The 288358-nt window shown below is 47.4% G+C and overlaps 1 protein-coding gene across 3 annotated transcripts; it reads left to right on the top strand.

The window, feature by feature from the left end:
* The first annotated feature begins 97952 nt into the window (after positions 1 to 97952).
* LOC122941242 (alpha-2-macroglobulin-like protein 1) lies at positions 97953 to 252011 on the top strand. 3 transcript variants are annotated; one of them, XM_044298324.1, is made up of 37 exons: positions 97953 to 98010; positions 99094 to 99277; positions 99396 to 99561; positions 100524 to 100576; positions 106981 to 107001; positions 107370 to 107523; positions 109936 to 110020; positions 110197 to 110332; positions 111527 to 111641; positions 112922 to 113034; positions 113269 to 113436; positions 113901 to 114119; positions 119204 to 119261; positions 119335 to 119477; positions 136153 to 136302; positions 136989 to 137168; positions 150683 to 150746; positions 179370 to 179399; positions 205099 to 205240; positions 206321 to 206546; positions 206711 to 206834; positions 207816 to 207937; positions 208147 to 208198; positions 214548 to 214631; positions 214876 to 215052; positions 215196 to 215277; positions 220530 to 220686; positions 227665 to 227739; positions 227856 to 228018; positions 228188 to 228399; positions 229758 to 229973; positions 234371 to 234480; positions 234877 to 234967; positions 244838 to 244907; positions 245542 to 245644; positions 246291 to 246332; positions 251906 to 252011. In XM_044298324.1, exons 1-35 carry the CDS (start codon positions 97955 to 97957, stop codon positions 245550 to 245552), a joined length of 4209 nt encoding a protein of 1402 aa, XP_044154259.1. In that variant the 5' UTR covers positions 97953 to 97954; the 3' UTR covers positions 245553 to 245644; positions 246291 to 246332; positions 251906 to 252011. The 3 variants fall into 3 exon arrangements, with proteins under 3 accessions (XP_044154259.1, XP_044154257.1, XP_044154258.1); XM_044298322.1 differs by lacking the exon at positions 179370 to 179399 and adding an exon at positions 172747 to 172821; XM_044298323.1 differs by lacking the exon at positions 179370 to 179399 and adding an exon at positions 170729 to 170791.
* The last annotated feature ends 36347 nt before the right edge of the window (positions 252012 to 288358 follow it).

The raw sequence follows: 288358 nt of genomic DNA, 5'->3' as shown, positions 1-288358 counted from the left end.
CCATCACTATGGGAACGCCTCTGTGTTAGAATATACTGTCGGATCTGAGTTTTCACGAAGTGAAAACTCAGCTCTGAAAAAGCTTTTATGCAGACGGATCTGCGGATCCGTCTGTGCTAAAGTAGCCTACGGCCACGGATGGCAATCTTGTGTGCCCGCCGTGTTTTTTCACAGACCCATTGACTTGAATGGGTCCGTGAACCGTTGTCCGTCAAAAAAATAGGACAGGTCCTATTTTTTTGACGGACAGGAAACATGGATCATGGACGCGGATGACAAACGATCCATTTTTGCGAGTTTTCAACCGACCCATTGAAAGTCAATGGGTCCGCAGAAAATCACGGAAAACGGACATGGATACACACAACGGTCGTGTGCATGAGGCCTATGAACATTTCAGGAAAGACCAACTAGAGCAGCTGAGCTTTATCTGGGGTTAATCAGAGGCCCTTTACATGACGGCCGGTGTCTGCTGACTGCGATCTAACAGGATTCTGAATGTGATTGCTTCATTCTGAGCTCAGCTACCTCCCCAGTTATAAGAGGGTGTGCACACTTATGCAACCACATTATTTTAGTTTAAATTTTTTTCTTCCCTCCACCTAAAAGATTTTAGTTTGTTTTTCCATTGAGTTGTACAGTTTATAGGTCACATTAAAGGTGGAAAAAGTTCTGAAATGATTTATCTTTGTCTCATTTTTTTACAGCACAGAAACCTGACATTTTAATAGGGGCGTGTAGACTTTTTATATCCACTGTATATATATATATGACACATACAGGGGCGTGTAGACTTTTTATATCCACTGTATATATATATATATGACACATACAGGGGCGTGTAGACTTTTTATATCCACTGTATATATAGAGGACACATACGGGGCGTGTAGACTTTTTATATCCACTGTATATATAGAGGACACATACAGGGGCGTGTAGACTTTTTATATCCACTGTATATGTATGAATCGGCCCTCCACTGATCTGATATTGGTAATATGTTGGTCTTGAAAAACCCCTTTAAGTGCTGAGAGGAGAAATAGTCACCTATCGTATCTTTGTAGCTCACCCTCGGGCGTTCTTCTGTACAGTGGTGCCTTGTTTGCCATCTTTGATGTCATTGTCGTTTCTTAATCTTCTTGGGCAATTGTTTTCCATTTGGATTAATCCATAAGAACAAAGGGTCTTCACTGAGAGATTTCCTGGTTTTAATGACATTTCACAATCCGGTAGACAGGGAAGTCCGGCCCTTTGTTTGCATGGCGGGTCTTAGCCGGGTCGAGGAGACCTATGTCATCAGGTAATCCCTCTGGTTGTAGATCGCTTTACTCCTAAGGTCCTACAGTCCTCAATGTCGCCAGACTTCATGAACTCACTCACAGTACAAAGCTACGTTATGTTATGTACACTGTACATCCTAAACCTCTCACCTGGTTTGGGGCCAGTAAGTAACCAGCTCACTGCTATGAGGCTGGAGTTTTGGGTCCCAAACCTGCCAATATCAAGCCCCTCTATCTCTGCAAACTACAAACTAGCCAGGAGAAGAGTCCGGGACTCCAGCAGCAGGAGCAGTAAAGCGAGGTGCCTCTATCCTCCTCCGTTTCATCACTTGCACGGTGCTGCTGCAGAAGAGTCCTGGACTCCTCTCCATGTAAATTCAATTTTCATTTACTATCTTTTGCAGGTTGCAGATGGGTTTGCTATGGCAGCTTTGGGACCCTAAACCCTGGGTTCATAGCGGCTTTCTGGTTCTTTAGTGGTGCCAAGCAAAAGGTGAAAGGTTCCCTTTAAAGAGGTTTTAAAGGGAGGATTTACAAAAAGGTAAAAACGAACACTGGATGATTCCTCGCCTCAGTGACCCCCCCACTGCCGTCCCCACCAGTCCCCACTGTCTCAGCTTGCCATGGCAGAAACGCAAGGAGGGGCCTATTTAGCCGATCACTGGGGATGGCGGGCACTGTCTGGTCTGACGGTGTTAAGGGGACTCTGTCACGAGTTTCTAACCCCCACTTTTAAAAATATTGTTCTGTCCATGGAGCCCTTGTGATTACTAAGGTGTTGTTATAAGCGAAATCTGCAGGCTCGTTTTGATAAAAAAACGTTTTATCTAACCTGTCAATCATGAGGATAAGATGCCCAGGGCGTTTCTCATGGCCTGAAGATGCCGCCCGCCACAGTTGGTGCCCAGCTCCTCCTCTGCTCTCGTCAGCGCCGCCTGAAAATCATGAGATACGCCTCTGGCTCTCCCTCACTCCCCCCTCCTTCTTTTCTAAGATCCCGCGCGTGCGCACAGGCCTGTGCCTGATGCGCCCGTGCAGACTTTTCGGTTCAGCATCATTGAGCGAAGTGCGCATGCGCGAGCACTTCGCTCAACCTCCCGATAACGCGAACACTGCCGCACGCGTGGGATCTTAGAAAAGAAGGAGGGGGGAGTGAGGGAGAGCCGGAGGCGTATCTCAGTATTTTCAGGCGGCGCTGACGAGAGCAGAGGAGGAGCTGGGCACCAACGGCGGCGGCGGCGGGCGGCATCTTCAGGCCATGAGAAACGCCCTGGGCACCTTAACTATATGACTGACAGGTTAGATAAAACGTTTTTTTATCAAAACGAGCCTGCAGATTTAGCTTATAACAACACCTTAGTAATCACAAGGGCTCCATGGACAGAACAATATTTTTAAAAGTGGGGGTTAGAAACTGGTGACAGAGTCCCCTTAAGTGAGGCTCGGTGCCATAATTCCAGAGGAAGCGATACCTCCCTACATGGCTGGTGGGCCCTCTCCGCCGGCTCGCAGCACTGCTGGCATCTCTGCTCCTTTCCTATTGTAGCCGGCAGGCATGCTCTTCATTGAACAGAGCTGCTAGCCTCTCGTTGCTATGGAAACATGGCTGGCCTCCCTGTGCTGGAACGCCGGCCAGTCAGGGGTGACACCGGGACATCCGTCACTAAAAGGGCACTAACGGGCAGCACTACTGTAAAGTGGCACTAAGGGGTCAGCACTACTGTAAGGGGGCAGCACTACTGTAAAGGGGCAATATCGGGGCAGCACTACTGTAAAGGGGCACTAAGGGTGCAGCACTACTGTGAAGGGACACTTAGGGGGCAACACTATGAAGGGGAACGAAGGTTGCAGCACTACTGTAAAGGGGCACTAAGGGGGCAGCACTACTGTAAAGGGGCAGTAAGGGGGCAGCACTACTGTAAAGGGGCAATAAGGGGGCAGCACTACTGTAAAGGGGCAATAAGGGGGCAGCACTACTGTAAAGGGGAACTAAGGGGTCAGCACTACTGTAAAGGGGCAATAAGGGGGCAGCACTACTGTAAAGGGGCACTAAGGGGGCAGCACTACTGTAAAGGGGAACTAAGGGTCAGCACTACTGTAAAGGGGCACTAAGGGGGCAGCACTACTGTAAAGGGGCAATAAGGTGGCAGCACTACTGTAAAGGGGCACTAAGGGGTCAGCACTACTGTAAAGGGGCACAAAGGGGGCAGCACTACTGTAAAGGGCCACTAAGGGGTCAGCACTACTGTAAAGGGGCAATAAGGGGTCAGCACTACTGTAAAGGGGCACTAAGGGGGCAGCACTACTGTAAAGGGCCACTAAGGGGTCAGCACTACTGTAAAGGGGCAATAAGGGGGCAGCACTACTGTAAAGGGGCACTAAGGGGTCAGCACTACTGTAAAGGGGCACTAAGGGGTCAGCACTACTGTAGAGGGGCAATAAGGGGGCAGCACTACTGTAAAGGGCCACTAAGGGGGCAGCACTACTGTAAAGGGCCACTAAGGGGTCAGCACTACTGTAAAGGGCCAATAAGGGGGCAGCACTACTGTAAAGGGGCACTAAGGGGTCAGCACTACTGTAAAGGGGCAATTAGGGGGGCAGCACTACTGTAAAGGGGCACTAAGGGGGCAGCACTACTGTGAAGGGACACTAAGGGGGCAACACTATGAAGGGGAACGAAGGGGGCAGCACTACTATAAAGGGGCAATAAGGTTGCAGCACTACTGTAAAGGGGCACTAAGGGGGCAGCACTACTGTAAAGGGGCAATAAGGTTGCAGCACTACTGTAAAGGAGCACTAAGGGGGCAGCACTACTGTAAAGGGGCAGCACTACTGTAAAGGGGCACTAAGGGGCAGCACTACTATAAAGGGGCAATAAGGTTGCAGCACTACTGTAAAGGGGCACTAAGGGGGAAGCACTACTGTAAAGGGGCAATAAGGGGGCAGCACTACTGTAAAGGGCCACTAAGGGGTCAGCACTACTGTAAAGGGGCAATAAGGGGGCAGCACTACTGTAAAGGGGCACTAAGGGGTCAGCACTACTGTAAAGGGGCACTAAGGGGTCAGCACTACTGTAAAGGGGCAATAAGGGGGCAGCACTACTGTAAAGGGCCACTAAGGGGGCAGCACTACTGTAAAGGGCCACTAAGGGGTCAGCACTACTGTAAAGGGCCAATAAGGGGGCAGCACTACTGTAAAGGGGCACTAAGGGGTCAGCACTACTGTAAAGGGGCAATTAGGGGGGCAGCACTACTGTAAAGGGGCACTAAGGGGGCAGCACTACTGTGAAGGGACACTAAGGGGGCAACACTATGAAGGGGAACGAAGGGGGCAGCACTACTATAAAGGGGCAATAAGGTTGCAGCACTACTGTAAAGGGGCACTAAGGGGGCAGCACTACTGTAAAGGGGCAATAAGGTTGCAGCACTACTGTAAAGGAGCACTAAGGGGGCAGCACTACTGTAAAGGGGCAGCACTACTGTAAAGGGGCACTAAGGGGCAGCACTACTATAAAGGGGCAATAAGGTTGCAGCACTACTGTAAAGGGGCACTAAGGGGGAAGCACTACTGTAAAGGGGCAATAAGGGGGCAGCACTACTGTAAAGGGGAACTAAGGGGGCAGCACTACTGTGAAGGGACACTTAGGGGGCAACACTATGAAGGGGAACTAAGGGGGCAGCACTACTACAAAGGGGCACTAAGGGGGCAGTACTACTGTAAAGGGGCACTAAGGGGGCAGCACTACTGTAAGGGGGCAGCACTACTGTAAAGGGGCACTAAGGGGGCAGCACTACTGTAAAGGGGCAATAAGGTTGCAGCACTACTGTAAAGGGGCACTAAGGGGGCAGCACTACTGTAAAGGGGCCAGCACTACTATAAAGGGGCAATAAGGTTGCAGCACTACTGTAAAGGGGCACTAAGGGGGCAGCACTACTATAAAGGGGCAATAAGGTTGCAGCACTGCTGTAAAGGGGCACTAAGGGGGCAGCACTACTGTAAAGGGGCAATAAGGGGGCAGCACTACGGTAAAGGGGAACTAAGGGGGCAGCACTACTGTGAAGGAACACTTAGGGGGCAACACTATGAAGGGGAACTAAGGGGGCAGCACTACTACAAAGGGGCACGAAGGGGGCAGCACTACTGTAAAGGGGCACTAAGGGGGCAGCACTACTGTAAAGGGGCACTAAGGGGGCAGCACTACTGTAAAGGGGCACTAAGGGGGCAGCACTACTGTAAAGGGGCAATAAGGTTGCAGCACTACTGTAAAGGGGCACTAAGGGGGCAGCACTACTGTAAAGGGGCACTAAGGGGGCAGCACTACTGTAAAGGGGCAATAAGGTTGCAGCACTACTGTAAGGGGGCACTAAGGGGGCAGCACTACTGTAAAGGGGCCAGCACTACTATAAAGGGGCAATAAGGTTGCAGCACTACTGTAAAGGGGCACTAAGGGGGCAGCACTACTATAAAGGGGCAATAAGGTTGCAGCACTACTGTAAAGGGGCACTAAGGGGGCAGCACTACTGTAAAGGGGAACTAAGGGGGCAGCACTACTGTAAAGGAACACTTAGGGGGCAACACTATGAAGGGGAACTAAGGGGGCAGCACTACTACAAAGGGGCACGAAAGGGGCAGCACTACTGTAAAGGGGCACTAAGGGGGCAGCACTACTGTAAAGGGGCACTAAGGGGGCAGCACTACTGTAAAGGGGCACTAAGAGGGCAGCACTACTGTAAAGGGGCACTAAGGGGGCAGCACTACTGTAAAGGGGCACTAAGGGGGCAGCACTACTGTAAAGGGGCACTAAGGGGGCAGCACTACTGTAAAGGGGCACTAAGGTGGCAGCACTACTATAAAGGGGCAATAAGGTTGCAGCACTACTGTAAAGGGGCACTAAGGGGGCAGCACTACTGTAAAGGGGCACTAAGGAGCAGCACTACTGTAAAGGGGCAATAAGGTTTCAGCACTACTGTAAAGGGGCACTAAGGGGGCAGCACTACTGTAAAGGGGCACTAAGAGGGCAGCACTACTGTAAAGGGGCAATAAGGGGGCAGCACTACTGTAAAGGGGCACTAAGGGGGCAGCACTACTGTAAAGGGGCACTAAGGGGCAGCACTACTATAAAGGGGCACTAAGGTTGCAGCACTACTGTAAAGGGGCAGCACTACTGAAAAGGGGCACTAAGGGGGAAGCACTACTGTAAAGGGGCACTAAGGGGCAGCACTACTGTAAAGGGGCACTAAGGGGGCAGCACTACTGTAAAGGGGCACTAAGGGGGTAGCACTACTGTAAAGGGGCACTAAGGGGGTAGCACTACTGTAAAGGGGCACTAAGCGGTCAGCACTACTGTAAAGTGGCACTAAGGGGTCAGCACTACTGTAAAGGGGCAATAAGGGGGCAGCACTACTGTAAAGGGGCAATAAGGGGGCAGCACTACTGTAAAGGGGCACTAAGGGGGCAGCACTACTATAAAGGGGCAATAAGGTTGCAGCACTACTGTAAAGGGGCACTAAGGGGGCAGCACTACTGTAAAGGGGCACTAAGGAGCAGCACTACTGTAAAGGGGCAATAAGGTTGCAGCACTACTGTAAAGGGGCACTAAGGGGGCAGCACTACTGTAAAGGGGCACTAAGAGGGCAGCACTACTGTAAAGGGGCAATAAGGTTGCAGCACTACTGTAAAGGGGCACTAAGGGGGCAGCACTACTGTAAAGGGGCACTAAGAGGGCAGCACTACTGTAAAGGGGCACTAAGGTTGCAGCACTACTGTAAAGGGGCAGCACTACTGAAAAGGGGCACTAAGAGGGCAGCACTACTGTAAAGGGGCACTAAGGGGGCAGCACTACTGTAAAGGGGCACTAAGGGGGCAGCACTACTGTAAAGGGGCACTAAGGGGCAGCACTACTATAAAGGGGCACTAAGGTTGCAGCACTACTGTAAAGGGGCAGCACTACTGAAAAGGGGCACTAAGGGGGAAGCACTACTGTAAAGGGGCACTAAGGGGCAGCACTACTATAAAGGGGCACTAAGGGGGCAGCACTACTGTAAAGGGGCACTAAGGGGGTAGCACTACTGTAAAGGGGCACTAAGGGGGTAGCACTACTATAAAGGGGCACTAAGGGGGCAGCACTACTGTAAAGGGGCACTAAGGGGGTAGCACTACTGTAAAGGGGCACTAAGGGGGTAGCACTACTGTAAAGGGGCAATAAGGGGGCAGCACTACTGTAAAGTGGCACTAAGGGGTCAGCACTACTGTAAAGGGGCAATAAGGGGTCAGCACTACTGTAAAGGGGCACTAAGGGGGCAGCACTACTGTAAAGTGGCATTAAGGGGGCAGCACTACTGTAAAGTGGCATTAAGGGGTCAGCACTACTGTAAAGGGGCAATAAGGGGGCAGCACTACTGTAAAGTGGCACTAAGGGGTCAGCACTACTGTAAAGGGGCAATAAGAGGGCAGCACTACTGTAAAGGGGCACTAAGGGGGCAGCACTACTGTGAAGGGACATAAAGGGGACAGCCAATAAGGGGGGGGGGGGAGAGATGGGTGTTTATAGTTTTATCATATGTATTAAGCATGAATTTGCAGCCTTATTTATAATCTTTGTTGGACTATACTATCCGTTTATAGGATCGTGGTCTATTCTTGCATAGTGCAAAGATGATCATTAGGTGGAGTTTGAGGTGTCACTTATTGAAAAGAAATTGCAGCGACTTTGTTCCATTGTTTTGTCCCTTCTTATTAAAAGTTGGGAGGTTTACATACTTAGAAGTCACACTGACACCCATAACCTGAATAGTGAAGCAACGTACCCGCTGGAGAAGGAAGGATCTAATTTATGTAGTTACCTAGATCACAAGGAACTATACTGGGAGCAGTGGAGGCCACAAGGATGTGTACTGGGAGCAGTGGAGGGCACAAGGACCTGTAGTAAGAACAGTGGAGAGCACAAGGACCTGTACTGGGAGCAGTGGAGGCCACAAGGACCTGTACTGGGAGCAGTGGAGAGCACAAGGACCTGTACTGGGAGCAGTGGAGGGCACAAGGTCCTGTAGTAAGAGCAGTGGAGAGCACAAGGACCTGTACTGGGAGCAGTGGAGAGCACAAGGACCTGTACTGGGAGCAGTGGAGGGCACAAGGTCCTGTAGTAAGAGCAGTGGAGAGCAAAAGGACCTGTACTGGGATCAGTGGAGAGCACACGGTCCTGTAGTAAGCGCAGTGGAGAGCACAAGGAAATGTACTGGGAGCAGTGGAGGCCACAAGGACCTGTACTGGGAGCAGTGGAGAGCACAGGGACCTGTACTAAGAGCAGTGGAGGCCACAAGGACCTGTACTGGGAGCAGTGGAGGCCACAAGGACCTGTACTGGGAGCAGTGGAGGCCACAAGGACCTGTACTGGGAGCAGTGGAGAAAACAAGGATCTGTACTGGGAGCAGTGGAGAAAACAAGGATCTGTACTGGGAGCAGTGGAGATCACAAGGACCTGTACTGGGAGCAGTGGAGATCACAAGGACCTGTACTGGGAGCAGTGGAGATCACAAGGTACTGCAAACTATGCTTTACTGAGACTACCGCCACTCTCTGGATTTTATCTGTCTCACCCATCTGAGGTACCTGAAGTGGGACAACGCACCTTCCAGCACTGTTCACATTACCACACTACCCAAATCTGCGACCGTTGTGATAGGAACAAACTTTGGAAAATGTACTTATCTCGAACAGGACTGGCTCCTATGGGCAGAAGGTCAGGAGTCCATGATGATACGGCTTCCTCTGGCCCCCAGTGAACTTGTCTTGGGTGTGACATGGATTTGGGTGGCCGGATAGCCCCACGTGTCCACCATACTGTGCATCGTTCCATCATACATGTGACACTGTAGGGTTTCATGCATTGACCTGCGCCTGCAATGCATAGATTCTGGTTATACAGTTGTACTACAGCACCCAGCATGTTCTGACAGCCTCTGGTTGTCGGAGCATGCTGGGAGTTGTAGTTTTGTAATAGCTGGAGAGCCATTGGTTGGTGACCACTGCACTAGGAGAATTTCCTAATCCTGCCTTGGAGGCTTCTTGGGAATGAATGGGTTAATCATCAGAGGGAGCCAGATCCCATACTGACGGAGTGCTGTCTATGCGCCAGGGCCCTGTCACCAGTGCGTTGAATGTCCGGAGGGGTGTCACAGTTTTACTGGTTTATTCCGTCACACTCCAGTCAGGAGAAGATCTCCTAATGTCTGGGTAAACACGTTCCATTTACCTTGGCAGCGGCTGCAGGAAATCCATGGCTATTAGCGAAATTAGGAATTTTTGCGTAAATAGGAGCCAGGGGCCCGAGATAAACTCAACTCTGTCACTGCTGGGGAGTATTTACCCAATGGTTGGGAAACTACAACTCCCATCATACACAGACTACTGCAGAATGTCAGTGTTGGGAGCTATAGTTTCACAACAACTGGGGATCAGAAAATTAACTCGTGGGAAATGGTCAGAGAGATGTTCTGCAGATCTATAGAGAGGTCAGAGGTGTAATAATCTGCAGGATATATCACTGTGTATGAGTCAGGAGGTAGAGAGGACAGGGCAATGTTCTGCAGATCCCTAGAGAGGTCAGTGGTGTAATAATCTGCAGGATATATCACTGTGTATGAGTCAGGAGGTAGAGAGGACAGGGCAATGTTCTGCAGATCTCTAGAGAGGTCAGGGGTGTAATCATCTGCAGGATATATCACTATGTATCTGTCAGGAGGTGGAGGGAGCGATGTTATGCAGATCTCTAGAGGTAAGGGGTGTAATAATCTGCAGGATATATCACTATGTATCTGTCAGCAGGTGGAGGGAGTGATGTTCTGCAGAGCTGTAGAGAGATCAGGGGTGTAATAATCTGCAGGATATATCACTATGTATCTGTCAGGACGTAGAGAGGACAAAGCGATGTTCTGCAGATCTCAGTCTTTGTGATCTGGAGACTCCTGCTCCCTTCCATCTCTCATCGTCACATCTGCTGCTTCCGGATACTTTAAGGAGTCAGTGGCCCTGACTATAAGCAGGTCCTACTGCTGAGACCACCCACTAGTGAGGCCACCCAGTGCTGAGACCACCCACTACTGAGGCCACCCAGTACTGAGACCATCCACTGATGACACCACCTACTGCTGAGACCACAAACTACTGAGGCCACCCAGTGCTGAGACGACCCACTGCTGAGACCACCCACTGCTGAGACCACCCATTAGTGAGGCCACCCAGTGCTGAGACCACACACTGATGAGACCACCCACTGCTGAGACCACCCACTGCTGAGACCACAAACTACTGAGGCCACCCAGTGCTGAGACCACCCACTAATGAGACCACCCACTGCTGAGACCAGCCACTACTGAGACCACCCACTGCTGAGACCACAAACTACTGAGGCCACCCAGTGCTGAGACCACCCACTGATGAGACCACCCACTGCTGAGACCACCCATTAGTGAGGCCACCCAGTGCTGAGACCACCCACTGCTGAGACCACAAACTACTGAGGCCACCCACTGTTGAGACCACCCACTGCTGAGAGCACCCAATATTGAGACCACCCACTGATGAGACCACCCACTGTTGAGACGACCAACTGATGAGACCACCCACTACTGAGACCAACCACTAATGAGACCACCAACTACTGATACCACCCACCGTTGAGACCACCCACTACTGATACCCCCAACTACTGATACCACTCACTGCTGAGACCACGACTACTGATGTAACACCCCAGAGTGGTGTTACACTACTGCACCCTGCTACTATCTCTAATGGGCTAATATAATGTCATCTTATGTATGTCTTTGCAGGTCCTCCACAATGTGCATTCATAATCCTGCTATGTAACTGTTTATTACATGAAATGTGCCTGGTTCACCAGCAGGTGGCAGCATAAATGGCAGAGCTATCTTTAGAGAGAATGGAACTTACCATTCCATTCTCTCCCCTTTGGGCAGAAATGGGCCAGTCCTGCTTGCTATCAGAAGGAGGTGTAGCAGTTCTAGTTTGTTCTGGTTGAGACTGAACATAAGTCCGACTACAAGAGAGAAGTGCAGCATAAAGAGGAAACACAGACACCAAGTTAGCTTGTCAGTACAGCAAAGTGGGAGAAATATACAGCAGAGTTGAGTTTGCTTGTCAGTGTAAGCCATGTACCGGGGTGGGCTCCCCAGGAAGTCACAAACGAGAATAGCAACCCCAACACCAGCTTTTGACAAAACTGAATTTTACTTAAATGTGGCAATAAACACAACCAGAAATGCTGGGAACATAAGATAAATTTACATACACCCAGCCCGAAGGCTGAGACCCTTGTGCTGCACAGCGCGGCGCCCTCCAATGGATGCAGGAGGAAAGGGCAGTAATTTACCTACTGGCGGGCACAACTAAACTGCCACACCTTACCTGTTATTACCCTAAAAACAAGAACCACTGTATGGGTGTGTGGTACAGGCTAGCCTGCGGCGCAGCACAACAGCTTACAATCTTACCAAGTTCTACAGTATTCCCCCTGCCATAACTGGTCCTGTCGAACGTGCCTGAGTATTCATTCTGATCAAAAACGCCAGCCTGGCTTGAGTTTATGGGAAGTTTATCAGCTCTCCAATGTGAAATGTTACTTTAAGTTATGAAATCCTTGAAATGAACAGTAGTAACACTTGTGGCCTGACACAAACAGAAACCCTAGTTAACTGACTACAGGCCTGGTCTCAGTCTCTAGGCACCAAGCCTGTGATGAGGTGCGTGCACGATCTTACCAACCCGGGTCTGCTTTGCATCCGCTGGTGACTCTGAACAGAACAAATGTTTCTCCAACAAGCATGTGGTACCGCAATGTATGTTGCTTTGTTCCTCTGCTCTCATCAACGTTTCTGGCAGAAATTTTCCTTCCTCTGGACAGGATCAGGGTCTTGGACATGATCAAATTCAGTTAGCTTCAGCTCTGGTTACTGAGGGATGCTCTCACACCTGGATGCCATCAGATTCTCTGCTCACACAGTTCCTCTCTCAGCCTCAATCTAAGATGACTGCTGCCTTCCTCTCCAGACTTGTAACTCCACCCCTCTCATGACTATGGAGATATATGTGCAGTCTGTAGCTTTGTTTAGAAAACAGCGGCATCTTGTGGCCAAACAGCAGAATGTCAGTCCAGAACATTTAATACAATCTACACAGTGTTCAGACAAGGAGAGCTGTTTCCCCATCTCACATGCCACCCCACTAGAAGTTGTAGTCCTAGGCAACCCTCCCCATACAAACTCATCCTGGGCATAACGCTGTGGGGGCACACCAGCATTGGGCCTCATTGACCCTCATACAGTGATAGGCTCATAAGCACTGGGGACGTCAGGCACATTCAATGGGAGTGGAGCTGATGACCGCTCAACACTTTCCCTGGGTGGCATGTCCAGAGCCTCTTTGGGTACCGGGGCAGGGACAACTCACCATTCCTCCTCCTCTAAGGGGATTTACTCTGTACTCTGAGCAGGAGGAGATATCTCCTCCATGCACATTGGCTCATCAAAATTACAACGCCTCAACATGTTACGGCGCAAAAAAATCCCCAAGGTATATTGTTTTTCTGATCAAGATTGGGCTTGCATTGTTTTTAGCCTGTTCTTAGTTATTATATTTTATATTTTTATTGCAATTATAGTGGTTACATATGTGATACACCAATTATATTATCTATATAGAGAATAAAGTGTTTATGCTATTTGTGCTATTATAGTAGTCCATGAATTGTTGGATATAGAGTGCCCCCCACTCTTTTATCTACTTTTTAATTATTTTTGTTACGGCATTGGGGGGTGCCATGGGGTGTGCACCTGTCCATTTCTTGGTTGAGCCGCTAAACTACTGTTCATGTTACACTGCAAGTTTCGTGAGGGACCCCCAGACCCTATTGGCTGTACCTCATAGACCGGGATGGCAAGGTCTATCCTCCTCTTCACCTTGTATGGGACCGCCTCCCACCACCCATCCAACTTCCCAGATGGCCGCTTGGCTTTGACCATCACTCGATCACCCGGGGCATACCCATTCCTCTGCACTGGTCTTGGTTGGGTTAGGGTGTACCACTTGTCCCAAGCGCTCCCCTACAACATTGTGGATTGCTCTCAGCCTGCGGTGGTGCTCTTGCACCCATGTGGTGTTATTTCTCTCTGGTGGCTCCATCGAATCGGGCATGTGGAGATCTTCAATCTCCCGTCTGGCTCTCCCAAACATGAGCATACGTGGGGAGTTTCCGGTGGTACTGTGTGTACCCTGTTGTTATAGGCAAAGAAAGAGTATAGGCATGCTCAAACCCTGTCGCACCAAGCACGGACCATGCCAAGAACCACAGCGTTACTTGAGTAAAAAGAGAAAAAGATCCAGCTCGGTTAAAATATTACCTTTATTTTTCAGTGCAGATAAAAGCCAGTTACAGTCCAGTCTACATTTTTCGGATCAGAGACAGTAGCGATCCTTACTCATCAGTTCAGGTAGATACTCGGGCCACCGAGCCTTTCGGCTTTCCTCCAGAGTCCGCAGCATCTGGAACAAGGTGTGGTTGAACCACTCACACGCCCCGTTTCCCTGGGGGTGATACGGGGTGGTGTGGGAATGTTCGATCCCATACAGTTGGTACAACTCATTCATTAAAGTACCCTGAAAACATGCCCCCTGGTCCGAATGTATCCTCCGTGGACACCCGAACACCTGTATAAAGTGTTTGCAGACCGCTTCAGTGGCCGACTCTGCTGTCTGGTCTCTGGTGGATACAGCCACCGCATACTTTGTGAAATGATCTGTCATGACTAAACAGTATGAGTGTCCCGAGCTAGAGTACCAAATCTGTACGTGATCGATCATAAGGAGCTCTAGGGCGTGCTGAGGTCCGGATGGCCTGGACATGAGCACGCTGTTCAGTACTCTTACTCGGCCCGCACCAACACTTAAGAAATGCCTCGGCCACCATGTCTGCCAAATCTGGACAGTATACCAGCCGTTGGAGCCACTTAAACGTTTTATCACTCCCAAAATAGGCACCCATCTCATGGGCTTCCTGGGCAGCCTCCGGTCCCAATCACATGGGGATGACAATCTGTCGCCGATACTGCAACTCTGATTGCAAGTATATGGTCCAACACAGGAGGCCCTAGGTAACAGTCAGCTTATCCCACTGCCTCAAGAACTTTTGGCCCTCTGAAGTCAGACGGGCCGTTCTTCTGGCCGAGACCAGATCTTGGTCCAGACCCATTCTTTCACTTTCCACAGATCAGGGCAGCTAATCTGGACCCACTCCCAATCAGCTAACATCTTTCCCAGCACCATTGGCATCCAGGATGCCACCCCACTTGAATGTGCCATGTCCTGGAACATGGGTAATCCACTAAGGTCAGGAGTTTCAGTGTCCTCTAGCTCCTCATCGGCACTCTGAGCTGACACCCCCACAGGGACTCGGGAGAGTGCATCGGTGTTGCCGTTCTCCCTACCTGACGGGAACTTGATGTGGTATTGGTACTTAGAAAGGCGAGACAACCACCTCTGCTCAAGTTCACCGAGCTTGACATTCTCCAGATGTGCTAACGGGCTGTTGTCCGTCATCACGGTCACCTCTGCACCTGTCAGGTACTCCGTGAACCTTTCGGTCATGGCCCACATCAGTGCCATTAGTTCCAATTTAAAGGAGCTATAGTTGTCAGGGTTGCGCTCTGACTCCCTCAGAGACCAGCTGCCATAGGCTAAGACTCTCTCACGTCCATCCTGGACTTGGCATAACATGGCTCCCAGACCATGTAGACTTCTGTCAGTGTACAGCAGGAATAGGGTGTCGAACCGCACATACTGTAAGCCAGAATTGGGGCACTGGTCAGCGCCTCCTTTACTGCTTCAAAGGCCTCTTGTTGCCAGGGTCCCCACTCGATTGGATGATTCTTCAGGCCCCCCGCAGTGCCACTTAATAACTCATTTAACAGGCCCACCAAATGAGCAAATTTGGGTATAAACCTCCTGTAGTAGCCGGCCAGTCCCACGAACGCCCGCACCTCTCGTAGTGTACTTGGTGAGGCCGCTTCTTTATGGCCTCCACCTTGCTGCCTCTGCTGTCAAAACAGTTGGCACTTCTTGGGCTTGATCTTGAGCCCATGGTCTTGCAGCCGTCTTAGGACCTGTCGCAGCTTCTGGAGGTGATCCTCAAAGGAGGGCCCCAAACACTACTATCTCATCCAGGTATATCAATAGCGACTCGAAGATGAGATCTCCCAGACAGTGCTCCATCAACCACTGGAATGTTCCCGGGACATTGGAAATACCGAATGGCATCCGGTTGAACTCGTACAGTCTCATAGGTAGGATGAAGGCCGTTTTCACTTTGTCCTTCTTGGCCACCGGTACCTGCCAATACCCACTGGCCAGGTCAAGAGTCGAGAAGAACTTTGCATGACTCAGGGCGGAAAATTACTCCTCATTCCGCGGAAGGGGGTAGGCATCCCAGACAGTCTGAGCATTCAGCTTCTGATAATCCACGCAGAACAGGAGACTCCCATCTTTCTTCCGCACCAAGACTACTGGAGCAGCCCAAGGACTTTGACTCTCCTGGATCACCAAGTTTTCCAACTGCTGGCCACCATGTCCTTCACCTCCTGGTACATTTTAGGCGGGATTTGCCGGTTCCGTTTCCTGATCAGTGCAGCATCGCCAGTGGGGATTTTGTGCCCGATGGCAGATGCACACCCAAAGTCCTCATCATGTCTCGAGAACGCCTCTTTAAAATTCCCATGATCCCTTGTCTGTTTCAATCCACTGTTGGGGTCTCCCTTTGATGAACCTCTACAGCATAGGTCCAGGCTGATCTCTTATCTGGCTGTAACGTGAAGCTCCTTCGTCGAGGGATATCCCCTTCGGACACATAAACTTTGGCCAGCAAGCTATTCCCAGGAACAGTTAACTCACATTCTTCAACATTGAGGCAGCGTACAGGCACACATTCATCCTTCAGAATAGTGAGGCCCCGGGCTACCAGTGGGCGAGTCTGAGTTTCCTCTTGGTAAGGGGGCTCGTTTAGTACCTCCAGTCCATTCAGTTGTCGTCCAGCCCCCACCGGCAGCATCAATATTTGTTCTTGTTGAGGTGGGATCTTCACGTGTCCAATGAGCTGACTGGTCATTGTTGCTCTTTTGCAGACTACAGCTCCTCACCATCTGCTATAGAACCTTCTGGGTCAGCTGGTGTGTGGTGGCCTGTTGCCAATACTTCGGCTTTTCTTTGGCATAGAGTTGATGTTCTAGGTCTCTCAGCACATTCATACTTAGCGTCACGCCCATCCCTCTCTGAGACGAATGGTCTACCAGTACGACCCCCTTCCTGCTGATGTCTTGCTCAAAAAGTTGGACCCGCATCCAGACTATCCCTCGGACATCCATCTCTCTGTTATTGGCAGCTATCAGCGTGATGACGTTCCTATCTTCTGGCTCCATCATATGTCCAAAGTGTCTTTCGAAGAACTCCAGAAGCTTAACCCCTTAGTGACCAAGCACATTTTATAAAAATTGAGTTCCAAGAGCTAGAACTTTTTTGTTTTTTCATAAATGTACTTGTATGAGGTCTTATTTTTTGCAAGACAAGTTATAGTTTTTAATGCACCATTTTAAGTACATGTAATGATTGATTAAAGCCAGCCATTTAGCTAAAAAAAAACGTTTGTTACGTCAGTAAAAACACGTATGGGTGGTCACTAAGGGGTTAAGGGTGCACTCCGACCCTCTAAGGATATCAAATCTGCAGCTTACCTTCTGGTCTTCCAACTCGGCTTCCATAACCGGGCTGCTGGCATACAGGTTGTGTTTCTCACGCATAGGGCTTAGCTTCTGGGGTACCGCAGCAGGACGCCCAGCTACTGCGGCGGTCAGAAGTTTAACTTGGACTTCATCTGTTCTGAGCACTCTCGAGTAGAGTTGAGCGAACACCTGGATGTTCGGGTTCGAGAAGTTCGGCCGAACATCCCGGAAATGTTCGGGTTCGGGATCCGAACCCGATCCGAACTTCGTCCCGAACCCGAACCCCATTGAAGTCAATGGGGACCCGAACTTTTCGGCACTAAAAAGGCTGTAAAACAGCCCAGGAAAGAGCTAGAGGGCTGCAAAAGGCAGCAACATGTAGGTAAATCCCCTGCAAACAAATGTGGATAGGGAAATGAATTAAAATAAAAATTAAATAAATAAAAATTAACCAAAATCAATTGGAGAGAGGTTCCATAGCAGAGAATCTGGCTTCCCGTCACCCACCACTGGAACAGTCCATTCTCAGATATTTAGGCCCCGGCACCCAGGCAGAGGAGAGAGGTCCCGTAACAGAGAATCTGTCTTCATGTCAGCAGAGAATTAGTCTGCATGTCATAGCAGAGAATGAGGCTTCACGTCAGCCACCACTGCAACAGTCCATTGGCATATATTTAGGCCCAGCACCCAGGCAGAGGAGGGAGGTCCCGTAACAGAGAATCTGTCTTCATGTCAGCAGAGAATTAGTCTGCATGTCATAGCAGAGAATGAGGCTTCACGTCAGCCACCACTGCAACAGTCCATTGGCATATATTTAGGCCCAGCACCCAGGCAGAGGAGGGAGGTCCCGTAACAGAGAATCTGTCTTCATGTCAGCAGAGAATTAGTCTGCATGTCATAGCAGAGAATGAGGCTTCACGTCAGCCACCACTGCAACAGTCCATTGGCATATATTTAGGCCCAGCACCCAGGCAGAGGAGGGAGGTCCCGTAACAGAGAATCTGTCTTCATGTCAGCAGAGAATTAGTCTGCATGTCATAGCAGAGAATCAGGCTTCACGTCAGCCACCACTGCAACAGTCCATTGGCATATATTTAGGCCCAGCACACACACAGGCAGAGGAGAGAGGTCCCGTAACAGAGAACCTGGCTTCATGTCAGCAGAGAATCAGTCTGCATGTCATAGCAGAGAATGAGGCTTCACGTCAGCCACCACTGCAACAGTCCATTGGCATATATTTAGGCCCAGCACACACACAGGCAGAGGAGAGAGGTCCCGTAACAGACAATCTGGCTTCATGTCAGCAGAGAATTAGTCTGCATGTCATAGCAGAGAATGAGGCTTCACGTCAGCCACCACTGCAACAGTCCATTGGCATATATTTAGGCCCAGCACCCAGGCAGAGGAGAGAGGTCCCGTAACAGAGAATCTGTCTTCATGTCAGCAGAGAATTAGTCTGCATGTCATAGCAGAGAATGAGGCTTCACGTCAGCCACCACTGCAACAGTCCATTGGCATATATTTAGGCCCAGCACCCAGGCAGAGGAGAGAGGTCCCGTAACAGACAATCTGGCTTCATGTCAGCAGAGAATCAGTCTGCATGTCATAGCAGAGAATGAGGCTTCACGTCAGCCACCACTGCAACAGTCCATTGTCATAAATTTAGGCCCAGCACTAGTGTTGAGCGGCATGTCCCATATTCGAATTTGCGAAATTTTGTGAATATTCGAAAGAATATTCGTAAAATATTCGCGATTATTCAAATTCGTTATTATTTCGCATATGCGATAATTCGAATTTTCGCATCGCATAATACATATGCTATGCAAAATTCACATGTGCGCTAATGAAATCGCCTTACGAAGATTCGCAACTCAATTCAATCACTAATGTATGAATGCAATGCCCTTTGCCTCTGTTCTGGGACAAGTGTAGATATTCGCATGTGCGCTAATAAAATCGCCTTACGAAGATTCGCACCTCAATCACTTTCTAGGGAATGTGAGACTTTTGGGAATCAATCGAGATACAGTGGGGGGTGATGACAGTAGTTGACAGAGTACAGATCAATGTAATCTGTAAGGTGGAAAGTAAAATAAAAAATACGAATATTCGTAAATCGAATTTTACGAAGTTCTACGTATTCGCGAATATGGTGCTATACTATATGAATGCACAGGCCTTTGCCTCTCTGTTCTGGGGACAAGTGTAGATATTTGCATTTGCGTTAATAAAATCGCCTTACGAAGATTCGCAGCTCAATTCAATCACTAATGTATGAATGCAAAGCCCTTTGCCTCTGTTCTGGGACAAGTGTAGATATTCGCATGTGCGCTAATAAAATCGCCTTACGAAGATTCGCAACTCAATTCACTAATGTATGAATGCAAAGCCCTTTGCCTCTGTTCTGGGACGTGCCGATATTCGCATGTGCGCTAATAAAATCGCCTTACGAAGATTCGCGCCTCAATCACTTTCTAGGCAATGTGAGTAAGATCTGAGCTGTTGGACCTTTGGGAAACAATCAATTATATGTGTACTGTAATTTTGTGGGGGGGGGGGGAAAAACAAAAAACGAATATTCGTTTTTACGAATATATAGCACTATATTCGAAATATTCGCGAAATCGCGAAGTTGCGATATTCGCGAAAAAAATTAGCTTTTCGAATATTCGCGCTCAACACTACCCAGCACCCAGGCAGAGGAGAGAGGTCCCGTAACAGACAATCTGGCTTCATGTCAGCAGAGAATCAGTCTGCATGTCATAGCAGAGAATGAGGCTTCACGTCAGCCACCACTGCAACAGTCCATTGGCATATATTTAGGCCCAGCACCCAGGCAGAGGAGAGAGGTCCCGTAACAGACAATCTGGCTTCATGTCAGCAGAGAATCAGTCTTCATATCATAGCAGAGAATCAGGCTTCACGTCACCCACCACTGTAAGAGTCCATTGGCATATATTTAGGCCCCGGCACCCAGACAGAGGAGAGGTTCATTCAACTTTGGGTAGCCTCGCAATATAATGGTAAAATGAAAATAAAAATAGGATTGAATGAGGAAGTGCCCTGGAGTCCAATAATATATGGTTAAGGGGAGGTAGTTAATGTCTAATCTGGACAAGGGACGGACAGATCCTGTGGGATCCATGCCTGGTTCATTTTTATGAACGTCAGCTTGTCCACATTGGCTGTAGACAGGCGGCTGCGTTTGAGGCCTAGTATTTAGGCGCTGGGTGACCGGTATGGATTTAGTGACAGAATTAGACTTGGAAATGCACAGTAGCGTGTGTGTGAAGTTATTCTGAATGACCCTATGTGCACCTTGAATATTATATACCCTTTTAGGGATAGATTTCAAATAGCTCTGATATAGCAGGAACCACTAAATTATGAAATTGCTAAATTGGGAATTGTATTTCAACCCAGAACAAGAAATGTGCTTGAACGGACACTAAATAACTCGCCCAGCTACAGCACTAAGGACAGATTTAGCTGGATATAAATTTGAGGCCTAGTATTTAGGCGCTGGGTGACAGGTATGGGTTTAGTGCCAGAATTAGACTTGGAAATACACAGTAGCGGGTGTGTGTGAAGTTATTCTGAATGACCCAATGTGCACCTTGAATATTATATACCCTTTTAGGGATAGATTTCAAATAGCTCTGATATAGCAGAAACCACTAAATTATGAAATTGCTAAATTGGGAATTGTATTTCAACCCAGAACAAAAATGTGCTTTGACGGACACTAAATAACTCGCCCAGCTACAGCACTAAGGACAGATTTAGCTGGATATAAATTTGAGGCCTAGTATTTAGGCGCTGGGTGACAGGTATGGGTTTAGTGACAGAATTAGACTTGGAAATACACAGTAGCGGGTGTGTGTGAAGTTATTCTGAATGACCCAATGTGCACCTTCAATATGATCTACCCTTTTAGGGATAGATTTCAAATAGCTCTGATACAGCAGAAACCACTAAATTTTTAAATTGCTAAATTGGGAATTGTATTTCAACCCAGAACAAGAAATGTGCTTGAACGGACACTAAATAACTCGCCCAGCTACAGCACTAAGGACAGATTTAGCTGGATATGAATTTGAGGCCTAGTATTTAGGCGCTGGGTGACAGGTATGGGTTTAGTGACAGAATTAGACTTGGAAATGCACAGTAGCGGGTGTGTGAAGTTATTCTGAATGTCCCTATGTGCACCTTCAATATGATCTACCCTTTTAGGGATAGATTTCAAATAGCTCTGATACAGCAGAAACCACTACATTTTTAAATTGCTAAATTGGGAATTGTATTTCAACCCAGAACAAGAAATGTGCTTGAACGGACACTAAATAACTCGCCCAGCTACAGCACTAAGGACAGATTTAGCTGGATATAAATTTGAGGCCTAGTATTTAGGCGCTGGGTGACAGGTATGGGTTTAGTGACAGAATTAGACTTGGAAATGCACAGAAGCGGGTGTGTGAAGTTATTCTGAATGACCCTATGTGCACCTTCAATATTATATACCCTTTTAGGGATAGATTTCAAATAGCTCTGATATAGCAGAAACCACTAAATTATGAAATTGCTAAATTGGGAATTGTACTTCAACCCAGAACAAAAATGTGCTTTGACGGACACTAAATATCTTGCCCAGCAACAACAGTACAGCGGTGGGTACGAGAGATTTAGAGGGATTAAATTTGAGGCCTAGTATTTAGGCGCTGGGTCACCGGTATGGATTTAGTGACAGAATTAGACTTGGAAATGCACAGAAGCGTGTGTGTGAAGTTATTCTGAATGACCCTATGTGCACCTTCAATATTATATACCCTTTTAGGGATAGATTTCAAATAGCTCTGATATAGCAGAAACCACTAAATTATGAAATTGCTAAATTGGGAATTGTACTTCAACCCAGAACAAAAATGTGCTTTGACGGACACTAAATAATCTGCCCAGCAACACAGTACAGCGGTGGGTAACGACAGATTTAGCTGGATATGAATTTGAGGCCTAGTATTTAGGCGCTGGGTGACAGGTATGGGTTTAGTGACAGAATTAGACTTGGAAATGCACAGTAGCGGGTGTGTGTGAAGTTATTCTGAATGACCCTATGTGCACCTTGAATATTATATACCCTTTTAGGGATAGATTTCAAATAGCTCTGATACAGCAGAAACCACTAAATTTTTAAATTGCTAAATTGGGAATTGTATTTCAACCCAGAACAAAAAATGTGCTTTGACGGACACTAAATAACTTTCCCAGCCACAACAGGACAGCGGTAACGAGAGATTTAGCGGGATATAAATTTGAGGCCTAGTATTTAGGCGCTGGGTGACCGGTATGGATTTAGTGACAGAATTAGACTGGGATATGGCCAAAAAATAACCACACTATTGCTGGTTAAATGCACTTGGTGATGGGCGCAGCTTGCCCCTGATGTAGTATATGGCCAAAAAATGAACAGACTATTGCTGGTTAAATGCACTTGGTGTCACAGCTTGACCAACCACACTACTGAGGGTTAAATGCACTTGGTGACGGGCGCAGCTTGCCCCTGATGTAGTATATGGCCAAAAAATGAACAGACTATTGCTGGTTAAATGCACTTGGTGTGATAGCTTGACCAACCACACTACTGAGGGTTAAATGCACTTGGTGACGGGCGCAGCTTGCCCCTGATGTAGTATATGGCCAAAAAACAAACAGACTATTGCTGGTTAAATGCACTTGGTGTGACAGCTTCACCCTGATGTAGGCTTTAGCCAAAAAACAAACGCACCATTGAGGGTTAAATGCACTTGGTGACAGGCGCAGCTTGCCCCTGATGTAGTATATGGCCAAAAAATAAACAGACTATTGCTGGTTAAATGCACTTGGTGTGACAGCTTCACCCTGATGTAGGCTTTAGCCAAAAAACAACCACACCATTGAGGGTTAAATGCACTTGGTCGCAGCTTGTGCTGGCGCACCACAAGACACAAAATGGCCGCCGATCACCCCAGAAAAATGTGACTGACAAACGGTCTGGGCAGCCTAAAAACAGTGAGCAATTGAGGATCAGCAGCTCAATGATCCACAGCTGCAGATCGATCAGTTAATCAAGTCCTTTGGAGGAGTTAATCTGCCTAATCTCGCCCTACTGTCGCAGCCGCAACCTCTCCCTACGCGAATCAGAGCAGAGTGACGGGCGGCGCTATGTGACTCCAGCTTAAATAGAGGCTGGGTCACATGGTGCTCTGGCCAATCACAGCCATGCCAATAGTAGGCATGGCTGTGATGGCCTCTTGGGGCAAGTAGTATGACGCTTGTTGATTGGCTGCTTTGCAGCCTTTCAAAAAGCGCCAAGAAAGCGTCACAAAAGCGCGAAGAAAGCGACGAACACCGAACCCGAACCCGGACTTTTACGAAAATGTCCGGGTTCGGGTCCGTGTCACGGACACCCCAAAATTCGGTACGAACCCGAACTATACAGTTCGAGTTCGCTCATCCCTACTCTCGAGCCATATGGCCATACTGTCGAAAATCCCAACAGAGGGGCCCTCTTTTGACATGCCTTCGCACATGAATTATCCTGGGGGAAGTGGCGCGGGGTGCTGGGGTCATTTCCAGAGGCCAGGGAGATTCTGCCTTCATCTGGGACACTTCCAAGCAAATTCCTCTCAATTCTGTCCGGCGGGCCTGGACTACAACTTTTAAGGACTGAATCTTCAGACACTGACTGGTCCCCTGTATCATGGATGCTACTCACTACTCTTGCCGCCACAGGCATATGCTCTTCCTCTCTCTCCACGGCAGCTAGGTAGATGGTGTAGAATGCCATGTCGGCCATCATCTGGTTCATCTCTTGCAATTTGTCCTGTAAGAACTTGTTGGAGAGCCCCATTATGAACTGGTCTCGTAGTAGCCGGTCCGCTCCTGAAAGGCTCCCATGGACTCTGGGTCTCGCCGCTGTATTTCCTTTAGCGTCTCCTGTAGGGCATTGGAGTACTGCATCAGGGTCTCGCCCTCTCTCTGTGGTCGGTTGAAGAAGTGGCTCCGCAACTGTACTACTTTAGCACGCCCCCTCGGCTCTCTCCAGCAGTGAGAATATTTTCTCTACAGTTATGTACCCTACTGGTGCGGCCATGGCGGGAGCAAGCTGTATCAGCGGTGTTGGGGCAAGTTGGCCTTGCACTGGCGCACCCTGAGCTGGGTCCTGGACCGGTGCTATTGGCTCTTGGGGAAGGTCTCCCGCCACATTCTCGCCCATAATGGTCGCTGTATCCTGCTGACTATGCCAAGATGTAAGCCATGTACCGGGGTGGGCTCCCCAGGATGCAGTAAAGTCACGAAGGAGGAAAGCAACCCCAACACCAACACTTAAATGTGGCAATAAACACAACCATAAATGCTGGGAACATAAGATAAATTTACATACACCCAGCCCGAAGGCTGAGACCCTTGTGCTGCACAGCGCGGCGCCCTCCGATTGATGCAGGAGGAAAGTGCAGTAATTTACCAACTGGCGGGCACAACTAAACTGCCACCCCTTACCTGTTATTCCCCTAAAAACAAGAACCACTGTATGGGTGTGTGGTACGAGCTGGCCTGAGGTGCAGCACAACAGCTTACAATCTTACCAAGTTCTACAGTATTCCTCTCCAATAACTGGTCCTGTAGCATGTGCCTGAGTATTCCTCCTGAGCAAAAATGCCAGCCTGGCTTCAGTTTATCAGCTCTCCAATGTTAAATGCCACTTTAAATTATGGAGTCCTTGAAATGAACAGTAGTAACACTTGTGGCCTGACACAAACAGAAACCCTAACTAACTAGCTACAGGCCTGGTCGCAGTCTCTAGGCGCCAACACAGTGGTGAGGTGTGTGCACGATCTTACCAACCCGGGTCTGCTTTGCATCCACTGGTGACTCTGAACAGAACAAATGTCTCTCCACCAAGCATGCGGTACTGCAGTGTATGTTGCTTTGTTCCTCTGCTCTGATTAGCGTTCCTGGCAGCAATCTTCCTTCCTCTGGACAGAATCAGGGTCTTAGACATGATCAGCTTCACTTAGCTGCAGCTCTGGTCTCTGAGGGATGCTCTCACACCTGGATGCCATCACATTCTCTGCTCACACAGTTCCTCAGTGTCTCTCTCAGCCTCAATCTGAGATGAATGCTGCCTTCCTCTCCAGACTTGTAACTCCACCCCTCTCATGAATATGGAGATATATGTGCAGTCTGTAGTTGTGTTTAGGAAACAGCAGCATCTTGTGGCCAAACAGCAGAATGTCAGTCCAGAACATTTAATTTAATCTACACAAACATTTTTCAGACAAGAAGAGCTGTTTTCCCATCTCACACCAGTTTAATACTAAAGCCTGCTGGAACCAAGACAAAGCCTGAAACTGTTTGGAGAAACGTTTATTCAAGTAAAGCTGCCATTGAACTTCATCTCAAGTTCTGACTCAAGTTATTTCTTCAAATCCCTCAATTTCCCAACCTATTTATTGCTTTGGAGCCAAAGCCTGGGGTCCAGCCGTATCAATGTAGGAGCACTGTGACACACATAAAGAGACATTTTAGGCCGCAACATACCACTCGGCATTTCCTACACCTGGGACGCGTTATAGAGAGGGCCCTGGGGGAGGCGCCCATTGCAATTTTGGCGTCACAAACAAGATTTACTTTTGTGCCATTATGCTACAGGCCTACAGAATTGACATAAAACCCCATGAAAAATAACTTTGCTACATTTATTCCGGATTAACAGGCTCCCGATTGTGCGCGCCGGCAACAGAGGGTTAATCAGCCATCTTTGCCAGTGATGGCGTATGGTCTTTTTGTACAGTCAGAGTTTGAAAACAGGAAACTTCCCAGCCCAAGTGCGCCAAACAGTGACACTGCCCACCGGGAACTGCCCAGTCGAAGTGCAGGAAGTGAAGACTCCACCTTCGAGAATAGGGCAGTCAGAGGAGGTTCGAGCGAAGCACGCCGGCCGGCGCATGCACACTTCGCTAAACGAGGCCGCTGCCAGTAGTCCCCATGGGCGCATCAGGTTATACCTAGTGCACACGCGTGGGATCTGGCTGAATCGAGTGGACGTACGAGAGGCGGCGTTGAACTGAGGTAGGCAGATCGAAAGAAAGGGAGGACTGCGATTTCAGCATTGAAGGCGGCGCTGGGCACCTAAACGAGATGGATGCAGCCGGGCACCTTTCACTATGAGACGTCCCCTTGGACACATTTTGAAGTGATTGGCAGGTGATATAAACGTATTTTTTATGAATATAGAGCCACAGGGGCATTTAATAAACTCACTTTAGGATTCAGTGTTTTACAAGGGACATCGCCATATGTTTAGCTTATAAGACCAATGTCTCATGACAGAATCCCTTTAAACACCTCAGCCCCCCTAGCTTAAACCCCCTTAATGACCAGACCACTTTTTACAATTCTGCACTACACTACTTTCACCGTATATATTGCTCGGTCATGCAACTTACCACCCAAATGAATTTTACCTCCTTTTCTTCTCACTAATAAAGCTTTCATTTGGTGGTATTTCATTGCTGCTGTCATTTTTACTTTTTTTGTTGATAATCGAAATTTAACGAAATTTTTGCAAAAAAATTACATTTTTCACTTTCAGTTGCAATTTTTTTTTTAAAACGACATCTACATATAAATTTTTCTCCAAATTTATTGTTCTACATGTCTTTGATAAAAAAAAAATTTGGGGTAAAAAAAATGGTTTGGGTAAAAGTTATAGCGTTTACAAACTATGGTACAAAAATGTGAATTTCCGCTTTTTGAAGCAGCTCTGACTTTCTGAGCACCTGTCATGTTTCCTGAGGTTCTACAGTGCCCAGACAGTAGAAAAACCCACAAATAACCCCATTTTGGAAAGAAGACACCCTAAGGTATTCGCTGATGGGCATAGTGAGTTCATAGAACTTTTTTTTTGTCACAAGTTAGCGGAAAATGATGATTTTTTTTTCTTACAAAGTCTCATATTCCACTAACTTGTGACAAAATAAAAACTTCCATGAACTCACTATGCCCATCATAAAATACCTTGGGCTGTCTTCTTTCCAAAATGGGGTCACTTGTGGGGTAGTTATACTGCCCTGGCATTTTAGGGGCCCAAATGCGTGAGAAGTAGTTTGAAATCAAAATCTGTAAAAAATTGCCCTGTGAAATCCGAAAGGTGCTCTTTGGAATGTGGGCCCATTTGCCCACCTAGGCTGCAAAAAAGTGTCACACATCTGGTATCGCCGTACTCAGGAGAAGTTGGGGAATGTGTTTTGGGGTGTCTTTTTACATATACCCATGCTGGGTGAGAGAAATATCTCGGCAAAAGACAACATTTCCCATTTTTTTATACAAAGTTGGCATTTGACCAAGATATTTATCTCACCCAGCATGGGTATATGTAAAATGACACCCCAAAACACATTGCCCAACTTCTCCTGAGTACGGCGATACCACATGTGTGACACTTTTTTGCAGCCTAGATGTGCAAAGGGGCCCAAATTCCTTTTAGGAGGGCATTTTTAGACATTTGGATCCCAGACTTCTTCTCACGCTTTAGGGCCCCTAAAATGCCAGGGCAGTATAAATACCCTACATGTGACCCCATTTTGGAAAGAAGACACCCCAAGGTATTCAATGAGGGGCATGGCGAGTTCATAGAAAAAAAAAAAATTTGACACAAGTTAGCGGAAATAGATTTTTTTATTTTTTTCTCACAAAGTCTCCCTTTCCGCTTATTGGGACACAAATTTCAATCTTTCATGGACTCAATATGCCCCTCACGGAATACCTTGGGGTGTCTTCTTTCCGAAATGGGGTCACATGTAGGGTATTTATACTGCCCTGGCATTTTAGGGGCCCTAAAGCGTGAGAAGAAGTCTGGAATATAAATGTCTAAAAAAATTTACGCATTTGGATTCCGTGAGGGGTATGGTGAGTTCATGTGAGATTTTATTTTTTGACACAAGTTAGTGGAATATGAGACTTTGTAAGAAAAAACAAAAACAAAAATCTATTTCCGCTAACTTGTGCCAAAAAAATGTCTGAATGGAGCCTTACAGGGGGGTGATCAATGACAGGGGGGTGATCAGGGAGTCTATATGGGGTGATCACCCCTCCTGTCATTGATCACCCCCCTGTAAGGCTCAATTCCGACGTCTGTATGTGTTTTGCGGATCCATGGATCTGTGGATCCGCAAAACACATACGGATGTCTGAATGGAGCCTTACAGGGGGGTGATCATCCCATATAGACTCCCTGATCAACCCCCTGTAAGGCTCCATTCAGATGTCCGTATGTGTTTTGCGGCAGGCTGTAGATCCACTCGCTTACCGACCGATTCTGTGAATGCACGCGCCTGTGACGCGAGATGACACGCCGATGCGTGACTCTGCCTGAGACAGCCGCCTCTGGAACGCGATTCTGCGTTAGGCGGTCCGGAGGCGGTTAAGAGGGGATTAGCCCTCATGGGAGCTATGGAAGGGGGGCTGGTTCCTTCTCCTAGTTCTAGATGCCTTAAGGTACTGTGCACTGCAGGACTTTCATCTCTGCTCAAAAATCATGTTTTGAGCGGACACCGAACGGACCCCATTATAGTCTATGGGGTCTTTAGGCTCCGTTACGCTCAGTTAGGTCCCAGTTATCTGCAGAATCCGTCCTTTCTGTTCTCCTGCTCCTCAACGGAGCTCAGAGAATGGAAAGGAGAAAGGGTGACGTGAAAGGAGCCTTAGCAGGAAATTGGTTCTAGGACAGATACTTATCTCTATATAATGTGTGGAGGCTTCAGGTGCTGAAGAGGTTACAATGATGAGCCCCCTGAAACCGGGAAACACTTCTCCCCCGCACTTGGGCAGCTATGTGCAATACGTGGCTGCTTCTCTAATTAGTGCTCTCCTTGCCTGTTAGTTTAGGTGGACGGCCATGTCTTGGTAGGATCACAGTGTGTGTTATATTCCTTCCATTTTCAGACGATGGATTGAACCAGAGCTCTGTGAGATGTTCAGAGCCTGGGATGTTTTTTTAAACAACCCTGCTTTTCACTTCTCCACAACTTTATCCCTGACCTGTCTGATGTGTTCCTTGGTTTTCTTGATGCTGTTTGATCACTTATGTTCTCTAACAAACCTCTGAGGCCTTCACAGAACAGCTGCAGTTATACTGAGAAGACATTACACACAGGTGGACTTGTTTACTAATGAGGTGACTTCTGAAGGCGATAGGTCACACTGGATTTTACAGGGGGCTGAATACAAATGCACACCACACTGTCCAGATTGTTATTTATTAAACATTGTGAAAAGCCCGTATCATTTTCTTCTTACTTCACACAGACTTGGACTTTGTGTCTGTCGATCACAAAATCTCAATAAAATACATTTAAATTTGTGGATGTAACCTGAAAAAATGTGGAAAAGTTCAAAGGGTGTGAATATTTTTTCAAGACACTGTAATTATCAGCATAAGAAAAGCTCCCGCATGGTTTAGAGAAGACAAAGAGAAAGGGTTAACAGCAATAAGTGACCATGTAAAGTCATCTAAGGCAGTGGTCCCCAACCTTTTTTGCACCAAGGACCGTTTTCATGCGAGACAATTTTCCCAGGGACCGGGTGGGGGGAGAAAGGGGGCGGGGGTTCTGGGGCGGGGCTTAGGGGGTGGGCGGGGCTGACTGATTCACGCACATAACAAAACACAAGGTGCATATTAAAATATATAACACTATATAATGACTATATAAACTGACTATGGTCTCTGCTGCACTGGTCTCTGCTGCACTGGTCTCTGCTGCACTGGTCTCTGCTGCACTGGTCTCTGCTGCACTGGTCTCTGCTGCACTGTACCATATTTTTCGCCCTATAAGATGCACCTAGTTTTAGAGGAGAACAATAAGAAAAAAAAATTCATTACACCTCAGATCAGACCCCCAATGGCTCAGATCAACCCCTAAACCTTTAGCTATCTATCAGCCCCCAATGTCAGCCATAAACCCCCCAATGTCAGCCATAAACCCCCCCAATGTCAGCCATAAACCCCCCCAATGTCAGCCATAAGCCCCCCAATGTCAGCCATAAGCCCCCCATTAGCCCCTCGTCAGCCATAAGCTCCCCATTGCCCCCTCATGTCAGCCATAAGCCCCCCATTAGCCCCTCATGTCAGCCATAAGTCCCCCATTAGCCCCTCATGTCAGCCATAAGCCCCCATTAGCCCCTCATGTCAGCCATAAGCCCCCCCATTAGCCCCTCATGTCAGCCATAAGCCCCCATTAGCCCCTCATGTCAGCCATAAGCGCCTCATTAGCCCCTCATGTCAGCCATAAGCCCCCCATTAGCCCCTCATGTCAGCCATAAGCCCCCCATTAGCCCCTCATGTCAGCCATAAGCCCCCCATTAGCCCCTCATGTCAGCCATTAGCCCCACATTAGCCCCTTATGTCAGCCCCATGTCCCCCAGGTCAGCCATCAGCCCCCATTAGCCCCTCATGTCAGCCCCATGTCCCTCATATCAGCCCCTAGCGCAAATAAAATAAAATAAAAAAACCTCTTACCTCTCCTGCTCCTGGTCACCATCGCGATCCTCTTCATTCTGCTGTCGGCTGTGTATAGCGGCGCACAGCGTGAGGTCACAGAGAGACCTCACGGTGTGCGCAGCCCTGCACAGCCGATAGCCGAGCCGTGGACCAGGAAGTGGCGAGTACAGATCCTTCACCGCTTCCTGGTCCTTCTGTACTAATGAAGCGCTTCCATAATGGAAGCGCTTCATTAGTACAGAGTTAAAGACTGCCATGATCGCCGCGGCCCGGCTAACAATCCTCCGCGGCCCGGTCCTGGGCCGCGGCCCGGCGGTTGGGGACCGCTGATCTAAGGTATTAACCAAGATGTCCTGATGATTCGAGGAATATCACAAATGTGTTGAACTGCTGCCCAGTACTGTATACCCCAGGTTCATTTACAGGGTCAGAGGTGCAGCAACTATCATCACCATGTAAATACCAAGTCAAGTTAACCCTACAATGTCCATAGACCCCACGGTTCTTCTGTTTTAAGCAGCAATTAGCTAAATGCAATAACTGCTATCAATCACTATTCTGCTGGTGCAGTCACTGTGTACATACATTACAGATCCTGTACTGATCCTGAGTTACATCCTGTATTATACTCCAGAGCTGCACTCACTATTCTGCTGGTGCAGTCACTGTGTACATACATTACAGATCCTGTACTGATCCTGAGTTACATCCTGTATTATACTCCAGAGCTGCACTCACTATTCTGCTGGTGCAGTCACTGTGTACATACATTACAGATCCTGTACTGATCCTGAGTTACATCCTGTATTATACTCCAGAGCTGCACTCACTATTCTGCTGGTGCAGTCACTGTGTACATACATTACTTATCCTGTACTGACCCTGAGTTACATCCTGTATTATACTCCAGAGCTGCACTCACTATTCTGCTGGTGCAGTCACTGTGTACATACATTACTTATCCTGTACTGATCCTGAGTTACATCCTGTATTATACTCCAGAGCTGCACTCACTATTCTGCTGGTGCAGTCACTGTGTACAAACATTACTTATCCTGTACTGATCCTGAGTTACATCCTGTATTACACTCCAGAGCTGCACTCACTATTCTGCTGGTGCAGTCACTGTGTACAAACATTACTTATCCTGTACTGATCCTGAGTTACATCCTGTATTACACTCCAGAGCTGCACTCACTATTCTGCTGGTGCAGTCACTGTGTACATACATTACTTACCCTGTACTGATCCTGAGTTACATCCTGTATTATACTCCAGAGCTGCACTCACTATTCTGCTGGTGCAGTCACTGTGTACATACATTACTTATCCTGTACTGATCCTGAGTTACATCATATATTATACTCCAGAGCTGCACTCACTATTCTGCTGGTGCAGTCACTGTGTACATACAGTACTTATCCTGTACTGATCCTGAGTTACATCCTGCATTATACTCCAGAGCTGCACTCACTATTCTGCTGGTGCAGTCACTGTGTACACAGATTACTTACCATGTACTGATTCTCAGTTACATCCTGTATTATACTCCAGAGCTGCACTCGCTATTCTGCTGGTGCAGTCACTGTGTACATATATTACTTATCCTGTACTGATCCTGAGTTACATCCTATATTATACTCCAGAGCTGCACTCGCTATTCTGCTGGTGCAGTCACTGTGTACATACATTACTTATCCTGTACTGATCCTGAGTTACATCCTATATTATACTCCAGAGCTGCACTCGCTATTCTGCTGGTGCAGTCACTGTGTACATACATTACTTATCCTGTACTGATCCTGAGTAACCTCCTTTATTATACTCCAGAGCTGCACTCACTATTCTGCTGGTGCAGTCACTGTGTACATACATTACTTATCCTGTACTGATTCTGAGTTACATCCTGTATTATACTCCAGAGCTGCACTCACTATTCTGCTGGTGCAGTCACTGTGTACATACATTACTTATCCTGTACTAATCCTCAGTTTTACAGCAAGACACGGAGGCTTCATATTGCTTTCTCCTTCTTTACTGAACCACCAATAGCAGCAAAGAGAAAAAATTTACATACAAGGAACCATAGCAACCAAGGTCCCTCCCCACTGGCCCCTATAATAGGCCGCTCTTCCTCTGTAACTTCCTCTTTCTTTGCTGCTGCCACCAAGTTAAGTACATCTTCTTCTATGCTTTTGTCATTGATGTTTGGTGTCTTTTGCGCTGTCTACCCCAGGGTGACTAACCCTGCTTGCTCGCAGCGCTCACTTTGCCTTATGCGTTCTGCCTATTGCTGGGGCGGATAGTTTAGTTTGCCTTGCGCTTATCACCGCGCTGATTTGCTTCCGGTGCCGCTTCCCCGCGTCTTCCCCCCCTTCATTCCCTTCTCCCCTATCCCAGGGAGGTTCTACCCCAGCCAGTGGGTTTGCGCTTGTATGTCCTACCGTGTTGTCACTTAGGTCCCGGCATCTGGTGGGTGCATTCCTCCGTTTCTAGCTGCGGCATCGTTCCTGGAGCTTCCTGAGCAGTGGGGCAGCGAGATCTCGCGAGATCTCGGCGGCCATCTTGTGGTTGGCGGCCGCGATTTGCGGCCGCGATTCGCGGGCTTTTAGGGGGCGGAGCTACAGCGTCTTTCAGCTCGGTCGGCGGCTCCTGCTCCCTCTGCCAGCTAACACCCAGCGCTTCTCCCAGGCACCTCTCCCTTAGTCAGTGAGTGTCCTATTCGTCCGGTTAGCACTTTAGCTAGGCCAGATTGCAGGTATGTCAGTACCCACTTCCCCTCAGACTGCCGTTAGGCCCCCCTCCCCCCCTGAGGGATCCGGCTCCTCTCATGTGGATGCTCAGGCGCTGGCCCTGCAGCGATCAGTGTCGGATGCGATCATGGCAGCCATGGGCTCCATGTCATCCATCCTTTCTCAGACCATTACTCAAGCCCTGTCCGTCCCACCTCCCAATGTACCTTTGCAGGACCCTATTGCTACACCGCAGCCTACCTCAAACGACTCTCCTATTACAGAGGAGGTTTTGACTGGTGCGCATATTGCCACCCCAAAGACCGTGCTTAGATCACGGAAGAGGGCCCATTCCCGCCGGGCAGAACGGGCGCGGACATGGAAATGCGCTAGAGCGCAATCTCCGGAATTGTCTGGCTCTGACAGAGCTTCAGACGAGGAGGCATTTGCGGATATGGATTATGAGGCGGAGGAGGATGTCACCCCCCCAGTTCAGGGCCCCTCGGCTGCCGTTGCAGCTACCTCCTCTGCCAGGGATGTGGTGTCCCCTTGTACCGCTTCCCACTCTGTGGCGGTTCTGGATGACGTTGGTGAACCTATGTTCGACCCTGAATCTTTACACCACCCGCGTTCGGCGGAATGGCTCCCCTCCCCTCATGTAGGGGCTTATTTGGAGCACTGGGTGCGTCACTCGCTTTCCCGCGATTCACGCAACAAACTCAGGGCTGAGTGTCCCAGGCCATTGGTTCCTAATAAGGTGTGCGAGACTCCAATAGTGGATCCCAAGATGGCTCAATTTCTAGCCTAAACTGGCTGGAACTCAAAAAAGGGACTGGATTCAGCGCTCCGCAGCTGCCAGGACAAGATTCTAGATGTCCTCGGTCCACTGACCAAGATCTTGGAGATGGCCGAATCAGCTAGGTGTGAGGGATCCCCAATAGACCACGAGGAATTGCGGGGCTGGGCCCAGAGGGCCATTTGCCTTACCGGTAACGCCAATACATCAGTGGCGATTGAGAGGCGCAAGTCTATCCTATTCAAGATAGACCCTAAGTTAGCTAGCTTGGCGCTCACTGAGGCGGGAAAGGAAGCACAGGGCCTCCTTTTCGGCGAGTCCTTCATTAAGGACATGAGCCGTTTTGTCGGCACCTTTACGGCGCTTGACAAGGCCCAAAGTTCGATGCGCAGGGTGTTTCACGGACGGGTCTCTCATCGGGCCGGCAGTGGTAGGGGCCGCCTGTCCGGCCGTGCTAGTTTCCAGGCCCGCGGAGCGAATAGAGGCGCCGGTGGACAAAGGCCACCGTTCCAGGACCAACGTAATCCGTCTCCCTTCTTCGCCTCCAGAGGACAGCAGTGGCGTTCTCGCTCCTTCCGGGGCAACCCCAGCCATCGCAGACCCTTGGGTAAGTCTTCCACAGGTCGGGGGTTCTATGGTACCTTGTGTAGGGGGCCGACTCCGACTCTTTTTTCAAGCTTGGAGTCTCATCACCTCAGATCCGTGGGTGCTGACCACGGTCAGGGGGTTTCACATAGAGCTCACGGGGTCTCCCTACCTTGTTCCCTCCCCCCCGTTTGTCCCCCTGTCGCGCCCAGATTGCGCCCTGGTGGACGCGGAGCTGCGCTCCCTCAGACAAAAGCGGGCGATAGAACGAGCGTTCCCTGCGCAGGGGACTGTGATCAGCAATATATTTCTCGTTCAGAAGAAAGGCGGGCAGATGAGGCCAGTCATCAATCTTCGCGCGCTGAATGCGGTAGTTCGCTACCGTCATTTCAAGATGGCGGGGATCCATCTTCTACGGGACTTGCTAGTGCCTGGGGACTGGATGGTAAAGCTCGACCTGAAGGATGCTTACCTGACGGTCCCAGTGGCCAATTGTTCCAGGGACTTGCTCCAGTTCAGGTGGAATGGCGAGGTATGGAGGTTCACTTGTCTGCCATTCGGTCTGTCGTCAGCTCCTTGGTGCTTCACCAAGTTGCTGCGTCCGGTCGTGTCCTGGTTGAGGACTCGGGGCGTCCGCCTCATCATTTACCTGGACGACATCCTCCTGATGCACGAATCCAGGGTGGGATTACTGGAACATCTCCAGTGGACATCGGATTTGCTGTTGGATCTCGGATTCCTCCTCAACGTAGAGAAGTCCTGCCTCATCCCGGCTCAGAGGATGGAGTTCTTAGGATTCACGGTGGACTCGCTCTCGGAGTCTCTCAGTCTGCCGACAGCGAAGTTGCGGACGATCCGCAAGGAATTGAGACATGCGCTCCTCTTGCCCCATCTCTCATTGCGCCACCTGGCCCGCATCATCGGGCTTTTGGCCTCGTCCATTCAGGCGGTGTTTCCAGCCCCGTTACATTACCGGGCGCTCCAACGACTGAAGATCGCCCATCTTCGGACTGGTGCTTCTTTTGCGGACGCGGTGCTTCTGGACGCGGAGGCGCGAGAGGAGTTGCGTTGGTGGATTGCCAATCTGGAGGCGTGGAACGGCAGAGCGATCTTTGGGTTCTTGCCGGAGTTGACAATAGAATCAGATGCGAGCCTCCAGGGTTGGGGTGCCCACTGCAATGGCGTTTCCACGGGGGGCCCCTGGTCGGCGGAGGAGTCCCTCTTGCACATCAATGCCTTGGAACTCCTTGCGGGATCTTTTGCGGTGCGGAGTTTCTCCAACGGGATCGCCAACGCGTGCATCAAGCTACGGATGGACAATATATCGGCAGTCCAGTATGTCAACCGTTTGGGGGGTACCCGCTCGGCAACTTTAGCTCGTTTGGCCAAAGATTTTTGGTCCTTTTGCCTTTCCAGGGACATTATGGTGCAGGCGGAGTACTTGCCGGGGCTGAACAACGTCCAGGCGGATTGGAATTCGCGTTACCTGTCGGATGGCAGCGATTGGCAGTTGGATCCTCGGGTCTTCTCAGAAATTTCGGAGTTGTGGGGTCCGATGTCTATCGATCTGTTCGCATCACGTCTGAACAGACAACTCGCCAGGTTCTTCAGCTGGCGTCCGGATCCCGAGGCATTGGCGGTGGACGCGTTTCTTCAAGATTGGTCGGTGTCCCGTCTGTACGCGTTTCCTCCATTCTTGATGATTCCGAGGACGCTCTTGCAGGTGATTCGTCATCAGGCGGACCTGGTTCTGGTGGTCCCGTTCTGGGGGTCTCAGGTCTGGTTCCCTTCGTTGCTGAGGATTCTAGTGGAGATTCCTGTGCTTCTCCCGACCCGGTCGGATCTCCTACGCAACCCTCTGGGTCTACAACACCCCCTTCTTCTGGACGGGTCCTTGCGGCTGCTGGCGTGCCGGATCTCCGGACACCTGGATCGTTCGAGGGAGTTTCGGCAGCAACTCGACAGCTATTGGACAGTGCATGGGCCCCCGGCACCAGAAAATCGTACCGGGCAGCCTGGAGGACTTGGGCTAACTGGTGCGTGGAACGGGACTTGGATCCCGTTTCGGCTCCTGTAGGCCACTTGCTGGAATTTCTCACCTCTCTCTTTGAGGCGGGGAAGGCATATCGGACCATCAACCTTTTTAGGTCCGCTATTTCTTCTACCCACGCGGGCTTCGAGGGCGTCGCGGCTGGCCAGCATCCTTCGGTGTCCCGCCTCTTACGGGCGGCTCGCTTGTCTCGTCCCCCGCGGCCTCGTTTTTCCACTACATGGGACGTCTCCCTGGTCCTTTCCTTCTTGGCCTCTTGGCCCGGGAACTCTGACCTCACACTTAGGCAGTTGTTGGCGTTATTTTGCCTTATTTCCTGCAAGAGGGTCTCGGATGTGAGGGCGCTTGATCATGATGCACGTTCCTTTACCCCGGAGGGGGTTACCTTTAACATCTCGCGTCGCACCAAGACGAGCATCCGTTTCGTGTCCTACCCCAGTTTTCCTTCCTCTCCGGTCTTATGTCCCGTGGCGTGCCTTAAGGAATACGAGTCCAGGACTCTGGCGCATCGGTCCCCGACCAGTTCTCAGTTGTTCATTTCGGTGCGTCATCCTTTTGGACCGGTTTCTAGCCCTACGCTAGCACGTTGGCTTAAATGGGTCATGTCGTTAGCGGGGGTTGACGTTTCTGTCTTCACGGCCCATTCTGCGCGCGGGGCCTCTGCCACCGCCTTGGCAGTTTCGGGGGCCAGATTGGAGGATGTTATGCGTCTGGCTGATTGGTCCAATGTTACAACGTTCAGGGAGTTCTATTTTCGTCCTCCACCTAATTTGTTTTCTTCAATCATAAACGGGCTTTGAACTTGCAATACGAAGCCTCCGTGTCTTGCTGTAAAACTAAATGATTTTCCTATTTCATGACGTAAAGTCATAGTTTTATTAAAGACACGGAGGCGAGTATTGCCCACCCTATTCCCTCCCTTGGGGTTTTTTATTACAGGGGTCATGTATCATTGCCTCTAGGTATTATTGACCTTTTTTATGTTGTTGTATTTAGGTTTTATTGTCCTAATGTTTCTGTCATTGCCATTGTATTGCATGTTATTTATTACAATTCTTATTGTTTTCTGTCCCTTGTCGCCTGTTGAGTCAGTGGCGTAACTGGCGTCCGGACGTTCTGTCCTGATATGTTTGTTTCACCTGGGCCTATGGTCTGTTTTATTTTCCAGGATGAAGTCTTTTCGTGACAAGATGCCGTATTACCGGTGGATGTGTTCTACAGTTCAGCCAGGTTGGCTAGTTGATTGCGCTTCATGGGCGTTGGACTTTCCGTTCCAGTTAAAGTTCGGAGTTATCGTTGGGATGTTCGGGATGTCAGCACCAGAGTTTCAAAGAAAGAGGAAGTTACAGAGGAAGAGCGGCCTATTATAGGGGCCAGTGGGGAGGGACCTTGGTTGCTATGGTTCCTTGTATGTAAATTTTTTCTCTTTGCTGCTATTGGTGGTTCAGTAAAGAAGGAGATAGCAATACTCGCCTCCGTGTCTTTAATAAAACTATGACTTTACGTCATGAAATAGGAAAATCATTTAGTTACATCTAGGGATGAGCGAACTCGAACTGTATAGTTCGGGTTCGTACCGAATTTTGGGGTGTCCGTGACACGGACCCGAACCCGGACATTTTCGTAAAAGTCCGGGTTCGGGTTCGGTGTTCGTCGCTTTCTTCGCGCTTTTGTGACGCTTTCTTGGCGCTTTTTGAAAGGCTGCAAAGCAGCCAATCAACAAGCGTCATACTACTTGCCCCAAGAGGCCATCACAGCCATGCCTACTATTGGCATGGCTGTGATTGGCCAGAGCACCATGTGACCCAGCCTCTATTTAAGCTGGAGTCACATAGCGCCGCCCGTCACTCTGCTCTGATTAGCGTAGGGAGAGGTTGCGGCTGCGACAGTAGGGCGAGATTAGGCAGATTAACTCCTCCAAAGGACTTGATTAACTGATCGATCTGCAGCTGTGGATCATTGAGCTGCTGATCCTCAATTGCTCACTGTTTTTAGGCTGCACAGACCGTTTGTCAGTCTCATTTTTCTGGGGTGATCGGCGGCCATTTTGTGTCTTGTGGTGCGCCAGCACAAGCTGCGACCAAGTGCATTTAACCCTCAATGGTGTGGTTGTTTTTTGGCTAAAGCCTACATCAGGGTGAAGCTGTCACACCAAGTGCATTTAACCAGCAATAGTCTGTTCATTTTTTGGCCATATACAAAATCAGGGGCAAGCTGCGCCTGTCACCAAGTGCATTTAACCCTCAATGGTGTGGTTGTTTTTTGGCTAAAGCCTACATCAGGGTGAAGCTGTCACACCAAGTGCATTTAACCAGCAATAGTCTGTTCATTTTTTGGCCATATACAAAATCAGGGGCAAGCTGCGCCTGTCACCAAGTGCATTTAACCCTCAATGGTGTGGTTGTTTTTTGGCTAAAGCCTACATCAGGGTGAAGCTGTCACACCAAGTGCATTTAACCAGCAATAGTCTGTTCATTTTTTGGCCATATACAAAATCAGGGGCAAGCTGCGCCTGTCACCAAGTGCATTTAACCCTCAATGGTGTGGTTGTTTTTTGGCTAAAGCCTACATCAGGGTGAAGCTGTCACACCAAGTGCATTTAACCAGCAATAGTCTGTTTATTTTTTGGCCATATCCCAGTCTAATTCTGTCACTAAATCCATACCGGTCACCCAGCGCCTAAATACTAGGCCTCAAATTTATATCCAGCTAAATCTGTCCCTAGTGCTGTAGCTGGGCGAGTTATTTAGTGTCCGTTCAAGCACATTTCTTGTTCTGGGTTGAAATACAATTCCCAATTTAGCAATTTCATAATTTAGTGGTTCCTGCTATATCAGAGCTATTTGAAATCTATCCCAAAAAGGGTATATAATATTGAAGGTGCACATTGGGTCATTCAGAATAACTTCACACACACCCGCTACTGTGTATTTCCAAGTCTAATTCTGTCACTAAACCCATACCTGTCACCCAGCGCCTAAATACTAGGCCTCAAATTTAAATCCCTCTAAATCTCTCGTTACCGCTGTACTGTTGTTGCTGGGCAAGATATTTAGTGTCCGTCAAAGCACATTTTTTGTTCTGGGTTGAAGTACAATTCCCAATTTAGCAATTTCATAATTTAGTGGTTTCTGCTATATCAGAGCTATTTGAAATCTATCCCTAAAAGGGTATATAATATTGAAGGTGCACATTGGGTCATTCAGAATAACTTCACACACACCCGCTTCTGTGCATTTCCAAGTCTAATTCTGTCACTAAATCCATACCGGTGACCCAGCGCCTAAATACTAGGCCTCAAATTTAAATCCCTCTAAATCTCTCGTTACCCACCGCTGTACTGTTGTTGCTGGGCAAGATATTTAGTGTCCGTCAAAGCACATTTTTTGTTCTGGGTTGAAGTACAATTCCCAATTTAGCAATTTCATAATTTAGTGGTTTCTGCTATATCAGAGCTATTTGAAATCTATCCCTAAAAGGGTATATAATATTGAAGGTGCACATAGGGTCATTCAGAATAACTTCACACACACGCTTCTGTGCATTTCCAAGTCTAATTCTGTCACTAAATCCATACCGGTGACCCAGCGCCTAAATACTAGGCCTCAAATTTAAATCCCTCTAAATCTCTCGTTACCCACCGCTGTACTGTTGTTGCTGGGCGAGTTATTTAGTGTCCGTTCAAGCACATTTCTTGTTCTGGGTTGAAATACAATTCCCAATTTAGCAATTTCATAATTTAGTGGTTCCTGCTATATCAGAGCTATTTGAAATCTATCCCAAAAAGGGTATATAATATTGAAGGTGCACATTGGGTCATTCAGAATAACTTCACACACACCCGCTACTGTGTATTTCCAAGTCTAATTCTGTCACTAAACCCATACCTGTCACCCAGCGCCTAAATACTAGGCCTCAAATTTAAATCCCTCTAAATCTCTCGTTACCGCTGTACTGTTGTTGCTGGGCAAGATATTTAGTGTCCGTCAAAGCACATTTTTTGTTCTGGGTTGAAGTACAATTCCCAATTTAGCAATTTCATAATTTAGTGGTTTCTGCTATATCAGAGCTATTTGAAATCTATCCCTAAAAGGGTATATAATATTGAAGGTGCACATAGGGTCATTCAGAATAACTTCACACACACGCTTCTGTGCATTTCCAAGTCTAATTCTGTCACTAAATCCATACCGGTGACCCAGCGCCTAAATACTAGGCCTCAAATTTAAATCCCTCTAAATCTCTCGTTACCCACCGCTGTACTGTTGTTGCTGGGCAAGATATTTAGTGTCCGTCAAAGCACATTTTTTGTTCTGGGTTGAAGTACAATTCCCAATTTAGCAATTTCATAATTTAGTGGTTTCTGCTATATCAGAGCTATTTGAAATCTATCCCTAAAAGGGTATATAATATTGAAGGTGCACATAGGGTCATTCAGAATAACTTCACACACACGCTTCTGTGCATTTCCAAGTCTAATTCTGTCACTAAATCCATACCGGTGACCCAGCGCCTAAATACTAGGCCTCAAATTTAAATCCCTCTAAATCTCTCGTTACCCACCGCTGTACTGTTGTTGCTGGGCAAGATATTTAGTGTCCGTCAAAGCACATTTTTTGTTCTGGGTTGAAGTACAATTCCCAATTTAGCAATTTCATAATTTAGTGGTTCCTGCTATATCAGAGCTATTTGAAATCTATCCCTAAAAGGGTATATAATATTGAAGGTGCACATAGGGTCATTCAGAATAACTTCACACACACGCTTCTGTGCATTTCCAAGTCTAATTCTGTCACTAAATCCATACCGGTGACCCAGCGCCTAAATACTAGGCCTCAAATTTATATCCCGCTAAATCTCTCGTTACCGCTGTACTGTTGTTGCTGGGCAAGATATTTAGTGTCCGTCAAAGCACATTTTTTGTTCTGGGTTGAAGTACAATTCCCAATTTAGCAATTTCATAATTTAGTGGTTCCTGCTATATCAGAGCTATTTGAAATCTATCCCAAAAAGGGTATATAATATTGAAGGTGCACATTGGGTCATTCAGAATAACTTCACACACACCCGCTACTGTGTATTTCCAAGTCTAATTCTGTCACTAAACCCATACCTGTCACCCAGCGCCTAAATACTAGGCCTCAAATTTAAATCCCTCTAAATCTCTCGTTACCGCTGTCCTGTTGTAGCTGGGAAAGTTATTTAGTGCCCGTCAAAGCACATTTTTTGTTCTGGGTTGAAGTACAATTCCCAATTTAGCAATTTCATAATTTAGTGGTTCCTGCTATATCAGAGCTATTTGAAATCTATCCCAAAAAGGGTATATAATATTCAAGGTGCACATTGGGTCATTCAGAATAACTTCACACACACGCTTCTGTGCATTTCCAAGTCTAATTCTGTCACTAAATCCATACCGGTCACCCAGCGCCTAAATACTAGGCCTCAAATTTATATCCCGCTGAATTTGAATACAATACATTGGGCCAAATAATATATTTGTTGTTGTGGTGAACCATAACAATGAGAAAAACATCTAGTAAGGGACGCGGACGTGGACATGGTCGTGGTGGTGTTAGTGGACCCTCTGGTGCTGGGAGAGGACGTGGCCGTTCTGCCACATCCACACGTCCTAGTGTACCAACTACCTCAGGTCCCAGTAGCCGCCAGAATTTACAGCGATATATGGTGGGGCCCAATGCCGTTCTAAGGATGGTAAGGCCTGAGCAGGTACAGGCATTAGTCAATTGGGTGGCCGACAGTGGATCCAGCACGTTCACATTATCTCCCACCCAGTCTTCTGCAGAAAGCGCACAGATGGCGCCTGAAAACCAACCCCATCAGTCTGTCACATCACCCCCATGCATACCAGGGAAACTGTCTCAGCCTCAAGTTATGCAGCAGTCTCTTATGCTGTTTGAAGACTCCGCTGGCAGGGTTTCCCAAGGCATCCACCTAGCCCTTCCCCAGCGGTGAAAGACATAGAATGCACTGACGCACAACCACTTATGTTTCCTGATGATGAGGACATGGGAATACCACCTCAGCATGTCTCTGATGATGACGAAACACAGGTGCCAACTGCTGCGTCTTTCTGCAGTGTGCAGACTGAACAGGAGGTCAGGGATCAAGACTGGGTGGAAGACGATGCAGGGGACGATGAGGTCCTAGACCCCACATGGAATGAAGGTCGTGCCACTGACTTTCACAGTTCGGAGGAAGAGGCAGTGGTGAGACCGAGCCAACAGCGTAGCAAAAGAGGGAGCAGTGGGCAAAAGCAGAACACCCGCCGCCAAGAGACTCCGCCTGCTACTGACCGCCGCCATCTGGGACCGAGCACCCCAAAGGCAGCTTCAAGGAGTTCCCTGGCATGGCACTTCTTCAAACAATGTGCTGACGACAAGACCCGAGTGGTTTGCACGCTGTGCCATCAGAGCCTGAAGCGAGGCATTAACGTTCTGAACCTGAGCACAACCTGCATGACCAGGCACCTGCATGCAAAGCATGAACTGCAGTGGAGTAAACACCTTAAAACCAAGGAAGTCACTCAGGCTCCCCCTGCTACCTCTTCTGCTGCTGCCGCCTCGGCCTATTCTGCTGCTGCCGCCTCGGCCTCTTCCTCCGCCTCTGGAGGAACGTTGGCACCTGCCGCCCAGCAAACAGGGGATGTACCACCAACACCACCACCACCACCTCCGTCACCAAGCGTCTCAACCATGTCACACGCCAGCGTTCAGCTCTCCATCTCACAAACATTTGATAGAAAGCGTAAATTCCCACCTAGCCACCCTCGATCCCTGGCCCTGAATGCCAGCATTTCTAAACTACTGGCCTATGAAATGCTGTCATTTAGGCTGGTGGACACAGACAGCTTCAAACAGCTCATGTCGCTTGCTGTCCCACAGTATGTTGTTCCCAGCCGGCACTACTTCTCCAAGAGAGCCGTGCCTTCCCTGCACAACCAAGTATCCGATAAAATCAAGTGTGCACTGCGCAACGCCATCTGTAGCAAGGTCCACCTAACCACAGATACGTGGACCAGTAAGCACGGCCAGGGACGCTATATCTCCCTAACTGCACACTGGGTAAATGTAGTGGCAGCTGGGCCCCAGGCGGAGAGCTGTTTGGCGCACGTCCTGCCGCCGCCAAGGATCGCAGGGCAACATTCTTTGCCTCCTGTTGCCACCTCCTCCTTCTCGGCTTCCTCCTCCTCTTCTTCCACCTGCTCATCCAGTCAGCCACACACCTTCACCACCAACTTCAGCACAGCCCGGGGTAAACGTCAGCAGGCCATTCTGAAACTCATATGTTTGGGGGACAGGCCCCACACCGCACAGGAGTTGTGGCGGGGTATTGAACAACAGACCGACGAGTGGTTGCTGCCGGTGAGCCTCAAGCCCGGCCTGGTGGTGTGTGATAATGGGCGAAATCTCGTTGCAGCTCTGGGACTAGCCAATTTGACGCACATCCCTTGCTTGGCGCATGTGCTGAATTTGGTGGTGCAGAAGTTCATTCACAACTACCCCGACATGTCAGAGCTGCTGCATAAAGTGCGGGCCGTCTGTTCGCGCTTCCGGCGTTCACATCCTGCCGCTGCTCGCCTGTCTGCGCTACAGCGTAACTTCGGCCTTCCCGCTCACCGCCTCATATGCGACGTGCCCACCAGGTGGAACTCCACCTTGCACATGCTGGACAGACTGTGCGAGCAGCAGCAGGCCATAGTGGAGTTTCAGCTGCAGCACGCACGGGTCAGTCGCACTACAGAACAGCACCACTTCACCACCAATGACTGGGCCTCCATGCGAGACCTGTGTGCCCTGTTGCGCTGTTTCGAGTACTCCACCAACATGGCCAGTGGCGATGACACCGTTATCAGCGTTACAATACCACTTCTATGTCTCCTTGAGAAAACACTTAGGGCGATGATGGAACAGGAGGTGGCCCAGGAGGAGGAGGAGGAGGATGAGGAAGAGGGGTCATTTTTAGCACTTTCAGGCCAGTCTCTTCGAAGTGACTCAGAGGGAGGTTTTTTGCAACAGCAGAGGCCAGGTACAAATGTGGCCAGCCAGGGCCCACTACTGGAGGACGAGGAGGACGAGGATGAGGAGGAGGTGGAGGAGGATGAGGATGAAGCATGGTCACAGCGGGGTGGCACCCAACGCAGCTCGGGTCCATCACTGGTGCGTGGCTGGGGGGAAAGGCAGGACGATGACGATACGCCTCCCACAGAGGACAGCTTGTCCTTACCCCTGGGCAGCCTGGCACACATGAGCGACTACATGCTGCAGTGCCTGCGCAACGACAGCAGAGTTGCCCACATTTTAACCTGTGCGGACTACTGGGTTGCCACCCTGCTGGATCCACGCTACAAAGACAATGTGCCCACCTTACTTCCTGCACTGGAGCGTGATAGGAAGATGCGCGAGTACAAGCGCACGTTGGTAGACGCGCTACTGAGAGCATTCCCAAATGTCACAGGGGAACAAGTGGAAGCCCAAGGCCAAGGCAGAGGAGGAGCAAGAGGTCGCCAAGGCAGCTGTGTCACGGCCAGCTCCTCTGAGGGCAGGGTTAGCATGGCAGAGATGTGGAAAACTTTTGTCAACACGCCACAGCTAACTGCACCACCACCTGATACGCAACGTGTTAGCAGGAGGCAACATTTCACTAACATGGTGGAACAGTACGTGTGCACACCCCTCCACGTACTGACTGATGGTTCGGCCCCATTCAACTTCTGGGTCTCTAAATTGTCCACGTGGCCAGAGCTAGCCTTTTATGCCTTGGAGGTGCTGGCCTGCCCGGCAGCCAGCGTTTTGTCTGAACGTGTATTCAGCACGGCAGGGGGCGTCATTACAGACAAACGCAGCCGCCTGTCTACAGCCAATGTGGACAAGCTGACGTTCATAAAAATGAACCAGGCATGGATCCCACAGGACCTGTCCGTCCCTTGTCCAGATTAGACATTAACTACCTCCCCATAACCATATATTATTGGACTCCAGGGCACTTCCTCATTCAATCCTATTTTTATTTTCATTTTACCATTATATTGCGATGCTACCCAAAGTTGAATGAACCTCTCCTCTGCCTGTGTGCTAGGCCTAAATATATGCCAATGGACTGTTGCAGTGGTGGCTGACATGAAGCCTGATTCTCTGCTATGACATGCAGACTAATTCTCTGCTGACATGAAGCCAGATTGTCTGTTACGGGACCTCTCTCCTCTGCCTGGGTGCTGGGCCTAAATTTATGACAATGGACTGTTGCAGTGGTGGGTGACGTGAAGCCTGATTCTCTGCTATGACATGCAGACTGATTCTCTGCTGACATGAAGCCAGATCCTCTGTTACGGGACCTCTCTCCTCTGCCTGGGTGCTGGGCCTAAATTTATGACAATGGACTGTTGCAGTGGTGGCTGACGTGAAGCCTGATTCTCTGCTATGACATGCAGACTGATTCTCTGCTGACATGAAGCCAGATCCTCTTTTACGGGACCTCTCTCCTCTGCCTGGGTGCTGGGCCTAAATTTATGACAATGGACTGTTGCAGTGGTGGCTGACGTGAAGCCTGATTCTCTGCTATGACATGCAGACTGATTCTCTGCTGACATGAAGCCAGATCCTCTTTTACGGGACCTCTCTCCTCTGCCTGGGTGCTGGGCCTAAATTTATGACAATGGACTGTTGCAGTGGTGGCTGACGTGAAGCCTCATTCTCTGCTATGACATGCAGACTGATTCTCTGCTGACATGAAGCCAGATCCTCTGTTACGGGACCTCTCTCCTCTGCCTGGGTGCTGGGCCTGAATATATGCCAATGGACTGTTGCAGTGGTGGGTGACGTGAAGCCTCATTCTCTGCTATGACATGCAGACTAATTCTCTGCTGACATGAAGCCAGATTGTCTGTTACGGGACCTCTCTCCTCTGCCTGTGTGTGTGCTGGGCCTAAATATATGCCAATGGACTGTTGCAGTGGTGGCTGACGTGAAGCCTCATTCTCTGCTATGACATGCAGACTGATTCTCTGCTGACATGAAGCCAGATCCTCTGTTACGGGACCTCTCTCCTCTGCCTGGGTGCTGGGCCTAAATTTATGACAATGGACTGTTGCAGTGGTGGCTGACGTGAAGCCTGATTCTCTGCTATGACATGCAGACTGATTCTCTGCTGTCATGAAGCCAGATTGTCTGTTACGGGACCTTTCTCCTCTACCTGGGTTCTGGGCCTAAATTTATGAAAATTGACTCTTACAGTGGTGGGTGACGTGAAGCCTGATTCTCTGCTATGATATGAAGACTGATTCTCTGCTGACATGAAGCCAGATTGTCTGTTACGGGACCTTTCTCCTCTGCCTGGGTTCTGGGCCTAAATTTATGAAAATTGACTCTTACAGTGGTGGGTGACGTGAAGCCTGATTCTCTGCTATGATATGAAGACTGATTCTCTGCTGACATGAAGCCAGATTGTCTGTTACGGGACCTTTCTCCTCTGCCTGGGTTCTGGGCCTAAATTTATGAAAATTGACTCTTACAGTGGTGGGTGACGTGAAGCCTGATTCTCTGCTATGATATGAAGACTGATTCTCTGCTGACATGAAGCCAGATTGTCTGTTACGGGACCTTTCTCCTCTGCCTGGGTTCTGGGCCTAAATTTATGAAAATTGACTCTTACAGTGGTGGGTGACGTGAAGCCTGATTCTCTGCTATGATATGAAGACTGATTCTCTGCTGACATGAAGCCAGATTGTCTGTTACGGGACCTCTCTCCTCTGCCTGGGTGCTGGGCCTAAATTTATGACAATGGACTGTTGCAGTGGTGGCTGACGTGAAGCCTGATTCTCTGCTATGACATGCAGACTGATTCTCTGCTGACATGAAGCCAGATTCTCTGTTACGGGACCTCTCTCCTCTGCCTGTGTGTGTGCTGGGCCTAAATATATGCCAATGGACTGTTGCAGTGGTGGCTGACGTGAAGCCTCATTCTCTGCTATGACATGCAGACTAATTCTCTGCTGACATGAAGACAGATTCTCTGTTACGGGACCTCTCTCCTCTGCCTGGGTGCCGGGGCCTAAATATCTGAGAATGGACTGTTCCAGTGGTGGGTGACGGGAAGCCAGATTCTCTGCTATGGAACCTCTCTCCAATTGATTTTGGTTAATTTTTATTTATTTAATTTTTATTTTAATTCATTTCCCTATCCACATTTGTTTGCAGGGGATTTACCTACATGTTGCTGCCTTTTGCAGCCCTCTAGCTCTTTCCTGGGCTGTTTTACAGCCTTTTTAGTGCCGAAAAGTTCGGGTCCCCATTGACTTCAATGGGGTTCGGGTTCGGGACGAAGTTCGGATCGGGTTCGGATCCCGAACCCGAACATTTCCGGGATGTTCGGCCGAACTTCTCGAACCCGAACATCCAGGTGTTCGCTCAACTCTAGTTACATCCTGTATTATACTCCAGAGCTGCACTCACTATTCTGCTGGTGCAGTTACTGTGTACATACATTACTTATCCTGTACTGATCCTGAGTTACATCCTATATTATACTCCAGAGCTGCACTCACTATTCTGCTGGTGCAGTCACTGTGTACATACATTACTTATCCTGTACTGATCCTGAGTTACATCCTGTATTATACTCCAGAGCTGCACTCACTATTCTGCTGGTGCAGTCACTGTGTACATACAGTACTTATCCTGAGTTACATCCTATATTATACTCCAGAGCTGCACTCACTATTCTGCTGGTGCAGTCACTGTGTACATACAGTACTTATCCTGTACTGATCCTGAGTTACATCCTGCATTATACTCCAGAGCTGCACTCACTATTCTGCTGGTGCAGTCACTGTGTGCACACATTACTTACCATGTACTGATTCTCAGTTACATCCTGTATTATACTCCAGAGCTGCACTCGCTATTCTGCTGGTGCAGTCACTGTGTACATACATTACTTATCCTGTACTGATCCTGAGTTACATCCTATATTATACTCCAGAGCTGCACTCACTATTCTGCTGGTGCAGACACTGTATACATACAGTTCTTATCCTGTACTGATCCTGAGTTACATCCTATAGTATACTCCAGAGCTGCACTCACTATTCTGCTGGTGCAGTCACTGTGTACATACATTACATTACTTATCCTGTACTGATCCTGAGATACATCCTGTATTATACTCCAGAGCTGCACTCACTATTCTGCTGGTGCAGTCACTGTGCACATACATTACTTATCCTGTACTGATCCTGAGATACATCCTGTATTATACTCCAGAGCTGCACTCACTATTCTGCTGGTGCAGTCACTGTGTACATACATTACTTATCCTATACTGATCCTGAGTTACATCCTATATTATACTCCAGAGCTGCACTCACTATTCTGCTGGTGCAGTAACTGTGTACATACATTACTTATCCTGTACTGATCCTGAGTTACATCCTGTATTATACTCCAGAGCTGCACTCACTATTCTGCTGGTGCAGTCGCTGTGTACATACATTACTTATCCTGTACTGATCCTGAGTTACATCCTGTATTATACTCCAGAGCTGCACTCACTATTCTGCTGGTGCAGTCACTGTGTACATACATTACTTATCCTGTACTGATCCTGAGTTACATCCTGTATTATACTCCAGAGCTGCACTCACTATTCTGCTGGTGCAGTCACTGTGTACATACATTACTTATCCTGTACTGATCCCGAATTACATCCTGTATTATACTCCAGAGCTGCACTCACTATTCTGCTGGTGCAGTAACTGTGTACATACATTACTTATCCTGTACTGATCTTGAGTTACATCCTGTATTATACTCCAGAGCAGCACTCACTATTCTGCTGGTGCAGTCACTGTGTACATACATTACTTATCCTGTACTGACCCTGAGTAACATCCTGTATTATACTCCAGAGCTGCACTCACTATTCTGCTGGTGCAGTCACTGTGTACATACATTACTTTTCATGTACTGATCCTGAGTTACATCCTGTATTATACTCCAGAGCTGCACTCACTATTCTGCTGGGGCAGTCACTGTGTATACACATTACTTATCCTGTACTGATCCTGAGTTACATCCTGTATTATACTCAAGAGCTGCACTCACTATTCTGCTGCTGCGGTCACTGTGTACATACATTACTTATCCTGTACTGATCCTGAATTACATCCTGTATTATACTCCAGAGCTGCACTCACTATTCTGCTGGTGCAGTTACTCTGTACATACATTACTTATCCTGTACTGATCCTGAGTTACATCCTGTATTATACTCCAGAGCTGCACTCACTATTCTGCTGGTGCAGTCACTGTGTACATACATTACTTATCCTGTACTGATCCTGAGTTACATCCTGTATTATACTCCAGAGCTGCACTCACTATTCTGCTGGTGCAGTCACTGTGTACATACATTACTTATCCTGTACTGATCCTGTGTTACATCCTGTATTATACTCCAGAGCTGCACTCACTATTCTGCTGGTGCAGTCACTGTGTACATACATTACTTATCCTGTACTGATCCTGAGTTACATCCTGTATTATACTCCAGAGCTGCACTCACTATTCTGCTGGTGCAGTCACTGTGTACATACATTACTTATCCTGTACTGATCCTGAGTTACATCCTGTAGTATACTCCAGAGCTGCACTCACTATTCTGCTGGTGCAGTCACTGTGTACATACATTACTGATCCCGAATTCCATCCTGTATTATACTCCAGAGCTGCACTTATGAACTGACTCTACTGTCAACTTTTTCCTGCCTGTCACTGCCACTAGAGGGAGCTCACTTGATACAGTTTTTATAGTGATGATAGTATATTATACTGTGATATTGATGATGAAGGTAATTTGCACAGAATATTCATAGCGATGCAATCCGAGGACGTTCCGGGTTTTTCACAATTGTTGGGTGGCACACTGTAACAGTTGACCTGCAGCAGGCAGTGATCCAAGATTCCAATTAAAGCTAGTCAATAAAGAGATTAGTGAATGTTTCATCATCGGCCTGACAAACAGCAAAAGATAAAACCCAGAACAGGAGGGAGAAGGAGTCAGAAGAAGAAGAGCAGCGACATGGGAAGAGGTGAGGAGGACGTCGTGGAGTGGGGGGTGGGGGGGGGGGTGGTGATCTGGGTGTCTGGGGTAGACGAGCTGAGATAGTGTCGGTTCAGTGTGATTTCATGGACTTCATCCAGGGACTGTACAGAAGTTCTAAAAACTTCTAATCTCTTTTGAGTTTTGGTTTATCGCCAATATCAACATCTCTGCTTGCTGTTCACATAAGAGATTATTTTATTTATATGCAGAAGCTGAAATCCTGCCATGACGTTTACTATCTCGGATGGCTGGGGATTTGCTACAATCTATCCAGTGCAGACAATCCTCTGGATACATTTTTATGCATTGATACATTGTAACAAAGTATCAGGAAAGAAGCTCCAGCTGCTGATGTGTTTACCTCACAGAGGATTGTCCAGACTAGGCCTCATGCACACAACAGGTTTTTTTTGCGGTCCGCAAAAACGGGTTCTGTAGTTCCGTGATCCGTGTCCGTTTTTCCTTTCGTGTGTCTTCCTTGATTTTTGGAGGATCCACGGACATGAAGGAAAAATAAGTTTTGGTGTCCGCCTGGCCGTGCGGAGCCAAACGGATCTGTCCTGACTTACAATGCAAGTCAATGGGGACGGATCCAATTGACGCTGACACAATATGGTGCAATTGCAAACGAATCCGTCCCCCATTGACTTTCAATGTAAAGTCAGGAGTAAAAAATCAGAGGTAGTCAGACGCACAAGTTTGTGTAACCACCAAACGGGGTGCCCACAGTCGAGTAGTATCACCCCACTACTCAAACAAGTATAACAGCAATCTATGGAAGACTGGGCACACCTCAAGATATTAAGCCACTAAATTTAATCGGTTAAAACAGTTTAAAAATAATAACAACAATCAAGGACAATATCTATAAAATTCGAAATAAATATTGACATTAGAATTACACTCAAGAACAATCTTTATAAATACGTATTAAATATTGTGACAGTAAAAACCTATCAGTACACTGAGGAAGGGGATACTCCAACCCCGAAACGCGTCTAATCAGACCCCCCATTGTTCCAAGGAGTAGTGCACTACCTAAAGAATAAAACCTCTGCCGACCATTTGTTGAAGGTCCGCGTGGAAAGCCTTACTGAATCGGGTCCCCATCACCATCCCCATGGTATATTTTAACTTGAAGCGTCCCCATCACCATCGGATTTGAGTTACATTGTGAAAACTCATATCCGACAGTATATTCTAACACAGAGGCGTTCCCATGGTGATGGGGACGCTTCTAGTTAGAATATACTAAAAGAACTGTGTACAAGACTGCCCCCTGCTGCCTGGCAGCACCCGATCTCTTACAGGGGGCTATGATAGCACAATTAACCCCTTCAGGTGCGGCACCTGAAGGGGTTAATTGTGCATATCACAGCCCCCTGTAAGAGATCGGGTGCTGCCAGGCAGCAGGGGGCAGTCATGTACACAGTTCATAGTATATTCTAACTAGAAGCGTCCCCATCACCATGGGAACGCCTCTGTGTTAGAATATACTGTCGGATATGAGTTTTCACGAAGCTTTTATGCAGACGGATCTTCGGATCCGTCTGTATGAAAGTAACCTACGGCCACGGATCATGGACGCGGATGCCAATCTTGTGTGCATCCGTGTTCTTTCACGGACCCATTGACTTGAATGGGTCCGTGAACCGTTGTCCGTCAAAAAAATAGGACAGGTCCTATTTTTGTGACGGACAGGATACACGGATCATGGAGGCGGATGACAAACGATGCATTTTCCGAGTTTTAAACGGACCCATTGAAAGTCACGGAAAATGGAACAACGGCCACGGATGTGCACAACGGTCGTGTGCATGAGGCCTTAGGCTACTTTCACATTAGGCTACTTTCGCATCCGTTTTTGCTGGATACGGCTGGTTCAGTAAAAAAATAGAATTTTTTTGTAACATAACCAAGACGGATCCATCTCTAAAACCATCGTAAGTCAATGGGGACGGATCAGTTTTCTTTTGTGTCAGAGAAAATGGATCTGTCACTATTGACTTACATTGTGAGTCATGACGGATCCCTCATGATCAGTTTCCCAGGACGCACTCAGAAACGCTACTTACAGCGTTTTTGTGTACGTCATGGGAGCGCAATGACAGAACGGAATGCATTCTGGTGACTCCGTTCCCTTCAGTTCAGTTTTGTCCCCACAGACAGCAAACAGAGCTTTTGAGTAATTATGTTAGAAAGTTGCAGCATGTTCCATGATGGAGCGCCGAATCTTTGTCTGCGGGGAGGAGGCGCTCGGCCGAGGATTCTTCCAAGGGCCGATTCAAGCTCTTCTGCTGCTTGAGGCCAAAATTTTAATAGCGCCCCTCTCTCATTAAAAAATAGTAGGAAAGCCAAGTAACCACTGACTTACAAGACCGTCCTGCCAGATCTGGGGTGGTACAAATACAGATAATGTTGTTGATCTCACCTGCAGTCCTATGTAACACCACAGGTAACAGAGTGATAACTCTCTGAGTACAGATAATGTAGTAGATGTCACCTGCAGTCCTATGTAACACCACAGATAACACAGTGATAACTCTCTGAGTACAGATAATGTAGTAGATGTTACCTGCAGTCCTATGTAACACCACAGATAACACAGTGATAACTCTCTGAGTACATATAATGTAGTAGATGTCACCTGCAGTCCTATGTAACACCACAGATAACACAGTGATAACTCTCTGAGTACATATAATGTAGTAGATGTCACCTGCAGTCCTATGTAACACCACAGATAACACAGTACTAACTCTCTTAGTACAGACAATGTAGTAAATGTCACCTGCAGTCCTATGTAACACCACAGATAACACAGTGATAACTCTCTGAGTACATATAATGTAGTAGATGTCACCTGCAGTCCTATGTAACACCACAGATAACACAGTGATAGCTCTCTGAGTACAGATAATGTAGTAGATGTCACCTGCAGTCCTATGTAACACCACAGATAACACAGTGATAACTCTCTGAGTACATATAATGTAGTAGATGTCACCTGCAGTCCTATGTAACACCACAGATAACACAGTGATAACTCTCTGAGTACATATAATGTAGTAGATGTCACCTGCAGTCCTATGTAACACCACAGATAACACAGTGATAACTCTCTGAGTACATATAATGTAGTAGATGTCACCTGCAGTCCTATGTAACACCTCAGATAACACATTTCTGAAAATTTCCAAAACCCACTTTTTAAGGACCAGTTCAGGTCTGAAGTCACTTTGTGAGGCTTAAATAATAGAAACTAACCAAAAAATGACTCATTTTTAGAAACTACACCCCTCAAGGTATTCAAAACGAATTTTACAAACTTTGTTAACCCTTTTATGTGTTCCACAAGAATTAATGGAAAATGAGATAACATTTCAGAATTTCACTTTTTGGGCAGATTTTCCATTTTAGTAAATTTTTTCCAGTAACAAAGCAAGGGTTAACAGCCAAACAAAACTCAATATTTATGGCCCTGATTCTGTAGTTTACCGAACCACCCCATATGTGGTCGTAAACTGCTGTACGGGCACGCGGCAGGGCGCAGAAGGAAAGGAACGCCGTATGGTTTTTGGAAAGCAGATTTCACTGGGATAATTTTAAGTTGCCATGTCACATTTGAAGCCCCCCTGATGCGCCCCTAGATTAGAAACTCCAAAAAAAGACAATTTTGGAAACTACGGGATAAAGTGGCAGTTTTGTTAGTACTATTTTAGGGTACATATGATTTTTGGTTGCTCTATATTACACTTTTTGTGAGACAAGACAACAAAAAATAGCTGTTTTGGCACCGTTGTTATTTTTTGTTATTTACAACATTCATCTGACAGGTTAGATAATGTGATATTTTTATAGAGCAGGTTGTTAATGACGCAGCGATACCTAATATGTATACTTTTTTATTTATTTATGTTTTACACAATAACAGCATTTTTTAATAAAAAAAATCATGTTTCAGCTTCTCCATATTCTGAGAGCCCTATTTTTTATTTTATTTTTTGGGAGATTGTCTTAGGTAGGATCTCATTTTTTGCGGGATGAGATGACAGTTTGATTGATACTATTTTTGTGATGTAGGGTGACAAAAAATGTATTTTTTGACAACTTACTTTATTTTTTTTTAAGGTGTTCACCTGAGGGGTTAAGTCATGTGATATTTTTATAGAGCAGGTCGTTACGGATGCGGCGATACCTAATATGTCTACTTTTTTTTATTTATGTAAGTTTTACACAATGATATCATTTTTGAAACAAAAAAAAATCATGTTTTAGTGTCTCCATAGTCTGAGAGCCATAGTTTTTTTCAGTTTTTGGGCAATTGTCTTAGGTAGCATATGATTTTTGCGGGATGAGATGACGGCTTGATTGGCACTTTCTTGAGGCGTGTATGACTTTTTGATCACTTGGTATTACACTTTTTGTGATGTAAAGTGACAAAAAAATGGCTTTTTTGACACCGTTTTTATTTTTATTTTTTTTACATTGTTCATCTGAGACTTTTTTTTTTTTGGGAGATTGTCTTAGGTTTAAGCACCTTTTTTTTGCGGGATGAGGTGACGGTTAGATTGGCACTATTTTGGGGGGCATACGCCTTTTTGATCGCTTGGTGTTGCACTTTTAGTGATGTAAGGTGACCAAAAAATTGTTTCTTTAGCAGTTATTATTTTTTTTTTCACCTGAGGAGTTAGGTCATGTGATATTTTTATAGAGCCGGTCGATACAGATGCGGTGATACCTAATATTTCTACTTTTCTTTTTTCCCCTAACCTTTACCATTTTTTTTTTACTTTACATGTACTTTGAGAAAAGGCCGCTTTTTTTTTTTTATTGAAACTTGCAAAAAAAAGGTTTTAAACTTTTTTTTTTCACTCTGGGACTTTAACTTTTGGGGGTCTGATCCCTTTGCAACGCTTTACAATACTTCTGTATTGTAAAGCATTGGCTGTAAGTGTACAGGGGTCTGGATCTCACAGGCTCTCCCTGCAGTGAAGATACCGCACATGCCGCAGTCAGTGCTGACCGCAGCCGTGCAAGGGTTAATGCGCTGGCAACGGTGATTTCACCGATGCCGGCGCATACAGCAGGGATCTGGCCAGACCCTGTGATAGCCAGTCCCCTGTCGCTGATCGGGCGGGCGCAGCTCCTGCACCCGCCCGATCAGCGCGCCGTACCTGTACTGCGCTGGGATTTCTGTCCCGCATTTCTGCGCCATACATGTACGGCGCTGGTATCCTAAGGGTTAAAGAGCTTGAATGTTGTTTGAAATGAATTTTGCAAACATACAAATTAGAGCTGTTGTAACGCTCATAGTGTCTTGAAAAAGACAGATGTCAGGAGATTGGTGAGACTGGCAACACATGGTTTAATCTGGTTTAAACATCTGTGTTGTTTATGGTTCTTGCCTCACCTTCTCTCCCCAGGTGTGGCTATTAGGGTTATTTAACCTTCTCTATTTATAGTTGCTTCTCCCGCACTGCTGAGCGGTTTATAGCTTCTGTTTGGACCTGTGGATAGCTTGTGGTTGGATCTCGGCTGAGTTCCTGGTGCTTCCATTGCTCCTTTGAAGTTAAGTCTTTCCTTTCCCTTTTGTATTTTGTTTAGGTTCTGTGTGTCACATTTCCCTATTGTTTATATTAGGCCTGAGAGAGATTCCTGTTTGTCCTTCCTTTAGGAGGAACAGGTATTCTGGTCCCTGCCATTAGTACAAGGGTCCTATAGGGCTAGATAGTAGTGTTGATCGAGCACCAAAGTGCTCGCATGTTCGGGTCGAACACCCTGGGATGCTCGGGTGCGCCACCGAGCACCTGAGCACAATGGTAGTTAAAGGGCTTCTGTCACTCCACTAAACTCTTATTTATTTTTTTGGTCTCCCTACAATCCTTATGCTGCGATTTCTCAATATATATGGCTATTACACTGTTTGGTTCAGTAGTTCTATCAAAAAACTGACTTTTATATTATGCAAATTACCTCTCTAGCAGCAGGTAGGGCGGCTACCTGCTGCTAGCAGCCGCATCCTCCATTCATAATGACGCCCCCTCCTCATGTTGATTGACAGGGCCAGCGGACGCGCTCGTCCTCTGACTGGCCCTGTCTGCGTTTTAAATCTCGCGCCGGTCTTCAGTTGGCGCAGGCACACTCAGAGGAGGACGCTCGCTCGGTCGCTCCATCCTCAGTCCGCCTGCGCCGATGACGTCACATGTACACCCGGCGCAGGCGCACTGAGGATGGAGCGGCCGAGCGAGCGTCTTCCTCTGAGTGTGCCTGCGCCAACTGAAGACCGGCGCGAGATTTAAAACGCAGACAGGGCCAGTCAGAGGACGAGCGCGTCCGCTGGCCCTGTCAATCAACATGAGTAGGGGGCGTCATTATGAATGGAGGATGCGGCTGCTAGCAGCAGGTAGCCGCCCTACCTGCTGCTAGAGAGGTAATTTGCATAATATAAAAGTCAGTTTTTTGATAGAACTACTGAACCAAACAGTGTAATAGCCATATATATTGAGAAATCGCAGCATAAGGATTGTAGGGAGACCAAAAAAATAAATAAGAGTTTAGTGGAGTGACAGAAGCCCTTTAATGGGAGCACCTGAGCATTAAACCAGGCACCGCCTGCTCTGAAGAGGGGGGGGGGGGGGGTCTGGTTCATAGTAAAAGGTCAGCATTGATGGAAACACCAATGAAATGGTTCAGGAACAGCATGGGGAGGACGTCTGGATGCATCTTGGACCCCCAGGTCGCTGCTGGGAACGATGCTGTCCGAGTAGTGCGCCACTTTTACAGACTGACAATAATATGAACAAAACCGAAGATAAAATCGATTTTAAAGGAAAATTTTTTAGTAAATATTCTTTCCTGTATATTAACTTGTATATAAAGTGCAAGTGCTGCCAAAAATTACAAGGAAGAGGCGCTCCGATGCAACCTGTATAACACATAATGGAGGGCGTCATTCACATTGTGGTACAAATGTTCAGGTAGTGGGACTCCTACACTCATAAAGCCTATGCACTAAGGGAAAGGGCTGCCAAATATTACAAGGAAGCGGCGCTACAATACACCCTTTATTACACATAAAGGAGGGCATCATACACTTTTTAAAAATTATAATAGATGGCCTGCTGGTGATCCTCAAAGACATTAGGAGCAAGGGTCTGCTGGTGACCCTATAAAACATTACAGGTGAGGGCCTGCTGCTGAGCTGACCATCTAAAACATTAGGGGTGAAGGTCTGCTGCAGAGCAGACTCTCTAAAACATTAGGGGTAAGTGCCTGCTGCTGATCTGAGCATTGAAAAAATTATGGGCGAGTGCCGGCTGCTGAGTTGACCATTGAAAAAATTATGGGCGAGTGCCAGCTGCTTAGCTAACCATTGAAAAAATTATGGGCGAGGGCCTGCTGGTGAGCTGACCCTGTAAAACATTATCTTTGAGGGCTTGCTGGTGAGTTGACCCTCAAAAACATTATATACGAGGGCCTGCAGGTGAGCTGACCCTCTAAAAGATTGTAGATGAGGGCCTGCTGGTCAGCTGACCCAGTAAAACAATATGGTTGAGGGCCTGCTGGTGAGCTGACCCTCTAAAACATTATATGTGAGGGCCTGCAGGTGAGCTGACCCTCTAAAAGATTGTAGGTGAGGGCCTGCTGGTGAGCTGACCCTGTAAAACATTATGGTTGAGGGCCTGCTGGTGAGCTGACCCCCAAAAACATTATATGTGAGGGCCTGCAGGTGAGCTGACCCTCTAAAAGATTGTAGGTGAGGGCCTGCTGGTGAGCTGACTCTGTAAAACATTATGGTTGAGGGCCTGCTGGTGAGCTGACCCTCTAAAACATTACATGTGAGGGCCTGCAGATGAGCTGCCCTCTACAACATTAGGAGCGAGGGCAGACTAATAAGCATGTTGATATGATGGAAGAGGAGGAGGACGATAAAAGGAAGATTGAACCATATACTCTTTTTTGTGGTGGAAGAGGTGCATGAGAATACAGTGTATTCAGTACATTATAAAAAAAACACATTTAAAATGCCTTTATGTTCAGGCGCTTTCCTCTGGAGGAGTAAAGAAGTCAGGGGCAATCCAGGCCTTGTTCATTTTTATGAGTCAACCTGTCAGCATTTTCAGTTGACAGACAGATGCGCTTATCAGTTATGCCCCCAGCAGCACTAAATACCAGCTCTGACAAAACACAGGCGTCAGGGCAGGCCAGCACCTCCAGTTCGTGCCACATGTCCAGCTTGGAAACCCAGTATTTGTAAGGCACTGAGGGATCATTGAGGACGCTGACACGGTCTGCTATGTACTCCTTCACCCTCTTCCAAAATGTTTCCCTTCTTGTGACACTAGGCCATGCATCAGGGTGAGGGTGCTGGCGGGGTGTCATGAAACTGTCCCAGGCTTTAGAGAGTGTTGCCCTGCCTCTGTTGGAACTGCTGTGTGTTCCCCTCGTCTCCCCTCCTCGGTTGGCCAAGGAACTACGGACTCTGCCGCCAGCGTTGTCAGCTGGAAATTTTTTAAGCAATTTTTCGACAAGGACCTTCTGGTATTGCGCCATTTCGCTCGTCCTCTCCACCAGAGGAATGAGAGATGAGAAGTTCTCTTTGTAGCGGGGGTCGAGAAGGGTGAACAACCAGTAATCGGTGTTGGCCAAAATGCGTAAAACGTGTGTGTCATGGGAAAGGCAGCCTAACATAAAGTCAGCCATGTGTGCCAGAGTCTCAACAGGCAAGACTTCGCTGTCGTCATCAGAAGGATGACTCTCCATCTCCTCATCCTCTTCTTTCTCTTCTGCCCATCAATGCTGAACAGATGGACTTAAACTTCCATGGGTACTACCCTCTGTAGCGGAGGCAACCGTCTCCTGCTCCTCATCATCACCCAAATTGCGCTGAGAAGACGAATTGAGGGTGGTCTGGCTATCATCCTGTGTAATGTCTTCCCCCATTTCCACCTCTTCCACGTGCAAAGCGTGAGCAGCGAGCATTTTAGTAGACACAGAAGTGGGATGGTGACACGGATAATAGCGTTATCGCCGCTCACCATCTGTGTTGATTCCTCAAAGTTTCTTAAAACCTCACAAAGATCAGACATCCATGCCCACTCCTCGCTTGTGAAGAGCGGAAGCTGACTGGAAAGGCGACGACCATGTTGCAGCTGGTATTCCACTACTGCCCTCTGCTGCTCACAAAGCCTGTCCAACATGTGGAACGTGGAGTTCCAGCGCGTGCTGAAGTCGCACAACAGTCGGTGAGCTGGCAATTGTAAGCGCTGCTGCAGCGTTGCCAGACCGGCGGAAGATGTCGATGACTTGCGGAAATGTGCACACACGCGGCGCACCTTCACCAGTAGCTCAGGCAAATTGGGGCAGGTTTTGAGAAACTTGAGTGAACCACTAAGTTGAAGATGTGGGCTAGGCATAGGATGTGTGTGAGCTTGCCGAGCTCCAAAGCCGCCACCAAGTTACGGCCATTATCAGACACAACCATGCCTGGTTCTAGGTTGAGTGGTGAGAGCCACATTTCAGTCTGGTCTGTTATCCCCTGCCACAGCTCTGCGGCGGTGTGCTGTTTGTCACCTAAGCAGATCAGCTTCAGCCCGGCCTGTTGCCGCCTCCCCACTGCAGTGCTACACTGCTTCCAGCTACCGACTGATGGCTGACTGGCGCTGCAAGAGGATAATTCTGAGGTGGAAGTGGAGGAGGAGGCGGAGGGGGAGAAGTGGGGGTTAGAGCCACTAACGTAGGTGGTGGCGGAAACCCTGATGGAATTAGGGCCAGCAATCCTTTAGTGTCGGTAGCACCTGTGCCATCCCAGGGTACGACTCGCTCCCGGCCTCCACAACGTTCACCCAGTGTGCTGTCTGGGAAATGTAGTGTCCCTGGCCGAAAGCACTTATCCATGTGTCCGTGGTTAAGTGGACCTTCCCAGTAACTGCGTTGGTCAGGGAATGGGTGATGTCAAGGGACACATGCTGGTGTAAGGCAGGCACGGCACACCATGAAAAATAGTGGCGGGTGGGAACTGCGTAACGAGGGGCGGCCACCGACATCAGGCTGCGGAAAGCCTCAGTGTCCACAAGCTTAAATGGCAACATTTCTAGGGCCAGTAATTTGTAAAGTTGTGCATTTAGTGCTATGGCCTATGGGTGGGTGGCTGGGTATTTGCGCTTGCATTCAAATGCCTGGGGTAAGGACATTTGTACGCTGTGCTGGGCCACAGAAGTGGATGTGTTTGCCGATGGTGCTTGCGAAGGTCAAGGTTCAGGGCGGGAGGCATACGGGCCTGCGCCTTTGACAAGGGATTGGCCAACACGTATCACAGGGGAAGAGGATGCAGTGGTGTGACCTGCAGACACAGATTTGATGCCATGTGGCGGATCATGCTGGTGGTGGTGATGTTGCTAGTGTTTACGACCCCTGCTCATTTTTGTATTGCACAGGTTGCAAATTGCAATTCTTTTGTTGTCCGCACTTTCCTCAAAAAGTGCCAGACCACAGAACACTTACTCCTTGGCAAGGGGGATCTCCGCAAGGGTGTGCTCCAGGGAACAGTTGTGGGCCAGTTTCGTGAGGCCCGCCTTCTCCCTTTTGCCACGCCACTGCCTCTTCCAGCCTGTTGCGGTGCTGCGGATCCCTCCCCCTCTGTACTGCCGTCCTCGCTCGGCTTGCCACCTTCCCAGGTTGGGTCAGTGACTTCATCGTCCACCACATCCTCTTCCACTTCCTCACTCTGCTCATCCTCCTGACTTGTTGACATAACAACAACCTCAGTTATTGACAACTGTGTCTCATCCTCATCAACCTCTTGAGACACTAATTGCCGTTGACTTATTGGCAACTGTGTCTCATCATCAGCATCCACCTCGTGAAACACTAATTGCCATTCCCCACCGTCATCTTCTTGTGACTGGATGCTCAAGAGTTTAAGAGTCACGGCACAAGATCTCATGTTCCTCTTCAAGCGGGCTTGTCGAGAGATCCAAATGAAGGAATGGCGCTGAAAAGAGCTCCTTGGAATATCCGAGTGTGGGATCACTTGTTTGGCAAGACTCTCCATGATGGGAGGAAGGAGGATCAGGGTAAGGATTAGGTTGACCAGACTCTTGGCTACTGAGACTGGGCTTGGTGGAAGACAGGGTGGTGCTTAACCGACTAGAAGCATTATCTGCTGCAATCCAACCGACCACCTGGTTGCACTGGTCTGACTTAGAGAGCATTGTCCTGCTCCATCCCGAAAACTGGGACATGAAGCTAGGTATCGTGGATGATTGTTTTTCTTGTGCTCTGGCTGCAGGCACAGTTTAAACACGCCTAGATCCACGGCCTCTGCGCGCACCATCAGCATCACGGCCACTTCTCTGTCCCTTAATGCTCGCATTCTTCATAATAAATGTTATGTATGCTTGAAAGTATGTCACATGTACAGTTGCGTAGGATTTGTAAGTGTATGCGCAAAAAAAAATTTAAAAAAGGTATTTGGGATGTGGAAATGTCACACAGGAGATATACCGCAGATAATGTCGCTGATGTCACTCACCAGCGGCTAATAAAAAATTACAGGGAATGTCACAGGTATTTGGGATGTGGAAACGTTACACAGGAGAGGTACCCCAGGTAATGTCGCTGATGTCACTCACCAGCGGCTAATATAAAATTACAGGGAATGTTACAGGTATTTGGGATATGCAAAAGTCACACAGGAGATATACCCCAGGTAATGTCACTGTCCGCAGCGGACACCGTCTACGAAAAAAGAACACTGGATGTCACTGATATTTTTTGGATGTGCATATGTTACACAGGAGATGTAGCGCAGCTAATGTCTCTGTCCACAGTGGACACCGTCTATGTAAAAAGTACACTGGATGTCACAGATATTTTTGGGATGCGCACACGTTACACAGGAGATGTAGCGCAGAGAATGTCGCTGTCTGCAGCGGCCTAACTATTGCACGCTATTTAGCACAGGGTGCACTAAAAATTGATATTGCTGCCACACACAACAGTCCTTAAAGGGCTTCTGTCAGCCCACTAAACCCTTTTTTTTTTTTCCCCGTTAATATTAATCCCTACACTGCAAGCTCCCTGTACATATGCTAAATATTAATTTTCGTTCAGTAGATATTGTTAAAAATCAAGTTTTATCATATGTAAATTACCTTGCTACCAGCAAGTAGGGCGGTTACTTGCTGGTAGCAGCCGCATCCTCCTCTCATCATGACGCCCCCTCCGCCGTTTGATTGACAGGGCCAGGGAACGGGTTAGTTCTCTGCTGGCCCTGTTCGAATTCAAAATATCGCGCCTGCGCCGTACCTTTCTTTAATCGGTGCAGACGCACTGAGAGGCGGCCTCTCTCCCGGCCGCTCCATCCTCAATGCGCCTGCGCCGGGTGTAGATGTGACGTCATCGGCGCAGGCGCATTGAGGATGGAGCGGCCGGGAGAGAGGCCGCCTCTCAGTGCGCCTGCGCCGATGACGTCACATCCACACCCGGCGCAGGCGCATTGAGGATGGAGCGGCCGGGGGAGAGGCCGCCTCTCAGTGCGCCTGCGCCGATGACGTCACATCCACACCCGGCGCAGGCGCATTGAGGATGGAGCGGCCGGGAGAGAGGCCGCCTCTCAGTGCGTCTGCACCGATTAAAGAAAGGTACGGCGCAGGCGCGATATTTTGAATTCGAACAGGGCCAGCAGAGAACGAACCCGTTCCCTGGCCCTGTCAATCAAACGGCGGAGGGGGCGTCATGATGAGAGGAGGATGCGGCTGCTACCAGCAAGTAACCGCCCTACTTGCTGGTAGCAAGGTAATTTACATATGATAAAACTTGATTTTTAACAATATCTACTGAACGAAAATTAATATTTAGCATATGTACAGGGAGCTTGCAGTGTAGGGATTAATATTAACGGGGAAAAAAAAAAAAGGGTTTAGTGGGCTGACAGAAGCCCTTTAAAATTACTTTTAGGTCTGTAAAGTTTTAGCAATTTAGCGCAGGTTGTGCTAAAAATATATATTGCTGCTGCCACACACAAAAATAGTCCTTAAAAGGACTTTTGGGTCTCTGACAAGTTTTTAAACTTACTAAATTTTTTTTCACTCCCTACACTATCTTTCCCTTCTTCAGCACAGCTCTCCCTGACTAACACTGAGCCGAACACGTGTCATCGGGTTCTATATAGCGCCTGATGACGCGTTCCAGCCAGCTAATCACTGTAATGCCAGTAACCAACATGGCTACAGCATTACAGTGAAGGGCAGGACTTACCTGCACATTTGTTGACTGTGTAGCAGCTAACAAACGTGCGGGGAGGATACTCGAGCATTGCGCTCAAGCACATGTGGTATTCGGCCATATACTGCCATGTGCCGAGCATCAAGATGCTCGAGCCGAACTGGTGTTCGGCCAAGCATGCTCAATCAACACTACTAGATAGGACTCTAGGTATTCCTGCGTATGAACTCACCTACCTTTGGGGTCTGTTCATACTGGTATCCAGTTAGGATTTTGGTTAGGGTTTTCACTAGGAGGTGTCCATTTTCCTTCCCTAGTTCTCAGGCCTGATTCCCTGTTCCCCCCTTCCCTCCTATGCTCGGTGTGGTGTTTCCCTCCCACACCGAAGAGTGACAGACACAGACGCACACAGGGACAGACACACAGGGGGACAGACACACAGGGACAGACACACATGGACAGACACACAGGGACAGACACACAGGGACAGACACACAGGGACAGACACACATGGACAGACACACAGGGACAGACACACAGGGACAGACACACACAGGGACAGACACACAGTGGGACAGACACACAGTGGGACAGACACACAGGGACAGACACACAGGGGGACAGACACACAGGGACAGACACTTATGGACAGACACACACGGACAGACACACACGGACAGACACACAGGGACAGACACACACAGGAACAGACACACACAGGGACAGACACACAGGGACAGACACACACAGGGACAGACACACACAGGGACAGACACACAGGAACAGACACACACAGGAACAGACACACAGGAACAGACACACAGGAACAGACACACATAGGGACAGACACACAGGGACAGACACACACAGGGACACAGATACACACAGGGACAGACACACAGGGGGACAGACACACAAGGACAGACACACACGGAAAAACACACACGGACAGACACACAGGGACAGACACACACAGGAACAGCCACACATAGGAACAGACACATACAGGAACAGACACACAGGAACAGACACACAGGGACAGACACACACAATGACAGACACACAGGGACAGACACACACAGGGACAGACACACACATAGGGACAGACACACAGGGACAGACACACAGGAACAGACACACACAGGAACAGACACACACAGGGACAGAAACACAGGGACAGACACACACAGGAACAGACACACACAGGAACAGACACACAGGGACAGACACACACAGGAACAGACACACATAGGGACAGACACACAGGGACAGACACACAGGGACAGACACACAGGGACAGACACACATAGGGACAGCCACACAGGGACAGACACACATAGGGACAGACACACAGGGACAGACACACACAAGGACAGACACACACAGGGACAGACACACACAGGAACAGACACACATAGGAACAGACACAAACAGGAACAGACACAAACAGGGACAGACACACAGGGACAGACACACAGGGACAGACACACACAGGAACAGACACACACAGGGACAAACACACGGGAACAGACACACATAGGGACAGAGACACACAGGGACAGACACCCACAGGAACAGACACACACAGGAACAGACACACACAGGGACAGACACACACAGGGACAGACACACAGGGACAGACATACACAGGAACAGACACACATCGGGACAGACACACACAGGGACAGACACACAGAGACAGACACACACAGGGACAGACACACAGAAACAGACACACACAGGAACAGACACACATAGGGACAGACACACAGGGACAGACAACACAGGAACAGACACACACAGGAACAGACACACACAGGGACAGACACACAGGGACAGACACACAGGGACAGAAACACACAGGAACAGACACACACAGGGAAAAACACACAGGAACAGACACACATAGGGACAGACACAGACAGGGACAGACACACAGGGACAGACACACAGGGACAGACACACAGGGACAGACACACAGGGACAGACACACACAGGAACAGACACACATCGGGACAGACACACACAGGGACAGACACACATAGGGACAGACACACATAGGGACAGAGACACAGGGACAGACACACAGGGGCAGTCACAAACAGGGAAAGACACACACACAGGGACAGACACATCTGTGCCCCCTTCACAGTGGTAATACCCTCTTTGTGCCCCCTAACAGTAGTTATGCCCATTGTGCCACCTACACAGTGGTTATGCCTACTCTGTGCCCCCATAATAGTTATGCCCTCTTTGTGTCCCCTTCACATTAGTAATGCCCATTTTGCCCCCATAATAGTAGTAATAACCTCTGTGCCCCCTTCACAGTAGTAATGCCCATTCTGCCCCCTTTATTGTAGTAATTCCCTCTGTGCCCCCTTTATAGTAGTAATGCCCTCTATGTGCTTTTATAGTAGTAATTCCCTCTGTGCCCCCTTTATAGTAGAAAAGCCCTCTGTGCCACCTTTATAGTAGTAATGCCCCCTGTGCCCCCTTTACAGTAGCAATGCCCTCTGTGCCCCCTTAATAGTAGTAATGCCCTCTGTGCTCCTTTATGGTAGTGATGCCCTCTGTGCCCCCTTTATAGTAGTAATGTCCTCTGTGCCCCTTTATGTTAGTAATGCCCTCTGTGCCCCCTTTGTAGTAGTAATACCCTCTCTGTGTTAAAAAAAAAAACACAGTACCTACTCCCCTTGCCCCGTTCCTGAAGCTCACAGTCCTTTCTCCACTACAGACACAGATCGCTCTGCAGCACTGTGTGGCAGGAGCTTAGGCAGATTCCTGGGCTGCAGGCTCCTCCTACACAGGCAGGCAGCGCGATCTGTGTCTGCAGGCTGAATGGTATAGCGGGAGAAGTCGTGTTGGCGGTGGTCGTAGTGGCACCCATAACCACGGTATTGGCGGTGGGGGCAAAAACAGTGGCAGTCGGGGCAAATGCAAAACCGGGGAGGTGGGGCCAAAAAACCCACCATGATATTCCACAGTCTGATAAAAGCGGAGGGAGGGTGCGGTCTCCAATGACGGTTGTGTGCTGGATAGGACCAGGAAGCCGGATCCGGGTGCTGAGGAGGAGGCAACATTAGAGGAGGAGTTGATGGCTGCAGCAGTAAAGAGCAGAGGCCAAGTACCTCCCAAAGAACAGCCTAGACCACATCTGCATCTGGTTATGCCACTGATGCTGTGGGTGGATTAGGCCCAAAACGTGCCACAGCTCAGCTGCCAATAGTTCTGTGCGAGCATCTCCCATCTGGCAGTTTTTTATTATGCTGCCGGAAGACAGAAGCACTGCCTTGTGCAAGCAGTGCAAGAACAAAAAAACGTGGGCATGCAAACACAAACGTAGGCACCACAGCTCTATTGAAGCACATGAAGAGTTCTCACCCCATCATGTGGGCAGGCAAAGGTGGCAACCAGCGCGGCAGGAGTTCCCTCCTTCTCCCAGTCCCCCTTGCGGCAGGCACTCCACATTCACGGGCAGCACAGTGTCTTTCACATCATCAACATCCCTTTCCGCTTCTCCCACTCAAACTCCTCGGCCGCTCCATCGTAAGCCGCTGATAATGGAAACAACTCTACGCGCACAGCAGTCCGATGGCGCGCAAGCTGAATTCACACCTGGAAAACTTGCTGATGGTGCAGTCGCTGCCGTACCATTTAGTCCAGTCTGCTGCCTTTAGGGAGCTAATGCTGTGCGATCAGCCTCGATGAAAGATTCCTAGCTGGCATTATTTCTCCCAAAAAGCCACCCCTCCCTGGTACTCTCATGTGGCTGACAATGTGCGCCGCTCCCTGCAATTCTCATTGTGCGGCAAGGTTCATGCCGTGGTGAACACCAGGACAGTCCACTGGGTTAATATTTTTTGCAGCAGTGGGGAGGCAGCACCACAGCAACAAGGCCAGGTCATTTTGTAACACTACCAAACCACAGGGGAAAACACGTGAGGCTCACGGCGGGCCGATGGGCGCAACAGTTCATGCACTCACGGCCAGCAGATGCCTCCCTGGGCTGGCACACAGCGGATGGGAAGACAGCACGAAATCCTCCGGGGCGCTCTCGGTTACAGGGAACACCAGCCAGATGGAAGTTGAGGTGCCCTTGATGGTAATTGGTGTTAGGTGCTTTTGCGGCTGGGCCCCTGGTATGTGACGCCAGCACCGTTAGGTGCAAATGTTGAGAGTAGTAGTAAGAATGAAGAGTCGGTTCTTGTAAACCAGTTGAACATTTAGTAAATCAAGTGTCTCTGGACAGATGGTACAGTTCATCAATGGAAAGTTTTTGCATAGCATAAGTAGTAAGTTCACTGGTAATCTTATTATCAGGCAGTGGCAGTTGTCATTGGAGGGATTCTTCTAATGCTGATACTTTACAGTACACTCTGGCACTAAAGATGCTAATAACTATTTATTTAGGAGTTATCCTTTAAAGGGGTATTCCCATCTTGCTACTTCACCCTCACCTGCAGCCAGCTCTGCCGTTCACTTCCTGGTCTCCTCCTGCTAAGGCTGGGCGGGCTTAGGCAGTTTGAGTGAACGCCGGCCACACCTCCTTATGACATCACACTGAGAACTCAGTCTGGCAGCCTGCAGTGTCTGTGAGGCCCCTCCCCCTGCTGGGGAATGGCGCTCAGAGAGTCATGGGAATGCGCTAAGACAGTAACACGTGGCTGTCCTGCAGTCTAATACAGTTACACACAAAACAATAATTCACTGCTGTACATCAGCCCCAAAGCATGTCAGCCAGTAGCCAAATGAGCTGTGCTATTGCCTCCCCTAAAATATTACCATCCCCCACTGAGCAGCACGGATGCAGGTTTGTTTCCATTACAGCTCTACTGCAGTTGTGCATACACCTTAAGCTACTTTCACACTAGCGTTTTTCTTTTCCGGAGCCGAGTTCCGTCCTAGGGGCTCAATACCGGAAAAGAACTGATCAGTTTTATCCCTATGGATTCTGAATGGAGAGCGATCCGCTCAGGACGCATCAGGACGTCTTCTGTTCAGTCTACGGTTTTATCTCCGGCCAAAAAAACTGAAGACTTGCCTGAATGCCGGATCCGTCCTTCCGGTCTAAATAAATGCCAGATCCATTTTGCCGGATGACACCGGAAAGACGGATCCGGCATTTCAATGCATTTTTCTGACTAATCAGGATCCTGATCGGTCTTACAAATGCCATCAGTTGGCACACGTTCTGCCGGATCGCTCTGCCGCAAGTGTGAAAGTAGCCTTAGACCATGTATCTGTATACAGCTCTGCTACATCTGTCTCCGCCAGTACCCTCTAGCATTGTGGCAGAACCGCTTCCTATACAGCTCTGCTACATCTGTCTCCGCCAGTACCCTCTAGCACTGTGGCAGAACCGCTTCCTATACAGCTCTGCTACATCTGTCTCTGCCAGTACCCTCTAGCACTGTGGCAGAACCGCTTCCTATACAGCTCTGCTACATCCGTCTCTGCCAGTACCCTCTAGCACTGTGGCAGAACCGCTTCCTATACAGCTCTGCTACATCCGTCTCCCCCAGTACCCTCTAGCACTGTGTCAGAACCGCTTCCTATACAGCTCTGCTACATCTGTCTCCCCCAGTACCCTCTAGAAGTGTGGCAGAACCGCTTCCTATACAGCTCTACTACATCTGTCTCCGCCAGTACCCTCTAGCACTGTGGCAGAACCGCTTCCTATACAGCTCTGCTACATCTGTCTCCGCCAGTACCCTCTAGCAGTGTGGCAGAACCGCTTCCTATACAGCTCTACTACATCTGTCTCTGCCTGTACCCTCCAGCACTGTGTCAGAACCGCTTCCTATACAGCTCTGCTACATCTGTCTCCGCCAGTACCCTCTAGCACTGTGTCAGAACTGCTTCCTATACAGCTCTGCTACATCCGTCTCTGCCAGTACCCTCTAGCACTGTGGCAGAACCGCTTCATATACAGCTCTACTACATCCGTCTCCGCCAGTACCCTCTAGCACTGTGTCAGAACTGCTTCCTATACAGCTCTGCTACATCCGTCTCTGCCAGTACCCTCTAGCACTGTGGCAGAACCGCTTCCTATACAGCTCTGCTACATCCGTCTCTGCCAGTACCCTCTAGCACTGTGGCAGAACCGCTTCCTATACAGCTCTGCTACATCCGTCTCCCCCAGTACCCTCTAGCACTGTGTCAGAACCGCTTCCTATACAGCTCTGCTACATCTGTCTCCCCCAGTACCCTCTAGAAGTGTGGCAGAACCGCTTCCTATACAGCTCTACTACATCTGTCTCCGCCAGTACCCTCTAGCACTGTGGCAGAACCGCTTCCTATACAGCTCTGCTACATCTGTCTCCGCCAGTACCCTCTAGCAGTGTGGCAGAACCGCTTCCTATACAGCTCTACTACATCTGTCTCCGCCAGTACCCTCTAGCACTGTGGCAGAACCGCTTCCTATACAGCTCTGCTACATCTGTCTCCCCCAGTACCCTCTAGCACTGTGGCAGAACCGCTTCCTATACAGCTCTGCTACATCTGTCTTCGCCAGTACCCTCTAGCATTGTGGCAGAACCGCTTCATATACAGCTCTGCTACATCCGTCTCCGCCAGTACCCTCTAGCAGTGTGTCAGAACCGCTTCCTATACAGCTCTGCTACATCCGTCTCCGCCAGTACCCTCTAGCAGTGTGTCAGAACCGCTTCCTATACAGCTCTGCTACATCCGTCTCCGTCAGTACCCTCTAGCAGTGTGTCAGAACCGCTTCCTATACAGCTCTGCTACATCCGTCTCCGTCAGTACCCTCTAGCATTGTGGCAGAACCGCTTCCTATACAGCTCTGCTACATCTGTCTTCGCCAGTACCCTTTAGCACTGTGTTAGTACCGCTTCCTGTACAGCTCTGCTACATCTGTCTCCACCAGTACCCTCTAGCACTGTGTCAGAACCGCTTCCTATACAGCTCTGCTACATCTGTCTCCGCCAGTATTATCTAGCATTGTGGCAGAACCGCTTCATATACAGCTCTACTACATCCGTCTCCACCAGTACCCTCTAGCATTGTGTCAGAACTGCTTCCTATACAGCTCTACTACATCCGTCTCTGTCAGTACCCTCTAGCATTGTGGCAGAACCGCTTCATATACAGCTCTGCTACATCCGTCTCCCCCAGTACCCTCTAGCACTGTGTCAGAACCGCTTCCTATACAGCTCTGCTACATCTGTCTCCCCCAGTACCCTCTAGCAGTGTGGCAGAACCACTTCCTATGCAGCTCTGCTACATCTGTCTTCGCCAGTACCCTCTAGCACTGTGTCAGTACCGCTTCCTATACAGATCTGCTACATCTGGCTCCGCCAGTACCCTCTAGCACTGTGTCAGAACCGCTTCCTATACAGCTCTGCTACATCCGTCTCTGCCAGTACTATCTAGCACTGTGGCAGAACCACTTCCTATACAGCTCTGCTACATCCGTCTCTGCCAGTACCCTCTAGCACTGTGTCAGAACTGCTTCCTATACAGCTCTGCTACATTCGTCTCCGCCAGTACCCTCTAGCATTGTGGCAGAACCGCTTCCTATACAGCTCTGCTACATCTGTCTCTACCAGTACCCTCTAGCACTGAGGCAGAACCGCTTCCTATACAGCTCTGCTACATCTGTCTTTGCCAGTACCCTATAGCACTGTGGCAGAACCGCTTCCTATACAGCTCTGCTATAACTGTCTTCGCCAGTACCCTCTAGCAGTGTGTCAGAACCGCTTCCTATACAGCTCTGCTACATTCGTCTCCGCCAGTACCCTCTAGCACTGTGGCAGAACCGCTTCCTATACAGCTCTGCTACATCTATCTCCGCCAGTACCCTCCTGCACTGTGTCAGAACCACTTCCTATACAGCTCTGCTACATCCGTCTCTGCCAGTACTCTATAGCACTGTGGCAGAACCGCTTCCTATACAGCTCTGCTACATCTGTCTTTGCCAGTAACCTCTAGCACTGTGGCAGAACCGCTTCAGATACAGCTCTGCTATATATACAGCTTCAGATACAGCTCTGCTATATATATAAAGTTCCATATAGGGGTGGGGAAAAAAATTGAACGGACACGGACAAAAAATACTTTCTTGTGCATGAGCCCTAAGGGTAGGTTCACACTGAGGTTTTTCTGAACAGAATGCTGTATTTCTGAAGTGCTGCTCTGTACCAGGCACCAGTGTTGATAAACCTGCGTTCACACTGCGGTCAGTGGACGCAGTTGGCGTATGTAGCCATAGGCCTGTATTCACCTGATGGAGCTTCCTCTTGGCTTCTATGGAAATGTATTACGTCATAAAAGAGCGCGTCGGGCTGCCGATTCCTATACAGTAGGTCATAGCATTTTTAGTATTATTTAGTAGCCATAGCTTTTTTATTTTTTAACCAATTATCTTAGGTAGGGGCTCATTTTTTGCAGGATGAGATGACGGTTTGATTGGTACAATTTTGGGGGGCATATGCCCTTTTGATCGATTGGTGTTGCACTTTTTGTAATGGTAGGTGACAAAAAATAGCTTTTTAGGCAATTTTTTTACGGTATTCACCTGAGGGGTTAGGTCATGTGATATTTCTATAGAGCTGGTCGTTATGGACGCGGCGATAACTATTATGTATACTTTTTCTTATTTATTTAAGTTTTACACAATAATAGCATTTTTGAAACAAATAAATGTTTTAGTGTCTCCATAGTCTGAGAGCCATAGCTTTTTTATTTTTTAGCCGATTGTCTTAGGTAGGGACTCATTTTTTGCGGGATGAGGCGACTGTTTGATTGGTACTATTTTAGGAGGCATATGCCCTTTTGATCGCTTGGTTTTGCACTTTTAGTGATTTTTAGGTGACAAAAAAAATCATTTTTGGCACTTTTTTTTTTTTTTTTTTACGGTGTTCACCTGAGAGGTTAGGTCATGTGATATTTTTATAGAGCTGGTCGTTACGGACGTGGCGATTCCAAACATGTTTAGTGTATTTTATTTTCTTAATTTTTACTGAATTAGAAAAAGTGTGTATATGGAAAATTTTTAGTTTTTTTTCATTTTTTTTACACTTTTTTGACTCAGACCCACTTGATCCATTGGGTATGATGCCTCTATAATACACTGCAGTACACTGTATAGTGTACTACAGTGTATTTTCTATTACACTTAGACTGGTCAGGCTCCTGCCTTTAGCAGGAGCCTGATCAAGCTTAGATATACCATGACAAGCCGGATGCCTGTGAAGGCGTCCGGTTGCCATGGTAACCATTGGGGCTGACACAGCTGTGCGGCTTTCGATGGGGGAGGGAGCTCACCCTTCTATACAGCGGTCCCTACTGACCACGGGATGGAAGGGGTTAACGGCCGACATCAGTGCAGGCATGGGGGCATGGGGTTCCGCTTGGCCATCCTTAAGTTGAAAGAGGGGGGGCGGCACAGTTATACACAGCAGCGCAGCCCCGATCTCCTCACCATTCTCTGAGGAGATCCGAGCTGCGCTGCTGAACGCTGAAAGCCCAGACAGCTCCCCTCCTCTTCTGCTGATAGGACACCATTCTCCCCCCTACGACCTTCTCCTCCGCATGCGCTGAACTGACACCATGCCTGCACTTTTGTGCTGCGTTTACTGTTTTATACGCGACTCAAAGGAATATAGAATCTGCGCATGCTCGGCCGCCCGGAGCCGCTGGAGAATTGCGCGTTCACATTTTCTTTGAGAGGCCGGCCACTGGATCGCAGGAGCTACTATGCGCAAGCGCGGCCCATGGATGCAGCAGGCAAGAGGTGGCCGTATCCATGGGAAACGCGCATCAACAATGAAAAAGGAAACAACTGTTTTTAATAAGAACGGTAGGAATTTTTAAATGAAAAGTATTGGGCAAAATGTTCACTGGGGGAAAAATGTTAAATTAAAAGATGATCCATAAGATTGGAATACCCCTTTAAGGGCGTCCCCCTCATGGCAGGCAAACACATCTGCTTCATTCTTTAGCAGGAAATTATTTTGTTTTTTGTTTTTCACTACTACCTGGAAGGTTTAGTTAGTGATAAAGACATTTCTGCGCATCATCCATTTGTGTTTAGGTACTCGGAAAGCTACTCCTGGTCACTTGTGCTGATGAGGTCCATAAGCTATAGTTACCCTCGCTAGTCTCTCTGCATCTTGGCGCATAGACTCACTGTCTGATGCTTGGGTTCTGTCGTTCTCTTCTCCAGGCTTAATCAGGGCCCAGAGGAAAGGAACACAGCTACACGGTGACATTAGCCTGTCTCTCTCCTCCATGAACTTGCTTCTCCTCCTCTCACATTCCAACTTCAACTAACTCACATCCTACTTTCAGCTAGACACCCCCCACTATATATATTATGTGGTGCCAGCACCACCTAGGGGCGAGTGGGTGTAAATGAAATTGCCAGCCAGATAATAGAAAATACCATTTATTGCTTCGATCAATACATATATATATTCAGATGTTTGAAGTGTCCCATTTACACACATATGTGGGACGCTGCATACCCCCCTGCCAAAAGGTAAGTCGTCCTCTATGTTAGCAGTGATTGGAGCTGTGGATCTCTACGCCATCTCCTGATATACACCAAATACACGCCACAAAATACAAATATAGATATAGATATTGCAATGCACTATCATGACACTTCGATAACCTCCTGTAATAAATGGTTATGCACAACAACACATTTTAGGCAATCTATCACATATACATTTTGCATATTTCACATTAAGATATTGCATATTATTGCACAAGATAGCAAAAAGGAATAATGGGCGTTGTTCTTCTTCTCCACTTGACGGGGACAAAATGGGCGATGATTTCACATTTGGGGCAATGCAGTCCATGACATAGTCCTGTGACAAAGTCCATCCCTGATTTGGGGTATAAATAATTTGTAATCCAAAAGATTAATTAAAGTGCAAAGTTTTTGATTTAAGAGGCCGTGCTTTGCATAGGATAAGGCACAGAAAAATGTATTTCTGGGTACATTTCTTGAACGTTGCAGCAAACTTTTTAGCTTAAAGTCCCAGATAACCTGAGAAGGGGGTAAAAAGGGAATAAAATGGCACAAAAATAAAGTGCAAACTTGGATATTGTCTGAGAGGTGGAGTCCATAGCAGAGTCCTTTAAAAGGATAGTGAGCTCCGGAGCGGTATGGGTAAACTACCACTGAACAAACAACAAAGAATCTCTCACTAAAACAATGGCTTAGGCTCCATTTTAGTATTGGCCGAACGGCCTACTTACAGGTATTAAGCTAATTTCCGATGAGACTTCTTCTTCTTGATGGTCTGGAATTTTTCTTGCTCCCATAGGCGGTTCCAGGTATGACCGTGACCAGTCTGCTGTAGAGATGGGTCCTGGTTCGTTAAACCTTCTCTAGATGCTCCTGCTGGGTTGGGCACAACTTGATCTCCCTCGGCAAGAATCTCCTCCGGGATTGGAGGTGAAGTCTGGGGCCAGTAAGAGGAATGGCGCGCCGTATATTTTTGGTGAGTCTCCCAAACAAGTCTGTCATCCTCCTCGTAACTCTAAGAAGCCAGGGCTAAACTTCGCGGTCGTACCTGGGCACTGCAAACTTGGCCCTCTCCCTCGCTCTGGTGCTTTGCCGACTCTTCAGTCAGGGATTCAGAGATCGGGGCTCTCAACTGGGTCAATCGGGTGGTTGAACCCCACTGGACGAGCTGCGCGGTTGCGCTGATCCGGATAAGCCACACCTCTCATATCTGGCACGGGCTTATTGTTGGCTGCGGATCCACCGGGTTGAAGAGGATCCCGTTTCTTCTCCTGGGCGGCGAGGTAGAAGTTCCGGCCGCTTCTGCTGCACTAGCCGGTGCAGGGTTTACTGATAACTCTCCCTCTGGGGCTGACAGTGATTCCGGCAGCCCAATCCTCCATTGAGGCCGATCAGGATGCACCATGGCGTCGTTACTTTCTCGGGACAAATCTGGAGACGAGGGAGGAGCTCTAGGGGTGGAACTTTTACTTCCTTGCTCCATAATACGAAGTAGTTCCCTGTGGGCCGGACCGACTTGCTTTTCCGCCACGCTGCCTCTCTCTTGTATGTTTTTCTTCTTGGAGTGCTCAGCGTCATCTGACGTGTCCAGCGCGCGCACACACGTCACGCTCCTCTGGTGAGCGACCCTCTCACTGGGTTCTCTTTAAATAGGGGAGGCGCCGGCTCTTGGGCAGTGTAACATTGGAGTTAGGCACATTTTGAATTACTTTGCATAAGGGGTGGCACAGTAGATTTTCCCGCAGTGTACCTCAACTTTTCCCGCCGCTAGCAGGACGTTTATACAAAGATGGCGCAGAAAATTAATCAAGAAGGCCACCGGCGGCCATATTAGATTCAATGCAAAAGTCCATTCACTGACAGCAAGCAGTGATAGTGACACAGAAATAAGTGATTTTTCCCGTTTTAACACTGCATTTCAATATCAGGTGACTAGTACTTCCTATCCATGCAACTCCTAATATATTTGGACAGTTCTGCAGCTCAATAAAGTGTTTAAAGTTTGCACTGTATAAAAGCACATTGACAGGCAAACAAGTGGGGCTTATTCTCATAAGGCAATGGCACACAGTTATATTGCATGAATCCTGTTCATATATAGTTCACATAAGGCGCAGAGGATTTTATATCCTGTTCGTAGTGACGCCAATTCTTGTAACGCTACCAAACACGTGAGGCTCACGGTGGGCCGATGGGTGCAACAGATCATGCACTCACGGACAGCAGATGCCTCTCTGGGCTGGCGCACAGCGGATGGGAAGACAGCACGAAATCCTCCGGGGCGCTCTCGGTTACAGGGAACACCAGCCAGATGGAAGTTGAGGTGCCCTTGCTGGTAATTGGTGTTAAGTGCTTTTGCGGCTGGGCCCCTGGTTGGTGACGCCAGCACTGTAAGGTGCAAATGTTGAGAGTAGTAGTAAGAATCAATCAATTATCTATTTGTGTCCAGGTACTCGGAAAGCTACTCCTGGTCACTTGTGCTGATGAGGTCCATAAGCCATAGTTAGCTGTTAGGCCCCTTTCACACGGGCGTGAGGTGAACGCATTGCACCCGCACTAAATCCGGACCCATTTATTTCTATGGGGCTGTGCACATGAGCGGTGATTTTCACGCATCACTTGTGCGTTGAGTGAAAAGCAGCATGCTCTATATAGAAGTGAAGTGAATGGGGCTGCGTGAAAATCGCAAGCATCCGCAAGCAAGTGCGGATGCGGTGTGATTTTCACGGATGGTTGCTAGGAGACGATCGGGATGGGGACCCGATCTTTATTATTTTTCCTTATAACATGGTTATAAGGGAAAATAATAGCATTCTTAATACAGAATGCTAAGTAAATTAGGGATGGAGGGGTTAAAAAAAATAATAAATTAAACTCACCTCATCCACTTGTTTGCGCTGCCCGGCTCGTCTTTATTCTTCTTCTTTGAGAACCTGGGAGGAAAAGGACCTTTGATTATGTCACTGCGCTCATCACATGGTCCATCACCATGGTGATGGACCATGTGATGAGCACAGTGATGTCACCAAAGGTCCTTTTCCTCCCAGGTCCTCAAAGAAGAAAAATGAACCATGTTATAAGGGAAAATATTAAAATCTACAGAATACCTAACCCGAACCTCAGTGAAGAAGTCTGGGTTTGGGTCTGGTTACCACATTCAGTTTTTTCTCACGCACTTGCAAAATGCATTGCACTTGCGCAGAAAAAACTGAAGAACGCAACGCAATCGCATACAAAAATCACTCCACTCGCAGGCAAAAATCACACGATTTTCCCGCGACGCACCTGCATCCTATCCGGCCCTCACCTGTGACGCCCGTGTGAAAGAAGCCTTCCCCTCGGTAGTCTCTCTGCATCTTGGTGCATAGACTCACTGTCTGGTGCTTGGGTTCTGTAGTTCTCTTCTCCAGGCTTGATCAGGGCCCAGAGGAAAGGAACACAGCTACACGGGGACATTAGCCTGTCTCTCTCCTCCATGGACTTGCTTCTCCTACTAACTCATCTCTCTACATTCTGCTCTCAGCTAGAACCCCCCCCCCCCCCACTATATATACTATGTGGTGCCAGCACCACCTAGGGGCGAGTGGGTGTAAATGAAATTGCCAGCCAGATAATAGTATCATACATTGCAATTCAATACATATATATATTCAGATATTTGAAGTGTCCCATTTACACACATATGTGGGACGCTGCACTTTTGATACCCCACGATTGTGTCGGCCTGGCTCCCACACCAAGACTTATCCACCTCCTCCTCCATGGACACGGGCCCACCTCACACAGCAGCAGGGAACAGTGTCGCTCGCACTCCTCCTCTTTCCTCACACACACAAGTGTTGCCACGCCATGTTGGAGCTGATCGGCCTGGGAGAGTAGCCACACTGTTGAGCCCTCGCTCAAGTACATCAAGCAGCGTCTGTCACCCCACCAACTCCAAGTGGGCAAGGTGGTCAGCGAAAATGGCTGCCCTGAACCCGGAGTAAATAACACATGCTCCCTGCAAGGTGCACGTCATCCACCTAGTGGTGCGGCATGAGGTGCTGGCAATGACCAGGAGACTGTCCAAGCACTTCAGCCACTCTAATGTGGCGAGGAACGCTCTCCTGGACCTGCAGCGATAGAACAGCCTGCCGCTACACCACCTAATCCACAACGTGTCAACTTCAGGGACAACTGCAGCATGGACAACGTCATCCTCCTCATATTCATCTTAGAACAGACACTGGCGCTCCTGCAGCGGGGACCACAGCAGAAGAAGAGCAGCTGAGGCATCTTGATAGGAAATCTGTAATAGTGGATGAGGATGAGGAGCTGCCACTACAAGATGAGGAGTTGGAGGAGCAAAAGGACAATTATGAGGATGGCACCAGCCAGGACACACCCATTTGTCTCAGTGGGGGGACGGAGAAAGAACTAGCTCGTCAGGCACGCTGGCCAGAATGGCGACCTATATGCACACTTGCTTACGCAGTGACAGGCGGATGGGTGACATCAAGCAGACTGATGGTTACTGGATAGCCATGCTTCTACCAAGGCAAAATGGGGGAATGTTTTCCTCTGGTAGTGTAGCGGGGTGCCGAAGGCGCACTCGGTCCCCCATCAGTCGCAGACCTGCTGCTTAGCTTCGGGAGCGAGGATCTGTGTTTGGCCTCGTTCCCAGGGCGGCTTTGCTAGCTGGGAGGCTCCCTGCTCCTTGGTCTGCCTTGAGCGCCGAGCTGATCACTCGGTGCTCGACTGGTCGGTCTGTCGGTCATGTGACGCTGGCCACGTCACATGACCCTCACTCCCCACTATAAATACAGGCAGCATGCTGGCCACAGGTTGCCTGTTAATTTAGGTTCTTGGATACCTGTGTACTTACCTGAGCCTGTTCCCTGACGATCCTTTGCCTGCTCCTCCTGTACTGCGCATCCCTCCTGATATTTTGACCTCGGCTTCCACCTGACTATTCTTTGCGGACTCCTTTGGTACTTCTCGACTCTCCTGGTATTTTTTGACCCTGGCTTCTCCTGACCATTCTTTGCTTATCCCTCTGTACTGCGTTGTCCTCTTGGTTTTGACCCGGTCCGTTCACTATCCGTTATTTGTCTTGTCTGTCCTTCCTGCACGTATCCTAAGTTAGGGACCGTCGTCCAGTTGTCCTCTGTCATCAGGACTCGTGATGCAAGTAGGCAGGGCCAGGGGTGAGGGTGGAGCGCAGTGGTCACTATCCTCCCCCCTGTGTGTGTGTACGTGACCGTTACAGGCAGAAATGGAGAACAAATTACGTTATTACCAAGGAATATTGTGTTCACAGATTACCGCAGTTTACGGTGAGCAGACGCCTGCGACCAGCCCGTCTCAAGGGGAGGCCCCTCTCTGCCTCCACAGAGTCCCCCACCTCCTGCTGCTACAAGCCCCGTTCCAGGCTGCGGCCAATCAGCAAGCCGATAGCTCCAGCCTCTTCGCCTAGGTCCAGGTCCTGCCTACACCCTGGCCAGTCTCTGGCGCTTACCCTGTTCCCTGACCCCATGGGTTTCTGGGCAGGCAGACCGGGACACTGGCACAGCACGCTCTTTATCTTCTTTATTTCCTAGCTTTCAGTGTTATCTCCTAGAGGGTTTTCAGCTCCGCAGGGGGTGTAGTGACACCCAAAAGGACCAAGTTGTCCTCCGCCAGTGTCCAAAACAACGCTTTTGCCAAAATGACCCAAAACTGGATTCAGGAGGATTTCCACACTCCTCTGGCTGAGGCCGATGAATAGATCTGGCTTGCTGGCGATGTCCCATCTTGCCACTGTTGCTGCCCGCCAACCATCACGTTCTCTCCTGCTGCTGCTGCCGCTTCCATCATGCTACTGCTGCCTGACCACATGTACAGATGTAGTATCGCTTGCGCTCATAATTTTTGCATATCGTTACTTACTAAGTGCGAGTTCTCCTACTTCACTCTAAACTGTAACTGCAATACACAACAAGGCCAATAGATGGCAGTGTAAACCTAAAGTACGTAATGACCCTACACCTGCTTAGCTGGTATTGTGCAATGTTAAATCAATAGCGACTTGATATAAAACACAAATGTCACTTCAATTAAAATAAATATACCATACAAGATCACTAAATCCTAAAAAAGTATAAATATGAACAGAATAATCATATAAACAAATTACTACACCCGCTTTCTGTGCAATACAATCGCATCTTATGTGGGACTGAAATATTAGGTGGCAATGACCAGATTTAGTGATACTTGTATGGTGTATGTATTTTAATTAAAGTGACATTTGCGTTTTATATGAAGTCGCTATTGATTAACATTGCACAATACCAGCCAAGCAGGTGTAGTGTCATTCTGTACTTTAGGTTAATACTGCCATCTGTTGGCCTTGTTGTGTATTGCAGTTGATTTAACAACGCGCTCCGATTAGTTAGTCTCTGCAGAGTGTACAAATGACTGCCACCGAGCCCCCATTCATATAATAATGACCCCCCGTAATTTAGTGGCCACTAAAATAATATATAATTTCCCTACTGTGCCGTATTACTATCACTGATATTAATAATCATAAATGGTCAATATATCTAGGAGCTGCCGTATACCATAGATCTACTGTGCACGGAGCAGATTGCAGACCCCCAGGCAGAACTGGCAGAGCCCATTATCCTGCCCCTGTGCAATGTAATAACTCCTATAGTGACTGAGCAGAGGAATAGCAATCACTACTGTGCCATATTAAATACCGAGATCAATGTTAGTATCCACAATCCTGCTGGCAAAACAAGGAATCGATAAAGGTAAGTGGATTTAAATAAATAACTAAAAACAATTCTTCTGTGGATTATGCAGCTGCTTAATAGAACAAATATTCACTTGTGTTTCAAATGAAGGAGGCGCAAAGTCTACAGCCCAGGACTGAAATCATCCTCATTAGGTCCTGTTCAATGGAGACAAAGTGTTAGATAAAGCAGGGTTAGGTTTATTAGATGTAGCAGAGCTGAGCTGTTCATTAACCCATAACGTGATGTCTGCAGATTTACATGGGACTGCAGCTAAAAAATTCTAATATCTCACACATCAATGCAGCTTCCTGGAGAGAAACGCAGACTCAGCTCTGCTACATCCACACAAAAGTGGTGAATAAATTATAGGTAAGTTACTTTTTTTAAATATATATATATATATATAGCAAGAAAAAATTAGCGGCACTCCAAGTGGTAAAGTGATGAATCCTTTATTCACACCAGTGGTGCTGGCACCACTGGTGTGAATAAAGGATTCATCACTTTACCACTTGGAGTGCCGCTCATTTTTTCTTGCTAATTTCAATAGGGAAATCATTCCATTCCCTCTGGGACGTGCACCCGTTTTTTTCCCCTTTTTTTCCTTGTTGAGCCAGTGCCGCCATTTTTCTTCGTATATATATATATATATATATATAGTTGCAAGAAAAAGTTGGAATGATATGGATTTCTGCACAAATTGGTCATAAAATGTGATCTGATCTTCATCTAAGTCACAACAATAGACAATCACAGTCGCTTAACCTAATAACACACAAAGAGTTAAATGTTACCATGTTTTTATTGAACACACCATGTAAACATTCACAGTGCAGGTGGAAAAAGTATGTGAATAGGGATGAGCGAACCCGAACATTTTCGTAAAAGTCCGGGTTCGGGTTCGGTGTTCGTCGCTTTCTTGGCGCTTTTTGAAAGGCTGCAAAGCAGCCAATCAACAAGCGTCATACTACTTGCCCCAAGAGGCCGTCACAGCCATGCCTACTATTGGCATGGCTGTGATTGGCCAGAGCACCATGTGACCCCGCCTCTATTTAAGCTGGAGTCACGTAGCGCCGCCCGTCACTCTGCTCTGATCAGTGTAGGGAGAGGTTGCAGCTGCGACAGTAGGGCGAGATTAGGCTGATTAACTCCTCCAAAGGACTTCATTCAGAGATCGATCTGCAGCTGTGGATGATTGAACTGCTGCTATTCAACTGCTCACTGTTTTTAGGCTGCCCAGAGCGTTTTTCAGTCACTTTTTTCTGGGGTGATCGGCGGCCATTTTGTGTCTTGTTGTGCACCAGCACAAGCTGCCACTGTGACGAAACCAACCTCGCCACGGTGTTTTGGAGGGGGCTGGTTGCCAGCCTCCTGCCTCAGGATTATGGCCCATACTAACTTTAAAGAACACAGGCCGGCCGCACAGCTTAAATCTGTCTTTGGAATTGTATTTTGTTATGTGAGGGTACCCAGATGGCTAGTTTAATTGTATTCGTGTGGTCTGAGTGCCATTCGCCTAATGATATGCACTCAGACTTGAGCTATCTGGGAATATGTTACATGTCTGTGTTTGCTGGGAGGGTGTGACATTGTGTGTTTAAATGGTGATGTCTGTCCTGTTGTCTCCACGTGTGTATTGGCGATCTCCCCTTTGTCCTGAGAGATAATTGGATTATCCCTCGGTTGTCTCTGGGGCAGAGAGGAGGAAACCATGATGCATTGTGGGGATGTGTTGTATCTGTTCTGTGTGTCGCAGTCTCCATTCTGGTCCCCTGGGGGCGTGTCCACCAGATGGGGACCTGCATAAATACGGGCGGGTAGCCCTCAATAAAGTGTTCCTGTTTTATCCTTCATCATGTTGAGACTGGTGTTTGGATAACTGATCAAAACTGGGGGATTGCTATACGCTGAAGATTTGCTATTCTCCCCTGGCATAACTACTAGCTCTTGTAAGAGCTGTTCCTGCTCTCTGGCGGTAGGAGAGGTTCACCCACTGGAGCCTGGAGCCTTGTCGTAGGTCCAGCGTGGGTGAAGGACGGTGAGACCCCAACCAAGCTGCGGCGGTTCGTGGGGTCTGCAGTGCGTACGGTGTCAAGTGGAGTGCTTGGAGTCCTCGGAAAGCACTAGGAGCATCTAGCAACGGAGGTACTCAGTCGGGGTGCCAGGTGATCAGTTACATTGGTGGCAGCAGTGGGATGGCGTCCTAGTGTGAGGAGAAGCAGCTCGGAGACACCGTTCGTGGAGTATATTGAGGGCAATGCTAGTATCCCGTTGGTTCCTGCACAGCATTCAATGAGGAAGATCACCCGGATTACAGGGATGCCGTGCGGAAAGGCGTATGGCACCAGGCCCTGGAGGACGTGCAGCGTCGGAGGGGTGAGAGTCTTCCCAGTGAGGAGCAGAGATTACGAATGCGATTGGCGCTACGACTACCTCTACTGGGAGAGCAACCATTGATGGAGTGGGTGTCAGAGCTTGAGACACTGGTATGGCAGGAAACCTGGCTGGATGACGCTTACCAAGCACTATGGTGGGACACAGTACGACAGTCTCCATGGATAGAGGCGTACGCCAAGCCCGAAGGTGAGGAATATAATTGCCCTGGGTTATTGTGGGAGTCTTTTGAAGACATTGACTTTGGGAGCACAGAAGAATCTAGATTTTGGGACATTACTGAATACAGGTGGGACTTGCACAATTGGCCTACAACTAGTGGGGTGGGGGCAGATCTGAACTTTCTGGCCCAAAGGGAGTGGGAGCTGGAGCAAGATTATCAACAGTTGTTTCGCTCCATTCAAGCCCAGCACAAGATACAAGACAGTTGGATACCAGGCCCAGACCTGCAGCCCTACCCCTGGCAAGTCACAGCTGAGGTATCCCCTACTTCCTCACCAACTGTGGAGGTAGGGGACTTCATAGACTGGTACTGGGAGGAACCCCAGTCGGCAGGTGGAGATGGGACCGTAGTCACTCCACCGTCCCAACAGGGTGGCTGGGCAGGCGGCCCAGATCCCCAACTGCCACTGGGAGTACAGGGAGAGGAGATTGTTGGTCCCTCATCTCTGCAACAACCAGAATCACTGGTAGTGGAGACAGCTGGTCTCACTACCCTGCGGCAGTATACTCTACCGGGAGAGGAGACAGTTGGTTTCTCTCCCCAGAGGCAGATGGGGTATCCAGAGGAGGGGGTAAGTGATAGCCCCCCTCCACAGCTCTCTCCCAGCCCAATACTGAGGGTAGTGGGTACGGCTTTAAACCCCACTGACCCCTCTCCAGCAGAAGAGCTGGCATCAGAGCAAAGTGCCGCTGGCCTCTGCCCTAACCGTTCATTTACTACCCAACAGGAGTTGGCACCATGCACCCCAGCTGAAGTGCTGGCATCAGGGCAGAGCGCCGCTGGCCTCTGCCCTCCCCTATCCTCTTCTCCAGAGCCGGACTTCCCACAGCCTACCCCAGCAGAAGAGCTGGCATCTGGGCAGAGCGCAGTTGGCCTCTGCCCTCCCCTAGCCTCTTCTTCAGAGCCGGACTCCCCACAAGCGATCCCAGCGGAAGAGCTGGCATCTGGGCAGAGCGCAGTCGGCCTCTGCCCTCCCCTATCCTCTTCTTCAGAGCCGGACTCCCCACAAGCGACCCCAGCGGAAGAGCTGGGATCTGGGCAGAGCACAGTCGGCCTCTGCCCTCCCCTATCCTCTTCTTCAGAGCCGGACTTGCCACAGGCTACCCCAGTGGAAGAGCTGGCATCTGGGCAGAGCGCAGTCGGCCTCTGCCCACCAAGTACCTACAGCTCCAAGCTGGAGAACCACAAGGCAGCAAGGAGTCGCAGATGCCCACTCAACAGCTGGGGACATACAGAACAGAGCCAGGCCCCAAAATTCAACAGGTCCAGTATGGGGTTGTGGTTGGACTGCCAGACTAACTCAGGTACTGACCGTGAGGTCAGGTATCTGGTTAGTCTTCCCTGGGAGGGGGAGATGTGTGACGAAACCAACCTCGCCACTGTGTTTTGGAGGGGGCTTGTTGCCAGCCTCCTACCTCAGGATTATGGCCCATACTAACTTTAAAGAAGACAGGCCGGCCACACAGCTTAAATCTGTCTTTGGAATTGTATTTTGTTATGTGAGGGTACCCAGATGGCTAGTTTAATTGTATTCGTGTGGTCTGAGTGCCATTCACCTAATGATATGCACTCAGACTTGAGCTATCTGGGAATATGGTAAATGTCTGTGGTTGCTGGGAGGGTGTGACATTGTGTGTTTAAATGGTGATTTCTGTCCTGTTGTCCCCACATGTGTATTGGCGATCTCCCCTTTGTCCTGAGAGATAATTGGATTATCCCTCGGTTGTCTCTGGGGCAGAGAGGAGGAAACCATGATGCATTGTGGGGATATGTTGTATCTGTCCTGTGTGTCGCAGTCTCCATTCTGGTCCCCTGGGGGCGTGTCCACCAGATGGGGACCTGCATAAATACGGGCGGGTAGCCCTCAATAAAGTGTTCCTGTTTTATCCTTCATCATGTTGAGACTGGTGTTTGGATAACTGATCAAACTGGGGGATTGCTATACGCTGACGATTTGCTATACTCCCCTGGCATAACTACTAGCTCTTGTAAGAGCTGTTCCTGCTCTCTGGCTGTAGGAGAGGTTCACCCACTGGAGCCTGGAGCCTTGTCGTAGGTCCAGCGTGGGTGGAGGACGGTGAGACCCCAACCAAGCTGCGGCGGTTCGTGGGGTCTGCAGGGCGTACGGTGTCAAGTGGAGTGCTTGGAGTCCTCGGAATAATATTGTTAACAAACAAAAAATCCCGCAGGAGGTTACCACGCTAATTTTTGATAAACAGAAAATATTTAAATGGTCTCTTGGACCTGAAGCGTGTGTCTGCAACCTCTCTGATTATATAACTTAAACTAAATCTTATAATAATTCTTTATTGAAATCCTTAGATTGCACAATTGTATAATATACACTTAGGGGCAAACATTTAAAACTATCAGGTCTGGGTAGATTCCAAGGTGAATGAATCTGCTGCTGATGCGTGTTTCACATGTGCATTCATATCCTCCCCATTGGGGGAGGGGACCGCACTCTGATACTTTAATGATAGGTGTGTCTGAATCTACCCTACCTGCCTAAAAGCTATAGACCTGCTTCCCTACATGTTTCGCCGAGCTATTCGGCTTCTTCAGGGGAAAACAGCACAGGTACTGGAGTCCTCGGAAAGCACTAGGAGCATCTAGCAACGGAGGTACTCAGTCGGGGTGTCAGGTGATCCGTTACAGCCACCAAGTGCATTTAACTCTCAATGGTGTGGTTATTTTTTTGGCTAAATCCTACATCAGGGGCTTGGCTGTGCTTGCTATTTTATTGAGGGGTGAAATACAATTGCCAAAATAGCAGTACCCTAAATCTGGTGTTTCAGCTGTGGCTAGCCAATTGTAATACTGTCTGCTGTCTGGCAAAGGATAGATTTTTGTTCTGGGTTGAAATACAATTCCCAACTTAGCAATTCCCTAAATCACTGGTTTCTGCTGTATCAGAGCTACTTTAAATCTATCCCTAAAAGGGTATATAAGATTCAAGGTGCACATAGGGTCATTCTCAATAACTTCACACACACGCTACTGTGCATATCCAAGTCTAATTCTGTCAGTAAACCCATACCTGTCACCCAGCGCCTAAATACTAGGCCTACAATTTATATTCAGCTAAATCTGTGGTTACTGCTGTGCCTGTATTAGTGTAATACGGTACCTAAATAGATGCCAGATTGTGTTAGGTGTCTGTAAAAAAAGGCCTGAATTTGAATACAATACATTGGGCCAAATAATATTTTTGTTGTTGTGGTGAACAATAACAATGAGGAAAACATCTAGTAAGGGACGCGGACATGGTCGTGGTGGTGTTACTGGACCCTCTGGTGCTGGGAGAGGACGTGGCCGTTCTGCCACATCCACACGTCCTAGTGAACCAACTACCTCAGGTCCCAGTAGCCGCCAGAATTTACAGTGATATATGGTGGGGCCCAATGCCGTTCTAAGGATGGTAAGGCCTGAGCAGGTACAGGCATTAGTCAATTGGGTGGCCGACAGTGGATCCAGCACGTTCACATTATCTCCCACCCAGTCTTCTGCAGAAAGCGCACAGATGGCGCCTGAAAACCAACCCCATCAGTCTGTCACATCACCCCCATGCATACCAGGGAAACTGTCTCAGCCTCAAGTTATGCAGCAGTCTCTTATGCTGTTTGAAGACTCCGCTGGCAGGGTTTCCCAAGGGCATCCACCTAGCCCTTCCCCAGCGGTGGAAGACATAGAATGCACTGACGCACAACCACTTATGTTTCCTGATGATGAGGACATGGGAATACCACCTCAGCATGTCTCTGATGATGACGAAACACAGGTGCCAACTGCTGCGTCTTTCTGCAGTGTGCAGACTGAACAGGAGGTCAGGGAGGAAGACTGGGTGGAAGACGATGCAGGGGATGATGAGGTCCTAGACCCCACATGGAATGAAGGTCGTGCCACTGACTTTCACAGTTCGGAGGAAGAGGCAGTGGTGAGACCGAGCCAACAGCGTAGCAAAAGAGGGAGCAGTGGGCAAAAGCAGAACACCCGCCGCCAAGAGACTCCGCCTGCTACTGACCGCCGCCATCTGGGACCGAGCACCCCAAAGGCAGCTTCAAGGAGTTCCCTGGCATGGCACTTCTTCAAACAATGTGCTGACGACAAGACCCGAGTGGTTTGCACGCTGTGCCATCAGAGCCTGAAGCGAGGCATTAACGTTCTGAACCTGAGCACAACCTGCATGACCAGGCACCTGCATGCAAAGCATGAACTGCAGTGGAGTAAACACCTTAAAACCAAGGAAGTCACTCAGGCTCCCCCTGCTACCTCTTCTGCTGCTGCCGCAAGCAAGTGCGGATGCGGTGCGATTTTCACGCACGGTTGCTAGGAGACGATCAGGATGGAGACCCGATCATTATTATTTTCCCTTATAACATGGTTATAAGGGAAAATAATAGCAATCTACAGAACACTGATCCCAAACACCAAACACTGGTACCAAACATGCGCGATTTTTCTCACGCGAGTGCAAAACGCATGACAATGTTTTGCACTCGCACAGAAAAATCACGCATTTTCCCGCAACGCACCTGCCTCTTATCCGGGCAAAAAAACTGACGCCCGTGTGAAAGAGGCCTTAGGGCGATGATGGAAGAGGAGGTGGCCCAGGAGGAGGAGGAGGGGTCATTTTTAGCACTTTCAGGCCAGTCTCTTCGAAGTGACTCAGAGGGAGGTTTATTTCAACAGCAGAGGCCAGGTACAAATGTGGCCAGCCAGGGCCCACTACTGGAGGACGAGGAGGACGAGGAGGAGGAGGATGAGGATGAAGCATGGTCACAGCGGGGTGGCACCCAACGCAGCTCGGGCCCATCACTGGTGCGTGGCTGGGGGGAAACGCAGGACGATGACGATACGCCTCCCACAGAGGACAGCTTGTCCTTACCCCTGGGCAGCCTGGCACACATGAGCGACTACATGCTGCAGTGCCTGCGCAACGACAGCAGAGTTGCCCACATTTTAACCTGTGCGGACTACTGGGTTGCCACCCTGCTGGATCCACGGTACCAAGACAATGTGCCCACCTTACTTCCTGCACTGGAGCGTGATAGGAAGATGCGCGAGTACAAGCGCACGTTGGTAGACGCGCTACTGAGAGCATTCCCAAATGTCACAGGGGAACAAGTGGAAGCCCAACGGCAAGGCAGAGGAGGAGCAAGAGGTCGCCAAGGCAGCTGTGTCATGGCCAGCTCCTTTGAGGGCAGGGTTAGCATGGCAGAGATGTGGAAAAGCTTTGTCAACACGCCACAGCTAACTGCACCACCACCTGATACGCAACGTGTTAGCAGGAGGCAACATTTCACTAACATGGTGGAACAGTACGTGTGCACACCCCTCCACGTACTGACTGATGGTTCGGCCCCATTCAACTTCTGGGTCTCCAAATTGTCCACGTGGCCAGTGCTAGCCTTTTATGCCTTGGAGGTGCTGGCCTGCCCGGCGGCCAGCGTTTTGTCTGAACGTGTATTCAGCACGGCAGGAGGCGTCATTACAGACAAACGCAGCCGCCTGTCTACAGCCAATGTGGACAAGCTGACGTTCATAAAAATGAACCAGGCATGGATCCCACAGGACCTGTCCGTCCCTTGTCCAGATTAGACATTAACTACCTCCCCTTAACCATATATTATTGTACTCCAGGGCACTTCCTCATTCAATCCTATTTTTATTTTCATTTTACCATTATATTGCGAGGCTACCCAAAGTTGAATGAACCTCTCCTCTGGCTGGGTGCCGGGGCCTAAATATATGCCAATGGACTGTTGCAGTGGTGGGTGACGTGAAGCCTCATTCTCTGCTATGACATGCAGACTAATTCTCTGCTGACATGAAGCCAGATTGTCTGTTACGGGACCTCTCTCCTCTGCCTGGGTGCTGGGCCTAAATATATGCCAATGGACTGTTGCAGTGGTGGCTGACGTGAAGCCTGATTCTCTGCTATGACATGCAGACTGATTCTCTGTTATGGGACCTCTCTCCTCTGCCTGTGTGCCGGGGCCTAAATATATGACAATGGACTGTTCCAGTGGTGGGTGACGTGAAGCCAGATTCTCTGCTGACATGAAGACTGATTCTCTGCTGACATGAAGCCAGATTCTCTTTTACGGGACCTCTCTCCTCTGCCTGGGTGCCGGGCCTAAATATATGCCAATGGACTGTTGCAGTGGTGGCTGACGTGAAGCCTGATTCTCTGCTATGACATGCAGACTAATTCTCTGCTGACATGAAGCCAGATTCTCTGTTACGGGACCTCTCTCCTCTGTCTGGGTGCCGGGGCCTAAATATATGCCAATGGACTGTTCCAATGTTGGGTGACGTGAAGCCTGATTCTCTTCTATGACATGCAGACTGATTCTCTGCTGACATGAAGCCAGATCCTCTGTTACGGGACCTCTCTCCTCTGCCTGGGTGCCGGGGCCTAAATATATGACAATGGACTGTTACAGTGGTGGGTGACGTGAGACATGATTCTCTGCTATAACATGAAGACTGATTCTCTGCTGACATGAAGCCAGATTCTCTGCTATGGGACCTCTCTCCAATTCATATTGGTTAATTTTTATTTATTTTTTATTTTTATTCATTTCCTTATCCACATTTGTTTGCAGGGGATTTACCTACATGTTGCTGCCTTTTGCAGCCCTCTAGCCCTTTCCTGGGCTGTTTTACAGCCTTTTTAGTGCTGAAAAGTTCGGGTCCCCATTGACTTCAATGGGGTTCGGGACGAAGTTCGGGTCTGGTTCGGAACCCGAACATTTCCGGGAAGTTCGGCCGAACTTCTCGAACCCGAACATCCAGGTGTTCACTCAACTCTATATGTGAACCCTTGGATTTAATAACTGGTTGAACCTCCTTTGGCAGCAATAACTTCAACTAAACGTTTCCTGTAGTTGCAGATCAGACGTGCACAACGGTCAGGAGTAATTCTTCACCATTCCTCTTAACAGAACTCAGCAATATTCTTGGGATGTCTGGTGTTAATCGCTTTCTTGAGGTCATGCCACAGCACCTCCATCAGGTTGAGGTCAAGACTCTGACTGGGCCACTCCAGAAGGCGGATTTTCTTCTGTTTAAGCCATTCTGTTGTTGATTTACTTCTATGCTTTGGGTCATTGTCCTGTTGCAAAACCCATCTTCTGTTGATCTTCAGCTGGTGGACAGATGGCCTTAAGTTCTCCTGCAAAATGTCTTGATAAACTTGGGAATTCATTTTTCCTTCGATGATAGCAATCCGTCCAGGCCCTGACGCAGCAGAGCAGCCACAAACCATGATGCCCCCACCACCATACTTCACAGTTGGGATGAGGTTTTGATGTTGGTGTGCTGTGCCTCTTTTTCTCCACACATAGTGTTGTGTGTTTCTTCCAAACAACTCAACTTTGGTTTCACCTGTCCACAGAATATTTTGCCAGTGCTGCTGTGGAACATCCAGGGGCTCTTGTGCAAACTGTAAACGTGCAGCAATGTTTTTTTGGACAGCAGTGGCTTCCTCTGTGCTATCCTCCCATGAAATTCATTCTTGTCTAGTGTTTTACGTATCATAGATTCGCTAACAGGGATGTTAGCATATGCCAGAGACTTCTGTATGTCTTTAGCTGACACTCTAGGCTTCTTCTTCACCTCATTGAGCAGTCTGCGCTGTGCTCTTGCAGTCATCTTTACAGGACGGCCACTCCTAGGGAGAGGAGCAGCAGTGCTGAACTTTCTCCATTTATAGACACTTTGTCTTACCGTGGACTGATGAACAGCAAGGCTTTTGGAGATACTTTTATAACCCTTTCCAGCTTTATGCAAGTCAACAATTCTTAATCGTAGGTCTTCTGAGAGCTCTTTTGTGCGAGGCATCATTCACATCAGGCAATGCTTCTTGTGAAAAGCAAACCCAGAACTGGTGTGTGTGTGTTTTTTTTTTTTTTTTTTATAGGGCAGCTGTAACCAACACCTCCAATCTCATCTCATTGATTGGACTCCAGTTGGCTGACACATGGGAGATGTCTGTTTGCATGTTGCTCATAGTCAAATTATTTATGTTGTTAAACTTGAACTCTATATATACTGAGGTAATCTTCAATAAAGAGTTCCTGTTTTACATTCAACATAGAGCCTCGTCTTATGTGTGTGGGGATTGCTATACGCTGAAGATTTGCTATACTCCCCTGGCTATAACCCTTAGCTCTTGTAAGAGCTGTTCGTGTTCCTTGTTCCTGTGGTGGTTACGGTGTCGAGCGGAGTGCTTGGAGTCCTCGGGAAGCACTAGGAGCATCCATAAACGGAGGTACCCAGTCGGGGTGCCAGGAGATCATCACAGTGGTGGCAGCAGTGGGATGGTGTCCTAGTGCGAGGAGAAGCAGCTCGGAGACACCGTTCGTGGAGTATATTGAGGGCAACACTAGTATCCGTTGAGCGCCCCTGGATACAGCAGGATGGAATCAACTAGTCTTCGGACAGCGTCCCATTACGAGGAGGAGGAGGCAGCCATGGACTACAGGGATGCAGACAGAAAAGAAGTCTGGTATGATGCTCTGAAAAATGCCCAGCGGCGGCAAGGTGAGAGTCTCCCCAGTTATGAGCAGCGGCTACAGAAGCGTGCGGATGGGTCTCTTGGGAGAGCAGCCCCTGGACGAGTGGGTAACAGAGCTCCAGAGCCTGGTATGTAAGGAGCTTTGGCTAGAGGACACATACCGGGATCTAAGGTGGCATGTCATTCAACATTCCCCCTGGACGGCCGAGCACGCCTTACCTGAAGGGAAGGATTATGATGGACCTGGGTTACTATGGGAGGCTTTGGAGGAGGACATTGATCTCGGCAGCACGGAGGAGTCTAGGTTTTGGGACATCTACGACTACCGGATGGGCATGCATGTTTATGCTGACGGATGGGAGGTGAGCAAAGACATGACCCACCTGGTAACAAGGGAGTGGGAGCTGGAGCAGACCTACCAACACCTGCTCAGTTCCAATCATCCCCAACCTACCAGACAAGCAGAGCCAGATCTGCCATCCTACAACTGGGAAGATATGGCGGTAATACCCCCTGCTTCCCTACCAACTCCCAAAGTAGGGAACTTCATCGACTGGTTCTGGAAAAACCTCCCAACGGCAGGTAGAGATGGGACCGAAGTCTCTCCTCTGGCCCTCCAGGGATGCTGGGCAGCCGGCCTAGATCCCCCAACTACAGCCAGCGTAACCCGGAGTCCAGACAGTCGGTCTGACTCGCTAGCGGCAGCTTACCTTACAGGAAGAGATGACAACTGGTCTCTCTCCCCAGCGGCAGAGAGGATTTCAGAGAGAGGAGATTGTCGGTCCCTTGTCCCAGCAGAAGCAGGCGGTTAATTCCCAAGCAGCGTTACTCGGAGTCCATACAGTCAGTCCCATTCCCCAGCGACCGTGTACGTTACAGAGAGAGGGGAAAACCGGTCCCAGTCTCCAGCAGCAGCTACTCAACCGAGTCCTGGGGGTAGTGGAGGAGACGTTTATACCCACTGACCCCCTTCTAGCAGAAGAGCTGGCATCTGGGAAGAGCACAGTTGGCCTCTGCCCTCCCCTATCCTCTTGTCCAGAGGCTGACTCCCCACAGGCTACCCCAGCAGAAGAGCTGGCATCTGGGCAGAGCACAGTTGGCCTCTGCCCTCCCCTATCCTCTTGTCCAGAGGCTGACTCCCCAAAGGCTACCCCAGCGGAAGAGCAGGCATCAGGGCAGAGCACAGTTGGCCTCTGCCCTCCCCTATCCTCTTGTCCAGAGGCTGACTCCCCACAGGCTACCCCAGCGGAAGAGCCAGCATATGGGCAGAGCATAATTGGCCTCTGCCCTCCCCTATCCTCTTGTCCAGAGGCTGACTCTCCGCAGGCTATACCCAGTGAAAGAGCTGGCATCTGGGCAGAGCGCAGTTGGCCTCTGCCCACCAAGTACCCACAGCTTCAAACTAGAGAACAACATTGCAGCAAGGAGTAACAGACGCACACTCAACAGCTGGGGACATACAGAACAGAGCCAGGCCCCAGAGTTCAACAGGACCAGTGTTTGTTTATGGGTGGGCTACTCAACTAACTCAGCCCACGACCGACAGGAGGTCAGGTACCTGGTTAGTCTACTGTTCGGAAGGGAGAAATGTGACGGACTGAACCGTCACTGGGGCTGCTGGAAAAGCCTGAGGGCTAGCCTCCTTCCTACGGACTATGGACCCAGAACTATGGAGACCCCCTCAGACCTTTTGGGGTTACAAGGAACTATGAACCCTGAATATTTCCTATTGCCCATTAAAGGTGCAGGGTGTGAATTCAGCAACACAAAAAGGGTTAACTCTGCACTGAGACTCCCACTGATTGTGTTAGTGATGGGATTAAGATAGCTGACTCTAGGAGTAGCCGACTCCGGTGTAGATGAGTAGATCACCCTATGATACACTCAGGAGATAATCCCATCAGATGTGTCTCCCCACTCCCTATTCATTCATTATGGAGGGGGTGAAGATGTCTGTTTGCATGTTGTTCATGGTTGATTGCGTTATGTTGTTAGACTTCTTGAACTGTATATATATTGAGTTAATCTTTAATAAAGGGAGTTCCTGTTTTACATTCAACATAGAGCCTCGTCTCATGTATCTGGGGATTGCTATACTCCCCTGGCTATAACCCTTAGCTCTTGTAAGAGCTGTTCCTGTTCCTTGTTCCTGTGGTGGTTACGGTGTCGAGCGGAGTGCTTGGAGTCCTCGGGAAGCACTAGGAGCATCCATCAGCGGAGGTACCCAGTTGGGGTGCCAGGAGATCCGTTAAAGGTAGCATATAATTTTTGTGGGATGAGATGACGGTTTGATTGGCACTATTTTGGTGTGCATATGACTTTTGGATCGCTTGCTATTACACTTTTTATTATGTAAGGTGACAAAAAATGGCTTTTTTTACACCCTTTTTAGTTTTTATGGTGTTCACCTGAGGGGTTAGGTCATGTGGTATTTTTATAGAGCAGGTTGCTACAGACGCTGCGATACCTGATATGTCAAACACAATATAAATATTTTTTTTATTAAAAAAATCATATTTTACTGTCTCCATAGTCTGAGAGCCATTTTTTATTTATTTTTGGGGTGATTGTCTTAGGTAGGCTAATTTTTTGCAGGATTAGATTATACTATTTTGGGGGGCATACGCCTTTTTGATCGCTTGGTTTTGCACTTTTAGTGATGTAAGGTGACATTTTTTTATAGCACAGTTTTTTTGGTTTTTTTTTGACGGTGTTCACCTGAGGGGTTAGGTCATGTGATACTTTTATAGACCCGATCGATACGTATGCGGCGATACCTAATATGTGAACTTTTCTTTTTTCCTTATTTTTTACAATTATTTTTAACTTTATTTTGGGAAAAGGGTGCTTCTTTTTTTTATTTTCACTTGAAACCAAGTTGTTGTTTTTTTACTTTATTTTTTTTAACTTCTTTTTACACTTTATTTTGTCCCACTATGGGACTTCAACATTTCAGGATCTGATCCCTGTTTCAATACAGCACAATACATCTGTATTGAACTGTCAGTGTCTAACCCTTTAAGACGCCGACAGTTGCCTAGGAGACCCAGCCCTGGGACTGGATCTCCTGGGTCTCTGTAGCTGGCAGTCTCAATGCCTGTTCAAAGCATGGGGGCTGCCATGGCAACCATCGGGTCCCCATCACCGCAGCACGGGGACCCGATGGGGATATACAAGCTGCTGCAAACACCCTGTATGCTGCGGTCAGCGTGACTGCAGTATACAGGGGGTTAATCTGCCGGCATTGGTGTTTTCACCGATGCTGGCAGGAACAGCAGGGGCCCGGCTGTCAGTATCAGACGGGCCCCTGCTGATGATCGCGGCACCGCGTGTGGGGCAGCGCGTTACCATGGGACGAGGATGCTCGTCCTAGTGCCTGAAGTACCGGCCGGTTAGGACGAGCATCCTCCTCCAAGGTCCTGAATGTGTTAACAAGACACTGTTTTTTTTCCATAACACGGTGCGTCGCTAATCATCATCTACCCTGATAATTTTTGGAAGTTTTGGATTATGAAGAAGCAGAACACATATGCCGGCGCGGTGCGATTTTAATCCCGCTGTATGTTACCGCCGCCGTATGTTTACTCACAGCTACTGTGTGTGTCAGTCATTCAGACATCATTACTACAGTACTGCTGGCATTGTGCTCCAGAGCTGGGGGGGGGGGGAGCAAAAACTAGTAATAAATAAACAAAAAGTAATAACAAGAGTCCGAGGAGGCTAGATTATGCTATATACCAATTTTCAGGGCAACTGGAGCAACTTTGGCTGGGTCAAATTGATTCAGGTCCGAACCAAACCTTTTAAAAAATTCGGCGAACCTGAACCAAACCCAATCTGAAGAGGTTTCTCATCTCTAATTATCAGCTTCAAAGGGAACCTGTCACAAGGACAATGCAGTGCAATCTGCCAGCAGCATATTATACGGCGGGAGGAGCTGAGCAGATTCCCACATAGCTTTATAGAAAGAGATTCCGGATATCCGGTATTTCCTTCCTATCAGTGACTGACAGCGAGGTCTGCACGCACCGCCACAGGAGGAAGGCTGTCCGCTCAGTATTAACGGGAATCTGTCACCTGGATAATCAATACTAACCCAAAAGTATTTCCTCACAGCACCTCAGACCTTCTTTCCATATGTTTTTCTTTCTTCTCGGAGCTCGCGTTATATCTTCATGAAAATCAACTTTTATCCTTATGCTAAAGAGGCATCAAGGTGCCCAGAGGAGCAAAAACCCTGCCCCCCCCCCCCCCCCCCCAGCATCACCAACAGGCGCAGTGCTGAACAGTGTTGGCGTCTGTGCTTCCAGTTTAACTGATGGCATCAGCCTCAACTGTTTCACTGGGCATGTCCGTATCCTCACACACAGACTGCTCCCCATGTCCCTCTCCTCACACACAGACTGCTCCCCATGCCCCTCTCCTCACACACAGACTGCTCCCCATGTCCGTCTCCTCACACACAGACTGCTCCCCATGTCCCTCTCCTCACACACAGACCGCTCCCCATGTCCCTCTCCTCACACACAGACTGCTCCCCATGTCCCTCTCCTCACACACAGACTGCTCCCTATTCCCCTCTCCTCACACACAGACTGCTCCCCATGCCCCTCTCCTCACACACAGACCGCTCCCCATGCCCCTCTCCTCACACACAGACTGCTCCCCATTCCCCTCTCCTCACACATAGACTGCTCCCCATGTCCCTCTCCTCACACACAGACTGCTCCCCATGCCCCTCTCCTCACACATAGACTGCTCCCCATGTCCCTCTCCTCACACACAGACTGCTCCCCATGTCCCTCTCCTCACATATAGACTGGTCTCCATGGGCCCCTCGCATTCTCCATGCCCCCTCTCTTTGATAGACGCTCCCCAATGGTTCCCCCTTTTTCTCTCTCATAGACTCCCAATATTTTCACCCAACGTCACTTGGCAGAACGATGTCCCAGGTGCCTTCAGGCACTGCCCACGCTCTAGAACCATCTCTGGCTACAATATAAGTAGTCTATAGAGAAGAGGAAACCCGACAGAGGAGAAAAGCTTGCTCCATCTGGAAGGTGACCCTGAACAAGGCAGAGCGAACACTGTCATTTCTAGGCTCTGCGGGGCAGGAATGACATATAGAGTATTGGAACATACAGAAATTTGACACATACAGAAATGTTTCGGAGGAGATAGTCATTATCACTCATGTACCAAACACAATGTACTATGTAGACAGTGGAGGAAGAAGAATCCGAGTGACTACAAAATAGCGACCACATGAGGTCTCTATAGGATCAGGTAATGATATGCTAATGACTTTATGGGTGAAGCATTTTGGGACCAGACTGAGATTCATTATCCACCCGAAACGCGTTGTCTGTGAGAACTTACCTGCCAGTTATGTGTTCTTCCGTATATCTCCCCTAGGAATGGGCCAGAAGATGTGGCTGCTGTGTCTGCTCCTCGCCATAGAAATGACTCAGTCTAACAAAACTCCGTAAGTACGACCAGCGGCATCAATACTGTTTTGTGCACACTTCTGCTAATAGTTGGGTATATAACGTCTATGCAGTGCAGCATCTGGGGCTCCTCTGTCAGGGATCTGGCCAGTTGTCAGCTAGATCACACCTAATATGACACCTCGGAAGCAGAGCAGTGAAAGGTCTGAGGTCCTTCAGCCCCTTCTCTGTATTCTCAGGATTGTAGTAAGGTTGTCAGAGGAAGTTCTACCTGCTATAAAGGGGAATGCCTCTCCATGCTGCACAGACTTGTTCAGGATTCTCTTAATGTAGATTCAGGAAATGGAAGAAGGTGGTGGAGAAGTGCAGAAATGAGGCAGAGTGTAGGTCCTGAGCAGTACTGGGGTCTGGGGGGACAGAGAACATGGAAGTCCTGAGCAGTGCTGGGGTCTGGGGGGAGGGTGGTACAGAAAACATGCAAATCCTAAGCAGTGGTGGGGTTTGGGTGGGCTCAAAGAACATGTAAGTCCTGTGCAGTTCCGGGGTCTAGGGGTTACAGAAACATGTAAGTCCTGTGTAGTGTAGGATTTTAGGGCTTACAGAGAACATTTAAGTCCTGAGCAGTGCTGGGGTCTGGGGGGTACAGAGAACATGTAAGTCCTGAGCAGTGCTGGGGTCTGGGGGGTACAGAGAACATGTAAGTCCTGAGCAGTGCAGGTTTCTAGGGGTACAGGGGACATGTAAGTCCTGAGCAGTGCTGGTTTGTGGGGGTACAGAGAACACGTAAGTCCTGTGAAATGCAGGTTTCTGGGAGTACAGGGGACATATAAGTCCTGAGCAGTGCTAGGGTTTGGGGGGTACAGAGAACATGTAATTCCTGTGAAATGCAGGTTTCTGGGGGTACAGAGAACATGTAAGTCCTGAGTAGTGCAGGTTTCTGGGAGTACAGAGAACATGTAAGTCCTGAGTAGTGCAGGTTTCTGGGAGTACAGAGAACATGTAAGTCCTGAGTAGTGCTGGGGTCTGGGGAGTACAGAGTGCACTTATGTGCGGCTGCAGTATGGGGTGCAGGATGCTAATCTTTTGAGATTTGGAACTCGTTTATTTTCTTCTCGTTGCAGGAGATTCGGACTCTTCGTTCCCCCAGACCTGTATTACCCATCCACGGCCACGTTTTGCTTGCACTCCTCCCAGGACCTGGAGGGGTATCACCACATAGCTGTGGATCTGAAGACCTCATCAGGAAGCATTAGCCTATACACAGTCCAGCCAGACAGTCCCACGTGGCACTGCCACTCCTTCCAGGTCCTGAGCCCTGTAACATGCTAATATCATAGGAAATACAATGTAACACGGAACGTACAGACATGTGGACAGATGTCCTCCATTACTGAAATGATCCTACATTATGTCGCCGCTCCAGGTTCCTGAACCTTCAAGTGTGACAGAGACAGTCACCATCAGCGTTCAAGGTCAGGAGGCCGGGGGCAACCAAGTGGAGTTCAGCAAAAAGGAACTGACCGTGAGGAGGAAAAGCATCGGGACCCTCATCCAGACAGACAAGGGGAAGTACAACCCTGGACAAAAAGGTGACAGGCCAGACCAAGAGATCCGCATACAGGGAAGGAAGTACTATAGATGCATACCGTATATAGGGCAGGAGGACACACAAAACATATAGGGGCAAAAAAGACAGCGCATTCTGTACAGAGATGTAAATGCGCAGGTGAGCATCTCGACGGCCGAAACTAGAAAAGTTAAAGCAAACACAATGCACCAGAGGTTTACAATCATAGAATATATGGACCAATGCTGTATTCACTTTATAAAAGAATATCTGGTACTTAGCAAAGATATTTTGATCAAAATAATTTGTGCCCCTCAACCACGGCAAGGTGACCTCAGACTGGATGGGAACTGCTCTATTCCATCTCTCTGTAACAGCAAACCTCTGAATTCAGGGAGAGCAGGCTCCACATGTAGACTGTCAACTCTATATGTCACCTCTCTCTGTACCATGACTTCAGAGGTTTGCTGGTATAGAGAGTAGTGACAATAGAGCAGGTTCCCACCCAGTCTGAGGTCACCTTGCCGTGGTTGAGGGGCACAAATGATTTTGATCAAAATATCTTTGCTAAGTACCAGATATTCTTTTATAAAGTGAATACAGTATCAGTCCAGATTTTCTATGACTGCAGAACGCTGGTGCATTGTGTTTAATCTTACATATATATTCACATGTAAGGGGGAAAGGTCTATAGATAAGTATAGAAGGAAGTACTATAGATACCAGAAAGTGTGTGTGGGAAAAAGGTCCATAGATACAGCATAATGCTCCAGCGCTGATTTAACCTACAGAGACATTACATCATATGTGCATTTTTATAGGCTAGACATCAGATCCACTGACCCTTTAAATATTATGTAGAATAGTGTTTTTTTTCAGGGAATATTCTGGTTTCTGTTTTATATCTGCAGTACAAATTGTATTTCCCATATTTGTCTGCAATGTGTTGTATTAATCTGATGAATTTTTTATCTGCTTTCTTAGTTCTTTTCCGCATGGTAACAATAGATCAAGACTTGGAAGTGCTCAATAAAACGGTGAGTCTAATAAAGATATTCTTATATATACATTTTATATTACGAATGTATTACTGTATATATTAAAAAGAGTTAGTGTATTGTTAAAAATGAACTATATAATAATAATCTTTATTATAGCGCCAACATATTCCGCAGAGCTGTACAGTTTAGGGGTTCATGTACAAACAGTCATAGAAAACATAGCAATAAACAGGTCAACAATTAAAACAAGAGAAATGAGGTCCAAAAGCTTACAATCTATAAGGAGATAGGTGCGACACAAGAGCTTACAATCTACGAGAAGATAGGGGTGACACAGAAGAGGACAAGTGCTTGTTTTGTACAATGGTCCGGCCATCTGAACACAGGAGGGAAGTAGATATAAGGCTGCGTAAGCCATCAGCAGCTGATATTTATAGTAATTCTGAGTGTATGGGGTGTGGTGGATACTTATAGATTAGGTTCAGAGGAATGGTTCTGAAGGGGGAGAGGGGCAGTGAATAGAGAAAGCTTAGATCAGGGTATGTGATAGGCTAACCTAAAAATATGTGTTTTTAGGGAGCGCCAAAAACTGTAGATGTGAATTAACCTTATTGCTTTGGGATGGGCATTCCAGATAACTGGTGCAGCTTGAGAGAAGTCTTGGAGAGGGGGATGAGAGTTGTGGATTGTAGTGGATGTCAGTGGTAAGTCATTAGCTGAACGGAGAGCACAAGAAGGGTGGTAGACAGAAATTTGGAGGATATGTAGGGGGTGCAGCACTGTAGAGAGCACTAGCAGGGTGGTACACAAAGATGAGGGAGGAGATGTTGGAGGTGCAATACTGTGGAGAGCAGGAGTAGGGTGGTAGACTGAGATGAGGAGATATAGGGGGTGCAGCACCGTGGAGAGCACGGGTAGAATGGTAGACAGAGATGAGGGAGGAGATGTAGGAGGTGCAGCACTGTGGAGAGCATTAGTAGGGTGTCAGACAGAGATGAGGAGGAGATGTAGGGGTGCAGCACTTTGGAGAGCACTAGTAGGGTGGTAGACAGTGATGAGGAAGAGATGTAGGAGGTGCAGCACTGTGGAGAGCACTAGTAGAGTGGTAGACAGTGATGAAGAGGAGATGTAGGGGGTGCAGAACTTTGGAGAGCACTAGTAGGGTGGCAGACAGAGATGAGGAGGAGATGTAGGAGGAGCAGCAATGTGGAGAGCACTGGTAGGATGATAGACAGAGATGAGGAGGAGATGTAGGGGGTGCAGCACTGTAGAAAGCACTAGTAGGCTGGTAGACATAGACGAGGAGGAGATGTAGGGGGTGCCGCACTGTGGAGAGCACAGGTAGGATGGTAGACAGAGATGAGGAGGAGATGTAGGAGTTGCAGCACTGTGGAGAGCACTAGTAGGGTGTCAGACAGAGATGAGGAGGAGATGTAGGGGGTACAGCACTTTGGAGAGCACTAGTAGGGTGGTAGACAGTGATGAGGAGGAGATGTAGGAGGTGCAGCACTGTGGAGAGCATGGGTAGGATGGTAGACAGAGATCAGGAGTAGATGTAGGAGGTGCAGCACTGTGGAGAGCAGGAGTAGGGTGGTAGATGGAGATGAGGAGGAGATGTAGGGGTGCAGCACTGTGGAGAGCAGGAGCAGGGTGGTAGATGGAGCTGAGGATGAGATGTAGAGGTTGCAGCAATGTGGAGAGCAGGAGCAGGGTGGTAGATGGAGATGCAGGGGTTGCAGCACTGTGGAGAGCATGGCTAGGGTGGTAGACAGAGATGAGGGAGGAGATGTAGGAGGTGCAGCACTGTGGAGAGCACTAGTAGGGTGTCAGACAGAGATGAGGAGGAGATGTAGGGGGTACAGCACTTTGGAGAGCACTAGTAGGGTGGTAGACAGTGATGAGGAGGAGATGTAGGAGGTGCAGCACTGTGGAGAGCATGGGTAGGATGGTAGACAGAGATCAGGAGTAGATGTAGGAGGTGCAGCACTGTGGAGAGCAGGAGCAGGGTGGTAGATGGAGCTGAGGATGAGATGTAGAGGTTGCAGCAATGTGGAGAGCAGGAGCAGGGTGGTAGATGGAGATGCAGGGGGTTGCAGCACTGTGGAGAGCATGGGTAGGGTGGTAGACAGAGATGAGGGAGGAGATGTAGGAGGTGCAGCACCGTGGAGAGCAGGAGTAGGATGGTAGCCGGAGATGAGGAGAAGATGTAGGGGGTGCAGCACTGTGGAGAGCAGGAGTAGGGTGGTTGATGGAGATGAGGAGAAGATGTAGGAGGTGCAGCACTGTGGAGAGCAGGAGTAGGGTGGTAGATGGAGATGAGGATGAGATGTAGGGGTTTCAGCAATGTGGAGAGCAGGAGCAGGGTGGTAGATGGAGATGAGGATGAGGTTCAGGGGTTGCAGCACTGTGGAGAGCATGGGTAGGGTGGTAGACAGAGATGAGGGAGGAGATGTATGGAGGTTCAGCACTGTGGAGAGCAGGAGTAGGGTGGTAGACGGAGATGAGGAGGAGATGTATGGAGGATGTGCAGCACTGTGGAGAGCTTTGTGGGGGAATGAGGACTTTAAATCGAATCCTGTACTTTAGGGGCAATCACTGCAATGACTGGCACAGGGTGGAGGCATCAGAGTCATGACTGGCACAAGGCAGAGGCATCTAAGAAGTGGTTAGAGAGATAGCTGAGTCTGGCTGCTACGTTAGGATAGATTGGAGAGGGGAGAGTCTGGTGAGTGGGAGACCAATTAGTAATCAGTTACTGTAAGGGTACTTTCACACTAGCGTTTTTCTTTTCCGGCATAGAGTTCCATCCTAGGGGCTCAATACCGGAAAATAACTGATCAGTTTTATCCTAATGCATTCTGAATCCGTTCAGGATGCATCAGGATGTCTTCAGTTCAGTCTTTTGACTGTTCAGGCAAAAGATAAAACCGTAGCATGCTACGGTTTTATCTCCGGACAAAAAACTGAAGACTTGCCGGAATGGCGGATCCGGTATTTTTTTCCATAGGAATGTATTAGTGCCGGATCTGGCATTCAAAATACCGGACCGGTGTGCTGTTTGTCCCCTAAGCAGATCAGCTTCAGCACGGCCTGTTGCCGCTTCCCCACTGCAGTGCTACACTGCTTCCAGCTACCGACTGAAAGCTGACTGGTGCTGTAAGAGGATAATTCGGAGGTGGAAGTGGAGGAGGAGGCGGAGGAGGAGAAGTGGGGAATGGAGCCACTAACATAGGTGGTGGCAAAAACCTTGATGGAATTGGGCTCGCAATCCTTGGTGTCGGTAGCACCTGTGCCATCCCAGGGTACGAGTCGCTCCCGGCCTCCACAACATTCACCCAGTGTGCCGTCAGGTAAATGTAACGTTCATGGCTGAAAGCACTTGTCCATGTGTCCGTGGTTAAGTGGACCTTCTCAGTAACTGCGTAGTAGTGGCTGGGGACTGCGTAACGAGGGACGACCACCGACATAAGCCTGCGGAAGGCCTCAATGTCCACAAGCCTAAATGGCAACATTTCCAGGGCCAGTAATTTGGAAAGCTGCGCATTTAGTGCTATGGCCTGTGGGTGGGTGGCTGGGTATTTGCGCTTGTGTTCACATGGAAGTGGATGTGGTCACTGATGGTGCTTGCAAAGGTCCAGGTGCAGGAAGGGAGGCATCCGGGCCTGCGTATTGGACAGGGGATTGGGCAACACGTAACACAGGGGAAGAGGAGGCAGTGGTGTGACCCGCAGACACAGATTGTGGACCCAGGTGTTCGGCCCACCTATTAGGGTGCTTTGATGACATGCGGCGGATCATGCTGGTGGTGGTGAGGTTGCTAGTGTTCACGCCCCGGCTCATTTTGGTGTGACACAGGTTGCAAACTACTATTATTTTGTCGTCCGCACTTTCCTCAAAAAAGCGCCATACTGCCGAACACCTACCCCTTGGCAATGGAGATTTACGCAAGGGGGTGCTCCGTGGAACAGTTGTGGGCCTGTTCGTTGGTGCCCGCCTTCTACCTTTTGCCACCCCACTGCCTTTTCCAGCCTGTTGCAGTGCTGCAGATCCCTCCCCCTCTGTACTGCTCTCCTCGCTCGGCTTGTTGCCACCTTCCCAGGTTGGGTCAGTGACCTCGTCGTCCAGCACCTCCTCTTCCACTTCCTCACTCTGATCATCTTCCTGATTTGTTGACCTAACCACAACCTCAGTGATTGACAACTGTGTGTCATCCTCTTCCTCAACCTCTTGAGACAGTAATTGCAGTTGAGTCATTGGCAACTGTGTCTCATCATCATTCACCTCATTAAACACTAATTGCCGTTCCCCAGCGTCATGTTCTTGTGACTCTAGATGCTCAAGAGGTTGGGAATCGGGGCACAAGATCTCAGGTCCCTCTTTAAGAGTGCTTGGCGAGAGGGCCAAATCAAGTAATGGCGATGAAAAGAGCCTCGGAATATCTGAGTGTGGGATCACTTGTTTGGCCAGACTGTAAATGGTAGGAGGAAGGAGGATCAGGGTGAGGTCTGTGTTACAGATAGGTGCAGAAGCTAATCCTGCCACAGTTCCAGAGCTACCAAGCAGACAGTTATCCTGCAAGCTCCACATTTAACCACCTCCCGTCCGCCCATAGACTATAAACGTCCGGGAGGTGGTTCTCTATTTCTGAATGGACGTTCCAGAACGTCAGTAACAGCAGGGCAACCCAGAGAGATGGCAGGGACAGTGCCCAGGTGCCCTGGCCTTCTGGATCGCTGCATACACAGCGCTCGCCGAGCGCTGTGTATGCAGAGCAGGGGACCTTTCAGAGACCTCGATCAGCCCTGCACTGAGGCTGTACAGCGCTGTATACTGTTGTACAGCCTCTCTGGGGGGTGTATTTCTCCTGTAACTGGGGCTACTATGTCAGGCCTGCACTGAGGCTGTACAGCGCTGTATACTGCTGTACAGCCTCTCTGGGGGGTGTATTTATCCTGTAACTGGAGCTACTATGTCAGCCCTGCACTGAGGCTGTACAGCGCTGTATACTGCTGTACAGCCTGTCTGGGGGGTGTATTTCTCCTGTAACTGGGGCTACTATGTCAGCCCTGCACTGAGGCTGTACAGCGCTGTATACTGCTGTACAGCCTCTCTGGGGGGTGTATTTCTCCTGTAACTGGGGCTACTATGTCAGCCCTGCACTGAGGCTGTACAGCGCTGTATACTGCTGTGCAGCCTCTCTGGGGGGTGTATTTATCCTGTAACTGGAGCTACTATGTCAGCCCTGCACTGAGGCTGTACAGCGCTGTATACTGCTGTACAGCCTGTCTGGGGGGTGTATTTCTCCTGTAACTGGGGCTACTATGTCAGCCCTGCACTGAGGCTGTACAGCGCTGTATACTGCTGTACAGCCTGTCTGGGGGGTGTATTTCTCCTGTAACTGGGGCTACTATGTCAGCCCTGCACTGAGGCTGTACAGCGCTGTATACTGCTGTGCAGCCTCTCTGGGGGGTGTATTTATCCTGTAACTGGAGCTACTATGTCAGCCCTGCACTGAGGCTGTACAGCGCTGTATACTGCTGTACAGCCTGTCTGGGGGGTGTATTTCTCCTGTAACTGGGGCTACTATGTCAGCCCTGCACTGAGGCTGTACAGCGCTGTATACTGCTGTGCAGCCTCTCTGGGGGGTGTATTTATCCTGTAACTGGAGCTACTATGTCAGCCCTGCACTGAGGCTGTACAGCGCTGTATACTGCTGTACAGCCTGTCTGGGGGGTGTATTTCTCCTGTAACTGGGGCTACTATGTCAGCCCTGCACTGAGGCTGTACAGCGCTGTATACTGCTGTACAGCCTGTCTGGGGGGTGTATTTCTCCTGTAACTGGGGCTACTATGTCAGCCCTGCACTGAGGCTGTACAGCGCTGTATACTGCTGTACAGCCTGTCTGGGGGGTGTATTTCTCCTGTAACTGGGGCTACTATGTCAGCCCCAGTTACAGGAGAAATCAACAGTAAAGAAAAAGTGAAGTAAATGTCCCAAAGAGGTCTTGTATGACCTTATAGGGGACGAAAAGTGTTAAATAAAAATAAAAAAATAAAGTGGTAAAGTGAAAATAAAAAAAAGGTTTCACATGTAAAAAAAATAAAAATACCCAAGTAAGGAATAAAAAAAATGTTAAAAACAGAAAAAATAAAATAAAATAGACATATTTGGTATTGCCGCGTCCGTGATGGTGATAAACTGCCCCCAAAGTGTATCGGAAGGCTGATCATGTCATACACCTCCTCACACGTATCATACATCACCTCACATGTAACATGTATTGTACATCGTGTAACACGTTCGCTTCATCACCTCATATGTAACGTATCATACATTGCCTCACAAGTAATATATGTATCGTATATCACCTTGTATGTAACATGTATCATACATCGCCTCATATGTAACATCTAACGTTATTTCTGTTCTTTTCTCATCAGTATTCGATGGTCGAGCTACAGGTGAGAATCCAATGTTATTACACATGAAGCCCATGTTATGTCATGGAACCAAGAGACAGAGGGGGGCCACACTGAGGGGGCTACATTCAGGAGACACAGAGAGGGCCACGCTCAGGAGTCATAGAATTATAGATGGGGCCACACTGACAAATACATGCACATAGAGGGGGCCACAATGACTGTACAGGCAGCTGCCAATTGTTGCTTCATGTTGTGCTGAGATTTGCTGCTCTGAGAGAGACAGACAGAGCTGTTCATACAGAATCGTCTCCATGGACATTGAATGCAGGGGGTATTTGGCTTTATATTCTGGGGTTGTTGTTGCATCTTTGATCCCTGAATATTCTACCTTTTGCATCTATCTGCAGGATCCACAGAAAAACCGTTTGGCCCAATGGAAAGATGTCCGCGCTGATTCGCAGATTGTAGAGCTCTCGTATCAGCTGCCTCCTGAAGCAGCGCTGGGGACGTACAGTATAAAAACCAAGGATGCAAGCTTGTCATTCGCGGTGGATCAATTTGGTAAGTAAATGCGGATCTACAGACGAGGCAGAGCTGAAATGCATTTCCTGGGGCTCAGTTGTGGTGATCCTCCCAATGTCAGCGAGTTGTGGGATGTGAGAATAAGTGAATTTCCCTATAGTTATGTCAGGGTAACGGTGGGTTCACATCATGCTTTTCACATCCATTTAACGGATAAGTTGTAAAAAACAAAAAGGATACAAAAGTGCAAACCATTCATTTGTATCCTGCAGATATCCACACATTCTGCACGTATGGGTGTGGTGTGGATGGCGTATGGGTGCGGTGTGGACGGCGTATGGGTGCGGTGTGGACGGCGTTTGGGTGCGGTGTGGACGGCGTTTGGGTGCGGTGTGGACGGCGTATGGGTGCGGTGTGGACGGCGTTAGGGTGCGGTGTGGACGGCGTATGGGTGCGGTGTGGACGGCGTATGGGTGCGGTGTGGGCGGCGTATGGGTGCGGTGTGGGCGGCGTATGGGTGCGGTATGGACGGCGTATGGGTGCGGTATGGACGGCGTATGGGTGCGGTATGGACGGCGTATGGGTGCGGTATGGACGGCGTATGGGTGCGGTATGGACGGCGTATGGGTGCGGTATGGACGGCGTATGGGTGCGGTATGGACGGCGTATGGGTGCGGTATGGACGGCGTATGGGTGCGGTATGGACGGCGTATGGGTGCGGTATGGACGGCGTATGGGTGCGGTATGGACGGCGTATGGGTGCGGTATGGACGGCGTATGGGTGCGGTATGGACGGCGTATGGGTGCGGTATGGATGGCGTATGGGTGCGGTATGGACGGCGTATGGTGCGGTATGGACGGCGTATGGATGCGGTATGGACGGCGTATGGGTGCGGTATGGACGGCGTATGGGTGCGGTATGGACGGCGTATGGGTGCGGTATGGACGGCGTATGGGTGCGGTATGGACGGCGTATGGGTGCGGTATGGATGGCGTATGGATGCGGTATGAACGGCGTATGGGTGCGGTATGGACGGCGTATGGGTGCGGTATGGATGGCGTATGGATGCGGTATGGACGGTGTATGGATGCAGTATGGATGAAATATGGGTGCAGGACGGATGGTGTATGAATGCAGTATGGATGGTGTAAGAATGCACTATGGATGGTGTATGAATGCAGTATTCGTGCGGTATGGATGCAGCATGGATACACAAAACCTGGAGCTCACCATGTACTAGTACACAAATATAAATACTTTATTGAATTCATAACAGTACATATATGAACGACAGTAATGTTGACAGAGAAAATATGAAAAAATATATATATATAAAATAATATGTAAATACATACTGATAATTACAATTCATACCATATACACATCTCATTAGTGCCAAATACATAGTGCGCTGAAGAAAATGTATCAATCCGCAGATTAAAGCGTCCCCTTGGTAATCAATGAGAAACAAAATAGTTTTGATGAGTGACTATGTGAAAAAAGGGGGTGAAGTAATGTGGGTGACAGCAGCCACAGTGGAAGACAAAAAAAGCATGCAAGTGGCGGTGTAGTGAAGGAGAACTATAGAAAAATTAGGATGAAAAAAAAAAGGTGCAGGGAAATATATAAAAATTCATGAGAAATGCACAGTGAAAGTGTAAAATAACCCTCTAGTGATATATTATTTAATTATTTAAAAACGTTGGAAAATACATGTATGGAATGACGAAGAGTAATGGATAAGGAAGAAGTGAAAAACTAAGAGGATCGTGCAAATGGGGGTCAGGACAAGACACAACAAAACAACAGTCTTGATGCGACAATGCAACCGGATCCTGTAAAAAAGACGAGGAAGTATTCCACTCTTGACAAAGATAAAGGGGTCTTCTGTTTCAAATGGCCGAAGACCATTACAAGGAGTATTGTAACCTAGAAAGGCGAGAAAGAGGAGAAAAACTTAAAAAATCAATAATTAAAAACAAGTGGTCCACAGTAGTGGTCTGGATGATCAAAGAAACGCAGCGGAACCCAGGTTCTCATTGAGACCCAAGGGACGAAGGGTCCCCAGTGTCCAAATCCAGCGACTCTCTTTCTGGGACAATTTTTGGGACATATTTCCGGCCCTCAGGTTTATTTTAATGCAGTCAATTCCCCTTTAAAAGTTACATTTTATCATCTGGGACAAGAAAGGATACTAGCCTGTAGCTATGTGAGTGCGTATTGTTAAATCCTTCCCCAGATAGGGTCTAGTTTATTCCTGTGTTGATTTTCACTTGAAAGAACACAGAAGATCATATAATGGAAAAATCTCGAAGAACATTTTAATAAAAAAATGAAGGCCTTTATTACCTTCTCTTATGATTCTTTACCATGAATGGGTTTTATTTTATAATGTAATGACCAGTTCATCAAAGGTTTCCGCTGAGCTTCTGTCTTGTGTCTCTCCTCAGTCCTTCCAAAATTTGAGGTGAATATGGACGCTCCAAGATCCATCTCGATCTTAGATAAAGAGATGCCCATTTCTGTGTCGGCCAAGTAAGTTGTAGTTTTTGAATTCTAGTCAGTCGTATTCTTATCTCTATTTAATCCTTGTTCTACATAGTTTTGTTCCCCGGGAATCTTTCTTGTGTTGGGTCTTCAGGCCGGACTCCCTTCATTATGTTCATCTATTTGTGTGATAGTTGGGACCTTCCTTCTTTTCTGTATTATAGATATACATATGGAGAAAAAGTGCAAGGAAATGTGACCTTTAAAATATGTCAAAAGAAGAGACCAAGATATTACTGGTGGAGAACAATGGTAGAAAAGGACAAGAAAGAAGACCTCTGCTATACTGAAAATGCCAAGGTAAGGAGGATGAAGGTCAGGCCCAAAGCCAAAGCAATCCAAAGGCACATTGGACACATACAGCATAAGAAGTTGACTGGAATGGACGACCCTTTTTTAAGACTGAGGGTCCCCTGAGAAATCAGACTGAGGAGGGTCCATCCTGTCAGCTGGTGTTACTGGGGTAACATCCGGTAAATGCCCAGATGTCACTGACTTGGTAACTCAGGACAATCCCCGTGGGGTTTTTCAGCATCTTAATACTCAGGCCATTTTGAATCATTTTTTCTATGTAAAGGTCAACATTTTTTTTTTTTTTTAGATTAATAAAATGTGATAGTTGTGTCTTTTTTGCTCTTTTTGCTTAAAGAACCGTTGCTTCTATACAAATATAAATGTCACCACCAGACATCTGAGAAGCTCTGACAGACGTCCTTCAGAACCTCCTCCTTGAGGTTCCTCTTGTTTTGCTTTCATTTTCTCATCTCGTTAGCCTCTCTCAGCTGTCATGTAGTTGCACTGATTGCATCCCTTTAAATCCCTTCCCATACTGCATCACTTTGCGGTTTATAGTCCTTCCTGGAGTGTGTGCATGCTGATCCTACTACTGAGTCTTCTACAGATAAGTTTTGTTCATTCATTTGTGTTTTCCTGTTTGCTGGATCCCAGGTGACCCTGACTCCCTCCGTATCAAGTGTAGGGAGCCGGTGGTCGTGTCCCCTCACTATTGTAGGGTGTTCAGGTGTTATACAGTCGAGGTACGAGGATATGCGATCATCTACCATTGAGATTTTTGCATAGGCTGAGCAGTTAGGGAGAGAGCCAGGTCTGTTGCAGGGCTCTCCCTTTTGTTCCTTAGTTTTGGATCCAGTCAGTCGGATCTTAATTTTGTGTCTTGTTTTCTGTACACCTTCCGTGACAATAAATTGGGGGGATTTTTGTGTCCGCACCAATGTATATTCTTTAACTCTTCATATTTCCCCTGTAACTGGTTGAGGGTATATGAGCTCCAGTCAGAGGACACAAAAGCCCTGACGTGTGACTACTATGACTACTATGAAGGCCGTGCTTAGTCCAATAACTGGGTCATGTCACCAGTGTCACAGCGTCTCCATACTGGAAAACATGTAAATAATAACTGTGCTGTTGATGGATCCACATCTGTCAATTCTTGGACAGACTCTGTACTCCTGACATGGACACTTCTCTTCACAGATTGACAGCTCTGGCAAACTGCAGTCCATGGTGAACTTGTCTCAGTTCAGCCTTCGAGATTCAGACTACGCGAGACAACTTGAGGTGGAGGCGTCACTGGAAGAGGAGGGGACAGGTAATGAGTCTCATCATTGGTGATCAGTAGGGACCAGTGAACTTCATATTTTGAAGTTCGTGTTGGGGTATATGCTGAATTGCATTATGCATTCCGTCATGGAATAGCGTTATGGTCTGTGGTAATGGAATCCATAACGCAATTCACCATATACCCGAACACGAACTTCAAAATATAAAGTTTGCTCATCTCTAGTGATCAACAGTCCTACGACTCCTCGGCATGACTATTCTAGGGATTCCCTTAAATGAAATCTACCGGTAATTACATTTGGGGGGGGGGGGGGGTTGGGGGGTGGAGTACAAGGACCTATCACTTCTCCGCTTAGGAAATAATGTTAAGTTTGTGTGCTTTTTGTTATGGTTTTTGGTGCTTTTCTCTGCCATGTGACTTTATGTTGTGCTGGGACCGCGGCGGTCAAAGAACAGGTTGAGGGGTGCTGCTGGAGCTGCGGAACAGCAGATTACTGGAAATAAAAGCTGTGCTTTGTCTATTATGTTGTACTGTACATTGCTGCTGTATCCCACAGTCTGGGCACCTCCCTTGTGCATCAGGAAAGAGCTGGTGAACCGTAAGCTCTCAGCACCAATCAAAGGGAAAGCAACTATTAAGCACAGTGCAACAATCAAAGTGACAGTAACCACCAAGCACTGTGCACCAATCAAAGGGGCAGCAACTAGTAAGCACTGTGCACCAATCAAAGTGACAGCAACCATCAAGCACTGTGCAACAATCAAAGTGACAGTAACTATTAAGCATTGTGCACCAAAGTGCACTGTGGACCAATCAAAGGGGCAGCAACCATCAAGCACTGTGCACCAACGTCATATAAGATTCCTCTGCTTGCTGTCAAATGAAGAAAATTCTGACCTAGTCCTGTTCACACAGCTGCTAGGCTCAAGAATGTCCTCATACCATCAGACTGAGGTCATACGTGGTGGCGGTGACATGGCCGCAATGCAGCCATAGCAGTTTTTAAATTGATTGCTCAATGACCAGATGATCTTTTCGGAAACAACTCTTTCAGCTGAAAAACCGGCAGCAATAGACAATCGGCCATGAGATGCAGCCGTGTCTGTGGCCTCAGCCTAATCTGTGCATTAGAAAGTTTCAGAATGGTCCATTATACAACACTGGAGGATCGGACTGGTACTGAGCCCGCAGTGGGGGGGGGGAATCGGGGGCAGGTAGTTGGGGGCATCTGTCCATGTCGTCTTAGCTGATGTCATCGGTTGGGTTTCAGTCCTTTCACAGAGGCTTTTCTTCTTCCATCTTCTCAGAGGTGACGATCAGCGCTCCCAACATGGTCATAGGCATCCAGTCCCAGGTCACCAAGCTGTCATTTCAAAATGCAAAGCGGTACTACCAGCCTGGAGCCCCGTATAGAGGCCAGGTGAGCGGAGCGCCTCCGGAGGAGTCATCCTGCATTACACAGATCACCCATTGACATGACACAGTGTAATGCTTCACTTCTCCTATGGGGGCACTGCAGGGAAATTGAACACTTCCTGCCAGGCTCCCCCACAGATCACAGCTGATTACTGGGGGTCTCGCAGGAGGAGAATTTGTGAATTGATCTATTTAATATCAAAGCATTTTCCTTCTGCCACCATTTTCTCAACCTCAGTTGGTGCTGGAGTCCTATGATGGAAAGCGACTCGCTGGTGAAAAGGTTCATCTCAGCATTCCAGAGAAAGAAGGGACCACGAAAGAGACATATGTGACTGACTCAGCGGGGGAGGTCTCATTCCAGCTGTCTACTTCCCAATGGGGAAACAAATCGGTTTCATTACGGGTAAGTCTAGAGGAAATCCAGTTCTAATCTATATACCCGACCTACGGTGGATCATACCATTCAGGGGGCGCTGCAGGGGTCTCACCCTACGGCCACCTGTCCACCACTTGGTTTGCTGAAAAACATGTTATAGATAAGCTGGTCACAGAAGAGACTTTTTGGCAACTTGTTTTGTTTGGGAGGCCCATGGACAAGGATGAGGGAGGGGGTTGTAGGAAGGTGTAAGACTGGAGAAGCCTTGTGGTAAGGGAAGTTTATACGTAGCTTCAGGTCACACTGAGGGAAGATGGGGCAGCACGAGAGAAGTCTAGGAGGTAGGAATGAGGGACAAGTACAAGGTAAGTCCCGTAGTCCCTCCTCATGTCTTTATCTTTTACTCAACAGTCCCAGCATGTAATGTGCTCTAGTGATACAGGGGGCGCTGTGATGAATATTTTTGTTACTTTTTGACTTTCCTATTTCAGGCTACGACTGATGAGGAAGATGAACCCTACAACTCTAATACACTGTCCGTCCGCCACGGCAAAGCCTATCTCTACCTGGATGACATATATTCAGTGACCAAAAGCTCAGTGCATATCCGCCCGGTGAAGAGCTCAGCACAGCCTCAGGAGAAGGTCATAGTGACCGTGGACTACACCGTAGAGGACCAAGAGGGGGACAACATCGAGTTCTATTATCTGGTGAGAGAAGTGCTCATGTCTTACACAGCAGATTCACTTGACAACTAGACCTCAGCATCTCAAACAGGGACACGAGTGACCATGGGGCCCCAAACAGCAAAACTTGAAAGGGCCCCACTCTGTCATGACCACCTTCATGGAGCAAGTTCAGCTTGTGAGCATTTTTAACTTCCTTAATTTGAACTTTCCTTAAGATAGTAACACAACACAGAGTAATGGATACTTCGAGGTAGATGTCTGTTGTATAAAAACATATTAAAAGACAAATAAAAACAACAGCTACACAATTCAGTGGAAGTCAACCACCTAATTCAGGCTGAGGACACAGCGTATCCTGCGGCTGTTAAATACAAATATATAGATAATACACACAGTGATGTCACAGTACAGGGATAATACACACAGTGATGTCACAGTACAGGGATAATACACACAGTGATGTCACAGTACAGGGATAATACACACAGTGATGTCACAGTACAGAGATAATACACACACTGATGTCACAGTACAGAGATAATACACACACTGATGTCACAGTACAGGGATAATACACACAGTGATGTCACAGTACAGGGATAATACACACAGTGATGTCACAGTACAGGGATAATACACACAGTGATGTCACAGTACAGGGATAATACACACAGTGATGTCACAGTACAGAGATAATACACACAGTGATGTCACAGTACAGAGATAATACACACAGTGATGTCACGGTACAGAGACAATAAACACAGTGATGTCACAGTACAGAGATAATACACACAGCAATATCACAGTACAGAGATAATACACACAGCGATGTCACAGTACAGAGATAATGCACACAGTGATGTCACAGTACAGGGATAATACACACAGTGATGTCACAGTACAGGGATAATACAGACAGTGATGTCACGGTACAGAGATAATACACACAGCGATGTCACAGTACAGAGATAATGCACACAGTGATGTCACAGTACAGAGATAATACACACAGTGATGTCACAGTACAGGGATAATACACACAGTGATGTCACAGTACAGAGATAATACACACAGTGATGTCACAGTACAGGGATAATACACACAGTGACGTCACGGTACAGGGATAATACACACAGTGATGTCACGGTACAGGGATAATGCACACAGTGATGTCACAGTACAGAGATAATACACACAGTGATGTCACAGTACAGAGATAATACACACAGTGATGTCACAGTACAGGGATAATACACACAGTGATGTCACAATACAGAGATAATAAACACAGTGATGTCACAGTACAGAGATAATGCACACAGTGATGTCACAGTACAGAGATAATAAACACAGTGATGTCACAGTACAGAGATAATGCACACAGTGATGTCACAGTACAGAGATAATACACACAGTGATGTCACAGTACAGGGATAATACACACAGTGATGTCACAATACAGAGATAATAAACACAGTGATGTCACAGTACAGGGATAATACACACAGTGATGTCACAGTACAGAGATAATAAACACAGTGATGTCACAGTACAGAGATAATGCACACAGTGATGTCACAGTACAGAGATAATACACACAGTGATGTCACAGTACAGAGATAATACACACAGTGATGTCACAGTACAGGGATAATACACACAGTGATGTCACAGTACAGAGATAATAAACACAGTGATGTCACAGTACAGAGATAATGCACACAGTGATGTCACAGTACAGGGATAATACACACAGTGATGTCACAGTACAGAGATAATACACACAGTGATGTCACAGTACAGAGATAATAAACACAGTGATGTCACAGTACAGGGATAATACACACAGTGATGTCACAGCACAGGGATAATACACACAGTGATGTCACAGTACAGAGATAATACAGGGAGTGCAGAATTATTAGGCAAGTTGTATTTTTGAGGATTAATTTTATTATTGAACAACAACCATGTTCTCAATGAACCCAAAAAACTCATTAATATCAAAGCTGAATATTTTTGGGAAGTAGTTTTTAGTTTGTTTTTAGTTTTAGCTATTTTAGGGGGATATCTGTGTGTGCAGGTGACTATCACTGTGCATAATTATTAGGCAACTTAACAAAAAACAAATATATACCCATTTCAATTATTTATTTTTACCAGTGAAACCAATATAACATCTCAACATTCACAAATATACATTTCTGACATTCAAAAACAAAACAAAAACAAATCAGTGACCAATATAGCCACCTTTCTTTGCAAGGACACTCAGAAGCCGCCATCCATGGATTCTGTCAGTGTTTTGATCTGTTCACCATCAACATTGCGTGCAGCAGCAACCACAGCCTCCCAGACACTGTTGCAGACTTCTTCCTGTACCACTGCTTGAAGAAGGTGTCTTCCAGAAACTGGCAGTAGGACTGGGAGTTGAGCTTGACTCCATCCTCAACCCGAAAAGGCCCCACAAGCTCATCTTTGATGATACCAGCCCAAACCAGTACTCCACCTCCACCTTGCTGGCGTCTGAGTCGGACTGGAGCTCTCTGCCCTTTACCAATCCAGCCATCTGGCCCATCAAGACTCACTCTCATTTCATCAGTCCATAAAACCTTAGAGAAATCAGTCTTGAGATATTTCTTGGCCCAGTCTTGACGTTTCAGCTTGTGTGTCTTGTTCAGTGGTGGTCGTCTTTCAGCCTTTCTTACCTTGGCCATGTCTCTGAGTATTGCACACCTTGTGCTTTTGGGCACTCCAGTGATGTTGCAGCTCTGAAATATGGCCAAACTGGTGGCAAGTGGCATCTTGGCAGCTGCACGCTTGACTTTTCTCAGTTCATGGGCAGTTATTTTGCGCCTTGGTTTTTCCACACGCTTCTTGCGACCCTGTTGACTATTTTGAATGAAACGCTTGATTGTTCGATGATCGCGCTTCAGAAGCTTTGCAATTTTAAGAGTGCTGCATCCCTCTGCAAGATATCTCACTATTTTTGACTTTTCTGAGCCTGTCAAGTCCTTCTTTTGACCCATTTTGCCAAAGGAAAGGAAGTTGCCTAATAATTATGCACACCTGATATAGGGTGTTGATGTCATTAGACCACACCCCTTCTCATTACAGAGATGCACATCACCTAATATGCCTAATTGGTAGTAGGCTTTCGAGCCTATACAGCTTGGAGTAAGACAACGTGCATAAAGAGGATGATGTGGTCAAAATACTCATTTGCCTAATAATTCTGCACTCCCTGTACACACAGTGATGTCACAGTACAGGATAATACACACAGTGATGTCACAGTACAGGGATAATACACACAGTGATGTCACGGTACAGGGATAATACACACAGTGATGTCACAGTACAGGGATAATACACACAGTGATGTCACAGTACAGAGATAATACACACAGTGATGTCACGGTACAGGGATAATACACACAGTGATGTCACAGTACAGGGATAATACACACAGTGATGTCACAGTACAGGGATAATACACACAGTGATGTCACAGTACAGAGATAATACACACAGTGATGTCACGGTACAGGGATAATAAACACAGCGATGTCACAGTACAGAGATAATACACACAGTGATGTCACGGTACAGGGATAATAAACACAGCGATGTCACGGTACAGAGATAATACACACAGTGATGTCACAGTACAGAGATAATGCACACAGTGATGTCACAGTACAGAGATAATACACACAGTGATGTCACAGTACAGGATAATACACACAGTGATGTCACAGTACAGGGATAATACACACAGCGATGTCACAGTGCAGAGATAATACACACAGTGATGTCACGGTACAGGGATAATACACACAGTGATGTCACAGTACAGGGATAATACACACAGTGATGTCACAGTACAGGGATAATACACACAGTGATGTCACAGTACAGAGATAATACACACAGTGATGTCACGGTACAGGGATAATAAACACAGCGATGTCACGGTACAGAGATAATACACACAGTGATGTCACAGTACAGAGATAATACACACAGTGATGTCACAGTACAGAGATAATACACACAGTGATGTCACAGTACAGAGATAATACACACAGTGATGTCATAGTACAGAGATAATACACACAGTGATGTCACAGTACAGAGATAATACACACAGCGATGTCACAGTACAGAGATAATACACACAGTGATGTCACAGTACAGAGATAATACACACAGCGATGTCACAGTACAGGGATAATACACAGTGATGTCACAGTACAGAGATAATACACAGTGATGTCACAGTACAGAGATAATACACACAGTGATGTCACAGTACAGAGATAATACACACAGTGATGTCACAGTACAGGGATAATAAACACAGTGATGTCACAGTACAGAGATAATACACACAGTGATGTCACAGTACAGAGATAATACACACAGTGATGTCACAGTACAGAGATAATACACACAGTGATGTCACAGTACAGAGATAATACACACAGTGATGTCACAGTACAGAGATAATACACACAGTGATGTCACAGTACAGAGATAATACACACAGTGATGTCACAGTACAGAGATAATACACACAGTGATGTCACAGTACAGAGATAATACACACAGTGATGTCACAGTACAGAGATAATACACACAGTGATGTCACAGTACAGAGATAATACACACAGTGATGTCACAGTACAGAGATAATAAACCCAGTGATGTCACAGTACAGAGATAATAAACCCAGTGATGTCACAGTACAGAGATAATACACACAGTGATGTCACAGTACAGGGATAATAAACACAGTGCAGTCATCATATACTCTGAATTAACCCTATAATGGCACATGGTGGTATAATGCTCCAGCACAGGGATAATGCAGACATTAATGCTGTAGAGAAGGGATTATGCACACAGCAGAAGTAGTTATGGGGCTCTAAATGGCTCCACTCAGTATTTCTATTCCCTGATAGCAAGCAGAGATGTGGCGATGTGTATGATGGGGTTCTAGAACCTGTCATTATACTGGCAGCTCTGTGGACGGCGAGGGTGTGACTGTCGTCAGGACATCTTCCACTTGTCTCCATTCTCGTTCCCTTCTCTTTCAGGGCCTCGTCAATACCGGGATAGTCCTTGGAGGCCAGAAGACGGTGAAGAAGGCAGAGGGTAAGTCCTCTTATCTGCAGGCGCCTGGCGTGTCCTCCGGGCCCTCAGCTTCTATGTTTCTCCTGTTCTGCAGGCCTCTCTGGATCCTTCGAATTCGCCGTTCCTGTGGAGAACCTTTCTCCATCTGGAAAGTTATTGGTTTTCACGGTGTCCCCGTCTGGTGGAATCGCTGCAGATACAACAGAGGTCCAGGTGCCATCTTATCTGAGACATAAGGCAAGTGCGGGTCCCGGGCCCATGTGGGGACGCGGAGCAGGTCACTGTGGGGAGGTGTGGGAAGTCGTCATCACGCTTACTGCTGCTGGGAATAGGGCTTGGAATAATGGAATACCGCGTTTTTAGGGTCTTTGGGGGGTTCTGTTACAGACGTCTAAGGCGACTTTCACACTAGTGTTTCTATTTTCCGGTATTGAGATCCGTCAATGGGGACAAAACGGAACAGAACGGAGCGCTCCAGAATGCATTCCGTTCCGTCCTCATACCGGAGAGCAGCGTGCTGCGGTTTGCTTTCCGTCCTGGGATGCGGAGCAAAACGGATCCGGCATGACACAATGCAAGTCAATGGGGACGGATCCGTTTTCTCTGACACAATAGAAAATGGATCCGTCCTCCATTGACTTTCAGTGGAGTTCACTTGAATGGGGCCACAATCACGGAGATGCGGAATGGAAGCACGGATTGGAACCCCACGGAAGCACTATGGAGGTGTTTCTGTCCGCGCCTCTGCACCGCAATAAAATTTAACTTGTTCTAATTTCTTGGCGGACGGATCACAGACCCATTCAAGTTGAATGGGTCTCGATCTGTCCCGGCCGCCAGTGCATGGAACGGATGCACAATGTTCGTGTGCAAGAGGCCTAATGCGGTATGCCAGACCTTGCAGGGGATTATATGTGAGGTCACGGTGTGAGCGATAGGTGGGCCGAGGTAAGTACAGTTATGGTTACTCACGGTTACGTCGTCCCTGGGCGGCTCACATAAGTGATGAGGAGGACGGCACAAGGACTCTCTGGGACACACTCTGGTGCAAGGGACACCGGCCAGATGTGGGTTTGAGGCGCCCTTGATGGTCTGTATTAATGTGCCAGTGGCAATGTCCCTTGTAGTCGTGACGCCAGTACCTTTTGTGGAGGTACAACCATTTACTGTAGTGTTAATTGAGGAACTTGAGACTGAGACAAGCAGGATGAAATCCAGGGTAGAACTTTACTGAAGAGGACTCCTGATAACAGTACATCCAAAGTGTTAAACAGTCTCCTGGTACAGAGGTAGCTCTGCTGACAGGTCCTCTGCTGACAGGTCCTCTGCTGACAGGTCCTCTGCTGACAGGTCCTCTGCTGACAGGTATAAATGTCCCTCTCTAACTATTAAATGTCATGAAATCGTAGATGGGTAGAGGACTTCAGGGCTGGTCCTGGTGATCTCGGTTCAGGCTGGTGAAGTTGCCTGAGGCCGGTGACTCCTTCACTTGGAAATCCAAAGGTCCTAAGGCACTAGTAGAAAATGGCCATAACCCTTTGGGGGGGTCTCCTTTCTTTAGTATTTTCTGAATAAATGGAGCAGAAATAAACTGTCTGAGAGCCCAAGACTGCAGGCTGCACACAACTGATCTGGAACTTTCTCTGCCTAGAGACTCGCTGACTAGGCCTGCGCTGAATTATATATATGGGAGGCGCTATCTCCCCCTAGTGGTGAGCTCAGTGTAATGCGTTCTAAGACACCTGTTAGCAGGGATTATGCACCAAAATGTATTGCAGCTTAAAGCAGGCTATATAAGGCATAAAAAGCAGAATACAACAACTTTGCAGGACCCACGAGGGTAGTGGGGCGCTGCACTAAGAGTGATGCAGATTAATGACCTCAGTTATAGGGTGTGGTGGGGTGTATATCTCAGTCCACTGCAGGTGTCCCCCGGGTCCCAATCAATCCTCAGTGTCTGAGAGGAGAGTAATTGGAAAGGGAGCCTGCGGAGACCTTGTGTGGTCCCAGCCAGGATGGCTGGGGGGCCGGAAGCCTGAGTTTTGGGGGGAGCAGCGACGCCTGAAGAAGAGAGGTGTCGCACAGTCAGAGTATCACCCCAAGGTATTGTGTGGTCACCATCTAGAGGACTGGTGGACCGAGACCCCAATGGGCTGCATTGGTCACAGCTAGGAAGCGTCTGACCGCATGGCTGAGTGAAGCCGAATAAAACCCCTGTATAGTGAGCGCCTAGCCGGGCAAGGATTTCTTGTTTTTGTGTTGATGTAATGCATTGTGATATGAAGCTGCGACTTCATGGTGCCACGTGACGCCAAACGTGGAAGTGTGATGAGCGGTGTGACAAATAACGCACCGTCTGAGCTGGGAAACCCCTGTGTGACGAGAAGTCACTGCCGACCCTGAGAGAGAGATTCTTCCTGAAGAACTAGGTTATAGTCCCTGCTGACCTAGGGCTATGGATGGGTCAAAGTTCACATCCTGGATGGCCATTGGTTAAAACTTTGCAGATATTGGAATGTGAAAGGGTTAACACTAAAGTTCTTGCTGGCCTAAGGTAGTAAAATGGTTATATTAAAAGTTTAGGGTAATAAAGGGGTTAAAGGGATATTATTGATTATTGAAAAGTTAGATTCGGCTGATTCGCTGAATTTTACAAAAAAATTTGCTTTGTGACGAATCGTCACGAAGCGCATTTTTTTGTAAGTAGCGGGTGCAAGGACAGGGAGTTGCGATGGTGCTGCTCCCATGATTGTACCCCTCAGATGCCGCTTTCATACATGATCCCCCTATGTTCATAAACAAGCATGTACAGCCCTAAATCAGGGTGTCAGAGCTGAACCCGGACACACCCATAATTTCACGCAGGCGGCCCTCCTGATGTTCATCAGCATCTCATGCGCCGATGCCCTCCCTTGCCCTGCGCTGGATCGCACAGGGCAAGGGCTCTTTATTTACAATAACACACTGCCAGGCGGAGGCTTCCACCCAGCAGTGTGTTCGGTGACGTCACCGGCTCTGATAGGCGGGCTTTAGCGCTGTCCGAACCGTTTTACAGGCTAGGGCAGTGCTAAAGCCCGTCCATCAGTGCCGGAGACGTCACCGCCTGGCAGCCCCGTGGAGAGCCCCGGTACGTCACCAGAACTCCAAAAAATGCCTTTGCCCTGCGCAATTTAGCGCAGGGCAAAGGAGACAGGAGAGCATAGGAGCAGGAACTGCTCCGATGCTCAAGTCAGGGGGGCTGCCGGGGTGAAAATGGAGGGATGTCCGGGTTCAGCTCTGAATCCGGAAAACCTCTTTAACCAATTGCGTGCACCTCTAACTAAAAGCTCTGAATAATCGGGCACTGCCGCACAATATGAAAGAAACAGCCACCCTCGTACCCGCAGTGGGTGCACTGAGGACTAGTTAGTTTAGGCATCTTAAATGATCTGCCAGGTGTATAGTGCACCCTATGTGACCATTTCACCTGTATAGGTTGGTCCCTGGCACTTACAACTGTGGATCTCCACGTGTGGCTCAGCTCTCCCTCATGAGAGGCCTCCAGATCTACTACATCGTGCCTCCATTTGACAAAAGATCTATCAATCAGAGAATCTTGCTCAGCCATGTTGCATATAGAGTGGACACTGGTTTAGCTAGATGTCCTCTTCTCCCCACCGCCTCCACAGGACCACATTCCAGCCTCCGTGGACCCTTACCAAATTGAGTAAAGCAGGCATGTCTGAGCTGGAAGTATCTATACAGGCAATGTTGGGGGAAATTACATTCCTGCTTCAGACTATTAAAAGACCTGAATAGACCCTTGTCATAAAGTTGTGTGAGATACCGCAGACCTTTCTGAAGGCCAAAGTTCAAAGTCTGTTGGAGAGAATAATTCTGACAAATCTTTATTCCTCCATATCGGCACATACGGCGACCATCTCTCTCCACCATCCACGCTCACCCACTTAACCCAGATCGCCACTGGAGCAGCCATAGTGGGGTATAAAGGCGCACTGCATATGCTCCCTTCCTCTACACTAGGTTCGTGAGACCCAACCAGACCAGCTTCCAACACCACCGCTGGTTTGCTTGCATCGACTCTGGTCCACCATGTCACATAGCTCAGTTGTACTGCCGCATAGTAGAGGGAAAGATTCGGCAGCGCCAAGCCTCTCCGCCCATACGGCACCTGAAGGGTATGTCTCGCTATTCTGGGACAGAGTTTGCTCCACAGAAAGGGGGCAAGCGTCTTATCCATAAGAACAAAGTGTCTCTTGGGTAACGTCAGCGGTGCCGCTCTACAGAGATATAACAATTTAGGTAGGAGGATCATCTTTCTAGCATTAACACGGAGTCAGTGGCAGATTCTCCCGTGCCTCTATTTTCCTAGTTATATACTCCATGGTGGGAACTACATTTAGCTGGTAAAACTTTGCGGCCTCCCTATGGATAGTAATCCCCAAATACTTAAACTGCTCTAACACTTGGAGTTTAGGCTGCAATGAAATATGGATGGGATCAAAATCATTAATCAAGCAGAGACTCGACTTAGCCCAATTTAGCCGCAGACCAGAGAAACTACCAAACTCATCTACGGTGTCCAAGAGGGCGTTCAGAGAGCTGCCTGGGTTCGCCAAGTATACCAACATGTAAAGGGAAAGTTTCTCGGTTATACCCACCACCTCCCAGCCTTCTATACATGAGTTAGAAGAAATGAGTAGGGACAAGGGCTCCATTATCAGTGCAAAGAGTAGGGGGGAAAGAGGGCTACCCTGTCTGGTGCCCCTGTCAAGGGGCGAAGAGTCAGAGACATATCCATTTACCTTGACCCTGGCTGTGGGAGACTTATAAAGTAGTTGCAACCAGCGTAGGAAGTTCTGGGGGAAACACATCCGTTTGAGCATAGCCCACATAAAGTCCCACTCCACTTATCTAATGACGCTAGGACCCTCATACCCCTATTGTCATGTTGTCCCTGGAGATTAGTATATAAATGTCTCAGGTTTATGTCAGTGGTATTCCCTGGCATAAAACCCGACTGGTCCACTCCCACTATAGAGAGGATCACCTCCCTCAATCGCAATGCCAGTACCTTTGCCAGAATTTTAACATCTAGGTTTAGGAGTGAGATAGGTCTGTAGGAGCTATATTGGTCCAGGGGTCTTCCCAGCTTGTGTATCATCACAATGGTAGCCTCCAAAAAGGAAGGAGGTAACGGGCTATATTCGCTGGAGTACAGTGAGCTTTAGAAGCATATAGTGCAGAATAGTAGGAAGCAAATTGGCGACAAATATCTCAGGGCTCAACCAGAAATTCACAAATTCTCATCATTTATATATCACTGACATATTCCACAGCGCTGTACAGACATTCTCATCACTTATATATCACTGACATATTCCACAGCGCTGTACAGACATTCTTATCGCTTATATATCACTGACATATTCCACAGCGCTGTACAGCCATTACTATCACTTATATATCACTGACATATTCCACAGCGCTGTACAGACATTCTCATCCCTTACATATCGCTGACATATTCCACAGCGCTGTACAGACATTCTCATCCCTTATATATCACTGACATATTCCACAGCGCTGTACAGACATTCTCATCACTAATATATCACTGACATATTCCACAGCGCTGTACAGACATTCTCATCACTTATATATCACTGACATATTCCACAGCGCTGTACAGACATTCTCATCATTTATATATCACTGACATATTCCACAGCGCTGTACAGACATTCTCATCACATATATATCACTGACATATTCCACAGCGCTGTACAGACATTCTCATCACTGATATATCACTGACATATTCCACAGAGCTGTACAGACATTCTCATCCCTTATATATCACTGACATATTCCACAGCACTGTACAGACATTCTCATCACTAATATATCACTGACAGATTCCACAGCGCTGTACAGACATTCTCATCCCTTATATATCACTGCCATAGTACACAGCGCTGTACAGACATTCTCATCACTTATATATCACTGACATATTCCACAGCACTGTACAGACATTCTCATCACTTATATATCACTGACATATTCCACAGCGCTGTACAGACATTCTCATCACTTCTATATCACTGACATATTCCACAGCGCTGTACAGACATTCTCATCCCTTATATATCACTGACATATTCCACAGTGCTGTACAGACCTTCTCATCACTTATATATCACTGACATATTCCACATCACTGTACAGACATTCTCATCACTTATATAGAGCGGTAACCATGACAGAATAGAAGCGGGTTTGTCAGGGTGTAACTCATGAAATTGCTTAATCAACCGAATCGCATGGACCTCTTCAACTGACACCCGAGACCTCTCCTCAGGACCGTAACCTTTCCAATGAATCAGATATTGTAACCCTTCTGGAATCCAGAATTCTTTTTACCTCAAATTCTGTTTCACCTTCTACCTCCACCGGACCAGGAGATTTCTACGAAACCAGAGGAGTAACATATTTCTTTAAGAAAGATTTATAAAAATACATTGTGAATTTTTTTAAAATATGATGAGATGGGTTAGACAAAAGGTAGCAGTGCTTGTTTTGTATAATGGTCCGGCCATCTTAAAACAATAGAAGAGCAGTCATCAGTCGATATCTGTAGTGCCTCTGAGTGTATAGGGTGTGGTGGATACTGATAGATCAGGTGGAGAAAGGTTAGATCAGGGGATGCGATAGGCTAACCCAGTGATAGGCAAACTGTGGCTCTCCAGCTGTTGCAAAACTACAACTCCCACCATGCCCTGCTGTAGGCTGAAAGCTGTAGGCAGTCTTTGCATGCTGGGCGTTGTAGTTCTGCAACAGCTGGAGAGCCGCAGTTTGCCTATCACTGGGCTAACCTAAAAAGATGTGTTTTTAGGGAGCGCCTAAAACTGTAGATGTGAATTAACCTTATTGTTTGGGGTAGGGCATTCCAGAGAACTGGTGCAGCTCAGGAGGTCTTGCAGACGCGAGTAAGAGGTTTAGATTATGATGGATGTTAGTCATAGAATTTAAGACAAAAAGACACAGGATTGATAACCTCTAGAATTTTGTATGGGACAATGACATTCGGCGCAGTAACTGTGGACAGTAACACCCAGATCACAATCTTCCATTGAGATCATGGAAGATCTGTGATAAAATCCTGGAGATGGGTGACCAAGGCCTTTTGTGAATAGGCAACGGACACAACTCTCCATCAGGACAAGATCTGGGGGTCTTGGACCTCACTCAAGTTTTACACAGCGTAACTTTAGACATAGTAGGCCACCAATAATGCCTAGAAACCAAACTGCTAGTGCCCTCAATCCCTGAATCTCCACTTAACACAGAGTCATGTAACTCAAACAAGAAAGGGATATGAAACCCTTCTGGAACAAAAAAATTACCTGTAGGAGTACCCTTAGCTACCTGAATCCAATTAGCGGAGCTCTTGGAGGCCAGTTCAGGAGAAATTGTAGAAACCACAATATCTGCAGGTAAAATCATAACTGGCTTAGAGTTTGGGGCTTGACTGGCGTAAAAGCTTCTGGCAAGGCATCAGCGTTGATGTCCTTGGAACCCAGTCCATAGGTAAAAACAAAGTCAAAGCATGTAAAAAACAAAGCCCAACGTGCCTGCCTAGGGTTGAGTCTATTGACAGACTCCAGAAAGGTCAGATGTTTGTGGTCAGTAAGGACCTGGTGTCTAGCCTACTGTAGAAAATTAGGCCATTCTTCAAAAACCCACTTAATAGCCCAAAGCTCATGTTTGCCTATGTTATAGTTAGCTTCAGCAGCAGAACATTTTCTAGAGCAGGCATGCTCAACCTGCGGCCCTCCAGCTGTTGTAAAACTACAACTCCCACAATGCCCTGCTGTAGGCTGATAGCTGTAGGCTGTTCGGGCATGCTGGGAGTTGTAGTTTTGCAACAGCTGGAGGGCCGCAGGTTGAGCATGCCTGTTCTAGAGAAATAAGCACATGGCTTCAAACAGGTGAAGGTAGATGTGTCCTGGGATAGAACCACTCCCACCTCAGAAGCGTCGGCCTCCACAACGAAAGGTCTATTCTGATCCAGTTGGGTAGGAATGGGAGCTTCGACAAAACATTTTTTCAACTCTCCAAAGGCAATTGTAGCTTCCGGCTTCCAATTAGCAACATCTGCACCTATCTGTGAGAGGCAACGACAGAATTTTTTTAATACATTTTCGATAATAATCGGCAAAGCCCGAGAATTGCTGCAAAGCTTTGAGAAATTATGGTTGAACCCAGTCCATAATCGTCTGGATCTTAATTGGGTCCATGCAAAAATAATCTGAGGATATGGTATACCCCAAGAATGGTACCTCCTTGACACCAAACAGGCATTTTTGTAATATATTGTCACGCAGTATCCGTCGGACAGCCTTAACATGACAAACATGAGCATTCAAATCAAAGGAGTGCACAAAAAAAATCATCTAAATAGACAACCAAAAATGTTCTTACAAATTCTCGAACGCAATAGTAGCTTGCCCTGGGGATGGGGTGATGCTGCTTTATGTTGTTCAAAAGAGCTGTGGTGCCTATGTTCGTGTTTGCCCACGTCTTATTTTGCTCTTGCACATTTTGCACAAGGTAATGTTTTTGTCTTAAGGCAGTGTGGAGAAAAAATTCCAGACAAGAGATACTTGTGCAGAGGTTGCGGCAGCTGAGCTCGGCTTAGCTGTGGCACGTTTTGGGCCTAACCCACCCACAGTGTCAGCGGCATAGGCGTGCGCAGCCTATTGCATTAGGGTGTGCACCCTAAAGCACAAACACAGACGCAGCACGCGCACGTGTGTATGTATATATATATATATTATATACACACACATATATCTACACAAATACACTCTGTATACATACATACAGACTTTCACTATTAATATAATGAAGGGAGAAGAAATCATTTTTAAACTTACCATATTTTTCGCCCTATAAGACGCTCCTGCCCATAAGACGCACCTAGGTTTTAGAGAGGGACAATGATAATAAAATAAAAAAATCATTACACCTCAGGTCAGACCACCAATCAGACTCCCAATGTCAATAAGACCCCAATAAGACCTCAGATCAGACCCCAATTTAAATTATCTCCAATCAGACCTCAGATAAGAGCCCCAGTGCCTCATATCAGCCCCTAGTGCCCCATATAAAATAAAAAAAAACACCTTTCCTGCTCCAGACGCTGCACTCTGCTGTGTGGGCGTGCACAGAGTGAGGTCACAGCGTGGCCTCACACTTTGCGCAGCCTTCACAGTGGAGCACATGAGGACCAGTCCAGGAAGAGGTGAGTATAGCGCTTTCAGCGCTTCCTGGCCCTCTGGTACTAAGCAGTGCAGCACAGGGTTGACAGAACCAGTGTTCCCTCTAAGCCTTGGCAGCTGCTAAGCGGGATCGGCTCAGAGCTGGGTACAGCGCCATCAAAGGTGGGTGATAGGAAAACCTAAGATAATTGTCACATCAAAGAGCATACAAACCACTGCGCCATCCCATATAATACAGTATAACACCTGCACCATCCCGTACAATATACATATCTTACATAGAAAAACTAATAACCAAGAGGCTAAACAAAACTCTGTTTCTGACCCTTATGTTAAAACATAACTTTCATTAAATTGCTCTAACACCTAAACAACTAAAGGAAAAATAAAGAATTTAAAAAAAACCTGCTTTTTCTCTAGATGACCTTATGTTAATAGTAGTGTTAATAGAGTCTCAAAGGTCTGTAAAAATAGTGTAGCTGTTTTTATAGACCCTTGAGACTCTATTGCCACTACTTTAAGGTCATCTAGAGAAACAGCAGGTTTTTTAAATTATTTTTTTCCTTTAGGCAATCAAATGAAAGTTATGTTTTAACATAAGGGTCAGAAGCACTATTAGTTTTTCCATTCATAAAGCTCCACATTGAGCTCCCACCCAGCAGTAGATAGAAGCCTGCAGGACACTTCACCTTGTCACATTACCTGGGTACATGGTGATGGCTCCATTCCTATGCTGTCCCTGGCACTTCAGCAGCAGCAGGGGTGGCGCGCTTCCTGTTTTCATAACTGAAAAGGAAGCTACTGCTGCTGTGTTCAGCTCCCGAGAGAAGGGGGTGTGAGAGAATCAGCCAATGGCAGGGCAGCCAGCTGATACTGGCCAATCAGCAGCCTCCTCCCTAATAACAAAGCTCTGTAATGTACAGAGCTCTGTTATTGGAGATTTCAGGCATCAGCTGTATTGCTCTGCTGCCTGCAGTGCCGTTCACAGTGCTCAGTGAACAGTGAAATCGGCGGCTCAGCGCACATTGTAAACCTCAAGTCGGCTTGATTAGGATGTGCCCAGGCACACCCGGCACACCCCGTGCGCACGCCTATGGTCAGCGGCACTACCAGATCCCAAAGCAGACATGGCTAGGGCTGTTTTTTGGGAGGTATGTGACCTCTGCTCTTTATTGCTGCCACTGCTCAGCACCCTGATCCGGCTCCCAGGTCCTGTCCAGCACACAATGGTCATTGGAGTCCTCCCCCTCCCTGCCGCCTCTATCAGACTGTGGGATAACACGGTGGGTTCTTGGGCCCCCTTCTCTTGCTTTGCATTTGCCTTGACTGCCACTGTCGCTGCCCCCAAAGCCAATTCTGTGATTAAGCCAATACCATGGCATGTGAGAACCTTTCTACTTCCTCCCTCGTGCTTTTCCCGCCCGTCAAGATATGTATTAAAATGGCATTATTAAGATTTGGGTCCGTCCATCATCCAAAAAATTATATAGTTGAGAAAGAACTCGGTCCAAACTGTTTTGCTCATCCTTAATCGGCAGCCTCCTTCTCCACCTCTTCTTCATGGCAGTACAAACACTGACTTCTCTCAAGTCATCAACAGGAGACTCTCTTGACTATCTGCTGTAAGGAGTGGTGGGGGTTTTCTTGGAAGGAAGGCACTCTTCTAGGAAGGGGCAGTGAAAACTGAGAGGACTCCACTTAAGGCCTTCTCTGGGGCTGCAAGACGAAGGAGAAGGACTAAAGCTGGGACCCCTGGCTCCATGGCAGACTCCAAAGTCATCTCTGTCATCCTGCTGTGACTGAGAGGAGGAGTGAGCCATCTAATCCACAATCTCATCCTCTTTCTCCTCCACTATGATGTTGCCTCTTTCTGAAGCCAGGGACAACTATGGCCTACTACTGCGAAGGAACAGCAGGAGGAGCTAGAGGACAGGAAATTCACCTACACCTGCAGCCGCCCGCCTTTTATCGGCTGCAGTGCATTCTGAATCTCGGGAGCACTGGCGTACCATCTCATTGGCCCCGGGCTCCGACATCAGAATGGGCCACCCGGCAGCAGCAGCGTGGGCAAACAGTGACACAGCCTCATGGAATTCTTCTGCCAGATAGTGAAAAGTGTCCTTGGTGTTGATGGTTTTACAGTGCGAGGCAGGGTCCCTGTTATCATGATGCCAGCACCTTGCGGCGCACATGTAGTGCAGGATGCAATGAGGAGACAGTTGTGCAGAGGAATGTTAGAATTCATACAAACAGTTCAGGACAGATCTTACTGACAGACGTTACACAGGAATGTAGTCTCCTCAGATGTTACCGATATCACAGCCACACAGGTGATCATCGCCCAAGAGTGGCCTCTTTAAAAAAGTTGAAGCAAACTTCCTTACTCTGCACTTTGCTAACTGACTTGCACCTTAGCATCCAGTGAGGTGTAATACTTTACTTTAGGCAATACCTCGCAACCAATAAGGGTGTTCCCCTCCGTGGCAGGCATATACTTCTGCTACATTATTTGTACACTTTGCTTGAGATGTGGAGAAATACACAGGTTTCCCAAACTGTGCGGTGTGTGCTCAGGCACCAGAGGCTTCTCCTGAACACAAGTGCCGTAGGGTCAATAAAGTCCCTTGTAAGACTTTCTCTACACGTCTCCAGGATCTGATCCTGTCACGTTCCGCCTGTAATAGGGATATAGCAGGATAGCGATGAGGCGCAAATACACCGGCCAGGACACTCACATGAAGAGTCAGGATCTTCTTCTTTATTGAGTTTTTATTTTTTTTGTCAATAAAACCATAAAACAACGTTCATCAGGTTAAAAAGACTCAATGCTTAATGTTGCGCTTGTTATTTATAGTCAAACATAAACTACCAACTGCACAGGGGGAGGGGCGCTTCCACAGGTGCTCTCTAATTTACGTAAACCTTATTTTATTATAAAAGTTGTGATCAGACTTAAAGGGGTTCTGCACTTTGTTTAAACTGATGATCTATCCTCTGGATAGATCATCAGCATCTGATTGGCGGGGGTCCGACACCCGGGACCCCCGGCGATCAGCTGTTTGAGAAGGCAGCGGCGCTCCAGTAGCTCTGCGGTCTTCTCACTGTTTACCGCTGGCCCAGTGACGTCACAACTAGTATCAACTTACCTGGGCGGGGATAAGCTCTGTTCATTTGAATGGAGCTTAGCCCCGCCCAGGTAAGTTGATACTAGTCGTGACGTCATTGGGACAGCGGTAAACAGTGAGAAGACCGCAGAGCTACTGGAGCGCCGCTGCCTTCTCAAACAGCTAATCGGCGGGGTCCCTGGTGTCGGACCCCCGCCAATCAAATGCTGATGATCTATCCAGAGGAAAAACTAAAACATGATTTTTTTTGCTTCAAAAAATAAATCATTGTGTAAAACTTATCGCCACATCCGTGACAACCTGCTCTATAAAAATACCACATGATCTAACCTGTCAGATGAATGTTGTAAATAACAAAAAATAAAAACGGTGCCAAAACAGCTATTTCTTGTTATCTTGCTTCACAAAAAGTGCAATATAGAGCAACCAAAAATCATATGTACCCTAAACTGGTACCAACAATACTGCCACCCTATCCCGTAGTTTTTAAAATGGGGCCGCTTTTTTGGAGTTTCTACACTCTGGGTGCATCAGGGGGGCTTCAAATGGGACATGGTGTAAAAAGACAACAGTCCAGCAAAATCTGCCTTCCAAAAACCGTATGGCATTCCTTTCCTTCTGCGCCCTGCTGTGTGCCCGTACAGCGGTTTACAGCCACATATGGGGTGTTTCTGTAAACTACAGAATCAGGGTCATAAATATTGAGTTTTGTTTGGCTGTTAACCCTTGCTTTGTAAAAGTAAAAAATAAAAATAAAATGGAAAATCTGTCAAAAATGTGAAATTTTTCAATTTAATCTCTATTTTCCATTAATTCTTGTGGAACACCTAAAGCTTGTAGTTTATAGAATGGGGTCATTTTTGGGTGGTTTCTATAATGTAAGCCTCGCAAAGTGACTTCAGACCTGAACTGGTCCCTAAAAATTGGGTTTTTGAAAATTTCTGAAAAATTTCAAGATTTGCTTCTAAACTTCTAAGCCTTGTAACATCCCCAAAAAATAAAATATCATTCCCAAAATTATCCAAACATGAAGTAGACATATGGGGAATGTAAAGTATTAACAATTTTTGGAGGTATTACTATGTATTATAGAAGTAGAGAAATTGAAACTTGGAAATTTGCATTTAAAAAAAAAAAAAGGTAAGTTTGGTATTTTTTTTATAAATAAAAAAGATTTTTTTTCACTTTATTTTATTAGTGTCATAAAGTACAATATGTGATGAAAAAACTGCCTCAGAACGGCCCCTGGATAGGTCAAAGCATTTTAAAGTTATCAGCACTTAAAGTGACACTGGTCAGATTTGCAAAAAATGGCCAAGTACGTAAGGTGAAATAGGGCCGAGTCCTTAAAGGGGTTTTCCCACTTTGCTAAATCAGCCTGAGCTGCAGTCACTCTGCTGGTAACTTCCTGCTTTTCTGCAGATAAGGCTGGGCGGGCTTAGGCAGCTAGAGTGAAGGCGGCCACGCCTCCTTATGACCTCACACTGAGAGCTGATTCCTGCATGCTCATTCATGTGAAGACTATGACTTATCAGGCTCACTGGCTCCCGGCAGTGTCTGTGAAGCTTATCTCTCCTGGTGTGGATTGCTATCACTCAGTTGCCCCCAATTTCCATAAAATGCATGCAGTTGCCCCCAGTTTCAATAAAATTCATGCAGTTGCCCCCAGTGTACATAAAAGGCATACAGTTGCCCCCAGTTTCCATAAAATTCATGCAGTTGCCCCCAGTTTCCATAAAATTCATGCAGTTGCCCCCAGTTTCCATAAAATTCATGCAGTTGCCCCCAGTGTACATAAAATTCATGCAGTTGCCCCCAGTGTACATAAAATTCATGCAGTTGCCCCCAGTGTACATAAAATGAATACAGTTTCCCCCGTTTGAATTCCAGATGAACCCCCTTTATTTGCACATATTCAATAATCGTTGGTGGATTAGTGGGGCAGTAGAAATAATGCTTACCTATTAGGAGATAGCATCCCGGTCCTCCGACGTCCGTCCGCTCACTCCGCTGACTCGCCCGAACTGTTCGGATGCCCGCGCATGCGCAGCTCAATCTCAGACGCGATTTATATATTGCGCATGCGCGGAATCCTGAAAGGGATAAGACGTGCGCGTTCACGTCTTACAGCATAGGCCGGCCGCCGTTAGAAAGGTTAGGATTTTGTGCGCAGGCGCGGCACATCGATGCGGCCGAGATGAGGCCGTATGCCTTGGATACCAGAATAAACAAACAGGAGTGAAAGGAGGATTTTTAGGACGAATGGTAAGTTTTTTTTAATGACATGTATTATAAGAAATGTTCAGTGGGGGGCATTTATTTAATGTATACATATTTAATGAAGTGGGAATACCCCTTTAAGGGGTTAAGTCCATGTCCTGTGACAGGTAGTGATGCACAAACATCTGCCGGGACGGTTCGCGAACACGATCGTGATAAAATGTTCGCGAACCGCAAGTTTGAGGCTGGTCTCATTCAGTTTAATGACAGGCGAACCTGAAAAACCTTCAGCTCATATTTGCAGCCAAAAAATAATTACAAGAAGCGCACAGATCGTCCCACAACACGGACACTGACACCAGATGTGTTATTCCAATTTGTGATCTCCATTCATTATTTTTTTCAATGCGAAATATTGGCAATATAATTTTCGCGTACGCGCATGCGCAAATGCACTATAAAGAAAGTATATTGGTATATAACACCCCGCTTCAATATGTTTTTTTGGGGGGCGACTGGTATATCACACCAGTAGAAATTATTTGTCCCAGTAACGCTTGTCCCTCTATATACCTGCAGTATCGCAGCAGAACCGCACGCGACTGCCGCACAATACAAATGCGCTGTAATATACCGTCTAACATAGAAAGTATATTATAACATTGTACACGGAGGACAATCCATTAGAATATACATAAAGATAAAACGTAACCTTTAATAATTTTACTATGAGGGTCCATTCACATGTCCGTAAGTGTTTAGCGGATCCGCGAAACACGGACACCGGCAATCCACATTCCGCACATCGCCGGCACTATAATAGAAAATGCCTAATCTTGTCTGCAATTGCGGACAAGAATAGGACATGTTCTATTTTTTTGTGGAAAAGGAAGCACGGATGCGGAAGTGCAAATCCACAAATGCGGATGTGGATCCGCAAATGCAGATGCGGTCAGCACAGTCCGGCCCTATTGAAAATTAATGGGTCTGCACCGGTTCCGTAAAATTGCGGAACGGATGCGGACCCATTTTGCGGACGTGTGAATGGAAAAGATATCCCTCAAAATTAAAATAAATTAAATTATTAAAGTTAAGCAAAAAGCATAGATGTGGTGTAGGCACAGTTAGATTTCCATAATCTCACGATGCGCAAGCTCGCGCATGCGCAGTTCCTTCCCTGAGGCTGATGCCAGAACGGGGAAGGAACACTATACCGGCACTGCGCATGTGCGAGATCGCGCATCGCGAGATTACGGCAATCTAACGGTGAAGATAGGAGGAGATTCGGAGGACATAGGCGGTGCTGGGCTCCTTCACAGGCGGGCGTGGCTGGGCACCAGGAAGGTTAGTGCAGCCCCTTGGGTTCATTACCAGGCTAGCGGCGATCTAGCTGTGCATGTCCGCAGCTCTATAACCAAAAAAGAGGTGACAGAATCCCTTTAAGTGGTCATTCCTTCTCCTCTATTCAGTCTGGCCTCACCCATCATGCTATGCGGTTGATAGCTCCTTGTTTGTGGAAGTCCTGGTGTTGGTTCTCTCTAAGTTCCTGCTCGTCCGCATACTTCTGGAAGTTATGTTTTTCTTTTTTGCTGTTTGTTGTTTTCCCCGACCTGCTCATATTAGGCCTGAGGGGGTCTCCTATTCCTTCATCTGGGAAGGAATAGGCCATCCGTGTCCTGACACTATCTGCAGGGCCCTGTTAGGGTTATATAGGGCTTAGGTTCCTGCGTATGAACATTCCTACCATCAAGGTCTCTTCATACTGATAGCAGTCAGGGCTCGGCGTAGGGACTCAGTGTGACCATTTCCCTTTCAGTAGGTTCCAGGCCTAATACCTTTACCCTTCCCATCTGTGTTCAGCGTGGAGTGTATTTACTGCGCCGTGACAGATCCATTCTCTGGAGATGTACTGTCTCCATCTTGGGTGGTACCAGGCCCAGGATGAGCTGGTCTATCAGCCTCACATTTGTGCTTCCTTCTCCTAGCCCTAAGCTAGACTTCAACTCATACTAGCTTAGACTGGAAATGGCTCTAGAATGTTCTGCCCTCTCTTATGCAGAGGGTGACACCAGCTCCATCTAGTGGTGGCTAAGAATCCCGTGATTACTATGTGCATGCAGTAAATACAGCATAAAAATACATTACACAGAAATATACTATTTGTACTTTCTTTTTCATTTTGCAGTATAATATGACTCTCGGAGCAGGATGCTGCACTTCTAGTGGAGAATGAGAGTTTTCCTTTGTATCATAATGTGTCTGCTGTCTTGCCACTTCCAGGTCAGTCTTACTTTCTCGGAGGAAGAAGTTCTGCCCGGATCAGATGTTCAGCTGCATCTTCAGGCCAATGGCGGTTCGATGTGTGCGCTGCGTGCGGTGGACAAGAGCGTCATACTAATGAATCCCACAGCTGAACTGACCGAGAGCAAGGTACGGACAAATCATAGTAGAGCAGCGCGGCGGAGCACTCTGTTCTCTCAAAATTCATGTTTTTTTATTTAATTTTTTTTCAAAAAAGTGGTGAAACAATGCACTCAATAGAGTGGGAGAACTTTGTAAAGAGGCGAATTCCTGCTCCTTGTTCTGCTGCTGCTTATTTACTATCACAGCTCTGCTAAGCAAGGGGTCACCACAAAAACCACAGACAGTGGAATACATAAAGAAGTAAGGGCCCCATAGCAAGAATCAAACCATCCCCCCCCCCCCCCCCCACACAGGACAGAAGGGTTTCCACCTAAACCCCTTTCAATGACCCTTGGGCCATTTTTCCACTGCCTCGTTTGCTAAACTTTGTTCCTTTAGAGGGCAGAGTCCTGACCAAGTTTTTACCCCCAGTAGAAGAGGAGATAATCCCAACTAAGACTGGGCCCCCTCTTGCCCTGGGCCCCATAGCAGTTGCATGGTCTGCCGCTATGGTAGTTATGCCCCTGACCACAGAGAAAGATCTGATAAAAAGGGAGAAGCGCAGGAGAATGAGGGCTTCAGAATCTCTTACAGATCATAACATCTGAGCTCAATGTGCCCCGGACATGACAAAAGGACCCCCTTAACCCCGTAAAAATTATAGTAGGAATAATAATATCACATGATAATTCCTTCGACTCTTTGGTTTACAGATAAAGAACCTGGTGCCCCCGAAACGTACATACATATATTCCCAGGCACCGGACTATGACTACTGCCAGGACAGAAGCAGAGAGTCAAACACTGTCGACAGTGACACTACCAACAGCTGGGAGAGGTGGGGAGGGTGGGCTTACCCCGAGAAGAAGAAGGACTTCCAGAACATCATTCAGGTAAGAAACATCATATGACTAACTCCTTATAATGTACATCTAGACACTGCACAGTACCACTTCTCCTGTCCTGTATACCGGGTGTAATCCTCAGTATCTGCTCTTATTCTGTGTATATATATACACTGCACAGTACCACTTCTCCTGTCCTGTATACCGGGTGTAATCCTCAGTATCTGCTCTTATCCTGTATATATATACACTGCACAGTACCACTTCTCCTGTCCTGTATACTGGGTGTAATCCTCAGTATCTGCTCTTATTCTGTATATATACACTGCACAGTACCACTTCTCCTGTCCTGTATACCGGGTGTAATCCTCAGTATCTGCTCTTATTCTGTGTATATATATACCCTGCACAGTACCACTTCTCCTGTCCTGTATACCGGGTGTAATCCTCAGTATCTGCTCTTATTCTGTATATATATATACACACTGCACAGTACCACTTCTCCTGTCCTGTATACCGGGTGTAATCCTCAGTATCTGCTCTTATTCTGTATATATACACTGCACAGTACCACTTCTCCTGTCCTGTATACCGGGTGTAATCCTCAGTATCTGCTCTTATTCTGTATATATATATATACACTGCACAGTACCACTTCTCCTGTCCCGTATACTGGGTGTAATCCTCAGTATCTGCTCTTATTCTGTATATATATATACACACTGCACAGTACCACTTCTCCTGTCCTGTATACTGGGTGTAATCCTCAGTCTCTGCTCTTATTCTGTATATACACTGCACAGTACCACTTCTCCTGTCCTGTATACTGGGTGTAATCCTCAGTATCTGCTCTTATTCTGTATATATATACACTGCACAGTACCACTTCTCCTGTCCTGTATACCGGGTGTAATCCTCAGTATCTGCTCTTATTCTGTATATATATACACTGCACAGTACCACTTCTCCTGTCCTGTATACCGGGTGTAATCCTCAGTATCTGCTCTTATTCTGTATATACACTGCACAGTACCACTTCTCCTGTCCTGTATACTGGGTGTAATCCTCAGTATCTGCTCTTATTCTGTATATACACTGCACAGTACCACTTCTCCTGTCCTGTATACCGGGTGTAATCCTCAGTATCTGCTCTTATTCTGTATATACACTGCACAGTACCACTTCTCCTGTCCTGTGTACCGGGTGTAATCCTCAGTATCTGCTCTTATTCTGTATATACACTGCACAGTACCACTTCTCCTGTCCTGTATACTGGGTGTAATCCTCAGTATCTGCTCTTATTCTGTATATATACACTGCACAGTACCACTTCTCCTGTCCTGTATACCGGGTGTAATCCTCAGTATCTGCTCTTATTCTGTATATATACACTGCACAGTACCACTTCTCCTGTCCTGTATACCGGGTGTAATCCTCAGTATCTGCTCTTATTCTGTATATATAGACACTGCACAGTACCACTTCTCCTGTCCTGTATACTGGGTGTAATCCTCAGTATCTGCTCTTATTCTGTATATATACACTGCACAGTACCACTTCTCCTGTCCTGTATACCGGGTGTAATCCTCAGTATCTGCTCTTATTCTGTATATATACACTGCACAGTACCACTTCTCCTGTCCTGTATACCGGGTGTAATCCTCAGTATCTGCTCTTATTCTGTATATATACACTGCACAGTACCACTTCTCCTGTCCTGTATACCGGGTGTAATCCTCAGTATCTGCTCTTATCCTGTGTATATATACACTGCACAGTACCACTTCTCCTGTCCTGTATACCGGGTGTAATCCTCAGTATCTGCTCTTATTCTGTATATATATACACTGCACAGTACCACTTCTCCTATCCTGTATACTGGGTGTAATCCTCAGTATCTGCTCTTATTCTGTATATACAGTACAGACCAAAAGTTTGGACGCACCTTCTCATTCAAAGAGTTTTCTTTATTTTCATGACTTTGACAATTGTAGATTCACACTGAAGGCATCAAAACTATGAATTATCACATGTGGAATTATATACATAACAAAAAAGTGTGAAACAACTGAAAATAGGTCATATTCTAGGTTCTTCAAAGTAGCCACCTTTTGCTTTTGATTACTGCTTTGCACACTCTTGGCATTCTCTTGATGAGCTTCAAGAGGTAGTCACCTGAAATGGTCTTCCCACAGTCTTGAAGGAGATCCCAGAGATGCTTAGCACTTGTTGGCCCTTTTGCCTTCACTCTGCGGTCCAGCTCACCCCAAACCATCTCGATTGGGTTCAGGTCCGGTGACTGTGGAGGCCAGGTCATCTGGCGCAGCACCCCATCACTCTCCTTCATGGTCACATAGCCCTTACACAGCCTGGAGGTGTGTTTGGGGTCATTGTCCTGTTGAAAAATAAATGATGGTCCAACTAAACGCAAACCGGATGGAATAGCATGCCGCTGCAAGATGCTGTGGTAGCCATGCTGGTTCAGTATTGCAGCACGCCAGACCTGCAGGGTATTGCGATAGTGAGGTCACGGTTATGGGCAATCGAGGGTTACTCACTTTTTGGAGGGGAACCCTGGGCAGGCATGCGGCAGTGAAGGAGAGGTAGACACAAGTTCCTCTGGGGCACACTCTGGATGTGTCGACCAGACCTGATGGTATGTGAGGTGCCCTGGATGTTGCAGGTGTTTTGAGTGCCTGAGGCAAGGTCCCTTTAAGGATCGTGACGCCAGTGCCTGTAACGGTGGCACACCGATTTATAGCAGTAGTAATAGAGTACACAGATGGTATGGTGAACCAAACGTTGCTTTACTTTGGAAAACAGTCCAACTTTGTACAGACAGTTGATAATGATGCAGTCCCTTATATCACAAATGCCACAGCAGGTTTACTTCACAATATGGCAGGTATAAATCTTGCAAGATACTTGGAGGGCAAACAGTTAATGCTTCGCAGAACTATGCTGCACTATCCCCTCAGCTATTCTAGCTGGCTGGATCCCAAGGCCCGGATGCCTAAATGCTGGCTTTAATCCTTGGTAATAAATCTTCCTCCCGCATTGACCCTTGCTTCTATCTTAAAGTACCTCTGCCTCTCAGCTTACTTCTCTGAGCTGGTTGTTCTGTTCCTGTGGTGCGGGAAGCTGCAGGTTTCTCCCAGGAGGTAGATTCTTCTTCTGGGGTGACTCTACTGAGCTAAGCTTAGACTCAGGAGCTTCAGGCTGACTATGTTCACTTTTAGCCACCTGGAATGAACTAACTCTCCCCTGTCTGGGCCTACCTATATATACCTAGTGCTCCTCTAGCTCCCTCTAGCGTCTAGGAGGCTAAACTACACCCTGACAGGCCTGACACCCAGATAATACAGGGAAATGAACAGTAAACATTACATTAATGCAATAGACATATTAACCCTTGTGTAGTGCCCACCTTTACCTAGTGGGATACTACATACCCCCACGCTATGACGTTGCCCGTCCTCGGCGCAACATAAAGGGGTCCGTCCAGCTGGAAACTGCAGCCTAAAAGACAAAATGGAGAACAGGCATACACAGCAATCACCACAGTAGCAATATAAATATAACAAACAGTTTCACTGGAAAGTGCGGTGAAAAGGGGCGTCGTTCTCTTCTCTCAGGATAATGTAAGGGAACAGGGGGCGCTGACCTGGTGCAGCGTATCAATAATACCAAGATAGTCCACACAAGAACAAGAACAAATATGAGTCCGTACCCAGGCTTGTAAAGGGTTAAACAGGGGTTTCCCGTGAGGGGCTACCTGGGCCCATAATGTAGTCTCCAAATCTCACAGGTGGGTTCCCCTTAGTGGACCGTGTAGACCTCCTTACTGTCAGAGGTTCTTCCTGCCTGGACTCAGGAGGGTGAGAGGAACTCACCGGTTCTGGAGCTACTTTAGGAGCTCTCTGGGACAGGTTGTCCTGGGGTTGAGAACTAGCAGGGACTGGAGCTGGTACCACCAAGTTTAACCAGGGCGTGAGGAACCAATGAAGCGGATCTTTATCATGGATTAAGTTCTCAACAGCCTGCATAGGATCAATAGGTGAAGCTGGCAGTTCAGCTCAGTAAGCTCCGGCGCAATGTCCTCTGCTGCAGGTTCTCCTTCTATACAAGGCCTTAAACGATTTCTATGTACAACTTGAGAGCCTTTACCTTCTCTGGAGATTTGGTAAATGTGAGCCTCAGCATTAGGGATGGAAGAAATGACATAGGGAATCCTTTCCCATTTACTGTCCAATTTGCTGGTTCGGTGGTTGTTCTTCAACCACACCTTGTCTCCTAGAGCTAGGGGTTCTGCATGGGCAGCCTGGTCATAGTCTCTTTGTTGTCGTTCCCGAGCATTCTCCATGCATTCCTGAACGATCTCTTTGGCATTGAGGAGACGTCTTTGGTGCTCCACTACCCAATCAGTTTTTGGTAGTGGGTTAATGACATCCGGCACTTGCACATCTAGGGAGTGATCCGCAGGCAACCTCCCTTGTCGGCCAAACATCAAATAGAAAGGTGTGTAACCAGTGGAACAATGAATGGTGTTGTTATAGGTATACATGAGCTGTGGCAACAGAGTAGGCCAATCACCCCTTGTCTCAGGGGGTACTGCTCTCAGCATTTCAATGAGAGTTTGATTCATCTTTTCACAGAGTCCGTTACCTTGCAGATGGTAGGCAATGGTCCGGACTTTCTGGCAATTATGCAGCAGGCACATCTCTTGGAACAGCTGTGACTCAAACGCAGACCCTTGGTCAGTGAGGATTCTCTCTGGACAGCCATAGGGCAGCAGGAAATGCTTCCAGAACGCCTCTGCTGTGGTCTTGGCTGTCAGGTCTTTCACAGGCACTGGTACGACAAACTTAGTGAAGTGATCAATAATAGTCATGGCATAAGTATACCCTGAGCGACTCGGCTCCAACTTAAAATGATCAATAGCAACAAGTTCTAAAGGAGTTTTACTTACGATAGGATGGAGAGGCGCCCTCTGGTCATGGCGTTCAGTTCGCCCCACAGCACTAGTGATGAGAGGCAGGGGTCATATTCGAATTCGCAATATTTCGAGAATATTTTGTCGAATATTCGCAAATTCAAAAATTCACGATTTTTTTACTCGAAAAATCGGCAAGGAATTCGAATTTTCGGATTCTAATTATTTATTGCGAATTTTTCAACTTGCAACTATTAGACAAAGAAGATTATAGCACTATATTAGCTAAATTGCTCTATATTCGATTTTTTTAGACTATTCGCTATATTGCTATAACTTCATTTTTCAAATATTCGTAATATTCTAAAATAAGAATATATAGCAATAGATCAATTTAGCTAATATAGTGCTATAATCTTCTTTGTCTAATAGTTGTAATTTTTTTCTCATCTGAAGTTCAGATTGGCAAAAAATTACCGTACAACTATAAAAACAAAAGATTATAGCACTATATTAGCTAAATTGCTCTATATTCGATTTTTTTCGAATATTCGCTATATTGCTATAACTTTGTTTTTTCGAATATTCTAAAACAAGAATATATAGCAATATAGCGAATATTTCAAAAAACTAATATAGAGCAAAATTTGCAAACACTACTACTCCTAAAGTCAAGTATACTGCAGCCTTCTTATTGGCCCACAAGCTAGAAGCAGGGAGGGATCATGTGTACTGATTTAAAAAAATAAAAATCGAATAAAAAAAAAAAAAAAAAAAAGGGAAAAAATTTGGAATATTCGAAATTGCGAATATATATAACTATATTCGAAAAATTCGCGAATTTTCGAAGTTCCTATATTCGCAATAAAAATTCGAAATTCGAATATTCGTGATCAACACTACACAGCACAGGCAGTGCATTCTCGGCACCATTTCTCAATATCTTCTCTCATCCCAATCCAATAGAATTTTCTGCGAATGGTAGCCTCAGTCTTCTGCATGCCGAAGTGTCCGGACTGGTTGTGATACATTTCCAACACCAGACTGGCATCTCGACGTGGTATGAGCATTTGATTTATCCTATCACAGGACACTGGATCCAGACTCCTTCTGAGCAACAGGCCTCTTTGAAGGAAGAGTTGGTGGCGATGTCTCCACAGTCTCGCTAGTTCTGGGTCTGCACTCTTCCTGCGGATTCTCCCACTGGTAAGGAAGTCGAGCAGTTCACCAAGGACTCTACTTTCGGACTGGAGCTTAATCCACCTTTCTTGGTCGCCTCTGGACTCAGGAATATCTGATGAGGAAGGATCAGCAGCAGGGAGGTTTTTAGTGCGGATATTATCCTGCTGGGCAAATTTATTGTAGAACGCTGGCATTTCCACTTCTTCCCAGGCATCCTTTGGTTCATCTGGGGCTTCTGTAGTGGGAAGCCCGTGACAGGGCATCAGTGTTATCGTTGGAGCGGCCTGCCCGGTATTTCACAGTGAAGTCATAGTTGGCCAGGCGGGAGGCCCATCTTCGCTCCAGAGCCCCTAATTTGAATGTATTCAGATGCGCCAGGGGGTTATTTTCCCTGAAGGCAACAAATGGTGTGGCAGCGAGATAGTCTTTGAACTTTTCGGTCACAGCCCACACTAAGGCAAGAAACTCCAGCTTGAAGGAACTGTAGTTCTGGTCGTTCTTTTCAGCTCCCTTCAGGGATCTGCTGGCGTAGGCAATTACCCTTTCTTTGTTATCTTGCACTTGAGCCAACACGGCCCCCAGGCCTCTTTTACTGGCATCTGTGTAGAGGTGGAATGGTTTCTGATAATCTGGGTAACCCAGAACAGGGGGTTCAGTCAACTTCTTCTTTAGGAGCTGAAAGGCAATTTCCCGCTCGTCGTTCCATTCAACAGGAATAGGAGTTTTTGGGCTCTTCTTTGGATGCCCCCTCAAGAGTTCCTGGATTGGATCCGCAATTTGTGCGAAATGCGGGAAATGCCTGTAATACCCTGCAAAACTGAGAAAGCTTCTCACCTCTTTCACGGTGGTAGGAGTAGGCCAGTTACGGACAGCAGCAAGTTTATCAGGATCAGGCTGTACTCCTTCGGCACTGACAATGTGCCCGAGATATCTGACGGCTGGTTTCAGCAGGTGGCACTTGGATGGCTTGATTTTGAGGCCATATTTAGTAAGAACTTGAAACACTTCAGCCAGGTGTTTTAAATGGTCCTCATACGTCTTGGAGTATATAATGACATCATCCAGGTATAATAGCACAGTCTCAAAATTTCTATGGCCTAAACAACGCTCCATCAGCAGCTGGAACGTCCCTGGAGCGTTACACAGTCCAAACGGCATATAATTGAATTCAAACAGGCCCATAGGTGTAGTGAAAGCAGCCTTTTCTCGATCTTCTGGGGCCATGGGTACCTGCCAGTACCCACTAGTTAAGTCCAAGGTAGAGAAATAGGCTGATGACCCCAGGGCAGTCAAGGACTCCTCAATGCGTGGCAATGGATATGCATCTTTGTGGGGGATTTGATAGATTTTTCTGTAATCCACGCAGAACCTTATGCTGCCATCTTTTTCTCGGACAAGAACTAGGGGCGCAGCCCAGGGACTATGACGGTCCCGGATTATATTAGAGTCTTTCATCTCTTGTATCATCTCTTTCACAGACTGATAGGTAGTAGGCGGTATGGGTCGGTGTCTCTCCTTAATAGGAGGATGAGAGCCAGTGGGTATGGTGTGTTTAATTACACTGACCTCTCCATAGTCTGTGGAGTGCTTGCTGAAAGCCTGGTGGTGCTCCTTCACCAGATTCAGAACTCCTATTTGCTCCTTCGGGGTGGATTCAGTTCCCAACATGTAAGTTCTTCCCACCAGGATGCTGTAGGGGTGCTGGCGGTGGTGCTGCTGCTCTGTGTGGTCTGGAACGTCTCCGCGGCAGGCAGACGGATCACATCCTGGAAAGACACCTGGAAAAGCTGAGCAACGGGGCAGTGTTTAAAAAGAGTAACGGGATGATCACCAAAGTTAATTAACCGGACAGGCACTTTACCTTGAGACACGGTCACCAGACTCTTGGCTGTCCGTACGAAGGGATGATTCTCAATTTGAATAGGTTCCACTAGGGCTTGATAGTCCTGGCCCTGAACCCCTAACACCGCACGGCACCACAGGATGATCTGGGAATTTAGGAGGCAGAATTACCGGCCGGTTATCCCGGATCCGGACAGTACAGATTTCTCCTTTCTTGTTGGCGAACCTTTGTTGAGCACACAGCACACTGATAGTCTTTTGAATGACTCTTCTGGAAGCAGGCGAGGCTGAAGATATAGTTTGATTCAATGCTTCAAGCACTTCAGAGTAACAATTTTTAAGGACATTAGTCCCTAGGATCACAGGGTGTCCTCCTTTATCTTCTGCTTATACCACAATCACGCCTTGCTGTGGTAAGGTGGCTTCTCCCACCTGAAGAGTAGGTTCCCAATACCCATGGACTTTCACTGGCTTACCGTTGCTGGCAATGATATCTAGCCAGGCCTCTGGTGGCTGGGTGAGGAGATTAGAATGCCCAGAATTTGTCAAAGGCAGGTCGTTGGATGGTGGTGACCTGAGACCCAGTATCCAGCAGGGCTTCAAAGGGTATCCCGTTGATACATATTTTAATTTTTGGACAGGGATCCTACATATTTAGGCATCCAGCTTGGATCCTTTGAACCTACTGTTCTACCTCCCGAGGGGCGGTCCTCTGCCTCAGGGGTTGCCCGTTTAACGGCCAGCACATTGATTCAGTATATACATATTTCTTACAATAGTGGCAGATAGGCTGTTTTCTACTTCTATGCCTGGTAACTCGGTCGCCCATCAGGTTGTTTTGGATATACATCCCTATATGCAGGTCGGAGTCTTGGAGGAAAAGGGCCTTCATCTTCCAGTAACAATGGTCTCTCCCACTCCTCTATTTTCTTGCATACTTAATCTAAGCTTAGAGTAAGATAGTTCACTTGCTCCATTAGTGCTGCCACTACATCTGTGACTGGAGCCTGAGTGGCCTGACTGACTCCAGCGGGCCCCACATTGACAGTCTTTGGCTGACAAGCCTGAGGTTCAGGGAAGGCTGCTGGCCCTGCGGCAGGGTTCTGGCCTCGTATACTGATGGCCAATTCTTTAAAGTCCAAAAATGTACAATGGGGGTGTTGAGCCGACAACATCCGCAGCTGGCCTTTTAAATGCTCAGTACTTATACCCGCAATGAACTGTTCTCTAAGAGTCCTTTCCTGGTCCTCAGCCTCTTTGGGGTCCACCTGGACCACAGCCTTCAGGGTCTCTTGCAAGGACAGAGCGAAATCGCGGAGTGACTCCCCAGGCTGCTGCTTTCTGCTAAAGAATCGCATTTTAACTTCGGACACCGTTCTGGCCTCAAACGTGGTGCCGAGGCGATCAAAAATCTGCTCCAGGCTACTCTTTTCAGAACGGGGCCATGACATGACTTCCCTGCGGGCGGCCCCCTCTATCTGAGCTAGGAGGATCTCCATTTGTTGTTTAGCAGATATAGGGTAGAGCCGGAACAAGGCCAGTATTTCTGGTCCCTAAAGTCCTTTAATTTATGGGCTTCCCCTGAATATCATGGGAACCAGGGGGCCCCAAAATAATACGTCATGGTCAGTGGCATCAGGTTTCTTCGGGTGCGGACATAGCGCTACTAGATGGGTATGGCCCTTTAAATGACAGCGGAGCGGTACCGGAGCGAGAATGTCAGTTTTTTTTTTGTTTTTTTTCGGTCGAGTCTCTGGTAGCTAGTGGGGAACCCTCTCCGGTACCCTGGCAGGAGTCGGGGACGTTCCGGTATAGTAATCGGAAGGGGGCCAGTAAAGGGTAAAGTTAGTAGTTACTCCGGCGGTGCTCGCTCCAAGTCTCCCGAGATGCGTGGCTACGTCAGCCGGGAGTCCCACGCACAGCGTCAGCAGGTAGGCGCGGCCTCTCGCAGCTCCGGGATTCAGGTAGGCGGTACCTTTTTCCAGGCAGGGTGGCGTTTTTCCTTCCTTGCAGGCTGGGCGGTAACTTCACCTTGTCCTTTTTCACGCCAAACGGGCACAACGAGGCACACTTGTGATCCCGTCAGGTTAAGCGGCCATCTTTGAGCAAAGCGCTGTCTATTCACTGACAGCAAGCGGTGGCTTAAGCAAACGGCAAACAGTCCCATGTAATCTTCACACCGCAAATTATTACAGTTCTCTTTGGCCCAGCAATTTTTCAATAAAACAATTAGGGCTTGTCACTTTAAGAGTAATTAATGGCACACAGTCTTTATATTCCACAATGGTGCAGGAATGATTGTATCCTGTTCGTGACGCCAATGTATGCAGCATGCCAGACCTGCAGGGTATTGCGATAGTGAAGTCACGGTTATGGGCAATCAGTATGCCTTCAATTTTGAATAAATCCCCAACAGTGTCACCAGCAAAGCCCCCCCACACCATCGCACCTCCTCCTCCATGCTTCACGGTGGGAACCAGGCATGTAGAGTCCATCCGTTCACCTTTTCTGCGTCGCACAAAGACACGGTGGTTGGAACCAAAGATCTCAAATTTGGACTCATCAGACCAAAGCACAGATTTCCACTGGTCTAATGTCCATTCCTTGTGTTCTTTAGCCCAAACAAGTCTCTTCTGCTTGTTGCCCGTCCTTAGCAGTGGTTTCCTAGCAGATCTTCTACCATGAAGGCCTGATTCACACAGTCTCCTCCTAACAGTTGTTCTAGAGATGTGTCTGCTGCTAGAACTCTGTGTGACATTGACCTGGTCTCTAATCTGAGCTGCTGTTAACCTGCGATTTCTGAGGCTGGTGACTCGGATGAACTTCTCCTCCGCAGCAGAGGTGACTCTTGGTCTTCCTTTCCTGGGGCGGTCCGCATGTGAGCCAGTTTCTTTGTAGCGCTTGATGGTTTTTGTGACTGCACTTGGGGACACTTTCAAAGTTTTCCCAATTTTTCGGACTGACTGACCTTCATTTCTTAAAGTAATGATGGCCACTCGTTTTTCTTTACTTAGCTGCTTTTTTCTTGCCATAATACAAATTCTAGCAGTCTATTCAGTAGGACTATCAGCTGTGTATCCACCTGACTTCTCCACAACGCAACTGATGGTCCCAACCCCATTTATAAGGCAAGAAATCCCACTTATTAAACCCGACAGGGCACACCTGTGAAGTGAAGACCATCTCAGGTGACTACCTCTGGAAGCTCATCAAGAGAATGCCAAGAGTGTGCAAAGCAGTAATCAAAGCAAAAGGCGGCTACTGTGAAGAACCTAGAATATGACATATTTTCAGTTGTTTCACACTTGTTTGTTATGTATATAATTCCACATGTGATAATTCATAGTTTTGATGCCTTCAGTGTGAATCTACAATTGTCATAGTCATGAAAATAAAGAAAACTCTTTGAATGAGAAGGTGTGTCCAAACTTTTGGTCTGTACTGTGTGTACAGTGCCGCCATTTTTCTTCTTATATATATATATATATATATATACACTGCACAGTACCACTTCTCCTGTCCTGTATACCGGGTGTAATCCTCAGTATCTGCTCTTATTCTGTATATATATACACTGCACAGTACCACTTCCCCTGTCCTGTATACTGGGTGTAATCCTCAGTATCTGCTCTTATTCTGTATATATACACACTGCACAGTACCACTTCTCCTGTCCTGTATACTGGGTGTAATCCTCAGTATCTGCTCTTATTCTGTATATATACACACTGCACAGTACCACTTCTCCTGTCCTGTATACCGGGTGTAATCCTCAGTATCTGCTCTTATTCTGTATATATACACTGCACAGTACCACTTCTCCTGTCCTGTATACTGGGTGTAATCCTCAGTATCTGCTCTTATTCTGTATATACACACTGCACAGTACCACTTCTCCTGTCCTGTATACTGGGTGTAATCCTCAGTATCTGCTCTTATTCTGTATATATATACACTGCACAGTACCACTTCTCCTGTCCTGTATACTGGGTGTAATCCTCAGTATCTGCTCTTGTCCTGTATATAAATACACTGCACAGTACCACTTCTCCTGTCCTGTATACCGGGTGTAATCCTCAGTATCTGCTCTTATTCTGTATATATACACTGCACAGTACCACTTCTCCTGTCCTGTATACTGGGTGTAATCCTCAGCATCTGCTCTTATTCTGTATATATACACTGCACAGTACCACTTCTCCTGTCCTGTATACCGGGTGTAATCCTCAGTATCTGCTCTTATTCTGTATATATATACACTGCACAGTACCACTTCTCCTGTCCTGTATACCGGGTGTAATCCTCGGTATCTGCTCTTATTCTGTATATATATACACTGCACAGTACCACTTCTCCTGTCCTGTATAGCGGGTGTAATCCTCAGTATCTGCTCTTATTCTGTATATATATACACTGCACAGTACCACTTCTCCTGTCCTGTATACCGGGTGTAATCCTCAGTATCTGCTCTTATTCTGTATATATACACTGCACAGTACCACTTCTCCTGTCCTGTATACTGGGTGTAATCCTCAGTATCTGCTCTTATTCTGTATATATACACTGCACAGTACCACTTCTCCTGTCCTGTATACCGGGTGTAATCCTCAGTATCTGCTCTTATTCTGTATATATATACACTGCACAGTACCACTTCTCCTGTCCTGTATACTGGGTGTAATCCTCAGTATCTGCTCTTATTCTGTATATATATACACTGCACAGTACCACTTCTCCTGTCCTGTATACTGGGTGTAATCCTCAGTATCTGCTCTTATTCTGTATATATATACACTGCACAGTACCACTTCTCCTGTCCTGTATACCGGGTGTAATCCTCAGTATCTGCTCTTATTCTGTATATATATACACTGCACAGTACCACTTCTCCTGTCCTGTATACCGGGTGTAATCCTCAGTATCTGCTCTTATTCTGTATATATATACACTGCACAGTACCACTTCTCCTGTCCTGTATACTGGGTGTAATCCTCAGTATCTGCTCTTATTCTGTATATATACACTGCACAGTACCACTTCTCCTGTCCTGTATACCGGGTGTAATCCTCAGTATCTGCTCTTATTCTGTATATATATACACTGCACAGTACCACTTCTCCTGTCCTGTATACCGGGTGTAATCCTCAGTATCTGCTCTTATTCTGTATATACACTGCACAGTACCACTTCTCCTGTCCTGTATACTGGGTGTAATCCTCAGTATCTGCTCTTATTCTGTATATATACACTGCACAGTACCACTTCTCCTGTCCTGTATACTGGGTGTAATCCTCAGTATCTGCTCTTATTCTGTATATATACACTGCACAGTACCACTTCTCCTGTCCTGTATACTGGGTGTAATCCTCAGTGTCTGCTCTTATTCTGTATATATATACACTGCACAGTACCACTTCTCCTGTCCTGTATACTGGGTGTAATCCTCAGTATCTGCTCTTATTCTGTATATATATATATACACACTGCACAGTACCACTTCTCCTCTCCTGTATACCGGGTGTAATCCTCAGTATCTGCTCTTGCACAGTACTATTTCCATCCTCCTGTATCTATTAGTGACTTGGTCTCATTCTGCTCCCTTTAGAATATTGGGATCTACCTTCTGTCCAGCTGGGATATTGTGGCTCCGACCACCTGCATATGGCACAGTAAGTAGTCCCTGTAGGTCTCTGATTTGGTTGTCTGTGATCGGGGGCAGTGGGATTTTCCCACCATGATTAGAGGTGAGTGACGCGGCCTCCGGTCGTCCAGTTATGATATTGTCAGATTTGTGTGGTTGTATATATTTGTATACGGAACAGTTTAGTTGGGCTGTTATATTGCAAGGAAATACGTTCTTTGGTGACCACCGTGTCCCATCGCTGGTTTGGGTCCAACCGTTCCACAGCTTTCGGTATCTCAGTTCCTGGAGTTTGATAGGTGAAGAGACATTAGCATTTCAATGGGTTTAGATGTAGTTGGGATCATGCACACAGTAGTATCCTATACAGGGGGTGACTCTAATGGTCCCCGGGAGGAAGATACGGCACATGATGGAGTAAACACCACTTTTTTCTCGTGGTCTCATCCATGAGAAAATGTTTATGAAATCGTGTGTTGTAGGTGAACATCTGTGATAAGGAGCTCACTAAGTATGAGATATTGGATTTACACTGCAAAATATCATAGGGTCACTGAGATGTGCAGCGTTAAAACAAGATATCGCAGTGTGGGAAAAATCAGGTGACCCTGTGAAACAGGAAACCCTGTACGGCAAAAATGTGAGAGACCCTTGGGGGACGTCCATCTGACGGACTCAGATGGCCCCCTAGACGTCCTGTACAGTGGAAAGTCCAGGATGAGCAGACCTCAGTGTATACATAGATCGGATGCACCTAGGATCCGGCTCATATAATAATCATGGATCCATCTGTCGCCCCGCACTGTGGCACTTTGCTCCGGCAGGGCATACGGGCCCCTGCACAATGGTGGAGCTGTACTGTCGAGCAGAGGGTCAACGCTAGGATACTGGTAGAACCCAACAGCAAATGAGACAGCTGTGAGCAGAGTCCTGCCTTAACCCTGTACTCCCTGCTGGGGTGAACAACCCGAAGTACCGCTACAGCAGGAACACTGAGGTCCACATGCAATGGGAAGTCCCGCCATAGGCAGAAGTGACCAACTACAAATTGTGAGTCTGTCAAAAAGGGATTATCTTGTCCCTTCCCATCGATACGATTCCTTTTTCATGGGAGAAAGACCTAAACCTATTTGTGCATAAATTAAAATGGCAAACATTTTTCCATCTAAAATGATAAAAGGGAATGTGAACGCCTGGGCATTGAGAGTGACAAAAGAGCCAATGTTAGGCTCCTGGCGGGGCCCCTGGATGAAACCCAAATCATACCATGGCAAGGTCCATTCTCTCATCCTGGACCCCCCTCCAGGACGGCTCCGGTGTGCTCTGTAGAGGAAAATACCGCCACTCATCACAACATGTCACCACTGAAATGCAGGGTCTATTGTCTCTAGAGAGAAATAACTCATTGGCCACAAAGCACTCGGATAAATGGGGGAATATCTGGAGATTACACGGTGCCAAGAAATGTGCGGGAAAATCCTTCATGAGCGATACTGTTACAGAACCCTCCCCAACAATCCCACCGGGGGCTTCAAATACGCTATTCCGGATGATGCTCACCAAAACGGAGAGCACTTGCCTTCTACCTCAATACCCGGTTCCGGCCTCCTTCTATGGCCTCCCCAAGGTCCATAAAGAGGTGGGAAACGTGAAGGGAAGGCCCACTGTCTCGGGTATTGGTCGTCTGAATGAAAAGTTTATATGTTGATCAAGTTCTCGGACCATTTGTACTGTCCATGGTGTAACTAGAGTAATATGGGCCCCCGGCAAACTTTGCATTGGGGCCCCTCTTCCCCATGATATGTTTGAATGTAGTACAGTGCCGCTGATCACTACAAAACCCTGCAGCGTCTACACCATGTGTGGACTCCCCGACCCCTGAGAATTAAATTATGCCGCAATTTATAAAATAAAAATGTCCCTGTTTTGGTGTCCATTTAATCCAAGCGATGAAATTGAATCTGTTTAATCACCTGCTGACTGTGCTGATGAAGCAGGCATGGCACAATAATGGCGGATCTCCTCCCCCTCCCCGGTGCTCCTCTCCTGCCCTTTTAAAGCCCCAACAGTCATTGGCTGCTCAAGTCAGCTGGTGGCCTATACAGGACGGTAAATTAAAGGGCCCACCCTGGACGTACCATAAAACTCACTCCCAGATTGTCCATCATCTCGTCCAGCCCTATCTGCCCCCCCCTCCCAAGCAACAGCAATCCACCATCACTCCACCCAAGCACCAGCAATCCACCATCACCCCCCCAGCACCAGTACCAGCAATCCATCATCACCCCCCCCAGCACCAGTACCAGCAATCCATCATCACCCCCCCAGCACCAGTACCAACAATCCATCATCACCCCCCCAGCACCAGTACCAGCAATCCATCATCACCCCCCCAGCACCAGTACCAGCAATCCATCATCACCCCCCCAGCACCAGTACCAACAATCCATCATCACCCCCCACAGCACCAGTACCAACAATCCATCATCACCCCCCCCCAGCACCAGTACCAGCAATCCATCATCACCCCCCCAGCACCAGTACCAGCAATCCATCATCACCCCCCCAGCACCAGTACCAACAATCCATCATCACCCCCCACAGCACCAGTACCAACAATCCATCATCACCCCCCCAGCACCAGTACCAGCAATCCATCATCACCCCCCCAGCACCAGTACCAGCAATCCATCATCACCCCCCCCAGCACCAGTACCAGCAATCCATCATCACCTCCCCAGCACCAGTACCAGCAATCCATCATCACCCCCCCAGCACCAGTACCAGAAATCCATCATCACCCCCCCAGCACCAGTACCAGAAATCCATCATCACCCCCCCATGCACCAGTACCAGAAATCCATCATCACCCCCCCCATGCACCAGTACCAGAAATCCATCATCACCCCCCCATGCACCAGTACCAGCAATCCATCATCACCCCCCAGCACCAGTACCAGCAATCCATCATCACCCCCCCAGCACTAGTACCAGCAATCCATTATCACCCCCCCAGCACCAGTACCAGCAATCCAATCATCACCCCCCCCAGCACCAGTACCAGAAATCCATCATCACCCCCCAGCACCAGTACCAGCAATCCATCATCACCCCCCCAGCACCAGTACCAGCAATCCATCATCACCCCCCCCAGCACCAGTACCAGCAATCCATCATCACCCCCCACGCACCAGTACCAGAAATCCATCATCACCCCCCCAGCACCAGCAATCCATCATCACCCCCCCATGCACCAGTACCAGAAATCCATCATCACCCCCCAGCACCAGTACCAGAAATCCATCATCACCCCCCAGCACCAGTACCAGAAATCCATCAATCACCCCCAGCACCAGTACCAGCAATCCATCATCACCCCCCCAGCACCAGCAATCCATCACCCCCCAGCACCAGTACCAGCAATCCATCATCACCCCCCCCATGCACCAGTACCAGCAATCCATCATCACCCCCCAGCACCAGTACCAGCAATCCATCATCACCCCCTACGCACCAGTACCAGCAATCCATCATCACCCCCCAGCACCAGTACCAGCAATCCATCATCACCCCCCAGCACCAGTACCAGAAATCCATCATCACCCCCCAGCACCAGTACCAGCAATCCATCATCACCCCCCAGCACCAGTACCAGCAATCCATCATCACCCCCCAGCACCAGCTACCAAAGCCCCCCCATACCCCTCACAGTGCCTTCAGTAATAGTAATGCCCACCATAATGTCCCTCAATAAAAAGGCCCCTATAATGCCTGCTATATTTCCCAATAGTAATAATGTTCATATAGTGCCCCCAGTAATAATAATAACCCCTCAGTATTAAAAATGTACCTGGTAATAAAAATAACCCTTGTGGTGCCCCCATTTTATAATAATGCCCCCAAAGTGCACCCAGTAATATCCCCTAACTTCCACCAATAATGTCCCTATACTTCCCCCAGTAATGTCCCTATACTACCCCCAGTAATGTCCTTCCACTGCCCCCAGTAATGTCCTTCCACTGCCCCCAGTAATGTCCTTCCACTGCCCCCAGTAATGGTGCCCACTGACCAAAGTAATTTTCCGGGGCTTCACTCTGGTCACGGGGCCTGGCACTCTCACTGTACTTTATGACGGGCCCCCGTCAGAGCGCTCATCACAGCAGCGTTCCATCCGCTCGGTCCGGCATCTATCAGGCCCCAGCGCTGCCCTACTAGTAGTAGTCACGTGTAACCAATGTTAGTCAGGCTCCATCCACCCACGTAGTTTGTGACTACTACTAGTAGGGCAGCGCTGGGGCCTGATAGATGCCGGACCGAGCGGATGGAACGCTGCTGTGATGAGCGCTCTGACGGGGGCCCGACATGAAGTACAGTGACAGTGCCGGGCCCCGTTACCAGTGAGTGCAGTGAACCCATCCCCCCGCGTCATGCCCGGTCCCACCCTCTGCATTCGTGATCTTTACTCTCCTGGTACTCTCGTTACCACGGATGTCCTGAAAAAACTGGAGAAACTTCACTGTGATGCTGACACCATGTTGGCTGGTTTGGATGTGGAGGCCCTCTACAGCTCTATGCCACGTGGCCTTAACGTGAGCAATTCGGGAACTATTTTTCACCTCACATTTCATTCCGTGACCTGAGAATCCCTGTGAAAGTGATGGCAGCTTCTCCTCGAATGTATACAGAAAAGAAAAAGCAACCAACAAGCTGTCACAATGGGGTAGCTGCCACCCTGTGGCCCTAAAGAGAGGTGTCCCTAAGGGTCAATATTTACGTGCCAGGTGCAACTGTTCCATCATGGCTGATTTTAAGAGAGCCGCAGATAATCTATACGAATAATTCAACCAACGAGGGTACTCCAAGCCGGTACTCCAGGAAGAGTATCACCATCCCCTCTGATAGAAGAGAGACAGAGAGACACTACTGGTTCCGAGAGCGCGGGAAACAAAAGGAAAGGACACCCATAATTGCCACTTTTGACCCAGCCTATATACGCTTGCCATGTACCTAAACCTAATCAGACCCTGGGCTCATTCAACGGCCGTATGAACGGGTCCGCACCCGTTCTGCATTTTTGCAGAACAGGTGTGGACCCATTAATTTCAATGGGGCCGCAAAAGATTTAGACAGCACACCGTGTGCTGTCAGCATCTGTATGTCCATTCTGCAGCCCGCCAAAAAAAGATAGAACATGTCCTATTCTTGTCCCCAATTGCAGACTACAATAGGCATTTTCTATAATTGCTGCATCTATAAAAGTATCAAGTTACTAATCTCGCGCGGTGAACGCAGTGGGCCAACTCTAATACAATCCGGCGGTAGGGCTGTGGTACCACCAACTGCTCTATTACCTCTTGTTGAACCTTGTCCACCCTGTACAATAGGTCTTGGTTAATGGCCAGCTGGGGAAACACAGATTCTGCACCTGGGTGCTGAGCTACCCCATTGATTATGCTTAACCTTTCTCTCGCCCGCACCAACGTAGGATCCTAGAGCTGGGCTGTCCCGAACGTGTCTCGGGACACCTCCAGGTTCAGGATGGATGGTGTCTCTACAGTCTCACCAGCCAACACCTCTAGGGTAAACCTATTGGGGTTACACTCTAGACCTGTAGTAGTGCCCCTTACGGCTGGTACCCCGGAATCGGGGTCTTTGGGTTCAGGACCCGGATAGTTTTCCTCCCCAAGAGAATGCATTACGTCCTTCCATAAGGTCCAGAAAATAGGTAAGTCTCCTTCTAAAATGGCGTCATAACGGAGATGTCGCACTACCGCCACAATATGTTGGACTTCCCTGCCTGACGCAGACAGGGTAACTCTCGTTGTTGGATACTCCCGGAGGTCCCCATGGATACAGACTATGGCTAATTTTAGTTTTCCTGGGATTTCTTATGAAATCAATGACTCATGTACGAGGGTCACCAGGCTCCCAGAATCCAGCAGTGCCTTGACCTGGTACCCGTTAACAGAGACCTGACACAAGGGAGGCGTGTCAGCGGCCACCAGCCGGTCAGCGGTACACACCGGTCGGGCATAGAATGAGGACGGGTGAGCGAACCCACAATCCATGGGTTCAGAAGTCAAGGGGCAGTTAGCAGCCACATGTCCCGGGCCTTGGCAGTGCCAGGACCGAATCACAGTGGCATTGTGGGTCCCCGGGACTTGCCTAACAGGAGATTGGTTTGCGTTACCCCCTATTAGAAGCCGGGACATTCTTCCAAACTTCTTAGGCTGGGAGGGGGGCTAGCGGGTCTTCCCATCTGAGCAGAGCCCCGCATCAAGTCTTGGGTCATCATATACCGCTCGACCAGGTTAACCAACTAATCAAGGTTGCCTGGGTCTCCTTGACCCATCCAGCATTGAATGGCCACTGGGAGCGTGCGCACAAAATGGTCAACTAACACCCTCTCAATCATTTGAGCAGGGCTCAAGGTCTCAGGCTGGAGCCACTTCTTCACCAGTTGTAACAAGTCGTATGCCTGAGACCTGGCGGGCCGGGACTCTGAAAAGGCTTACTAGTACACCGCTATACAGGCACAGACTGCACTCACTAGCCTAAAGAGGCTGTTCCATGGGCGTCTGTGTTGGTCCATGTGCCCGCAGTGCTGAGAAAAAGGATGTTGTAACATATGCAAATTAGCCTCTAGGAGCAACGGGGGCGTTGCCATTACACCTAAAGGCTCAGCTCTCTCTGCAGCTGGCACGCCCTCTGCACTTTGATTGACAGCGGACATGTCATCCCTCCTGACCCTGATAGTTAAAGGGGTTGTCTGGGTTATATTTATATATGATCATTTGTCTCCTAATAGTCATAAAGATACTTTTGTAATTTATCTTATATTAGCGCCACTGCGGGTCACGTGACCCCCGACGTCATCCCCCAGGCCCCCTGTCCCTGGTGTCGGAGCCTGTGTGCCCGCCCCCCTCTGTATCTGGCCGCCTCCTGTGAGGGTTTGCGTATGCGCGATCTTTACCGGAGCCGGCAGCCGCGTGAAAACAACGACCTGTAAAAAAAAAAAAAAAAAAGTGATCGGACCCCAAAGCCACCCAGAAGTAGACCCCTGTCCATGTTCTCACAGATGTATATAGAGATGATATTTATACAGGGATATAGTTAATGGGTCTGCGATCCACAAAATACGCAGGGATTTATTCTGATGCCTGATTGGAGTCGGGAAGGAATTTTTATTCCCCTAAAGTGAGGAAAATTGGCTTCTACCTCACAGGGGTTTTTTGCCTTCCTCTGGATCAACTTGCAGGATGACAGGCCGAACTGGATGGACAAATGTCTTTTTTCGGCCTTATGTACTTATGTACTTATGTACGCCAAAAGATAAGACCGACCTTTTGCTTTGCCCTATCTTGTAGATCACGGAGCCATTCAGTTCAATGGGTCTCCATCCGTGACATATGGTAACCGCGTTTTGCGGACCACTACTTGCGGTCCACAATACGGGCACCGCAGACATACGTTTGTGTGAATGGGACCTTAGGGTGGGTTCACGTCATGAGTTTGTCATCCATGTAACCCCTTCCAGGCCAAAGCCATTTGTGTACGGCGCAGTGGGACGTAGCTTGCCGCCCAGCGCAGTAGGGCGCTGTGATCGGGCGGTTGCAGGAGCGGCGCCCGCTCGATCAGCGGCAGGCGACCTAACACAATGTATCGCTATTGTAAAAAATAGTAAAAATTTTATGGAAAAAAAAAAAGTCGCCACGTCCGTCACAACCCACTATTTAAATACATCAGATGATGCAGCCCATCAGGTGAACTACATAAAAAAACTAAATAAAATCCATCCAAAGTCAATTTTGGATAACAACAAGTAATCAAAAAGTCTTATATAACACATAATAGTACCAGTGGGAACGTCGCCTCCGCCCGCCAAAAACAAGCCCCCACATAATACAATTAACAGAAAAATTGAAATCCTATGGCTCTCAGAAAATCAGAAAAAAAATATTTTTCAAAAATTAACAAAAATAAAAAATAGACATATTACGTATTGCTGCGTCCGTAGTGACTGATCCACCCTGTCTAGCGAATTATGTTAAAAATTTAAATAACAAAAATGTCAGAAAAGCTATTTTTGGTCGCTGTGCCTCCTAAACTGGGTGACACCAAGCTGTGAGTCTCATGTCCCCTGTAATAGTGCGGGCGAGGGCAGAATATTCTCACCCACAGATATCCCTGGGCTCAGGCATCGCCATTCCGCCCCCGCAGCTTGGCTGCAGCATGTAAACAAGGCGAGAATAACAGGACCTTGGGGTCAGTGTGGGGCTTAATGTATGTCGCCCTGAGGACTCGGTTTATAATGTATTTATTTAATTACTTGGATAGCCCCTTTCAAGTGCAGAGGGCGCGGCAGTTGCAGAGAGAGCAGAGCCTCCAGGTGTAATGGTAACGCCCCCGTTGCTCCTAGAGGCTCATTTGCATATAATGACACATAATTTTTCGCATCGATGCGGCACATGTGAACATGGACCAACACGGGCACCTTCAGCTGCCAGGAGCACATGTGACAGGTCAGCCGGTGTCATAGGGACAGAACTGCTGACAGATGCCCTTTAATGTATAGTGGTAAGAGGCAAGGTAAAGACCACGTCCACATCCACATATTATACATATTATACATATTATACGCGGTATACATATTATATATGCAGTATCATAATCTCATGGCTGCTTTGTGAAGGAAAAATCCACCTTGTGTGCAGGTGCCTTAAAGGGGTCCTCTCACTTCAGTAAGTGGCATTTATCATGTAGAGAAAGTTAATACAAGGCTCTTACTAATGTATTGTGATTCTCCATTTTGCTTCTTTTGCTGGCTGGATTCCTTTTGTTTCCATGGTTATGACCACCCTGCAATCCAGCAGTGGTGGTCGTGCTTGCACAATATAGGAAAAAGTGTCAGCCTCTCTGGTGGCCGGGACCATGGGAGTACACATAGGCTAGTGCTTTTTCCTATATTGTGCAAATACGACCACCACTGATGGAGTGCAGGGTGGTCGTAACCATGGAAACGAGCAGTGTGTAATGTGATGGAAAAATGAATCCAGTCAGCAAAGGAGGCAATATGGATAATAACAATACATTAGTAAGTGGCTTGTATTAACATACATGATAAATGCCACTTACTGAAGTGAGAGGACCCCTTTAAGGGGATTTTTTTTCCCCTTTAAATTAGTTTTCCGGGTATACCCAACTTTTGACTGCAGCCTGCCTCCGCCATTGAAATGTCCAGCCTCCCCTGCTCCCCGCCGCTCCGGCCTGTGCCCTGGCTCCCGTCTGCCCATCTTTTGGTTCCCAGCTTGTTTACTTCCGGTCAGGCATAGGCACCGTCACCTCTGCTGCATCCAGCCACTGGCTTCAGCGGTGATACTTCCCCCAGCAGCACATTCCCGATGAAGTGTAATGTATATGAAACAATATAACAACTGGTTTGGTCATCCTCTCCAAATCTAGTGTAAGCCTATTTGGAGTAAGGACACCCGGAGGACTCATCACCAGGATTCAACAAGAGTTTTATAAAAAAGGAATAATGCGATTTATTTTCAGTCTTCTCAAGAGTTGTTTACTTACAGAAATAGTGTAGGAAAAGTCTTAGTCTATTGTCCATGAGTGAATACGAATGTCCTTAAAGTGTCCTTTCTGAGGGGTGGGAGCCTCCTTCTCAGGCTCCTTGTGTGTCTTCCATCTTCTTCAGCAGCTACAACCCCCAACAGAGTGAGAGCAAGAAGACGACCCCCTTGTCTGCCCCTGTCAGTCATTTATACCATAGATACGGGTGTGTCTTACTAATGTATGGGCTTATACATTGTCATCTATGGAGACTTCAAATATAGGTCTTGAGGTCCCCATACAGACCTCCCATCGCCCTTGTGCATCACTATAGATCAGCCATGCTCAACCTGCAGCCCTCCAGCTGTTGTAGAACTACAACTCCCACAATGCCCTGCTGTAGGCTGTTCGGGAGGTCCGCAGGTTGAGCATGCAGCTATAGATGGTGTCAGTGTGTAGTGTAATAAAGCCTTTATATTAAATACCAATTAATTTTATATCACATATTATTTAACATGAAGTCAGTCAATGGCTGCAGTGGCGGATGTGACCATGTCAATACCTTGGCCAGAAGACAACAACCTGGAGCTGAATGGGAGCCAGGGAGCAAGAACGGAGTGGCAAGGAACAGGTTAATATAAATCTTTTATTAGGGCACAGATGAAAAGAGTCAAATCCGCACAGTTCTGCTCCACATAACGCAGGCCGATTTCACAGAGTTCTGGTTGTGGATTTGCTCCTCTTGAGCAGGGTCCCATCTGCAATGCGCCGTCCCTCAGGGCCCCTATTGCTTCCCAGTTGTAGTAGGAATGCTGAGTGGTGTAGTGCGGCCTATATGTGTCACGGTGCTCCTACCTGGATACTGCTGGACCCCCAGGCTTTGGCTCCGAAGCAAAATACAGGGGAAATAATTGAGGGATGAAAGAAAAATAATGAGTTCAGACCTTGTGGTGAAATTCAATGTCAGCTTTACTTGGATAATCGTTCATCCAAACAATTTGCCGGCTTTGTCTTGGTTCAGCAGGCTTTAGCATAAACTGGCAGGCAAACTCCACTGCTTTCTCTCTCTTTTTTTTTCTGCTGTACTGACAGGCTCGCTTAAATACTTTACTTTCTTTCTCTGTGCTGCAGTAAACTCTGCTTAAGTCGTCTGGTTTCTGTACTTTAGGTCTGTCCTGGTATCCTTGGATGGGGTGCCGTTGACTGTCATTTCCCTCCTGACACTCAGTAAAACTTATATTCAGAACTCTTGCTCTTGCTGATTTCTCTTATGGTGGCGAAGAACTTTTCCTCTGGCACCTATGGCTTCCAGACATCTCTCTTCATGGTCAGCAAGGCTTAGGGTGCTCTGGATGGCGTAGGTACACCTGAGTGTGCCCCACCTTGCTTCTCTCCTGTCTAGCTTAGAGCTAGCACTAGCACTAACTGGAAACTTCTGCCCCACCCTTCCAGCAGGAAGCAGGACTGGCCCACGTCTGCCCAAAGGGGGGAGAATGGAATGGTAAGTTCCATTCCCTCTAAGGGTAGCTCTGCCATATGCACTGGCCCATTACATGTAATAAAACAGTTGCATAACAAGATTAGGACTGCACAGTGTAGAGGACAGAAATACAAAGGGTACATTTATGTTAGACCATCAGGGCGCAGGAGTGGTAACACCACTCCGGGATGTTACACATCTACATGAAGTTTGTGTGCCTTAGAGCTCATGGACAGGACCATGATTTGGGTCCACATCTGATCCAGATTTTTTGCGGATCGGATGTGGACCCATTCACTTCAATGGGGCGGCAAAAGATGCAAAGAGCACCTCGTGTGCCGTCCGCCATAGAACATGTCTTATTCTGGTCTGCATTACGGACAAGGATAGGACTGTTCTATTAGGGGCCGGGCGTTACGTTCCACAAAATGCAGAACGCACAGGTCGGTGTCCATGTTTTGCGGATCTGCAATTTGCTGACCACAGAAACGGCTAATGTCAGGAGCATGAGCCCTGAAAGGGATTGTACGGTTTTAGTGCACCTGAAGCCTGTGATTGGCTGCAGCGGTCACTGGACTAAGCCGCTTCCTGGTTCTGCAGGGACTGAAAGCAACTGGGAACAGGAACAGAAGTTTTTTGTAGGAGATAACTGTTAGATCTGTGGGGTCCTACTGCTGGGACCCGCACCAATCACGAGATTGGGGGCCCCATACCCCTGCCGCCCCCCTTAAATGACCAGGATGGCTGGTCGCACCTTTGCGTGGCTGCTCCATTCTTTTCTATGGGAGTTCCGGGGACAGCAGAGAACAGCGCTTAAGTGCAACCGGCCACTCTGGTCATTTTAGGGGAGCAGCAGGGGTACGGGGCCCCCGCTCTTGTGATTGGTGGGGGTCTCAGCAGTAGCACCCCCTCCAATCTAATAGTTTGGATAAGAGATAACTACATGAATAACCCTTTAAGACATATGGACCAGCGCATCTGATCAGTAAACATGATCCTCAGTCAGGAACCGAAAAATCTAACATGGGTGAATCTAGGTAGGTGGTCAGATATAAAATAGTAGATAGATTGGATCATAGATACACAGTAGATGGACTAGGGTCGCCACCTTTCCCAACCAAAAATACTGGCCAAGTTAAGCCATGCCCCAAAGGGGGTTTGGCTGTGGGGGGCATGGCTTAACACTGGGCGTAATGTCATATTGTGGCTCCCAGTATTAATAGAGCCCCCTAGTAATAATAAGGCCTTCATTAGTGCCACCCAGAATGGACAATGCCCCCATTTGTGCCCCCAGTAATAGTAATGCCTCCATTAGTGCCCCCAGTGATAGTAGTGCCCCCAGTAAGAATAATGCCCCCAGAAATAGTAATGCCCCCAGAAATAGTAATGCCTCTATTAGTGCCCCCAGTAATAGTAATGCCTCCATTAATGCCCCCAGTAATAGTAATGCCTCCATTAGTGCTCCCAGTAATAGAAATGCCTCCATTAGTGCCCCCAGTAATACCTCCATTAGTACCCGCAATGATAGTAATGCCTCCATTAGTGCCCCCAGTAATAGAAATGCCTCCATTAGTACCCCCAGTAATAGTAATACCTCCATTAGTGCCCCCAGTAATAGTAATGCCTCCATTAGTACCCATTAGTAATAGTAATGCCTCCGTTAGTGCTCCCAGTAATAGTAATACCTCCATTTGTACCCCCAGTAATAGTAATACCTCCATTTGTACCCCCAGTAATAGTAATACCTCCATTAGTGCTCCCAGTAATAGTAATACCTCCATTAGTGCCCCAGTAATAGTAATGTCTCCATTAGTGCCCCAGTAATAGTAATGTCTCCATTAGTGCCCCAGTAATAGTAATGTCTCCATTAGTGCCCCCAGTAATAGTAATGCCTCCATTAGTACCCCCCAGTAATAGAAATGCCTCAATTAGTGCCCCCAGTAATAGTAATGCCTCCATTAGTACCCCCCAGTAATAGAAATGCCTCCATTAGTACCCCCCAGAATCAATGCTTCCTTCTCTTCTCTGTGCAAAAAAATAAATAAATTAAGATGATTTATTGTTACATCAAAGAAAGAAAGTTCATTAATGATAGGTAACCACTCAACGCTTGACCAGACGTTTCGGTCCATACGGACCTTCTTCAGTATCTATAATAGAGGAGCATAAGATAAACCATTAAGTAATAGAGTAACAGGATGCAGGTACTTCAGTGGAAAAGGATATGTCTGAGGGAGAACATCCGAGGTATAATTCTAATACTGGGGAGTAGGAGGTGGAGGAGCGGTGACTGGTGTAGAGCAGAGGGGGGGTCACTAAGAGTAGGACCATGGGATGATGGGATAATCAGTCCTAAAGTAATGCAGGAGAGAGGCAAGTATCCGGAAACACTGCCGGCGGTTATAGCCAACATGAGGAGAAGCGATGGGTTTTCCTGTAGTTAGGAGGCTGGAGCATGGAAGGGCCAGAGAAACAGCCTTTCTTATGTAATGTATTGGCTAGGGTGAGCGCCGGTCACGTGACATGAGTGACACAAACGTCACGTGACCCCGGAAGTGCACCGTATGCGTTCCATTTGTGTTCTCCACTCAAGAAGATGGGAAAACTAAGTTACAACTTAAACTATTAGTAAAACTATAAATGAGGGGGCGGATAAGAAGATGACAAAGGCGATATATTCATATTACAGGGCGGATAATCTATGGAATAACCGAGTCACATGACCGGGGCACTCGCTTCAAAAGATGATGGTGAATGGGGAAAGTGAGATGTCTGGGGTGCATGGAAGGGATAATATGGATTATTACAGTATAAAGTATGGATTAGAGAAACCTGATGAAAACAAAGAGAAAATAAAGGCAAAACAAGACAAAATTATAACTTTTTACGTAAATGATAACGGAAACTTGCAACTGGTTAATAAGAGGTAGAGAGGAGGGGGAGAAGGAACGAGGCAAAAAATGGGAAGGGGGGGAGAGGGAGGGAAGGACTCTCACCCTCACCAGGTCCGAAAAGCTCTGTAAAAGAGAGATAGATACTTTAGAATACATCGCTGGTCATTGATAAAGAAATCGCCTTCACGGTTACGTCCACGTTCCGAGTTCATGTATCCAGTGCGCCTCTCTTGGTTTAAGCAGTAAGGTCCTCTTGCCACCTCCTCTGGGTTGGCTTGTCTGAACCCACTGTGCCACGTGTCCTACCTCCTCTAAGGGCGTTGTCTAAGTGAACCCCTGGATCTTCACAGTACCCCTGATGGTGGGGATAGACTTTCCCAGGGGGAACACCAGGTCGTTGCCTCTTGAGGAGGATAGGCATACGAGGCAGCTGGTCCAGGTGGAAATACCTGGGTAGGTACCAGAAGTACAAGCGTAGTCAGGCAGGCGGGGTCACAGTGCAGGACCGAAGGATGAGGCAGAGGCGAAGTTAGACAGGCAATAGGTCAGGGCAGGCGGCACAGGTACAGGTCACACAATCCGGATCGGCAACAGGAGAGTCAAGACAAGCAGGCAGGGATCAAACAGGTTGCAGAGTCCAGGAACACAAGAACGAGTCAGGAACACAGGCGCACGAGCGGATATCAGGAACCTTAGCAGGACACAAGGACCTTGACACTGAGGCATCTGGGAAAGGGGCTGAGCCACTTATATACATTGAGGAGGGCTAAGATTGGTCAGCGAGGTCACATGACCTAACCCATAAAGCCCAGGAAGTGACGCGCGCCGGCCCTTAAGGAAGTGCTGCAGGAAACAAGCAGCAAGCATGGTGGGACCTGGGCTGAGAGCAAACTGTGGAGCTAATCCGAGAACAACAGCACCCACACAGACCAGGACTGCAGCGGTGAATGGGAAGCATGGGCCGCAGCTCACCGCTGAACACGGCGCCCAGGACCGCGGCGGTAAGCAGGGGAACAGCGGTGCACAGCAGCCACTGTTACACCAGTATTTGGAAGCGCAGTTGCGATGCTTGGTGCTTTTTTCCAGCGAAGTGGTGAGGGACTGCTAGCATTGTATGTCCCAGCCCAACAGTCGACTTATGTTTACGCACGCCATCCCGGACATGTTGTGTCGTTTCGCCGACCTATGCGCGGCCCCCTGGACACTTTAGTAAATACGCTACAAGTGAAGAAACGCTGTCCTGTTCGCGGATGAGTGACGTACTCGCCTTTAATGATGCTGGAGCTTTGGGCACAGCTCAGACAAGGGAATGCTCCCTGCTGCTGGCTCCGTTGTGGGGGTAATTTGGCGAAGCTCCCCACATTGGCTTTGACTAATCTGTCTCTGATGTTATGTGGTCTTTTGTATCATGTCAAAGGGGGCTGACAGAATTCCTCTATTTGTGAGTGAGCGTGTGCGAGCGGTGGCCAGAGCTTGATGGATTTGGGGCATTAGGGGGCGATAAGTAGTGACACAAGATATTCGATGGTGGTTTTGTGATGACGGAGCCTTTCCTAAGTCAGATAGGGCAGTGTTGTGGAAAACCCCTTTTGTGAAATGTTTGTGTCGTGTTCAGTCTTTGTTTTTTTAACATGATTACACGAGACTGTACGGCTTACTCAGGTATATGGTGACTGAGGAAGGGATGTTTTTTGTTGCTGTAATGAAGGAGACTATTGCAGTCCGTGGATTTATTTTAGAGGTCCACTTTGATATGTCCCGTCTGATCAGTTTTGACCGGGGTGTCCAAGAGACTAATCTCTTCTGTGCTGGTGTGGATAGTAAAGCCTAATTCGGCATGTATCTGGCTCAGGCCATGTACAAATGCATGGATAGATGGTTCGGGGCCCCTCCATATGCAAAAGATGTCATCAGTGAAGCGGAGCCACATTGTGACATGCTTGCATTACAAGAGGTGTGTGTATATATGGTCTTCCTCAAATCCCATCATGTATGTGTTAGCATAAGGCGGGTCTACATTGGACCCCATAGCGGTCCCCTCTTTTTAGCATAAAATGTGTCGCCGAATAGAAATAAATTCTTGGTCAGGATAATATAAGCAGTTTGAGGCAAAACTTATTGTTTTTGACTCGGGTAGAGTGGTTATGTAGTAATCTAGTGGTTATGTAGTTATCCAGTGGTTATGTAGTAATCTAGTGGTTATGTAGTAATCTAGTGGTTATGTAGTAATCTAGTGGTTATGTAGTAATCTAGTGGTTATGTAGTAATCTAGCAGTGGCTTGTATTCCCTTGTCATGTTCATTTGGCGCATATAGACTATTTACGTCTAGTTTGACTAGTGTACAATTACAGTCAGGTCCATAAATATTGGGACATGAACACAATGGTAACATTTTTGGCTCTATACACCACCACAATGGATGTGAGATGAAACGGACAAGATGTGCTTTACCTGCAGACTGTCAGCTTTACCTGCAGACTGCCAGCTTTACCTGCAGACTGTCAGCTTTACCTGCAGACTGTCAGCTTTACCTGCAGACTGTCAGCTTTACCCGCAGACTGTCAGCTTTACCCGCAGACTGTCAGCTTTACTTGCAGACTGTCAGCTTTACCTGCAGACTGTCAGCTTTACCCGCAGACTGTCAGCTTTACCCGCAGACTGTCAGCTTTACCCGCAGACTGTCAGCTTTACCCGCAGACTGTCAGCTTTACCCGCAGACTGTCAGCTTTACCCGCAGACTGTCAGCTGTACCCGCAGACTGTCAGCTGTACCTGCAGACTGTCAGCTGTACCTGCAGACTGTCAGCTTTACCCGCAGACTGTCAGCTTTACCCGCAGACTGTCAGCTTTACCCGCAGACTGTCAGCTGTACCTGCAGACTGTCAGCTGTACCTGCAGACTGTCAGCTGTACCTGCAGACTGTCAGCTTTACCTGCAGACTGTCAGCTTTACCTGCAGACTGTCAGCTGTACCTGCAGACTGTCAGCTGTACCTGCAGACTGTCAGCTGTACCTGCAGACTGTCAGCTGTACCTGCAGACTGTCAGCTTTACCTGCAGACTGTCAGCTTTACCTGCAGACTGTCAGCTCTACCTGCAGACTGTCGGCTTTACCTGCAGACTGTCAGCTGTAATCTGAGGGGATTTACATCCAAATCAGGTGAACGGTGCAGGAATTACAGCAGTTTGCATCTGTGCCTCCCACTTGTTATGGGACCAGAAGTAATGGGACAAGTGTCTTCTCGGCTGTCCCATGGCCGGTGTGTGTTATTCCCTCATTATCCCAATTACAATGAGCAGATAAAAGGTCCAGAGGTCATTTCTAGTCTGCTATCTGCATTTGGAATCTGTTGCTGTCAACTCTGAAGATGAGATCCAAAGAGCTGTCACTATCAGTGAAGCCATCATTAGGCTGAAAAACACCACAAACCCATCAGAGAGATAGCAGAAACATCAGGCGCGGCCAAAACAACATGGAAAACAACTGTGGTGGATGAGCGAAGAATTCTTTCCCTGGAGAAGAAAACTCTCTTCACAACAGTTGGCCAGATCAAGAACACTCTCCAGGAGGTAGGTGTATGTGTGTCAGAGTCAACAATCAGGAGAAGACTTCACCAAAGTGAATACATAGGGTTCACCACAAGATGGAAACCATTGGTCAGCCTCAAACACAGGAAGGCCGGATTAGAGTTTGCCAAACGACATCTAAAAAAGCCTTCACAGTTCTGGAACAACATCCTATGGACAGATGAGACCAAGATCAACTTGTACCAGAGCGATGGGAAGAGAAGAGTGTGGAGAAGGAAAGGAGCTGCTCATGGTCCTAAGCATACCACCTCATCAGTGAAGCATGGTGGTGGCAGTGTCATGGCGGCCAATGGAACTGCTTCTCTTGTGTTTATTGATGATGTGACTGCTGACAAAAGCAGCAGGATGAATTCTGAAGGGTTTCGGGCAATATTATCTGCTCATATTCAGCCAAATGCTTCAGAACTCATTGGACGGCGCTTCACAGTGCAGATGGACAATGACCCAACGCATCCTGCAAAAGCAACCAAAGAGTTTAAGGGAAAGAAGTGGAAGGTTCTGCAATGGCCGAGTCAATCCCCGGACCTGAATCCGATTGAGCATTTCACTTGCTGAAGACAAAACTGAAGGGAAAATTCCTGCACCGTTCACCTGATTTGGATGTAAATCCCCTCAAATTACAGCTGACAGTCTGCAGGTAAAGCTGACAGTCTGCAGGTAAAGCTGACAGTCTGCGGGTAAAGCTGACAGTCTGCGGGTAAAGCTGACAGTCTGCAGGTAAAGCTGACAGTCTGCGGGTAAAGCTGACAGTCTGCGGGTAAAGCTGACAGTCTGCGGGTAAAGCTGACAGTCTGCAGGTAGAGCTGACAGTCTGCAGGTAAAGCTGACAGTCTGCAGGTAAAGCTGACAGTCTGCAGGTAAAGCTGACAGTCTGCAGGTAAAGCTGACAGTCTGCAGGTAGAGCTGACAGTCTGCAGGTAAAGCTGACAGTCTGCAGGTAAAGCTGACAGTCTGCAGGTACAGCTGACAGTCTGCAGGTAAAGCTGACAGTCTGCAGGTAGAGCTGATAGTCTGCAGGTAAAGCTGACAGTCTGCAGGTAAAGCACATCTTGTCCGTCTCATTTCACATCCATTGTGATGGTGTATAGAGCCAAAAATGTTAGAATTGTGTCCATGTCCCAATATTTATGGACCTGGCTGTAGGTGTCTCATCTCGCCATTGTAGTAGTGCGTAGTGTCCAGTAGAAATGATTAAGATGATTTAATTAAAGGTGTTAAAAACTTTATCTTGTTTTGCCTTTATTTTCACTTTGTTTTCATCAGGTTTCTCTAATCCATACTTTGTACTGTAATAATCCATATTATCCCTTCCATGCTCCCCAGACATCTCACTTTCCCCATTCACCATCATCATTTGAAGCGAGTGCCCCGGTCATGTGACTCGGTTATTCCATAGATTATCCGCCCTGTAATATGAATATATCGCCTTTGTCATCTTCTTATCCGCCCCCTCATTTATAGTTTTACTAATAGTTTAAGTTTAAACTTAGTTTTCCCATCTTCTTGAGTGGAGAACACAAATGGAACGCATACGGCGCACTTCCGGGGTCACGTGACGTTTGTGTCACTCATGTCACGTGACCGGCGCTCACCCTAGCCAATACATTACATTAGAAAGGCTGTTTCTCTGGCCCTTTGATGCTCCAGCCTCCTAACTACAGGAAAACCCATCGCTTCTCCTCATGTTGGCTATAACCGCCGGCAGTGTTTCCGGATACTTGCCTCTCTCCTGCATTACTTTAGGGCGGATGATCCCATGGTCCTACTCTTAGTGACCCCCCCTCTGCTCTACACCAGTCACCGCTCCTCCACCTCCTACTCCCCAGTATTAGAATTATACCTCGGATGTTCTCCCTCGGACATATCCTTTTCTGATATATCCTTTTCCACTGAAGTACCTGCATCCTGTTACTCTATTACTTAATGGTTTATCTTATGCTCCTCTATTATAGATACTGAAGAAGGTCCGTATGGACCGAAACGTCTGGTCAAGCGTTGCGTGGTTACCTATCATTAATGAACTTTCTTTCTTTGATGTAACAATAAATCATCTTAATTGCAAAATAATAATTTGAGTGCCGCAATTTCGTAGCTAGGCTGCCCAGGGTGTCCTCCCAAACTGTCCCTAGAACAATTTTTTTTTTAAAGTAACAAATCCCAAAAATCTAATGCAGGAGTCATCATCGTTACCCAGCAGTGGTGGAATCGCTTATAATAATCCAGACGTTATATAATAACCCTATAAACACTGGAAAAAGTCATAAAACACGCAAAACAATTTTAAGTCACAAATAAAAAAAATTAAGCGGAGAATAATCAACAAGGAATCGGCCTAAAAATGTCCCACTCAATGCAGAGCGTAAGGATGAGACTGCAGAGCGGGAAATGTGGCAATGACGGAAAACAGGACAATGCAAATACTGAGAAAATCTGGAGAGATCCCAGGAGACGGGAGAATCTTCATGTCATGACCCCTGTTTCCTTCTGTCTAGGCAAAACTGTGATAAAAGACGTAATGGCCAGAAAAAACAGTGCATCCCAACCAGCAGCCAAAGGTTTGAGCCAGAATCTTGTCCAATTTTCATAAAAAAATCTGCCCCAAAGGCCCCTCCTTAGAGACGGCAGAAAGGACGGTAAACCTCAGTTCACTGCCTGCAGGATCCCGAACACACCCTGAGCTGCCATGTGGCGTCTCTTCTTCAAGGGCCACGAGATATTACCTTACCATGTATTCACTGTCTGATCACAAGAAGAACACCTGCCACCACAAAGGCACCTACCGCCACCACAACGGCACCTACCATCACCAGTGCCACCACAATGGCACCTACCATGACCACTGCACCTAACACCACCAACACTGCCACCACAACGGCACCTACCATCACAAGTGCCACCACAATGACGTCTACCGTCACAATAGCACCTACCATGACCACTGCACCTACCACCATCAACACTGCCATCACAGTGGCACCTACCACCACCAACACTGCCATCACAGTGGCACCTACCACCACCAACACTGCCTTCAAAGTGGCCCCTACCACCACCATGATCACCACAATGACTACTAATACCACCACATAATCCACAATGGCACCTACTACCACACTGACACAATAATAGCAGTGCCACTGTCACTATCACCACACCCACCACAATGGCACCTCCTAACACCAGTGAAACAATAATAGCGGTTCCACCACTGTCCCCCAATTCTTCCACCACACACGCGCCGCCCCCCAGGGCCCTATCGCGTCCCGGGTGTATAGGAATGCCGAGTGGTGTGGTGCAGCCTATATGTGTCACGGTGCTCCTACCTGGATAGAGCAGGACCCCAGGCTTAGGCTCCAAAGCAGATAAAGGGGGGGATGTTGAGTTAGGGGATAAAGAATAACTTGTTACTTGAGTCCAGACCTTGATAAACTATAAGAGCAGCTTTACTTGGGTAAACTTGATTCCAGACAATATTCAGGCTTTCTCTTGCTCCCAGCAGGCTTTGGCATACACTGGCAGGCACACTTGATAACTCTGCTTTCTTGCTTTCTCTTCTGGACTGACAGGCTTGCTGAATAACTCTGCTTTCTTTCTCTCTGCTGTGCTAAACTCTGCTTGGGTCTGGTTACTGGATTGCGGTCTGGGGTGCCTTAGGCTGTTATCCCCCTCCTGACATTCAGTGATGTAAATTAGAATGGAGTCCGGGTGCTCTACAAGCTACTGCCCTTTGGTGGCTCCTGCTCCAGCCGAAGAACAATTTGCTCTGGCTGCTAAATCGTTCATATCTTCTCAGCTCCAATATGTAGTCTAAACTGGAATAATTTACAACTGCAACCCGTCCCTTCTGGTTGGAAGCAGGACTGATCCAATTCTGCCCAAAGGGGGGAGAATGGAATGGTGAGTTCCATTCTATCTAGAGCTCTCTCTCTCTGCCATATATGCTGCCACCTGCTGGTGAACCAGGCATATTACATGAACATAACCGTTGCATTGCAATAATATCAATGCGCACTCGAGAAGGAACTGGAAATTAAGACAAGCATGACATCAGAGACAGTAGCAGGATGAAGGAATGGTAACACCACTCTGTCACCACTTAAAAAAAGAGAAAAAAACACACAAAAAACTCACAACCCCATTAGGCACTATAGATCTCAAAACCTCACCCTTAATGCTTAGAGAGATTACTCCACCACTGGACCTTGAGGTGACCGTCCATTCATAGCAGGTTCTGCACCACAGCTGATGAGGAGGTGGGTGCGGGGGCAATGATTCCTCTTCATGGGTCAGTGTGAATGAGGGTCAGGAGGAGGACTTGATAAGACGTAGTCTGAGGACTTCAAGAATGAAGCAGAGAAGATTCTGGCGGCACCTGAATCATGAGGGACGTATGGGGAACGATAAAGAAGGTTACATACTGGTCCAGATTCTTACTGCAGACATACAGGGTGTGTCAGCCATACTGTCGGTATACATTCTGTATGGACTGATCTCTTATATCATCTACCAGGTATGAGGCGACCAAAGGTGTTACATGAGGCAGATACTGCAGGTCGTCCACTGCAAGCAAGACCCATGGCCAAAGGTGTCTGACCCTCCCGATATGTATCCTCCACTACATTCTATATACTGACCTCCTGATATATCCTCCACTACATTCTATATACTGACCTCCTGATATATCCTCCACTACATTCTATATACCGACCTCCTGATATATCCTCTACTACATTCTATATACTGACCTCCTGATATATCCTCCACTACATTCTATATACCGACCTCCTGATATATCCTCCACTACATTCTATATACCGACCTCCTGATATATCCTCCACTACATTCTATATACCGACCTCCTGATATATCCTCCACTACATTCTATATACCGACCTCCTGATATATCCTCCACTACATTCTATATACTGACCTCCTGATATATCCTCCACTACATTCTATATACCGACCTCCTGATATATCCTCCACTACATTCTATATACCGACCTCCTGATATATCCTCTACTACATTCTATATACTGACCTCCTGATATATCCTCCACTACATTCTATATACTGACCTCCTGATATATCCTCCACTACATTCTATATACTGACCTCCTGATATATCCTCCACTACATTCTATATACCGACCTCCTCATATATCCTCCACTACATTCTATATACTGACCTCCTCATATATCCTCCACTACATTCTATATACCGACCTCCTGATATATCCTCCACTACATTCTATATACCGACCTCCTGATATATCCTCCACTACATTCTATATACTGACCTCCTGATATATCCTCCACTACATTCTATATACTGACCTCCTGATATATCCTCCACTACATTCTATATACTGACCTCCTGATATATCCTCCACTACATTCTATATACCGACCTCCTGATATATCCTCCACTACATTCTATATACCGACCTCCTGATATATCCTCCACTACATTCTATATACCGACCTCCTGATATATCCTCCACTACATTCTATATACCGACCTCCTGATATATCCTCCACTACATTCTATATACCGACCTCCTGATATATCCTCCACTACATTCTATATACCGACCTCCTGATATATCCTCCACTACATTCTATATACCGACCTCCTGATATATCCTCCACTACATTCTGTATACCGACCTCCTGATATATCCTCCACTACATTCTATATACTGACCTCCTGATATATCCTCCACTACATTCTATATACCGACCTCCTGATATATCCTCCACTACATTCTATATACTGACCTCCTGATATATCCTCCACTACATTCTATATACCGACCTCCTGATATATCCTCCACTACATTCTATATACCGACCTCCTGATATCCTCCACTACATTCTATATACCGACCTCCTGATATATCCTCCACTACATTCTATATACCGACCTCCTGATATATCCTCCACTACATTCTATATACCGACCTCCTGATATATCCTCCACTACATTCTATATACCGAGCTCCTGATATATCCTCCACTACATTCTATATACCGACCTCCTCATATATCCTCCACTACATTCTATATACTGACCTCCTCATATATCCTCCACTACATTCTATATACTGACCTCCAGATATATCCTCCACTACATTCTATATACTGACCTCCTGATATATCCTCCACTACATTCTGTATACTGACCTCCTGATATATCCTCCACTACATTCTATATACTGACCTCCTGATATATCCTCCGCACTACATTCTATATACCGACCTCCTGATGTATCCTCCACTACATTCTATATACCGACCTCCTGATATATCCTCCACTACATTCTATATACCGACCTCCTGATATATCCTCCACTACATTCTATATACTGACCTCCTGATATATCCTCCACTACATTCTATATACCGACCTCCTGATATATCCTCCACTACATTCTATATACCGACCTCCTGATATATCCTCCACTACATTCTATATACCGACCTCCTGATATATCCTCTACTACATTCTATATAATGACCTCCTGATATATCCTCCACTACATTCTATATACCGACCTCCTGATATATCCTCCACTACATTCTATATACCGACCTCCTGATATATCCTCCACTACATTCTATATACCGACCTCCTGATATATCCTCCACTACATTCTATATACCGACCTCCTGATATATCCTCCACTACATTCTATATACCGACCTCCTGATATATCCTCCACTACATTCTATATACTGACCTCCTGATATATCCTCCACTACATTCTATATACTGACCTCCTGATATATCCTCCACTACATTCTATATACCGACCTCCTGATATATCCTCCACTACATTCTATATACTGACCTCCTGATATATCCTCCACTACATTCTATATACTGACCTCCTGATATATCCTCCACTACATTCTATATACCGACCTCCTCATATATCCTCCACTACATTCTATATACCGACCTCCTGATATATCCTCCACTACATTCTATATACCGACCTCCTGATATATCCTCCACTACATTCTATATACCGACCTCCTGATATATCCTCTACTACATTCTATATACCGACCTCCTGATATATCCTCCACTATATTCTATATACTGACCTCCTGATATATCCTCCACTACATTCTATATACTGACCTCCTGATATATCCTCTACTACATTCTATATACCGACCTCCTGATATATCCTCTACTACATTCTATATACCGACCTCCTGATATATCCTCCACTACATTCTATATACCGACCTCCTGATATATCCTCCACTACATTCTATATACCGACCTCCTGATATATCCTCCACTACATTCTATATACCGACCTCCTGATATATCCTCCACTACATTCTATATACCGACCTCCTGATATATCCTCCACTACATTCTATATACTGACATCCTGATATATCCTCTACTACATTCTATATACCGACCTCCTGATATATCCTCTACTACATTCTATATACCGACCTCCTGATATATCCTCCACTACATTCTGTATACCGACCTCCTGATATATCCTCCACTACATTCTATATACCGACCTCCTGATATATCCTCCACTACATTCTATATACTGACCTCCTGATATATCCTCCACTACATTCTATATACTGACCTCCTGATATATCCTCCACTACATTCTATATACTGACCTCCTGATATATCCTCCACTACATTCTATATACTGACCTCCTGATATATCCTCCACTACATTCTATATACCGACCTCCTGATATATCCTCCACTACATTCTATATACCGACCTCCTGATATATCCTCCACTACATTCTATATACTGACCTCCTGATATATCCTCCACTACATTCTATATACCGACCTCCTGATATATCCTCCACTACATTCTATATACTGACCTCCTGATATATCCTCCACTACATTCTATATACCGACCTCCTGATATATCCTCCACTACATTCTATATACCGACCTCCTGATATATCCTCCACTACATTCTATATACTGACCTCCTGATATATCCTCCACTACATTCTATATACTGACCTCCCGATATATATCCTCTACTACATTCTATATACCGACCTCCCGATATATCCTCCACTACATTCTATATACCGACCTCCCGATATATATCCTCCACTACATTCTATATACTGACCTCCTGATGTATCCTCCACTACATTCTATATACCGACCTCCTGATATATCCTCCACTACATTCTGTATACCGACCTCCTGATATATCCTCCACTACATTCTATATACCGACCTCCTGATATATCCTCCACTACATTCTATATACTGACCTCCTGATATATCCTCCACTACATTCTATATACCGACCTCCTGATATATCCTCCACTACATTCTATATACTGACCTCCTGATATATCCTCCACTACATTCTATATACTGACCTCCTGATATATCCTCCACTACATTCTATATACCGACCTCCTGATATATCCTCCACTACATTCTATATACCGACCTCCTGATATATCCTCCACTACATTCTATATACTGACCTCCTGATATATCCTCCACTACATTCTATATACTGACCTCCCGATATATATCCTCTACTACATTCTATATACCGACCTCCCGATATATCCTCCACTACATTCTATATACCGACCTCCCGATATATATCCTCCACTACATTCTATATACCGACCTCCTGATATATCCTCCACTACATTCTATATCCTCCCCAAACTGCAGTATATTAGACTGCCGGTGTATGACTGGAGCCATGTTTTCTTGTAGTGTTCCTATCATATATTTGAGATCTCTCCTCTTTCGGATGTTTTTGGGTTACATATATGGTATCATGTGTCCTTTTTTGCTCAGCCATACTCAGAATATCCTGAGTTTTGCTCTTTTGATCTACGTTTTTCTTATAGAAAAGAGAAAATCAAACATACAGATGTTAAGAATTATTAGTGTATAAGAGGTGACGATGCGGCTCAGGTAATGGATGAATGATAAAAAATGTGTCATTACCAAGAAAGGTTTAATAATGGAGTGGACACTTCATGTAGAATATGGACAAGTTTTCTACTGTGTGGGGGTCAGTGGCTGTTCCTCCAGACCATTGGTTCAACATCTTCTAGCTTCTCAAAGTGTTTAGTTGAATATAATTGACTTATGGTATTATGGACGCCTTCTGGGATTCTCCCTAACAACAAATTTGTTGTGATTTCAGAGTTGATACTTTGTTGACTTTCCAAACCCTGTAGTTCTCCAGTCTGTGGGACTCTCCAGACCTGGTAGCTCTCCAGTTTTGGTGGACCCTGCGGACCTCATAGTTCTCCAGTCTGTGACTCTTCAGACTCTATAATCCCTGTAGACTCCCTGGACCTTGTATACCCTATAGACTCTGTGATCTCCAAATTCACCAGTTTTTGTATTCTCTTCAGATCCAAAGTTCTCTCTATAGCCTCCGGGTTCTGTGTGCTCTCTGAGGCCCTGTGGTCGCTCAGGGCTCTTAAGTATCTCTGGTCTCTTTTGTCACTGTGGTCTCTCAGGGCTCTCTCTTTCTGGTCTCCTCTATCACTGTGGTCTCTCTGGCCTCTGTGGACTTTTATTCTACATTCTTTCCAGGTTCTGAAGTCACTCTGGGTCATTGGTCTCTTTGGCCTCTCCAATCTCTTTGGTCTTACCAGTTTGTGCGGTCTCTTCTGGTCCAATGTTCTCTCCCTTTTCTGCAGCCTCCCCAGGATCTGTGGTTTTTCTTGGTTTTGGGATCATTTCAGTTTGTGTTCTCTCCATGGTCTGCAGTCTTTTTGGGATGTGCTGTCTCTCTTTTTTATGTGGACTTTTGGGGATCTGGGTCTCTCCATGGTCTGTATGTTCTCAGGTTCTATGGTCTCTTCCATCTCTGTGGTCTCTGCAGTCTCTGTTTGCTCTGTTGTGTCTCTTAATTCTGTCCTCTCTGAAATCGGTGGTCAGTCCTGTCTCTGCTGTCTTTCCAGGTTCACATTTGTCTCTGTGTCTATCTTAATGGGCAATGCCATTCTCTTGTCTCCTCATATCTTTTCACATCTGTAGGTCACTCCATTTGCTGGCTTGACCTGACTTTCATTTATTTTTCCAAAACTTCCAGACCTTCCATTTCTTCATCTTAAAAGTGGATTATTAATCATTTCAGACCGAGAAGCCCCCTCCCTCTACTGAGTGACTGTTGTGGTCTATCCTCTGGATGTAGACCTGGGACTCTTCTTATCTTGATGTTCTTAATATGGTGGGCCTTTGTCACCATACATCCTGTCACCAGCTTCCTTCCCAAATTTTTTTTATTTTCTTTTATACATACTCCTTTAAAATGTTGGTCCCAGCTTGAAGCCATTCTTCTCCACATTTTCCCCACATTCAACATTTGGTTACTTTCACTTCACTAAAACGCCCTTCTCCTGAAACTCAAACCATCTACATGGAATCCAAAAAAACTAATCCAAATGACGCACATTAGGTACAAACGTCTTATGGCCCTATGATCTGCACATTTTGATATAGAGGGAGATGGGTATGAGTGGCCACCATGTTGTTAGCAGCTATGGATAAACCACTATCTCAAAGGAGACTTGTAAGGAACATGGAGATGGATCTTTCTTTTTGAATTTGGTCTGTAAGAAAAATAAATAAATCCCTTATCACTATCCTCATACACCCCACCAAAATATCAAGATGATTACTCAACATGAAGCTTATAATGATTTCTTCAGGTGCTGTAGAACCGCTTTAAATTGACTCTTCTGGATGTCTTTAGAAGCATGGTTCAGCTGACCCTAGGTAACTCTTTCCCTCATAGGCCCACGTCCTGATATTGGAAATTAATTACTGAATTTGAGATTATATTTGGGAGTTGTCATAATTCATAAGATGACCCTACACATTGAGTGGACGCACGTATCCTATATAATCTGTGATCTTTTTATTCATTTTCTCAAGTCTTGTTTTTTTTTGGTTGTACAGTTTTTGGAATTCTTTGTGACGTCTTACATTGTTGTTGTCTTCCGCTTGACCATATGACCAAGGGTTGTCTCCAGAATATTTGCTGACATTGCTTTCTATCATGTGTGAAGGATTTCTTAGGCCGCCTGTGAGATCTTAAATCTGTCACTCTTTTGTAGGTTTTCAGTTTGAATCTATTTCGGAAGACGGTAAGTGTCAGTTTATTGTACATTTTATGTTACATAGATTATTACAGATTTCACAACCGCTCATGCTGGATGCAGCAATAATTAGAACATTCTTATTGCATATGTCATTAATACAGTACGTCACCTTAGGGCAGGCAGCTGGGGCACACAATAGATGGAATACCCTCAGGAATTCATATTGTCAGACTGGACGCCCATTGACAGGACTATGGACAATGCAGTGTATCCTGCTATATTGGTGATTCTGAAAATTGTTCTTCCTTAAGGCATGATGGCTGACCTAGTATCATGGGTTTAAGTTGTGGAAGACTTTTCCTGCCCTCTATTGTCCTCCTGTGGTCACAGGGTCTGGGCCAGTGATGATCCTCTTCACTGTTCGAATGCTAGTAATGTTCTGCTTACATGTTTGGATTCAAGGGACCTGGCAAAGACATCTTGGGGCCCTGGACACTGATTCGATCTGCCTTCTTTTAGCTATGTCCCATCATAGCAATAGTGTTCATAGTGAATCCATGCGACTTTCAAGGGTGCACAATCCGGATCTGTTATCTGATGTGATCTCATGTGCCTAGACACCATCAACAACCACTGATTGAGGATTTTGATGACCGTAATGATGATGAGTGTGCACTGATTGAGGAGGAGTAAAGAGGTGATGAGTGTGCACTGATTGAGGAGGAGTAAAGAGGTGATGAGTGTGCACTGATTGAGGAGGAGTAAAGAGATGATGAGTGTGCACTGATTGAGAAGGAGTGAAGAGGTGATGAGTGTGCACTGATTGAGGAGGAGTGAAGAGGTGATGAGTGTGCACTGATTGAGGAGGAGTGAAGAGGTGATGAGTGTGCACTGATTGAGGAGGAGTGAAGAGGTGATGAGTGTGCGCTGATTGAGGAGGAGTGAAGAGGTGATGAGTGTGCACTGATTGAGGAGGAGTGAAGAGGTGATGAGTTGTAACGGCACCGTTTCAGCAGACAAGGGGTTAAGATCCGTTCAGGCGATATGCCCCTTTCCAAGAGACAGGCACAGCTACTGCAGAACACCAACCTCCTGAACTGGATACAAAATAGCACTCCAAACTGGAACCTCACAAGTAGCTGTCAGTCAGACGAACAGGAAAAGCGTATCCGTCAGCTTACACTCCTGGCAATCAGTCTCCAACAGCATACAGGGAATCCCCCAATAACGAGACAAGGCTCCGTGTTGAGGGTCAAGCAGTGATCTGAAGTGCTGGCACACCCAGCCTGGTTTTTATTACAGTTTTTGCAGATACAGGACAGATACAACATATCCCCACAATGCATCATGGTTTCCTACCCTCTGTCCCGGAGACGACCGAACACAATCCAATTATCTCTCAGGACAAAGGGGAGATCACCAATACACATGTGGAGACAACAGGACAGGAATCACCACCCAAACACACAATGGCACACCCCCACAGCAAACACAGACATTTAACATATCCCCAGATAGCTCAAGTCTGAGTGCATATCATTAGGTGAATGGCACTCAGAATACACAAATACAATAATATTAGCTATCTGGGTGCCCTCACATAACATACAATTTAACCGAACGCATAATAAACATAAAATACAATTCTACAGACAGATTTAAGCTGTGCGGCCGGTCTGTCTTCTCCTTTACAGTTACTATGGGCCATAATCCTGAGGCAAGAGGCTTTTAAACAGTCCTCTCCAAAACCCAGTGGCGAGGTTGGTTTCGCCACACATCTCCCCCCCCCAGGGAAGACTAACCAGATACCTGACCTCACGCCGGTCGGTACCTGAGTTAGTCTGGCAGCCCACCCACAACAAAATACTGGACCTGCTGAATTTCGTAGCATGTCTCTGTCCAGTGAATCCACCAAAGTTATGTTGGAAGCTGGTACTCCCGGTCTCTGTGTTGCTCCCTGGTTTGGAGTGGAGGTTGCTTTGTGGGCAGGGATCAGCGGTACTCAGCCCTGGTGCCAGCGCTACCACGGAAGAAGCCTGGTTGGAGCCTGGTTGTTGGAGGGGGAGACCGACTGTCTCTACCCCCTGTGCTGTAAGTGCAGAGACCACGGTCCCATCTGCACTGTTGTGGGGCTTACTGTCTCCCCCTGGTGCGTTAAGCTGCCGCTGGGGAGAGGGGGTAGCGAGCTCCTCTCCCATACATACTTCCAGCCGCTGGGGAGAGTGACCGACCGCCTCCGCTCCCAATACAGTGTCCTGCTGCTGGGGAAAGGAGACTGGGCTCTCTATTCCCTGTAGGACACTCTGCCGCTGGGGGACAGGACCGACTGTCTCTGCCCCCTGTAACTCCGCCTGCCGCTGGGGAATGGAGACTCGGCTCCCAATTCCCAAAAAATCATGCTGCTGCTGGGGGGCAGGAACAACTACCTCTGCCCCCTGTAACTCAGCCTGCCGCTGGGGAGGGAGGCCGTTGCTCTCCTCTCCCTGCATTTCACACTGCCTTCCCGGCACATCACTCTGCTGCTGGGGGGCAGGAACAACTACCTCTGCCCCCTGTAACTCAGCCTGCCGCTGGGGAGGGAGGCCGCTGCTCTCCCCTCCCTGCACTTCACACTGCCGCTGGGGAATGGAGACTGGGCTCCCACTGTCCCGCAACCGTAACTTCCGATGGAGGTCCACCCAACGTGGCAGCTGACCGTCACCTTCTGCCCGGTATAGTAGGGTCGTAGACACTAGATTCCTCACGAACTTCACGTATTTCTCACCTGGATTGGGTCCGAAGAAGTTCAGCCGCAACCACATCATACGGTCAAATTCCTCCACAGAGTATCTGTACTCCACTGCTGGTTCCATCCTGGTGCTTTTAGGGTCACTGTACTGAGACATGCGTTGCCCTTAAATTGTAGAATCCACAGAAATGGTGTCTCCTGTAGCTGTCCTTCTGGCTGTAGGAACGATCCCACTGCTGCCACCAATGTAACGGCACCGTTTCCGCAGACAAGGGGTTAAGATCCGCTTAGACGATATGCCCCTTTCCGAGAGACAGGCACAGCCACTGCAGAACACCAACCTCCCGAACTGGATACAAAATAGCACTCCAAACTGGAACCTCACAAGTAACTGTCAGTCAGACGAACAGGAAAAGCGTATCCGTCAGCTTACACTCCTGGCAATCAGTCTCCAACAGCATACAGGGAATCCCCCCAATAACGAGACAAGGCTCCGTGTTGAGGGTCAAGCAGTGATCTGAAGTGCTGGCACACCCAGCCTGGTTTTTATTACAGTTTTTGCAGATACAGGACAGATACAACATATCCCCACAATGCATCATGGTTTCCTCCCCTCTGTCCCGGAGACGACCGAACACAATCCAATTATCTCTCAGGACAAAGGGGAGATCACCAATACACATGTGGAGACAACAGGACAGGAATCACCACCCAAACACACAATGGCACACCCCCACAGCAAACACAGACATGTAACATATCCCCAGATAGCTCAAGTCTGAGTGCATATCATTAGGTGAATGGCACTCAGAATACACAAATACAATGATATTAGCTATCTGGGTGCCCTCACATAACATACAATTTAACCGAACGCATAATAACATAAAATACAATTCTACAGACAGATTTAAGCTGTGCGGCCGGTCTGTCTTCTCCTTTACAGTTACTATGGGCCATAATCCTGAGGCAAGAGGCTTTTAAACAGCCCTCTCCAAAACCCAGTGGCGAGGTTGGTTTCGCCACATGAGTGTGTGCTGATTGAGGAGGAGTGAAGAGAGGACGAGTGTGTGCTGATTGAGGAGGAGTGAAGAGATGATGAGTGTGTGCTGATTGAGGAGGAGTGAAGAGGTGATGAGTGTGCACTGATTGAGGAGGAGTGAAGAGGTGATGAGTGTGCGCTAATTGGGGAGGAGTGAAGAGAGGACGAGTGTGTGCTGATTGAGGAGGAGTGAAGAGAGGATGAGTGTGCACTGATTGAGGAGGAATGAAGAGATGATGAGTGTGTGCTGATTGAGGAGGAGTGAAGAGATGATGAGTGTGCGCTGATTGAGGAGGAATGAAGAGATGATGAGTGTGTGCTGATTGAGGAGGAGTGAAGAGATGATGAGTGTGCGCTGATTGAGGAGGAGTGAAGAGGTGATGAGTGTGCGCTGATTGAGGAGGAGTGAAGAGATGATGAGTGTGTGCTGATTGAGGAGGAGTGAAGAGATGATGAGTGTGTGCTGATTGAGGAGGAGTGAAGAGATAATGAGTGTGTGCTGATTGAGGAGGAGTGAAGAGATGATGAGTGTGCACTGATTGAGGAGGAATGAAGAGGTGATGAGTGTGCGCTGATTGAGGAGGAGTGAAGAGAGGACGAGTGTGTGCTGATTGAGGAGGAGTGAAGAGATGATGAGTGTGCACTTATTGAGGAGGAGTGAAGAGATGATGACTGTACACTGATTGAGGAGGAGTAAAGAGGTGATGAGTGTGTGCTAACTGGGAGGAGTGAAGAGGTGATGAGTATGCACTGATTTAGGAGGAGTGAAGAGAGGATGAGTGTGCGCTGATTGAGGAGGAGTGAAGAGATGATGAGTGTGCGCTGATTGAGGAGGAGTGAAGAGAGGATGAGTGTGTGCTAACTGAGGAGGAGTGAAGAGGTGATGAGTATGCACTGATTTAGGAGGAGTGTAGAGATGATGAGTGTGCGCTGATTGAGGAGGAGTGAAGAGGTGATGAGTATGCACTGATTTAGGAGGAGTGTAGAGATGATGAGTGTGCGCTGATTGAGGAGGAGTGAAGAGATGATGAGTGTGCACTGATTGAGGAGGAGTGAAGAGATGATGAGTGTGCGCTGATTGAGGAGGAGTGAAGAGATGATGAGTGTGCACTGATTGAGGAGGAGTGAAGAGATGATGAGTGTGCGCTGATTGAGGAGGAGTGAAGAGATGATGAGTGTACACTGATTGAGGAGGAGTGAAGAGATGATGAGTGTGCGCTGATTGAGGAGGAGTGAAGAGATGATGAGTGTGCACTGATTGAAGAGTAGTGAAGAGATGATGAGTGTGTGCTAACTGAGGAGGAGTGAAGAGATGGTGAGTGTACACTAATTGAGGAGGAGTGAAGAGATGATGAGTGTGCGCTGATTGAGGAGGAGTGAAGAGGTGATGAGTATGCACTGATTTAGGAGGAGTGAAGAGATGATGAGTGTGTGCTAACTGAGGAGGAGTGAAGAGATGATGAGTGTGCGCTGATTGAGGAGGATTGAAGAGATGATGAGTGTGCGCTGATTGAGGAGGATTGAAGAGGTGATGAATGTGCACTGATGAAGGAGGAGTGAAGAGATGATGAATGTGCGCTAATGGAGGAGAAGTGAAGAAGTGATGAGTGTGTGCTGATTGAGGAGGAGTGAAGAGATGATGAGTGTGCGCTGATTGAGGAGGAGTGAAGAGATGATGAGTATGCGCTGATTGAGGAGGAGTGAAGAGATGATGAGTGTGCGCTGATTGAGGAGGAGTGAAGAGATGATGAGTGTGCGCTAATTGAGGAGGAGTGAAGAGATGATGAGTGTGCGCTGATTGAGGAGGAGTGAAGAGATGATGAGTGTGCGCTGATTGAGGAGGAGTGAAGAAGTGATGAGTGTGCGCTGATTTAGGAGGAGTGAAGAGATGATGAGTGTGTGCTAACTGAGGAGGAGTAAAGAGATGATGAGTGTGTGCTGATTGAGGAGGAGTGAAGAGATGATGAGTGTGTGCTGATTGAGGAGGAGTGAAGAGATGATGAGTGTGCACTGATGAAGGAGGAGTGAAGAGATGACGAGTGTGCGCTGATTGAGGAGGAGTGAAGAGGTGATGAGTGTGCACTGATTGAGGAGGAGTGAAGAGGTGATGAGTGTGCGCTGATTGAGGAGGAGTGAAGAGGTGATGAGTGTGCACTGATTGAGGAGGAGTGAAGAGGTGATGAGTGTGTGCTGATTGAGGAGGAGTGAAGAGAGGACGAGTGTGTGCTGATTGAGGAGGAGTGAAGAGATGATGAGTGTGTGCTGATTGAGGAGGAGTGAAGAGGTGATGAGTGTGCACTGATTGAGGAGGAGTGAAGAGGTGATGAGTGTGCGCTAATTGGGGAGGAGTGAAGAGAGGACGAGTGTGTGCTGATTGAGGAGGAGTGAAGAGAGGATGAGTGTGCACTGATTGAGGAGGAATGAAGAGATGATGAGTGTGTGCTGATTGAGGAGGAGTGAAGAGATGATGAGTGTGCGCTGATTGAGGAGGAGTGAAGAGATGATGAGTGTGTGCTGATTGAGGAGGAGTGAAGAGATGATGAGTGTGCGCTGATTGAGGAGGAGTGAAGAAGTGATGAGTGTGCACTGATTGAGGAGGAATGAAGAGATGATGAGTGTGTGCTGATTGAGGAGGAGTGAAGAGATGATGAGTGTGCGCTGATTGAGGAGGAGTGAAGAATTCCATTATGTCATTCCACACTCCACGTAGAACAGTATTCCGAAACGTATACTTTCCGCCAGCTTTGAAAATACAACTCCCTCGTTGGCTTCCAGCACATACTGGGAGCTGCAGTTCACAACAGCTGCTGTACCACAGAGTGGAGACCACGGCAGTGGCGGAATTCTGCAGGACCACAGAGTGGAGACCACGGCAGTGGCGGAATTCTGCAGGACCACAGAGTGGAGACCACGGCAGTGGCAGAAATCTGCAGGACAACAGAGTGGAGACCACGGTAGTGGCAGAAATCTGCAGGACAACAGAGTGGAGACCACGGTAGTGGCAGAATTCTGCAGGACCACAGAGTGGAGACCACTGTAGTGGCGGAATTCTGCAGGACCACTGAGTGGAGACCACGGTAGTGGCTGAATTCTGCAGGGCCACAGAGTGGAGACCATAACAGTGGCGGAATTCTGCAGGACCACAGAGTGGAGACCACTGTAGTGGCGGAATTCTGCAGGACCACAGAGTGGAGACCACGATAGTGGCGGAATTCTGCAGGACCACAGAGTGGAGACCACGGCAGTGGTGGAATTCTGCAGGACCACAGAGTGGAGACCACTGTAGTGGCGGAATTCTGCAGGACCACAGAGTGGAGACCACGATAGTGGCGGAATTCTGCAGGACCACAGAGTGGAGACCACGGCAGTGGCGGAATTCTGCAGGACCACAGAGTGGAGACCACTGTAGTGGCGGAATTCTGCAGGACCACAGAGCGGAGACCACGGTAGTGGCGGAATTCTGCAGGACCACAGATTGGAGACAACGGTAGTGGCGGAATTCTTCAGGACCACAGAGTGGAGACCACGGTAGTGGCAAAATTCTGCAGGACCACAAAGTGGAGCCCACGGTAGTGGCGGAATTCTGCAGGACCACAGAATGGAGACCACGGTAGTGGCGGAATTCTGCAGGACCACATAGTGGAGACCACGGTAGTGGCAGAAATCTGCAGGACCACAGAATGGAGACCACGATAGTGGTGGAATTCTGCAGGACCACAGAGTGGAGACCACGGCAGTGGCGGAATTCTGCAGGACCACAGAGTGGAGACCACTGTAGTGGCGGAATTCTGCAGGACCACAGAGTGGAGACCACGGTAGTGGCGGAATTCTGCAGGACCACAGATTGGAGACAACGGTAGTGGTGGAATTCTGCAGGACCACAGAAATTCTGCAGGACCACAAAGTGGAGCCCACGGTAGTGGCGGAATTCTGCAGGACCACAGAGTGGAGACCACGGTAGTGGCGGAATTCTGCAGGACCACAGAGTGGAGACCACGGTAGTGGCAGAAATCTGCAGGACCACAGAATGGAGACCACGGTAGTGGTGGAATTTTGCAGGACCACAGAGTGGAGACCACGGAAGTGGCGGAATTCTGCAGGACCACAAAGTGGAGACCACGGTAGTGGTGGAATTCTGCAGGACCACAGAGTGGAGACCACTGTAGTGGCGGAATTCTACAGGATTTCCCTGTAATACTTATAACCATATATGAACTGCAATGGGATGGAAGCCAGATATCTATCTATAGCAGATATGTCAATCTCATGGTCCTCAGGATTGGTCATCATTGGACCCCGAGAATCCCACAGATCGGTCATAGAAAACATATGTTAAGGCAATTAATATAATAATTTCCCAAAAAGCGCTAATTACAGTCTTTGTTGCTGTATAATGCTTTACTCTGTTAAATGCACTATTATACTGTTTTAGGTGTACTATTTAATAGTGCATCCATGAGAGTATAATAGTGTATCCTACAGAATATAATAGTCCATCTATGAGACTATAATAGTGCATCCTACAGAATATAATAGTGCATCTATGAGACTATAATAGTGCATCTATGAGAACATAATAGTACATCTATGAGACTATAATAGTGCATCCTACAGAGTATAATAGTGCATCCTACAGAGTATAATAGTGCATCTATGAGACTATGATGGTGCATCCTACAGAATATAATAGTCCATCTATGAGACTATAATAGTGCATCCTACAGAATATAATAGTGCATCTATGAGAGTATTGTAACGGAACGCCTAGCACCCCGACCGGGTACCTCCGTCGCTAGATGCTCCTAGTGCTTTCCGAGGACTCCAAGCACTCCACTTGACACCGTACGCACTGCAGACCCCACGAACCGCCGCAGCTTGGTTGGGGTCTCACCATCCTCCACCCACGCTGGACCTACGACAAGGCTCCAGGCTCCAGTGGGTGAACCTCTCCTACAGCCAGAGAGCAGGAACAGCTCTTACAAGAGCTAGTAGTTATGCCAGGGGAGTATAGCAAATCGTCAGCGTATAGCAATCCCCCAGTTTTGATCAGTTATCCAAACACCAGTCTCAACATGATGAAGGATAAAACAGGAACACTTTATTGAGGGCTACCCGCCCGTATTTATGCAGGTCCCCATCTGGTGGACACGCCCCCAGGGGACCAGAATGGAGACTGCGACACACCGAACAGATACAGCACATCCCCACAATGCATCATGGTTTCCTCCTCTCTGCCCCAGAGACAACCGAGGAATAATCCAATTATCTCTCAGGACAAAGGGGAGATCGCCAATACACATGTGGGGACAACAGGACAGAAATCACCATTTAAACACACAATGTCACACCCTCCCAGCAACCACAGACATTTAACATATTCCCAGATAGCTCAAGTCTGAGTGCATATCATTAGGTGAATGGCACTCAGAATACACGAATACAATTAAACTAGCCATCTGGGTGCCCTCACATAACAAAATACAATTCCAAAGACAAATTTAAGCTGTGCGGCCGGCCTGTCTTCTTTAAAGTTACTATGGGCCATAATCCTGAGGCTGGAGGCTGGCAACCAGCCCCCTCCAAAACACCGTGGCGAGATTGGTTTCGTCACAACTATAATAGTGCATCTATGAGACTATAATAGTACATCTATGAGACTATAATAGTGCATCCTACAGAGTATAATAGTGCATCTATGAGACTATGATGGTGCATCCTACAGAATATAATAGTGCCTCTATGAAAATATATTAGTGCATCTATGAGACTATAATAGTGCATCCTACAGAGTATAATAGTGCATCCTACAGACTATAATAGTGCATCCTAAATAGTATAATAGTGCATCTATAAGACAATAATAGTGCATCCTACAGAGTATAATAGTGCATCCTACAGAGTATAATAGTGCATCCTATAGACTATAATAGTGCATCCTATAGACTATAATAGTGCATTCTACAGAGTATAAAATTGCATCTAGTAGTGTATAATAGTGCATCTATGAGAGTATAATAGTGCATCCTACAGAGTATAATAGTGCATCTATGAGAGTATAATAGTGCATCTTACAGAATATAATAGTGCATCTATGAGACTATAATAGTGCATCCTACAGAATATAATAGTGCATCCTACAGAATATAATAGTGCATCTATGAGACTATAATAGTGCATCCTACAGACTATAATAGTGCATCTATGAGACTATGATGGTGCATCCTACAGAATATAATAGTGCCTCTATGAAAATATATTAGTGCATCTATGAGACTATAATAGTGCATCCTACAGAATATAATAATGCATCTATGAAACTATAATAGTGCATCCTACAGAGTATAGTAGTGCATCTATGAGACTATAATAGTGCATCCTACAGACTATAATAGTGCATCCTAAATCGTATAATAGTGCATCTATGAGACTATAATAGTGCATCCTTCAGAGTATAATAGTGCATCTATGAGAGTATAATAGTGCATCTATGAGACTATAATAGTGCATCCTTCAGAGTATAATAGTGCATCTATGAGAGTATAATATAGCATCCTACAGAGTATAATAGTGCATCCTATAGACTATAATAGTGCATCCTATAGACTATAATAGTGCATTCTACAGAGTATGATAATGCATCCTACAGAGTATAATAGTGCATCCTACAGAGTATAATAATGCATCTATGAGAGTATAATAGTGCATCCTATAGACTATAATAGTGCATTCTACAGAGTATAATAGTGCATCCTACAGAATATAATAGTGCATCTATGAGAGTATAATAGTGCATCCTAAATAGTATAATAGTGCATCTATGAGACTGTAATAGTGCATCCTACTGAATATAATAGTGCATCTATGAGAGTATAATAGTGCATCCTACAGAGTATAATAGTGCATCCTATAGACTATAATAGTGCATCCTATAGACTATAATAGTGCATTCTACAGAGTATGATAATGCATCCTACAGAGTATAATAGTGCATCCTACAGTGTATAATAATGCTGAATCCGTACTACAGAAGTCTGCCCCAGCCCCATTCACTATAATAGGGATCGGCCGAAGATCTGGCTGCAGCACGGCAAATATGCCGAGAGGAGGCCGGACACAAAAAAAAACGTTGCGTGTAAAGTCAGCAGACAACAGATTTCTCTGCTATCACCGACACTGAAGACACTGCTGCAAGGTGAGGGATTACAGCCAAGACACCCATCCCCAGACTACTGTTAGGCCAGTAACCTGCCTCCATATCCTTACTGGTGCCAGAGAAAATGGCCCTTGAAATTGGTGCTGAATGTATTTAAAGTTCTATGTACGCTGCAAATACAGGCGGCAACAGCCTGAGGGAGTACACTTCATCAGGACCACTACCACTCCCATCCTCTGCACCAACTCCTCCAGGGCTCGCTGCAAGTGCATTAAACAGAGTATAATAGGGCATGTAGTAGAGTATAATAGTGCACCTATGAAAATCTAATAGTGCATCTAAGACAGTATATTAATCCATCTATTAGATTCTCTTAGGTGCACTATTATACTCCGTTAGATGCACTATTATACTCTCTGAGGTGCACTATTATACTCCGTTGGATGCACTATTATACTCTCTTAGAGACATTATTATACTCTGTTAGTTGCTCTATTATATACTGTTAGATGCACTATTATACTCTCTTAGAGACATTATTATACTCTGTTAGTTGCTCTATTATATACTGTTAGATGCACTATTATACTGGGTGAGATGTGCAGCAAGCCACTGAGGAACCAGTGCAGAGGGTGGGAGTGGTAGTGGCCCTGGTTTGCTGCATTGAACATAACCAGACAGAGATTATAGAACAAAGAACGTCTTTCTGTACTTTGTGAAAAAACTGATGGCAGCACACCCAGCAGCAGTTCATACAAAGTGCCATCTCTTCTCCCCGATAATGGGGTATGGTGGCTGGCAATGTGGCAGAAGATGTCCCTCTTCTCTTCTCTACAGCTGTCCTCTGGTACCTATGGACGTCGGTATCCACTGTATGACGCGGGCTTCTAGTTATTCCTGTCCTGAACTGCCATGGTGGTTTCTTAACGTGTTCCCCCTCCCCTTGCAGCAGAGTCTGTATCGCTTGATTTCTTGATCACTCTGCTGACTATAATATATACGTGGTTTACAAGATTTCTGTAGCCTGGAAGCATGCAGGCTCCCTGGAGGTCCTGATGGCCTGGAGGAGCGGGAGCTGAATTGCATGCTCCCTCCCTCTTCACTCTTTTCTACAGCCTCCTCTAACTTGCTCTATCCCTCCCTTGGCAGGAATCTGGACCAGCCTACTCCTACCAAGAGGGGAGGAATGGGATGGTAAGTCCTATTCCTGTTGCCAAACACTGCCAACCATACCCCATCCGCTGGTGTATAAGGGGTATAGCATGAGGTGTGACGTAAAATGAACATTAACAAAGGATTACATTAAAAACCATTGCAATTACTCCTAGGTCTGGTCTGGGGCACTGCATACCCCCTTGCTATGACCCAAGCTGCCCTCGCCTGGGCCCTATCTATCTATGTACTGCATAAGGTTTGCTAAACAACAGTCCATGGGACAGTCGTGTTGGAAGCCGTTTTATCTATCTGTCTGTCTTTCTATCCTATCTCTTCTAGCTAACATACAGTGAGTGCAGGGCTGCGGTAGTGTCCGTGAATCTCCCCAGGCACTTCACCCCCTCAGGAGCACTAGAGTCTCTGATGATAGGTACTTGCTTGAACTGGTTGCAGGTAACAGGTATCACAGAGAGCTCAGGTGCATTTGTGTCTTCCCCTGGGCACAGTTCTTAAACGGTTCCATAACTAGCTCAGGCATGGGTTGAGAGGCGCAACAGGCTCTAACTTGGAATAGATGAAGGGAGTCCCTTTTGTAAGCAACAGACAGGAGTGTCGCTGTGTGGGGCTCAAACAGATAAACAGGGTCCGTCTTTTTGTCTTACCCTCCTGGCATTCTCAGGGCTTCAGACTTTTCTTTCTGTACTTTGCTTTACAGGATGTGACAGGAACAGGTGAAAGGTGGTGGAAGGAGTCTACATTTCACCTAGAGTCCTATCTTATGCATTTTATGGGGGACGAGGTCCATATGGAGTAGGAGGTTGAGGAGGCGGTGGATGTGGCAGTGGAGGTGGAAGCGGCGGCGGTGGAGGAGGTAGCCTACACTGTTTTAGTTTTATTTTTTGTTTAAATTCGGGTACACCCCAAAACATTGGGAAATATAGCCTGTGACCCCCTCCAGTCGTGCTAAACACACGTTCAGACAATACACTGGCTGCAGGGCAGGCCAGCACCTCCAAGGGGTAAAGGGCAAGCTCAGGCCATGTGCCCAATTTGTAGACCCAGAAGTTGCAGGGGCTGACCCGTCAGTCAGTCCGTGTAGGCGTGTGCACACATACTGCTCCACCATGTCGCACGTCGCCGTGATGTTTACCATCCAATTGGATATCTTCTCTATCAACTTTCGATGTTCTTTTATGCGCCTACCATGGAGATCACGGGTGGCGGGGAATCAGGGTTCCAGGCCGGAAAGGGAGCGTGAGAAAAGGATAGCACATGCAAGGAAGATCAATGGATGAAATTAATTGTAATCGAGCGGAAATATGGGACAAAGTATTGAAGCAGAAGATTCCAAATTAAGGAGGGGGCGCGCGGCAATTACCCACTCCCGACTCGTGGAGGTAGTGACGATAAATAACAATACAGGACTTAAGATGCCCTGTTATTGGAATGATTAATAAAAAATTACAGGGAATGTCACTGGGGGTATTTTGGATTTGGAAACGTTAGCCAGGAGAGGCCCTGCTGTGCTTTGTTGACTCTAGATAACTTCTGCCTGATCGCACGTCCCCGTGACGTCCACCATCCATTTGGATATCTTCTCTATCAACTTTGATGTTCTTTTCTGTGCCTACCATGTTGATCATGGGTATCGGCGAATCAGGATTCCACGCCAGAGAGGGAGCGTTAGAAAGAGAGACCTCATCCAAGGGAGGTCAATGGCTGCAATGGGATGGAGCTGAAATGTGGGACAAGTTGTTAAAGTTGAAGCATTGAATAAAAGGAGGGAGCGCGCGGCAATTAAAGATGAAATTTTGAAATTTAATCTCCTGTCACCTATGCAGAGCAGGGGTTTATTCACAGCAAAACAATGTTCATGTCACCCACCAACTGAACAGACGATTTTACTAATATTAGGTCCCTGTTACCTATGCAGACCAGGGGTTTGTATAAGCCAAAATTGGTAAAATGTCACCTGACAATGTAACTGATGATTTTTTGAAATTTAGGTCCCTGTCACCTATGCAGAGTAGGGGTTTATTCACGGCAAAAATTTTCCACCCAGTCTTCACCCCTGCCCTCCTTGTCAGTCTGCTCACTTTCGAAAGCCCCAGCAGTTGGCACCTGTGTTTCGTCATCATCCGAGACGTGCTGCGATGGTCCTCCCATGTACTCCTCTTGAAACATAAGTGGTTAGGCATCGGTGCACTCAATCTCTTCCACTTCTGGGGCAGAGATAGGTGGATGGCCCTGGGAAACCCTGCTAACAGAGTCATCAAAAAGCAGAAGAGACTGCTGCATGACTTGGGGCTCCGACTGCTTTGCTGATTTGCAAGGGAGTGAGGTGAAAGACTGATGGACATCGGCTGCAGGTGCCAACTGTGGTCTTTCAGCAGGAGACTGGGTGGGAGACAATGTGAAGGAACTGGAGGCACTTTCAGCAACCCAATCTACTATCGCCTGTATGGGGGTATTTATCAGCTCTCAAATGTGCAATGTTCCTTTTAGTAATGGAGTCTTTGTAGTACAGTAGCAATGCTTTAAACCTGACACAAAGCAGAGACCCTAACTAACTAACTACAGGCCTGGTCTAAGTCTCTAGGCGCCAACACTGCAGTGAGATGCGTGCAGGATCTTACTGACCCGGGTCTACTCTTTATCCACTGATGTCTCTGAACCGAACAACCAGTCTCTCCAGCAAACATGAGGTCCCGCAGAGTATGCAGCTTTTGTTCCTTAGCTCTTGTCAGCCTTCCTGGAAGCAATCCTTCTTTCCCTGGACAGGATCTGGGTCTTGAACAACGATCATCTTCACTCAGGTCACTGAGGGGGTCCTCTTTCTCCTGGATCCATCAGTTTGTCTGCTCATACACAGCTCCTAAGCTCCTAAGGTGGCTGCAGCTTCTACCAGCATGTTCTCAAACCACACCTCTCATGAATATGGAAATATATGGTCAGTCAGTCAGCTGTGCCTGGGAAACAGCAGCATCTTGTGGCCAAACAGCAGAACGTCAGTCCAGAACATTTAATTTAATCCACACACAGTGTTCAAACAATGGGAGCTGTTTCTCAATCTCACAGTAATAGTGGTTGAAAACCTGGATTGGTTTTTACCATTGGTAACTGCAGGATATGTGGTGCATGGTCCCTTCATGTGGTGTAGCAGCTGTGCGGCACAATAATTGCACCAATGGAATTAGTGATGGAACCTTACTGGGTAGTGATCCAGCTCTCCTCTTTTCCCAAGATGGCTCCTCGTGGGAGCATGTGACTCTCTAGCTGCTCCTCTCCTGGAACGTGGATCCACAGAGTAGCATCTTCTGATGACAGACACACACTTCTGTCCCAGGCAAAGCTTCTTCCTGTGTTAAGAAGACTTTTTTTGAAGGTCTGGTTCTTTTTGTTGTCCACCCCAGGAACTTGAAGTGAGCACTTTTGTTCTCTAGCAGGAGGAAGGGTTCCTCTATGTAGGAGGGCCATTTGTTTTCCCGCTATTTTGCTGGGTGGAAAAGTCATTTTACCGCTCTGGAGGCAGGTCTTCAGTACATGAGAAGCAAATCCAAGATGGTCGATTAACCGCTATTATGCTGAAGCAATGTTTGTGGATAGTTTTCACACAATTTTTTAGACCGCGAAAGTCACTTGTTAGGGGGTTCACAGCAATCAGTCCAATAGTAGTTGATCACTCTGCTGACAATAATACTCCATAGTCTACAATTTTTCTATGGCCTACGTCCCTGCCGTCTCTCTGGAGTAGTTGTCCTCCTATAATGGCGCAGGATTACCCCCAAGCTAGCAGAGGGAGCTGTGTGAGATGTATACAGCAACCTGGAGATAGCCAGGACCCAGGGGAGAGAGGTAGATGTGTGGTGTGTGAGGCAGTGGAAGCTGAGCTGCTGAATGAGCAGGTTCCATGGGCTCTGGCTCTTCCAGCCACAAAGCAGGCCACAGACTGAGGCTGGTTTACCCACCGGGACAGAGGCCGGCAGGGGAACCGTGCAGTGCACTGCACAGATTACCAGAGAGTCCTGAGAGGACCTAGTAAGGGCCAACGGCCATAGTTAGACACACCTGCAGGCAGCAGTGGTGAGCGTAGCATTCCCCAGGAAAGGGAGTCAGAATCCAATTTTGGAAAGAAGACACCCCAAGGTATTTCATGAAGGGCATAGTGAGTTCATGGAAGTTTTTATTTTTTGTCACAAGTTAGTGGAATATGAGACTTTGTAAGAAAAAAAAAAGAAAAAAAATCATCATTTTCCGCTAACTTGTGACAAAAAATAAAAAATTCTAGGAACTCACAATGCCCCTCACGGAATACCTTGGGGTGTCTTCTTTCCAAAATGGGGTCACTTGTGGGGTAGTTAAACTGCCCTGGCATTTTAGGGGCCCAGATGTGTGAGAAGTAGTTTGAAATCAAAGTCTGTAAAAAAAAATGCCCTGTGAAATCCGAAAGGTGCTCTTTGGAATGTGGGCCTCTTTGCCCACCTAGGCTGCAAAAAAGTGTCACACATGTGGTATCGCCGTACTCAGGAGAAGTCGGGCAATGTGTTTTGGGGTGTCTTTTTACATATACCCATGCTGGGTGAGAGAAATATCTTGGCAAAAGACTACTTTTCCAAAAAATGTTATACAAAGTTGGCATTTGACAAGATATTTATCTCACCCAGCATGGGTATATGTAAAATGACACCCCAAAACACATTGCCCAACTTCTTCTGAGTACGGCGATACCACATGTGTGACACTTTTTTGCAGCCTAGATGCGCAAAGGTGCCCAAATTCCTTTTAGGAGGGCATTTTTAGACATTTGGATCCCAGATTTCTTCTCACGCTTTAGGGCCCCTAAAAAGCCAGGGCAGTATAAATACCCCACATGTGACCCCACTTCGGAAAGAAGACACCCCAAGGTATCCAATGAGGGGTATGGCGAGTTCATAGAAAAAAAAAAATTGGCACAATTAGCGGAAATTGATTTTTTATATTTTTTTTCTCACAAAGTCTCCCTTTCCGCTAACTTGGGACAAAAATTTTACGCATTTGGATTCCGTGAGGGGTATGGCGAGTTCATGTGAGATTTTATTTTTTGACACAAGTTACTGGAATATGAGACTTTGTAAGAAAAAACTAAAAAATAAATAAATCAATTTCCGCTAACTTGTGCCAAAAAAATGTCTGAATGGAGCTTTACAGGGGGGGTGATCAATGACAGGGGGGTGATCAGGGGTTAATAAGGGGTTAGTAAGTGACGGGGATGGGGGGGGTGTAGTGTAGTGGTGTTTGGTGCTACTTTACTGAGCTGCCTGTGTCCTCTGGTGGTCGATCCAAGCAAAAGGGACACCAGAGGACCAGGTAGCAGGTATATTAGACGCTGTTATCAAAACAGCATCTGATATAGCTGTTAGGGGTTAAAAAAAATCGCATCTACAGCCTGCCAGCAAACGATCGCCGCTGGCAGGCTGTAGATCCACTCGCTTACCGGCCGATCCTGTGAACGCGCGCGCCTGTGTGCGCGCGTTCACAGGAAATCTCGCCTCTCGCGAGAGGACACGCCGGCGCGTCCACTCGGAATAACAGGGCCGCCGCCAGGACGCAATCCTGCGTGCGGCGGTCCTGGGGTGGTTAAGGAGACATTGTTTATTTCTATACCCTGAGAGACCACGTGTGAGGGAGAGGGAGACCCTCCTTACACAGGAGTGCGGCTGAAGACAGGGTGAATGTCTGATTATTGTAAACCCTGAGAGACGACGTGTGAGGAGAGGGAGACCCTCCTTACACAGGAGTGCGGCTGAAGACAGGGTGAATGTCTGATTATTGTAAACCCTGAGAGACGACGTGTGAGGAGAGGGAGACTCCCCTTACACAGGAGTGCGGCTGAAGACAGGGTGAATGTCTGATTACTGTAAACCCTGAGAGACTGTGAGGGGGAGAGGGAGACTCCCCTTACACAGGAGTGCGGCTGAAGACAGGGTGAATGTCTGATTACTGTAAACCCTGAGAGACCACGTGTGAGGAGAGGGAGACTCCCCTTACACAGGAGTGCGGCTGAAGACAGGGTGAATGTCTGATTACTGTAAACCCTGAGAGACCACGTGTGAGGAGAGGGAGACCCTCCTTACACAGGAGTGCGGCTGAAGACAGGGTAAATGTCTGATTACTGTAAACCCTGAGAGACGACGTGTGAGGGAGAGGGAGACTCCCCTTACACAGGAGTGCGGCTGAAGACAGGGTGAATGTCTGATTACTGTAAACCCTGAGAGACTGTGAGGGAGAAGGAGACTTGTGGTGAAGACCGGATTAACCCACAGTTATTTTTCAGTTATTACTGTCCATTGTTCTAAGTGTTATTTGTTATTTTCTGCCAGTTTTGCAGTAAAATCCAGTTTCCTGCCCGTGTCCTGCACTTTACACTCCGATAGGCCGACTCTGTAGTCCTGCGACTCCCAAGTGAGACTAACGAGCTCTGCTCCTCCCTTGGCGGGAAGTCAGGCGAGCCCACTCTTACCAAGAGGGGTGGAAAGGGAGAGTAAGTCCCATTCCTCTTGCCAAACATTGCCAACTTTAACACATGTTCTGATGTATACGAGGTGTATAGCGTGAAGCACGACCTAACATGAACATTACAAACCATTGCAGTTCCCCCAGGTCCGGTACTTTAGATGCACTAATATATATTTTTAGATGCACTATTATATTCTCTGCACTACTCTATACTCTATTATATATTTTGAGATGCACTATTATATTCTCTGCACTACTCTATACTCTATTATATATTTTGAGATGCACTATTATATTCTCTGCACTACTCTATACTCTATTATATATTTTGAGATGCACTATTATATTCTCTGCACTACTCTATACTCTATTATATATTTTGAGATGCACTATTATGCTGTTTCTACATTCTCTTCTCCTTCGCTTTGATCTTATATTTGTTTTCCAACTTTGCGGTCACTGGTGACGATGCTGAGATCAGGACTCTCATTGTCCATGTTGTTCTGCTGCAGCATGACCGGGCCCCATGGATAACAGACTGATGAGCGGGGATGCACGTTCTCCTACCTGCATTCTCCAGCTCCTTTCGGGCTCCCCCCTTAGCAGCACTGAGGGCTGCAGGTTTTCTTCCATGTTACACTTTCTTGGTATTTTTGAGACAAGATAGTTAATGTCTCCTTGCCCATTCTCCAGACCTTGATGTCAGTAATCAGTATTGCTTGTAAGTAACATAAGCATCCTCTTCTCCAAACAATGGCAGCGGTCCTTCACTGACCAGATCTAACAAGACCTTCCAGAACAAAGGGCTGACAACCATTGGAGGGCAGAGTTGGCCGGCCATCACAACAAGTCCAACAAATTATATTTTTTGACAAGTGATGACTTTTGCTCCCATAGGGTGACACTTAGGTTGCACAGAGGTCTTGATGACACGCCATATTACCACGACCATCGTGCACCAAAAGTCCCCGTGCAGTCACTATCCGTTTTTAACTTTGAAAACCGTCTCCCGTGTTCACTTAGCTCATTTTCTGTGCAAGCAACGCTCCATTATTAGGACACACATCGCCGACACGGCTATTACACTACTAGTATTTCCTATTGTTTGCTTTATAATCTCTTGTGGTATGCTTAGAAAGCAGTCATTCTTCAAATTTGGACGGTATCCATGTTCCCCACCCTTAATTAATCTCTCCCCTCATTAGGTAAGAAGTGATTGCTAAGCTGGATGCCTTCAGACGTTACTTTCCACGTGCCCTTTCCTCTGCAATTCCTACCACACCTTCCTGCAAGCCTCCGTCAGCCACTTTGAATCTTTGAAGGGGCCGGGGCTGATTGCAGAAGTGCTCAGGCCCCCCGCTTCTATTCTTCTTCTGCGGAGTACATTCTGGAAGGGCCACAGTTCACTCAGCCTGCAGATTTGGTTCCTTTCCAAGCAGCACAACGCCTCGTGTTTCCTCCCTGGCTGGGCAGGAAGGAGGGCAAGAAGTTGTCACTCTCTCTTTCTTCCCCCTCCCTGGTGTCACTCTCTCTTTCTCCCCCCTCCCTTGTCACTCTCTCTTTCTCCCCCCTCCCTTGTCACTCTCTCTCTTTCTCCCCCCTCCCTTGTCACTCTCTCTTTCTCCCCCCTCCCTTGTCACTCTCTCTCTTTCTTCCCCCTCCCTCCCTTGTCACTCTCTCTTTCTCCCCCCTCCCTGGTGTCACTCTCTCTTTCTCCCCCCTCCCTTGTCACTCTCTCTTTCTCCCCCCTCCCTTGTCACTCTCTCTTTCTCCCCCCTCCCTTGTCACTCTCTCTCTTTCTTCCCCCTCCCTCCCTTGTCACTCTCTCTCTTTCTTCCCCCTCCCTCCCTTGTCACTCTCTCTTTCTCCTCCCTCCCTTGTCACTCTCTCTTTCTCCCCCTCTCCCTTGTCACTCTCTCTTTCCTCCCCCCTCCCTTGTCACTCTCTCTTTCTCCCCCCTCCCTTGTCACTCTCTCTTTCTCCCCCCTCCCTTGTCACTCTCTCTTTCTCCCCCCTCCTGGTGTCACTCTCTCTTTCTCCCCCCCTCCCTGGTGTCACTCTCTCTTTCTCTCCCCCCTCCTTGTCACTCTCTCTTTCTCCCCCTCCCCTTGTCACTCTCTCTTCTCCCCCCTCCCTTGTCACTCTCTCTTTCTTCCCCCTCCCTTGTCACTCTCTCTTTCTTCCCCCTCCTTGTCACTCTCTCTTTCTCCCCCCTCCCTTGTCACTCTCTCTTTCTTTCCCCCCTCCCTTGTCACTCTCTCTTTCTTCCCCCTCCTTGTCACTCGCTCTTTCTCCTCCCTCCTTGTCACTCTCTCTTTCTCCTCCCTCCCTTGTCACCTCTCTCTTCTCCCCCCCTCCCTTGTCCTCTCTCTTTCTCCTCCCCCTCCCTTGTCACTCTCATCTTTCTCCTCCCTCCCTTGTCACTCTCTCTTTCTCCTCCCTCCCTTGTCACTCTCTCGTTCTCCCCTCCTCCCTTGTCACTCTCATCTTTCTCCTCCTCCCCTTGTCACTCTCTCTTTCTCCCACCTCCCTTGTCACTCTCTCTTTCTCCCCCTCCTCCCTTGTCCTCTCTCTTTCTCTCTCCCCCTCCCTTGTCACTCTCTCTTTCTCCCACCTCCCTTGTCACTCTCGCTTTCTCCCCCCTCCCTTGTCACTCTCTCTTTCTCCCCCCTCCCTCCCTTGTCACTCTCTCTTCTCCCACCTCTCCCTTGTCACTCTCTCTTTCTCATCCCCCCTCCCTTGTCACTCTCTCTTTCTCCTCCCTCCCTTGTCACTCTCTCTTTCTCCCCCTCCCTCCCTTGTCACTCTCTCTTTCTCCCCCCTCCTTGTCACTCTCCTCTTTCTCCTCCCTCCCTTGTCACTCTCTCTTTCCTCCCACCTCCCGTGTTACTCTCTCTTTCTCCCCCCTCCCTCCTTGTCACTCTCTCTTTCTCCCCCCTCCCTCCCTTGTCACTCTCTCTTTCTCCCCCCTCCCTTGTCACTCTCTCTTTCTCCCCCCTCCCTTGTCACTCTCTCTTTCTCTCCCCCCTCCCTTGTCACTCTCTCTTTCTCCCCCCTCCCTCCCTTGTCACTCTCTCTTTCTCCCCCCTCCCTCCCTTGTCACTCTCTCTTTCTCCCCCCTCCCTTGTCACTCTCTCTTTTTCCCCACCCACCTCGGCTGTAGCGTGGTCGAGCTCTGTCCGGTCCGTGGTACAGGAAACAAAAGCTCCTGTACCGCGGACCGAACAGAGCTCGGCCACGCTACACTTGAGGCGCTTCCCTCCTGTCAGTCCCTCTCTTTATGCTGCGCCAGAGCGGGGCGCCGACAGTGTTGAGGGGCACAATGCGCTGCCCTGCTGAAAGGGTACTCTGTAAATCAGGGGCCACTGCCAGGGCTTCACGCTGTCTCTCCTGGGGGGCCCCATGGGCCCCCCTGACCTAGGGGCCCGGTCACAATTGCGACCGCTGCGACTCCTATAGCTACGCCACTGGGAGGGCCTCAGAACACATCGCTTCTTAAAGTTCTCCATTATTATCAGATCAATTTTATATCTTTCCCAATATCCATTCTATATACCGACCTCCTGATATATCCTCCACTACATTCTATATACCGACCTCCTGATATATCCTCCACTACATTCTATATACCGACCTCCTGATATATCCTCCACTACATTCTATATACCGACCTCCTGATATATCCTCCACTACATTCTATATACCGACCTCCTGATATATCCTCCGCACTACATTCTATATACCGACCTCCTGATATATCCTCCACTACATTCTATATACCGACCTCCTGATATATCCTCCACTACATTCTATATACCGACCTCCTGATATATCCTCCGCACTACATTCTATATACCGACCTCCTGATATATCCTCCACTACATTCTATATACCGAGCTCCTGATATATCCTCCACTACATTCTATATACCGACCTCCTGATATATCCTCCACTACATTCTATATACTGACCTCCTGATATATCCTCCACTACATTCTATATACCGACCTCCTGATATATCCTCCACTACATTCTATATACCGACCTCCTGATATATCCTCCACTACATTCTATATACCGACCTCCTGATATATCCTCCGCACTACATTCTATATACCGACCTCCTGATATATCCTCCACTACATTCTATATACCGACCTCCTGATATATCCTCCACTACATTCTATATACCGACCTCCTGATATATCCTCCGCACTACATTCTATATACTGACCTCCTGATATATCCTCCACTACATTCTATATACCGAGCTCCTGATATATCCTCCACTACATTCTATATACCGACCTCCTGATATATCCTCCACTACATTCTATATACTGACCTCCTGATATATCCTCCACTACATTCTATATACCGACCTCCTGATATATCCTCCACTACATTCTATATACCGACCTCCTGATATATCCTCCACTACATTCTATATACCGACCTCCTGATTATATCCTCCACTACATTCTATATACTGACCTCCTGATATATCCTCCACTACATTCTATATACCGACCTCCTGATATATCCTCCACTACATTCTATATACCGACCTCCTGATATATCCTCCACTACATTCTATATACCGACCTCCTGATATATCCTCCGCACTACATTCTATATACCGACCTCCTGATATATCCTCCACTACATTCTATATACCGACCTCCTGATATATCCTCCACTACATTCTATATACCGACCTCCTGATATATCCTCCGCACTACATTCTATATACCGACCTCCTGATATATCCTCCACTACATTCTATATACCGACCTCCTGATATATCCTCCACTACATTCTATATACCGACCTCCTGATATATCCTCCACTACATTCTATATACCGACCTCCTGATATATCCTCCAGTACATTCTATATACCGACCTCCTGATATATCCTCTATACATTCTATATACCGACCTCCTGATATATCCTCCACTACATTCTATATACTGACCTCCTGATATATCCTCCACTACATTCTATATACCGACCTCCTGATATATCCTCCACTACATTCTATATACTGACCTCCTGATATATCCTCCACTACATTCTATATACTGACCTCCTGATATATCCTCCACTACATTCTATATACTGACCTCCTGATATATCCTCCACTACATTCTATATACCGACCTCCTGATATATCCTCCACTACATTCTATATACCGACCTCCTGATATATCCTCCACTACATTCTATATACCGACCTCCTGATATATCCTCCACTACATTCTATATACCGACCTCCTGATATATCCTCCACTACATTCTATATACTGACCTCCTGATATATCCTCCACTACATTCTATATACTGACCTCCTGATATCCTCCACTACATTCTATATACCGACCTCCTGATGTATCCTCCACTACATTCTATATACCGACCTCCTGATATATCCTCCACTACATTCTATATACCGACCTCCTGATATATCCTCCACTACATTCTATATAATGACCTCCTGATATATCCTCCACTACATTCTATATACCGACCTCCTGATATATCCTCCACTACATTCTATATACTGACCTCCTGATATATCCTCCACTACATTCTATATACCGACCTCCTGATATATCCTCCACTACATTCTATATACCGACCTCCTGATATATCCTCCACTACATTCTATATAATGACCTCCTGATATATCCTCCACTACATTCTATATACTGACCTCCTGATATATCCTCCACTACATTCTATATACTGACCTCCTTATATATCCTCCACTACATTCTATATACCGACCTCCAGATATATCCTCCGCACTACATTCTATATACCGACCTCCTGATATATCCTCCACTACATTCTATATACCGACCTCCTGATATATCCTCCACTACATTCTATATACTGACCTCCTGATATATCCTCCACTACATTCTATATAATGACCTCCTGATATATCCTCCACTACATTCTATATACCGACCTCCTGATATATCCTCCACTACATTCTATATACCGACCTCCTGATATATCCTCCACTACATTCTATATACCGACCTCCTGATATATCCTCCACTACATTCTATATACCGACCTCCTGATATATCCTCCACTACATTCTATATACCGACCTCCTGATATATCCTCCACTACATTCTATATACCGACCTCCTGATATATCCTCCACTACATTCTATATACCGACCTCCTGATATATCCTCCACTACATTCTATATACCGACCTCCTGATATATCCTCCACTACATTCTATATACCGACCTCCTGATATATCCTCCACTACATTCTATAAACCGACCTCCTGATATATCCTCCACTACATTCTATATACCGACCTCCTGATATATCCTCCACTACATTCTATATACCGACCTCCTGATATATCCTCCACTACATTCTATATACCGACCTCCTGATATATCCTCCACTACATTCTATATACCGACCTCCTGATATATCCTCCACTACATTCTATATACCGACCTCCTGATATATCCTCTACTACATTCTATATACTGACCTCCTGATATATCCTCCACTACATTCTATATACCGACCTCCTGATATATCCTCCACTACATTCTATATACCGACCTCCTGATATATCCTCCACTACATTCTATATACCGACCTCCTGATATATCCTCCACTACATTCTATATACCGACCTCCTGATATATCCTCCACTACATTCTATATACCGACCTCCTGATATATCCTCTACTACATTCTATATACCGACCTCCTGATATATCCTCCACTACATTCTATATACCGACCTCCTGATATATCCTCCACTACATTCTATATACCGACCTCCTGATATATCCTCCACTACATTCTATATACCGACCTCCTGATATATCCTCCACTACATTCTATATACCGACCTCCTGATATATCCTCCACTACATTCTATATACCGACCTCCTGATATATCCTCCACTACATTCTATATACTGACCTCCTGGTATATCCTCCACTACATTCTATATACCGACCTCCTGATATATCCTCCAGTACATTCTATATACCGACCTCCTGATATATCCTCCACTACATTCTGTATACCGACCTCCTGATATATCCTTCACTACATTCTATATACTGAGGACCTACTGGTATCTTCTTGTGCTCACTGATGGTTCTTCTTCTCTAGCACCTTCTGTTGTATTGAAGTCTGCTGTGGCTGCATCTCCTGCCAGTTTAAATTCTGATGATGAGGATGATGATGGTGAAAGCAGTTCAAAGCCTCGCACTTTATTCCTGGAGACTTGGCTTTGGGGGCTGATTGAGGTTTCGTGAGTATTGTGGAACTGGAGGTTTTACATTCTTATCACCAAAGCTTCATGGGAATATCAAGTAATATGAGATAAGCTTAGGATGCAGGAGCTTGTCTGGGGTTACTGGGTCTGGGGTTACTGGGGGGTTGTTCTTGACTTTTAGGATCTCATGGATTTCTCGTTTTGTAAAGTGCTTAGTTTTAAGCTCCAGTTAGTCTGCCGGGGACTTATTCCTCCTGTATGTGATATCCGCGCGGGTTATCCCGGAGAGTTCTGGGCCATATCAATATTCCATTAGTTTAGCAGCTTGAGGTTCCTCATGGGTTCAGCCACACATTGCAGACTATCGCAAGGAAAGATGGATACTTTTCTCATTCGATGTAGGGTTCACGTCTGAAAATGAGGTTTGTCACCGCCTATGACCTCTATGGGTTCATGTCCTACTCTTCTAGCACTTACACTTCAGCAGTTATTCCTTGGGGTGGAAAACATAGACTGGCCAATCATATCAGAGGGGCAACAGGTAATAAGCCAATCAGGATGGGGACAGCCCATGCAGGGCAGATGTAGCAGAACTAAAAGGGACTGTGATCAAACGGGTCACAGTGTGATCTCGGGACAAAACCGGAGAGTGGGCTGCAGCCTCGTAGTGATTACATTCCCCATCAGGATGAAGTCATGTGGTGCCATCGCTCCCATACTGCACCCCCTGGTTGTGGCCCCAGAACACGCCTGACACTGGCTCCAACCTTACCCCAGTGATGGGGTCATCCATATCAGCCAGCAGACCCCCTAGTTAAGGACCCCTAATTCAAGACAGGCGGGTAACTATAATTCATAGGGCTTCATAGAAAAATAGGATGGGCCCCCACCGCCTCGTGTAAGAAAACTCGGTAAATGTATGAATAATATCAGAAAAGCCACATTACAGCAAAAAGCTGCCATATTGTTATTCCCCACAAAAAGGTACATGCTCTTGCTTTGACCCCCCCAACCTGTGGGCCCCATTACTTGTGCTATGGCTATAGTGACTCTCCTGGTCCCGGATAGAACTGTGGATCTTCGTGTTCTCACTTTCCCTCTCGTCATTGTCTGCAGTGCCTCAGGTTCGGCTGTGGTCCCAGCGACGGCCCCACACACCATCACAGAGTGGAGCGCCCAGATGTTCTGCGTTGGACCCAGCGGTTTGGGTCTATCAGCCCCAGTTTCCATCAAAACCTTCCAGCACTTCTTCATGGACCTCATCTTCCCGTACTCCGTGAAGCGAGGAGAGAGCTTCTCACTCAAAGGCTCTGTCTTCAATTACATGAGTCAGGCTATGGAGGTAAGTGTCCCGCCGTCGTACCAGACCCTGAGCGGCCATCAAATTGGATAAAAACAGGGCAGGAAAAGCCGCCGCGGATCAGAAATCCATTACAACTGATCCATCCCCATTGAAGCAGAGAGATGGCAGCGTCCAGCCTTACATGGATATGCTTCCTCCCTCAGATCTCGGCCTCTCTGTCTCCCTCTGACCAATTCACAAGTAAGAGCAGCGGAGCCAGCCGGACGTTCTGCCTCCCCGGAGGAGCCAAAGAGACACTTACCTGGGATGTGACTCCGACAATGATAGGTAATAATACAGGCGTCATCTGGGCGCCCAGACATAACGTCTATCACTGCTGACAACCTGCCTGCAGATGTCTGAGAGGTAGTCACAGCCCCGCCCCCTGCTGATGACATCACTGATATAATGACATGTGATCAGACATGAGATCCACACCTTATACTACAGGAACATCTATTACTGCTGACAACCTGCCTGTATATCCTGTCTGAGAGGTTGTCGCAGCCCCGCCCCCTGCTGATGACATCACTGATATAATGACATGTGATCAGACATGAGGTCAACACACCTTATACTACAGGAACATCTATTACTGCTGACAACCTGCCTGTATATCCTGTCTGAGAGGTTGTCACAGCCCCGCCCCCTGCTGATGACATCACTGATATAATGACATGTGATCAGACATGAGGTCAACACACCTTATACTACAGGAACATCTATTACTGCTGACAACCTGCCTGTATATCCTGTCTGAGAGGTTGTCACAGCCCCGCCCCCTGCTGATGACATCACTGATATAATGACATGTGATCAGACATGAGATCACACACCTTATACTACAGGAACATCTATTACTGCTGACAACCTGCCTGTATATCCTGTCTGAGAGGTAGTCACAGCCCCGCCCCGCCCCCTGCTGACAATCTGCCTGTATATCCTGTCTGAGAGGTAGTCACAGCCCCGCCCCCTGCTGATAACCTGCCTGTATATCCTGTCTGAGAGGTAGTCACAGCCCCGCCCCCTGCTGACAACCTGCCTGTATATCCTGTCTGAGAGGTAGTCACAGCCCCGCCCCCTGCTGACAACCTGCCTGTATATCCTGTCTGAGAGGTAGTCACAGCCCCTCCCTCTGCTGACAACCTGCCTGTATATCCTGTCTGAGAGGTAGTCACAGCCCCGCCCCCTGCTGACAACCTGCCTGTATATCCAGTCTGAGAGGTAGTCACAGCCCCGCCCCTTACTGACATTTTGCTCATATTCCAGGACAGGTGAATATTTCCGTCGCTGCTAATGCTGTAAAGGGTCTAAATCTTTGTGGGGAGCAGAATACGGTGATCCCCAAAAAAGGCGTCAGAGATGCAGTAATCCGGTCTGTGCTGGTGGAGGTGAGTCTGGGTTGGGGGATGGGCAGACCCCTCCCCCAGTATGTGCGCAGAGCTTCCCCCGCAGTCCCGTTATTGTGTATTTCTGGTTATTGTGGTGCGGCCATATTAGTTGTCACTTATGAGTTGACTACAGACCCTGACAACCAAAGGAGCGGCAGCGACAACATCAGCGTCAGGAAGGAGAATGACAGTCATCTTTTTTATTTCAGCCTGAAGGCAATTCAGTGGTAAAGACGCACAACTCCCTGATCATCTCCGACGGTGAGACCCCTCCTAGATGTAGTCCCTGTGTGCAGTCCCATCCTCCTAGATGTAGTCCCTGTGTGCAGTCCCTTCCTCCTAGATGTAGTCCCTATGTGCAGTCTCTTCCTCCTAGATGTAGTCCCTGTGTGCAGTCCCTTCCTCCTAGATGTAGTCCCTGTGTGCAGTCTCTTCCTCCTAGATGTAGTCCCTGTGTGCAGTCCCTTCCTCCTAGATGTAGTCCCTGTGTGCAGTCCCTTCCTCCTAGATGAAGTCACTGTGTGCAGTCTCATCCTCCTAGATGTAGTCCCTGTGTGCAGTCCAATCCTCCTAGATGTAGTCCCTGTGTGCAGTCCCTTCCTCCTAGATGTAGTCCCTGTGTGCAGTCCCATCCTCCTAGATGTAGTCCCTGTGTGCAGTCCCTTCCTCCTAGATGTAGTCCCTGTGTGCAGTCCCTTCCTCCTAGATGTAGTCCCTGTGTGCAGTCTCTTCCTCCTAGATGTAGTCCCTGTGTGCAGTCTCTTCCTCCTAGATGTAGTCCCTGTGTGCAGTCCCTTCCTCCTAGATGTAGTCCCTGTGTGCAGTCTCTTCCTCCTAGATGTAGTCCCTGTGTGCAGTCTCTTCCTCCTAGATGTAGTCCCTGTGTGCAGTCTCTTCCTCCTAGATGTAGTCCCTGTGTGCAGTCTCTTCCTCCTAGATGTAGTCCCTGTGTGCAGTCTCTTCCTCCTAGATGTAGTCCCTGTGTGCAGTCCCTTCCTCCTAGATGAAGTCCCTGTGTGCAGTCCCTTCCTCCTAGATGTAGTCCCTGTGTGCAGTCCCTTCCTCCTAGATGTAGTCCCTGTGTGCAGTCTCTTCCTCCTAGATGTAGTCCCTGTGTGCAGTCTCTTCCTCCTAGATGTAGTCCCTGTGTGCAGTCTCTTCCTCCTAGATGTAGTCCCTGTTTACAGTCTCTTCCTCCTAGATGTAGTCCCCGTGTGCAGTCCAATCCTCCTAGATGTAGTCCCTGTGTGCAGTCCCATCCTCCTAGATGTAGTCCCTGTGTGCAGTCCCTTTCTCCTAGATGTAGTCCCTGTGTGCAGTCCCTTCCTCCTAGATGTAGTCCCTGTGTGCAGTCCCTTCCTCCTAGATTAGTCCCTGTGTGCAGTCTCTTCCTCCTAGATGTAGTCCCTGTGTGCAGTCTCTTCCTCCTAGATGTAGTCCGTGCGTGCAGTCTCTTCCTCCTAGATGTAGTCCCTGTGTGCAGTCTCTTCCTCCTAGATGTAGTCCCTGTGTGCAGTCTCTTCCTCCTAGATGTAGTCCCTGTGTGCAGTCTCTTCCTCCTAGATGTAGTCCCTGTTTGCAGTCTCTTCCTCCTAGATGTAGTCCCCGTGTGCAGTCCAATCCTCCTAGATGTAGTCCCTGTGTGCAGTCTCTTCCTCCTAGATGTAGTCCCTGTGTGCAGTCCCTTCCTCCTAGATGTAGTCCCTGTGTGCAGTCCCTTCCTCCTAGATGTAGTCCCTGTGTGCAGTCCCTTCCTCCTAGATGTAGTCCTGTCGTGCAGTCTCTTCCTCCTAGAATGTAGTCCCTGTGTGCAGTCTCTTCCTCCTAGATGTAGTCCCTGTGTGCAGTCTCTTCCTCCTAGATGTAGTCCCTGTGTGCAGTCTCTTCCTCCTAGATGTAGTCCCTGTGTGCAGTCTCTTCCTCCTAGATGTAGTCCCTGTTGCAGTCTCTTCCTCCTAGATGTAGTCCCGTGTGCAGTCCAATCCTCCTAGATGTAGTCCCTGTGTGCAGTCTCTTCCTCCTAGATGTAGTCCCTGTGTGCAGTCCCATCCTCCTAGATGTAGTCCCTGTGTGCAGTCCCTTCCTCCTGGATGTAGTCCCTGTGTGCAGTCCCTTCCTCCTAGATGTAGTCCCTGTGTGCAGTCTCTTCCTCCTAGATGTAGTCCCTGTGTGCAGTCCCTTCCTCCTAGATGTAGTCCCTGTGTGCAGTCCCTTCCTCCTAGATGTAGTCCGTGCGTGCAGTCTCTTCCTCCTAGATGTAGTCCCTGTGTGTAGTCTCTTCCTCCTAGATGTAGTCCCTGTGTGCAGTCTCTTCCTCCTAGATGTAGTCCCTGTGTGCAGTCCCTTCCTCCTAGATGTAGTCCCTGTGTGCAGTCTCTTCCTCCTAGATGTAGTCCCCGTGTGCAGTCCAATCCTCCTAGATGTAGTCCCTGTGTGCAGTCCCATCCTCCTAGATGTAGTCCCTGTGTGCAGTCCCTTCCTCCTAGATGTAGTCCCTGTGTGCAGTCCCTTCCTCCTAGATGTAGTCCCTGTGTGCAGTCTCTTCCTCCTAGATGTAGTCCCTGTGTGCAGTCTCTTCCTCCTAGATGTAGTCCCTGTGTGCAGTCTCTTCCTCCTAGATGTAGTCCCTGTTTGCAGTCTCTTCCTCCTAGATGTAGTCCCCGTGTGCAGTCCAATCCTCCTAGATGTAGTCCCCGTGTGCAGTCTCTTCCTCCTAGATGTAGTCCCTGTGTGCAGTCCCATCCTCCTAGATGTAGTCCCTGTGTGCAGTCCCTTCCTCCTAGATGTAGTCCCTGTGTGCAGTCCCTTCCTCCTAGATGTAGTCCCTGTGTGCAGTCTCTTCCTCCTAGATGTAGTCCCTGTGTGCAGTCCCTTCCTCCTAGATGTAGTCCCTGTGTGCAGTCCCTTCCTCCTAGATGTAGTCCCTGTGTGCAGTCCCTTCCCCCTAGATGTAGTCCGTGCGTGCAGTCCTCTTCCTCCTAGATGTAGTCCCTGTGTGCAGTCTCTTCCTCCTAGATGTAGTCCCTGTGTGCAGTCTCTTCCTCCTAGATGTAGTCCCTGTGTGCAGTCTCTTCCTCCTAGATGTAGTCCCTGTTTTGCAGTCCTCTTCCTTCTAGATGTAGTCCCTGTGTGCAGTCTCTTCCTCCTAGATGTAGTCCCTGTTTACAGTCTCTTCCTCCTAGATGTAGTCCCCGTGTGCAGTCCAATCCTCCGAGATGTAGTCCCTGTGTGCAGTCCCTTCCTCCTAGATGTAGTCCCTGTGTGCAGTCCCTTCCTCCTAGATGTAGTCCCTGTGTGCAGTCTCTTCCTCCTAGATGTAGTCCCTGTGTGCAGTCCTCTTCCTCCTAGATGTAGTCCCTGTTTGCAGTCTCTTCCTCCTAGATGTAGTCCCCGTGTGCAGTCCAATCCTCCTAGATGTAGTCCCTGTGTGCAGTCTCTTCCTCCTAGATGTAGTCCCTGTGTGCAGTCCCATCCTCCTAGATGTAGTCCCTGTGTGCAGTCCCTTCCTCCTAGATGTAGTCCCTGTGTGCAGTCCCCTTCCTCCTAGATGTAGTCCGTGCGTGCAGTCTCTTCCTCCTAGAAGTAGTCCCTGTGTGCAGTCTCTTCCTCCTAGATGTAGTCCCCGTGTGCAGTCCAATCCTCCTAGATGTAGTCCCTGTGTGCAGTCTCTTCCTCCTAGATGTAGTCCCTGTGTGCAGTCCCATCCTCCTAGATGTAGTCCCTGTGTGCAGTCCCTTCCTCCTAGATGTAGTCCCTGTGTGCAGTCCCTTCCTCCTAGATGTAGTCCGTGGCGTGCAGTCTCTTCCTCCTAGAAGTAGTCCCTGTGTGCAGTCTCTTCCTCCTAGATGTAGTCCCTGTGTGCAGTCTCTTCCTCCTAGATGTAGTCCCTGTGTGCAGTCTCTTCCTCCTAGATGTAGTCCCTGTGTGCAGTCTCTTCCTCCTAGATGTAGTCCCTGTTTGCAGTCTCTTCCTCCTAGATGTAGTCCCCGTGTGCAGTCCAATCCTCCTAGATGTAGTCCCTGTGTGCAGTCTCTTCCTCCTAGATGTAGTCCCTGTGTGCAGTCCCATCCTCCTAGATGTAGTCCCTGTGTGCAGTCCCTTCCTCCTGGATGTAGTCCCTGTGTGCAGTCCCTTCCTCCTAGATGTAGTCCCTGTGTGCAGTCTCTTCCTCCTAGATGTAGTCCCTGTGTGCAGTCCCTTCCTCCTAGATGTAGTCCCTGTGTGCAGTCCCTTCCTCCTAGATGTAGTCCGTGCGTGCAGTCTCTTCCTCCTAGATGTAGTCCCTGTGTGTAGTCTCTTCCTCCTAGATGTAGTCCCTGTGTGCAGTCTCTTCCTCCTAGATGTAGTCCCTGTGTGCAGTCCCTTCCTCCTAGATGTAGTCCCTGTGTGCAGTCTCTTCCTCCTAGATGTAGTCCCCGTGTGCAGTCCAATCCTCCTAGATGTAGTCCCTGTGTGCAGTCCCATCCTCCTAGATGTAGTCCCTGTGTGCAGTCCCTTCCTCCTAGATGTAGTCCCTGTGTGCAGTCCCTTCCTCCTAGATGTAGTCCCTGTGTGCAGTCTCTTCCTCCTAGATGTAGTCCCTGTGTGCAGTCTCTTCCTCCTAGATGTAGTCCCTGTGTGCAGTCTCTTCCTCCTAGATGTAGTCCCTGTTTGCAGTCTCTTCCTCCTAGATGTAGTCCCCGTGTGCAGTCCAATCCTCCTAGATGTAGTCCCCGTGTGCAGTCTCTTCCTCCTAGATGTAGTCCCTGTGTGCAGTCCCATCCTCCTAGATGTAGTCCCTGTGTGCAGTCCCTTCCTCCTAGATGTAGTCCCTGTGTGCAGTCCCTTCCTCCTAGATGTAGTCCCTGTGTGCAGTCTCTTCCTCCTAGATGTAGTCCCTGTGTGCAGTCCCTTCCTCCTAGATGTAGTCCCTGTGTGCAGTCCCTTCCTCCTAGATGTAGTCCCTGTGTGCAGTCCCTTCCCCCTAGATGTAGTCCGTGCGTGCAGTCTCTTCCTCCTAGATGTAGTCCCTGTGTGCAGTCTCTTCCTCCTAGATGTAGTCCCTGTGTGCAGTCTCTTCCTCCTAGATGTAGTCCCTGTGTGCAGTCTCTTCCTCCTAGATGTAGTCCCTGTTTGCAGTCTCTTCCTTCTAGATGTAGTCCCTGTGTGCAGTCTCTTCCTCCTAGATGTAGTCCCTGTTTACAGTCTCTTCCTCCTAGATGTAGTCCCCGTGTGCAGTCCAATCCTCCTAGATGTAGTCCCTGTGTGCAGTCCCTTCCTCCTAGATGTAGTCCCTGTGTGCAGTCCCTTCCTCCTAGATGTAGTCCCTGTGTGCAGTCTCTTCCTCCTAGATGTAGTCCCTGTGTGCAGTCTCTTCCTCCTAGATGTAGTCCCTGTTTGCAGTCTCTTCCTCCTAGATGTAGTCCCCGTGTGCAGTCCAATCCTCCTAGATGTAGTCCCTGTGTGCAGTCTCTTCCTCCTAGATGTAGTCCCTGTGTGCAGTCCCATCCTCCTAGATGTAGTCCCTGTGTGCAGTCCCTTCCTCCTAGATGTAGTCCCTGTGTGCAGTCCCTTCCTCCTAGATGTAGTCCGTGCGTGCAGTCTCTTCCTCCTAGAAGTAGTCCCTGTGTGCAGTCTCTTCCTCCTAGATGTAGTCCCTGTGTGCAGTCTCTTCCTCCTAGATGTAGTCCCTGTGTGCAGTCCCTTCCTCCTAGATGTAGTCCCTGTGTGCAGTCTCTTCCTCCTAGATGTAGTCCCTGTGTGCAGTCCCATCCTCCTAGATGTAGTCCCTGTGTGCAGTCCCTTCCTCCTAGATGTAGTCCCTGTGTGCAGTCCCTTCCTCCTAGATGTAGTCCGTGCGTGCAGTCTCTTCCTCCTAGAAGTAGTCCCTGTGTGCAGTCTCTTCCTCCTAGATGTAGTCCCTGTGTGCAGTCTCTTCCTCCTAGATGTAGTCCCTGTGTGCAGTCCCTTCCTCCTAGATGTAGTCCCTGTGTGCAGTCTCTTCCTCCTAGATGTAGTCCCTGCGTGCAGTCCCTTCCTCCTAGATGTAGTCCCTGCGTGCAGTCCCTTCCTCCTAGATGTAGTCCCTGCGTGCAGTCTCTTCCTCCTAGATGTAGTCCCTGTGTGCAGTCCCTTCCTCCTAGATGTAGTCCCTGTGTGCAGTCCCTTCCTCCTAGATGTAGTCCGTGCGTGCAGTCTCTTCCTCCTAGAAGTAGTCCCTGTGTGCAGTCTCTTCCTCCTAGATGTAGTCCCTGTGTGCAGTCTCTTCCTCCTAGATGTAGTCCCTGTGTGCAGTCCCTTCCTCCTAGATGTAGTCCCTGTGTGCAGTCTCTTCCTCCTAGATGTAGTCCCTGTGTGCAGTCTCTTCCTCCTAGATGTAGTCCCTGTGTGCAGTCTCTTCCTCCTAGATGTAGTCCCTGTGTGCAGTCTCTTCCTCCTAGATGTAGTCCCTGTGTGCAGTCTCTTCCTCCTAGATGTAGTCCCTGTGTGCAGTCCAATCCTCCTAGATGTAGTCCCTGCGTGCAGTCCCATCCTTCTAGATGTAGTCCCTGTGTGCAGTCTCTTCCTCCTAGATGTAGTCCCTGTGTGCAGTCTCTTCCTCCAACTGCTGCCTGAAAACTCTGTGTTCTAGGTGGTTCAGTGTCAGAAATGGTGAATTTCGAGCTGCCGTCCTCTTATGTCTCAGGATCGGAGAAAGCCTTCGTCAGTGTTTATGGTGAGCACAGACATAGGAATATACAGTTAAAGGGGTTCTCCACTGCTGGTGATCAGCTGCACTCTATGGTGGACCTGGCAGTAAATGATCCCTGCAGCGCCTCCTCAGGGAGAATGGGGCATTACACATTGAATTTGATGGTCCGCTTGTATAATGTTTTGGGTCCGCCGGCGATGCTCTGTGCAGCTCCTCTGTATCTGCTGGACATATACAAATACGTGTCTCTGTCTTCTCTCTGGACCAGGTGACATCATGGGCTCATCCATGAGTAACATCGGGAACCTCCTGGCCATGTCATACGGCTGCGGGGAGCAGAACATGGCTCTTTTTGCCCCAAATGTTTTCATCCTCAACTACATGAAGAGCACAAAGCAAGAGAACTCAGCAGTGGTAGAGAAGGGCAAGGACATGTTGGAGAAGGGTGAGTCTTGCTGGAGGGCATCTTGTGTCTCTGTACCCAGCTGTGCCCCATGAGGCTCCATGCACCGCTATAGGAGCCTGCTCGCACAACATAATATTGGGTGTTTATTTTCGGTCTACCCGAACCTTGTTGGTATCTTACAGGATACACCCGACAGCTGATGTATAAGCGGCCAGACGGGTCATACAGCGCCTTTGGAAACCGTGATCCAGAGGGCAGCACATGGTGAGCATGGGGAGCAACGTCTATTCCGTCCTTCATTTTCAAAATAATTGGATTTTCCTGAATTGGGAGGAACCCCGGCACTGCCAGTACGCAGTTGCGGAGCTGTAAGCTTCCAGATTTCTGTTTGGTGGGGGTGCCGGGTGTTGAATCCCCCTGATGTGATGTTGACAACAACATCGAAGTCCTAAAAAATCCCCTTTAACCCCTTTACGAGGACATATATACCTCGCTTTAAAGACAGTACCTGCTCTGGAGCAGATCGAGCACCATAGCTGCTGGGTACACCCTGTTTCACGCCTCAGAGGCCCGGGGCTAATGTCTGTGATCGGCAATAACGGCGATTGCAGACTTTTAACGCTGCCGATACTGTGGTCAAACGTGACAAAAGCATCTGAGCACTGAAAACCCAGGAGAGCTGCACTCCGGGCGGGAAAGGCTCCCCATAGCAGCGATCCCTGTGGCAGCCTCGGTCCCTCAGAAGGAGCTGAGCTCCAGAGGAACACAGAAGATCTTTTATAGACTCTAATGCTAATTCATTGCAATTTATGAGAGAATCAATCTGATGATGATCACATGTGCAAGTTCTCTAGGGTGTAAAAAAAAAAAAAAGTTTTAAAAAATAGAAAAAAAAATCCTAATTACTTCCTTTCCCCATAATAAAAATATACACATCATAGTCATCACCCCAAAACACCCAAATTATTAAAATATATTTTCATATGGCGAATGTTGTAATTGAAAAAAATACTATATAGTCATTTCATCATTTTCGCTGGCAAAAAATTAAATTAAAAGTTATCAAAAAACCGTACACACCCCAAAATGGAATCAATGAAAACTACAGAGCGCCACACAAATGCTAAGCCCTCACACAGCTCTGCAGGCATAAAAATAAAAAGGTTCTGGGGGTCAGAATATAGAGATGAAAAGAAAGTTAATTTTTTAAAGTTATTTTTAATATTTATTTTTTTGTAAGTATTAAACTCAAGAAAAACTCTTTAAATGTGGTATCGCTGTAATCGTACTGACCCGGAGAATGAAGAGAACGGGTCAGTTTTATCTCATAGGGAACGCTGTAAATACAAAACCCATAAACTATATAAATGTGGTGTCGCTGTAATCGTACTGACCCGGAGAATGAAGAGAACAGATCAGTTTTATCTCATAGGGAACGCTGTAAAAACACAAAACCCATAAAACTATATAAATGTGGTATCACTGTAATCGTACTGCCCCAGAGAATGAAGAGAACGGGTCAGTTTTATCTCATAGGGAACACTGTAAATACAAAACCCATAAAACTATATAAATGTGGTATCACTGTAATCGTACTGACCCGGAGAATGAAGAGAACAGGTCAGTTTTATCTCATAGGGACGGCTGTAAATACAAAACCCATAAAACTATATAAATGTGGTATCTCTGTAATCGTACTGACCCGGAGAATGAAGAGAACAGGTCCGTTTTATCTCATAGGGACGGCTGTAAATACAAAACCCATAAAACTATATAAATGTGGTATCACTGTAATCGTACTGACCCAGAGAATAAAGAGAACAGGTCAGTTTTATCTCATAGGGAACGCTGTTAACACACAACTCATAAAACTATATAAATGTGGTATCACTGTAATCGTACTGACCCAGAGAATGAAGAGAACAGGTCAGTTTTATCTCATAGGGAACGCTGTTAACACACAACTCATAAAACTATATAAATGTGGTATCACTGTAATCGTACTGACCGGAGAATGAAGGGAACAGGTCAGTTTTATCTCATAGGGAACGCTGTAAGAACAAAACCCATAAAACTATATAAATGTGGTATCGCTGTAATCCTACTGACCCAGAGAATGAAGAGAACGGGTCAGTTTTATCTCATAGGGAACGCTGTAAATACAAAACCCATAAAACGATATAAATGTGGTATCGCTGTAATCGTACTGACCCGGAGAATGAAGAGAACAGGTCAGTTTTATCAAGTATGGAATGCAGTAAAAACACAAAACCCATAAAACTATATAAATGTGGTATCACTGTAATCGTACTGCCCCGGAGAATGAAGAGAACGGGTCAGTTTTATCTCATAGGGAACACTGTAAATACAAAACCCATAAAACTATATAAATGTGGTATCACTGTAATCGTACTGACCCGGAGAATGAAGCGAACAGGTCAGTTTTATCTCATAGGGACGGCTGTAAATACAAAACCCATAAAACTATATAAATGTGGTATCACTGTAATCGTACTGACCCGGAGAATGAAGAGAACAGGTCCGTTTTATCTCATAGGGAACGCTGTTAACACACAACTCATAAAACTATATAAATGTGGTATCACTGTAATCGTACTGACCCGGAGAATGAAGAGAACAGATCAGCTTTATCTCATAGGGAAAGCTGTAAAAACACAACCCATAAAACTATATAAATGTGGTATCTCTGTAATCGTACTGACCCAGAGAATGAAGAGAACAGGTCCGTTTTATCTCATAGGGAACGCTGTAAATACAAAACCCATAAAACTATATAAATGTGGTATCACTGTAATCGTACTGACCCGGAGAATGAAGGGAACAGGTCAGTTTTATCTCATAGGGACGGCTGTAAATACAAAACCCATAAAACTATATAAATGTGGTATCTCTGTAATCGTACTGACTCGGAGAATGAAGAGAACAGGTCAGTTTTATCTCATAGGGAACGCTGTAAATACAAAACCCATAAAACTATATAAATGTGGTATCACTGTAATCGTACTGACTGGAGAATAAAGAGAACAGGTCAGTTTTATCTCATAGGGAACGCTGTAAATACAAAACCCATAAAACTATATAAATGTGGTATCACTGTAATCGTACTGACCCGGAGAATGAAGAGAACAGGTCAGTTTTATCTCATAGGGACGGCTGTAAATACAAAACCCATAAAACTATATAAATGTGGTATCTCTGTAATCGTACTGACCCGGAGAATGAAGAGAACAGGTCCGTTTTATCTCATAGGGACGGCTGTAAATACAAAACCCATAAAACTATATAAATGTGGTATCACTGTAATCGTACTGACCCAGAGAATAAAGAGAACAGGTCAGTTTTATCTCATAGGGAACGCTGTTAACACACAACTCATAAAACTATATAAATGTGGTATCACTGTAATCGTACTGACCCAGAGAATGAAGAGAACAGGTCAGTTTTATCTCATAGGGAACGCTGTTAACACACAACTCATAAAACTATATAAATGTGGTATCACTGTAATCGTACTGACCGGAGAATGAAGGGAACAGGTCAGTTTTATCTCATAGGGAACGCTGTAAGAACAAAACCCATAAAACTATATAAATGTGGTATCGCTGTAATCCTACTGACCCAGAGAATGAAGAGAACGGGTCAGTTTTATCTCATAGGGAACGCTGTAAATACAAAACCCATAAAACGATATAAATGTGGTATCGCTGTAATCGTACTGACCCGGAGAATGAAGAGAACAGGTCAGTTTTATCAAATATGGAATGCAGTAAAAACACAAAACCCATAAAACTATATAAATGTGGTATCACTGTAATCGTACTGCCCCGGAGAATGAAGAGAACGGGTCAGTTTTATCTCATAGGGAACACTGTAAATACAAAACCCATAAAACTATATAAATGTGGTATCACTGTAATCGTACTGACCCGGAGAATGAAGCGAACAGGTCAGTTTTATCTCATAGGGACGGCTGTAAATACAAAACCCATAAAACTATATAAATGTGGTATCACTGTAATCGTACTGACCCGGAGAATGAAGAGAACAGGTCCGTTTTATCTCATAGGGAACGCTGTTAACACACAACTCATAAAACTATATAAATGTGGTATCACTGTAATCGTACTGACCGGAGAATGAAGGGAACAGGTCAGTTTTATCTCATAGGGAACGCTGTAAGAACAAAACCCATAAAACTATATAAATGTGGTATCACTGTAATCGTACTGACCGGAGAATGAAGGGAACAGGTCAGTTTTATCTCATAGGGAACGCTGTAAACACAAAACCCATAAAACTATATAAATGTGGTATCTCTGTAATCGTACTGACCCGGAGAATGAAGAGAACAGGTCCGTTTTATCTCATAGAGAACGCTGTAAGAACAAAACCCATAAAACTATATAAATGTGGTATCTCTGTAATCGTACTGACCCGGAGAATGAAGAGAACAGGTCAGTTTTATGTCATAGAGAACGCTGTAAAAACAAAACCCATAAAACTATATAAATGTGGTATCTCTGTAATCGTACTGACCGGAGAATGAAGGGAACAGGTCAGTTTTATGTCATAGAGAACGCTGTAAAAACAAAACCCATAAAACTATATAAATGTGGTATCACTGTAATCGTACTGACCCGGAGAATGAAGAGAACAGGTCAGTTTTATGTCATAGAGAACACTGTAAAAATAAAACCCATAAAACTATATAAATGTGGTATCTCTGTAATTATACTGACCTGGACAATGAAGAGAACAGGTCAGTTTTATGTCATAGAGAACGCTGTAAAAACAAAACCCATAAAACTATATAAATGTGGTATCACTGTAATCGTACTGTCCGGGGAATGAAGAGAACAGGTCGGTTTTATCTCATAGGGAACGCTGTAAATACAAAACCCATAAAACTATATAAATGTGGTATCACTGTAATCGTACTGTCCGGGGAATGAAGAGAACAGGTCAGTATTATCACATAGAAACCCATAAAACTGTTGCGGAATTTCCCCCCCAATTACAACCCATTTGGATTTTTTTTCCCCTACATCATATGCAATATTAGATGGTGCCATTAGTAAGTACAACTTGTTCTGCAGAAAAGCAGCCCTCATACAGCTATGTGGATGGAAAAATAAAAAAGTTATGGCTCCAGGAAGGCAAGAAGTGAAAAACAAAAATGGGAATGAATTTTCCCGTCTTTGAAATCCTCTTTATCAGATAGAAATAAATGTGATGTGTCACAAAATACTGGATCTTATACCATAGACGTGTCCATGGGCAGCTCATAGGGCTTGTTATAGATTATATTGGACCTGCAGGAATCGGGGGCTCATTCCTTTCACATGTAGATTGTGAACCTGGAAATGACCTTCCGCTTGGTCCTCCTGTCCCAGGACACGTGTTGTGGTGGTGTTAGAATGGGCCTGGAAGGGTAGACTATCTTTAGTTATCTTCACGGACCTCATCTCCTCTTACCATGCCCATCTTGTCTCCAGGCTCACAGCTTTTGTCATGAAGACATTCAGCCAGGCCAAGGACACTGTCTTCATTGATGACGAGGTGATAAAACAAGGCATGGACTGGCTGAAGGCACAACAGAAGCCCAACGGCTGCTTCAAGACCACAGGGCGGCTGCTAAACAACGGCCTGAAGGTGAGATGGAGGACAGCATACATAGTGGAGTATATAGGAAGCTTATATAGAAGGACAGGTATAGTGGAGCATATATAAGGAACTTATACAGAGGAGCATATATAGGGAACGTATGTATAGGATCATATATAGATGGGGGGGAGCTAATATACACATAGTTGAGGGTATATAAAGGATTATATGTAGAGGGTATATATGGAGGGTCATGTACTGTATAGTGGAGCATATATAGTGAACGTGTAGTATATAGCTGATGATATGAAGGGAGCTTCTATACAACCTCACGTCCACAAACAGTTGGGGCGCTGTGTAAATATAATCAGAATGCAATGATAAAGGTAAATCTCATTGACCCGCGTTATACTCATAGAATATCAGATTGGGGACCTTTCACCTTCCCATGAAGAAAATGAACTCATTTAGATCTTGACAGAAAGGCATCTCCAAAGCATTGTTTCAGGGCCATGTCTTGCTATCATTACCAGAGCCACTACCACTCCCATCCTCCATGCACATGCTCCTCCTGGATCCCTCTCCTCTTGAGTCTGTAGGACACGGCATCTGTGGTTTCCAAAAAGTTTTTCAAATGTTGCTTCATCAGAGCACAGAACAGTTTTCCATTTTGCCTCAGTCTACTTTAGATGAGCTTTGGCCCAGAGAAGACTGCAGCGTTCCTGGATTGTGGTGGCCCATGGCGTCTTCTCTTCATACGGCTCTAAACTGCATTTGTAGAATGCACGGTAATGTGCTCACAGACAAGGATTTCTGGATGTGTTCCTGAGCCTGAACAGTGATTTCTGGATGTGTTCCTGAGCCTGCGCAGTAATTTCTGGATGTATTCCTGAGCCTGTGCAGTAATTTCTGGATGTGTTCCTGAACCTGCACAGTGATTTCTGGATGTGTTCCTGAGCCTGCGCAGTGATTTCTGGATGTGTTCCTGAGCCTGCGCAGTGATTTCTGGATGTGTTCCTGAGCCTGCGCAGTGATTTCTGGATGTGTTCCTGAGCCTGCGCAGTGATTTCTGGATGTGTTCCTGAGCCTGCGCAGTAATTTCTGGATGTATTCCTGAGCCTGCGCAGTAATTTCTGGATGTGTTCCTGAGCCTGCGCAGTGATTTCTGGATGTGTTCCTGAGCCTGCGCAGTGATTTCTGGATGTGTTCCTAAGCCTGCGCAGTGATTTCTGGATGTGTTCCTGAGCCTGCGCAGTGATTTCTGGATGTGTTCCTAAGCCTGCGCAGTGATTTCTGGATGTGTTCCTGAACCTGCACAGTGATTTCTGGATGTGTTCCTGAGCCTGAGCAGTGATTTCTGGATGTGTTCCTGAACCTGCGCAGTGATTTCTGGATGTGTTTCTGAGCCTGCGCAGTGATTTCTGGGTGTATTCCTGAGCCCCTGCAGTGATTTCTAGACATGTTCCTGAGCCTGTGCAGTGATTTCTGGATGTGTTCCTAAGCCTGCGCAGTGATTTCTGGATGTGTTCCTGAGCCTGCACAGTGATTTCTGGATGTGTTCCTGAGCCTGCACAGTGATTTCTGGATGTGTTCTTGAGCCTGCGCAGTGATTTCTGGATGTATTCCTGAGCCCCTGCAGTGATTTCTAGACATGTTCCTAAGCCTGCGCAGTGATTTCTGGATGGGTTCCTGAGCCTAAGCAGTGATTTCTGGATGGGTTCCTGAGCCTGCGCAGTGATTTCTGGATGTGTTCCTGAGCCTAAGCAGTGATTTCTGGATGTGTTCCTAAGCCTGCGCAGTGATTTCTGGATGTGTTCCTGAGCCTAAGCAGTGATTTCTGGATGGGTTCCTGAGCCTGCACAGTGATTTCTGGATGTGTTCCTGAGCCTGCACAGTGATTTCTGGATGGGTTCCTGAGCCTGCGCAGTGATTTCTGTATGTGTTCTTAAGCCTGCGCAGTGATTTCTGGATGTATTCCTGAGCCCCTGCAGTGATTTCTAGACATGTTCCTAAGCCTGCGCAGTGATTTCTGGATGGGTTCCTGAGCCTAAGCAGTGATTTCTGGATGGGTTCCTGAGCCTGCGCAGTGATTTCTGGATGTGTTCCTGAGCCTAAGCAGTGATTTCTGGATGTGTTCCTAAGCCTGCGCAGTGATTTCTGGATGTGTTCCTGAGCCTAAGCAGTGATTTCTGGATGGGTTCCTGAGCCTGCACAGTGATTTCTGGATGGGTTCCTGAGCCTGCACAGTGATTTCTGGATGGGTTCCTGAGCCTGCGCAGTGATTTCTGTATGTGTTCTTAAGCCTGCGCAGTGATTTCTGGATGTATTCCTGAGCCTGAGCAGTGATTTCTGGATGTGTTCCTGAGCCCCTGCAGTGATTTCTGGACATGTTCCTGAGCCTGCGCAGTGATTTATGGACATGTTCCTGAGCCTGCGCAGTGATTTCTGGACGTGTTCCTGAGCTTAGGCATTGATTTCTGGATGTGTTCTTAAGGCAACTGCTGGTAGACCCAGAAACCATCCACAATCCCCTCGCCCCCCCAACACGTAACAATCTTTCTGTAGGGTGGTGATCGGCCACAGATTTTATCCTTTCATTTGTAACAGCATAAATCCACGAGCTTTAAAACAGCTGGAAACCACTGACCACATGGAGCGGTATGCCAGCCGCTGGACTCCCAGCGGGCAAGTCCACCATTTAAACTCCACCATGTATTCCGAACTGTCCTCAATCTGCCATGGAGGAGCCTGTAATCCTACCCAGGCCTCCGACCACCACCCAACAAAAACATCGCTTGTTCTACCCCATCCTGTAAATCGGAGAGGAAAATATCAAGACCAATATCGGAGAGGTGGACTCCGTCTGGTCGCATCAATGCCCGATTGTCGCCTTCCAATTGGCAATGGCAGATTACTATGCCTCCCTGAGTCCTAATAAAATTTATAAAATGAGAAATCCTGCGGCACTTTTCCATTGCTTCCACTTCCCTAGCTCCATGCCAAACCACCCGGGGAGTGATCTCTGACCAGACCAGCACCATTTCAGGGAAAAAGGAGGCCAGTTGTTCCGTGTCCGAATGCATTAAAGTCATGAGCTCGGCCAGGCGAAGACTGCAGAGATCATTACCGCCCACATGGATCGCCAGGATAACTGGACCGAATGAGGATCTGCTAATCTCCACCAACTCGGGAAGAACCTGGGACCATCGGAGGCCCCGAATGCCTCTCCAGAAAACGTCGACTTCACGAAAGCCCAGAGTCCTGCCGCCCGGCCTGCACTCCGCTCTCCGGGTCATCTAGAAGACATAAGAATGACCGATAATCCAGACTGCTGGACGTGGAACCCCTGTAAAAATAACAGCATAAAAATATGCAGCTAATTTTCTAAAAAAAAAAATATTATTTTTGGTATACCAGAGACACCACGGGAATTGAGGAGATCAGGTCGGACATAGATCACAAAACGCATACAGCACCACCTACCAATGCACATAACGTCGGCTTTGAAGAGGTCTGCCCTAGCCGCCTCAGTTGCCGCGCCGATACGGAACGATTGAGTTCTATATTCGCGAGGGTCGGAACCAACCTCCCTAAGGCAACATTTGAAAATGGAAGTAAAATGAAATTTCGTGGGGGGAGCAGGCAAATCTTGGTGCACCAAGAAACTAATACCCCCTGGTGCAAGTCTCTATACTCCGTAACCAGACGGACTGGGCGCGCGGGACTCAATATCTGACTTCGCCAAAAGTGCCCCGCGGCCTGCCTTTCTAACAAGTGCAACTGCTCTGTCAAAAGAGACATAGGAGACCGAAGTGTCCTCCAGGGGGATGGCATTAAATTAAACTTCCTAAATTCCTTCTTGAGAACTATACCCAGGGAGGAAACACAGAGATTTGGGAATGGAGGGGAAATAAAGGGGCCCTCCATCCTACCCTCGATCCCGGTGCCGAAGAGCCCAACGGCCGCTCCGAGGAACGGTGGCTTCTGAGACAACATAAGTTGCAGCCCCATGTCGGTCGCCTTAATCCCCCAACCAATATCTGGTCGCAAGGACCTACCGTCGACAAAACTCCTCGTCATATCTCCACCATGCGGAACCCCCATGTATATGGTGTCCTGGTAAATGAAGAGTTCCGAACAACAATCTGCTTACCGCTGACTCATTACACATCCTAAGAAAGAAAAAGCTTGGAGGCAATTATTCATGGTCTTAGCGACTGGAGGCCTACACTCGTACGGCTTATCAGCTGGACGGCGCTCTTTGTCCACCGTGTGTTGGTCTACCGTGACTAAAGACCAAATATCGAAATATATGGAAAGGAGCAGGGGGTGGTGGCTGAGAAGGGATAGGCTGAAATTTTTCTAATATGGCCTTAAGGGCCGCGACAACTTCTAAATCACTACCACCCGCCTCCCACGCACACGTATATTGAAACTCACCAGATGATGAAGGCACTGGAAGCACAGGAGGGACGCTGCTGGGATCACAGATGGAATCGTCACAGGAACCAGGTCCGGATGAGCGGGTGTGCAAACCAGGCTAGAGGCCCTGGAAGATCAGGTAGGCTCCCGCCTCTTGTGTCTTGAGTTTGACTCCTCAGATCCGCTTGACGACACATCCGAAGTTGACGGTGAGCGCCACCTTGAGGATCTGGAGCACCAACTGCTCCCGAAATCCTTGGAATGGCGACGGGACTGGCGCCTGCGAGAACTATGACGGCCATGACACCCGTACTCCATAGATGATGAGGAAGGCGACCGGCGTCTACGTCTATGTGAGCCAGAGGGGTTGGGGGGGTAGCAGGGTAGGGTCTGGAGAGGGATTCTGCAATGGAACGCTGGGCCCAAATGCTGCAGTGGGCTCCACAGCATCCACAAAATTTCCATTCTTAGGCTGCAGGAGTTGAGGATGCTCAGTAAGGGGGGATGGCATCGTTGGTGGAGGAGTGCGAGGCTTCTCGGCAGCCAAGGATGAGCTGGCATGGGCACCCATGTTCTGCCTGGAGCCGTGTTTCTGCGCAAGAGATGGCTGCTCGGAAGGACGGCAGGCAGCAGTAGGAAGGGACGGGGCCAGCTAAACCTGAGGTAATGCCATTCCTCCATGACTGGGGAGGCCACTGTTGCCATACGTGCCCTATAACCAGGAGCACCAACATTATGGGGACTGTGACCTAAACGGGTGGGGGGCGAGAGGGATGCAGAGGGGGAATGCATAGGTCGTCCAGAAAAGACCACAATTAACCCTCCCCATCCGAGCGAGCTAATTCTTGCTAGGAGAGCAGCCCTGAGGGAGTCATCATCTGCGGACATCTTCGCTGAGCAGGGTCTGCAGGTGGTGAGTACCAAGCGTTACTCCAGCCAAGAGACCGGACAGGAAAGGGTGGGGGGGGGGAAAGGGTGGGGGGATATATAACCTATAGACGGGGTTAATACCGCCCAGCACCATGGGAGGAGGAAAGAGGGTTCAGCATTAACCCTTTCCCTGATCGTTTTCTGTGAATCTGGAAGGGGGGTTATACCCCATCCTAAACTAAGGGAAGGTGGGGAGTAGACCCACCAGGGGACAACTAAAAGGAGGGCAGGGGTAGCGGGGCCACACGCAGTCCCCTATCACACTCCCTATGGCGTCAGGTGCTCTCCACACACAGTGATTTCTGGACATGTTCCTGAGCTTGTGCAGTGACCATGAAATCTCCAGATCATTGCATTCTGAGTTTACATTTTACACAGCGCCCCAACTTTTTGGGAATTAAGGTTGTCGAAGAGCATATATAGAGGATCACATATAGTGGACTATAGAGAGCTTATATAGAAAAGAATATATCGAGGATCATCTATACTGGAGAGTATATAGTGGACTATGTGCAGTAGATCATATTTAGAGGAACATATACAGTGCAGCATATATATAGTAGAGCATATGTAGCGGACTATTTGCAGTATGCATAGTGGAGCATATATAGTGGTGTATATATAGAGAAGCATATCGTGTCATTATAGTACTGGAAACACACTGGGGGTAGTAGTTATGTGCTGCATTTATCAGGAATATAGAGGTGTAGCTACAGAGGAGACACAATGTCCGTCCAACCTCCCTGTGATCTCACTGGTCGCTCCGTGGAGGTAATCCGGTGCTCATTTTTCTTGATCTCCTGGATAAAATGGACGCAATCCAGTCATTGTTATTTTTTCTGCAAAAATCCATATTGTGTGATGATATTTTGTAATGTAGGTTATTAGTGGTAAGTTCACTTTTCCCTGAAAGATCTTCATAAATGTTCCCAAACCTTCAGAGGCACAAAACAATGGATCTAGAATAATATGGTGAATGGTAGACAGATTGAAGATGGGAGGAGGGGGATGCAGCTGCAGCCTCTCTCTCTCTGTGACTCCTGCTGTGAGAGGGGAGGAGGAGCAGCTTTGATATCGCACCAGGAACAGTCGCCCACTTAGCAGGTAGAGCGAGAGAATATGTGCAGAAACCAGCATGGAGAAGGAAATACCCCAAATCTGCAGGTTACATCCAACATTTCTGCTCCTCCACATTCCCAAAGCCACGGCTCATCAGCTAAGTGCCTTGCCTCTGTAAGTAAGGTGTCAGGATAACGACTACGCAAGCAGGGATAGTGCAGCTCTAACACTGCTCAGACCCACTATCCCTACCCTAGTGACCCACAGTAGGGTAAGCCCGATCACAAGAAATTTCCTGCAGCCTTCATACTCAAGGAACAGCAGTTCACACCGGCTTGCCTTCACGCTGGGTGGAGCTGCTGCCCGTGTGCCTTGACGTTCAGGAGCCCCGAGGCACTTCCTCATTGGCCTGGGCTCCGACATCAGTAAGGGCCGGACCACACTCCTGGTTCCCCGCTGTACAGAGGCAGCAGCAGCCGGGGGAACCCTGACATAAGGCTTTCTTCAATATGACCTGCTCTTACTTACCAAGAACCCTCCTGGTTACCATCTGTTCTGATATATTTTGCTGACATTGCATTTACGATTCCTTTTCTCCTCTGTTGGTTTCCTCAGGGCGGTGTGGATGACGAGGTTTCTCTATCTTCATATGTTGTATCTGCATTAATGGAGTCGGGCACAGAATCCAGTGTAAGTGACTAGTCCCGGATCTTGGGTTTTGTTTACTGGTCCTGAGGAGTAATATGCTACATCCTAAAAGCAAAGTAGTTTTACTCTTTTTTTCAATCTGTCGTTTTCTTCTGTAGGATCCGGTTGTGGATCGGGCTATGACGTGTATTAAGAATGAGTCTCTGGAGTTGGCCTCCATCTACAAACTGGCCCTGAAGGCTTATGCATTAACGCTGGCCGAGGATGAGGAGAACAGGGCGGCTGTAATGCAGAAGTTGGATGAAAAAGCCACCAAAGCCGGTAAAGAGCAAGCAATCTCCATATGATTCGATAGTCATAGACTTCTGTCTTCAACCAAGCAATGACATACCGCCACATGAGCCAAGTCTTGGTCAATCATTGCCGGAAAGTTCTCTAGAACGTGTGTCCATTGATGTTTCTACTGGAATTTTCTCATTTTACTTTGCAGATGGTTTACTGTACTGGACCCAGGAGGCTAAATCCCATTCGGAATCATACTGGTCAATTCCAAAATCTGTGGATGTGGAGATAACAGGCTATCTCCTCCTGATCTACTCCTCTAAAAAAACTCCAACTGAGAAGGAGCGCGGGAATATGGCAGCAACTGTCCGCTGGTTAACCAAACAACAGAATGCAAATGGCGGCTTTGCCTCCACTCAGGTATGTGGCAAATCTCATGTAATAACGACTCCTCCAATATACCAACAGGGGGAATAAAGCTGAGAGCAAAGCTTCAGTTTGCACCTTGGTACCTCTGCAGCAAGCCCCGTGTCGGTGTAGAGCAGGGGTGCACAACCTTTTCTGGTTGGGGGCCACATTGTCAGCCTGAACCTATTCCAAGAGCCGAAAATAAAACTTAATGGGGTATTACCAACTGAAATACTGTATTATGACATATTGTCCATACAGTATATATCCGAAATGTCTGGTTACACTTCAGGACTCCCATCTAATGGGAAAATAGATGAAAGATACATGTGAGCAGCATACATGTCTGTTACTAGATGATTGGGGGCCGCACAGAATGGTATCGAGGGCCGCATGTTATGCACCCCTGGTGTAGAGGATGGGAGTGATAGTGGCCCTGATGTAGTGAACTTGTAGTCTCATGGTGTCCCACCTCAGGCTGTCGCTCCTTAGGGTCCGTTGCAGTGAAAGTTGCAGCACTGAAGAATGAGGCCATACTTGAACGTGACAAAGTCCTTTTTACTGCAGTAGCAGCAGCCTTTAGTGCAGTTCTCTTTTGGCACCAGCAAGGATATTGAGGCAGGTTGGTTGGTGGCGATTCAGCACTTAGACAATACTGGCCTAGTAGTAGTTTGGTGATGACGAGGGTTTCTGTGGCCCGTTATATCTCCCATCACAGCAGTGTCTGTAGAATGTAGCCGGTCACTCTAGTAGGAGCACTGCAGGCTGCATCCTCTCTAGACACGAACTCCACCTCTTGGCAGGAAGCAGCACCAGCCACTCCTTCCAAGAGGGGAAGAACAGGGTGATTATCTCTGTTCCTACCAACCTTTGCTGGTACCGATAGCCAGGAAACAAACAGTGAAATACAATAAACAATCTGGAGTACCCATGGTCTGGGGTACTACACTTCCAGTTTGCACTGTTGCAACCATATTGTCTTCGCTGGCCCAAGTGGTTTCTTGTCCACCATGGACCAGTCTGCCAGAGTTTACCATATCCGGCATTGCAAGATTCTACCATTCACCACCAGATCCCCATTGACCATAAAGGGATCTGGCAGTGATCTGGCCTTTTTCCAGCACAAATGCCAGGTTTCGAACTGACAAATACCGCTGCATGCAGCGTTTTTTGTCCATCCGACAGCCAGCATTTATGCCAGAACAGGCTACTTGAAAAGCCTGCTGGATTTACAATGTGGCCAATGTCCTAAGACTCAAAGACCAAGTCCATCACTAAGATCATCATGAGTGTCGGGGTAAACGACACGTCTGTAACATGGCTTCCCGCAGATCCCATGTTTGAACCTTTTGCCTGCTTCTCATCCTTAGGACACCGTGGTGGCCCTTCAAGCATTGGCAAAGTTTTCAAGTTGTATATCCAGTCAAATGGGAGCAATGACAGTAGACGTAACCTCAGAGAATGGCTTCCACCACCGCTTCCACTTGGACAATGCAAACCGCCTAGTCCTGCAGAAGAAGCAACTTCCCAAGATCCCCGGAAAGTACAGCGTGACTGTGTCTGGAAACGGAACCATAATTATGCAGGTAGAGACGAGAGGATTGTCCTTTATAATGACACGTACATGAATGTAGATGAGGAAGAGGAGGTATCACTGTGACTACCACTGCATGTAGATAACTGTTCCTTGATAAGTAGGTGACGGGGGAGGTCTGGGGTAACTGTCCCTTGATAAGTAGGTGACGGGTGAGGTCTGGGGTAACTGTCCCTTGATATGTGGGTGACGGGGGAGGTCTGGGGTAACTGTCCCTTGATAAGTAGGTGACGGGGGAGGTCTGTGGTAACTGTCCCTTGATATGTAGGTGACGGGGGAGGTCTGTGGTAAATGTCCCTTCGTAAGTAGGTGACAGGGGAGGTCTGTGGTAAATGTCCCTTGGTAAGTAGATGACTGGGGAGGTCTGTGGTAAATGTCCCTTGGTAAGTAGGTGACGGAGGAGGTCTGGGGTAACTGTCCTTTTGATAAGTAGGTGACGGGGGAGGTCTGGGGTAACTGTCCCTTGATAAGTAGGTGACGGGGGAGGTCTGGGGTAACTGTCCCTTGATAAGTAGGTGACGGGGAGGTCTGTGGTAACTATCCCTTGATAAGTAGGTGACGGGGAGGTCTGTGGTAACTGTCCCTTGATAAGTAGGTGACGGGGGAGGTCTGAAGTAACTGTCCTTTGATAAGTAGGTGACGGGAGAGGTCTGTGGTAACTGTCCCTTGGTAAGTAGATGACGGGGGAGGTCTTTGGTAACTGTCCTTTGATAAGTAGGTGACGGGAGAGGTCTGTGGTAACTGTCCCTTGGTAAGTAGATGACGGGGGAGGTCTTTGGTAACTGTCCTTTGATAAGTAGGTGACGGGAGAGGTCTGTGGTAACTGTCCTTTGATAAGTAGGTGACGGGAGAGGTCTGTGGTAACTGTCCTTTGATAAGTAGGTGACGGGGGAGGTCTGGGGTAACTGTCCCTTGATAAGTAGGTGACGGGGGAGGTCTGGGGTAACTGTCCCTTGATATGTAGGTGACGGGGGAGGTCTGGGGTAACTGTCCCTTGATAAGTAGGTGACGGGGGAGGTCTGTGGTAAACGTCCCTTGGTAAGAATGTGACAGGGGAGGTCTGTGGTAAATGTCCCTTGGTAAGTAGGTGACAGGGGAGGTCTGTGGTAAATGTCCCTTGGTAAGTAGGTGATGGGGGAGGTCTGGGGTAACTGTCCCTTGATATGTAGGTGACGGGGGAGGTCTGGGGTAACTGTCCCTTGATAAGTAGGTGACGGGGGAGGTCTGTGGTAAATGTCCCTTGATATGTAGGTGACGGGGGAGGTCTGTGGTAAATGTCCCTTTGTAAGTAGATGACGGGGGAGGTCTGTGGTAAATGTCCCTTGATATGTAGGTGACGGGAAGGTCTGTGGTAAATGTCCCTTGGTAAGTAGATGACGGGGGAGGTCTGTGGTAAATGTCCCTTGGTAAGTAGGTGACGGGGGAGGTCTGGGGTAACTGTCCCTTGATATGTAGGTGACGGGGAGGTCTGGGGTAACTGTCCCTTGATAAGTAGGTGACGGGGAGGTCTGGGTAACTATCCCTTGATAAGTAGGTGACGGGGAGGTCTGTGGTAACTGTCCCTTGATAAGTAGGTGACGGGGGAGGTCTGGGGTAACTGTCCTTTGATAAGTAGGTGACGGGAGAGGTTTTTGGTAACTGTCCTTTGATAAGTAGGTGACGGGAGAGGTCTGGGGTAACTGTCCTTTGATAAGTAGGTGACGGGAGAGGTTTTTGGTAACTGTCCTTTGATAAGTAGGTGACGGGAGAGGTCTGTGGTAACTGTCCTTTGATAAGTAGGTGACGGGAGAAGTCTGCGGTAACTGTCCTTTGATAAGTAGGTGACGGGGGAGGTCTGGGGTAACTGTACCTTGATAAGTAGGTGACGGGGGAGGTCTGGGGTAACTGTCCTTTGATAAGTAGGTGACGGGAGAGGTCTTTGGTAACTGTCCTTTGATAAGTAGGTGACGGGGAGGTCTGGGGTAACTGTCCTTTGATAAGTAGGTGACGGGGAGGTCTGTGGTAACTGTCCTTTGATAAGTAGGTGACGGGGGAGGTCTGGGGTAACTGTCCTTTGATAAGTAGGTGACGGGGGAGGTCTGTGGTAAATGTCCCTTGGTAAGTAGGTGACGGGGGAGGTCTGGGGTAACTGTCCCTTGATATGTAGGTGACGGGGGAGGTCTGGGGTAACTGTCCCTTGATAAGTAGGTGACGGGGGAGGTCTGTGGTAACTGTCCCTTGATATGTAGGTGACGGGGGAGGTCTGTGGTAAATGTCCCTTTGTAAGTAGGTGACAGGGGAGGTCTGTGGTAAATGTCCCTTGGTAAGTAGATGACGGGGGAGGTCTGTGGTAAATGTCCCTTGGTAAGTAGGTGACGGGGGAGGTCTGGGGTAACTGTCCCTTGATATGTAGGTGACGGGGAGGTCTGGGGTAACTGTCCCTTGATAAGTAGGTGACGGGGAGGTCTGGGGTAACTATCCCTTGATAAGTAGGTGACGGGGAGGTCTGTGGTAACTGTCCCTTGATAAGTAGGTGACGGGGGAGGTCTGGGGTAACTGTCCTTTGATAAGTAGGTGACGGGAGAGGTTTTTGGTAACTGTCCTTTGATAAGTAGGTGACGGGAGAGGTCTGTGGTAACTGTCCTTTGATAAGTAGGTGACGGGAGAAGTCTGCGGTAACTGTCCTTTGATAAGTAGGTGACGGGGGAGGTCTGGGGTAACTGTACCTTGATAAGTAGGTGACGGGGGAGGTCTGGGGTAACTGTCCTTTGATAAGTAGGTGACGAGAGAGGTCTTTGGTAACTGTCCTTTGATAAGTAGGTGACGGGGAGGTCTGGGGTAACTGTCCTTTGATAAGTAGGTGACGGGGAGGTCTGTGGTAACTGTCCTTTGATAAGTAGGTGACGGGGGAGGTCTGGGGTAACTGTCCTTTGATAAGTAGGTGACGGGGGAGGTCTGTGGTAAATGTCCCTTCGTAAGTAGGTGACAGGGGAGGTCTGTGGTAAATGTCCCTTGGTAAATAGGTGACGGGGGAGGTCTGTGGTAACTGTCCCTTGATAAGTAGGTGACGGGGGAGGTCTGGGGTAACTGTCCCTTGATATGTAGGTGACGGGGGAGGTCTGGAGTAACTGTCCCTTGGTAAGTAGGTGACGGGGGAGGTCTGTGGTAACTGACCTTTTGATAAGTAGGTGACGGGGGAGGTCTGTGGTAACTGTCCCTTGGTAAGTAGGTGACGGGGGAGGTCTGTGGTAACTGTCCCTTGGTAAGTAGGTGACGGGGGAGGTCTGTGGTAACTGTCCCTTGGTAAGTAGGTGACGGGGGAGGTCTGTCGTAACTGTCCCCTGATAAGTAGGTGACGGGGGAGGTCTGTGGTAACTGTCCCTTGGTAAGTAGGTGACGGGGGAGGTCTGGGGTAACTGTCCCTTGATAAGTAGGTGACGGGGGAGGTCTGGGGTAACTGTCCCTTGATAAGTAGGTGACGGGGGAGGTCTGTGGTAACTGTCCCTTGATATGTAGGTGACGGGGGAGGTCTGGGGTAACTGTCCCTTGATAAGTAGGTGACGGGGGAGGTCTGGGGTAACTGTCCCTTGATAAGTAGGTGACGGGGGAGGTCTGGGGTAACTGTCCCTTGATAAGTAGGTGATGGGAGAGGTCTCGGGTAACTGTCCCTTGATAAGTAGGTGACGGGGAGGTCTGGGGTAACTATCCCTTGATAATTAGGTGACGGGGGAGGTCTGTGGTAACTGTCCCTTGATAAGTAGGTGACGGGGGAGGTCTGGGGTAACTGTCCCTTGATAAGTAGGTGACGGGGGAGGTCTGTGGTAACTGTCCCTTGATATGTAGGTGACGGGGGAGGTCTGTGTTAAAGGTCCCTTGATATGTAGGTGACGGGGGAGGTCTGTGGTAACTGTCCCTTGATATGTAGGTGATGGGGGAGGTCTGGGGTAACTGTCCTTTGGTAAGTAGGTGACGGGGGAGGTCTTTGGTAACTGTCCTTTGATAAGTAGGTGACGGTAGAGGTCTTTGGTAACTGTCCTTTGATAAGTAGGTGACGGGGGAGGTCTGTGGTAACTGTCCCTTGATAAGTAGGTGACGGGGGAGGTCTGTGGTAACTGTCCTTTGATAAGTAGGTGACGGGGGAGGTCTGGGGTAACTGTCCCTCGATAAGTAGGTGACGGGGGAGGTCTGGGGTAACTGTCCCTTGATAAGTAGGTGACGGGGGAGGTCTGGGGTAACTGTCCTTTGATAAGTAGGTGACGGGGAGGTCTGGGGTAACTGTCCTTTGATAAGTAGGTGACGGGGGAGGTCTGGGGTAACTGTCCTTTGATAAGTAGGTGACGGGGGAGGTCTGGAGTTCTTGTTTTGTTCTTCTTGTCAGGGCCCATCATTTCCTCATGTTTCTTTGCTCAGGCCGTTCAGACATATAATGTTCTCCCTGACTCCAAAGACGACGCATTTGTCCTGACAGTGAATCCTGTGTGTGTGAAGAGTGACCTACTGCAGATAGCGCTGGAGTTCTGGTAAGAGATGTGGACCATGTGATGAAACTTTATTGACTACAATGAAAGAGGGCCCCGTGAGGTTCAGGGCCCCCTGCCAGTCCTTGCCAACCTCCAGGCTGGGAGGGAGGCTGAGGTCATACACGAGGTGCGGCACTTTTACCGCATGTCATGGGTGACCCTGTCACTCTCCGGTCTAAATATTAAGAACTCTAAATAGTTGCATTACATTACTTGCACTGATGGTTATTCCAATCACATCGAGAGCTGCAATCACAGTTCTGCTTTTACATTATTTTTTTATACTCCAGTCACATCCAGAGCTGCAGGAAAAATGTTTGTTACGTTTACACCTTCAGTCAGTGTGGCCATCAGATATTTCATATTTAGAGTATTTCCGATCTCTTCTAACCGCAGGTACACTGGGAAACGCCAGTCTACTAACATGGTCTTTCTGGAGATAAAAATGTTGTCCGGCTTTGTGCCCCAGAAGGCATCTGTAGACGAGGTAAGTGCACAAGATGTGTTTTCAAGCACTAAAACACCCTTGATATCCCATTATATCATATCTCCAGCCAAAACTAAACATGTCCTAAGATCCACACATGTGCCCAATGTGAAGACTTCTGCCTCTGGTGTCATACATGCCATCACACAGGACTACAGCCGTGGACTCCTGGTCTTCTTATCATCCTACAGGCCGTGTGATTACATGTCCCCTGGGTTCAGCTCCCACACAAGTGGTTGTGGCAGGAATCTACAGAGATCAGGAGAGCTCAGAACAAAAGCCCTTAAAGGGAACTACTCCTCAGAAGATCACAAGAACTGAGTTTTTATGTGAACACATTTTTGAAGAATTTTTGATCTCGTGTTTTTTTTTGGTCACTTTCTATATTAAAAGAAATCCAGAAATCCAGCAGTTTTCGTGTTGGCTGGACGTGTTCACACTGGCATATTCACTTCTGTTGTTCTGATGGAAACCAACACCAGCCGACAATCTCGCTGACTACAACGCGGTCAGGATTCCATTAGGAAAGCCAGAATTTAACCAAAGTGCAGCATGCTGAGCTATCCTGTCCTGTATCTACAGAATCTACAACAGCGGCTCCTGACAGATGTGAACGAGGCCTAACATGGACACCTCTGCCCGGAATCATCCCCCTTCAGTCACAGCGTTCCCGCTTTCTGATTGTCACATTTGGGGGTCTTTTATCCAGTTCAGTAGTCAGAAGACGATTACTCTCCATCTGATCCCCTCTGATTTTCACATATGGGGTCTTTTATCCAGAAGAAGGCTTACTATTCTGCCACAGATGTACGTTAGAGAAGTCTCTGACTGGTTGTGAGTGGTAATCTCTGTACAGCTGAACTCACTAATATCCCTTAGGTCGTGGTACCAGTTGTATGTGAAAATCCAGTGAGGAGGATACAATGGAGATGCTTTGGTAATTTATTGAGTTTACCTTGAGCGAAGACACATGAGGACATTAGAGGATATTGGAGGGCAAAACGAAATGCTCTCACCAGCTCTGAGTCTGCTGCAGAAAGGATAGCACACAGGAACAGAGAGCACAGGATGTGATGTCACCGAAAGGGAGGAGTAGACAGGGAACAAAGGCAATGGGATTTACATAATACATTCAGGAAACCTATAACAAGAATGACCACAGGGTGGCAGCATTACTTAACATGGTAATGATATGATAACACAAATACAGCAATTTATCTTAAGTGGAAGAAATAAATGCTGGGACAGCACAGTCCCCGTCTGAAATCCTAGGAATTCACACTATATGCAAAACTTGAATGTCCATATGATGTTCAATGAAAATACTGGAACAAAGTTCCTCAAGGTAGAAGAAATAATTCCTCAACGGGTAAGAGGAGAACAATCTCAGATGAAGGCCCGATGAAGGACTTGGGATCGCCTTGTTTTGCGATGGTCACTCCCACCTTACGGACCTTCCCATCTTCACTGGCAAAGATTTTTGAGATGAGACCCATGGGAATTTCATCCCACCTTCTGGTCTTTCATAAGAACAAGATCTCCTATTTGTAAGTTTGGCTTGACCTGCTGCCACTTCCTTCGTCCTTGAAGAAAGCTTAAGTACTCTTTTTTTCCCAACTGCTCCATAAACAGTTGGCCAGATGTTGAACGCGTTTCCACCGTTTCTGATATAGGTTACCACTCTTCAGGTGGATTAGGAACAGATCCAAACTTCTGAGTGAAAAGAGTTGCTGGAGTGAGAATGGCAGGGGATTCTGGGTCCATAGATACAGGTACAAGAAGTCTTGCGTTGATGATAGCGGATACCTCAGCTAAGAAGGCGGTCAAAGTCTCATGGGTGAGCCTTGAGAAGTTTGAGTCCATTAGCATACAGTCCAATATTTTGCGGGTGATACCTATCATCCTTCCCCATGAACCGCCCATATGAGAGGCATGAGAGGGGTTAAAGATCCATGTACAACCATTGTTGGCCATGTAGTCTTGAACTGGCTTAGAGTTGACTTTCAATTCTTGGCAGGCACCTATGAAGTTGGTTCCACAGTCAGATCTAATTTGCTTTACTTGTCCTCTGATGGCGAGAAATTGTCTTAAAGCATTGAAACTAGAAGCGTTCATGGATTCTATTACTCCAATGTGTATGGCATGTACACTTAAGCAAGTAAACAACACTGCCCATCGTTTGCTGTCTGCATGACCACCTCTGGTCCTACGTGCAGTGACTGTCCAGGGCCCGAAGACATCCAGACCAACATAAGTAAACGGTGGTTCGGTGCTTGTCCTATCAACTGGCAAATCAGACATTTGTTGATGTTGCAAGTTTTCCCGTTGCCTTGCGGCATTAAATGCAACTGGTGAATTATATGGGCAACCTGTCTTTTTGCTCCCACTATCCAAAGACCTGCGGCTCCTTAAAGCACCCTCAGTGAAATGTCTGTCTTGGTGCTTGATTCTTTCATGACAATGCCATATCAGCAAGTGTAGCAACATAGTGATTGGCATGAATAATGAGGGGATTCCTTTCTGAAAACTCTAACTTAGCCTTGTTTAGGCGACCACTGACCCTCAGAATGCCACGATCGTCAACTTTTGGTTTCAAGTTGACAATGGGGCTGCTTTTTGGAATATCTTGCTTGTCATGTATACATTTCAGTTCCATGTGAAAGGCACTCTGCTGTACATTACGTATCACAAGCAACACACTTAGGACAATATCTTCTGCAGTGAGAGGTTTATGGCACACGTGCCAACTGCAACATTTAGCGTTATGTTTGTCAGCACGAAAGCAATGTATAATGTGGACTAACCTTGCAATGGTGTCAACGAGCCTTGACCATCTAGAGACCTCTTTTCAGACTTGGTGACAAAGGTACTAACTTCAGGGTGAATCTCTGGATCTTCATGAGGGTCTTGGAGACAGAAGACGTCTTGAGTAGGAGTTTCTTCGTTCTTGTTCAGCAAAAATTCCAGACCTGTTAACCAAGAAGAATTTGCAGAGACTCTATCAGATGCTGGTCTGGTGGCGCAATCTGCGAGATTGAGATGAGATGGAACATAGTGCCACTGTTCAGGTTTAGAGGACCTTCTAATCCTTTCAATGCGGTTACTGACATAGATGTAGAAGCATTTCGACTGGTTGTATATATAACCCAGAACAACCTTACTGTCTGTGTAAATGAATGTCATCCACATGAATATCCAGCTCATGCTGTATAAAGTCTGCAATCTCTACAGCTAGTACTGTCCCACAGAGTTCAAGCCTAGGAATGGTGTGCTCAGATTTCGGAGCTAATTTAGCCTTTCCAAACAGAAATCCAACACGAGCTTCATTGCAATAGTCTATTACCTTCAAATAAGCAACAGCTGCAATAGCTTCAGTAGATGCATCTGAGAAGATGTGGATTTCTTTCCTCCGAGTTGTTGTAAGGGATGTTGGAGTGTAGCATCTTGGTATGTGAATCCTGTCTAATGCATGCAAACATTCCTTCCAAAACTCCCACTTTTGCTGTTTGTCAGAGGGCAGTGGAGCATCCCAGTCCGAAACAGACCCTGAATGCTGACTTAACAGGAATTTGCCTTGTACAGTCAAAGATGCCACAAATCCCAGGGGATTCATATAGGCTGTTCACCACTGAAAGAACTCCCCGTTTAGTAAATGGTTTATCTGCACAGCTAACTTGAAACCCAAGGGAGTCATTTGATAAGTCCCACCTCAGGCCCAGACTTCTCTGTACTGGTGGATTGTCTATCCCTAGATTCAAGTCTCTGAATTCTGTGGCATGATCACTGGGCTGAAAGACTTTCATTACGGCAGCACAGTTAGAGGCGATTCAGACAAGATTTTGAAAGCATACCTTGTGTCCTTTTGAGCAGATCTATGGCTTCCTCCGCTGTGAGAAAAAATTTGAGTGCATCGTCCACGTAGAAGTCTCTTTCAACAAAGTTTTGAAATCTTTCCCAAACTCTGACTCACCATCAGTGGCAGCCCTACGTAGGCCATATGCAGCAACAGCAGGTGAAGGACTGTTACCGAACACGTGCACCTTCATGCAGTATTCAACCATTTCCTTGCTGGTGTCATTGTCTCTGTGCCAAAGAAACTAAGGTAATTTCTGTGGTCTTGCCGTACGATAAAGCAGTGGAACATTTGCTCAATGTCTGCAGTAATGGCAACTGGCTCCTTTCTGAATCTCATAAGTACTCCCACCAGATTATTGGTCAGGTTTGGACCGGTGAGACGGATTTCGTTCAGAGATACTCCATTATCTTTGGCACTTGAGTTGAATACCACTCTTATCTGGTTTGGTTTCCATGGGTGATATACTCCAAAGGAGGGAAGGTCAGCTCTGCATGGTCATTGTGAAATATCTTTTCCATGAAGGCCACAAAATGATTTTTCATTTCAGGCTTGTTTTTTAACGTACGTTGCCGAGAGATGAATCTGGATAGTGCCTGTTCCCGGTGTAAGGAAACCAAGTATATTTAAACCACATTCGGTAGTTTCCTCCCGAACCGCCCGAGCCTGGTGAATATAGCGCTCCGTTCGGCAGTTGAAGTAGACGAATTCCATACGAAATGCCAATAACTTTTTAAGATGATTCCCTTAATAAAGCATGCGAATCCCCAAACATCAGCCGAAGTCCAGAAGAAGGGTACAAATAGAACATGCTTTAATTAACACACACAGGCTTTTTATGCAAGTCCCCATGCAAGGGGACATCCCACAGGGGGGGACACAGTATAGCCAATCAAGCACAATGGAAACATAAAACCCTTCCAGCATAAACATACAATGCCCTCCCCTAGTCCTGGAGATAATCAAGCCTGATAAAGTAACAACTTGATTATCTCTAGGCAGAAAAGGCACAGTTTTCCCCAATATCTGGAACACCCCTTTATACATGAGGTATCCCCACACATCATATGTCCCCTGATAGCCCCGATCTGGGTGATCAACATATTCAAATTTCACCCCTGATCGGTTTAGGGGTTCTCAAAGAAACATGGAAGTCTTCTGTGACCGGTTCACCCTGGGTGGGCTGCCCAAAATAGTTCCATAAGTTTGGGTGTCTTTGCCGATCACTTTAGAACAAGGGAAAAACGAATAAAGTACCGAATAGCGCTCTTCTAGAAAGTTCGGTACATATAGATCCAGCGTTCGGTAGTTACACCTACCGAATGGCATAGGAAGAAATATTGAAACAAAAGGGGGATTTCTTCACACCCGGTTATCAGGAAGTCTGGCTCTTACAGCACGGAAAGGTAAAGGTGCAACCCAGTGGTTAGATGCATCTTTGAAGAATCCATTTTCCATTATTTTAATAAACTCTTTGTCATCTATGGACAAGGCTAATCTGTTGTCCTCTGGTGTTGTACAAAACACTAATCTACCTCGTAATCGCAAAAACATAGTTTAAAGTGAGTTGTGCGACCATTTTTGAGCACAAAAGTTTTGAAGGAGTTCACTTGAGATGGTTTGTGGCTCTTATTTATACATAAATCTCCCACAATCACCCAGCCGAGTCTCTGTGCATATGGGGCGTTGTCAGGACCGTTACATTGTTGCCGCACCTTGTGGACTCTCAGAATGTCTCCCCTGAGCAAGAGTAGGACGTCATCATTTATGTCCATAGGAGGAATCTCACTAGCTAGATGTTTCAAGTGGGAATGATGGTATTCAGCTTCTGGAGTAGGAATTTCATTTCTTTTATCAGGTACACTATCTGCTCGCTTTCAATTAACGTTGGCAAGGCTATATGAACATTCCCTTTAATGGAGGAGATAAGGTATCCATGGCTCTTCTGTAGTGATGAGCGGGAGGTGCCATATTCGATTTCGCGATATTTCGTGAATATTCGATTGAATATTCGTATTATATTCGTCAAAATCGAATATTCTTAATTATTTCATTTATCGCGAATAATATGCGATTAAATTAATCGTGCAAATTTTTATTTTTTTTCCCTGTATAAGGCAACGTTCCTATGACTATGGCTAGGCTAATATGTGTATTTTACGAATATTCTTAATATTGCTCTAACTTCGTCTTTTAGAATATTCGTAATATTCTAAAAGACGAAGTTAGAGCAATATTATGAAAATTCGTAAAATACACATATAGATTGTAATTTAGCTAATATTGTGCTATAATCCTTTATTTTTTTTGGTCTATTATTTTTTTTGCCTCTTCTGAACTTTAGTTTTGGAAAATATATACACTATTAAAAAAATTACTATAGCACTATATTAGCTAAATTACAATCTATATGTGTATTTTACGAATTTTCATAATATTGCTCTAACTTCGTCTTTTAGAATATTACGAATATTCTAAAAGATGAAGTTAGAGCAATATTAAGAATATTCGTAAAATACACATATAGACTGTAATTTATGTGTACTGTTATTCCACTTTGGCATACTGCTCCCCGACAAGCATCCCCGTAACCATGGGAATGCCTGTGCGTTAGAATATACCATCGGATCTGAGCTTTCACGATCTCAGGGAAAACTCAGATCCGATGGTATTTTCTAACCCACAAGCGTTCCCATGGTGATGGGGACGCTTGTCGGGGAGGAGTATGCGAACAACTGTACAGATAGGAAAAAAATAATGCCAAAATTCTAAATAACGAATATATTCACTATATTGCTATGTATTAGTTTTTTAGAATATTGGTCATTTTTTTTTCCATATGTAAACATGATTCCCCCTGCTTAAGTTGCTTGTGGGACCCACAAGCAAGAAGCAGGGAGAAATCATATTTTCAGATGAAAAAAAAACAACGAATATTCGATTTCGCGAATATATAGAACTATATTCTAAATATTCGCGAAATCTCGAAGTTACGATATTCGAGAAAAAAAATTGCAATTTGAATATTCCCGCTCAACACTACTCTTCTGCCATAAGTCTCTATACGACCAGAACAAGCGTTGAGGCTGTATGGTGTTGCTTCTCCCGTTATGCTGAAAATCTCAAATAATTTAGGTTTTATCAGAGACCTATTGCTTTGCTCATCTATAGTGGCGCACATTCTGGTGGCCTTTTCAGATTGCCCTTCTGGGTAGACGTTGACCAAACACACTTTTGCACAGCACTTAGAACCAATCTCCTTGCCACATATTTCCATACAGGAAGAGGAGACAGTCGTTGTAGCTAGCTCTTGAGCCGGTGGCTCCCAGCCATGAAGTGCGATGGCGTTGGTTGCGGATTGAGACGCGTTGTCTGGAGGCAAAGTAGAATGCATTGTTGTAACATGCTTGTCGCTGCTGCATTCTGCACACCTGACAATAGCTTTACAGTCTTTTGCCATATGATTTGACGAAGCACAACTTGCAGGATGACAGGCCGAAATGGATGGACAAATGTCTTTTTTCGGCCTTATGTACTATGTTACTATGTTACAACACTTGTAACACACTCCAGGCTCTTTGAGTGTCTCTGTGCGTTCTTGCAAGGTCTTTGCCCTGAGCCCACAATTTTTTTTTAAAGGATGAGGTCTTTTGTGGCTAGGGCAGAGTGCCGGGGAGAGCACTGGGGGGCGGAGCACAGCCCTAAGTGTCGGGGAAAGCGCTGGGAGGAGGAGCACAGCTCCGAGTTCTGGGGAGAGAGCTTGGAGGAGGAGCACAGCCCTGAGTGCCGGGGAGAGAACTGGGAGGAGAAGCACAACCCTGAGTGTTGGGGAGAGCACTGGGAGGAGGAGCACAGCCCTGAGTGTCGGGGAGAGCACTAGGAGCAGAAGCACAGCCTTGGGTAACTAGGGAGCGCACTGGGAGGAGAAGCACAGCCCTGAGTGCCGGGGAGAGCACTAGTAGGAGGAGCTCAGCCCTGAGTGTCTGGGCCCCTGCAGAAAGTGGAGGGAGGAGGGCTGCTCTATATGGCTATATCTCCTGAACGGTAGCAGAAATAAACACTGCTCTGGGGCAGTGGGGGAGGTTATCTGCATTCTGATTGGTCTTGTCTGTCTCTGGTTAGCTGTATGTGAGAGGATACACACTGCTCTGGGGTAGTGGAGGAGGTTATCTGTGTTCTGATTGGTCTTGCCTGTCTCTGGTTAGCTGTATATTATAGGATGCACACTGCTCTGGGGTAGTGGGGGAGGTTATCTGCATTCTGATTGGTCTTTTCTGTCTTTGGTTAGCTGTATGTGAGAGGATACACAGTGGTGTGGGGTAGTAGGGGAGGTTATCTGCAATCTGATTGGTCTTGTCTGTCTCTGGTTAGCTGTAGGTGAGAGGATACACATAGCTCTGGGGTAATGGGGGAGGTTATCTGCTTTCTGATTGGTCTTGTCTTTGGTTAGCTGTATGCTAGAGGATACACACTGGTCTGGGGTAGTGGGGAAGTTATCTGCATTCTGATTGGTCTTGCCTGTCTTTGGTTAGCTGTATGTGAGAGGATACACACTGCTCTGGGGTAGTGGGGTAGGTTATCTGCATTCTGATTGGTCTTGTCTGTCTCTGGTTAGCTGTAGGTGAGAGGATACACATAGCTCTGGGGTAATGGGGGAGGTTATCTGCTTTCTGATTGGTCTTGTCTGTGGTTAGCTGTATGCTAGAGGATACACACTGGTCTGGGGTAGTGGGGAAGTTATCTGCATTCTGATTGGTCTTGCCTGTCTTTGGTTAGCTGTATGTGACAGGATACACACCGCTCCGGGGTAGTGTGCGAGGTTATCTGCATTCTGATTGGTCCTGCTAGTTCATTTGAGTAGAACAAGGGGTTATAGGAAGTGAGGGAAATACAGGATGGCCTCAAGGACAGGGCAAAGATCATCACAGGAAGAGCAGCAGAGGCTATCTTAGAAAGATGCTGAAATAGAGGCACAGAGGAATAGAGGAGGCTCAGGGCTGAATACAGACAGCAGAAAGGTAGAATTAGCTGAAAAATAAAGCTTTGTGAATATACTCCCTTCAGCATCACATGTGTTGATGATTTCAATTTTGGTAGTGAAATCACAGTTACACTTAAACAATGGAATGATTTCAACTGGCGAGAGGGATACCTGTGTCTGTTGTGCCTTAGGCAACTGCCTACTTTGTCTTTCCTTTGCCTCTTCCCCTATAAGGACTTTATAATGGTCAAGAAGCTGTAATGGACATGGTTTTCTGCCATATTCTACTTCTTTGGATTCCAGTCGTCACTCTGGAGGTTAGCAGTGCACGTGGTGGGAGCAACCCAAATATAGATATGAAAAGAATCCCAACACTTCGCTATCTTCAAGCTATGACTCTCTTTTTATCGTTATAACTGGGACACGTTTCGGCCCAACCTGAGCCTTTATCAAGCCTTATGGTTGATAAAGACTCAGGATGGGCCGAAATGCGTCCCTGCTATAACAATAAAAAGAGAGTCATAGCTTGAAGATAGCGAAGTGCTGGGATTCTTTTCATATTCTTATCCTTTATCTTGATCTTAAAGGGAACCCGTCACATTGAACATGATATCTGAGTTCCGGCAGCATGTTATAGAGGAGAAGGAGCTGAGCAGATTGATATATAGTTTATGGATAAAGATTCAGTATAACTTGTAATTTATACATTTTATATTCCTGCTCATTCTGGGCTTTGAAGTCAAGGAGGCGGTCCTATCGGTGATTGACAGCTGTCTCTGTATACACAATCATAGAGGGAATGCTGTCAATCACTGATAGGACTGCCTCCTTGACTTCAGAGCCCAGAATGAGCAGGAATTTAAATGAATGAAATACAAGTTATACTGAATCTTTCCCCATAAACCATATATCAATCAGCTCAACTCCTCCTGCCCTTTAACATGCTGCCTGCACATGAATTAGCATTTTCATGGTGACAGGTTCCCCTTAAGACTCTGAGCAGATAAAATGTAGAATAATTTGTCATGTTTTGCAGCTGAAGAAGAATCCACTAGGTGAAGAGAGTGGAGCTGGAAGACGATTCCGTGTCCATCTATGTAGAAGAGGTGAGGTCGCAACAGAGCAATGGAGCCTGTGCTTACTTGAGATGCCAATATGTCACCTCCAGCCTTATACAGAGGTCTCCTTAACCCTCCTCTTGGCACAAAATATCCCTAGATGTGTGTCGTGAGATGAGCATATTTGTAAAAAAACATATGATATCAGGATACTCTGCCAAGAGATGTCTACACGTGTCCTTGTGCGGCCCCCAGTGGTTAGTGATGTAAAATGCAGCCTGTGGTGTGTTTTGCTAGCACTTTGCGATATTGTATTGAATTTGCATCATGAGAAATTGGACAAAAACAAAGTAAACTAAAAAGTAAACTAAAGGGCCAGGGGCTATCCATAGTATTCAGTATATTGGGCAGACTAGATGGGCCAAACGGTTCTTATCTGCCGACACATTATAGGTTCCTATGTTAAATCAAAGAAAAGGTAAATGTATGTAATATAATATAACTGACTACCTCGGACGTGGAGCCGACATTATGACAAGCAGAAAGATCACAGAGGGAATAAAAAGTCTAGAAATACTGTCCTGAGGACTATGACACATATAAGACATGACGACAACTGCGACGCCCGGAGCAATAAAAAGCCAGCCCCAGTCGTCACATCCAATTATTCATGTTTTCTCAGGTCACTTCTGAGCCGCAGACCCTGGTGCTTCAGGCTGAACGGACTGTCCTAGTGAGCAACCTGAAACCGTCCATCATTCAAATCTATGATTACTACATTACAGGTAACGTAGACCCACAGAGGTCCACATACTATACAGTAGGGCCCCACTCCAGAGCTAAAGTCAAGCTGTGGGAATCTTGATGGACCTGGTGACTCCTGCCCTGTAGGCCTGTCGGGAGCTGGAGTCTTTGAAAACCAGGATGAGGACAACCTTAGCTGGGGCCCACTTCTTCATGTGCCCATAGTAGTTCCGTGATCTCCCTCTATGGTTCGTAGACCCTCATGGGCAAATACAGAACTTTTATGGGGGGTTTGTAAGCATATTGGCACCATAAGTGGAGACTGCCCATCCCATTATACAGACTGTCCAGGTATTATTAAGCCTAGTGAACACTTAATATTCCTACTGGTTTTGGATGCCCCATGGGTTAATAGAGGCTATACTGCATTTTCTGACAGTCCTCCAGTGCATTATGGTGTCTATACCCATCAGCCGGTTAATGGGTCTCTTCATGATTACTGTGGTGGTTTGTCCATGATGATGATGGTATGAAGGTAATATTCATCTTCAGTATTATATGATAGGTCACTGCACAGATTCCATATTGGTGTCAATCACTTCCATCAGACATGTTGTCTGGTCCATGTCGTCTGCTGCTCTGCTTGTCTCACTCTCACGTCTCATCTTCTCTCTTGTTTTATTTCAGAGGAGGAGAAGACGGTCAGCTACTTGATAAACTGCTGAGGAGGTAAGAGCCTGATCCATGGTCGTAGTCCTCTAGAGACCATGTGACCACCATCTGCCATCACTCCTGTCCTCCAGTGATGAATGTGTGACCACCATCTGCAATCATTCCTGTCCTCCAGTGATGACATGTGTGACCACAATCTGCAATCACTCTTGTCCTCCAGTGGTGACATGCTGTTTGACTACTATCTGCCATTATTCTTTTCCTCTATTATCCAAATCTTTTCATTCTGCTCTTCATCTTTACCTGTCATTACTGTCCTAAACATCCTGGCATTGCTCCATCATACATCCAACCACCTGACATCAGTGTCCTCCAACATTAAAACTCATCCATCCATTCCTCCATTTTTTTTGCCCTATAATCAGAAAGTACATCCATTGTGTAGCATAGAAGAAGCTTAGGAGGGGTGCCAATTGAGCAAGGCTATAAGGGTGCAGAGTTTTATCCTTTGTATTTTAAGCAAAAGAAAATTCCTCTTTTACATTTTCAAAATAACAAAAAAAAAAAGGAAAAGGGCCCAAAGCAAAACGTTGTGCACCCTGAATGGTTAGTACATAGAAGCACCTCCTTTGGCATGACATCTTGTAAACACTTTTGTAGCAGCCAAGAGTCTTTCGGTTCTTGTTTGAGGGATTTTCATCCATTCTTCCTTGCAGACATCTTCCGGTTCTGTACGATTCCTGGGCTGTTTGCATGCTGATGCACTCCTCTTTTGAGGTCTATCAACAGATTTTCAATGATGATCAGATCAGAGGACTGTGAGGGCCATGGTAAAACCTTCCTCAGATCAGAGGACTGTGGGGGCCATGGTAAAACCTTCCTCAGATCAGGGGACTGTGAGGGCCATGGTAAAACCTTCCTCAGATCACGGGACTGTGAGGGCCATGGTAAAACCTTCAGCAGATCAGAGGACTGTGAGGGCCATGGTAAAACCTTCCTCAGATCAGAGGACTGTGGGGGCCATGGTAAAACCTTCCTCAGATCAGGGGACTGTGAGGGCCATGGTAAAACCTTCCTCAGATCAGGGGACTGTGAGGGCCATGGTAAAACCTTCCTCAGATCAGGGGACTGTGAGGGCCATGGTAAAACCTTCCTCAGATCAGGGGACTGTGAGGGCCATGGTAAAACCTTCCTCAGATCAGGGGACTGTGAGGGCCATGGTAAAACCTTCCTCAGATCACGGGACTGTGAGGGCCATGGTAAAACCTTCAGCAGATCAGAGGACTGTGAGGGCCATGGTAAAACCTTCCCCAGATCACGGGACTGTGAGGGCCATGGTAAAACCTTTAGCAGATCAGAGGACTGTGAGGGCCATGGTAAAACCTTCAGCAGATCAGAGGACTGTGAGGGCCATGGTAAAACCTTCCTCAGATCACGGGACTGTGAGGGCCATGGTAAAACCTTCAGCAGATCAGAGGACTGTGAGGGCCATGGTAAAACCTTCAGCAGATCAGAGGACTGTGAGGGCCATGGTAAAACCTTCAGCAGATCAGAGGACTGTAAGGGCCATGGTAAAACCTTCCTTAGATCAGGGGACTGTAAGGGCCATGGGAAAAATCTTTAGCTTGCACCTTTTGCAATCAGCCATATTGTATTCAGCCCAGATTTTTCCATTGGGAAGCCATATATGTGATATATCAATCTTGACTAGAATTTGCTCAAAAACTTAATTAAAGTGTCTGCCTCACCCAGTATTTCCATCCAAACTCCCATCACCTTGAATTCTGAGCTTCTCCTAATCATCCTCGTCATGGTCACTCAATTACGCTACATGCATGGCCAGACTTAAAAAAGTGTCCTCCAAGGGTTATATATATATATGTATATATATATATATATATATATATATATTTATAGTATCTAACAAAAGTGAGTCTGCCCCTCACATTTTTGTAAATTTTTTATAATATTTTTTCATGGGACAACACTGAGGGTCATTCTGTATACTGGAGGTGCACCAAGAGGGACATTCTATATACTGGGGGCACTAAGAGGGACATTCTATAAACTGGGCGCACTAAGAGGGACATTCTACATACCGGGGGCACTAAGAGGGACATTCTATATACCGGGGGCACTAAGAGGGACATTCTACATACCGGGGGCACTAAGAGGGACATTCTACATACCGGGGGCACTAAGAGGGACATTCTATATACTGGGGGCACTAAGAGGGACATTCTATATACTGGGGGCACTAAGAGGGACATTCTATATACTGGGAGCACTAAGAGGAACATTCTATATACTGGGGGCACTAAAAGGGACATTCTATATACTGGGGGCACTAAAAGGGACATTCTGTATACTGGGGGCACCAAGAGGGACATTCCATATACTGGGGAGCAATAAGAGGAACATTCTATATACTGGGGGCACTAAGAGGGACATTCTATATACTGGGGGCACTAAGAGGGACATTCTATATACTGGGGGCACTAAGAGGGACATTCTATATACTGGGGCACTAAGAGGGACATTCTATATACTGGGGCACTAAGAGGGACATTCTATATACTGGGAGCACTAAGAGGGACATTCTATATACTGGGGGCACTAAAAGGGACATTCTAAATACTGGGGGCACCAAGAGGGACATTCCATATACTGGGGAGCAATAAGAGGAACATTCTATATACCAGGGGCACTAAAAGGGACATTCTATATACCGGGGGCACTAAGAGGGACATTCTATATACCGGGGGCACTAAGAGGGACATTCTATATACCGGGGGCACTAAGAGGGACATTCTATATACTGGAGGTGCACTAAGAGGGACATTCTATATACCGGGGGCACTAAGAGGGACATTCTATATACCGGGGGCACTAAGAGGGACATTCTATATACCGGGGGCACTAAGAGGGACATTCTATATACCGGGGGCACTAAGAGGGACATTCTATATACCGGGGGCACTAAGAGGGACATTCTATATACCGGAGGTGCACTAAGAGGGACATTCTATATACCGGGGGCACTAAGAGGGACATTCTATATACCGGGGGCACTAAGAGGGACATTCTATATACTGGAGGTGCACTAAGAGGGACATTCTATATACCGGGGGCACTAAGAGGGACATTCTATATACCGGGGGCACTAAGAGGGACATTCTATATACCGGGGGCACTAAGAGGGACATTCTATATACTGGAGGTGCACTATGAGGGACATTCTATATACCGGGGGCACTAAGAGGGACATTCTATATACCGGGGGCACTAAGAGGGACATTCTATATACCGGGGGCACTAAGAGGGACATTCTATATACCGGGGGCACTAAGAGGAACATTCTATATACCGGGGGCACTAAGAGGGACATTCTATATACCGGGGGCACTAAGAGGGACATTCTATATACCGGGGGCACTGAGAGGGACATTCTATATACTGGAGGTGCACTAAGAGGGACATTCTATATACTGGGAGCACTAAGAGGAACATTCTATATACCGGGGGCACTAAGAGGGACATTCTTTATACCGGGGGCAATAAGAGGAACATTCTATATACTGGAGGTGCACTAAGAGGGACATTCTATATACTGGAGGTGCACTAAGAGGGACATTCTATATACTGGGGGCACTAAGAGAGACATTCTATATACTGGAGGTGCACTAAGAGGGACATTCTATATACTGGGGGCACTAAGAGGGACATTCTATATACTGGGGGCACTAAGAGGGACATTCTATATACTGGAGGTGCACTAAGAGGGACATTCTATATACCGGGGGCACTAAGAGGGACATTCTATATACTGGGGGCACTAAGAGGGACATTCTATATACTGGGGGCACTAAGAGGGACATTCTATATACTGGAGGTGCACTAAGAGGGACATTCTATATACTGGGAGCTATATACAGGTAGCCCTCAATGGTCCCAGTTATACTTTGCTAACCTCTGCTCATAGACCAGTAGCACTATAATGGATGCCATGGCTTGTGATATTACTCTGCCGCTCCACAACTAACAGACGTTTGCTGCTCTCAGTTCTTTAAAGGGGTTTTCCCATCACAGACAACAGGGGCATATCCCACCTCTGAGACCCGCACCTACACCTGAAGGCGGGAAAATGCGGCGGAGGGCGCATTGCACATGCACAGCCACCCTCCATTAATTTCTATGGGCCGCTGAAAATAGCCGAGCGCTGGCTCGACTATTCCTGTTGGCAACATCAAAGTGCGGCGCTCTCCCATTCACTTGTATGAAGAGAGCACCTGGTGGTGGCTGGACCCTGGGAAACCCGGAGTCCTTCAGCCACAGCTCTCCCCGCTCCGTTCTGGGACCTGCACCTATCTAGCGATATGCCCCCATTGTCTGTGATGGGAATACCCCTTTAAAACCAACCTTTTTAAGGTCGATATTTTGGACACAGTTGTTAAGGCGACCAGATTAATTTATGAATCTAAAGTATGAAGAGTTGATCCCTCTGGGGGGAGGGGTATCACCCCATTACCTCTCTCTTACTGAACGTTTTCCCTTATTTTTGGATATGTAATCTCAGTGAATGTCTACTTAGTTCTCTAAGACCCCAGGGATGTAGAAAATATTCCCTTATAATAATCAAGACTTCGTTAGGTTTGGTTGTAGGGGTTGTCAGGTTTCTGATATTGATGACCTATTCTCAGGATCCCGTCACCGCCGCCGATCCGCTGTTTGAAGAGACCCTCCTCTTCCCTGTTTACCTTCCCTAGAATGAGGAGGAGCAGTTGTAGTTACACTCAGTCCTATTTAATGACTAAACAATGCCGCCCCCATATGCCCGAGCCCCTCACACTGAATATACTTACCTGGCTCCCCGCGCCGCTCCTGGTCCCCGCTCCGCCGCTGCTGCTTCTCCACCATGTGCAGATAAAAGCATCCGGTGTAGGGGTGGGGTGGGTGGTCAGCCTCCAGAGCCTCCACCGCCTGCCATTGGCTACGCCCCCCCTCCCCCGACACCAGATGTTTTCATCCGCTCACGGGGAGAAGCGGCAGTGGTTGTGCAGGGACCAGGAGCGGCGCGGGGCTCCGGGTAAGTAGATTCAGTGTGAGGGGCCCGGGCATATGGGGGGCATTTTTTAGTCTCAGAAAGGGAGAGGAAGCTGTAATTGCACTGCGAACGGCTAGCAGGTAAACCGTGAAGAGAACGCAGCAATCGCACAAACAAAAGCTGATCATTGGAGAGGTCATCAATATCCCCTTCAATCCCTTGTTAGAAGATTGCCTTAACAATGACCTAATCACAGGCGGTGGGGGAACCTTCCAGACATCAGGTGTTTGCCTGCAGTGCCTCCACAGGGGACATTGTGCATTACACTGATAGCCATTGATTTCAATAGGCATCCTTAGACATACTGGTTCCTCCAGAGTGAGAGGCGCTTTTGCTTCATCTCCTCCAGGCGTCAATACTCTGAATCATCCTAAATGAAAGTGGTCGTCCTGTATCCGACCTGTAGATTATGGGTTTGTAGGAATGAGCAAACCGACTACAGATGTTTCATCCGAGGTCGATTCGCTGAACCCTATTTGTCACCTCGTAGCAACAGCGGCTTCTAATTCCTTTTTGTTTTCCATAGATGTTCCTTGCTGGGAGATTCTGCTATTGGTGTCGCCACGTTCTGCGGAGTTTCGTCCTCGTGTATCTGCCAAATATTTACTGCTCATTAATAAACCTTCTTGCTTCATCCTCCTGTCTCTTATTATGATGGGTTGCTCCAGGGTCAGCCAGGGACTCTTATTTTGCAGAGCTTGAAGGGGTCTAGGATTAGAAAAAACAATTGTCCCAATGCAGCGCCACACCTGTCTATGGGTTGTGTATGGTACGTGTATGGGAAGTGAGTGCCAATGCCATATACAAACCTTGAACAGGTGTCCTGACTCCCTGGTCATGAAAGAAAGCAGAATTGTTTTCTGTCCCTGGACAACCAATGGTTTGTGTCTTCAGTGCCTACAGACGGCATTCGTCACAAAGATCACTGTGATTGGGGGGGGGGGGGGGGGGGGGGCAATTGCTTTTACATTTACAGTTAACTGAAGTTTTATCTAAAATTGCAACTTTTATTATAGACTTTATGGATCAGTTCCTCTTAGTTTTCATTATTTCTGCTTGCTGCCAGTGAATGGAATGGATTCTTGCTTACAACTACATTTTTCCTAGGTTGACATCTGCGGCCTCAGGCAAAATATTGCTGCCTGACAAGATCTTCATGCCAGTGCAGCCCCTAATGTCGGCAGTCAGGACTCTGGTGCAGCCCCTAATGCCGGCAGTCAGGTCTCTGGTGCAGCCCCTAATGCCGGCAATCAGGTCTGTGGTGCAGCCCCTAATGCCGGCTGTCAGATCTCTGGTGCAGCCCCTAATGGCAGCAGTCAGGTCTCTGGTGCAGCCCCTAATGGCAGCAGTCTTTTCTCTGGTGCAGCCCCTAATGGCAGCAGTCAGGTCTCTGGTGCAGCCACTAATGCTGGCAGTCATGTCTAGTGATGAGCGGCAGGTGCCATATTCGATTTCGACGAAATTCGCGAATATTCGATAGAATATTCGTTTTATATTCGTCGAAATCGAATATTCGTCATTATGCTAGTTATTGCGAATAATATGCGATTTAAAAAATCGCATATGCGATTTTTTTAATTTTTTTTTTTTTTTTTAAACTTAAAGGCTACTCTCCTATTGAAATCGCAAATGCGATTAATATAACACGAAATAATCGCATTTGCGATTTCAACGTAATTCTCAAATCCGACAGTACATTCTAGTATATGGAGACGTTCCCATGGTGATGGGGACGCTCCATGAGCATGGCATATAGCAGGGATCAGCAACCTTCGGCACTCCAGCTGTGGTGCAACTACAACTCCCAGCATGCACACCTCCATGGCTGTTCTCAGGACTCCCAAAGAAGTGAATGGAGCATGCTGGGAGTCGTAGTTTGACAACAGCTGGAGTGCCGGAGGTTGCTGATCCCTGGAATATAGCATTACTAAGTAAAAATCGCAAATGCGATTATTTCGTGTTATATTAATCGCATTTGCGATTTTTTTTTTTTTTTTTTTTTTTTTTTTTTTTACTATGGTTGGCTTCAATGGTAGAATTAGCGAATATGACGAATATATTCGTTATATTCCACAAAACGAATATACGAATATATTCGTTATATTCCACAAAACGAAGATAACGAAGTATTCTGCATCTCAGTTATATCTACCTATTCATCAACTTCGCTAATTCTAGCAATCATATAGGACAGTTTACTATAGAGACAGCTAAGTATAATTCGCTATGCGATTATATGACTGCTTTTTTTTTTATATAAATAGAATAATTATAATACCTGATAATTATTATAATCTATTTATATAAAAAAGCAAAGTAATATAATCGCATAGCGAATTATACTTATCTGTCTCTATAGTAAACTGTCCTATATGATTGCTAGAATTAGCGAAGTTGATGAATAGGTAGATATAACTGAGACGCAGAATACTTCGTTATCTTCGTTTTGTGGAATATAACGAATATATTCGTATATTCGTTTTGTGGAATATAACGAATATATTCGTCATATTCGCTAATTCTACCATTGAAGCCAACCATAGTAAAAAAAAAAAAAAAAAAAAAAAAAAAATCGCAAATGCGATTAATATAACACGAAATAATCGCATTTGCGATTTTTACTTAGTAATATTATATTCCAGGGATCAGCAACCTCCGGCACTCCAGCTGTTGTCAAACTACGACTCCCAGCATGCTCCATTCACTTCTTTGGGAGTCCTGAGAACAGCCATGGAGGTGTGCATGCTGGGAGTTGTAGTTGCACCACAGCTGGAGTGCCGAAGGTTGCTGATCCCTGCTATATTCCATGCTCATGGAGCGTCCCCATCTCCATGGGAACGTCTCCATATACTAGAATGTACTGTCGGATTTGAGAATTACGTTGAAATCGCAATTGCGATTAATATAACACGAAATAATCACATTTGCGATTTCAACGTAATTCTCAAATCCGACAGTACATTCTAGTATATGGAGACGTTCCCATGAGCATGGAATATAGCATTACTAAGTTAAAATCGCAAATGCGATTATTTCGTGTTATATTAATCGCATTTGCGATTTTTTTTTTTCTTTTTTTTTTTTTTTTTACTATGGTTGGCTTCAATGGTAGAATTAGCGAATATGACGAATATATTCGTTATATTCCACAAAACGAATATACGAATATATTCGTTATATTCCACAAAACGAAGATAACGAAGTATTCTGCATCTCAGTTATATCTACCTATTCATCAACTTCGCTAATTCTAGCAATCATATAGGACAGTTTACTATAAAGACAGATAAGTATAATTCGCTATGCGATTATATTACTTTGCTTTTTTATATAAATAGATTATAATAATTATCAGGTATTATAATTATTCTATTTATATAAAAAAAAAGCAGTCATATAATCGCATAGCGAATTATACTTATCTGTCTCTATAGTAAACTGTCCTATATGATTGCTAGAATTAGCGAAGTTGATGAATAGGTAGATATAACTGAGATGCAGAATACTTCGTTATCTTCGTTTTGTGGAATATGACGAATACATTCGTATATTCGTTTTGTGGAATATAACGAATATATTCGTCATATTCGCTAATTCTACCATTGAAGCCAACCAAAGTAAAAAAAAAAAAAAAAAAAAAAAAAAAATCGCAAATGCGATTAATATAACACGAAATAATCGCATTTGCGATTTTTAACTTAGTAATGCTATATTCCATGCTCATGGGAACGTCTCCATATACTAGAATGTACTGTCGGATTTGAGAATTACGTTGAAATCGCAAATGCGATTATTTCGTGTTATATTAATCGCAATTGCGATTTCAACGTAATTCTCAAATCCGACAGTACATTCTAGTATATGGAGACGTTCCCATGGAGATGGGGACGCTCCATGAGCACGGAAGGCGGCAGAAGCGGCAACGGGCACTGACTGGAGCAGCCAGGAAGCCAGGAATCCAAAGGACAGGTAAGAACAACTTTAGGGAAGTGGGAAAGGAAAAAATATAACAATTAAAAAAAAAAAAAAAAAAAAAAAAAAAAAACGAATATTCGAAATTGCGAATTTATAGCACTATATTCGAAATATTCGCGAATTAGCGAAGTGCCGATATTCGCGAAAAAAATTCGCGATTCGAATATTCGCGCTCAACACTAGTCATGTCTCTGGTGCAGCCCCTAATGCCGGAAGTCAGGTCTGTGGTGAGGCCCCTAATGCCGGCAGTCAGGTCTCTGGTGCAGCCCCTAATGCCGGCAGTCAGGACTCTGGTGCAGCCCCTAATGCCGGCAGTCAGGTCTCTGGTGCAGCCCCTAATGCCGGCAGTCAGGTCTCTGGTGCAGCCCCTAATGCCGGCAGTCAGGTCTCCGGTGCAGCCCCTAATGCCGGCAGTCAGGTCTCCGGAGCGCCCCTAATGCCGACAGTCAGGTCTCTGGTGCAGCCCCTAATGCCGGCAGTCAGGTCTCTGGTGCAGTCCCTAATGCCGGCAGTCAGGTCTCTGGTGCAGCCCCTAATGCCGGCAGTCAGGTCTCTGGTGCAGCCCCTTATGCCGGCAGTCTTTTCTGTGGTGCAGCCCCTAATGCCGGCAGTCAGGTCTGTGGTGAGGCCCCTAATGCCGGCAGTCAGGTCTCTGGTGCAGCCCCTAATGCCGGCAGTCAGGACTCTGGTGCAGCCCCTAATGCCGGCAGTCAGGTCTCTGGTGCAGCCCCTAATGCCGGCAGTCAGGTCTCTGGTGCAGCCCCTAATGCCGAAAGTCAGGTCTCTGGCGCAGCCCCTAATGCCGGCAGTAAGGTCTCTGGTGCAGCCCCTAATGCCGACAGTCAGGTCTCTGGTGCAGCCCCTAATGCCGACAGTCAGGTTTCTGGTGCAGCCCCTAATGCCGGCAGTCAGGTCTCTGGTGCAGCCCCTAATGCCGACAGTCAGGTCTCTGGCGCAGCCCCTAATGCCGGCAGTAAGGTCTCTGGTGCAGCCCCTAATGCCGGCAGTCAGGTCTCTGGCGCAACCCCTAATGCCGGCAGTCAGGTCTGTGGTGCAACCTCTAATGGCAGCAGTCAGGTCTCTGGCGCAGCCCCTAATGCCGGCAGTCAGGTCTCTGGTGCAGCCCCTAATGCCGGCAGTCAGGTCTCCGGAACGCCCCAAATGCCGGCAGTCAGGTCTCTGGTGCAGCCCCTAATGCCGGCAGTCAGGTCTCTGGCGCAGCCCCTTATGCCGGCAGTCGGGTCTGTGGTGCAGCCACTAATGCCGGCAGTCAGGTCTCTGGTGTGGTCTCGATGTAACACCCCAGCCAGAGAAATGTGCATCACCTGCAACTGGCAGTAAGCAGGTCTTTTGTGCAGCCCCTAATGCAGGCAGTCAGGACTCTGTCATGCAGCACGCCACTGGGTGAAACATCGACCAGGGGGTCCCTTTAAGCTGTTATAGATGTGAGTTAAAAGTTTGTCGTGACGCTAGTTACAATTCAGGAGCGAGGGACTAGGTCCCCCTAGATAGAAGGTGATGGTGCTACCCAGGTGTAGAAATGCCAGAGTGGTGTAAGGGTTGCCTATAGTGTCCCTTAGGTGTGGCTTTTGCACTTGTAACTGTGCTCCTACCTGGATATACTGGAACCCCAGGCCTTGTCATCGGCAACGGTGCAATTCAAATAGATAGGTGATTAAGATGAGGGTGAAATGACTGGAGTACAGACTTGTATTAACATTGAACACAACTTTACTTTTAATAAACATTTATTCACATGGTTCAAAGACTTTGTCTTGGTCATCAGTAGGTTTTGGCAGGCACATTCAGACTGCTACATCTGTACTCTTTCAGCTTTGCTATGTTGGCTGGATTAAATAGAAACTTTTCCTCTTCTGCTGGAACTTAGCTTTCTGTAGTCTGACTCTGTATCTTTAGCTTTATCCAGGGAATCTTTCCTCCTGGCTCTGAAGCTCTTTACTTCTCTTCTTTGGCCTAGCAGAGCAGACGGGCTCTGCTGGCTGGCACACACCCTTCCCCTTGGAAGGGGTAGACTAGACTAATGTGCATATTATACAGGACATGGCAATAAATACTCAGGATAACACAGGATCACCCATAAGGATAGTGGGGGGCGCAGAAAGGTGGTAATGCCACTTTGGGGCGTTACAGGAGCAGTCCCTAATGCCGGCAGTCAGGTCTCTGGTGTGGCCCCTAATGGCAGCAGTCAGGTCTCTGGTGCAGCCCCTAATGGCAGCAGTCAGGTCTCTGAGGCAGCCCCTAATACCGGCAGTCAGGTCTCTGGAGCTCCCCTAATGCCGGCAGTCAGGTCTGTGGTGTGGCCCCTAATTCCGGCAGTCAGGTCTGTGGTGTGGCCCCTAATTCCGGCAGTCAGGTCTCTGGTGCAGCCCCTAATGCCGGCAGTCAGGTCTCTGGTGCAGCCCCTAATGCCGGCAGTCAGGTCTCTGGTGCAGCCCCTAATGCCGGCAGTCAGGTCTGTGGTGTGGCCCCTAATGCCGGCAGTCAGGTCTGTGGTATGGCCCTTAATGCCGGCAGTCAGGTCAGCGCCCCTAATGCTGTCAGTCTTTTCTCTGGTGCAGCCCTAATGCCGGCAGTCAGGTCTGTGGTGTGGCCCCTAATGGCAGCAGTCAGGTCTGTGGTGTGGCCCCTAATGGCAGCAGTCAGGTCTCTGGTGCGGCCCCTAATGCCGGCAGTCAGGTCTCTGGTGCAGCCCCTAATGCCCGCAGTCAGGTCTCTGGTGCAGCCCCTAATGGCAGCAGTCAGGTCTCTGTTGCAGCCCCTAATGCCGGTAGTCAGGTCTCTGGTGCAGCCCCTAATGCCGGCAGTCAGGTCTCTGGTGCAGCCCCTAATGCCGGCAGTCAGGTCTCTGGTGCAGCCCCTAATGCCGGCAGTCAGGTCTCTGGTGCAGCCCCTAATGCCGGCAGTCAGGTCTCTGGTGCAGCCCCTAATGCCGGCAGTCAGGTCTCTGGTGCAGCCCCTAATGCCGGCAGTCAGGTCTCTGGTGCAGCCCCTAATGCCGGCAGTCAGGTCTCTGGTGCAGCCCTAATGCCGGCAGTCAGGTCTCTGGTGCAGCCCCTAATGCCGGCAGTCAGGTCTCTGGTGCAGCCCCTAATGCCGGCAGTCAGGTCTCTGGTGCAGCCCCTAATGCCGGCAGTCAGGTCTGTGGTGCAGCCCCTAATGCCGGCAGTCTTTTCTCTGGTGCAGCCCTAATGCCGGCAGTCAGGTCTCCGGAGCGCCCCTAATGCCGGCAGTCAGGTCTGTGGTGCAGCCCCTAATGCCGGCAGTCTTGTCTCTGGTGCAGCCCTAATGCCGGCAGTCAGGTCTGTGGTTTGGCCCCTAATGCCGGCAGTCAGGTCTCTGGTGCAGCCCCTAATGCCGGCAGTCAGGTCTCTGGTGCAGCCCCTAATGCCGGCAGTCAGGTCTCTGGTGCAGCCCCTAATGCCGGCAGTCAGGTCTCTGGTGCAGCCCCTAATGCCGGCAGTCAGGTCTGTGGTGCAGCCCCTAATGCCGGCAGTCTTTTCTCTGGTGCAGCCCTAATGCCGGCAGTCAGGTCTCCGGAGCGCCCCTAATGCCGGCAGTCAGGTCTGTGGTGCAGCCCCTAATGCCGGCAGTCTTTTCTCTGGTGCAGCCCTAATGCCGGCAGTCAGGTCTGTGGTTTGGCCCCTAATGCCGGCAGTCAGGTCTCTGGTGTGATCTCGATGTAACACCCCAGCCAGAGAAATGTGCATCACCTGCAACTGGCAGTAAGCAGGTCTTTTGTGCAGCCCCTAATGCAGGCAGTCAGGACTCTGTCATGCAGCACGCCACTGGGTGAAACATCGACCAGGGGGTCCCTTTAAGCTGTTATAGATGTGAGTTAAAAGTTTGTCGTGACGCTAGTTACAATTCAGGAGCGAGGGACTAGGTCCCCCTAGATAGAAGGTGATGGTGCTACCCAGGTGTAGAAATGCCAGAGTGGTGTAAGGGTTGCCTATAGTGTCCTTTAGGTGTGGCTTTTGCACTTGTAACGGTGCTCCTAACTGGATATCCTGGAACCCTAGGCCTTGTCATCGGCAGCGGTGCAATTCAAATAGATAGGTGATTAAGATGAGGGTGAAATAACTGGAGTCCAGACTTGTATTAACATTGAACACAACTTTACTTTCAATAAACGTTTATTCACATGGTTCAAAGACTTTGTCTTGGTCATCAGTAGGTTTTGGCAAGCACATTCAGTCTGCTACATCTGTACTCTTTCAGCTCTGCTATGTTGGCTGGATTAAATAGGAACTTTTCCTCTTCTGCTGGAACTTAGCTTTCTGTAGTCTGACTCTGTATCTTTAGCTTTATCCAGGGAATCTTTCCTCCTGGCTCTGAAGCTCTTTACTTCTCTTCTTTGGCCTAGCAGAGCAGACGGGCTCTGCTGGCTGGCACACACCCTTCCCCTTGGAAGGGGTAGAGTAGACTAATGTGCATATTATACAGGACATGGCAATAAATACTCAGGATAACACAGGATCACCCATAAGGGATAGTGGGGGGCGCAGAAAGGTGGTAATGCCACTTTGGGGCGTTACAGGAGCAGTCCCTAATGCCGGCAGTCAGGTCTCTGGTGTGGCCCCTAATGGCAGCAGTCAGGTCTCTGGTGCAGCCCCTAATGGCAGCAGTCAGGTCTCTGAGGCAGCCCCTAATACCGGCAGTCAGGTCTCTGGAGCTCCCCTAATGCCGGCAGTCAGGTCTGTGGTGTGGCCCCTAATTCCGGCAGTCAGGTCTCTGGTGCAGCCCCTAATGCCGGCAGTCAGGTCTCTGGTGCAGCCCCTAATGCCGGCAGTCAGGGCTGTGGTGTGGCCCCTAATGCCGGCAGTCAGGTCTGTGGTGTGGCCCCTAATGCCGGCAGTCAGGTCTGTGGTATGGCTCCTAATGCCGGCAGTCAGGTCTGTGGTATGGCTCCTAATGCCGGCAGTCAGGTCTGTGGTATGGCCCCTAATGCCTGTTGTCAGGTCTGTGGTGCAGCCTTTAATGCCAGCAGTCAGGTCTCCGGAGCGCCCCTAATGCCGTCAGTCTTTTCTCTGGTGCAGCCCTAATGCCGGCAGTCAGGTCTGTGGTGTGGCCCCTAATGGCAGCAGTCAGGTCTGTGGTGTGGCCCCTAATGGCAGCAGTCAGGTCTCTGGTGCAGCCCCTAATGCCGGCAGTCAGGTCTCTGGTGCAGCCCCTAATGCCGGCAGTCAGGTCTCTGGTGCAGCCCCTAATGCCGGCAGTCAGGTCTCTGGTGCAGCCCCCTAATGCCCGCAGTCAGGTCTCCGGAGCTCCCCTAATGCCGGCAGTCAGGTCTGTGGTCTCCCCCTTCTCTTTCTCCTACAGGCTGAGGCTGAAGGGGGGGGAGAACAAGTGTTCATGGGATTTGTAGTTCCCTTCACCTGAGAAGAATCAGCACTTATGTCTGCAGGTATGGGTCCCTTGCCTGGAATGTACTGTCCACACATCCACTGTCCACACTGCTTTCCCTGCAGGGGTTACATCTGTAAAATGGAAGCTGACATTTTAAATGATTTGTGTGGGAGACTAATGCTAAAGGTTTTGGATTTTCTGAGAACTGAATTTTTTGGGAAATTCATAATGAATCTGATTTGTGTAGAATCTATCTTGCTCATCTGTAATGTTTGTATATAGGACCTGGACTATTGTAGTGTCCCACTGTGGGCACTACACAAGGGTCAATTGGGCCACGTTGTTCCCCACCTTTTGTGGAACATGGTCATTGTATTTTATATGGTATTTTTATTGTGTGTTTTCCTGTTATCTCCTGTACCAGGCCTGTTAGGGGTGTAGTTCCTCCTCCTAGGCAGTAGAGGGAGCTAGGGAACACCCTAGTATATATTGTCAGGTCCAGTTCAGGAGAAGAGTTTGAAGGAGTGTATAGTTAGAAGCCAGTGGACACTTTAGCTAGAGGTTAGCTGAAGTGCAGCTTCTAACATGCAGCTAGATAGTCCAGGGTTCTAGCTTGCATCCAGGGGAAGAGTTTGCCTCCTGAAGTTCCCTTAAAAGTACAGTGCAGAGCCAAGTTTATTCCAGCCAAATAGAGAGCTGAAGGGCAGAAGGATATTTTACAGCAAGAAGATATATACCAGAAGGAAGGTTTCCCCACCCAAGGATAAAGCCAGCAATAGGGCATACGGGCCTTGGAGAAAGCCAGACAGGATCTGAGGAAAATACAGCCTGATCTGTAAGTGTTATTCCCTCTGAGTATCTTGCACGGACTTTGCCTGCCATTTATATAAAGCTTGCCTGTTACAACCTTTTACATGTGGAACTGACTAAAGACTGTAAGTAGTTGAACTGTTTCAGTAAAAGGAAGTTCTGGTTCACTGCAACTTGTGTTCCTCAATTATTCCTACAACAAATCGGTGTGCCATCGTTACCGGCACTGGCGTTACGAACTTTAAGGGATCTTGCCACCGGCACACTAAATCTACAACACCCAGGGCAGCTCCCCTACCACCCGGCCTGGTCCCTATATACAGAGTGCCCCAGAGGATCCATGTGCCAGCCTCTTCATCACTGCCCAGGGTATATAAAAACTGTGAGTACCAAGAGCATCCTCGGTTTAGTAACTACCCCGTGACCTCACATTCGCTCACCCTGCAGGGCTGCGTACTGCACTATGAGGACGTGCACAGTATTGAAATGCAAGGTAAAGCTATGAGAATCATGGCTGCTGCAACTACAGAGCCTGCAGGAGACAACAGCGTGGTCACTGAGGGGTTAATGCAACCAAGTAGTGGACAGAAGAGTCCAAGTCAGCAAGACCCAGCACAAATGGGGTTAAACTATGATCCTGATCCAGACAAGGAGTTAAAGGGATTCTGTCACCTCCCCTCAGCCAAAAAACGATTTAAAAGCAGCCATGCAGCACAGCTTACCTGGATTAGGCTGTGCTGCTTCTATCTTGAAAATCCGTCCAGCAGTTACTTTCAAAAAAACGACTTTGATCAATAAGGAAATGCGTCCTGAGGTGCCCAGAGGGGCGTTTTTTTCTTCCTAGTGAGCCCAGGTACTCGCCCCTCTTACAGTGCAAAGCCAGTCATTCGTTGTATTTTCTAACAGCCGACCCAGCCTGCCCACAGCCCCCTCCCTCTCCTCCCTCCCTCCGCGACGAAGTCTCGCACACTCACGGGTCCTGTGCGATCATCAGGAGACTGAAGGCGAGCTCATCCTCGTGCACTGGGCATGCGCCCAAAGTGACGTCCGATGCGCTCTTCCTGTGAGAAAGCGAGATCGACGGCACGGCTCGGGGCAGCCAGTGACGTGGATGAAGCTGCCGCCTCAGCTCCTGATGAGCAAAGCGCAGCCTCGTGGATCGCGCCTTGCTGACTCGTTCGGCGTGAGGGAGGGGGAGGATAGGAGGGAGGCTGTGGCAGGCTGGGGCGGCGGTTGAACATACAAGGAAGGCGGGCTGGGAACTGAAAGAGGGGCGGACTGGCTCTCTCGAAGAAAAAAAAGCCCCTCTGGGCACCTTTCAGGACGCATTTCCTTATTGATCAAAGTCGTTTTTTGCAGAAACTGCTGGACGGATTTCAAGATAAAACAGCACAGCCTAATCCAGGTAAGCTGTGCTGCATGGCTGCTTTTAAATCGTTTTTTGGCTGAGGGGAGGTGACAGAATCCCTTTAATGAGCCTGACACCTGTGCACCATGGAGGTTACCGAGCCATCACCATTAGTGATAAGTATTCGGGTGTTCGGTCAGATCACATCACGATATTTGTGCGCTCGGCCGAGTATAATGGAAGTCAATGGGAGGCGACCAGGCACCCCCTGCTCGGATGAGGGGAGGGTGCCTGGTTCATAGGAAAAGGTGTGAAAGTTATGGAAACACCTCCGAAATCGATCAGGAACAGCAGGGGGACCATGTCTGGAGGCATCTTGGACACCAATGTCGCTGCTGGGAACCATGTTGTCCAAGCTGTACGCCACTTATACAGACTGAGAAAAAAACGGACAAAACCCCACCCCCACAAAAAAAAATCCTTTTTAGAGGAAAAATTGTTAGGAAACATTATTTCCTGTAGATTCAATTGTATATAAAGTGCAAGTGCTGCCAAAAATTACACGGAAGAGGCTCCGATACAACCTGTATATCACATAATGGAGGGTCTCATTCACATTGTGGTACAATTGTTCAGGTAGTGGGACTCCTACACTCATAAAGCCTATGCACTAAGTGAAAGGGCTGCCAAATATTACAAGGAACCAGCGCTCCAATACACCCTTTATTACACATAAAGGAGGGCGTCATACACAGCGTGAAAAAATATGATTGATGGCCTGCTGGTGACCCTCAAAACATTAGGGGTGAGGGCCTGCTGGTGAGCTGACCATATAAAACATTATGGGCGAGGGCCTGCTGGTGAGCTGACCCTCAAAAACATTAGGGGCGAGGGCCTGCTGGTGAGCTGACCCTCAAAAACATTAGGGGCGAGGGCCTGCTGGTGACCCTCAAAAACATTAGGGGTGAGGGCCTGATGGTGAGCTGACCATATAAAACATTATGGGCGAGGGCCTGCTGGTTAGCTGACCCTCAAAAACATTAGGGGCGAGGTCCTGCTGGTGACCCTCAAAAACATTAGGGGCGAGGGCCTTCTGGTGAGCTGACCCTCAAAAACATTAGGGGCGAGGGCCTGCTGGTGACCCTCAAAAACATTAGGGGTGAGGGCCTGCTGTTGAGCTGACCACCTAAGAAGTTAATTGACCCGAGCACAGGCTACCAAGAAAGAATTACCAATTTCTATTTGTAATGTGACTTATGGGATGGAAGATACTTCGGCCCATAAACCTGCCCCTTACCTTACTGCACCCACCTATCCCATAATTAACAGACAGAGACATCTTCTTGGGAAAAGAGCCTTCTCGGCCATTTTATTAAACAACACCAATTATCACTTAAAGGGACTCTGTCACCACTTTCTAACCCCCACTTTTTTAACTATCGTTTTATTCATGGTGCCCTTCTGATTACAGTTGTCATCTTATATGTTAGATCTGCGGTGCCGTTTAGGTAAAAAATCGATTTATATCACCTGTCAATCAGCTAGATAAGGTGCCCAGGGCGTTCCTCTCCTCTTGAATCTGCCGCCTGCCGCCGCCGCCGTTGGTGCCCAGCTCCTCCCCCGGACTCGTCAGCGCTGCCTCAAACAACACAGATCCGCCTCCGGCTCTCCCTCAATGCCCCCTCCTTTTTTTCGGAAATCTCGCGTGTGCGCACAGGCCTGCGCCCGTGCGTACGCATCCTTTTCTCGCGCATGCGCATAACGCGAACTTAGAGCGATGATGCCGAAAGGATGCGTACGCACGGGCGAGATTTCCGAAAAAAAGGAGGGGGCATTGAGGGAGAGCCGGAGGCGGATCTGTGTTGTTTGAGGCAGCGCTGACGAGACCGGGGGAGGAGCTGGGCACCAACGGCGGCGGCGGCAGGCGGCAGATTCAAGAGGAGAGGAACGCCCTGGGCACCTTATCTAGCTGATTGACAGGTGATATAAATCGATTTTTTACCTAAACGGCACCGCAGATCTAACATATAAGATGACAACTGTAATCAGAAGGGCACCATGAATAAAACGATAGTTAACAGAAATACGTAATAACACGCATAACATATCAATTACCATAACATATGAACCATTGCATAGGATCCTAGAAGGCAACAGGTAAGCTGTGCTCTCCACCATTCACCTCCACTTGTCATACTGCCTTACCCTCGGCCGCGGTCACCGACCCGAGAGCACCGAATCCTCCATACTGTAATTGATCTCCCCTGTAGGCCCATCTGCCCCATGCACAAGCTTACCGAACCTCCTGAGATGCACACTCCACCTTGGCATGCACCTATTAAACTTATCATTGTCTTCCAGGACCCTCCATTACCACGCCACAGCAAAACCCACCAACCCCAGCCACTACACTGGGCGGGCGGGCGGGCAAAACTTTCTCCTTCTTCCCACGAGCGCCGCCTGCCAAACTCCGCCCCCACTCCCCTCATATACTGCTCGGGAACCATGACCATGACCCCTCCCCTCACCTAAACCTTAACCCCTCAACTGCCTAACTTCCCCCCAAGTCACACAGCACTATGCTAAGGCTGCGCCTAGCTCCGTTGCTCCCATTCCTTTGGGTTCCAGAGAGCGTCACATAGCAGAGTTAGCGCAGGGAATGGCGGTCAGCATTTGTTGCCTCTTTACATTCTGGAACTGTACCACAATTACAAGCTGCTATCTGACTATATTGGAATTCTATTGTCTACCCCACAAATTGGCACATACAATGAAAAAAAGGAATACAATTGTAATTCCTCCAGGCCCCAAATGCGAAAGGGTCTAATATCTCCTGAAAAGGCATCTGCAAAGGAGAGAGGAGAAAATGGAGTCACGATATGAAAACCAGAATCCTGTAGAAAACACATATGTAGAAGACTGCAGAGAACTAACACCCCCAAACCTTAACCCACCAATAAAAACCACACAAGACCATGATTTTGTTGGAATGAGGGTCGGTCACAGCTTTATTTAACCTCTTATTTTTCTTTAACATTTTCAAGTCCGCCTCCTCCTCCCTCTTAGTATATTCTTTTAAACCGACCTCAGCTGTGACTTAACAACGGAAACTGTAAAAGAAAATAGTGTCAGCAAACAATAACAACAAGGACGGGAGGGTGGGAAACTGCTTGAAGGTGCCGGAGAAAAGAGCGGGGAGAAGGTAAGCGCTCCTTTTAATCACTCTAGGGGAGGGGCAGACCGAACCAACCAGGAAAACCCTTGGAGGGGGAAGGAAGGAGGGAGGCAGCATAACTTAGCCAGGAGAGGTGGTAGAAAAGGACAAACACCCCCCTGCGGGATAAACTAAATCAACCAGGCAGAAGACATGGAGTTTAACCCCTCGGGCTCCTAATCTCTGTCTCTGCAGTCAAAAACGCCCTCGCTATGCGCTGTGGCGTTAATAAGATTCACCACTGAAGAAAACCAAATTATGTTTCCTTCCAAGTCTGAAACATAAAAAATAATATGCCATGTCAGCTGACCCCCCAAAAAATTGTAGGTGAGGGCCTGCAGGTAAGCAGACCGTATGAAACATTGTAGGTGAGGACCTGCAGGTGAGCAGACCGTATGAAACATTGTAGGTGGGGGCCTGCAGGTGAGCTGACCCTCCCTGAAGAGGGACATGAGGATATCTTATGCACTGATCCCCAAGCTCTTAAGCCTCCAAAGTCAGAAGAAGATGACGGGGGGGGGGGGGGGGGGCAATTAGTGTTTCACTTGGTGGATGATGGGGATGAGACACAGTTGTCAATAAGTAGGGTCTTGTTAGGTCAACACAAGTCAGGAGGATGACCAGTGTGAGGAAGTGGATTTGGAGATGGTGGACGATGACATCACTGACCCATCCTGGAAAGCTGGAAAGCCATGCGAGGACAGCAGGACAGAGGGGGGGGGGGATCCACAGCACCGCAGCAGGCTGGAAGAGGCAGTGGGGTGGCAAAAGGGAGAAGGCGGGCCACAATACTGTTCCCTCTTGTGCAAATCTCCCCTGGGGTAGGTGTTCCGCAGTCTGGGGCTTTATTGAGGAAGGTGGGGACGATAAAAGAATTGGAATTTGCTAACTGTAACTGTGCTATCCCTAAATAAGAACACATCCTATTAATAAACTAACTAAAAACATAACAATAAACACTCAAACACAGGAACATAATGGGGGAAGACTGTACACTGGAGGCTAAATGAGTAGGGGTGGGAACAGTAGCAACCTCAACCCCACCAGCACTATCCGCCACATGGCATCACAGCACCCTAATCGGTGGGCCGAACCCCTGGGTCCACAATCAGTGTCTGTGGGTCACACCACTGCCTCCTCTTCCTCCCCTGTGTTACGTGCTGGCCAATCCTCTGTCCTAGACGCAGGTATGGATGACTCCTGCCCTGTAGCTGGGCCTTTGCAAGCACCATCTGCTAGCACACCCCTTTCTGTGTCCCAGCGCAGCGTACAGATGTCCCCAGGCCTTTGATCGTAAGCGCCAATACCCACCACCCACCCACAGGCTCTAGCACTAAATGAGCACCTTTCAAAATTTGTAGGCATAGAAATGTTACCATCTAGGCCTGCGGACACTGAGGCTTTCCTCAGCCTCATGAAGGCGGCCGTCCTTCATTACTCAGTCCCCAGCCGCCGCTATTTTTAACGGTGTGTCATCCCCGGATTACACCAGCAATTGTGTGTGTGTCCCGTAACATCACCCGTGCCCTGACGTCATAACAGATAAGTGTAGTGTACGGGAGAGTAATACCCCGTCACTACAGAAGGGTCACTTGTGTGCTGTCGTTCCCCCTGTATTTATGGGGAGGTTGGTATAAATCATCTTGCTAATGTAATGCTATGTACTTCCTGTTACTGTGAAATGTGCATGTGCAGGCCGGCTAGGGGTGTTATTCTAGCTCTGAGTCACTAGAGGGAGCTAGGGAACCCTAGTGTATATAAGGCCCAGTCAGGGAGTAGAGAAGCAGCAGACAGTGGGAGAAGGAGTCAGAGATGATCCTGTGTCTGAGTCAAGGCCAGGCCATGGGCCTGTGAGAATAAAGCAGGCCTGGAGCCTGCCGACTAGGAGAGGGTAGTATAGGCCCTGTAACCGGGTTCCGGATCCAAGGAAAAGGTTCCCCTCCTGAGTCATTAGCTGTTTTAGCCGAAACGTCATATTTAACCAGCCGGGACACAGAATGAGACAGAGGCAAACCTAATAAGGCAAGAGGTACTCAAAGTAACAGAGGAGGTACGTGATAAGGACATACCCAAGGATACGTCAGAGATAGGGCATCAGACCTTGGAGAATAAGTTCCATATTTTCAGGACCAGTCAGGAATAGAGTGCAAGCCGCCTGTACTGCAACTCCTGTGATTAACCCTCTGAAATCCACCTTGCCACAACCGGCCTGTCTGTAACTTATGTGAAACCACTGTCTTCATATGCAAACCAACTGTCTTCAATGGAACTGCGCTTCCAATTATGTCCATGCATGACGATTTGAAAATACCAGTAAAGTTCCAGTTTTGGTTGGCTATCACGTGGTTACTCCATTATTCCACATATCAATACACGGCGTGTCACCGTTTAACTGACACTGGCGTCACGACATTTATGTACTGCCTGTTCCAGTATCTGCCCAGATTGAAGACGACAGTGAATCCCAGGTTAGTGGGTTACCCTGCACTACAAAGCCCAGCATACCTACAGCTACACTACTGACCCCCTGGGACACTGCATAAGCGCATCCGCCTGTCAACTGAAAATGCTGACAGGATGACTCTGAATGAACAATGCCTGGATCGCCCCTGACGTCTCCACCAGAGGAAAGCGGCCGAACATAAAGGCCCTTTACATGTGTTGTTTATAATGTACTGAATACACTGTATTCCCTGCACCTCTTCCACCACAAACAGGGGATATGGTCCAATACTCCTCCTTCTCGTCCTCCTCCATCATATCAACATGCTTTTTAGGCTGCCCTCGCTCCTAATGTTTTATAGGGTCAGCAAAACCCTTGCACAGGTGCCAGGGGCGACACTCCGAGCCATCTCTGTGGGCACCTTTACTCTTGAAAAAGTCTATGGTGCACCAATATGCCTTACAGTTTTCCTGCCATTCATCAGCGTTGGGTACGCCATGAATGGCACAGGCAGCACATTGACTGTAGGCAGGCCACTATAGCGAAATAATAAGGAACATGGAAGATAGCCCATACTGGACTGTGGTATTCAGGGTAAATGATCCTGTGGGCACTTTGCGATAAATAAGTGTGTGTTTGTGGTTGCAGTTTGGTCAATAAGTCTCTAAAAGGTCCGCCATCGCCTTCACTGTTTTAGGGGGTTAGCGCCCCTGGAGGCCCTCAGCTACATTACTTTGCTCTGTTTCATTGAGCCCAGGGCCACGGCCTCTGCGTGAACCATCAGCATCACGGCCACTTCCACGTCCCGTACCGGCCGCCTTCTTAATATGAAATGTTATATATGCTTCAAAGTATCCAACACCTGCAGTATTGTAGGATATGTACGCGCCAATCAATTAAAACAGGTATTTTGGATGCGCAGACTTTACACAGGGGATGTAGCTCTGACAATGTCACAGACTACCGTACACCGTCTGCGGGTGAAGTGCAGTATATGGCAGTAATATGTATGACATGCACACACAGTAGATGTGGCACAAATATGTTACTTCTCACAAAAATACACATGTGGTACTGAAACCGAGAGCCACGCGCTATGGACTCTAGATTTTGAACTGATTATTTACACACAAATTTTTAATTTGACTCAGTATATGCCCCAGTAATGAACAGAATATGGGCACCAGACTATGCACAGATTATTTAGATTGGCGCAACAGACACTCTTTTCAAATGTGATAGCGTATTTGTCTCATGAATCCACAGGACATGGACAGTATATTTGGCACAAAACAGTTAAATTTGTCCCAAATGGAAATAATTCTCTGCGGAATTACTGTATATCTGGTTGCGGCCTAAATTCACGCACAGATGTGATCAAAACTAGTGAAATTTGTCCCAAATAGAAATAAATCTCTGGTGAATTACTGTATATATGGTTGCGGCCTAAACGCAGGCACAGATGCACCCAAAAGTATTGAGATTTGTCCCAAATAGAAATAAATCTCTGCTGAATTACTGTATAAATTGTTTGCGGTCTGAATTCACACACAGATGAAACCCACACTAGGGATTTTTGTCCCAAATAGAAATAATTCTCTGTTGATTAACTGTATATACGGTTGCGGCCTAAACGCAGACACAGATGTGACCCAAACTAGTGAAATTTGTCCCAAATAGAAATGTCTCTAGGCTGGAATACATGTATAGCGTTTGTGGATTGAGCGCGCACACAGATGTGGCACAGATTAGGTGAATGTTCCCAGAAAAATAGATTTCTATGATGGCGCGGTGTGTATCTCACTAGCAGGCACACTCTGGTGAATAAGCCCCTTTTTGGAATTTCTGCTAAACCCCCTGCTTTCTGACGGTGTGCTGTAGATCTCACTGATATGTAATATCTCTTTCTTTCGAAAGCTTTTTGGTACTGAACGCAGCGCTTTTCCAGCCCTGCCCTATCCGTCCCTTCCTGCAGACGCCAGTCCCTAGTACTGCCGAATTTAACTCTTGTTAAAAAATAAATAAATGCTGCCCTGCTGTCACACACTTTAGTCCTGAAGAGGACTGTTTGTCTTTGAAGAGCTTTTTGGGAGTTCAAGCGTTGTAATTTCAGCAAACCGCTATATGTCCCTGCCTACTGAATAATCCGAGCGAGGGACGTCGGCTCCTATATAAACTAGTACCACGTGTTCCGGCCAGCCAACCAGTGTAGGGCTTATAGCTAACATGGCTATGGCATTAAGCTAGAGGGATTTTTTTACCTGAATGCTGATTGGATGCTTCAGGAGGCGCCAAACGTGCGGGGCGGAGACTGGAGCTATGCAACGAGCACATGTGGTATACGGCCGAGTACCGCCACGTGCCGAGCTAGTCACCATCAGCCACAGAGAAGGCCAGCTCCAGAGCCCAGCAGCCACGGGCAAGTGAATTATCAAAACAAAAATAGGATATACTGGAACGAAGCCCCTAATCACAGCTAATATTAATGTATTACTCTAAACAGGCGTGATCCCTAAAAACAAATCTTTATTGAAGATACTATTAAACATGTATATAATCAAGTGCTATAAACACACTAAAAGGAGAAAAAAAAAAAACAAACATGGATACAATAGTAAAGAAAGAGTCCTTTACGGTAAAAGATAACCATAGATAACTATAGATTAAAATAGCCCTCAGCCCAGAGACACCCTTAGAAGGCAGTGGGGACAGGCGCAGCGCTATGAAGTGCCTTTTGCGCTGTGGCATTAGAAGAATTCTGATATCTCTGACTTTTAGTCTAACCAGACTGTCTGTTACTCTGTAATTCCTCTAGCGCCGTTCTATGGAAGCAATAGGTTTAAAGAGCCTCAAATAACTTCTTTATTAACTTCAACTTGCCTTCATATATAACACTGCCGCCTCCGCAGCAGATAGTCCATGTACATAACAGGTGTTGAAAAGATATAACAAAATGGCGGTATACATAAGATGGTGGTTCAACTGTTCAATCTTGTCATTCAACATAAAATGGTGGATATATTTCTCACTTCAGTATCTGTTCTCTCACTGTAAGTTATTTAAGCACCTTATGATCTCTCTGAGACTTATATCTGAGGTCTAACTAATAGTTCTACTTGTTCAACTTGGTTTGCAGATTGCAGTATGCAGTTAGCAGTAACTATTTGCAGATTGGTTGAGTATTACCTGGTATGAGCAGTTCTTTTTATTTTCAATTTGCTATTTGGTGGAACTGTAAGTAAACACACATGTAACTGGTTCAGTATACAATTCTAATCACTATATTAACAGTAGGAACATTATATAACTGTTCTAAATACCTATTTTGGCCTCTTGTTCCCATAAAACTCAGCTCTTAGTGGAGTGAATGTCTGTTCAGCTCCTCTCCTCTGGTGTATAATGATTCTAGCAGGGAATTTCCCACACAGGTTGTGTTAGAGCCTGGCTTTGATTGGCCAAGGCTCATGCCTGCTCATTAACAACAGTTTAACTCTATGCTTTCTGTTGTTTCTGCTGTGTCATCGAGCTTACCTCACATTCATATAATGAATCTTAAAAGCATATCTTTTCTGCTTGTGTGAACTGTTACTGTCACAACCAGACAGCTGAGAAGCTCTGACAGAGGCCTTTCAGAACCTCCCCCTTGAGTTCTGTGTTGTGGTATTCAGCTCCTCCTCTCATTAGCGTCTCTCAGCTGTTATGTGTTGGACTAATTGTTTCCCTTTAAATTCTTCCCCAGAATGCTTTTCTGGGCGGCTTATATTTCTTCCTGGAGTATGTGTGCATGCCCATCTGGTTCTCCTCTCCTCCACAAAGTTAAGTGTTACACTGTTATCTGTTATTTTCTGTTTGCTGGATCCCAGGTGACCCTGACTCCCTCCGTGTCTGGTGTAGGGAGCCGGTGGTCGTGTCCCCTCACTATTGTAGGGTGCTCAGGGCTTTATAGTCAAGGTTCGTGGATATGCATACCTCCACCATTCGGATCTATGCATAGGCTGAGCAGCCAGGGAAAGTGCCAGGTCTTCTACAGGGGTCTCCCTTTCGTTCCTTAGCTTTTGGATCCAGCGAGACATTTATGCATGTTGTTTTGCCTTGTTACCTGTACACATTCCGTGACATTATAAGCCGCCAAAACCGTCTTAAGCATGGATCCGGTTTCACTTTTGGCTGAACGCTTCCAGGGTCTTTCATTGGAGGTAGCTGACCTCCGTAAGACTCTTTCTCAGCTTCAAGTGACCGGTTCAGCTTGCGTTCATGGAGCTTGTTCTGAGCCTAAGATCTCGCTCCCGGATACGTTCTCCGGGGGTAGTGAGAATTTTGTGCGTTTTAGAGAGGCTTGCAAACTCCATTTTCGCCTTCTTCCCCATTCTTCTGGTGATGAGGAACGGAGGGTGGGGATCATTATATCGCTGCTCAGAGGTAACGCTCAGTCCTGGGCCTTTTCGCTGCCGGAGGGGGCACGGCCCCTCCGTTCAGTGGATGAATTCTTTTTAGCCCTGGGTCAGATATATGATGATCCGGATCGTATTGCTCTGGCGGAGTCTAGACTACGTCTCCTATGCCAGGGTAAACAATCCGCAGAAATATACTGCTCAGAATTTCGGAGTTGGGCAGCTGATACTGGTTGGAATGATGCTGCACTCCGAAGTCAATTTTGCCATGGTCTTTCAGAGGGATTGAAAGATGCATTTGCCTTTCATGAAAGGCCTATTTCTTTGGACTCTGCTATGTCTCAGGCCGTTCGTATTGACAGGCGTCTTAGAGAGAGAGGAGAGATGTCTCCTTCCTGTCATACTCGGTCCCAGGACTGTGCAGCGGTCCCATTCTCTGCGCAGGGGTCTCAGTCGCTGTCAGCCCCTTCTGAGCAGGAGCCCATGCAGCTGGGGTTGATTGCTTCTGACAATAGAAGATTCAGCCCGCATGGGAGGGTTTGTTTTTGTTGTGGAGGTATTAATCATTTGGCAAATATTTGTCCCTCTAGGAGATTCAGGCAGTTCTCTGGGTATAATAAAGAAACAAAGAGGAAAAAATCTTTGAAAAATGTTCCGTCTGTTACTATTGGCAGGATTGAGGCGGAGATTGAAGATTTTCCGTTTGCTTGTAGTTCCCGTTTTGTCCTGCCTGCCAGGGTGGCGCTAGAGAGCAAGAACATTTTTTGTGAGATTTTTGTGGATAGTGGAGCAGCGGTCAATCTCATTGATAATCACTTTGCGATAACTCATGGTTTCCAGGTGTGCGCTTTGAGAAAGGATATTCCTGTATTTGCTATCGATTCCGCTCCACTTTCTCAGAAATCATTAAAGGGCATAGTTCACAATATCCGTTTAATTGTGAGTGATGCTCATGTTGAGGATGTGTCATGTTTCGTCCTTAGCGGTTTGCCCACCCCGCTGGTGTTGGGGCTGCCCTGGCTCACTAAGCATAACCCCACCATTGATTGGCAAGCGAAGCAAATAAATGGTTGGAGTGACTTTTGCAGAGAGAATTGCCTCACGACATCTGTTTCAGAGGTTTCTACTAAGACTGTACCATCTTTTCTCTCAGAATTTTCGGATGTCTTCTCTGAGAGTGGAGTTCAGGATTTGCCCCCGCACAGGGAGTACGATTGCCCTATTAATCTCACCCCAGGCGCCAAGCTGCCTAAATCTCGTTTATACAATCTCCCCAACCTGAAAGGGTCGCTATGCGTGCTTATATCTCTGAGAGTCTGAGAAAGGGACACATACGACCCTCGAAGTCACCTGTTGCCGCTGGTTTTTTCTTTGTTAAGAAAAAAGATGGTTCTTTAAGACCTTGTCTGGATTTCAGGGAGCTGAACAATATCACAATTCGTGACCCTTATCCGCTTCCTCTGATCCCGGACCTATTTAACCAGGTTGTTGGGGCTAAAGTCTTTTCCAAATTAGATTTAAGAGGGGCATACAACCTGGTCAGGGTCAGAGAAGGGGACGAATGGAAGACGGCCTTCAATACCCCTGAGGGCCATTTTGAAAACTTGGTTATGCCTTTTGGTTTGATGAATGCCCCAGCCGTTTTCCAGCATTTCGTGAACAGCATTTTTTATCATTTGATGGGAAAATTTGTATTGGTGTATTTGGATGACATTTAGATTTTTTCTCCCGATTTCAAAACTCATAAGGAACATTTACGTCAGGTCTTGCTCATCCTGCGGGAGAATAAATTATATGCGAAACTGGAAAAATGTGTGTTTGCGGTTCCAGAAATTCAATTTCTGGGGTTTCTTCTCTCCGCTTCTGGTTTTCGCATGGACCCCGAGAAGGTCCGCGCTGTGCTTGAGTGGGAGCTTCCTGAGAATCAAAAGGCGCTGATGCGTTTTTTGGGCTTTGCCAATTATTACAGGAAGTTCATCTTGAATTATTCTTCTATTGTTAAACCACTTACTGATATGACCAGAAAGGGGGTAGATTTTTCTTCTTGGTCGGTAGAGGCGCGTAAGGCTTTTTCTGATATCAAGGAGAGTTTTGCTTCCGCTCCCATCTTGGTGCAACCTGATGTTTCGTTACCCTTCATAGTTGAGGTTGATGCTTCTGAGGTGGGTGTGGGGGCGGTCTTGTCTCAGGGTTCCTCTCCTGCCAATTGGCGACCGTGTGCCTTTTTCTCAAGAAAACTCTCCTCCGCAGAGAGAAATTACGATGTGGGAGATAGGGAATTGTTGGCCATCAAGTTGGCTTTTGAGGAATGGCGCCATTGGCTAGAGGGAGCCAGACACCCTATTACCGTATTTACTGACCATAAAAATCTGGCCTACTTGGAGTCAGCCAAGCGTCTGAACCCGAGACAGGCCAGATGGTCGTTGTTCTTTTCTAGGTTTAATTTTGTTGTCACGTTCCGCCCTGGAGTTAAGAATGTGAAGGCAGATGCCCTGTCACGTTGTTTTCCGGGAGGCGGGAATTTTGAAGACCCGGGTCCCATTTTGGCTGAAGGTGTGGTGGTCTCTGCTCTTTTTCCTGAATTGGAGGCAGAGGTGCAGGCAGCCCAGTCAGAGGCTCCTGATCTTTGTCCTCCTGGGAGGTTGTTTGTGCCTCTCGCTTTAAGACACAAGATTTTTAAAGAACACCACGATACGGTCCTTGCTGGGCACCCGGGGGTAAGAGCCACACTGGATCTCATCGCTCGGAGATTCTGGTGGCCTGCGCTTCGTAAGTCGGTTGAGGGTTTTGTGGCAGCCTGCGAGACTTGCGCTCGTGCCAAAGTCCCTCATTCACGGCCATCAGGTCCTCTCCTTCCCTTACCCATTCCTTCCCGTCCTTGGACACATCTGTCCATGGACTTTATCACGGACCTGCCTCGTTCCTCGGGGAAGACTGTGATTCTGGTGGTGGTGGACCGTTTTAGCAAAATGGTGCATTTCATCCCTTTTCCTGGTTTGCCCAATGCTAAGATGCTGGCGCAGGCATTTGTTGATCACATTGTCAAATTGCACGGTATTCCTTCAGACATAGTCTCTGATAGGGGCACGCAGTTTGTTTCCAAATTCTGGAAGGCTTTCTGTTCTCGCTTGGGGGTTCGGTTGTCATTCTCTTCTGCTTTCCACCCGCAGTCGAATGGCCAGACAGAGCGCGTCAATCAGAATCTGGAGACATATCTGCGCTGTTTTGTGGCGGAGAATCAAGAGGATTGGTGTTCTTTTTTGTCCCTTGCTGAGTTTGCTTTAAATAACCGTCGTCAGGAGTAGAGTTGAGCGAACACCTGGATGTTCGGGTTCGAGAAGTTCGGCCGAACATCCCGGAAATGTTCGGGTTCGGGATCCAAACCGGATCCGAACTTCGTCCCGAACCCGAACCCCATTGAAGTCAATGGGGACCCGAACTTTTCGGCACTAAAAAGGCTGTAAAACAGCCCAGGAAAGAGCTAGAGGGCTGCAAAAGGCAGCAACATGTAGGTAAATCCCCTGCAAACAAATGTGGATAGGGAAATGAATTAAAATAAAAATTAAATAAATAAAAATTAACCAAAATCAATTGGAGAGAGGTTCCATAGCAGAGAATCTGGCTTCCCGTCACCCACCACTGGAACAGTCCATTCTCAGATATTTAGGCCCCGGCACCCAGGCAGAGGAGAGAGGTCCCGTAACAGAGAATCTGTCTTCATGTCAGCAGAGAATTAGTCTGCATGTCATAGCAGAGAATGAGGCTTCACGTCAGCCACCACTGCAACAGTCCATTGGCATATATTTAGGCCCAGCACCCAGGCAGAGGAGGGAGGTCCCGTAACAGAGAATCTGTCTTCATGTCAGCAGAGAATTAGTCTGCATGTCATAGCAGAGAATGAGGCTTCACGTCAGCCACCACTGCAACAGTCCATTGGCATATATTTAGGCCCAGCACACACACAGGCAGAGGAGAGAGGTCCCGTAACAGAGAATCTGGCTTCATGTCAGCAGAGAATTAGTCTGCATGTCATAGCAGAGAATCAGGCTTCACGTCAGCCACCACTGCAACAGTCCATTGGCATATATTTAGGCCCAGCACCCAGGCAGAGGAGAGAGGTCCCGTAACAGAGAATCTGGCTTCATGTCAGCAGAGAATCAGTCTGCATGTCATAGCAGAGAATGAGGCTTCACGTCAGCCACCACTGCAACAGTCCATTGGCATATATTTAGGCCCAGCACACACACAGGCAGAGGAGAGAGGTCCCGTAACAGAGAATCTGGCTTCATGTCAGCAGAGAATCAGTCTGCATGTCATAGCAGAGAATGAGGCTTCACGTCAGCCACCACTGCAACAGTCCATTGGCATATATTTAGGCCCAGCACACACACAGGCAGAGGAGAGAGGTCCCGTAACAGAGAATCTGTCTTCATGTCAGCAGAGAATTAGTCTGCATGTCATAGCAGAGAATGAGGCTTCACGTCAGCCACCACTGCAACAGTCCATTGGCATATATTTAGGCCCAGCACACACACAGGCAGAGGAGAGAGGTCCCGTAACAGAGAATCTGGCTTCATGTCAGCAGAGAATCAGTCTGCATGTCATAGCAGAGAATGAGGCTTCACGTCAGCCACCACTGCAACAGTCCATTGGCATATATTTAGGCCCAGCACACACACAGGCAGAGGAGAGAGGTCCCGTAACAGAGAATCTGGCTTCATGTCAGCAGAGAATCAGTCTGCATGTCATAGCAGAGAATGAGGCTTCACGTCAGCCACCACTGCAACAGTCCATTGGCATATATTTAGGCCCAGCACCCAGGCAGAGGAGGGAGGTCCCGTAACAGAGAATCTGTCTTCATGTCAGCAGAGAATTAGTCTGCATGTCATAGCAGAGAATGAGGCTTCACGTCAGCCACCACTGCAACAGTCCATTGGCATATATTTAGGCCCAGCACACACACAGGCAGAGGAGAGAGGTCCCGTAACAGAGAATCTGGCTTCATGTCAGCAGAGAATCAGTCTGCATGTCATAGCAGAGAATGAGGCTTCACGTCAGCCACCACTGCAACAGTCCATTGGCATATATTTAGGCCCAGCACACACACAGGCAGAGGAGAGAGGTCCCGTAACAGAGAATCTGGCTTCATGTCAGCAGAGAATCAGTCTGCATGTCATAGCAGAGAATGAGGCTTCACGTCAGCCACCACTGCAACAGTCCATTGGCATATATTTAGGCCTAGCACCCAGGCAGAGGAGAGAGGTCCCGTAACAGAGAATCTGTCTTCATGTCAGCAGAGAATTAGTCTGCATGTCATAGCAGAGAATGAGGCTTCACGTCAGCCACCACTGCAACAGTCCATTGGCATATATTTAGGCCCAGCACACACACAGGCAGAGGAGAGAGGTCCCGTAACAGAGAATCTGGCTTCATGTCAGCAGAGAATCAGTCTGCATGTCATAGCAGAGAATGAGGCTTCACGTCAGCCACCACTGCAACAGTCCATTGGCATATATTTAGGCCCAGCACACACACAGGCAGAGGAGAGAGGTCCCGTAACAGAGAATCTGTCTTCATGTCAGCAGAGAATTAGTCTGCATGTCATAGCAGAGAATGAGGCTTCACGTCAGCCACCACTGCAACAGTCCATTGGCATATATTTAGGCCCAGCACACACACAGGCAGAGGAGAGAGGTCCCGTAACAGAGAATCTGTCTTCATGTCAGCAGAGAATTAGTCTGCATGTCATAGCAGAGAATGAGGCTTCACGTCAGCCACCACTGCAACAGTCCATTGGCATATATTTAGGCCTAGCACACAGGCAGAGGAGGGAGGTCCCGTAACAGAGAATCTGTCTTCATGTCAGCAGAGAATCAGTCTGCATGTCATAGCAGAGAATGAGGCTTCACGTCAGCCACCACTGCAACAATCCATTGGCATATATTTAGGCCCAGCACACACACAGGCAGAGGAGAGAGGTCCCGTAACAGAGGATCTGGCTTCATGTCAGCAGAGAATCAGTCTGCATGTCATAGCAGAGAATCAGGCTTCACGTCAGCCACCACTGCAACAGTCCATTGTCATAAATTTAGGCCCAGCACCCAGGCAGAGGAGAGAGGTCCCGTAACAGAGAATCTGGCTTCATGTCAGCAGAGAATCAGTCTGCATGTCATAGCAGAGAATCAGGCTTCACGTCACCCACCACTGCAACAGTCCATTGGCATATATTTAGGCCCAGCACACAGGCAGAGGAGAGGTTCATTCAACTTTGGGTAGCCTCGCAATATAATGGTAAAATGAAAATAAAAATAGGATTGAATGAGGAAGTGCCCTGGAGTCCAATAATATATGGTTATGGGGAGGTAGTTAATGTCTAATCTGGACAAGGGACGGACAGGTCCTGTGGGATCCATGCCTGGTTCATTTTTATGAACGTCAGCTTGTCCACATTGGCTGTAGACAGGCGGCTGCGTTTGTCTGTAATGACGCCCCCTGCCGTGCTGAATACACGTTCAGACAAAACGCTGGCTGCTGGGCAGGCCAGCACCTCCAAGGCATAAAAGGCTAGCTCTGGCCACGTGGACAATTTAGAGACCCAGAAGTTGAATGGGGCCGAACCATCAGTCAGTACGTGGAGGGGTGTGCACACGTACTGTTCCACCATGTTAGTGAAATGTTGCCTCCTGCTAACACGTTGCGTATCAGGTGGTGGTGCAGTTAGCTGTGGCGTGTTGACAAAAGTTTTCCACATCTCTGCCATGCTAACCCTGCCCTCAGAGGAGCTGGCCGTGACACAGCTGCCTTGGCGACCTCTTGCTCCTCCTCTGCCTTGGCCTTGGGCTTCCACTTGTTCCCCTGTGACATTTGGGAATGCTCTCAGTAGCGCGTCTACCAACGTGCGCTTGTACTCGCGCATCTTCCTATCACGCTCCAGTGCAGGAAGTAAGATGGGCACATTGTCTTTGTAGCGTGGATCCAGCAGGGTGGCAACCCAGTAGTCCGCACAGGTTAAAATGTGGGCAACTCTGCTGTCGTTGCGCAGGCACTGCAGCATGTAGTCGCTCATGTGTGCCAGGCTGCCCAGGGGTAAGGACAAGCTGTCCTCTGTGGGAGGCGTATCGTCATCGTCCTGCCTTTCCCCCCAGCCACGCACCAGTGATGGACCCGAGCTGCGTTGGGTGCCACCCCGCTGTGACCATGCTTCATCCTCATCCTCCTCCACCTCCTCCTCATCCTCGTCCTCCTCGTCCTCCAGTAGTGGGCCCTGGCTGGCCACATTTGTACCTGGCCTCTGCTGTTGCCAAAAACCTCCCTCTGAGTCACTTCGAAGAGACTGGCCTGAAAGTGCTAAAAATGACCCCTCTTCCTCCTCCTCCTCCTCCTGGGCCACCTCCTCTTCCATCATCGCCCTAAGTGTTTTCTCAAGGAGACATAGAAGTGGTATTGTAACGCTGATAACGGTGTCATCGCCACTGGCCATGTTGGTGGAGTACTCGAAACAGCGCAACAGGGCACACAGGTCTCGCATGGAGGCCCAGTCATTGGTGGTGAAGTGGTGCTGTTCTGTAGTGCGACTGACCCGTGCGTGCTGCATCTGAAACTCCACTATGGCCTGCTGCTGCTCGCACAGTCTGTCCAGCATGTGCAAGGTGGAGTTCCACCTGGTGGGCACGTCGCATATGAGGCGGTGAGCGGGAAGGCCGAAGTTACGCTGTAGCGCAGACAGGCGAGCAGCAGCAGGATGTGAACGCCGGAAGCGCGAACAGACGGCCCGCACTTTATGCAGCAGCTCTGACATGTCGGGGTAGTTGTGAATGAACTTCTGCACCACCAAATTCAGCACATGCGCCAAGCAAGGGATGTGCGTCAAATTGGCTAGTCCCAGAGCTGCAACGAGATTTCGCCCATTATCACACACCACCAGGCCGGGCTTGAGGCTCACCGGCAGCAACCACTCGTCGGTCTGTTGTTCTATACCACGCCACAGCTCCTGTGCGGTGTGGGGCCTGTCCCCCAAACATATGAGTTTCAGAATGGCCTGCTGACTTTTACCCCGGGCTGTGCTGAAGTTGGTGGTGAAGGTGTGTGGCTGACTGGATGAGCAGGTGGAAGAAGAGGAGGAGGAAGCCGAGAAGGAGGAGGTGGCAACAGGAGGCAAAGAATGTTGCCCTGCGATCCTTGGCGGCGGAAGGACGTGCGCCAAACAGCTCTCCGCCTGGGGCCCAGCTGCCACTACATTTACCCAGTGTGCAGTTAGGGAGATATAGCGTCCCTGGCCGTGCTTACTGGTCCACGTATCTGTGGTTAGGTGGACCTTGCTACAGATGGCGTTGCGCAGTGCACACTTGATTTTATCGGATACTTGGTTGTGCAGGGAAGGCACGGCTCTCTTGGAGAAGTAGTGCCGGCTGGGAACAACATACTGTGGGACAGCAAGCGACATGAGCTGTTTGAAGCTGTCTGTGTCCACCAGCCTAAATGACAGCATTTCATAGGCCAGTAGTTTAGAAATGCTGGCATTCAGGGCCAGGGATCGAGGGTGGCTAGGTGGGAATTTACGCTTTCTATCAAATGTTTGTGAGATGGAGAGCTGAACGCTGGCGTGTGACATGGTTGAGACGCTTGGTGACGGAGGTGGTGGTGGTGGTGTTGGTGGTACATCCCCTGTTTGCTGGGCGGCAGGTGCCAACGTTCCTCCAGAGGCGGAGGAAGAGGCCGAGGCGGCAGCAGCAGAATAGGCCGAGGCGGCAGCAGCAGAAGAGGTAGCAGGGGGAGCCTGAGTGACTTCCTTGGTTTTAAGGTGTTTACTCCACTGCAGTTCATGCTTTGCATGCAGGTGCCTGGTCATGCAGGTTGTGCTCAGGTTCAGAACGTTAATGCCTCGCTTCAGGCTCTGATGGCACAGCGTGCAAACCACTCGGGTCTTGTCGTCAGCACATTGTTTGAAGAAGTGCCATGCCAGGGAACTCCTTGAAGCTGCCTTTGGGGTGCTCGGTCCCAGATGGCGGCGGTCAGTAGCAGGCGGAGTCTCTTGGCGGCGGGTGTTCTGCTTTTGCCCACTGCTCCCTCTTTTGCTACGCTGTTGGCTCGGTCTCACCACTGCCTCTTCCTCCGAACTGTGAAAGTCAGTGGCACGACCTTCATTCCATGTGGGGTCTAGGACCTCATCGTCCCCTGCATCGTCTTCCACCCAGTCTTGATCCCTGACCTCCTGTTCAGTCTGCACACTGCAGAAAGACGCAGCAGTTGGCACCTGTGTTTCGTCATCATCAGAGACATGCTGAGGTGGTATTCCCATGTCCTCATCATCAGGAAACATAAGTGGTTGTGCGTCAGTGCATTCTATGTCTTTCACCGCTGGGGAAGGGCTAGGTGGATGCCCTTGGGAAACCCTGCCAGCGGAGTCTTCAAACAGCATAAGAGACTGCTGCATAACTTGAGGCTGAGACAGTTTCCCTGGTATGCATGGGGGTGATGTGACAGACTGATGGGCTTGGTTTTCAGGCGCCATCTGTGCGCTTTCTGCAGAAGACTGGGTGGGAGATAATGTGAACGTGCTGGATCCACTGTCGGCCACCCAATTGACTAATGCCTGTACCTGCTCAGGCCTTACCATCCTTAGAACGGCATTGGGCCCCACCATATATCGCTGTAAATTCTGGCGGCTACTGGGACCTGAGGTAGTTGGTACACTAGGACGTGTGGATGTGGCAGAACGGCCACGTCCTCTCCCAGCACCAGAGGGTCCACTAACACCACCACGACCATGTCCACGTCCGCGTCCCTTACTAGATGTTTTCCTCATTGTTATCGTTCACCACAACAACAAAAATATTATTTGGCCCAATGTATTGTATTCAAATTCAGCGGGATATAAATTTGAGGCCTAGTATTTAGGCGCTGGGTGACAGGTATGGGTTTACAGACAGAATTAGACTTAGAAATACACAGTAGCGGGTGTGTGTGAAGTTATTCTGAATGACCCAATGTGCACCTTGAATATTATATACCCTTTTAGGGATAGATTTCAAATAGCTCTGATACAGCAGAAACCACTAAATTATGAAATTGCTAAATTGGGAATTGTATTTCAACCCAGAACAAGAAATGTGCTTGAACGGACACTAAATAACTCGCCCAGCTACAGCACTAAGGACAGATTTAGCTGGATATGAATTTGAGGCCTAGTATTTAGGCGCTGGGTGACAGGTATGGGTTTAGTGACAGAATTAGACTTGGAAATGCACAGTAGCGGGTGTGTGTGAAGTTATTCTGAATGTCCCTATGTGCACCTTCAATATGATCTACCCTTTTAGGGATAGATTTCAAATAGCTCTGATACAGCAGAAACCACTAAATTTTTAAATTGCTAAATTGGGAATTGTATTTCAACCCAGAACAAAAAATGTGCTTTGACGGACACTAAATAACTTTCCCAGCCACAACAGGACAGCGGTAACGAGAGATTTAGCGGGATATAAATTTGAGGCCTAGTATTTAGGCGCTGGGTGACCGGTATGGATTTAGTGACAGAATTAGACTGGGATATGGCCAAAAAATAACCACACTATTGCTGGTTAAATGCACTTGGTGATGGGCGCAGCTTGCCCCTGATGTAGTATATGGCCAAAAAATGAACAGACTATTGCTGGTTAAATGCACTTGGTGTCACAGCTTGACCAACCACACTACTGAGGGTTAAATGCACTTGGTGACGGGCGCAGCTTGCCCCTGATGTAGTATATGGCCAAAAAATGAACAGACTATTGCTGGTTAAATGCACTTGGTGACGGGCGCAGCTTGCCCCTGATTTAGTATATGGCCAAAAAATGAACAGACTATTGCTGGTTAAATGCACTTGGTGTGATAGCTTGACCAACCACACTACTGAGGGTTAAATGCACTTGGTGACGGGCGCAGCTTGCCCCTGATGTAGTATATGGCCAAAAAATAAACAGACTATTGCTGGTTAAATGCACTTGGTGTGACAGCTTCACCCTGATGTAGGCTTTAGCCAAAAAACAACCGCACCATTGAGGGTTAAATGCACTTGGTCGCAGCTTGTGCTGGCGCACCACAAGACACAAAATGGCCGCCGATCACCCCAGAAAAATGTGACTGACAAACGGTCTGGGCAGCCTAAAAACAGTGAGCAATTGAGGATCAGCAGCTCAATGATCCACAGCTGCAGATCGATCAGTTAATCAAGTCCTTTGGAGGAGTTAATCTGCCTAATCTCGCCCTACTGTCGCAGCCGCAACCTCTCCCTACGCTAATCAGAGCAGAGTGACGGGCGGCGCTATGTGACTCCAGCTTAAATAGAGGCTGGGTCACATGGTGCTCTGGCCAATCACAGCCATGCCAATAGTAGGCATGGCTGTGATGGCCTCTTGGGGCAAGTAATATGACGCTTGTTGATTGGCTGCTTTGCAGCCTTTCAAAAAGCGCCAAGAAAGCGTCACAAAAGCGCGAAGAAAGCGACGAACACCGAACCCGAACCCGGACTTTTACGAAAATGTCCGGGTTCGGGTCCGTGTCACGGACACCCCAAAATTCGGTACGAACCCGAACTATACAGTTCGAGTTCGCTCATCCCTAGTCAGGAGTCCTCTGATAAGTCACCATTTTTTGGTGCATATGGGTTTCATCCACAGTTTGGGACTTTCTCGGGAGAGGGGTCTTCTGGTTTACCTGATGAGGACAGATTCTCCTCGTCTTTGTCATCTATTTGGCAAAAGATTCAAGATAATCTAAAGAGCATGACTGAGAGATATAAGCGTGTGGCTGATAAGAGACGTGTGCTTGGTCCGGACCTGAATGTTGGTGATCTGGTGTGGTTGTCTACCAAGAATATCAAATTGAAGGTTCCCTCCTGGAAGTTGGGTCCTAGGTTTATTGGGCCTTACAAAATCCTGTCTGTCATCAATCCTGTTGCATACCGTCTTGATCTTCCTCAGACTTGGAAGATCCATAATGTTTTTCATAAGTCCTTATTGAAACCTTATGTTCAACCCATTGTACCCTCGCCTTTGCCTCCTCCTCCGATTATGGTTGATGGGAATCTTGAATTTCAGGTCTCTAGGATTGTGGATTCTCGTCTTGTCCGCGGTTCTCTTCAGTACCTTGTTCACTGGGAGGGGTATGGTCCTGAGGAGAGGATGTGGGTCTCAGTGACGGACATTAAAGCCTCTCGTCTCATCAAGGCTTTCCATAGGTCCCATCCTGAGAAGGTGGGTTCTGAGTGTCCGGAGTCCACTCGTAGAGGGAGGGGTACTGTCACAACCAGACAGCTGAGAAGCTCTGACAGAGGCCTTTCAGAACCTCCCCCTTGAGTTCTGTGTTGTGGTATTCAGCTCCTCCTCTCATTAGCGTCTCTCAGCTGTTATGTGTTGGACTAATTGTTTCCCTTTAAATTCTTCCCCAGAATGCTTTTCTGGGCGGCTTATATTTCTTCCTGGAGTATGTGTGCTTGCCCATCTGGTTCTCCTCTCCTCCACAAAGTTAAGTGTTACACTGTTATCTGTTATTTTCTGTTTGCTGGATCCCAGGTGACCCTGACTCCCTCCGTGTCTGGTGTAGGGAGCCGGTGGTCGTGTCCCCTCACTATTGTAGGGTGCTCAGGGCTTTATAGTCAAGGTTCGTGGATATGCATACCTCCACCATTCGGATCTATGCATAGGCTGAGCAGCCAGGGAAAGTGCCAGGTCTTCTACAGGGGTCTCCCTTTCGTTCCTTAGCTTTTGGATCCAGTGAGACATTTATGCATGTTGTTTTGCCTTGTTACCTGTACACATTCCGTGACAGTTACATGACATCCAAAAACATGAAGTCCCAAAATTACCCATAATTCTATGTTCTTAGTGCTAGGACTTGAACATGAATTTGAGGAATTTTCCATCAGGTTTTCACTTCCAAGTGTCTTTTATCCCTCTCAAGTAGAACAACTAACTTCTGTATAGGATGTTCCAACATGAGTGGAGTAGTGAGACGTTTTACTTTTTTGTCAAGTTTTGAGTGTCCTATTTGTAACAATACTCTTCTTACTAGTTTGTCTTCATCCTTTTGAACTTCTAGAACTTTGGCTAATTTCTATTGACTTCTATGTAAATCTTTCACTAACACTATTCCACCAACTTGGACATTTCTTCTAGGTATTTGCCAGTGCTCTTGGCTTAGTGCTCTTTCCTCCATCTATTCAAAAACTGTTCTGATAGATATTGAACTCTTCGCCATCTCCTTTTAGCATATAAATCCTCTTTGGTGAACTTGCCAGGTGGTGGCTGTATGTAATCAAACTTAAGGTGAAGTAGATGGTTGGGAGTTAAAGGGTCCAAACTTGTTGGATCGTTGATGTTATCAACTGTAAGTGGACAGCTGTTAACAATAGACATTACTTTATAGAACAGGGTCCTAAGTGACGCATCATCCATTCTTCAACACTGAACTTAACAAATTTCTCACAGTTCTGATTTGTCTTTCCCAAACTCCTCCTGTATGGCTGCATGTTGAGCATTCATATGAAAATCACACTGTTTCTCTAACAAATACTCAGTTACTTTTTCTTTATCGATCTCCTTTAGAGCTTTCTTCAATTCATTCTTTGCTCCGACAAATTTAGATCTTTGGTCAGATCTAAGCTCTCTGACGGTACATCTAATGGCTATGAAACATCTCAAGCGTTGAAGAATGCGTCAGTTGACATATCCTCTAAGATTTCCAGGTGAATTGCTCTGGAGCTCAGACATATAAATATTAGTCCATATCTCTTTTGCTTGGTGATAAATGGGCCCAAACAATTCATTCCGCTAAAAATAAATGGTGGTGATGGAGTTACACGATCTGCCGGTAAATCTGCCGGTAAATCTGCCATTCTTTGTTCTTCTGTAGGTCTACGAGCCTTTATGCAGACTACACATTTACTTATATACTTTTCTTCCTTTCACAATCCAGTAACCACCTTCTCTCAAACAGCTTTGGGTAAGGCTTCTTTCTTTATGCAAGGATTTGTTGTTGTAGTGATCAATAATCAATCTTGTGAAGGTAGAGTTTTTGGGTAGAAATGCTGGATGCTTCACTCTGCTAGGTAACGATGTATTTTCCAGTCTCCCTCCCACCTTCAGAATACCATCCTGCAGAACAAGATTAAGCTTGTACAATGGGGGTTGTTTGGAAGCCTTTTAGGTTTATGTCTCTTCAACTCTTCACTGTAGAACCTCTGTTGAATGAGTCTTATGACTGTTTCTTCAGCTTTCATTCTTTCTTCTACATTCAACAATTCCTTCTTTCTGATTCCCTTTGCCTAATGTTGAATTCCAGTGTGACAGACTGAACCGTCACTGGGGCTGCTGGAGAAGCCTGAGTGCCAGCCTCATTCCTACGGACCCAGAACTATGGAGACCCCCTCAGACCTTTTGGGGTTACAAGGAACTAGGAACCCTGATTTATGTGTGGAGTTTATATGCCACATATTTCCTGTTGACCACTAAAGGTGCAGGGTGTGAATCCAGCAACACAAAAAGGGTTAAATCGGCACTCAGACTCCAACTGATTGTGTTAGTAAAGGGATTAAGATAGCTGACTCTAGGAGTAGCCGACTTCAGTGTAGATGAGTAGATCACCCTATGATACACTCAGGAGATAATCCCATCACGTGTCTCCTTTCTCTCTATTCATTTATTAGGGAGGGGGTGAAGATGTCTGTTTGCATGTTGTTCATTGTTAATTGTTTTTCATGTTGTTAGACTTCTTGAACTGTATATACAGTTGCAAGAAAAAGTATGTGAACCCTTTGGAATGATGTGGATTTCTGCACAAATTGGTCATAAAATGTGATCTGATCTTCATCTAAGTCACAACAATAGACAATCACAGTCTGCTTAACCTAATAACACACAAAGAATTAAATGTTACTATGTTTTTATTGAACACGCCATGTAAACATTCACAGTGCAGGTGGAGAAAGTATGTGAACCCCTAGACTAATGACATCTCCAAGAGCTAATTGGAGTGAGGTGTCAGACAACTGGAGTCCAATCAATGAGATGAGATTGGAGGTGTTGGTTACAGCTGCCCTATAGAACACACACCAGTTCTGGGTTTGCTTTTCACAAGAAGCATTGCCTGATGTGAATGATGCCTCGCACAAAAGAACTACGATTAGGAATTATTGACTTGCATAAAGCTGGAAAGGGTTATAAAAGTATCTCCAAAAGCCTTGCTGTCCATCAGTCCACGGTAAGACAAACTGTCTATAAATGGAGAAAGTTCAGCACTGCTGCTACTCTCCCTAGGAGTTGCCGTCCTGTAAAGATGACTGCAAGAGCACAGCGCAGACTGCTCAATGAGGTGAAGAAGAATCCTAGAGTGTCAGCTAAAGACTTACAGAAGTCTCTGGCATATGCTAACATCCCTGTTAGCGAATCCACGATACG

Source organism: Bufo gargarizans, chromosome 6 (assembly GCF_014858855.1).
Source record: "Bufo gargarizans isolate SCDJY-AF-19 chromosome 6, ASM1485885v1, whole genome shotgun sequence".
NCBI classification, from domain to species: domain Eukaryota; kingdom Metazoa; phylum Chordata; class Amphibia; order Anura; family Bufonidae; genus Bufo; species Bufo gargarizans.
This window is presented reverse-complemented; position numbering and strand designations above follow the sequence as displayed.

Excerpts from the sequence above, each read along its gene's own strand:
- LOC122941242 (XM_044298322.1), top strand. The coding sequence starts at position 97,955 with ATGTGGCTGCTGTGTCTGCTCCTCGCCATAGAAATGACTCAGTCTAAC. Across the intron at positions 136,303-136,988 it reads CTGAACTGACCGAGAGCAAG|ATAAAGAACCTGGTGCCCCC; the intron begins GTACGGACAAAT and ends TTTGGTTTACAG. Across the intron at positions 228,400-229,757 it reads GCGGCTTTGCCTCCACTCAG|GACACCGTGGTGGCCCTTCA; the intron begins GTATGTGGCAAA and ends TCTCATCCTTAG.